The 259,862-nt window shown below is 42.7% G+C and overlaps 3 protein-coding genes and 1 non-coding gene across 5 annotated transcripts; 3 read left to right on the top strand and 1 right to left on the bottom strand.

Moving 5' to 3' along the window:
* Window positions 1-30,013: 30,013 nt before the first annotated feature.
* TPT1 (tumor protein, translationally-controlled 1) lies at window positions 30,014-33,366 on the top strand. Its single transcript, XM_040991376.1, has 6 exons — window positions 30,014-30,173; window positions 30,329-30,402; window positions 30,889-31,079; window positions 31,374-31,479; window positions 32,133-32,249; window positions 33,158-33,366. Exons 1-6 carry the CDS (start codon window positions 30,146-30,148, stop codon window positions 33,158-33,160), a joined length of 519 nt encoding a protein of 172 aa, XP_040847310.1. The 5' UTR covers window positions 30,014-30,145; the 3' UTR covers window positions 33,161-33,366.
* Window positions 32,976-33,103, top strand: LOC121163797. The gene has a single exon (XR_005884957.1). It is a non-coding gene; the product is annotated as a small nucleolar RNA SNORA31 (small nucleolar RNA).
* Window positions 33,367-67,585: 34,219 nt separating the features above from the next.
* Window positions 67,586-199,865, bottom strand: GTF2F2 (general transcription factor IIF subunit 2). 2 transcript variants are annotated; one of them, XR_005884937.1, is made up of 9 exons: window positions 199,663-199,865; window positions 188,964-189,037; window positions 180,706-180,724; window positions 179,466-179,610; window positions 130,668-130,749; window positions 94,832-94,931; window positions 84,104-84,247; window positions 72,385-72,611; window positions 67,586-68,143 (listed from the first exon to the last, which is right to left on the bottom strand). XR_005884937.1 is itself a non-coding variant. In XM_040991375.1 (8 exons), exons 1-8 carry the CDS (start codon window positions 199,726-199,728, stop codon window positions 72,492-72,494), a joined length of 750 nt encoding a protein of 249 aa, XP_040847309.1. In that variant the 5' UTR covers window positions 199,729-199,865; the 3' UTR covers window positions 72,055-72,491. The 2 variants fall into 2 exon arrangements, 1 of the variants encoding a protein (XP_040847309.1); XM_040991375.1 differs by lacking the exon at window positions 67,586-68,143 and having other exon boundaries at window positions 72,055-72,611.
* KCTD4 (potassium channel tetramerization domain containing 4) lies at window positions 142,915-144,539 on the top strand. Its single transcript, XM_040991374.1, has one exon. The coding sequence runs from the start codon at window positions 143,103-143,105 to the stop codon at window positions 143,880-143,882; it is 780 nt and encodes a 259-aa protein (XP_040847308.1). The 5' UTR covers window positions 142,915-143,102; the 3' UTR covers window positions 143,883-144,539.
* Window positions 199,866-259,862: the final 59,997 nt, after the last annotated feature.

Raw genomic sequence — 259,862 nt, 5'->3', positions numbered from 1 at the left:
ATTCAAGAAAGGGAAAGCAAGGGGTGTCCACCATCACAGCGGGTCAGAAGGCTCTTTGCCTTAGGCAAAGTCTACAGCGAAGGTTAGTCCCCTAGGCCCGTGGCTCCTGGGGTCGGTCTGGCAGGTAGTGTTGATAAAGTCCCTTCAATACCAAGGACAAGATCATCTCCAGCACTCACACCTGTCCAATGCACTAGATGGAGGGGATGGTGACAGGACACTGTGAACGCACTGAATGCCCTAGAATGGTACACCGAGAGACGACTGCATTCTATCCGACCCGGGTTCCGTCTCACTTTTTTAAACGTTAGAAAATGAAGTTAGATAGGAACACACACCATCAGAGCTGTGCAAATGAGGAGGGCTTATTACCTTATTTCTCTTTTCTGGCTTCCTATTGCTCAGCATAGTCAAAGCAAAGGCATTTATAGGTACTGTTTCAAGTCCAGGCTGCTCCACTTCCAATCCAACTCCTTGATTATGTGCCTGGGAAAAAGTGGGCCCATGCACCCATGTGGGAGACCCAGATGATGCCCCTGGCTTCCTACTGGCCCAGCTCCAACTGCTGCAGCCACTTGGGGAGTGAATCAGTGTATGGAAGAGTTTTCTTTCTCTCTAGCTCTCTCCCAAATAATTTTTTTAAAAGATTTATTTATTTTTATTACAAAATCAGATATACAGAGAGGAGGAGAGACAGAGAGGAAGATCTTCTGTCCAATGATTCACTCCCCAAGTGAGCACAATGGCCAGTGCTACGCCAATCTGAAGCCAGGAGCTCTTGCAGATGTCCCACATGAGTGCAGGTTCCCAAGGCTTTGGGCCATCCCCAACTGCTTTCCCAGGCCACAGGGTATGGATGGGAAGCAGGGCCACTGGGATTAGAACTGGCACCCATATGGGATCCTGGTGCATTCAAGGTGAGGACTTTTAACCACTACACTATAGTGCTGGGTCCTCCATAAACTTTCCAAAGTCCCTCAACAAGCATCTTAACAGACACTCAACAAGTGTCTCATGAGTTTTTCAGCTCAAGCAAAGCTCATGCAGCAGGCATATTTCTATACCCAGCTGGCTGGGAGCTGCCAACAGTACCCTGTTGTGTTTTTCCCCTCATCATGTCCTTCCCCACAGCTCAAGGTCGGCTTCTACTTCATGGCTGAGTCATGTGGGTACGCATTCCTCTGGAGTGGCCGAGTGCCAAGCCTGCTCCACCACACACACCACAAATGGATGTTTGTAGATAGCCAGGAACATCTGACTTCAGTCTGGAGCTTCAAACAGTCTGAGGGGAAAAAAACTGTGCAGCCAGAGGCATAAGTACTCACATTATCACTGTTGCCCTTTCACCTACATATCTAAAAAGGTTTAGTTAGACTTTGGCTGAGGCTTATTGATCTAGTCAAGATAATGTCTTCTATCCTTTGACATGGTGTTTATCTCTCAAATCACACACACACACACACACACACACACACACAAAATTACATAAATCAGCAGGGTGACCCTTTCCCCAGATAGGTTTCCCTTAATCAGAGTTCAATGAAAAGTGACAGCTATTGATTGCTTGGTTTGTGAGTGGTATTTGGTTTTTTTTAAGATTTATTTATTTTTATTACAAAGTCAGACATACAGAGAGGAGGAGAGACAGAGAGGAACATCTTCCACCTGATGATTCACTCCCTAAGTGAGCGCAAAGGCCGGTGCTGTGTCGATCTGGAGCTAGGAGCCAGGAACCTCCTCCAAGTCTCCCACACAGATGAAGGATCCCAAAGCATTAGGCTATCCTGGACTGCTTTCCCAGGCCACAAGCAGGGAGCTGGATGGGAAGTAGATCTGCCAGGATTAGAACTGGTGCCCATATGAGATCCCGGCATGTTCAAGGCGAGGATTTAGTGGTATTTGTTATCATTTTCCCTTTTCATTATAAGAAGAATCTGGATGGTTCCGGTTCCACGGCTTTTACAGTTGTGACTGCATCACACACAGCAGGCTGTGAATGCTTCAGAAATGTCAGGTAGGGCCTGGTGTGATGGCCTAGTGGCTTAAGGCCTCGCCTTGCATACGCTGGGATCCCATGATCCCATGTGCTGGTTCGTTTCCTGGCATCTCCAGTTCCTATCCAACTTCCTGCTTGTGGCCTGGGAGGACAGTGAAGGACTCCCAAAGGCCTTGGGACCCTGCAATCACCTGGGAGACTCCGAGGAAGCTTCTGGTTCCTGACCTCAGATCAGCTCAACTCTGGCCGTTGTGGCCACTTGGGGTGTGAACCAGCAGACAGATATCTTTTTCTATGTGTCTCCTCTCTGTAAATCTACCTTTCCAATAAAAATAAATAAATCTCTAAAAAAAGAAATATCAAGTAAAAAATAATCCATAAATACAATCTGTAAATTTACAAGAGTCTGCTGAAAACTGCTTTCTGTCCTTGGTTTTCTATGAGAATACTATGAGTAGTCCACCACGAGCACCTCCTACTGTCCCTTTATTACTTACTCTCACCATTAACACTCACCTTAGAATGAATCAAGGCAGCAACTATACAGCAAGAATAGGAAGGAAGCTAAACTGTCCAACTACATCTCCTCAATCAGCCACCGGAAGGAAGGCAAGAGGTTCCTCTCTCTATGAGGATGGTATTTCTGAATGCCAACTTCAAAAAAGCAGAGACAGATGGATGTCTCATCCGCTGGTTCGCTTCCCAAGTGACCGCAGCAGCTGGGGCTTGCCAGGCTGATGCCAGGAGCAAGGGTTTCAAGCTGAATCTTCCGTGTGGGTAGCAAGAACGCAACGAGTTGAACCTGCTGCCTTCCAGGGTCTGCATTAGCAGCAAGCCGGAATACAGATCCAAGCTGAAATTCAAATCCAGAGATTCTGCTACGGGATGCACACGTGCCCAGCAGCATCTTAACTGCTGCGCCCACTGCCAGGCTGCTGAGTGCTCATTATATCTGACTGCAACTTACACATTCACTCCCTTCCAAAATCTGTGTTCAGCAAGTGCCCTAGCTCAGGACACTGCCACTGAATTCTGAACCTCTGGTGGCTGTCCTAAGTCTTCAGTCTTCTTTTCTCAGGTTTGAAAGAGAATGAAATAGAACCGTAGGAGAAAATGAGCCCAGAAAAGACACAGAGGAACCTGTGAAGAGTGGTAGGTAATGGAAATGGAAATATCCCACATGTGACCTTGAATCTGACATCCACCTGTGGAAAAATAAATATTTTCAAACTCCATTCACTGATTTACTCAGGCACTCATGCATTTAACCATTACTGATTGAGTGCCATATTGGGTACAAGGTGAGGGAAAATGTCTTTGCCTTCAGATGTTTACCTTCTGATGGAGAGGGGCCAGGAAGTATCACATATGGGCACGAACAAGCTCCTGGAAGGCTTCCTGGGCGGGATGACATTTGAAGCAATGCAAGCCTGCAGCCTGAATATATGCCTGCAGTGGAAGAGCTAAATTAAGACTGGAGTGGTGGGTCTGGAGAGAGTAAATTCTGACAGACTGGACAGATAGAAGCCACAGAACTTGACTGATCTGCCTCGGAGGTGGAGGATTGGAGGCAAACACCTACACTCCTGGCTGGTGTAGAAAGACTTTTCTTGGGACTACTCGTGGGGCAAAGACTGTGGAGAGATGGGCAGTTAAGTGGCTCAGCTAATGGTTCTGTTTGAGAGCTGCTGCTTAAAAGCTATCTAAGAGACTTCAGAGACTGGTGTGATGGAACAACTGACTAATCTTCCACCTTCAAGCACCAGGACCCCATATAGGCCAGTGCCACGTGGTCCATGTCCCGGCTGCTCCACTTCCCATCCAGCTCCCTGCTTATGGCCTGGGAAAGCAGCAGAGGACGGTTCAAGTCCTTGGGCCCCTGTACCCACTTGGGAGACCCAGGAGAAGTAGAGCAATCAGGACTTGAACTGGTGTTTATACGGGATGCCAGTGCTGTAGGCACAGGCTTAGCTTGCTATGTCAAGCGCTGGCCTTGAGGATTGATTTTTAACAGCAACTCAGGTCACCCAAACAATGTCAGCTGCTTTCACTTCCTGTTCAGAAAAGGTCTCTGTTGTGTTGGAACCTGGCATGACAAACAGGATAAAGGTCTGGGACAAGCTTGGGACTACTGCAAGAAGCTGAGAGTAATAGGGGAACTGAGCTACCTGACTACGCCCAGCCCCCAGGCAGTTAGGCAGCCAGTAATGATGTGGCCCTTGTCAGTGGTGAGTCACATCCCCTCACACACAGTGTTCTCACTTGGGAAGTCAGTGGCCCTGCTGGGCAGGGGTGACTCCCTCTGCCTACCTCAGGACCTCCAGGGTTCTTTGGGTCTGGGAGCCCCATATGACTAGACCTGGCTCCATCAGCCACTGGATTCATATGCTTCAGTTCATATATTAGCAGGACCCATCTCTGTGCCTTGAAAAGGATAATGGAGAGTCGGCTGGGGCAGAATTCTAATAGGCCTGGTATTAAACTGAGCAAGAGCATCTTCCAGTCATACTAGACCAGTGTGGGTCTGACCACAAAACCCATTTCTCTACCCATTATCTCCTTACTTCTGTTCCTCCTATCATCCAAGTCAGAGATCAAGTGTCATCTTTTTCCTTCATTACCAAGTGCTACCTGGCATGTCCTCCTTTGTATCACCTGTGTCCATCGACTGTGCCCCTTCCCATGTATCCCTCCATCAGGTCACCATCACCTTCTACCTGCCCTCAAGGAAACCCATCTGTAGCCATCAGCCTCCTGCCTCTGAGCCTAACCTATTCTCTACACCTAAGTCAGGGCATCTTTCAAAAGTGAAAATACGAAGTGGGCACTTGGCCTAGCAGTTAACACACCTGCAGCCCACACCCCAGACCCTGATGTCAGCTTCCCACTGGGGCAGACCCTGGGAGGCAGCTGTGACAGCTCACACATTGGATTCCTGTTACCTATAGATCAGAAACCTACATTAGAGTTCAGGTTCCTGGTCCCAGCGCCGGCCCAGCCCTAGCTACTGTGTGTATTTGAGAAGTGAATCAATGTTTGGGAACTGTCTCTCTCACTTTATCTCAATTAACATTTCATTAAAAACGTTTTTTTTTTAAGAAACTGGTGTCATGGCTAAGCCTCTATCTGTGGCACTGGCATCCCATGTGGTCACTAACTCAAGTTTCAGCTGCTCCATTTCTGAACCAGCTCCCTACTAATGGCCTGAGAATGCAGTGGAGGATGGTTCAAGGCTTTCTGCCCCCACTACCCAAGTGAAAGATCCAGAGGAAGCTCCTGGCCTCTGCTTTTATCCTGGCCAAGCACTGGTCATTGTGGCTAACTGGGAGGCTAACCAGGTAAAGGCTGCAGGTAAAGGCACCAGGAAAAGGCTTAGCCTGTTGTGCCACAGCACCATCCAGGGCCTTCTTGATCTGGCTCCTGCCTTGGTCCAGTTGATTCAGCCTTTTCATCCATCCCAAGGCACACTGGGCTATGCTCTGGCAAAGCAGGAGCACTTTGCCAAATGCACAGTATTGCTGTCTACCAGCCTTTGTACTTGAAGCCCTATGTCCCCTTTCATAAGGATCCTTGGTAGGCTCAACCCAGGAAACCTAAGAAATCCGGCAAATCACTTGAGACCCTTCACTTAATCAAGCGAGGCTGCATATTTCTTTGAGCAGGTGAGTTACGACTCAGAGACTGTAGGAATTAATGTACCTGACATCCTTGTGGGGCATTTCTACCCCTTACCCCAAGAACATATGCAATCCTTTTGTACCCATACATTCAGCACCAAGTGTGACAAACCAATTATCTCTCAAAGAGTTCTCAGTATACATTTCTACCAAAGTATTGGGTCCTTATATGAAAACACAGCTCAGTTAATTGAGATAAGTATTCTGTTCCCGTACTCCCATTCAGCAGTCGCTGGGCACCATAACACGAAGTAGCAACTGTGGAGTCGATTGCCTACTTATTTTGGCCAATTTGGATGTCTGATATATCTGGAGTATTTTACCACATTTCTACTTCCCTTCATGCTGACTAGTTCTGAAGCAAGAACCTTCCATGATCTTTAGTCAGAAAGTAAAATTTATGGGCTGATGCCATACTGGCATAGGAAGTTAAACCTCTACCTGCTGTGCCAGCATCACATGAGGACACCAGTTTAAGCTCCTGCTGCTCCACTTCCAATCCAACTCCCTGAGTACATGCCTGGGAGGGCAGCAGAGGAGGGCCTGAGATCTTGAACCCCTGCACCACTTCAGAGACCCAGAAAAAGCTCCTGGCTCTCAGGTTTGGACCAGCCCAGTTCCAACCAGGTGGCCATTTAGGGAGTAACTGGCTGATGGAAGATATCTCTTGGTCTCTCTCTTACTTTCCCTCTGTAAAATCTGCCTTTCCAATAAATAAATGAATAAAAGAATAAATAAATCTTTTTTTTTTTAAGTAGAGCTTTGAATTGATATCTTCAATCTCATTTATGACTTGACTCAATGACTCACAGGAAATTCATTAAGCACCAAGGAAACAAACAAATGCAGATTTGCCAATACCTAATAGCCAACATCTCATTTCCTCAACACTCTATTATACAATCTTATTCTTGATTTAAATCAATTTAAATATGGAAAATGAAAAGTTGGGGTAACAGTCTAGTTTTAACTCTGCATCTACTGAGCTGCATTTAAAAGATATATTGTTTTGGAGCTGGTGTTATGCCACAAAGGTTAAGCCACCACTTGCAACACCAACAAGCACCATCCCATGTTGGGGTGCTGGCTTGAGCTCCAGCTACTCACTTCCAGCCAAGCTTCCTTCCAACATGTCTGGGAAAGCAGCAGAAGATAGCCCAGGCACGTGGGTTCCTGTCTCCAATGTGAAAAACAAGTGTGAAGCTCCTGGCTTTCACATGGCAATGATCTGACTATTGGGGCTATCTGGAGAGTAAACTGACGGCTGGATGATTCCTCTTTGTCTCTGTGCTTTTCAAATAAGTAAATACTTTAAGAATAAAAATAACACATATGTATCATTCATAAACTGTTTTCAGGGGCCAGCATTGTGACACAGTGGGTTAAGCCACCACCTGTGATTCCAACATCCCATATGGGTGCTGGTTCATGTCTAAGAAGCACGGTTTAAGAACTCCCACCCCACCACCTCCTAGACATCCTCGCTGAATTAAATTTTTACCTTCTTTATATCATGCACTTAGGACTTGAGGCTCAAATAACTACTTGAGTTGGAGAGAATAATCCTATTCAAACTACAGCATTTATTCAATGATTTCTAATTTACCTCACTTCACATATGAAGTGTATCAAGCAGAATGCTAATGAATTTGTCATTAGTATTTCAGATATAGGGACATATTCTCAGCTGTGAAGTGGTGAACTCAAGCTTAGCTGTGAGAGAAAGGACCAGAAAGTCCCCCTTCAATGAGCATCACATCTGTCTCGTACTTTCTGGGCACACATTGACTGCATCCTTCAGTCTCCCTGCGTTTGCAGGTTCCAGACACGGCTTTACAAAGTCAGACAAACAGAGAGGAGGATCTTCCGTCCAATGATTTACTCCCCAAGGGACCGCAACAGCCAGTGCTGTGCTGATCCGAAGCCAGGAACCTTCTCCAGGTCTCCCACGCTTGTGCCGGGTCCGAAAGCATTGGGCCATCTTGGACTGCTTTCCCAGGCCACAAGCAGGGAGCTGGATGGAAAGTGGATCTGCCTGGACTAAAACTGGTGCCCATATGGGATCCCAGCGCGTTCAAGGTGAGGACTTTAGCCACGAGGCCACCGCGCCAGGCCCCTACATCATTGCTTCTTCATGATACGCTGTACTCACTGCTTACTAACCTGCAGCATCCCTTTGGGATGAGTTCCTGACTGCTCTGAAGGCAGCAATCTGGATCCATTGGAGTTTCAGGTACAATACCTGGGGTTCCTCAACTGCCACAGGCCAATAGTGCGTGTATTTTATTTACTACTTGCTATGAACAATCCTATGGTCTCCTAAAAACTTATATTTTAAAGCCCTAACCCACAGCCCCAGCATGATAGCCTTGTGGCTAAAGTCTTCATCTTGCACAAGCCAGGATCCCATATGGGTGCCAGTTCATGTCCTAATGGCTGTGCTTCCCATCCAGCTCTCTGCTTGTGGCCTGGGAAAGTAGTAGACGATGGCCTAGGGTCTTGGGACCCTACACCCGCATGGGAGACCCAGAAGAAGCTCTATGCTCCTGTCTTCAGATTGGCTCAGCTCTGGCCATTGGGGCCACTTGGGGAGCGGATCAGCAGATGGAAGATCTTCCTCTCTGTCTCTCCTCCTCTCTGTAGGAGGACTTTCCAATAAAGGGAGGGGGGGAGAAATCTATTATTTAAAGAAAAAAAAACCACAAAAAACCTAACCCACACTGTGATGACATTTGGACATGGGGTCGCTGAGAAATTATTAGATTTGCATAAAGTCAGAAGGATGGGGTCCTCAAGATGGTATTAGTGCCATTATATCAAGAGAAAAAGAACTCAGCTTTGTGTGACGACACAGTGGGAACGGACCATCAGCACGCTCTTGCCAGGAATCTAATCTATCCCATCTTGACTTTGGACTCCCCCACTCCAATAACTATTAGAAATCAGGGATTACAAATGTTATCTGTTCTTTTCTTTCTTTCTTTCTTTTCAGTTCTACTTGTTTTGGAAGCTATAGGGGCCAGTATTGTGGCACAGCAGGCTCAGCTGCTCTCTGGAACACGGCATCCCACATGAGCACCACTTTGAGACCTAACTGCTCTTCTTCCAATCCAGCTTCCTGCTAATGCACATGGAAAAGGAGTGGAGCACAACCCAAATGCTTGGGCACCTACGCCAAGTGAGAGATTCTGATAGAAATGCTAGCTCTTGGGGCCCGGCACGGTGGCGCAAGTGGTTAAAGGTCCTCGCCTTGCACGCCCAGGATCCCATATGGGCGCCGGTTCTAATCCCGGCAGCCCCGCTTCCCTTCCAGCTCCCTGCCTGTGGCCTGGGAAAGCGGTCGAGGACCTGCACCCGCGTGGGAGACCCGGAAGAGGCTCCTGGCTTTGGACCGGCATAGTATATTGGCCATTGCGCTCACTTGGGGAGTGAATCATCGGACGGAAGATCTTCCTCTCTGTCTCTCCTCTCTGTATATCCGCCTTTCCAATGAAAAAATAATAAAAATAAATCTTTAAAAAAAAAAAAAAGAAATGCTAGCTCTTGGGCCCTGTGCAGTAGCCTAGTAGCCAAAGTCTTTGCCTCACATTTTCCAATAAAAATAAATAAAAATAATAAATAATAAATAAATCTTTTTAAAAAAGAGAGACCAAAGACATGATCTTTGCTTTTCAGTCAACACTGAATCCGTTTTTACTGTTCTCTCTGATAAGGGAATAACTCAATCACTTCATTATGTCCTCCCCGCCACTCCCACCCTAGGCCTTCGCACAAGTTCCCCAAGAATTGGACCCTGGGGCCGAGGGGACACTATACAGGTAAAATGGCCACATCACACTCCAAACGCTCTCCCTGATGGCCAGCATCAAGTCTCAGTCCAGGTCTGCATCAGAGCACCCCAAGTCTCTGCCTCTGAATCACCTTCTCACGCAGCCAGCCCACTGCCCACATGACTCCGTCCACCACACACTTAACATTTCTGACGTTCTTCATTCCCTTCCTGAAGATCCATCCTCAACACGGCTTTTTGTATTTGATTTACTTGAAAGGCTGAAGCCAGGAGCCTGGAATTCCATTCAGGTCTCCCACGTGAGTGTCAGCAGCCCAAACACTCGGGCCGTTTACCAGGTCATTGGCTGGAATGCCAAATTGGAAGTGGGGCAGCCAGAACTCAACACAGGATGCCAACATCACTGCTGGCAGCCCAACCCACTGTACCCCAATGCTAGACAGTCTTTTAGCATCTGCTAGAGTACAGGTTCCCTGGGGAGCAGCATTTTCTGCTTGCTCTCCCCTGAAGGGTCCCCTCTCCCCTTCACCCTGGAAGGCTGGACTCCCCCACGTGGACAGGTCTGCCGGAAGGCTCTCTCAGTCTTTCTGGAGACTCCTCCACTGTCCGGCCTCTGTCATTGCTCAGAAGTCTAAGGACCATCAAACCCTGCTTCTTCTGTATGGAACTGACATTTTGCCTGGGTTGCTCCAAAATGTTTTCCTTATTTGTAGTTTTTGGCAGTTTAATTAATGGACAAGTTTATTTGGTTTACCAGATTCACTCGGCTTCCTGTATCTTGTGAATGTCTTCTCAAATGGGAGATGATTTCAACCATTATTCTGCAAATATTTGTTGTTGTCCCATGTTCTTTGCCATCCTTCTAGAATTTCTGCTACCTGTTTGTTAGCTCCATAGCTTCATGACAGATTTACAGAGAGACAAACAAGGCAGATTTACAGATGCAGAGAAAGATCTTCCATCTGCTAGTTCACTCCCCAAGTGGCCGCAACAGCCAGAGCTGAGCCAACCTCAAGCCAGGAACCAGGAGCCTCTTCCAGGTCTCCAGGTCTCCCACGTGGGTGCAGTGTCTCAAGGCTTTGGGTCATCCTCTACTGCTCTCCTAAGGCACAAGCAGGGAGCTGGACAGGAAGTGGAACAGTCGGAATACAAACCAGCGCCAACACAGGATCCCAGTACTGGCAAGGTGAGGATTTAGCCACTGAGCTATCACTCTGAGCCAAAAATAAGTAAATCTTTTAAAAAACGAATTTGGCATTGTCTTTCACTTTCCTGACTTGGTGGCACGGAACCTTGGCACAAGTGACTCCATTTTGGGTTGGTCTGTTGGACCTACTGTTAGAACTCAGTCCAAAGTGTCTGTGTCATTCAACACAAGCAGTGACCCCCTTTCCAGCCTATCCCAGGGTTTTTTCACTCTCAGGAACCTCAGGCTTTTTTTCTATCCCCCACAGTCTAGATTTGCTGCCTATAAGAGGTCAGCCAGGCAGAAGGTCGGCTGGCTCTCTCCAGAACCCAACACTGTGCGGAATGTTTAATCATGTGATCAAACCTCAACCACTCCCTGGCAGCTTCCTAGACAGTGCATCCAGTTGATAGGAAAAGAGAACTTCTCTACCTAAAAAGTCCCAACCCCAATCCAGGTCATGCACCCGTCATGTTGGGATGGTTTATCACATCAATGGACCTGTTTAGTAAACACCCCAATCCTAAATCACCCATTCTAAAGCTCAAAGGATTAAGATTCCCGAGGGTCCAAAGCAGAGTTGTAAAGCCCCAGTTAGACCCAGTTCCTCTAGCGATCCTAACTAAGTCTCTATTTTTTTATTTGTTTTTGTTTTGTTTTGTTTTTAATGATAACTCACTTATTTGAAAGGCAGAGTTAAAGAGAGAGACAGAGCTCAATCTTCCATCCACTGGTTCATTTTCCAAATGGCCACAGCTGAAGCTGGGGCTCCTATGTGGGTACATGGGCCCAAACACTTGGGCTGTCTGCTGCTGCTTTCCGAGCCGCACTGACACGCAGCTGGGTCAGAAGTGGGGCAGCAGGGACTTGACCCAGTACCCATATGGAATGCAGGTACCACAAATGGCAGCTTTGCCTGTTATGCCACAGAGTAGCTCCATCACTTACCTCTTCTAAGCCAGCTATATGCAAGGAGACGGTCGTACGCCTTGGCATGCCACCTGCCTGACAGGCTGACGGAAGAGGAGAAATGGCAGCATTTATACAGGCTGTGCCAGGCACTGTGACTGCACTGTGACTCCTTGACTTCCCACCCCTGGAGTGTGGTGGCCAGTAGAGGTGTGGATAAATTCATGAGGACATGGAACAAATCGGACCTGATTCATTCGCAGGCAGTGTCTCGAGACTTGTGACAATGAGACAGTACCCCAACTAAGTCTCCAAAGAGAGAAGAATCTCTTTTTTTTAAGCCTTTAGAACCTAAAGCTAAAGTCATATATCTGTAAAATCTAAATGAAATACAAGCCCAATTTAGGAATCACTAGCTATGTTGCTCAGGATACCCCCCAGAAGTCCCCTGCAAAAGACCTCCAAGAGGGAGACATGGGAACCCCAGATGGTGTCACTTAATAAATGGGAGACCGACACACAGCATGAGCAGCGACCCTCATTCATGCAGCAGGAAACTGGGCTTGGATTGCAATGGGAACAGGGTCCTGAGCACTCAGAGTCACCCAGAGAGCTGAGCTAAACAAGGGGCCGTGGGGAAGGAGGTGAGACGGGTGAGACCAGGGCAGGAGCAGGCTCAGTGGAAGGCCACTGTGAGGGCCCTGCTGGGAGGGAGGCGGCCAGAGGAAGGGAGGCTGAAAATGAGAGCCCTGGTTTGGAAGGAAACAGAGACGCCCGCCAGCTAACCTGGCTCAGCGCCTCCGTGAAAAATGAGCCCCATTAATGCTCAGCTCTTAGAGTCAGTCGTGCAAACATTTTCCATCACCATCTCTCTCCCCAAAGCCCCGACTGTCTCTGATGTATTTCTTCCTAGATATTAGCAGTAAGACCTTAACCCCCAAACCTGCATTGGGGTAAGGTGAGGGGCAGGGGCAGGGCCAGGGGACAGGGCCACCTGCCCATGCTCCCTCTCCAGGCACATCCCCTCCAGCTGCTTGGGGCTCCAGTTCCTCTCTGTGCCCATTCCCTGGCCTCTCCTCTTGCTCACTGCATCCTAGTGGCACCTGCCTCCTGCGTTTGGACTCACGGCACACACTCCCTGTGCCTCTGTCTTCGGTTCAGGAGGCTTCCCTCCAATCTTGGTGTGTAAGTACCACCTCATCCTTGTTCCAGTCACTTTCTACAGCATCGCTCAGGTTTTCTCAAGGCTCTTGTCACTATTCAAATTCTCTTGTTCTTTGTGTGGCAGTGAGTACCAGCCCCTCTCCACCACAATACATCTTCACATAATGTGGGACCCCAGCACCCAGCAATCTTTGAAGTCTTAATATACATTGATGAGATGCCAGCTCAGTGGAGTTCCACTCTGGTCTTCTGCCAGTGGGGTATTAGAATCCCATTGGGTGCTGGTTCACATCCCAGCTGTTTCACTTCTGATCAGCTCCTTGCTTATAGCATGAAAAAGCAGCAGAGGAAGGCCCAAAGCCTTGGGACCCTGCACCTCCGTGGAAAGAGCTGGAGGAAGCTCCTGGCTTCTGGCTTTGAACTGGCACAGCTCTGGCCACTGTAGTCATTTGGGGGAATGAACCAGTACTGGAAGATCTCCGTCTCTCCTCCCAGTAAAATCTGCCTTTAAAAAGAAAAAAGTAGATGATGACAAATGAATGAATGAATAGGACATGACTGAGATGACAGGGTGCCCAACCACAGAGAAAATGCCAGGGAGAGGCCACTTCTGAGATACTGTGCGTGGGAAAGCAACAGAAACTGACCAAGGGTCTGGGTCCCGCCTAGCTGTATGGGAGACCAGGGCGGAGTTCCAGGCTCCTGGCTTCAGCCTGGCCCAACCCTGGCTGTTTGCAGCCTTTCCAGGGGCAAACCAGAGGATGGAAGAGCTCTTGCTCTCTCTCTCTTTCAAATACAACATTAAAAACAAACAAAAGTGTCAGGCAACTTAGCATCCATTGCTATTAGTGTCACCATCACCCTCTGTAAATATGAGGTAGGGCAGCAATAATGACGCAATACGACAGAGCTGGAATTGCTGGGGTTTTTTTGTTTGTTTTTTTTGTTTTTTTAAGAAAGCTTCTTTTCTGTTCCTCTACAGGCCACCTGGCGGCCGTCACCAACCCTTCGGAGGCGGCAGGGCGTGCTCTCCAGCTGCTCCCCACCGGAGAGACAGGAAGGGTTCGCGCACCGCCTGGAACTGCCCTCCTGCTCGAGCCTGCCCCCTGCAGGAACAGCCGCTCAACCAGCGCACAGGCGGCGTCGGTTCCCGCAGCGGCTTCCCTCCTGGGACACCCAGCGGGGAGGCTCCTCCGCCTGGGAGCCAAGCGGCCGAGCCCGGTTCCCCTCGGTGGGCCTTCGTCCTCCCAGGGCCGGCGTTCCCAGACAGGTCACGGGTCCGAGCGCCCACAGGGATAGGGAGTGCAAACTACAGGGGAGCCCGCCGGAGGAGAGTGCCGCCCGAGCGGGGCCCTACCTTTTCAAACAGGCGGCCGGCTTCCTGCGGGGAGGCCCCACGCCCGCCCGGCGGCCCCTCAGGCAGCCTTCGGCCGCTTCGAACGCTCTTCGAACGTGCTGCTGTCGGAAGGCGCCGTGCTAGGAAGGCGCTAGTTCCTGGTCACGGCGCCCTCTGCCGGACTGCGTGAGGTCGGGCCCGCTGCCCGTGCGCGCTCCCGCGCCTAAGCCCTGAGGAGGTCGCGCATTTCCCCACCGCGTTGCAGAGGTGAGCGCTACGCCTGCAGCCTGGGGAAAAGCATGGTCCCCTGAATGGACAGACGATGGAAGGACTTGCTTCTTCCTCAACACCCATCTCAATAACTGTTCTTTACCTTCTAGGCATTGCTAAGCAGTTTTATTCTAAATACAATGAGGTACCTTTGCCAGTTTTTAAGCAGGGGTTCTGTGTGATCTCTGACTATTTAAGAAGATGGCTTTGGGTGAATTCTAGATTACAAAGAGGCAAGAGCAGAAGGAAGACAGGGTGGCAGAGACAGTGGCTTAGAGGGGCGGAGATGGAGGAAAGTGGAAGGGTTTAAAGCTGAGTGATAGGACTGGTGACAGATTAGATTGGATTGGCATAGGATTGGAAGTTGTCTAAATAACTCCCAAGTTCAAGAAATGGGGTTTGGGTGGGGCTTTGACTGATAGCAAGGGAAGGCACCAAACATAGGAGAATGAGTAGAATTCAACTGTGCAGGTTAAGTTTTAGATGCCAGTGAAAAGTCTAACCACTCTGCTGGTTTCCATAACAGCTATAATATATATGCTCTTGATGTAACTGCAGATCTGACAGTTATTGAGATGGGTGTTGAGGTTAAACTGCCCAAATTACAATTCCAGTTTTGCTCCCTACTCTCCACAACCAGAGCAAACTACTTAATCTCTCTGTGCTTCAAATTTTATCATCTTAAAGAAAAAAAAATAAAAATTTTATCATCTTTGGGCCCTGTGTTGTGGCCTAGTGCCTAAAGTCCTCATCTTGAACACATCGGGATTCCATATGGGCATCGGTTTTAATCCCGGCAGCTCCACTTCCCATCCAACTCCCTGCTTGTGGCCCGGGAAAGCAGTCAAGGACGGTCCAAAGCCTTGGGACCCTGCACCCGCGTGGGAGACCTGGAGGAAGTTCTTGGTTCCTGGCTTCGGATCAGCGCAGTACCGGCCGTTGTGGTCACTTAGGGAGTGAATCATTGGATGGAAAATCTTCCTCTCTGTCTCTCCTGCTCTCTGTATATTTGATTTTGCCATTAAAAAAATAAATAAATCTTAAAAAAAAAAAGGGAGGGCGAAGATAAGGTAGAAAAGTTCACATATTGTTTCCAAGATCTTTTCACAAGCTCAGCTCATGTACTCAGCTCTCAGCTCTATGAGCAGAGATTTACCGGCTCTCAGCAGCTCTGCTTTTGCTCTTAGAAGTGCCTTTGAGAAGTTACTTTATATTTGAATCTCTGCCCTTAATTAGGTCCATGCCTAAAAACACGTACCTCCAGAGATGGGCAGACTTTCTCCATTTTGTTTTACATATTTATTTTCACATATATAGATTCAAAACAATTGTAGACAAATGTTTAATGATTATTGACTATGTATCTGCTTTTTTGGTGATAGGAGAAAACATATTTTCTGCTTTTAGGTGGCTCCCTCTTCTTCCCTGCCTTCTTACATGTATATTAATCTCACAGCTTTGCACCCACACTCATAATCACTTCCCAGGACAAGAAATAGAGCAGCTGTGAGTCATTCCGGAAACTCCATGTGCCAGTCCCTGTCAGCAATTATAATGCCTTTCCAAAGGAGCTGAGCCGAGTCACCACACGACAGAAGTGAACAGGAGTGTCTTTTTACAAAAGGGTGCCAATGGACACACTAAAAAGAAGAAATGTCATTTCGCACCCCTTACTTACTTCTGTTTCTTTCAGGGGCTTCTAAAAGTTCATGGGAAATGTCCAGCATGAAGAAAGTATATGAAATGTTCTGTAGCAACATGAACCTTCTGGAACTCCCTTGAGGAGGTATTGCACTTTTTAAGAATGTAAAACCTCTGCCTAAGGTTACCTCAGGCAGACAGCCCATCTTTTTGGGATTGTTGAGGTTAAAAAATGCATGCCAACATGTAGAACTGGATCGCAGTCCTGTCCACTCACTAATTATCCATGGAACGCATTAGCCCTGACGCATCAGCGTGCTTGTTCTTGCCAGAGGAGAGATTGTGGTTGTGGTGATGACACCAACAGTGCATTGGCCGAGCAGTGACTTGCAGCACCTGCATATCCATGCACCCAAGAATAGCATGGCTCTGCCTACTGAGTCTGACTGCAACGAACGACTCCAGGTTGGGAACTGCAGAAAATCCCGCTCAGGGCCTGCTCTGGGCAGAAACAGGGAAGAGAACGAGAAGGGTGGGGAGACAGCAGTGTGAAGAAAACTGCATGCATAGAGGCCTGGCGTAATAATGGTCATTGTGCCTTGGGCTCCTACACTCCTACAAGCACCAGTCACCCTGTTTTTCATTCACCTAACGAGAGTGAGAACTAACACTGGGATGGAATTTCGTTTGAAACTTTCTAATACTGTTAACTCTGAAGTTGCAGGTCTCCTTGAAGAAATATGCATCAAGTGAGGTAGGCAAGAACCATTATCTTTGATGGCTAAAGTCTTCGAAGGCCGGCTGGGAAGGAAGTAGGATTCTGTTCCCTGATAATGGCAGGGCAGAATAGTCACTTGAGCTCTTTGGACCTACCAAGTCCCTCAGAATTCCTCTCTTAGACCAACAAATGCCTGGTAGGAAGACGAAATCCTCTGGCTGTGAAAATGTACCTGCTGTGCAGTATGATTTTTACACAGTATTATTTTAACATAAGTCCTGGAAAACCATCCTACTGAAGGAGTGGACAACATTGACTCCTTTAAAGCAGATGATTGGAAAGACACAGAGCTCAAGGCCACTCAAGGCTTCTTGCTTTACAAATGTGTCTCACAGGTAACACATTTGCAGGTGCAAGGTTTGTGTTTCTCTGTAAGCTTGGGAACCAGAGATGAGGATCAACAGTGATAGGAATGGGTGCACAGGGCCCAGTGGCATGGCCTAGCGGCTAAAGTCTTCACCTTGAATGCATCAGGATCCCATATGGGTGCCGGTTTTAATCCTAGCAGCTCCACTTCCCATCCAGCTCCCTGCTTGTGGCCTGGGAAAGCAGTTGAGGACAGCCCAAAGCCCTGGGACCCTGCACCTACCTGGGACACCCGGAAGAAGCTCCTGGCTTCAGATCAGCTCAGCTCTGGCCATCGCGGCCACTTGGGGAGTGAACCAGAGAAAGGAAGATCATTCTCTGTCTTTCCTTCTTTCTGTAAATCTGATTTTCCAATAAAAAAATCAGTAAATCTTTAAAACAATCTTTTTATTTGTGATAAATAAAAATTGCCCTTTTCACCATTTTGTGTGTATGATTTGGTGATAGTGTGTGCATTCCCAGTGTTGTGCAACCATCAGCACTGTCCACTGACAGTGCTCAAATTTTTTCATCATCTCAACATGAACTCTGTTACAGGTTTCACTTCTCTGGCTCCTTCCAATCACCCTGAAAGTCAACTCATTTCGCAGGTGGAAAAATTGAGGGCTGGAGTCTGAAGAAGTGACATGGCCAGTCCGTGACCAAGTCCCAAAGATCACGTTATAACTGCTCCACTTCCCCCAGCAAGCCAAGAAAAGGATCTACCAGTATAGCATTTCCTTCTAGTCAACCAAAGGGCTCTCTCTTAAGAAACTACAAACACTGCCAGGTGTCAAATACACATGTAAATAAGGTAAGTATCACAGATCTGATCTGAAGCCACTAATGGCCAGTCCCCTTCTGTCATCCCTGACTCACAGCTGGCTTCAAGTTCAGGTTCATGGCCACCTGGGATAGATTTGCCTCTAGAACAAAAGTATCTGGGCCCATACTGTAGTGTAGAAAGCCATGACAGTATTGCATATACGGGTGCAGGGTTTGCTCCATTTCTGATCCATCGCCCTGCTAACGGTTTGGGAAAGCCGCGGAGAATGGCTTAAGCACTTGGGGCTCTGCACCCAAATGTAGGACACAAAGAAGCTCCTGACTACAGATCGGCTCAGTCCTGGCTAATGTGCCCATTTTGGGACTGAACCAGGAGATGGAAGATTCCTCTCTCTTTCTCTCCTTCTCCCTCTATAACTCTGTCTTTTAGACAAATAAAATACATCTTTTAAAAAAAATTTTTATTGCCTACGGGGCAAACAGAGACTCTATGATAGACTATGTCAATCAGTAGATTTTTCAAAAACCTCATAGTGCTTGGAGTGGCATGATTGGCAGCGATTCATAACTGTTGAAATATCAAAACCACTTCAGCAAGAACCTCAGAGCATGCCCTATATCCGGGACCTGGGGAGGATGGGAAATTGGGTGGGCCTTCTCCCTTAATACCCCCCTTTAAACATGAAGGAAACAATATGGAAAAAATAATAGTCTTACCCACTTTCCTATAGCCCTTGAACCTTTCTACCCTAATTAACTATGTGAAGATTGTCAAAATATAATAATAAAAAAAGATTAAATCAAAAAAACAAACAAAAAATAAAACTAAGGAAAAAAACAAACAGAAAAATTTTTTATTGCCAAGTTAGATATATATAATGGGAAGCAGGACCACCAGGTTCAGAACCGGTGCCCATATGGGATCCCGGCACATTCAAGGCGAGGACTTTAGTCACTAGGCCACTGTGCCAAGCCCAAAATACATCTTAAAAAAAAGTATGTCTCCCCTACCGCAGCCAATAGAAGCAGCATAGCCACCTGTCCTCCATGACCACAAGGCCCAGGGATCAAGTATTATCAACCACCAGGCCCCTCCCTATCCTCCTAATGAATTCACATTCAAACACCATAAATTAAATTAACAAGTCAAATTTCTTGAGGTAGGGATGAACCACCTTGTATTGCAGAAGGAGACCCCACAAAGATTTGAGAAGCACACCATGCATCAAGTAGGGCTCCCCTTCTCCTTGGCATTCTCTCCCTTGTCACCTCTCACCTTCTTGGAGAATTTAGAAGGGCAAAGTGAAGCTTTAGAGCCCCTTCCTTTCCCATTTTCCCTCCTGGGAGCTGGGCTGCCCTTCTCTATGCAGTAGAACTTAGCCTGATTTGAGGATCTGGGGTATTGGGAAGTCATTTGGTCACAGATAGAACGTCTGACTTTAGAACCCCTCCCTCTGAGGAAACCAAGCAAAACAATAACATTTTGTCAACAGCTGTGTCCCAGGCCCAGACAGAGGAAACAGGTGGCTTTGGCTCAGGAAATTTGCGGTTTCCACCAACCTGAGAAGCTAGCTGGAATAGTCACAGCCACAGCCAGGAGAGTCGAGTATATGCCATTGTGTGAGAGTTAACCAAAAAGAAACACTTCAGGAATTTAATACTAAGGTTTTCATCCCAGGAGGGGCTTAAGCCTTACTAGCTTACCACCAGACCTATGTCTAAGCATGTTCTGTGCTGTGGCCTGTGTGAACTTCTGCCCACCTTCATGTGATGACAAATATTTCTTCTCTTGCAAATTATATCCTTTTAGGATAAGACACCCACTTCCCTCTGCTTTGGACAAGAGTCCCTGTGGTCATTTTATTTGCTCCTACCTTGCATGACAACTCCTTCTGGTGGAGGTTCTGATTTCTTCTCAGAAGTGGACTCGCAATTAAAGTGAGAATATAACCTCCAACCTGGCCTTTGTCAACTAATAAGGGTGACCTGCTGGCCTCCCCCTGCCCACACTTTGCTCTTATAGCTTGATTATGAGGAAGACAGGCACCAGTGCCTGTGTCCCCTTAAAGACTCTAGCATGATTCCCTATTGACTGAAATAGTCAGTCTGGTTTGAGAGTAAGAGAAGCAGAAATATTTGGAATCCAAGTGAGGACTTTAGCCTGGGAAGGTCAGCAGGTTCCGTACCCTTATTCCCTGCCAGAGCACATGTAAGAAGGCACATCCACAAGATCTGTGTTCAAAATACACCTGGCTGGTCTCTACTGACAGCAGAGTGCCCTTGTGACATAGAACAGGCCTGGTTAATGAATACGAGAGACTGTGCAATAGGTTTGCATCCCAGTGTTATCAACATGCAGGGGGAGACGAGTATTGAAATCACTGATCCTTTTCCAACCATGGCCTTGGACATAAACCTGATTTCTTTCATTTTTTCTTTGGCTGGAGGAGATGGCCCTTGTAGGGTTGAGTGGGGAAGATGGGGAGTTGTACTGAAGATGAAGTTTGTTCACGCCCTCATCATAACATACAGCCTTCCAGCTGGCCTAGGCCTATGTGGGGTCTGTTTTATTCTGGAGACTTTCTTTCTTTTTCTTAATGTTTATTTTGATTTTTGAATTTTATGGTACAGTTCCATAGAGTCTGGGATTCCTGTGCTCCCCCTAATTCCCATTCCCAACTGATTTTTACCATATTGTTGCAATAGTACAGTCCTTCATAAGGAGTTATAATTCCATCAGTCTGTTATTTAAGTGTGTACCAACATTGCTGGTACAGACAATGTCAGACAGTCCAGCATCCCATTGTCTACATATGTCCAACAGTTCCATTGGGAGTCCATCTTTGGTTTGCGAGTAGGGATGCATGTTGCATTGTATCTTCACATCTGGATATGGCAGTTTATTACTCCATCACTATATATTCCCTTAAATGAGAAGCCACAAAATAAGGTCAACAACAGGCATGAAGTTAAAAACAAAAAGAAGAAAAAAATACAGCACCACTGAGTTGAAAAAATGCGCCACTGAATAACCAACACATGGGTGACAAAAAGAAAACACAAAAGCTTCTTGGGTAAAATGCTTCCACCGTGCAATCCATGAACCAATGATGAATTTAACAAGGGAAAATAAAGTATTTGGAAGAAATGAAAATGAAATTAAAAAAAACATCAAAACACATGGGATGCAGCAAAAACAGTAGGGAAACTTATAATTTGCACGATGGTTTCCTTATATTAGAAAGAACATATGGTATTTGTCCTTTTGGGATTGACTTATTTCACTGAGCATAATGGTCTCTAGTTGGGACCATTTAGAAATATTTTACATTCTTTATCAAACACTGAGAAGTTTTTTCCCCAGAATAAAATTACTCTTCCACTGAAAAATGATGTATTCTTTAAAAAAATTATTTTTTATTGGAAAGACACATTTATGGAGAGAAGGAGAGATAGATCTTCTGTCCTCTGGTTTGCTCCACAAGAGGCTGCAACTGCCAGAGAACTGAGCTGATCCAAAGCCAGGACCCAGGAGCTTCTTCCAGGTCTCCCACATAGATTCAGGGTCCCAAGGCTTTGGGCCGTCCTGGACTGCTTTCCCAGGCTACAAGCAGGAAGCCTAATGGGAAGTGGAGCAGTCGGGATTAGAAACAGCATCCATTTGGAATCCTGGTGCATGCAGGGTGAGGATTTAGACACTGGGTCACTGAGCTGGGCCCATGACGTATTTTCTTAACTAAATTGTATCTCTCCCATTTGCTTTGGTTGCTCAAAGCTTCCAAGTCAATCAGAAGCAGCCCACTTCTGAGGCCAGAGCAGGACCTAAGGACACCCAGCCTCATGGCATCCTTACCCCAGCCTGGCTATGTCTGATTATCCAAATTTTTCATTTTGTATCAATTGTCTCACTGCTTGAAGGAGGTTGAGTTACATATCATGCTAAATGGTGTTACCAATAATTACTCAACAAGGCGAAGCACCATGAAAATAAATTAATATGCTCTCTGAATTACAGTGTCTCTAATTGCCACCCCAACGTGCTCTTCACTTGCAAGAGTAGGAAGGAGGAGATAAGCTATCTTCCTCCTGCAGTGCGTTGGCAAACAGCCACTCAGCCCTTTTTCCCTCCTCCCTAAGATGGACTGGCTACCCTTTTAGCAAAAGAAATTTATGTGTCAGTTTTTTGGATTAGGACCATGCCAGCTTACCTGCACACACATGCACAAAGACACAAACACACACACTCAGCTTCTTCAGTGATCCGGAAACCCTTTACTTCTCACCTACACATCTTCAATCCTAAAGTCCCTTAGCTCTCGTCAGGTCTGTATGCTTACTGCTTTAGTGAATTATCCTTATAAATAATCTATATATACTACAAACACTGCCCCGTAATTTATTTGCATTATGATGATTGTTATCCATGAGAAAAAGAATTTTTCAAACCTGAATGTACAAACACTTCTGAGGTAAATATTACCATTAGTACCATGCAGCTCCGGGATCTGCCTCCGGCCCCCACAGCAGCCTCCCAGGGTCAACACTGCTATCAGTTGTATGCTTGCCAGCCTCTTTTTTTTTTTTTTTTAAGATTTATTTTTATTATTTTTTGATTGGAAAGGCGGATATACAGAGAGGAGAGACAGAGAGGAAGATCTTCCGTCCGATGATTCACTCCCCAAGTGAGCGCAACGGGTCGATACTATGCCGATCTGAAGCCAGGATCCTCTTCCGGGTCTCCCACGCGGGTGCAGGTTCCCAAAGCTTTGGGCCGTCCTCAACTGCCTTCCCGGGCCACAGGCAGGGAGCTGGAAGGGAAGCGGGGCTGCCGGGACTAGAACCGGCGCCCATATGGGATCCCGGGCGTGCTAGGCGAGGACCTTAACCACTTGCGCCACCGCGCCGGGCCCTTGCCAGCCTCTTGTGCATGCTTCTGCTAACGTCACAGTGTATGTAATGGGTTTATGTGTGTCTGTGTGTTGAGATCTTGATGCAGACCCAGTGTGGTAGCTTAGCAGCTCAAGTCCTCTCCTTGCACATGCCGGGATCCCCTGTGGGTGCCGGCTTGTGTCCCGTTGGCCCCGCTTTCCTTCCAGCTCGATGCTTGTGGCCTGGGAAAGCAGTCCAGGACAGCCCAAAGCCTTGTGACCTGCACCTGCTTGGGAGACATGGAGAAAGCTCCTGGCTCCTGGTTTAAAATCACTCAGCTCTGGCAGTTGTGACCACTTGGGGAGTGAATCATTGGAAGGAAGATCTTTCTCTCTGCTCTCCTTCTCCTTATATCTGACTTTTCAATAAAAATTAACAAATCTTAAAAAAAAAAAAGAGTGCTGTTCTGCATCCTGTGTTTTTCAACTTTCCAGTGAGTTTCAGAGCTCCTTTCCTGTTCCAAGGAGAGGGCTCCATTCTAGTTCAACTTACCCAAAGAAAATCTTGCAGTGATTGGCTGCTTTACTTTTCAATCAATAGCACTACACTAGCATGCACACGCATGCACACACACACACCTCTTAAGTTGCAAGTTATAAAAAATTTCAGAAATCTGTTTATAGAAACGTGATTAGCTCATAGTGTTGGAATATGATAAAGAACCATATTAGTTGCTGTTACCAGTCTTGGTTGGAAATTGATTTATTTAATATTGACTCATTTTGCTGTTTGCTAGGCACTGTGCCAAGCACATGAATACATCTGTGAGAAAAAGAAAAAAGACCATCTCTACCTCATGGCACTGAGATTGTCTTGAGAGGAGGAGAATGACAATAAAATAGCCAAAAAAAAAATCATGTGCAAATCAGTGATAAGTACTACAAAGAAAAATTAGGGGGGCCAGTTGGTGTGGCCTCATGGGTTAAGCTGCCATTTGGGGCTTGTTATTGCTTATTAGACTGCTGGTTCCAGTCCAAGCTACTCTGTTTCTGGTCCAGCTTCCTGTGAATGAATATGCTGGGAGTTGGTAACTGATGACTCAAGTTCTCAGGTTCCTGCCATAGGAGACCAGCTTATGCCTCTATTGACATTTTATTTTATTTTTATAAAGATGTTTTTAATTTCATTGGTAAAGCAGATCAGATTTACAGAGAGGAGAGACTAGGAGAAAGATCTTCCATCTGCTGATTCACTCCCCAGTGGCCTCAATGGCTGGAACTGAGCCAATCTGAAACCAGGAGCCAAGTGCTTCTTCCAGGTCTCCCATGTGGGTATAGGGTCCCAAGGCTTTGGGCCGTTCTCTACTGCTTTCCCAGGTCACAAGCAGGGAGCTGGATGGGAAGCAGGGATGCTGGGACACAACAGGAGCCCATATGGGATCTGGGTGCGTGCAAGATAAGGACTTTAGCTACTAGCCTATCACTCTAGGCCCTTCTCCCTGCCTTTTAACTAAATAAACAAATCCTTTTAAAAGATTGTTATTGAGTCAGGCCCTGTACTAGTTGCAAGGTAGTTAATTAGCACTTAACAGAGTTCTCTATTAGTGTTTACATTAAAGTGTTGTGTTGTTCAGTATGGCTACTAGCGATTGGCAAAAGCAAACATTCCTCTATGTATATCCGCCTTTCCAATAAAAATAAAATAAAATCTTTTTTTTTTTATTGTTGTTAACATTGTATTATGTGATACAGTTTTATAGGTACTGGGGATTCCCCCCACCCCTCCCATACCCCTCCCCCCATGGTGGATTCCTCCATCTTGATGCATAACCACAGTTCAAGTTCAGTTGAGATTCGTTCCTTGCAAACACATCTCTAGCATAAAGTCCAGCGTCTTATTGTCCAGATAAGTTCAGTGGCCGATAAAATAAAATCTTAAAAAAAAAGCAAACATTCAATTCCACAGCCAGTAACACAAGCCACAGTTTAAGTGCAGAATATTCACAATAGGTGGCTAGCAGTTACTATATTGGCCACAACTGATACAGAATGCTTCCATCATGAGGAAAGCTCTTTAGGGCAGCTCTGTCCGGCAGGAAGGCATCCTGCCTTGTAACTTGACTAAAGGAGTCATTTGTTGACAGGCTATAAAAAGTCTAGGACAAAAAAAGAGCTGTAAGAATTCATCAACATGATAAAGCAAAGGGTTCCAGTCCACATACCAGAAAAAGTCCAGCTCGGTTGGTTCACCTGAACCACCTGCTATTACAATCACATGTTTAGTAGGTCCCAAGCCCTCCTCCAATCGAACCACATTCTGAGGAACCTACTTTGTACCTAGCATTTCTCATCATATATTAGTGGTGTTATTGTTTGCAAATTCATCTTCTGTGAATTTTCTAAATAGAAATCAGTCTCTGGGCCACTCCTCTGGCAGGACACAGACCCGGCAGGTAAGCGCAAGAAACATGATAGGAAACAGCCCAGAACAGGCCATGGAAAGTTACTCACTGGCATACAATTGGCAGGGGTCAGGGGCAGACCAGGCTGAATCTGTCCACATCATCCACTGGCAAATCCAAGCACCAGAACAGTGTGGGTTGAGCCAGGTTCGGGTGCAACAAAGACTAGTGCACAATATGGAATGCCTAGGTGAGGTTGCCTGTACCAGAAGGGACCGCAGTGCCCAACCAGCAAGTGTGAGAACAAGGAAGGGAGGGAGCAGAGCCGGCAGGGGAATTAGGGAGGGTTCCTTTTCTAAACAGCTACTCCTGCAGGAGAGCATGGGCTGGAATGGGGGCAGACCAGAGTAGGCAGGGCTACAACACCAGTGTGCCTCATGCGGACTAGATCAGGGAAAAGCCAGGCTGGGCTGATTATTCCTAGTGGTGCAAACAAAATTAGAGTGGGTGAGGGTTGTTTGGGCTTAGCCACAGCATCAACTGGCAGAAGCTGGCACTGGGTGCTAGTTCTGTCAAGTCAAACCACAGAACTATCTGGAGAGTGCATAATCTGGGAGTAGGACAGGCCTGGGAGGGAAATAGTGGGCTCATCCCTCTTGGGTTACCACTTCCACGGGAGGACATAAAACTAGGGCAGCGGCTGGGGTGGAATGGGGTGTGGGACAGACTGGATTACTGCTACACATACTGGCAAACCAGGGTAGGGGGCAGGCCTGGTGGGGGTTATTGCGGGTAGCTCCAACCACCGCTGCAGCTCCCACTGGCTTATGCAAGGGCCAAGTATGTGCTGGGCAGAACCAGGCTGGACTGCAATACCCACTGGTTCCAGTGGAAGTCAGGAGTGAAAACAGAACCAACCTAGCAATTGCAACCACCAGCTGATCAGGGCAATGGACTGTGCTGGGCCCTGTACTTACTAGCACATACAAGAATCTGGTTTGAGCACACCTCAGACAAAGTTTCTTTGGAGATCTTCCTAATCTAAATGCTGGACTCAGAACCCTAACCAAGAAAAGAGAGAAGACAGAACAGGTCAACCAACCATCTCAGCTAGGATGGACTATGTCAATCAGTGGATTCTTCAAGGACCTCATAGTGCTTGGAGTGGCATGATTGGCAGCTATTCATAACTGTTGAAATATCAAAACCACTTCAGCAAGAACCTCAGAGCAAGCCCTTCATCCGGGACCTGGGGAGGGTGGGAAACTGGGTGGGCCTTCTCCCTTAATACCCTCCTTTAAACATGAAGGAAACAATATGGAAAAAATAATAGTCTTACCCACTTTCCTGTAGCCCTTGAACCTTTTTACCCTAAAAAAATAAAATATTAAAAAAAAAAAGAAAAAAAAATCAGTCTCTGCCCAGCGTGATGGCTCACTTAGTTACTCCTCCCCTAACAAGCACCAGAATCCCATATGCTCTCCTCTTTGTCCCTGCTACTTCGCTTCCCATCCAGTTCCCTGCTTGTTTCTGGGAAAGCAGTAGAGGATATTCTAAAGCCTTGGGACCCTACACCCGTGTGGGACCCATAAGAAGCTCCTGGGTCCTGGTTTCAGATGGTCCTGACTACCTACTGTAGATGTTGGAAAATCCTGTCATTATTAGCAAAGTGAAAGTACACCGCAAGAAGAAATGCGACATGCTCTAGGGCAAGCCTCCCACTACCTACAGGGTTAGGGGACAGCCATTTATGGTGACAAAAGGGGCAGTGCCTTGGGTAGAGTCTTTGTGGAACTGGCAAGGATTTCCAGGAATTTGGTCACTTCCTAATTTGAACTTTCTTCAGGAGTTTCAAAATCATGTATGTCCTGCTCCCAGGTACATGATGGAGTGGGAATGTCACCCATGGTAATTTATTGTAGTGGTATCACAACGGACTACATAGGTCATTGCAGGATGAAGTCGGCAGCCATGTCAGAGATTTCCAGCTGGCATCAGATGAGCTACAAGAGTGACTTTAGACTGTAAGCCATAGAAACTTTGGAGGCAATGCTAGGAAAGGGTGTGATGTACCTGCTTCCATATTCCGATCCCCAACTCCTTACCAGTAACACTTTCTCCCTTTAGGTTCCTCCCAATTGCCCTATGTCTTCCAGTGGTCAAGGAGGCCCCAGAACCCATATTCCAGGAGGTTCCATGTTTTGGCTCTTGGCCATTTTGACTTACTAATCATGGCCATCACTCTGTTGTGTCCTGCTATTTCACAAGAGTTGTTCTCTCTTGCTCTGCTGAATGTTTTATTATAGGATTTATGAAAGATTGTTAAGTAAATGCCTGATTTTTCTTCTTATTAGAATGAAGATTTCTACCAGTCATACTAGATATAAGTTGTTCACAAAAAATAAAAACAATAAAAAAAAGAGACAAAGATCCTCTGTCCACTGATTTAGTCCCCACAACAAAGCCTTAACAAAGCCTAAAGCGGCCACAACAGCTGGAACTGAGCCAATCTGAAACCAGGAGCTTCCTCCAGGTGTCCCAAGTGGGTGTAGGGTCCCAAGGCTTTGGGCCTTCTTTGACTGCTTTTCCAGGCCACAGCAGGAAGCTGGATGGGAAGCAGGGCTAACACCCATATGGAGTCCCGGCACGTGCAAGGCAAGGACTTTAGCTGCTAGGTTACTGTGCCAGGTCCGTTTTGCTTTTTTTGAATGTTCATGAGCCCCTGAATCTGTTTTTCTCATGGTATTCCAAACCACAACCATAGGGTTTATAGTATATTTCAATACATTCCTTTGGTGGCATGGTGACTGCCCTTAGAGGCCCCCAGCATAGCTTCTAGGGAGGGAAGACCACCATTTAGGGTGTCAGACCCCAAGGGAAGGATTTGGTGTAGCTTCTCATGTGGCGTTTGAAACAAGCCATCTGATTCTGTCTGCCCTATACTGTTGTCTTCAAAAGAGAAGATGCTACAGGGCTGACACTGTGGCATAGTAGATAAAGTCAATGCCTGTGGTACCTATCCCATATGGGCACTGGTTTGAGTCCTAGCTGTTCTGGTTCCAATGCAGTTCCCTATAAAAATGCCTGAATAAACAACGGAGGATGGGCCAAATGCTTGTGCCCCTGCACCGACATGGGAGACCAAAAAAAAAAAAAAAAAAACCTCCTGGATCCTGGCTTCTGTCAGGCCTAGCTCCAGCCTTGCAGAAATGTTGGGGAGTGAATCAGTAGATGCTGGTTCTCTCTCTCCTCACTTTCAATTCTTTCAAACGCACAGCAATTTCTTTAAAGACACTACTTTTCTTTTTTATTGGAAAGTCAGATATACATAGAGGAGAGACAGAGAGGAAGATCTTCTGTCCAATGATTCACTCCCCAAGTGAGCACAATGGCTGGCTGGTGTTGTGCCGATCAGAAGGCAGGAGCCAAGAACTTCCTCCAGGTCTCCCATGCAAGTGCAGGTTCCCAAGGCTTTGGGCCGTCTTCAACTGCTTTCCCAAGCCACAAGCAGGGAGCTGGTTGGGAAGTAGAGCTGCCCATATGGGATCCCGGCGCATTCAAGGCAAGGACTTTAGCTGCTAGGTCACTGCGCTGGGCCCTAAAGACACTACTAAAAAAGGATCTGTGCTGGGGGTGAGAAACAGCCTGTAATTCTCTATCTGTGGCACAGCAATTCCGTATGGGTGTCACTTCGAGTCTCAGCTGCTCCACTTGCTGGGACCCAGCCTCCTGCTAACGGCTATGGAAGGCAGAGGAGAGTGGTCCGACTCCTTGGACCCTCTGCACCCACGTGTGACCCGGGAAGCTGCTCCAGGCTGGCGGCTTTGGACCAGCCCAGCTCTCGAGGCAGGGGCCATTAGGGGGACTGAACAAGCTAAAGATATGTCTCACCCTCTGTCATTCTACCTTTCAAACAAAATCCACTATTTTTTTAGAAAGGAACTGAATCTTATTTTCCTAAGTCCCTAACAATCTATTCTTCAAATGCTGGTAGGGTTGGAGGAAAACACCATTTTTGTTTGACCCTCTAGGAAAAGGGATTCAATTTCAGCTTCAGACTAAAGTGATAGATCCCTTTTGCAAACAAAGCACACTTCAATACCAAGTGCGTAACAAAAGAGAACTCTCTGGCTGCCTGCCACATACTCGGGACCCTAAGCTTTCGAATACTGGCCCAGACAGATGGGAAAGCCGGGCAAGTTTCCCAGCTGCCTGGTGCCCTCCGCGGGTCCCTCCTTCCACACTCTGCGCCCCCGGCTCCGCTCCCCAGCATTCAGCTCAGCCTCCCTCAGGCGCCCCACCACTCCAGATGGGACGACTCTAGGGCAGAGCTCGAAAGTTCCCGGAGGCGCTCAGGAGACCCGGGAAGTCAGACTAGCACCCCGAGGGCCCTAAGGGGCTCCTCCCGCTCCGCAAGTCCCACCCTCCGTGGAGGCGGCATCCTCCCCAGCTGTTGACATTTTGGCTCCCACAAAGGGGTGGGGTAGAAAACTTGAAGAGATTTCTCGTCCCCTCCTTCCCATCCCCCAAGGCGCAGACCCTCCCAAGCCGCCCCGCGGGGCAGGGAGGAGCAGAGCCCAACATCCCCCGCTCTGCCCCCACACCAGGGGCTGGAACTCTCCCCACGAGCCCCCACAGCCTGCCCCTGCTCGCGTACCCCAAGTCCCGCGCACCCGCCCCAACATAGAAACCGCGGTGGCTCGCTGCCCAGTACCCCGGATGTCCGCGTCTCTCCACACGCCCCGCCCCCAACACCCGGCCACGCCCCCGCGCCGCTCTGCGTGCCACGTCACCGCTGGCGGCGCTTCCGGGGGCGCAGCGGACGATGACGTCGAAGGACGTGCCCTCTATATGAGGTTGAGGAGCGGCTGCGTCGGCCTTTTCCGCCCGCTCCCCCTTCCCCCTAGGGCCGCTCCGGCTGCAGCGCGCTCGTTCCGCGCTCCGCGCTCCTGCCCAAGCCAGCGCCGCCGTCGCCGCCTCTCCTTCCAGCCGCCATCATGATTATCTACCGGGACCTCATCAGCCGTGAGTGCCACCCCTAAGTGCCGCAGCCGGGCGCGGCGGGGACCGGGTGGGAGGGCGGGCGCCGCGGCCGAGGGTCCGGGGCCCCGGGGAGGGACCGCGTGCGGGCCGTGGCGCCGGGCGGCCCGGTGACGGGCGCGTCTCTTGTCTCGGAGCAGACGATGAGATGTTCTCGGACATCTACAAGATCCGGGAGATCGCGGACGGGCTGTGCCTGGAGGTGGAGGGGAAGGTGAGTGTCTCGGGGAGAGGCCGGCGGGCGGGCTCGGGTTTCCGCCGCTCCCCCATCCCCGGGGTGGTTGTGCAATCCCTCTCGGCCGCCTCCTGGCGGAGGACACGCTCTCTTTTCCGGGCTCGGGTTTTTTCTAGAAAAGTGGAGGCGGAGCTGGGCCTGTAAATAGGTCCTCCGCCTCGGCGCCCATCCTCCCCCGCTGGCCGTCCCCGGGCAGGTCTCCGTGCGCTGCTTGGCAGGGCCCGAGCCCTTGGACTTTGGCCCTGAGCCGCTTTCTCCGCGCGGGCGCCCACGACTGCAAACATCTTCCGCCTGGTCTAGTGCACAGGCCTGGGCAGTGGTGCCTGCTGCTTAGGGCGTTTCTTGGGAATCCCAGGTCCTGCGAGGTCGAGGATCGCTTGTGCAGGGGGGTGGCATCCACTGTCTTGCTTCCTTGGTGATGCGGCGGTTCTGCCCTGCAAGCTGACTGCTCTTTTCCCGATGTAGATGGTCAGTAGGACAGAGGGTAACATTGATGACTCGCTCATCGGTGGCAATGCCTCCGCCGAAGGCCCCGAGGGCGAAGGGACCGAAAGCACGGTAGTCACTGGTGTGGACATCGTCATGAACCATCACCTGCAGGAAACCAGCTTCACCAAGGAAGCCTACAAGAAGTACATCAAAGATTACATGAAATCGTAAGTGCTCCCTGCACCTCCCAGCTCATGGTTGGGACTCTGAAAGGATTTAGAGGTTGGCTGATTTGATCCTGTAGCAGTAGAAAGACTTGAACTGCCCTAGTGGGCGGGTTTATTTAATTTGTTAACTGTTAATAGTTGCTTGAACATAGTCAACATAAATTGGGAATTGTAAATATTGTTAAATATCCTTTCTGTAGCCAAGTAATACCGTAATTGTCACATGTTACTTTCTCTGTTTAAATTTTGTTTGTGGTCACTTTTTTTTAACACATTTAAAAAATGTTATTCCAGAATCAAAGGCAAACTTGAAGAACAGAGACCAGAAAGAGTCAAACCTTTTATGACAGGGGCTGCAGAACAAATCAAGCACATCCTTGCTAATTTCAAAAACTACCAGGTAAAAACATCTTCAACTGTTGGCATCAAAGACTAATTTTAACTGCAAGGAGGAGGCTTCAGTGATCTGTAATTCAGTGTGGCTTTGAGCAGCTTAAAATGCTAGTATTGTGGGTGGCTTTCCATGCTAGTGGCTTCCAGGACCCTCCCTGCTTTTTTTCGCATTCCATGTTTCTCTTTTGGATTGCCTCTCTTGGAATATTCAGCTCTTTTGCGGTGTCTTTGCATTTAATATTGTTGGAAAACTTTGGGAACTTGCACTTATTTTCTGAAGAAAGTCACAGTCCATCTCCAGCTTTGCAGCTTTTGTAGCCCTCTTTGCCATGAGGTCGCCCTCCTGTGTGGCAGTACTGTTCCCTGTGTTTGATTATGTGAGTAGGCTTGTGGATTTTGGAATTGTCTATGTGGGCTTGAGAAAGTAAATTTCCAGAAACAAAAGTGTTGTTTGATTGCTCTGAATTCTTATTTGGTGATTTGTGTGTGTGTCTGCGCTTTATTCAGGTGAAGAGGCGTTTGGGTAGCATTCCTCACAGTAGAAGCTTTTGCTTGTAATAGTTTCTTGGTTTTGCTATGCTGAATCATCCTGTGTTTTTTGAAAACAGTACGTATTTGTATACAGTGGTCTGATTCTGGGTATTTGTTTTGTTTTCCAAGTTCTATATTGGTGAGAACATGAACCCAGATGGCATGGTTGCTCTGCTGGACTACCGCGAGGATGGTGTGACCCCATACATGATTTTCTTTAAGGATGGTTTAGAAATGGAAAAATGTGTAAGTATTAAGAAGTGGATTGGTTACCACCAGATAAAGGTGTAATGTAGAAAGTGTAGAGTTAATGATTTGTTAATGGAAAGGCAGGTTTACAGAGAGGAGATAGCCATAGTGAATTCATGCTCTGGATGCTTCATTTTTTTATTTGAGAAGCAGATTTATAGAGAACTTAAACATCTGCTGGTTCAGTCTACAAATGGCAGCCAGGAGCTTCCAGGTCTCCCAAACAGGTGCAGGGTCCCAAGGTCTTGGGTCATCCTCTCCTGCTTTCCTAGGCCACAACAAGTGGGGAACTAGGTGGGAAGTGGAGCATTCTTACAAACTGCTGCCCGTGTTGGGATCCTGGTGTTTAAATGCTAAACTCCTGAGCGAGAAACCTGCACACTGAAGTAGGTGATGACCTCACCTTGCATACTCATACTTTACTGTATATGGGTAGGTCTCAACTTGGTAGGTAATTCTTGAAAACCTCAGGACAGTACTCACATTTAGTACATAGAGAGTTGACCAAACTGATAAGCGAATTGGTTTAGTAAGTATTGGAAACTACAGGAACAAAGGGCTACGGTGTCCTGGATTTCATAGATTTTTTAGGCATAGATTTTGAGCATTAGCACTAGATGAGTTATTTCAGGTCGTGACTGAAATTGTTGTTGGTGCAACACAGTATGAGTAGGACTTCAGATGACAGTTTTCTGGACAGTGTGCTACCTCTGCTGAGGATTGCGGCATCCACTGATAGACCTTGAACAATTGGCAGTTGTTCTCTTGGTTTGCACTAGGATGCCAAAGAAAAATCCCTGCGCTTTCTGCCTGTCTTTGTGGCAGTCCAGATTGAATTGGGGAATACATTTTTAGCCTCGGAATATTGGATGGAAAATATTTATGTAAATCTTTTTGCTTTCCAGTAACAAAATCGGCAGTGTCTTTGGATCTGTCGCTGCTCATCCTAACTGGCTGCTGTTCGTCATCGCAACACCGGGACTTGCAAGAAACGGGACTGATGTCACCTTGAACTCTTATTTTTGACCGTGGTTAACTTCGAGTGGAGGCATTGTTTTTAAGGAGAAAAACATTGTCATGTAGGTTGTCTAAAAATAAAATGCATTTAAACTCACTTGAGAATGCCTCTTAGTTTAATGCATATTTATGCTGAATCCAACCTGTAGTGTTCCTGGAAAAGCCTGGTTTGTAGACCACTAATAGAATGTCTAATAAGATGTCAAAACTTGTACAGTAAGAACTGGGACTGGAATAAAAATCCACAAATCCAAAGTTTGACTCAATTACAGTAAGGAGTAAGGCCGTGCTCATGGCATTGCCAACATTTGAAGTGGAGCCCTAATATATTTAACCACCTACAATGCAAGTAGCTAAACTCTGGAAAAGGTTACTAAATCATTTTTTTCTTTTTAAAGACTGCATTGAAAGTATTGTCTTAGCTTATTGTATCAGGTCTGCTGGGGTATAAATAAAAAATTGGGGGGGACTAGACCAGGTTGACACCTGTCCCATCACCTGTTGGCTAAGGATCCCTTAGGAGGCAAAATTGGGAATTGGAGTGCAGGTGTGCTCGCTGATGAGTGTGAGACCAGGGTGATGGCCAGCCCTGTAAGCTTGTCAGCCCTGCTCTCCATGCCGAAGAGCACTGCACTGGGAGACTGGTGTCACTAAAGGAATAAGAAAACCTGTCTGGCCTGCGGGTATGCACACTGTACTCCTACTCCTAAATGTTGAGTTTAACTGAAAGGAAGCTTTTAGGGTAGCACTGAATGATGTGAAAACAAGATAACCTAATTGGGTTTTCGTGTAATGTGTAAAATCTAATTGGGGAGGAATGGCAAAGTGGGGGAGAGGGGTAAACTGGATTCTTCAGCTTGTTTCAAAACGGCCCATCTACAGAAAGTTGTCTCAGCAATTGCAGATCTAATTGAGGCAAAGGCTTTAGTTCAGACATGGTCAAATCCACATTTTCTAATACAACTGCACAGTTCAGGTTTTTGTTTGAGAGACAGACTTAACTTTGCCCTACTGGTTGACTCCCCAATGTGCCCACTTAAGTTAAAGCCAGCTGAGCCAAGCGGAAGCCTGGAGCTGGTTCTGCCACTTGAGTGGCAGGGATCCAAGCAATGAGCTATCTCCTGCTGCCTTCCAGGATGTGTGTTAGCTGACATCAGAGGCAGAAGTGGAGCCTAGGCAAGCATGGCAATAAGCGATCCTAGTGTCCCAAACTCTTCACTGCTAAGGCAAATACCTTTCCCAAGTATCTTTCAGCCTCCCAAATTTATTCTGTATGTTTGTGGTTGGTAGACTTGGGGGCAAGAAACAGAGGGTACCCTGTCACTTTAGGTTCAAACAGTGCATGTTTCTAGTAGTAGCCTATGAGCCTGGGCTTTGTTGTGTGGAAAAAAACGACTTTGGAGTTTGACACTGAATACAAAGTTAAAGGTGCAGAATTGGGTGATGTGAAAATTGGGGTAGTTCCGTTCAGGCTAGGAGAAGGACAGATGCAAACTGGAGTGTGTGTGTGGTGAGTCTGGGAACCAGGTGGTTACTGTGCTGACTTGGGCAAAAGGAGTTGAGGCATGAAGAATTTGGCTGGCAACGTGAAGACAGTCATTAGGCATATAATGTACTGTTAGGTATGGGGTTGTGGTGGCTTAAGCTGGGGTGGTAGAACTAGAAGTGATGAGAAAGGAAGATATAAATAATGTGCTGATGGGTGAGAGAATGGACTAATGGCAAATGTTTAGGCCTGTGTGGGAGAAACGAACATTGAGATGGAAAGGTTTTAATGATGGGAAACCAATAGCTTAGTTCTGGTGTGTATATCTGATGCTGATTGTTCATTCAAGTGCATTGGACAGGTGGTTGCATTTGGAGCATAGAGGAGAGTAAAGTTCAGCTGGAGAACTCAATGGTGGGGAGATGACATAAGAGAACAGACAGCCTTAGAGCCCCCCCAAGACAGGGTGACTGACAGTGGCAATCAGCAAAGATGATCAAGGACTTGTTGCACAGGTCAAGTGAGAAGAGTGAGCAAAGAGGAAGCAGCAAACAGGCTTGCCTGTTTTGGTCAAGTGGAATGAACAATGAGAGTGGCAGACGTGACACTTGTGGGGATTTCGGTGGGGGAGAAGAAAACCAGATTAAAATGGGTTCCAGAGAACAGCATTGTCCCAGAGAGCATGTCGCTCAGGAAACTGCATGTACAAGTCCACAGTGATTCTGCTAATACGTGTGCCTCTGCTTAAGCAATAGCTGTGTGAGTGACTCACATCTGAATCATTAGGCATTTTTGTTAAGACCTAGCTAAATCACTAGATTTGCATTGATATAAATTATGTTATTCCCAACTGTAGGGTTAATCAGTGACTATGAATTAAACTGTAAGAACAACAGGGCCCAGCATGATGGCTCATTTGACCAATTCTCCCCCAAGGGTGCTGGTTCGTGTCCCAGCTGCTCCATTTCCTTTCCGGCTCCCTGCTTGTGGCCTGGGAAAGTGGAAGATGGCCCAAAGCCTCGGGAACCTGCATCCGTGTGGGAGGTCAGGAAGAAACTCCTGGCTTCTGGCTTTGTATCAGCTCAGCTCCACTATTGCAGCCATTTGGAGAATGAACCAGTGGATGACATTTCTGTCTTTCCTTCCCTCTGTAAATCTGCCTCTTAATAAAAATAAATATTCTTTTTGAAAGAAAAGATTAACCACCTTAGGGAAAGATAATAACTGCATATAACAGCATCCTTTGAGGATATATCTACATGTGTGCCCACATGGAGAGCAACGTTGGTTGGCAACCAGAAAATATAGGAAAATGGAATACGACTGGTGTGAGGAGGGCGCGCTGGCATTTGACTAAGTAGATAGAGACACATGCACCCATGTCAAGGGTGTCTGTGTTTGATAACCGCCTCCAGCAGTAATGGGGCTCCTGCCACCCACACTGTGGCTTAGATTGAGTTTCCGGCTCTCGGCTCTGGCCTGCTGGCCACTGTGGATATTAAAAAGTGAACCCAGAAGATAAGAATTTGCTCTGTCTCTCTTTACCTTGAAAATGCAGAAAATAAATAAGACAGGGAGAGGCAAATTTGAAATAGTGGAGAATACATTTTAGCAATCAGTAATTTTCAGTTAGTAATTCACGATGACACACCCTTAGTCCTAAAATAAGAGCATATAATTCTGGTGGGCCACAAACCTGTCCTTCCAAAAGAGTAAGTTCTATGGGCAATCGACCTAAGTTTCCAGGATTTTGCCCATCAGAACTGAGGGTGTGGGGTCAGTGCTGTGGCATAGTGCATAAAGCAGCCACCTACAGTGCTGGCATCCCATAGAGGTGCTGGCTCATGTCCCAGCTGTTCAACTTCCCATCCAGCTCCCTGCCTGTGGCCTGAGAAAGCAGTCAAGGACAGCCCAAAGCCTTGGGACCCTGCACCCATGTGAGAGACCTGGAAGAAGCTCCTGGCTTCTGGCTTCAAATTGGCTCAGCTCTGGCCACTGGAGCCACTTGGGGACTTAATCAGCAGTTGGAAGTTCTTCCTCTCTGTCTCTCCTCCTCTTTGTACATCTGATTCCCAATAAAAATAAATAAATAATCTTAAGGGGGAAAAAAAAAAAAGATGGCCCAAGTGCTTGGGCCTCTGTAACCCTGCGGGAGACCCAGATACATTCCAAGCTCTTGACTTTGGCCTGGTCCAGGCCTGTCTGTTTCTCTCTGTGTGTCTCCTTCTTTCTTTGTAAATCTGCCTTTCAAATAAAATAGATCTCCTAAAATATATTTACAGTTTTATGTCACCGAGTTCCTCCAAGACCATCCCCTAGCAAACATGTATCAGCACCCCAAAGCAGATCTCACTCCTGTGAGGGTGTGCTTCTAACTACCGAAAGACAGTGCAGGTTATTTTTTGAGCGCCTGTAGGATGTGGATCTCTGCATTATACCTGCTTTTGTATAACTCACCGGGGAAATTGCATTGATGATTCCTGTATGCAAGGAGCCATGGGAACCGGTGGAATGGATGTGGTGTTCTCTGGAGTAACACAATGCAAGAGAAAGGTGTCGGACATCAGCTTTGGGGAAGATTCTTCCCAAAACACCTTGCTCAATGATGTTTTGCACAATTCCTGACTGCCTCCTGGGTCACACTTCTCCCTTCCTGTAGGTGTGTGCCTTGCTCTTCTCCAAGCTCAGAGGTAGAACCAGGAGCGTGGGCAGTGGATGGCCATGATGCGGCACTTCTGCATATGTCAGTCACCAGACACCTGGTGGAGAGTTACATACAAGGATTTTTAAATGATTTCTTTTTATGTATTTGAAAGGCAGAGAAACAAGAGTGAGACAGATCTGCCAAACGGCCCACAACATCCACGGCTGAAACAGGCTGAAGCTGAGAGCCTGAAACTCAATCTGGATCTCCCATGTGAGTGGCAGGAATCCAAATACTTAAGCCATCGCCCACAGCCGCTGGCAGTGCACGTTAGCAGGAAGCTGGAATCAGAAGTGCACCAAGGCATTCCTAGATGGAATGTGGTGTCCCAAGCAGTCTTAGCCCCAGGCATAAGGCTTTTCGTAATAGCACTCTAAAGTTGTTAGAGCACATTCCGTCTTGAGTTTCTAGCCTTTATTTAGATGATAGAAACCTAGTCCTATAGTTGGTGCTTTTGTTCATGATAAGGGGCAGCTAAGTAGTCCTGGTTTATTGTCACATGTGGTTTGCACATGACCTCATCTAGAGCACTGGGCTATACGATCATTCTGCCCAGGGTAGAATCTACTGTTGTCTAAACGGCTCACAGAGTTTTAGCAGATCATAAAGAAAATTGGTATTTTCTGCGTGTCTGGTTAAAATAGAACTATTGTCTTTCTCTTGAGCATATAACTTGGGAATTATCGTTATGAACTACCAATGAGGGCTGAGATTGTGGCATAAGCCACAAGTGGAACACTGACATGTCATATGGGTGCCAGTTCCAGCTTCTCCACTTTCTTTCCTGCTCCTTACTGATGCAACTGGGAAAGCAGCAGAAGATAACCAAGTGCTCGGGCCCCTCCACCCACATGGGAGACCCAACCCGAGCCAGTACGGCCATTTAGGTAAGTAAGCCAGCAGATGGCAAATCTTTCTCTTTCTACAAACCCTGCCTTTCAAATACATAAATCTTTTTTTATTCTCCAAGAGGTACCAATGTGTCATGGAAGCCCAAAATGCAAACCTACATTCAACCTGGGAAGAAAAGCTGTCTAATTACAGAGGAAATTTACTGCACATGAAATTAAAATTCAAGGAAAAAAGCTGAATACCTTTTTCTAGCACCTCCCTGAGGTGGAATAATTTATATCAACAGATGGCAAGTATAAAATTGGAAGCTAAGTAAACTCATATCTTGGTGTGACACCTTATATAACCTTTTCTCCATCATATTCTTAGCTCCCCTAAGCACTCCCCAAGCTCATCCCATCATATTTACTTGAGGGGTGTTCAGAGTGACAGGTTCAGCCAGGTGGAGCATGGACTGGTGACTGCCATAACAGCAACATGACAGTCGCATCAACTGCTGGCATCTATTAACAGTGAAAGTGACTCAGCCGCTGAAACCTGGTTAAGTAATGTGCCACCTGTCCTGTTCTGCTCCATGGAAAAGAAAGGAGGAGGGTGAGAGCAAGAGCAGAAATGTTTGGGGTGAAAAAGCTTTCCTTCATAATCTATCCTCACCCATTGGTAGGTGTGTGGCCCTGGCCCCCATAATAAAACACAAGCAAGAGAAAACGCACGAGCTTTTGTAAGTTGCAGGGGACATGGGAGCCATCAGAAAGGTAGACTCAAAGAAATGAAGCCGTGCATCGTTATGCTCAGGTTTAAAGAAGAATGGATATCTATGCAGAAATAGGTTTGGACAAAGACTGGGGAAGACATGGCAAGGGCTCCTGGGAGTCTACTCTGTTCCCCAAGTCTTCTGAGATCAGGGTATTCCTTCCCTTTGGGTATGTGAAGAGCACCTCTTTTTTCGTTTATGTACCATGAAATTCTTTTTATTTATTGTGTTTTAAACATTTAGTTTATTAGAATGTCAGATTGTATAGAGAGAAGAAGAGACAGAGAAAGATCTTTCATCCACTAGTTCACTCCCCAAATGGCCACAATAGCAGGAGCTGAGCCAATCCGGAGCCAGGAGCCTCTTCCAGGTCTCCCATGTGGATGCAGGGGATCCATGTGCATGAGCCATCCTCTGCTGCTTTCCAAGGCACATTAACAGGGAGTTTGATCAAAAGTGGAGCAGGCAAGACGTGAACCAGTGTCCAGAGGGGATGCTTCACAGGCAGCAGCTTTAATGTGTTACACCACAATGCGTTTCTTAAATGAGGGTCTTATGGCTTCCGGGGAAGTGAGAGCAGCCTTCCTGCTCCTGCTGCTTTCTCAAATGCCACTGTGCTGTTTTGGGGGTGGCTCGTCCTGAACTCTGACATCAGCATCCCAAGAGCAGCATGGAGGCTCATCTTTCCAAGGCATTTACTAAACCCTACTCAGGTGGGTGTGTTGTGTAAATTTCCAACTATTACAAAGCTGAGAGCATCAATAATATTCCATTATTGTTTTGCTGAATGTTCCTCTCTTGGACTGCCTCTGCCTGCCTCTGTCACACGCCTCTCCCAGCTCCCTCCCTCACCCAAGCTCCTGGCCAAATCCACGTGGTCTTCTTCATCAGTACATCAGATCAGCTCAGCCTTCCCTGCGTTGCCTTCTCCTTTCATGGTCATGCAACCTGGACTGTTGCTCTGCCGTCCGAAGGTTGTGAGCTCTATTTAATGCTCTGCATTCACCAGACTGAAAACCCTAATAAAACGACAGTGCAGGGACCCACACTGTGGCCCAAAGGGCTAATTCGTTGCCTGCAACCGCTGTAACCCTTATGCAGTCCTGGCTGCTCCACTTCTCATCCACCTCCCTGCTCATGCACCAGGGGAAGTGCCAGAGGACGGCCCAAATGCTTGGATCCCTGCACCCACATGGGAGACCTGGAAGCAGCTCTTGGCTCCCAGCTTCCGCCTGGCCTAGCCCCAGCCTTTGAGGTCATCTGGGGAGTAAACCAGCAGATGAAAGATTTCTCTTTCTCTTTCCTCTCTCATTCTCATTCTCTCTGTGTGTCTCTACTTTTCAAATAAATTAAAAATGAATCTTAAAAAGAGATTATTTCACTTCATTTTATCATGGAAGTGCCATTCCATCCTCACTCACACACGAATCGGGGGGTACTCCTCTTCACTGAAACCATTGGCTGCCTTCTCATTGCTGCTACTCCTGAAAATGAGCATGGAGTTTGGTCGCTCTTCGTTGCCAGCAGGTGGTAGAGCAGGCTTCTAGCTGGGATTTGCTGATGGATTAAACAATGGATGAGTGGGCATTAGGTCTGGTGGCTCTGATACCCACACCCTACGTGCAGTACCTGGGTTCAGTTCTTAGCTCCGGCTCCTGGCTTCAGGTTCCTGCTGACGTGACCCTGAGAGGCAGTGGACGCGGCCCAGATGATTGGGTCCCTGCTGCCCACATGGCAGATCAACTTTGGCCCCACCTAGGGATCAGCATGGACATTTGAGGAATGAGGAGTTTCTATTTTAAATAAAGAATTGTTACCAATCCCTGAGATGCTTTGGATCATATTTTCTTTGTGTTCTTCTGTTGTTTTCAAATATAGTCACTACATTTGGATGCAGTGAATAATCAGATAGATGAGGTTTTGGGGGCGATGTTATGGCATCGCGGGTTAAGACACTTTTGATGCCTGCATTCCATATTGGAGGGCTGGCTCTGGTTCCGTCTATTCTGTTTAAAGTCTGGTTTTCTGCTAATGTGCCTTGGAAAGCAACAGAGGATGATCCAAGTATATGTAGGAGATCTCGTTGGAGTTCTTCGTGCCTAAGTTTGGCCTGGCTGATACCTTGGGGGTACGTGTGTTCCACCAGTGAATGAAGAAAAAGAGAGAGAGAGATGAATAAAAATAAGTATATTTTTCTTGAAGAACAGCAGTATCTTCTATCTGAAGTGTTTCCACACAAACCATCAGTCCTGGTAGCACCAGTGGAGTTAAAATTTATGGTAACTTGGGCCCAGCGGCGTGGCCTAGCGGCTAGAGTCCTCGCCTTGAACGCCCCGGCATCCCATATGGGCGCCAGTTCTAATCCCGGCAGCTCCACTTCCCATCCAGCTCCCTCCTTGTGGCCTGGGAAAGCAGCCAGGGACGGCCCAAAGCTTTGGGACCCTGCACCGCATGGGAGACCCGGAGGAGGTTCCTGGTTCCTGGCTTCGGATCAGCGCAGCACCAGCCATTGCAGTCACTTGGGGAGTGAATATCGGACAGAAGATCTTCCTCTCTGTCTCTCCCCCTTTCTGTGTTTCTGACTTTGTAATAAAAATAAATAAATCTTTTTTGAAAAAAAAAACTTACGGTAACTTAGAGTAATGAGAAATACTTCTCTTCCCCCTTAGTTGTGAAATAATTATTTTTTTTGTTTTTAAATAAATTTTATTTTTTAATAATGATTACATGTTTGATCAGGGTGGGAAGGATCAAGATTTAGGGAAAATTGGATGAATTCATTGCTTCCAAATTTGCTATTTCTTCTTGTTGTTCCTGGGGGAAGGGGAGAGACAAAGGGGGGACCACTCATAACTTTCCACGTGTTCCAGTACCGAGGGATGAGGAACCGCCACTTTATATCAACCCAGAGTCTCAGTGTGGACATATTCCGAGGGTTCTGTCCAAGTGGCTTGGATAGTTCTGAAATGCTGCCGATTTCACCACCCTTAATGCCTGTAAGTGCTCAGTATTTCTGGGAGTCTAAAGTTAACCATGAGGCTCTTGGTATCTGCAACTGCATAATACATTTTAAATCCTATTCTAGATTCCAAATCCATGCCAGTGTGTGACTACACAGTGGGAGACACAGCATGTTGCTTAAACTTGAAGAATATAGCACCCTGGACTCACTGCTGCCCACACCACAGAAATACCTGAGATATTACAGAGAAATTCAGTGCACAGACAAGTTTCTACATGTTATGAGAGAAGCTGTGAAAGTTTGAGAATTTTAAAAAAATGTTTTATTTAATTTTTAAAGACTTATTTTACTTTTACTGCAAAGTCAGATATACAGAGAGGAGGAGAGACAGAGGAAGATCTTCCTTCCGATGATTCACTTCCCAAGTAACCACAATGACCAGTGCTGCACCAATTCGAAGCCAGGAGCCCATATCCTCTTCTGGGTCTCCCAGGCGGGTGCAGGGTCCCAAGGCATTGGAACGTCCTTGACTGCTTTCTCAGGCCACAAGCAGGGAGCTGGGTGGGAAGCGGGGCTGCAGGGGCAAGAACTGGTGCCCATATCGGATCCTGGGCATACAAGGAGAGAACTTTAGCCTTTAGACTACCATTCCGGGCCCAAGGTTTGAGATTTTGTTACCTTATTTGTAGACTTGCAAGTTTTCCATAGTCCAATGAAAGACATAAAATCTCTGAATCAAAAATGATGGATCAATCACCCACAGTAGCATTTTGCACTGGTTCCCTGAACCTAATCCCGGATGCTACTGCACACGCCGTGGGGTGCACCTCAGGATACCACCCCCTTCCCCATCCTGAGCTTTTAGAAAGATGTGAGTGCATCTGCCCATCACCCCTTCCCAGCAGGGACATCACTCACTCCCCTGGGAGGTGAGCCATCTCCTGGGGGACAGGGCGGAAAGAAGAACTCTGAGGAGATGTGTATCTAAATCTTCCAAGGTGGATTAGATTTCTGCCACTGTAATGAAATACCTGAGGCAAATTACTTGAAAGAGAAAAGTGGTTGGTGCCAGTAATGAGACATGGTAGCTTATGCCACTGGCTGCAGCACCAGCATCCCGTATGTGTACCCACTGGAGTCCCAGTTGTTCCATTTCTAATCCAGCACCCTGCTAACGGCCTGGGAAAACAGCGAAGAATGGCCCAAGTGCTGGGGTCCCTGCCCCCACATAGGGGACCCAGATGAAGCTCCTAGATCCTGGCTTCAGCTGGCCCAGCCTGTGGCATTGCAGCTATTTGGGAAACAAACCAGCAGATGGCAGATTTCTCTGCTTCTCTCTGCCCCTTTCTTCCTCCCTCCCCCACAACTCTACCTTTCAAATAAGTAAAATAAAATTTTAAAAAACAAAAAATGCCAGCAGTTTGTTTAGACTCAAGATTTTGGAGGCTCACAGTCCATGACTGGATAGGGGATGCTAATTTTGGCCACTATTGATTCCAGAATCCCAAGGTAGCACAGGTGTGCAAGAGACAGGTACACACTGCCTACAGATGTGGTCCCAGATAAAGCCGCAAGAATTCAATCATAGGACCTCTAATCCGATCTGATTACCTTGTAATAATACTATAATTAGTTCATATGTCTGTCTTCTCAGTGCTAGCACCATAAGATCTTGGGGACTGAACCTTGAACTCCCAACTCGGGAGTCGGGGGTGAGGGAACTAATGGCCTTAGAAAGCAGTGGAGGATAGTTCAAATCCTTGGGATTCTGTACCTGTGTAGGAGACCGGGAAGAAACTCCTGGCTCCTGGCTTCAGTTCAGCTCAGTTACAACTCTTGGGGCCCTTTGGGAGTGAACCAGAGGATGGAAGATCTTTCTGTGTCTCTCCTTCTCTTTGTAAATCTTTTATGGGCCTGGCGCGGTGGCGCAGTGGTTAAGGTCCTTGCCTTGCACCCCCGGGATCCCATATGGGCGCCGGTTCTAATCCCGGCAGCCCCGCTTCCCTTCCAGCTCCCTGCCTGTGGCCTGGGAAAGCAGTCGAGGACGGCCCAAAGCTTTGGGAACCTGCACCCGCGTGGGAGACCCGGAAGAGGCTCCTGGCTTTGGACCGGCATAGTATATTGGCCATTGCGCTCACTTGGGGAGTGAATCATCGGATGGAAGATCTTCCTCTCTGTCTCTCCTCTCTGTATATCCACCTTTCCAATACTAAAATAATAAAAATAAATCTTTAAAAAAAACAACATAATTATTATAAAAATTATTCTGCCTTACTTTCAGTCTTTAGGTTAGATTGTGGAGCATGCGTTAAGAAAGAAGCTTTATGGCCCAGTGCAATAGTCTAGTGACTAAATCCTCACCTTGCATGAACCAGGATCTCATATGGGCGCCAGTTTGTATCCTGGCTGCTCCACTTGCCATCCAGCTCCCTGCTTGTGGCCTGGGAAAGCAGTCAGGGACAGCCCAAAGCCTTGGAACCCTGCACCCGCATGGGAGACCCGGAAGAATATCCTGGCTCCTGGCTTCAGATCAGCTCAGCTCTGGCTGTTGCAGCCACTTGGGAGTGAACCAGCAGAAGAAGATCTTCTCTGTCTCTCCTTCTCTCTGTTTATTTGGCTTTCCAATAAAAATAAAATAAATCTTAAAAAAAAAGCTTCATTTAATACTGGCTCAAAATTTACCTACCTTTTAAATTCTAAACTTTGCAACCCAATGATTTCTCTCCTCGTGCCTTTCAAAAACTTGTGAAACTTCGGCTTGTTTTTCAAACACCTGCAAGTGTATCAGTTCTGCTTGTTGGAAATCAGCTTCACTGAGGTTCGCAGTGTGTACACGAGGCTGTGGCCATTTCAGGAGGATGATTTGGCAAGCTTGGACAGACGTGTCCACCCGTGAGCTCACTGCCACATAGAGGACTCTAAGCATCCCCACCCAAACCCCCCAAACTCCTTGGGCTCCTTGGCAGTCCCTCTGCCGTCAGGACTAGGCAACCACCGCTTCTGACACTACTGATCAGTCTTGCCTTTTCCTTTCATTTATTTTGATGGTTTTGAAAGTCATTTCTGTTGTAGGATGGATGGATTATTTTCTCCTTTCCTTTCAGTGTGGCCTACCCGTTGAATCCTGCTGCTGCTTCTATCCATGGTTACTGTGAACAAAGTTGCTATGGTCCTCTGTGCTCAAGCCGTTGAGGGACACAGATTTCATGTCCCCTGTGCAAACAGCTGGGAATAGAACATCAGGACCGGAGGTCAATGCGTAACCTCCAACTCACTTGTCCAACTTTGTTTCCCACTATTTATTCCTCTGGCCTAGGGCATCCCTGTCTGGCTCACGCCATGTGCACTAGCACAGCTCAGGGGCCATCTTTACCATTCTCAGGAGAACAGTGAGAGGCCACTGCACCCTCTCAGAAGGCCCCCAGGGCTCCGCGATGCCTCGTCTTGGCACCACTGGCTTCTCCAGGTCCTGAGTGAAGCTTGGAGGGACTGCTGTAAGGGTGTTTAAGAAAAGGGAATATGTGACTGCCTTGCAAAGAAGAACAGCTAATGGCGGTCCTAACAGCTCCTTTGGGACAACTGCACGCGCACAGAGACGAATCACTTGTCTACTTTCTGGGGCATACAGTGTTACTTAAAGAGGCCAAGCTAGCCTGCATCCCAGAATAGCCTCCCTGCCTCTGACCTGTCTTCAGGCCTGAAACTCCTACCTAGGTATTATAAGCAGTCGGTGATACCGTAAAAGACAAGACAGCTGGCTACTCATGATGAGCTTTTTGACGGAAGAACACACTATCACCTAAGAAATGGCCTCTGGACAAAGAGCAGAGTTCAATCTGAGCAGCACTGAAATGCCATGCTTTGCCAACTGCAGAGATGGAGGGCATATGAAACCACACTACAGGGATGCCATCGCCATAGTCCAGGTTCTTGGAAATTCTAAAGGACAAATGACTGGGCTGTTTTAAACACACACATTAAAAGAAAAAGCAAAGAGGAAAACTAAAGTCCAGGAGATTTGAAAGACACGTCGTGGGACAGGCATTTGACGTCGGGGTTAAGACACCCAGGGCCCGTACCACACTCAGCACCACTCCTGGATCCAGGTTCCTCCTAGAGCAGCACTTGGAAGTTGTGGGGATAGTTCAGGTACGAGGGTTCCTGCCACCCACACTGGAGGCGTGGATAAAGGTCCTGTTTCCTGCCTTTGGTCTAGCCCATCCACAGCCATTGCAGGCACTTGTGGGTAACTCAGTGGATGGAAGTGCTGTCAATCTGCCTGTCAAATGCATTAAAAGACTATTATCAGGACAGAGCAATCTCATTTTGGTCTGGATAGAAAGAAATTGTAATGAATGTGTGCGTTTGTAACTTGATAGTATTCTAGCTAATTTTTAAAAAAGGTCTATGTTCTTCATTTGGAAGACAGAATTAGAGAAGGAAATAGGGAGGGAGAGCGGGAGAGAAAGAGACCTTTTGCCTCTGGTTCACTCTCTAAAGCAAGCAATGTCAGAGCTTGGGCCAGAGAGTAGCCAGGAGCTGGACATTTTTTTTCCAGGTCTCCTATAGTAGTGTAGGGGCCCAAATACTTGGAGCATCTTCCCAGCTTTCCCAGGCTCATCAGCAGGGAGCTGGATCTGAAGTGGAGCAGCCAGGACTTGAACCAGTGCCATGTGGGCTGCCGACACTACAGAAGGCGGCTTACTCGTTACACCACAATGCTGTCCCCAGTTATTTTTAAAGACTATTAATCTTTTAAAAGAACACCATCTCTGAGATTTGCTTTCAGACAGCACAGACAGGGCAAAGGGCGTTGAGCTGTGGGGGTGGGGCAAAAGTAGCTCCCTGCAGTGTGGCGGCTGTGGGGGGGTGCCCCATCCAGGCTAACCCAATGCTGGGGACTCAGGCCAGAGTCATTGCCAAAGGACAGTGACTGAGTCCTAGGTTTTCTCCAGGCCGGTGTGCCTACTGGATGCGAGGCTCTGTCTGCTGGCCGCCAGGTGACAAGCTCTGGGGTTTTTAGGATATCTAATTGCTGCCTAGGGACACCCATAGATAAGGTCAGTGTGAGTGTAGGTGAGGGATGAATTCTGGGTGATTCCCAGCAGTGGGGTCACGGAACTTTCTGGCAAGCATGGGGACTGAGACCTGGTGGTTTGGAGGGGAGAGTCCATAAGATCTATTTGGGTCGGACTGATTCACTAGCCCACATGGGAATCCTGAGATGGGCTGTTAGCGTAGAGCATCACTGACTGCCACACACCAGTCCACACGAAAGCTATGGATGGGAGCCTGTCTGACAGGGCTAGGTACCAGTACCTGACTGAGTGGTGGAACAGGGGATGGGTCACACTTGTCAGGATCAAGACACTCACTAGCATGAGGCAGTGGCACCCCAAATGTGGGGTGGGCTGAGCTGCAATTGGTAGGACAGGGGGCCCCAATAAATAAATCTTTTGAACAAGTTTTAAAATGTCTTGGTGTAGTAAAGCCATCCCTGGCAGTCTAACAACTGTTGCTATGGTAATGTGGCACGCAGAGCAAGCGTTAGTCCATGAGACCTGTACTACTGTATTGCCCTAAATCACCTCCAGTAGTGACCAAGGCGCAGGCACTGCTTTTACTACTGTGGAGTGATGCACACATTCACACTGGGAGAACATGCTAACTTTCAGATAGTAGTCAATGAAAATAAAGATGCAATTTTTTCCCCCACTCACCAGTATGCCTGCTGAACTTGGCCTATTACAGGCTGGAAAGGGTGTCTGTGGACTCCAGGCTAACATCTCGTAAAGGCTAGCAGTGTGATGTGTTAGGTTAAACTACCACCTTTGATGGCAATATCCCACATGGGTACTGGTTCCAGTCCCAGCTGCTCTGGATTCCCTCTAATGCAACTGGGAAGGCAACCAAAGGTGGCCCATGTGCTTGGGGCTCTGGCACCCCTGTGGGGGGCCCAGGGGAGCTCCTGGTGCCTGGCCTCAGCCTGGCCCAGTCTCTGTTGTAGCAGCCATTTAGGGAGCTAGACAGAAGATCTTGCTTTCTGTCTCTCTCTTTACCTTTCAAATAGATAAATAAATAAACTAATTAATGAATTTATAAACCTCTTGGGGCTGGTGTTGTGTTGTAGCATTTAAAGCCTGTGCTTGCAATGTAGGCGTCCCATATGGGCACCAGTTTGTGCTTCAGCTGCTCTCCTCTCACTCCATTCCCTTCTGATGGCCTGTGAGGAGCAGAGGATGTTGGCCCAAGTCCTTGGGGCCTCCGTTCCCATGTGGGAGACCTGGAATAAGCTCGTGGTTCCCGGCTTTCCTGGCCTAGTCCCCATTGTGGCTGTGTGGAAAGTGAAGCAGCAAACAGATGGAAGAGCTCTTTCTCCCTCCCTCTTTGTAACTCTGACTTTCAAATAAAAATCTTTTTAAAATAAACTGTTTATTCACTTTCATATCTTGATTTTTTTTTAGTTAAAGAGAAGTGGCTGATAGATTGGTTTTCATTTCATTTTATTTTATTTTTAAGGAGATTTATTTTATTTTATTGCAAAGTCAGATATACAGAGAGGAGGAGAGACAGAGGAAGATCTTCCTTCTGATGATTCACTTCCCAAGTAACCACAATGACCAGTGCTGCGCCAGTTCGAAGCCAGGAGCCCATATCCTCTTCTGGGTCTCCCAGGCGGGTGCAGGGTCCCAAGGCATTGGAACGTCCTTGATTGCTTTCCCAGGCCACAGGCAAGGAACTGGATGGGGAGTAGAGCTGCTGGGACTAGAACCGGCGCCCACATGGGATCCTGGCACTTTCAAGGCGAGGACTTTAGCTGTTAGGCCACAGCGCGCCGGGCCCCCTATTGTGATTTCTTAATGTCTGTCTCCATTCTTATCAGATGGCTCTTCCTTAACCAAATCATCTCCAACAGCATCCTCTATTACTTTCTATCCATTCCCCGGTGCTCAACTCATTGCACAAAGACCCAAGTCCTGGGGCCATCTTCTGTCACCTGACACATTTAACAGGGAGCTGGGTCAGAACTGGAACTGGTGCTCTGAGGTGGGACGCTGGTAGCGGCCTGCCCTGCAGCGCCGCATCAGTGTTGGGGGCTGTCCCATAGCACAGGGAGGCAGGCAGCAGGTGATGGTCCCAGACTGGGTTCTCGGCTCCCCACCTGGCCCAACCCTGGTCCTAAAGCGCATCTGGGGAGTGAACCAGCAGAGGGGAGACCGTTGCCTCCCACTTTTATTAAACATCTTAAATGCCCCCCTCCCTTCCAAAGACAACATTTTGAACAAGAACACTGACAGTTGGCACAACATTCTGTGGCTGGAGAGAACAAAACGCGGGGAAGGCGTTCTAAAGCCCACACTTGCTCCAGTGCAGATGCCACCCTCCATTTGGTCGGCAGGCCAAGCAGTCCAAGGCGCGCACGCGCGCGCGCACACACACACACACACACACACACACACACCCTGGAAAGCCACACCCAGATCGCTCTGGGGTCGGCGGGTGGGTTTGCACCCCACAGCCCGCGCCCCCAGGGAGGACCTGCGGCCGTCCAGGGTAACCAGGGTCCAGGAGGTGAGGCAGAGCCCCCGCTGCCTGGTGCTGGAGCCGGCCCGGGTGAGCCCTGGGCAGACGCACTTTCCATCCTCTGCTGCAGAGCCTTCTCCCACACCGCCCCCTTAGAACGTACTTGAATGTGTCTCTCCCGCCCCCAAGAGCAGCTCGTCAACACAATCCCCTCCTCCCCCTGCACCGGCTGCACGCTGCTCTCCCGAGCTCGTGACAAGCAGCGGCATTCCCCGAGGACAGAGCGTGGGCCTTTGCACCGGCCGCGGGCGGCCCAGGGCTCCCCAGGCCTGCGCGCAGCCTGCACCGGGCCCCGCCGCGCGCCCGCGCCTCTGCAGCTGCCCAGCCCGGTGGTCGGTCCCCGCGAGCGAGCGGCTAGGGGCAGACACTGGGAACAGCCTCGAGGCGCACGAGCTTCCCTCTCGGCCCTGGAATAGTGTGGGAGAAGATCCCGGACTCGGCGCGTTGCCTGGCAACCGGGGTCTCAGCGTTGGAGAAGGCAAGCCGCTCCAGCTCCTCGCTGAAATGCCCCATAGCTGTTAAATTTATGATTTTTCAGGAGTTCAAAGAAGGAAAAGGAGGCAGCTTTCTTCAAGAGCAAAAAAAGACGCTGTCTGAAGACAGGACAGCAAGGCAGGGGGAGTGAGATTCGGGCTGGGGCGGCCAGCGCGGGTCTGAGTAAAGGATGCAGCCCCCGGCAGGGCAGAGCCTGGCGTGCTGCTTGCCGAGAGGGGGTCCACACGGGTGTGCAGGAGACCCCGCCGCCCGCAGGTGTTTATCGTGATTTCCTGAAGGTCGATCTTCACTGTGGGGCTCAGTTCACCAGTGTTAACTCTTTGTGTGCCAAGCAGCCCAGCGGTCCTGAGGATGGCTAAGGGGTCTGAGAGATGGACTGGTTCCAAATCCTTGAGGAACCACAGCCAGCATCCCCTTGGGAGTGGAAACGTTCAGTCTGAGTCTACTAACGAGGGCGTTCTAAGACGGCCCACATGGGGCTGTGTGAGTTAATTACGGCTTTGTTCTTTCAGCAGTGGGTGAAGTATTCAGTGAGTGAAGCACGGGTATTGTCACAGAACCGCTTTTACTTATCTCAGTTCCTCGCATGAAGGGACTTCAGAAAGTCCATGGCACCACAAGAGAACCTTAATTTGGTTAAATCCATCCATATTTAAAAAAAAAAGATTAATTTTTATTGGAATGGCAGATCTGCAGAGAGAAGCAGACACAGAAAGATCTTCCAGTAACTGGTTCACTCCCCAAGTGGTCCCAATGGCTGGAGCTGTCGATCTGAAGCCAGGAGCCGGGAGGGTCTTTCGGGTCTCCCACGCAGGTGCAGGGTCCCAAGACTTTGGACCATCTTCTAATGCTTCCTCACGCCACAAGCAGGGAGCTGGAAGGGAAGTGGTACATCCAGGACATGAACCATCACCCATATGGGATCCCAGCACTTGGATGTGGGAGGATTAGCCTGCTGAGCCATGGCGCTGGCCCCGGTGTAACAGCTCTTGAACAAAGTTTAGCAAACGTTGCAATCACTTCTGCAGGGATCCCCAGCCCAGACTGTAAGAGTGGCAATGATTTTATTACAACTTGTACAACCACCAGACACCTTACCAAGGTGTAGGTAAAGCAGCCCCTTGTGGAAGTCACAATCTGCATCTATGGTGATGGTATAGAAAAGGGTCTTTAGGGCCTGGTGCAACAGCCGAGTGGCTAAAGTCCTCATCTTGCACGCTCCGGGATCCCATACAGGCCCCGGTTTGTATCCTGGCTGCTCCACTTCCCTCCCATTTCCCTGCTTGTGGCCTGGGAAAGCAAGCAGGGACAGCCCAAAGCTTTGGGACTCTGCACCCACATGGAAGACGCAGAAGGCTCCTGGCTCCTGGTTTCAGATTGGCTCAGCTCTGGCCGTTGCGGTCACTTGCAGAGTGAATCATCAGGCAGAGATCTTCCTCTCTGTCTCCCCTCCTCTGTATATCTGACTTTCCAATAAAACTATTTTAAAAGTTAAAAAAAAAAGTATTTATCTTTAAAAAAAGGGGTCTTCATTAAATTATTTACGACTCATCAATTTAAAGGGTTTTGGTTGTTTGTATGGTGTAATTCACCACAGCACCACCAGAGGGAGCCCATTTGCTTCCTTATCCAAGGTAGAATCTTGTTGCTTGAGTTTATTGTGATTCTATTTTACCTACTGTGTTACAAATAATCTCCAAATTTGATGTCTCAAAACAACAGTAGACAAATGTTGTTTTGATGTTTTTGTAGGTCAAGAATTGTGGAGCAATACACTGGGTGGTTTCAGCTTGGGCCTCTCTCATGGGAGCATCCACTTCCAGGAAGTTCACTCACACGGCTTTAGGAAGCAGGACTCCATTCCTCACTCCTGGGTCTTGCTAAGCACAGTTTGAATGTTGTTACGATATGGACACTGGTTCGCGGGGTGAGAGATCCAAGAGAAAGCAAGCCAGAGTCATTTATCTCTTTTTTTTTTTTTTAAAGATTTATTTTTATTATTTTTTCATTGGAAAGGCGGATATACAGAGAGGAGAGACAGAGAGGAAGATCTTCCATCCGATGATTCACTCCCCAAGTGAGCACAACGGGCCGATACTATGCCGGTCCAAAGCCAGGAGCCTCTTCCGGGTCTCCCGCGCGGGTGCAGGGTCCCAAAGCTTTGGGCCGTCCTCGACTGCTTTCCCAGGCCACAAGCAGGGAGCTGGAAGGGAAGCGGGGCTGCCGGGATTAGAACCGGCGCCCATATGGGATCCTGGGCGTGCAAGGTGAGGACCTTTAACCACTTGCGCCACCGCGCCGGGCCCCCATTTATCTCTTTTTAAAAAGATCTGTTAATTTCGGGCCCAGCACAGTAGCCTAGCGGTTGGGGTTCTCACCTTGCACAGCCCAGGATCCCACATGGGCACCAGTTGTTATCTTGGCGGCCCTGTTTCCCATCCAGCTCCCTGCCTGTGGCCTGGGAAAGCAGTCGAGGACGGCCCAAAACCTTGGGACCCTGCAGCCACGTGGGAGATGCAGAAGCTCCTGGCTCCTGGCTTCGGATTGGCTCAGTTTTGGCCGTTGTAGCCGCTTGGGGAGTGAATCAGCAGATGGAAGATCTTACTCTGTGTCTCTCCTCTCTGTATATTTGACCTTCCAACGAAAATAATTTTAAAAATTTTTTATTTTAAATTTCGAATTTTATCATACAATTCCACATAGTCTGGGATTCCCCTGCCCCCAATTCTCACCCCTGACTGATTTTTCCCATACTGACACAACAGTACGTTTCTTCGTAAGAAGTTACAATTCCATCAGTGTGCTATTTCAGCGTGCCCCGACATCGCTGGTGCCGACGATGTCAGACAGTGCAGCATCCCATTGTCTAGATGTGTCCAACAGCTGCACTGGGAGCCCGTCCTCTGTTGGAAGTAGGGATGCATGTTGCATTTCGTCTTCACATCTGGATATGGTATTCTCCGTTACTCCGTCACTGTACATTTCCAATTTACATGACGGTTTCCTTATATTACAGAGAACATATGGTATCTGTCTTTTTGGGATTGACTAAATTATTTTTAAATCTGTTCATTTGAAGGACATAGGGGCAGAGAGAGGAAGAAACAGAGAATACCTCTTCTGCCTGCTGGCTACTTCCCACTGCCTACGCTCGGCAGGGCTGGGCCAGGTGACAGGCGGGGACCGAGACTTCCACGCAGACCTCCCGCGGTACTTCCAAATGCGTATTTAAACCCCCCTTCAAATGTACAGTGTATCTTGATTGATGTGAATCTTCCTGTTTTAACAATGTATGTGTGATTTTATTTATTACTCTATCTGTAGAGGTGGACAGAGCGCTCCCCTCACTCGTTCACTCTCCAGGTGCCTGCGATGGCCTTGGCCTGGGCTGAGCCAACGCCAGGCAGCAGCGGGAGCTCAGAGCAGGGCTCCTGGACGGATGGCAGGAGCGCCAGGGCTGCGGGCCCCATCCAGGTACCCCAGGAGGCTGGCAGGAGAGCCAGGGCTGCGAGCCCCGCCCAGGTACTGTGATGTGAGAGGCACGCATCTTTTTAAAACATTTCCTAGGAGCAAACTTCATCCTCATTGGGCTTGTAAACAAAAACGCCAGTCAGAATTTCTAATATTCACTGTAAGGCGTGGTCAGAGCAAAGTGCAGAGGTCACAGCATCGGAGCAGGAATCCTGAATTCCAATTAATTTTTAATTTTTGGTTTTGATGATATTTACATAGTTGATCAGGGTGAGAAGGATAGAGGGTTGGGGAAAAGTCGGTGTGACCACTATTTCCAAATATTACATTTCTTCTTTCTGTTTCTGAAGGGCGGTGGGAGGTGAGGGGGAGGGGGAGAAGCCACACCCAGCCTCCCAGCTGCCCCATTAGCCGGGAATGTGGGGCGGCCACCCGCTCTCAACCCAGGGTCCCAGTGTGGAGCACGCTGAGCGCCTGCCCAGGTGGTCTCGGTGGTTCTGAAACGCTGTCAATCTCGCTGATCCAAGGGTGAGGAAACCCTTCCAATGGCCACTGGCTGACAGTTGACCATATTTTTGCTGTCACTGTTTGGCTGGGATAGTTGTTCAATCTGTTCTGTTCTCTTTCATCTGCTGTGGTACCAGATGTCCTCTGCAGGCCCCAGCGGGCCGCCATATCCTCCACGTGGATCTGGGTCCGGAGGCAGGCATCTTGACACCTTGGCCAGTAAGCTAAATTTCTGTTCCAGAATGACATTTTTTTTTTTTTAATTTGTTTATTTGTAGGTTTCAGTTTCACAGAGAGGGGAGAGAAGGGAGAGAGACACCTTGCATGTGCTGGTTCACTTTTCAAATGGCCACAACAGCCAGGGCCGGGCCAGCAGTCCATCTGGGTCTCCCGCATGCGTAGAGAGGCCCAGTTGGAGCACCATCTGCTTCCCGAGGGGCATTAGGGAGATGGACTGGGATCAGAGCAATCATGTCTTGAACCAGTGTCCATGTGGACCGTTAGCACCTCAGTCGGTAGACCGACCCTCTGTGGCCCCAGACCATTTAAAAATGTATCCGAGAGGCTTCTTTTCCTATGAGCACCGAGTCGTCTCTCTGTGAGTCAGAGAACGGTTTCTGATGATGCAAGTTGGGGGACGATAATGTATTCACTAAGACATGTACTATTTAAAACCCTGATGTGCTCAGGAGAAGCTGTGACTGTTCTGGCTGGAATCTTTGTCTCATTTACTGCGTGCAGAGTTCGTTAGGAAGCACACACTGTATTCCACAAGAAAGCTCAACGCCGGCCGGTCAGGAAATCCCTGGCTTACTTTCTAGGTAACAGTTCCAGGCCTTTGCTCATGTGCTTTGACCCGGACCGTCCCTGAAAGGCAGCTGGAATGAGTTTTACATTCTCTGTTGACAAACAAGGGCTCGAAGGCCGATGGGCGTGAAGCAACCTCAACACTGGAGGATGGTTGAGAACTCAGAATTCTAATTTATTGGGTGACCTTGGATGACATTGCAAAGTGCAGAGAAGGATTCTGGTAACCCAGCAGGGAAAGCCTTCAGGCCACAGATGGCTATGCCATGGGCGCCAGCGCGATGCAGATGCTGGTACAATTCCCAATAAGTAGCCCCTGTCCTCAGAGACACACCAGAGTATAGGACCCCTACCTCTGCACCCTGCAATGACCTTCAACAAGAAGTAGAGCTACTTTTAAAGTCAGGGTCAAGTTTGCAAATACCCAGGAATAAAGAGCAAGCTTGACTAGTACCTGAAACTAATGTGATCCCTCAAGACCCCTCATTTTCCCCCTCTTCTTTTAAAAGGCAGAGAAAGAGACAGGGAAACAGATCTTATTCCATCTGCTGGTTTATTTACTAAATGCTCACAATTGGGACTCGCTGAAGCAGCTGGCCAGGCTGAAGCCAGGAAACCAGAACTGTGTCTGGGACTCCCGTGGGGGTGGCAGGGAGCCCAGGACTGGAGCCATGCCCTGCCGTCTCCCAGAGTGTGTGTGAGGAGAGTGTGGGAATCAAAAGTGAGGCTGAGCTTCAAAGCCCGGCTCTCCACCATGGGACCACTACGGGATCTCAGTGCTGTGCCAAAAGCCTGCCCAAACGAGAGCCCACAGTTCCTATGTAGGACGTACTAGTAACAAAGCTTCTCCTGACGGGGGGTGGGGAAGGGTGGGAATGGTAGGGGTGGGGATGAGGATGAGCCAGGTTCAACAAACCGTCCACTTGTGTATCCGAGGCCCAACACCAGCCAGGCCACTGACAGAGTGTATGGCTAAGGAGGGAGGTCTCATTACCGTCTCAGAATTCTATGAATTATGCTGAATCTGTTTGCTTTGCACTAAACATCACAGTAACATAAAAATACTTGAGACTTGTGCTGTAATTCTCCTGCATTTGCTGCGACCCTGAGAATCTAATATATGAAAACATTCCTTAACAAAGGGGAAAAAAGCCTATGGCTTATTGAAGTTAAACTTGAGCTCAAAATTCTCTCTTTACTACCTACTGGCTTGGGACCCTGAATGTTTCATTTAACCTCTCGAAGGTTAGATTTCCGCCAATGGAACTAGAGGTACCAATACCTTCCTCCCTGGGTGGCTGTGAAGCGATCTGGTGGATCTAGATGACACAGGCATGATACCGTCTATAACGGCGGCCTCCCTTAGGTGGGCAGTATGTGGTAGTTGTTATTGAGGGGGAAAGGAAGGAATACGGCGTGATGGTAATGTGTGATGATGGTCTCTAAGTCAGGTGTTTATCTTCAGACCAAACAGTATGCACTGTGCCCTAACCATACAGAGTATTTCTGTCTTTCAAAAAAATCGAACATGCGCTCCTAGAGGACAAATTGAGGGGAACAAGAGGGGAGATGTGCCAACGTTCTGTCCTCCGTAGGCTGGCATCTCAGGACCTTCAGAGCCACGGCCAGGCTCTCCTTTGCCCACCTGAAAGCACATCCGTTGAGGGCAAACCTTACCCACATGTACAGATGCTCCTAACCAAACATCCCATTTTCTCATTTTAAAAACAAGGATAAATAGGCAAGACTAAGAAACAGAGATTTCAGAACGAAACAGAAAGGCCAAGATGACTGAATGGGAAACAGGCATTCTTCAGGGGGAGAGAATGCACTAGGCACCTGCTGGGCATGCGCAGGCAGAGCCGCCGGCGGGCAGAAGCCGGGGCTGAGAAACCAGAAAGGCGCAAGGACAAAAGCTCTCCGAAATGAACGTCTGTAATTAAAACTGCTTCCCCAACTGAAGGTTGGGAAGATAAAGAGGAGGGAAGGTCTTCTGGAACAGATTTTAAAAAGGCAAAGGAGGAAAAGGGAAGATTAGGTACTTAAAAAGAATCAGTGTGGAAAACAATCTCAGACTGACACCTGTTCAAAGAAGAGGGACGAGAGAACGGAGAGGCGCTTATCACAAATCATGTTCCTGAGACGAAGCAGCGTCTTCACATGGAACTGGCTGGGCCTATGCAGTTTAAAAGACCTGTTAGGTGTTTCACATTTAGTGAACGCTAGATAAAGAATAATCAAAAGCCGCAAGAAAGATAACGGTGACCATGGGTTCCAGGAAATAGATAGTAGGAACTTTTTCAGAAGTACTACCGGGCGTAAGCCAGGAATGAACAGACTGGGAGTCAGTTTAGGACTGCTGAGCTGCTTCAACCAGGACCTCAGGGAAAGAGGCCAGGGATTTACAGATATTGAGCTCCATGTGGCACTCCTGGAGGTGCCACAGAATTCCTAGGTGGCTTCATGCCTGGGGGTGGCACCCAGACCTCATAAAGGAGACCATGACTAGAGGAGGCACTGGCTGTGCCACCAGCCTGCTCACTTGCAGGCAAATTTTGTGGCAATGACTTCTTTGCCCATTATTCTTCCCTCTCTCCATGCCCCCTGCGGGGTAGAAGGAGCCCTTTTGTCATCCTTCCCACAGTCTCCCTGCAGCTCTGGCTAATCCCAGCCTCTAACCATCCTCTGCTGGAGGTCAGCCTGCTGATGGACCTCAGTCCGCAAGCTAGACTCCCTATTCAGCCTGACTTCACGTGGCAAGCCAGTCTGCACGAGCTGCTAACCACCCTCTTCCAAGCCCCAAAGTAGATCTTGTGTAGGTGTAGCTGCTTCTTGGAAAAACAACAGAGTTGTGCACTCATTTCAGCTGGGGATGGAAGACAGCTTGTAGTTATTTGCAAAATAAAGTCTATTCATCTTTTAAAAAACAGGAATGGAACAAGCTTTCAGGTCAAATTCCTTCTAGCTGTGAGAAACTCCCCCAGAGACATACTGTGTGTGTGTGTGTGTGTGTGTGTGTGTCCCCAAATTCCTATTGAAATTCTTGGGGTTGGTGCCATGGCATAACAGACCAAGTCTCCACCTGTGGCACCAGCAGGATCTTGAATGGGCACCATTCTAGTCGCAGCTGCTCCACTTCCCATCCAGCTCTATGCTTATGGCCTGGGAAAGCACAGCATACTGATCCAAGTCCTTGGGCCCCTGCATACATAGGACACCTAAAAGAAGTTTCTGGTTCCTGGCTTTGGACCAGCATTGCTCTGGCTGTTGGCAAATGAACCAGCAGATGGAAGACCTTTCTGTCTCTCCTTCTTTTTCTATAACTCTGCCTTCCACATAAAAATAAATGCATCAAAAAAAATTAATACCTGCAGGTGATGGTGTTAGGAGGTGGAGGTTTGGAGGGTGACTGGATCACGAGAATGGAGCCTTCATCCATGGGACTGCACCCTCAAGAGAGGACCCAGACATAGCCCTTGTCCTCTTTCTACCAACAAGAAATTAATTTGAAATCAATGCTCACCAGACTGTGGGCATTCTGACACCTGATGGGCCTTGAACTTCCAGTCCAAAACTGTGGAAAAGATTTTCTTGTTCCCAAGCTGCCCCATGTATGGTACCTTTGTTACTGTAGTCCAAACCAACTAGGACACCAACTGCTACACCTGAACAAAAATGTACCCAGAGTTTCTGATTGAATGGAATGTCACAGTTTAGAGATACCTCCCTGTAGGTCATGATTGCTAAAACACACAATCTGGAAGGGAAACTTGGAACGCCAAATGTACCACAGAGCAAACGGCAGCCAGCAGGGTGACTACCTTCCAAGCAGCGGCTGGGAGAGGCACCTGTTCCACCCTACACCCAGTGCTGTCATTACCTCCTTAGGCACAAGTCAGACCGCAGTGGAAGGAAATCGCCGTACGGATTATGAGAAAGGAACCGAAGAAACTGTAACCCCAGTGACAAAGGCTTCTGATATGGGATAACTACCTCAGGACCACAAGGATGCCAGTTACAGAGAACCATTGCTGGCCCTCCATTTTTTAAAAGATTATTTACATTAGTGTCAGAGGCACAGGGTAAGAAGGGGAGACGGAGAGATCTTCCACCTGCTGGTTTGTTCCCCAAGGGGCCACAACGGCCAGGGCTGAGACAGGCTGAAGCCAGGATTCAGCAGCCTCGTCTGGGTCTCCCACGTGAGTACAGGGGACCAGGTGCTTAAGTGGCTTGTGTTGCTTTTCCCAGACCATTAGCAGGGAACACAGTGGGGCCACGCTGTCAGGGTCTCTAAGGCTTCATCAAATGACTGTCCCCATCCCTGGGTGCGGATGTAGTTTGATAGCAAGGACCAGCCCTCTCCCCATCCTTCCCCGTGGACACAGGAGGAAGAAACAAAACAAAACTGAAACATAATGTCCTACCCATCTTCCTCAGTACCTGCCCTTCCCCACCCAAACCAGAGACCCACAAGGGCATGCATTCCTCTCAACTACGCAAACAATATATTTTTTTAAAGATTTATTTTATTTTTATTGGAAAGGCGGATATACAGAGAGGAGACAGAGAGGAAGATCTTCTGTCCGATGATTCACTCCCCAGGTGGCCACAACGGCTGGAGCTGAGCCGATCTGAAGCAAGGAGCCTCTTCTGGGTCTCCCACACAGGTGCAGGGTCCCAAAGCCTTGGGCCGTCCTCAACTGCTTTCCCAGGCCACTGGCAGGGAGCTGGATGGGAAGCGGGACTGCTGGGACCAGAACTGGCGCCCATATGGGATTCTGGGTGTGCAAGGCGAGGACCTTAACCACCGCGCCATCGCGCCGGGCCCCACAAACAATATTTAAAAAAAAAAAAAAAAAGAAGTGGAGCAGCCCGGACACAGACTGGAGACGTGTGGGATGTTGGCTTTACCCACTACATCACAGAACTCATCCCTGGCTGCCTAATTTTTCTAAATCGTTGCTAACAGTATGTGTCAAATGGATTACTATGGGTCTCACCACAATTTAGGTTCTGATTACTATGCATCTAATTTGATGCATCATTTACAATTTAACTTAGATACAAGGTGGATGGTCTTCCTTTTTTTATAGGTTGTGTATTCTGTCTTTTCATCTTTACAGGGAACCACAGGGAATCTACAGCTGGAGAGGCCTTTACTCCAGTTGCTTCATCATTTTGACATTTACTTGCGGGGGGGAGTGGGCATCTTCGGCTCAGTACTCTTCTTATCCCTTTAATTGTGGAATCCAGAGCTGAGCATGGGTGCAGACTTGGCCACAGGGTGCCAGGTGCAGCCGTATCCTTGTGACTCATATTCCCACACGCCCAGTCCCGAGCAGCTGGATAAGCCAGCAGATATTATGACCTCTTTCTGGAGTGCTCAGCTTAGATGTGAACCCTTCTCTGGAAACTGCTTTTACAACCACAGGCCCTGGGCAGGTTAGGGCTGGACACCTGCCACCAAATGAGCTGCAATCAGATTCCCCTGGGATATCTGCTGATAGGACTCTTAGTCATTGGTAGGCAGCTGTAGGGGAGCTGAGAAGTCGCATGAAACAGAAGCCCAAGCTGGGCACACATACAGAGAGGGCAAAGTGTATGCGCAGTTATGAGGGCATGCGAACTGTACAGGGCCGGGGAGGTCCATCTGCAGAAAGCAGGACAGAGCAGACACAGTACAGCCACCAACAGCACCGGTTAGGGTGGCCTAAGAGAGATGGGGGACGATCCCCAGGAAGCTCCTGCCTCCCAGCTTTAAGTCATCATGTGTGGACTTCTCTTTCTCATGATTGAAAGGGCAGAGGCAAGCAAGGACTGGGTGATGGAGACAGGCACTTCCGTGTGCTCAAACAGCGTGCAGAGCAGCTGCGCCCACAGCAGGGGGCAGGTGATGCCTGGAAGCTCTGAGGAGAATGGATGGGTTTTTCCAGAATGTGCACGCCTGCCTGGAGCTGGTCGGCTGCCCACTGCAGGGGGTCAATAGCGCGGGCTTCTTCCATGCACAGCACCTCTGCCTGACAGCACATCCGTTTCTGTGTTTCCCTGGTGAGCCTGACACATCAGCCCAGCCGGGTCCAGTGCATAGAATCACAGTCTTAAAGATGGCCTTAGGACAGGATTTGTTCCCCACCCATCATCCACCACCTTTCTCCTTCTCCTACAAAAACATTTGTTCTCGGGCTCGGTGCAGTAGCCTAATGACTAAAGCCCTTGCCTTGCATGTGCTGGGATCCCACATGGAAACACACCGGTTTGTGTCCTGACTGCTCCACTTCCTATCTAGTTCCCTGCTTGTGGCCTGGGAAAGCAGTCAAGGACAACCCAAAGCCTTTGGACTCTGCACCAAAGAAAAAGCCCCTGGCTCCTGGCTTTGAATAAACTTACCACCGGTCATTGTGGCCACTTGGGGAGTGAGCCAGTGGATGGAAGATCTCTGTCTCTCCTTCCCTCTGTAAATCTGATTTTCCAATAAAATAAATAAATAAATCTTAAAAAAAAGGACATTTGGGCCTGTTGTGATAGGATAGTGGCTAAAGTCCTCGCCTTGAATGAGCCAGGATCTCATATGGGAGCTGGTTCTAATCCCAGCAGCCCTGCTTCCCAGTCAGCTTCCTGCTTGTGGCTTGGGAAAGCAGTAAGGACGCCCCAAAACCTTGGGACCCCACACCCACGTGAGAGACTAGGAAGAATTTCCTGGCTCCTGGCTTCGGAATGGCTCAGTTCCAGCTGTTGCGGCCTCTTGAGGAGTGAATCATCGGACAGATCTTCCTCTCTCTCTCTTCCTTTCTATATATCTGACTTTGCAATAAAAATAAATACATCTTAAAAAAAAAGACATTTGTTCTCTTCCTCTCTTCCCACCCTTTCTCTAATTACTAGTGATAGCAACTGAGGAGAAGCACCTTGCAAAATAAACACCTGTTTGATATGAAAGGTGACTGTGAACCCACAGCTTTTTGTCTACTTTTCTCGAGAGGCAAGGGGACAGAGGACAGGCAGCCAGGGCTGGATCAGGCCAGGTCTCTCACAGACGCAGTGGGGACCCAAGTCCTTGTGTAAATTAGCAGGAACCTGGAACCAGCCAGGGCTGGGATTTGAACTTGGGAATTCAGACATGGGATGTGGATGTTGCATACAGCATCTTCATCCCTATACCAAATGCTAATCCTCTCACTGTCCCCCTCTCTTCTTCTCTAATACTTGTAATCCTCTAGCTTTGATCAGCACACTCATTTTCAGGAGGAAACCAACCAAGTGAGCTCCACTGAAAGCTTTTTGAACCGTTATTCAAAATAATCCTGCTCTCTCTTTTCTAGCCGATTAATATCCTTCTGCAGCATCACATATGCATCCTGACATCTGACAGACATGTGGTGGTGTCCACTTTCTTGGCACTTAGTGATCTATCATAGCTGCTATAAACACTTTTGAGTGCATATTAACGGGGTGCTTCAGAAAGCTGATGGAAAATGGAATTTAAACCCCAGCTGTATGCAGCTGCCTAGGTTGCCTTGTACTTGGGCAAGTGTTACATTGCTGGGAGAAAAGCAGCCAACAGCTGGCAGGCATTCTGGGTCTGGCTAATGCCAAATTTATGTTAACCAGATCAGTGTCTCAGCATAATTGTCTGTTCCATTTTTTTTTTTTTAAAGATACATGGAGAAAGCAAGAAATGCCAAGTGAGGCTGCAACAGGACACTCTGGCCCCAGGTGGGGGTGCTGCACACTGTCCGGAGATGTATGGGAACGGCTGAGGGCATGTCTGGCAGGAGAAAATGACTTCTGGAGTGTTCCACAGACGTGGCCACTGCACTCACAGATAGAGAAGAGAGCTGTGACAGAATGGTGTAGAAGTGCGGAAACTGGAGGGCATGTCTGGGGCAAGCTGGGCTGGGCCATGCCGCAGCACTCACTGGTACCCTGGCAGGACAGGGTGTGGGCCATTCCTGGCTGGGCTGACGCATCCTCCACCATATGCACGATTTAGGACTGGGAATGGGCCTGGTAGCAGAATTCTGAGGACTCCCTTGCTAGGCTGCACTTCCCATTGGGGAGTGTGAGAGCCAGGGATGGGGACGGACTAGGCTAGGCAAAATTATACCTATTGGCGTGCATGTGGACTGGGTCTGGGAACAGGCTAGACTGGCCTAGGCTCCGGCACTCACTACTGCTTGTGAGAGTCAGAATGGGTGTGGGACAGGCCAGGTTATGCCATGGCACTCATCAGTTCACATAAGAGCTGGGTCTGTGGGTGGGTCAGGCTAGATCAGGCTGTAATACCTATGAGAGAGTGAGCGAGATTGGGTGCAAGCCAGTTGGGCTAGGCTATATTACCCGCTGGCCAGAGCTGGGACTGGGGCTGAGAAGGGCTGAGCCAGCCTGTAGCACCCCCTGGTGAATGCGAGTCATGTCAGGCTGGACCACACGACCCTCTGACAAGCACAAGATCCAGACCTGGAGTGGGCCAGGTAGGGGAACGACGGACACATTTTTGCTGGGCTGCAGCTTGTATTGGTGAGCATGAATAAGAGCCAGAGCCGGGGGCGGGCCAGGCTCATCGAAGCAGCAGGACCCATTGGCCTACGTGTGGGCAGCTATGGGGGTAGGTCAGGCTGTGCTAAGCCTCAGCTCCCACGGGTGTGTATGAGTCAGATGAGATGCAGGATGGATTGGGCTGGGCCATAGCACATGCCAGTACACACAAAAACAGGGACTGAGGCAGAAGTAACTAGATAAATGGACTCAAACCCTGGCCACAGGGAAAATCACAAGATGCATGTTTTGACCTTGGAGTGCCCGTGTTGGGACTGGGCCGCCTCAGCTGCTGATGTCTGTGCAGTGGACAGCAAGCCCACAAGCTCACCGAGCACATGGCAGCCAGCTCATCTAGGCTAGCAGATGATACCAAGTGCCTTCTCAGAGGATGGAAAGTAATATAGGTTGGACAACTCTCCTGGTAAGCTTTGCAGCATGCCCCCGGCCCATGCTGCACTAAGGTGCACTTGGTCAGCCAACAGACTTTGCAAAGATTTTCTCTCAACTCTTGTGCAGTGAAACTGACGAAGTCTCAGAACTATCAAGGCCACTCAACTAACATCCTCAGAACACTCCCCCCTGCCACACACAGCGGGCTCTCTGAGGAGTCATCAAATGACTGTTCCCCATCCCTGGGTGCTGATGTAGTTTGACAGGACCTCCTTTCCTGCCCTGCCCCCCCAAAAAGGTATTCCTCCATATCTTGATCTTCTCCAGCCTAAATGGAGACATGCAGGAGCATGTCTTTCAACTATGTAAACATTTAAAACAAAGAAAAAAAAAGAGAATGGGATTTAAAGTTTATTTTGATGCAAAATAATTTTGAAATCCATGCACAGGTTTTTCATAATACGATTGTCCACCAGTGTTTGAAGGTCTGTTCGGTATTTTCATTCCTCCCAAGTCAACTCCTAGAAGTGGAATTGCTGGACCATAGGGTGGCATGTTCACCTTCATAAAACGCCCAACTGTCCTCCAAAGAACCCGAATTACTGCGCATCACCAGGAGCAAAGTCTGAGAGGCTCAGCTGCCCCGCAGTCTTACAGCAATCAACGCTGTCAGGTTTCCAAAGCCGCAGCCATCCTGGTGAGTGCACAGTGCACAGTGTTGGCTTGTTGTGGCTCTAATTTGCATCTCTCTAATGACCAGTGATGTTTTTCATGTACTTGCTGACCATCTGTATCCTCTCGTTGAAATAGACCTTCTACACTTCCTGCTCCTTCCTTAGCTGAGGCCTTAATTTGCTATGGAGTTTTGGGAGATCTTTATATCGCCTAGATAACATCTTTTACATGTGTTTTACAAATATGTTCTCCGCGTAGTTTTAAAGAGCTCCTTCCAACAACACTGGTATGACAGCTGTTTCTGAAGTGTCTCTTTGGAGGCACGTCCTCCCACTCCCTCCCACCCCCATACACAAAGGGTAAGTGTCCTAGGCTGTGCCTCTGGGAACTCCAGCAAGTGTGAGGTTAGATCAACCACCAACTGATAACCAGTCGTCTCTAATGAGGAATGAGGAGCACTCAGCACTCAGGAGCACTGCCGCTTCATCCACTCCTCATCCTCACCCCAGGTTCTTCTATCAGACTGAGCTTTGACTGAGCTTGTCTGGCCACAACCCTGTGTGTGCGTGCTCTCCCACCGTTCTGTGAGGTGAGGTTGGGCAATGCCCCTTCCTGTGTTCCCTCTGTACTTCTCGCTGCCTAATTGGCACTGAGCTCTTAAGACTTCCTCTATACCCAGTTCAGATGCCAACTCCTCTAAGCAGCTTTCCTGATTCCCCAAGATGTTAACAGCTCACTCCCTACTACTTCCATACTTATATAAGTAATGGTTAACACCGATAAGGAACTTTCTATGCATCACACAGCACTCCATGCTTTACATTAGTTTAATTTCCAGCACAATTTTACAAGGCAGATAACTCCCAACATCCCTGCTTTGCAGGGAGATGGAACCAAGACACAGGGGGTGAAAAATTTACTCTAAGAGGCTTTGAATTCTAGTAGCTATTTAAAACACTCTGCTAATATTTTTATTGCCACATTTAATATCCTATGTTGCCATTTACTGCAAGAACGTCTTATTTATTCATCTTCGTATCTCTGCTACTGGGGGTGGGCAAAGTCTCTTCAGCAAGCTGATGGCCTTGCTTTGTGCTCATTGGATCACAGCACAACCCCCCAGCTCTGATCAGCTGAGCCAGCAACTTCCTTGCGGACGTGGCATTAAGGAGTCTCTAGGTGGTCTAGCATGTAAGTAAATCAAATGGCATTTGTAGGCATTTCTAGAAAACAGCTTCTTATCGGAATCTAGGACAAGACAGGAACATCATTCGAAAACGAAGAAACTCCACAATGAGAATCAGAAACCCAGACGCTGAAGCCTGCACAGGAGAGGGAGCATCCAAGAAGCAAGACCCAGGGAAGGTAACACTCAAGACCTTGCTGCATGTGAGCTAATGAGGCAGTGTCTGGCCAGCTGCACCACAGCTGTGGCAACGGGCAGTGGAGCATCCCTTATCTACACAGCACTATCAGTGGCAGCCTGCCTCCCACAGTGCAGTTCTGGAATCCGAAACTGGTTCTGCTTCTGGCTACTGTATGATCCTGGGACGGTTGTTTAACCTCTCAGAATATCCCAGGAATCACAGCTGCAAAGCGCCAGAACTCACATAGTATAAGGCTCTTCTGGAAGTCAAGTTTTTTTTTTTAAATTTCTTTTCCTTTTATTTTATTATTATTTTTTATTTGGGAATTAAGTTCTAAAAGTCTAATGTTTAGCACAGTGCCTGGTGCACACTATGGGTCCAATGAACATAAGCTCTTATTCTTCCTGCCTGTTCAGTAACATTGTCGGCTGAAATCTACTGAGAACTCAGAGTATTTAAGACACATTATCACAAATACCTATCACCTTTGCCTCTGGCACTCAGCACACAGTGAGCACCAATGCCCTGTCACTGAATGAATAAATGGCAGAGAAGCTAATAGGCTTTGTTGGAGAGACACTGGAATGGCAATCAGAAGTAAGGCTTAAATGTCAAGAGGACCAGCCTAGGAAAAATCCAATTTAGCACTTAATGAGATTGTGTGTATCAGACACCAACTGAGTGTTCATAACAAGCCGACTGGGGTATTGTTTAACCCCTTTTGTGTCTTAGGAACTGCCAATGGTTAAATTATATTCAATGATGCTTTAAAGTTAAGTCTCCAGTACTGTGTTTAAATGCTTTAAAAACTGGAAATCCACATAGAGTACAAGTGGCGATGCTGAAGTGGCTGAAACATTGTGGTTGAGGGCGAGACTTTGCTCACATGCCTGTCCCCACACAGCGTGTCCCCCGTTCCTGCGCCCATCTCCCACTAGACTACAAGCAGCTCTTCCACCTGGCACTTCCACACCCCCAGTGCCTAGGGCATATTCATGTTTAGTAAACATTCCAGCTAAGCAAATAATTATTGCTTCATGACCATACCAGATGATACCTTTTAGTCCAGCAACATGTACCTTTGGTCAATTTATATTTCCAGAACGTAACATACTCATGAAAACTCTTCAAAGTCCTACAACTTAAACTACTTAACAGAAGCCAGTTTAAAATGGAAGCAGAAGAATCTGGAAAGTCCTTTTTGATTTACATGGCTTCTAATATAATGTGATAAAGCCACTGATTTGCTTCTAACAAATACTAAAGGCCTATACTGCAGACTGGCCAGAAGTTCCATCACACTGCTATATCATGGTTGTCGTTACTGCTGCTCAAAGGAAAAGACAAAGGAAAAGTGAGTTTAAAACGTGACCTCTGCCTACTTTTATACTTTTTGAAAATGATACATGGCTTAGCAAACTACTCTAGACTCAGGTCAGAAAGAAAAGGGACTAAAAAGGGGCAGGGGAAGGGCAGTTTATCATCTCCCACGGGCAAGTCAGAGAGGAGAGCTTTATGACGGAGTCCACCCTCAAGTGGTATTCTCTACCCAGGTACTTGAATAGAACAGGAAGAAATTTTAGCAAAAGGACGTTGACTTTAAAGGTCAAAGTGCAGTCTTCGTCCTCTTGGGGTACGCGGCAGGAAATCTGGATTCAAGCAGGGATGCCAACGACAAACTCCCTCTATTGCTCAGCTTTGCCGGGAGCTTCTCCATCACCTCGGCTTGGGAGCTGGACTGGGGGGTGGGGACAAAAATTCTGGTAAAGGACACTCTGATTTTGTCCCACGGGGAGATTTTAACCCAAGAGTGTCCAGCGCTCATGACGTATGTTGAGTAAGAAACAGTTCCATAACACCAACACTTTCTAGTTCTCACAAGCAATGATAAAAACAAATTCCTATGAAAACTTTTTCACAGACCATTATGAGCAACCACAACTCTGCTGAAACCTGTAAGAGCCATCCACGACACAGCAGAGCATAACGTTCACCTGTTGAGATTTATCACGCTAGAAGTTACTGTGGCAACAATCTCAGATCTTCCCAAGGCTGAGCAACCATAATCATATGACATTTAAAACACCCCCGTATGTACTGAGCTTAACCAGCTCACCTATTAAATGCGGTCCTCTTAGGACGGGGCACCTTACCAGAGATGTACATCTTCCTTGGAAGCCTCCCCCCGCCTTTCCCCGCTGTGGCCAATGCGGACTGGAGCACCCCTCACAGCAACCACAGGGCTTTGGAGTCCTGCTTTAGTCATTTTTAGAGCAAGAGTTCTGAAACAAACGAGTAAGAACACCTGTGTGGAAAAGAGCCTCCTCCACAACGAAAAGCCAAATATTAACATCAAGTAAAAGGACATAACCCAAAAGTTAATCACAAACGGCACCAGTCTGCCACCAAGACTGATGGCTATATTGAAGAGACAACGAATGTTCAAGAGAACCAAGCATATACAATCAGTTGTGAGGAACTATTAGTTAACTAAGACAAGCTTAAAAAGCTACAGTTAGGAGAAAAAAAAAAATACCAAAACAGAGCTTCAAATAAGACACAATTCTGCCTTGGAAACTACTGGCCAGCCACCAGGCATACATGGCAGGCACTGTCGTCATGAAAACAGGATTTGAGTAGAGGAGATACAGGACAACCCCACGTCAAAAAGATGAGATTTGCAGGGAAATACACGTTATGAGCCAAGAACAAGACGTTCACAATGTTCAATTCTATACAGATTTACACCATACAGTTTATTTATTCTATGTAGTTTATCCTCTAAAATCAAGGGTTTCTTGACACTTAGCCCACACTTTTTTTTTTAAAGAATTATTTATTTTTATTGGAAAGGTAGATAAACAGAGAAGAGCGGAGACAGAAAGGAAGATTCTTTTTTTTTTTTTTTTATTTTTACTGCAAAGTCAGATACACAGAGAGGAGGAGAGACGGAGAGGAAGATCTTCTGTTCACTGCATCACTCCTCAAGAGGCAACAACAGCTGGAGCTGAGCCTTTCCAAAGCCAGGAGCCAGGAGATTCTTCTGCGTCTCCCACGTGGGTGCAGGGTCCCAGGCCTAGGGCCGTCCTTGACTGCTTTCCCAGGCCACAAGCAGGGAGCTAGATGGGAAGTAGAACTTCTGGAATTAGAACCGGTGCCCACATGGGATCCTGGCATGTTCAAGGCAAGGATTTTAGCTACTAGGCCACTGCACTGGGCCCACCCACAGGCAATTCTTAACCTTCAGCTAATGGGTATATCACATTTGGTACTGCACCAGAATAGAAAATAAGACAGCCTGAGATTGGATGGGGACTACTTCACCAGAATTTTATTTTATATAGGGAATGCAAAGAAGAACTTTCTTAATACAATGGCAATCAACTTCTAAATTCTGGTGTTTTTTCCATCACAAGTAAACAATGCAGGAAATCATTTATTTCATAGGCATTTTATTGTTTTAGCTATGCAACATTTCCTTACATTTTTGTCATTTGCTACTTCTTGGTTGCAAGTTGAAGAAGCAGCAGACAAAATGAACACAAAAAGAACATTTTACTGCATTTATTTTGTTGTGTTCTTAAGTGGTCTCATCTGAGAGCATGATTATGGATTTCCTAATATGTAACATTCTAAGCCAGGGAATATTTAAACATAATCATGTATATGTGTATTGTTTTTATTTAAACATTAAAAAATAGAAGAAACATAGTTTTATGTCCCAGAAAATGAAATTAATCTTTGGTCTCTGCCTCATAACAAAACCCTCCTTCAGCCTGTCCCTATTCAATTGTTCAATGCGTGCCTGTCAAGGGGCGCAGAACTCCGGGAGCAACGATGGTCTTTGGGAATCTGAAAATTTAGTTGGAGTAATTTCTTGAAATTTTTAGAAATTATTTAATTAAAAAAATTATTTTATTTTGATTATATAGTCGATTAGGGCACAAAGGGTGAAGGGCTACAAAAAAGTGGGTAAGACCATTGTTTCCACATTATTATTGTTGCTTTTTCTGTATCCAGGGTCAGGGCAGAGATAAAGGGAGAAGCCCCACCCAGCCTCCCACCCATCCTAGGTCCCCGATGTGGGGCATGCTCCGAGGGTCCTGCTAAAGCAGTTGTGATGGTTCAGAAATTCTGAATTGCTGCCAATCTCGCCGTTCCAATCATGATGAAATCTCTCCAGAATCCACTGGCTGACATAGTCTCTTCATGGTTGGGGTTCTGAGATGAGCAGTTCAGTTGGAGGAATCTCCAAAGAAACTTCGTCTGAGGTGATCCCAGACCCGATTCTTATGTGTGCTTGTCAGTACAGGGTCGAGCACCGACCACTGCCACAATCAGCTTACGCACATGCTGGTTGTTGCAATTGCTGGGTCAGTTCTGTTTCCAGTCCTGTCTTCCATGCGATCTGATGGGTGTTGCAGTTCAGCCCGATCCTGTCCACTTCATACTCAGTCCTCAAGCAAACCAGTGGGAGCTGCAGCCTAGTCGGGGCAAATCCCCATCACCCCCACCAGACCCGCCCCCTACCCTGCTTCCCATGCTTGCCAGTCTGCCCCACATCCCATTTAGCTCTTGTGCTTGTCAAGGGGCATTGAAGCCCCAGTTCAACCCAACCAGCCCACGCATGTATTGGCGGGTGCCTTTCTGTTTAGCCACCCCTGCCCCTGTCCTGGTTTTCATGCTGTCCAGTGGAAGTGGTAACCCAAGAAGGAGTTGCCCACTATTTCCTTACTAGGCCACTCCCACTCCCTGATTATGCACTCTCCAGGTGGTTCTGGAGTTTAACTTGACAAATTTAGCTCCCAGTGCCAGCCTCTGCCAGCTGATGCTGTGGCAAAGCCCAACCAACCCTCACCCACTCTAATTTTTGCTTGCACCATTAGGAACAGTCAGCCCAACCTGGCTTTTCCCTGATCTGGCTCACATGAGGCCCATAGGTGTTGCAGCCTTGCCTGGTCTGGCCTGTCCCCATCCTCCAGTGGGAGTGGTTGTCCAGCAGGGGAGCCCTCCACATTCCCCCTGCCGGTTTAGCCCCTTTCCTGGTTCTCATGGTGCTGTTTGGGCGCTGCGGCCATATCTGGTATGGCCCACCTCACCTTGGCATTTGCCAGTGGGTGTTGTAGCCTGGCCTGCCCCGGTCCACCCCCAATTCCAGCTGACACTGGTGAGGGTTACAGCCTAACCCAGCCCACCAAGCATCCAATCCCAGCCGTAATATGTACTGGTATGTGTTGTGACCATACCTGGCCCAACCCACACTCGGTTCTGGTGCTTGGATTCGCCAGTGGGTAATGTGAACTGGTTTAATCTGGTCTGCCCCTGACCTATGCCAAATGTATGCTGGTGGGTACCTTTCCCTGGCCTGGCCTGAGCTGCTCCCTGTCGTGGTTCTTGCAGTTACTCGCAGGGACTGTGTCCTGCCAGAGGAGCTGTGTATTTACTTTTTTTTTTTAAAAAAGATTTATTTATTTTTATTGGAAAGGCGGATATACAGAGAGGAGGAGAGACAGAGAGGAAGACCTTCTATCTGATGATTCACTCCCCAAGCGGGTGCAGGGTCCCAAAGCTTTGGGCTGTCCTCGACTGCTTTCCCAGGTTACAAGCAGGGAGCTGGATGGGAAGTGGGGCTGCTGGGATTAGAACTGGCACCTATATGGGATCCCTGGCGTGCAAGGCAAGAAGTTTAACCACTAGGCTACCACGCTGGGACCCTGTGTATTTAATTTTTACATTACAAATTTTATTTACTTGAAAGACAGAAGAGAAAGAGACACACAGAGAAATCCTTCATTTACTGAATCACCCCCCGAAACTCCATCCAACGGCTGCAGCTGGCCTAGGATGCAGTCAGGATTCCATGGGAGTGGTAGGAACCCAGGTGGCGGATGTCACCTGCTGCCACCTACAGTCTGTGACAGTAGGGAGCTGGCACTTCAAGGCAGGACATGGCATCCCAAGAAGCCTAACCACAAAGCCAATGCCTGGCCCGTTGGTAACTATTGTAACAGAAAACCAAAGAAATCTTAGCTGGCTTTTTTTTATTATCAATATGAGTAGTGTGAAATGAGCTAAGGATGAAAACTGACATTTCGCTTCAAATGTAAATGCTTTCTTTTTATTGTGTTTAAATGTGAAACATGATCACATTATTTATTTTTCTGTTAAAAAACGTCAGGTTGTTCTTCAACAATTTCAGAATGGAATTTTGGCTTTATTCTTTTGAATAGATTCTGCAGTCAAATCCCCCTGCCTTGCTAAACCGTTCCCTTTGAACAACCGTTATCTCTGTTCCTGAGAGAGAAAGCAAGCAATCGTGAGCGCAAGGACAAAGGTTAAATTTAGAAAACAATTCCTCATTTTAATTTTAAAAGCAAATACTTAAAAAAGAAAACGTTTTTTAATCCCCCTAAACATATCATTTTCTTGGATAATCTGGTTTGATACAAATCTATAAATAAATTGTCTTCTAAAAAGAAAAATTTATGAAACTTTATAAGAATTCCAGGCTTAAAAAACTGACCAAGAGAAACAGGCTGGCAGCGAGCCGGGTGCTCGGAGTTGGGAAGCAGCACTGCGGCCTCGGCTCAGCTCGCAGCGGCTCCACCAGCAGGTCTGCCCCGCGCAGGTCTACTCGCTCTTCTCTTCTCCTTGGTAGTGTCTGTATTCCGGCTTCAGCTCCCACGTGTTCTTGTGGATCCCTTTTACATTCTGAGTACCAATTTCTTTCAAGATTTCCTTCAGGTAGCCCTAAAAACAAAACAAAAATCCCAATAGGTGAGCTGGTAAAGACACAAAATCTCAAACAAATATACCAAAGCACATTCACAATAAAAATGATAGTCCAAAGTTTGACAGGATTTCTCTATGAACAAAAACTTTGAGATTCCAACTTGTGCAACATGGAAGCATATCAAATCATTTACATTCAGAAAGAGTTGTGCCAACAACCTGAAAGCTTAAAAAAAAAAAGTTTAGTTGGAAACTGCTGGTGCTGAGTGTACTGGAAGGCACAGTGGAGCAAACAGAACCACCCTTTGAGTGTGGTGGCCTCACGGGTGAGATCCTTGGGAAGGAAATGTCCAGTGAGACGGGCACACGATAGGCATCCTGAATGCTCAGCCCTCAGCCTCACAACGCGCTATTAGAGCTTGCTGGAACACTGCTGTTCGTGATCACTGTTATTTGTACACTAGCCAAGCCTATCAACACAGGGTGTGGAACAAGTGATAAGACCTGTCAGAATCCAAGAGGGTTGCAACTTGTTTTTTCTTTTTCTTTTTTATTTTTTTTATTGGAAAGTCAGATTTACGGAGAGAAGGAGAGACAGAGAGAAAGATCCTCCATCTGCCAGTTCACTCCCCAAGTGGCTGCAACAGCCAGCGCTGAGCCGATCCAAAGCCCCAGGGTCTCCCACATGGATGCAGGGTCCCAAGGCTTTGGGCCATCTTCTACTCCTTTCCCAGGCTGCAAGTAGGAACAGGATGGGAACTGGAACGACAGGGATACGAACTGATGCCCATATAGGATCCCAGCACATGCAAAGTGAGGACTTTCAGCCAATAGGCTTCCACCCTATGCCCATGGGTTGCGACTTTCTTGGGATTGGCCTGTGTTATACATTGTATTTTGGGTCCCTGAAATTTCAATTTACATTACCAAATGATCTCTTCAAAGAGTATAGAGAGCTCGGCACGGTGGCCTAGCGGTTAAAGTCTTTGCCTCGAATAAACCAGGATTCTATATGGACGCTGGTTCTAATCCCAGCAGCCCCACTTCCCATCTAGCTTCCTGCTTATGGCCTGGGAAAGCAGTCAAGGATGGCCCAATGCCTTGGGACCCTGCACCTGGGTGGGAGACGCAGAAGAAGACCTGGCTCCTGGGGTGAATCATCAGATGGAAGATCTTCCTCTCTGTCTCTCCTCCTCTTTCTATATATATTTTGCAATAAAAAATCTTTTAAAAAAGTTTATAGAAAATGAGTATTACAGACAAAATGTGCTTGGTTTAAATAATGTTTGTTCCCAAAGACTATGCTTTTGAACTGTATTTTTCATGAATTTTCTGAAGTACTGCTGTGTTCACAGAAATGGTGGCAATGATTACTGTAAAAATACCACTATTGCCTGTCAGTGTACTCAAGTTTGAAAAGTAAAGCTAATATAAATTATACTACTTCCTTGGAGGATGAGAAAGAATTTCAAAGTGATTTCTTTCCCCCTACAGAACCAACAAAAGAGCAAATTGTGTGTATGCTTCAAAGAAACAGTTACATAATGACAACTCATCCCACTGATGGAAGATTATTTTATTAACTGAAATCAGGCACTAATTAGAAAAATGGCAAAGACATTCGTATCTAAAAAAAAATAATAGGCACAATCTGACACAATGCTAGATTACTTGCATCTGAACCTGGTGGGAAGCTAAGGCAGGCAGCCCCAGGTTGGGTCTAGGAACCCGCAGCGGCTCACTTAATTCACTGAAGTTGTACTGCATCTGCTCGAATGAGGCTCTATGAGAACCAGGAGTCCTTGGCTGATCTGCTCCCTGAGCCTCACTACAGGTGGAGAGAATGTGTTACCAAGATATACACTGACACGGACTGCTATGGTGCTGCACAGCGTTAAGGTTCTCTCAGTCACGGGTTGGTTGTTCTAGACACTACAGCTCACTTGTGCTGGGAATGACAGAGTTCGCATTCTACCAGCCAGGCAGCAGGTGGCAGCAATGAATCAAATGAACACGGGGTTCTCCCAGGCACTTGCCTGCCTCCCACACCTCCTTCAGCTGGCTTCACTAGACAACCAATGTGAATGAGTAAGCACAAAGGCTTGAGGCATCCAGGTAATATGCATGTCTGCCATCTGCTGCTTCAAGCCACATTTAAAAAATGGGACATTGTTTATAAACTACTTTCTAATTGAACAGGATTCATAAATGGAAAAATGACGCGTTAGGCACAAATGATTTAGTTTAGGTGCCAAGAATGACATCTTTGTAAAATTCCAAAGAATGGTTTATTGTAAGACTGGCTAAGATCCTGTTGCACAAACAATCACACAATTGTGGATGCACTGCAATGGATCAAAAATGAAAAGAGCAATTGCTAGGAGCAATTTGATAGTGCAAGAGAAAAAAACAGCTCTTGTCTTCAAGTCTGGCATTTCAATTATAAACTAGGCAGAGCAAATTAAAAGCCTATAAAGAGTTAAACCCAAAACACTAAGAAAGTTCAGTGCACAAATTTCATTTGTTTCACGTACAGATGTTACCTTTAACCTCTGTAGTAGTAAGAATGGGATAATACAAAGTCTGCCCATTTGTTAAGGAACAAATGAGGTTACAATGTGTAGCCATGGTATGTATAGTTCAGATTTTGGGGGGAGGGGATCAAACATATTGGATTTCTGAATATCTCAAACTGCAACTCAATTCCATTGTACCATAGCCAAATAAATTAGCTTGACAAGGGAGTAGGCATAAAGCAACAGCAGAGATAGTAATATCACGGATGTAAGAAGTAAGGTCAGACCACCCCTAAAGGAAGAAGACACAGACCATCATGTCATTCTCCTGTCTAAAGCGGCTTCCCCTGTGGCCTACAGGTGAAATGACAAATTTCTTCACAAGCACCCCAAAGGTGTGCCTTTTCCCTGGCTCCTGTTCTGACTCTTTCCATACACTTAAACTTCCTGTTGGCACGATCCAGGGGTTTATCACATGGGGTTCCTATTCTCTCTAAAGTCAATGTTTTGTTTTTTAAGTCACAGAGTGGAGTAACAACTTTTCTCAAGGCCATTTGGGTATGTATGACATAATTCATAGGCCATACACAACTGTCAACTTAAAAAACAGTCTGCTTTAATTTAGTGAATTTCAAGTCTCACTTGTGGTTGCAGGAAAAGACTAAAGTTTCCCTTCCCTTCCTTTTCTTCCTATCTTCTCCCTCCCCTTGCCCCTTCCTCCCCCCACCCCCACCAGCCCATCGCAGCACCAGACCAAAGGACTTTTCTTTTTTCTCTCTTGTTCTTTGCCTCAGCAGGACCAGGTCAAAGGATTTCTCTTCTTTTGTTTTTTTTTTTTAAGATTTATTTATTTTTAATGGAAAGACAGAGTTCAGAGAGAAGGAAACACAGAGAGAAAGATCTTTTGATTGCTGGTTCATTCCCCAGGTGGGCTGCAAGAGCCGCAGCTGAGCTGATCTGAAGCCAGCAGTTTCTGGGTCTCCCATGTGGGTGTAGGGTTCCATGGCTTTCAGCCAGCCTCTACTGGTTTCCCATGCCATAAGCAGGGAGTTTGATGGGAAATGGAATAGCCGGGATACAAACCAGTGCCCATACAGAATCCAGCATATGCAACATGAGGATTTAGCCACTGAGCCATTGCACTGGGCCTGTGGGCCAGAATCCCCAGGCTCAAATGTCATTTTCTCAGAGAAACTACCTGAACACTTCACTCTTATCGTTGTATGTTTTGATTCTTGTGAATCTTAGTTGATTGCTATTTTAATTATGATTAATATGACTGTGCATTAAGAGCACAAACTCCATTTTGAGTTTTATAATATAAGCTGTCCCAGGGCGAGGCAGTGTGGACTGACAGGAAGGAAGCCTGCTGGTAGGCAGCCATACGGGCAACTGTACTTCTTCTCCAAGGTTGATATCTGCAGGTAGGTACTGCAGCTGGGGCAGTAAATTCTAGTGCCTTCAAACCACCAATGGAGGTGTAACTCACTACTACCCCATTCCATGCAAGACTTCACTATGACAAGGAACAGCATACTGGAGGTTCTGCGGGAATAAACATTCCTTTATTTCCTTGCTGACAACTCACCAGCCTGACAGCATCAGGAACCACGGAGCAGTCCTTGAAGGAGTGGGTGTCTTTCCCTGTATTATTTGGAAAATTTCCTCCATAGATGTAAAGGTATTCACTTTGTTACTAACTTGTACCTATTTCAGCCTATACAATAGTTTTCTTTTATGTATGCTACTGTGCATCACAATAAACTGATTAACTCAGGAACTAGTTTTGGTCTCAGCTGGCTTGCCAAGTGACTCAAGGTAAAAAAAAAAAAAAAGCCCCCTTTGGAAAGATTATACCCTTTATGTTGCAACTGTCATTAGGACATCAGGGAGACCAGGCCATCTTGACTGCTTCAGCCCAACGACCCCTTAGATTCTTGTTTCCACACTGAACATACTGTAGCAAAATGGCTCTTAATATACGATATCATACTCTTTTACTCACATGTTTCTCTCTTCCCTCTGCATTTTCATGGAGACTCAACATACTAAAGCAGAGAAAATAGTGTTGGAAGTTGTTAGGGAACGACAGAGACATACTGGTGCCAGGTGCCCGAGAAGGAAACCCGAAGGGGTGATGCTGCATGAACAAGGGCCATATTGGCCTTGTGTGGTGGCCAAGTGGTTGAATCTTTGCCTTGGCAGGCACCAGGATCCCATATGGTCACCGGTTTGCATCCTGCTCCACTTCCCATCCAGCTCCCTGCTTGTGGCCTGGGAAAGCAGTAGAGGATGGCCTAAAGTCTCGGGACCTCCTATATCCATATGAGAGACCTGGAAGAAACTCCTGGATCCTGGCTTTGGATTGGCTCAGCTCTGGCTGTTGTGGCAACTTGGGGAGTGAGTCAATGGACACATCTTTCTCTCTCCTTCTCTCTGCAAATCTACCTTTCCAATTAAAAAAAAAAGTCCATAAAACAAAAGAAAACATCTTTGACAGGGAGTTGATCACCAACTACTAACGCTCAAAACAAGACAATACAATGACCCTAAGTAGGCTTCCAGACACAAAATCTTCTTCAAAAGGTTAAATCTAATATGTAACATGCAAATTAATACCAATGATGGCACAAAGATTCATCAACGAGAAATATGCTGTATGCTTTAATGAAGCAAATCAACAGCAAGTAAGGTCTAATTGGTTGTGTGACAATTTTAAGGCATCACTTTACTGGAAATGTGACTTCTCTAATAAGAGACATCAACAGAGCAGAGGATTTACCAATGAAAATGTTAGTGGTTCTGAGGCGCTAAAAAAAGCAAGCTACACATGAGGAATGAATGATGAACAAAGGCAACAGATGTTTCCACTCTTTCCAATAGAGAAAACTGAACAGGAGAGGAAAGGCATGCAGGGGACTTGTCTATAAGGGACTCCTCTGCTCCTTGCCCTTCTAGTTTTACTTCCTCTTCTCTGCTAGACCCTGCCTGTTTTGTCTTCTTTTGAAGCTGCATTTCTCCCTTTGACAGGTAGGGAAATGGTCAAGGCATAGATGCAACAGACCAACCCAGCCCTACATTGTAGCAAATAGCCTTATTACAGTAGTCAAAAAGTAGAAGGTACGCAGATGCCCATCAGCGGATGAATGGATAAATAAAATATATCCACACCATGGGATGTATCCACACCATGGGATGTCCCACTAAGAAGGGACAAAGTACTGATAACTGCCATAACATGGATGAAACAAAAACACAAGATGTAAGTCAAAGAAGCATTCATATGAATCCACATACAAAAAAAAAAAAAAAAAAGACTAGAGGTTGCCCAGGTGGGAAGTGACTACAAATGGGCATGCGTTTTTGGGAGAGATGCTGAAAATGTTCTAAAGTTGACTGTGATGATGGTTGCACAATTCTTGAGTACACTAAAATCCATTTGGCTATACTCTTAACTGTAAACTAAGGCAGAAAATGGACTTCTTCCACTCATAACAAATTAAGATAATGCTATTTTTTAATTGCCAAATTATCTGAGTAAAGTAATATACCCAATAAACAGTGGCTGGCTCTGAACAATAATTCATAACCAAAACATTTGTTTTGGGACAGTCTAGAAAGAATGCTCTAGAATGTGAGCAGGACCAGTGTTGCTATTACAAGGTGTTGTGCCAGTAGGATTTTCCTCTGGCAGCCGTATCCACCTGCTGAGAGAAATGGGAGTCTTGGAACCCTGAGAAAAATTCACAGAGAACTTTCTCCAACACAGAGACCAGGGCAAAGAACATCACTTGTTTCCTGAGGAGAATTATTTCCATAGAGACGGCAAGCCTAAAAACAAATCTTCCCAGCTTGTTCAGGCACTAAATAGATAAACCAGAAGGCAGTCAATAAACTTGAATTTTTAAAAATCACAGTTCTCTTTAAAATCAAATGGGATTAATAGGCTGGTAAGGAAATTTTGCTGGTGATGACACTGTCAGATTCGATATAAGTTCTGCATCCTATAATTTAATTCAAAGTGGTATATAAATTTATATTTATTTACCTATAAATAAATCCCACTTTCATTGACTGTATGCCTGTTTCAGATACCGCTCTTATGTACATAATAGCTTACTGAAAATCTTCAATCAATAGCTTACATTACTAAAGTCACTACAAATTGTGCCTAATTCTGGAAATGAAAAAGAAAAGACTGAAGCAAATCCATACAGGAAGTTAAGAGAAAATGTTCTATAGATCTATTAGGTATTATAGAATCTCCTATTTTAAAAAAAAGTTTTAAAATTTCATAAATGTACTTTAATTTTATCCACTTGTATTCAACACAATTAGTAATTTATTTCAGTATGACACTTCATATTCTAAAACTTGTAATTAAGACTCTGCCTCGTAAGTTAGCAAATAATTATTTCTTGGAAACAGAAGTCTCAAAAGGGCTGTCATCAATTAATACACTCTTGGGAAACTGGCCATTTTTAAAGTTTTAGTAATAACTATGATTTCTAGGGAGAAGGAAAAGAGAGTTTAAGGTAATTTAAGAACAAAATTAAAATAATACAGATTTTTTAAAAAGAAAAAGTAATTAAGTGAAAAAGTTTACATGAGCATAAAGTATTAAAACAGAATAGCACTTATTAAGTTGCAAATTTGAGAACAAGCATCAAATGTTAAAAAAATGTTTTTACTTCTGAATGCAGAACAAGAAAAAGCTACATTCCACCTCTACATACCCAGCTTATATTAATGATTTTTTTCAAAAAAAAAAAAAGATTTACTTATTTTTATTGGAAAGGCAGATATACAGAGAGGAGGAGAGACAGAGAGGAAAGTCTTCGCTCCACTGATTCACTCCCCAAGCGGTTGTAATAGCTGGAGCGGAGCCAATCCGAAGCCAGGAGCCAAGAGCCCTGTCTAGGCCTTCCTCATGAGTGCAGGGTCCCAAGGTTTATGGGCCGTCCTTGCTAGACTGCTTTCCCAGGCCACAAGCAAGAAGCTAGATGGGAGTGGGACTGCCAGGATTAGAATCAGTGCTGACATGGGATCCCGGCATGTTCAGGGTAAGGACTTTAACTGCTACGCTATTAAGCCGGGCCCTATTTATTATTATTGAAATCCTTACCTCAGAGTTTACTCTGGAAGTAAAGTCTTAAGTTACATTAATAACACTTGTTACTGCTGATACAGCAATATAACTTATTTATTGAAAGCCTACCTTACAGATAATAAATCTTATTTATTATTATTGAAGTCCTTACTTCCAGAGCTTACTCTAGTAGCAAAGTCTTAAATTAGATTAATACCACTTGTTACTGCTGATGCAGCAGTGTAACTTTTATTTATTGAAAGCCTACCTTACAGATAAACAGTATTGGATATTATTTCAAGCTGGGAAATTTTTAATATGGACACTGAACTATGCCTGGTTCTTCCTGCTGAGGTAAAGTTACTCTAATAAAAGCTTAAGAATTATTTAATTACACATTCTGAATTTAAAAATCACCCACTGTACTACTTATCTAGAAAAGATGATAAATACTTAAAGCTAAATTTCTGAGTCCTGATCTGAATCTGAGTAGATGGAGCACAAGAGGTTCAGTTGTAATCAGAGCTAATTTCAATGACACTTCTAATAGAAATGCATGGTTAAAGTGTACAGTATATGCTATATGAGTGCCACATTAAGAACAGTGTGTCAGGACTCAGTGGTTTTGGCAGTTTGGTGTTTCAAAGAGAACAATCAGATCAATTTGTAACGGTTTGCACTTTGAAAGGAAATGCTGCATTTGGTTTTCCAGACACTAAGCACAAGACACTTCTCTGCTAGGTTGTACCCATTGCCGGTGAGCACAAGAATCAGGGCTGGGGGGAGGCCAGCCTGGACAAGGTGGCAGTACCTGTCAGCACACATGAAGGCTGGGTCTGGGGGCAGGCTGGGCTGAGCCAAGCTGTAGCAGAGGCTGGCATGCACAAAAACTGGGGCTGGAGGAGTATGCATCCCAAATAGGCTGCAGTACCTCCTGGTATGTGTAAAGATTGATGCTGTGCTGCACTGGCTGGGCTCGGCTGAAGCACCTGTTGGCTCACATGAGATACGGGGCTGGGACAGAACTAAGCTGTTCTATCCACCAGTATGTGCGTTTGCTGCCATAGGTGACAGATTGAACCTGATCCTGCACTGACACGTGTATACAGAGTCAAGTCTGAGGTCACCCCTGGAAAGGTTCCTTGGGGTCTCAAGAGAAAAATCACAGAATATGTGGTCCAATCTTGGAGTGTATGTGTCAGAACTGGGCCTCCTCAGTTGCTAATGTCTGTGCAGCAGACAGCACGCCCAGATGCATACAGGAGACATAATGGCCAGCTCATCGAGGCCAGTAGAGGATGTTGATTGCCTTGTCAGAGGACAGAAAGCAGAACAAGCTGGACAATTCTCATGGTCAAGCTTCGTAGCATGTTCCAGGGCTTGTGGATGCACTAGTGTGGACTATGTCAAGCAACAGATCTTGGGAAGATTTTCTCAACCCTGGTGCAATAAAACTGATGACATTTCAGAACTATCAAAACCACTCAAATGATACTCCTCCACATCAAAGTCTTTGAGGCATCATCAAAAGACTGCCCCCTATCCCTGGGTGTTGATGTAGTTTGACAGCAAGGAACAACTCCTTCCCTCTCCTTTCCTGTGGATGCAGGAAGGAAAATAAAAAATGAAACATTTGTCTGACCTACCTTCTTTCATACCTGACCCTACCCACCCAAATCAGAGGTCCACATGGACATGCATCCCTCTCAACTCTGTAAATGATAATAAGACATTCAAGGTTGAAGACCAAAGAGTAAAAAGGAGAACTAATAGGCATCCTCTGATCTTTCATTTTAGAGGAGGGAAATGCCTACACTTCAGCCTTACGAAAACACCCCTGTAAGTGGACATCACAGTCCACTTTGATAGCAGTATCAAAGCTTGGCCTTTTTAAATTGGCTTATTTAGCCTCAATGAGTTACTTTAGTGCTTTCTGGTTGCTTATGCAAGTCCCACACTGGACAACAGGCCTAAGGATAATATCTCTATCAACAGTTTTTCTGTAGGAATAATGATTTATGGGAAGCAGAAGTAATATACAAAGCAAATGAAACATGAAGAGAATATTTCCAATTCACTCAAAATATGTAAAAAACAACATTATAAAGGTCAGAAAGCAGATGGGATTTGTAGCACTAAGAGGATGTGTTAAAGTGAGGGTTTCACAGAAACTTATTATCAAAGTGGGAAGTGGGTGGGTACCATCACAGAATGAAACACTATGAATGATCATGCCATTAAATGCACATTCTAAACAACCAATAAATATAAGAATTCTCCTCTTTTACAGAGCTCTAAGATTTAATGCTACAACCAATAAATCACAGAAAATAATGTGCAGTTGACAAAATATCTTTCACTAACATTAACTGGCATAAGGATCTGATAAATTGGCATTAAAACATTTATTATATAATTTTATAATATAAACATAATTTGAGCATAATGATACATTATATTAAGTATGCCCTCTGTTGAGTAAATCAAATATATAAATAACATTGTGAATACATGAAAGAGCATTGTCCAGGACTATCTGGCCAAACTGCAGGGCTGGGATTTGAACTGAGACCTCTGTCCAAATGCAGTCTTATTCTCATGTATCAGAAGTCCCCCATTACTCTTCATACTTGAATGAACTCCCTGTGAAAACAGCAGGACTGTAAACCATGCTGACCACTCCTGCCCTCGTCCTGGGGATGGTAACTCTAGCCCCGAACTACCCTAACTTGGTGAAGGCATTTTGTACTTGGCACTTTGTTCTAGATCCTTACCATAAAACACATAAGGCCTGTCAAAATCCACCTGAGGAAAATATGCTGGTTCCTGGAGTCTGAGAATTTTCCTTTCTCAGAGCAATTCATTACATATTTCAAAGAAATTAATTTCATATTTACATAATTTCTACTGTTTATGCTGTGAGGTACATGAATATTTAGAGAGCCCATACAACTCTACATTGGAGAATCTTTCGCTTGCTGAGAACTTAGGTACCAAATAACAAATGATTACATATCTATTTAGTTTTCAGTTCAGTTATCCTTTGTGAGAATCTAACAGACTGAGAATTTGCTCCCCCAGAAAAATCCACACACTTTTATCCATAGGTAGGAAAGCTGACTGACTCTCTAAAATCTATCCAGGCTCATGAGCTACAAGTAAGTGGATCTAGTATAATAGATCCACTGAATGCCACCATAAAAAGCTTAAACAAAACTGCATGACATTCTAGTAGCACCCCATTAAGGCAAAGGAGCTGCTTTCCCCATCATCTGAATGTCCCTCTACAAATGCTCACTCCCTTTCAAAATCATTTTGTGCCTTCTTCCCCGAGAATGTCTCATGTGCTTTCAGAGTTTCTGGAATGGCCTTTTCATACAGATATGTTTGTAGATAGGCATGCACACCAAGACAAACTTCATTAAAACCAGAAGACACACAGCTCAGCTAATGAATTGTTCTACTTCAAAACTTTTATGGCTTGGAACGCCTTATGCATGGCTTTGATGCCAAAGGGAGTGAAGTCATTAGATGAGTTAATTATATTACAACACGAGCATTTTCTTCTTCTCAAAGAAAAAAGTACTTAGAAAAAAAAAAAGAAAGAAAAAATATTTAGATCTTTTGAAATTTAAATGAATTTCTTAGTAAAAACAGAAAGACTGATGTATAACCAAGACTTGAGGCTTAAAGCAAGGACAAATCAAGAAGATATGAAACTGTTGAGATTAAATGTACTTAAAAACTAAAATAATGAAGCTCACGTTACCACAAAAATGGCTATATTAAAAGAAGTTTTCTGAATGTTGATGTAAGATTTGTTATTAGCAATGGTGTATGTGAACCTAACATATGTGAGATGCATTCTAATGACAGGTTACTGGAGGACTTGAACATACACATACCACGGGCTGCTTGGTGATGTCCACCAGGTCCTTCAGGTTGTAATACTGATGCTTCTCAAAGGCTGAAAACAGCATGTCCAACACCTGCTGCTTATCAGCTCGAGCTCGCTTTCCATCTTCCTTCTTCTTCCTTTCATATTCAATCTATATGGAAAAAGCAAAGGAAACAAAGGAATCCATTCAATGTGTTCAGTTTGAAACACAAGCATTCTTTTTACAGCCATTCCACAACCATTAGATTTGAAGTAGGCCTCTGCAGATTGGTTCAGAACCAGGGGTTCCTGTTACTCCCAGAGATATTAAACCTTCAAGGCTCTGGGACAATAATAATACTGGTCTATTAACTATAAATCATGTGCATTATTTCTTATAGTTTTATGTATGTGTCTATTCCACCCCATCTCTCACCTGAAAGGTTTTTCTTTGCCAAAATTTTTATCAATTCAGTGTTTCTAACTGATTAGTCTGTGGTGATCAGAAACTTAGAATTCCTTTACTTTTTGTTTAACCAAATACAGTAATAAGCTGATCACTGAATAGGTTCTTCAGGGAGTAAAAAGTTCAGAAATACTAATAATAAAGAAATGGTTGGGCAGAGACAGAAAGTTTTTTCTCATCTTTACCCCCACGCTTCTTAAAAAGATATATATATATTTATATATATAATAAACAAAATCTAACTTATCCATAACTTATCAACATAAAAGGATAAATGTATACTTAACACTCAGATACAAGACCTTTTTCTGAAAACCCATTTTATCTTAAAATGTCCTGTGGCCTCCATCCAGTTGTGTAATGCATTGGTATTTCTAACACACACACACACACACACACACACACACACACACACACACACACACACACACACACAATGTCTCATCCAAATAAAGATGTCACTCTAGGGTGAGATGGACGCACGTCCTGCAGTTCTGTGCACCTGCATTCAGGCCTCTCTGGGAAGCAGTGGCATTGAAAGAAGGTACAGGTTCTCTTCCACTGTTATCGTTTTAGGACTGTTCATTTGTAAACAATCATCTTTCTATTGAATTCTCTTCATTGTTTTAAGAACATTTAATTTTAAAAATGTTTTAAAGATTTTTTTTTCTAGGGCCCGGCGCGGTGGCGCAAGTGGTTAAGGTCCTCGCCTTGCACACCCCGGGATCCCATATGGGCGCCAGTTCTATCCCGGCAGCCCTGCTTCCCATCCAGCTCCCTGCTTGTGGCCCGGGAAATCAATTGAGGACAGCCCAAAGCGTTGGGACCCTGCATCCACGTGGGAGACCCGGAAGAGGCTCCTGGCTTTGGACCGGCATAGCATCGGCCGTTGCGCTCACTTGGGGAGTGAATCATTGGACGGAAGATCTTCCTCTCTGTCTCTCCTCTCTGTATATCCGCCTTTCCAATAAAAAAATAATAAAAATAAAAAAAAGATTTTGTTTTCTATAAAACTTCAGATACAAGAGCCAACTTGTTACACAACTTGCTTATAATCTGGGGCTATCTTCATAAATACACAATGCATTACAAAACTTGCACATAAGTTACCATATCAATGCCAGTCTTATGTATTTATGCTTATTCTTCATATTTCAACAACAGAAAAGTATCATAAAAATATAAGATGATGGTAAACTAAAGATATATCTCCCACAGTTGAGACTTTTCACTTAGTGGTAAAAGATAATGTCGACAACAGAGTATCTGATTTTCCTTTTCTTGCTTTCTTTTAAAGATTTATTTTGAAAGGTAGAGCTACAACACAGAGCGAGAAAGAAAGAGAAAGATCATCTTCTATTCACTGGTTCACTCCCCAAAAGGCCATGATGGCTGGAGCTGGGCTGGTCTAAAGCAGGAGCTTCTTTTGGGTCTCCCACAAACGTGCAGGAGGCCCTAGGACTTGGCCCATCTTTTTGCTGCTTTCCCAGATCATGAGTAGGGAGTTGGATCAGCAGCAGCCTGGGCTAGAACTGGTTTCTATGTAGGATGCCTGCATCACAGGCAGAGGCTTAACCTGGCACCTGGCCCAAGCTTTCAATTACATAAAGTCAGGATCCATGGAAAATGGGAAAAACAAAACAAACAAAATAAAAACAAAAAACACTAACTCAATCATCATCACTTTTTAGTATGGACATTCTGGAAGTAAAACTCAAAATTCATTTACTCCCGCAGCAGAGGTACACATGCTTTATGTGTAAGGCACTGTATTAAGATATGGGATAAATATGATAGTCTTCTCCTTCAAGGGTATCTTTTTCTTAGGGTTCATCTACTAAAATGAATATAGACAATTCAAACATTTTAAATGTAGCCACAGTCAATAGAACATGGCACAGATTGTAGTGCTGGAGAGGAATGACATCAGCCACTCTCAAGATTTTCTAGAAGAGAGCATGAAAAAGAACAGTGCATAACCATAGTTCAACAAGGTGGAGGAATCCACCATGGGGGGAGGGGTATGGGAGGGGTGGGGGGAATCCCCAGCGCCTATAAAACTGTACTACATAATACAATGTAAGCAACAATTTAAAAAAAAAAAAAAAAAAAAAAAAGAACAGTGACAGGCAGTTACAAAGGATTTGGAGATGAACAACTAGAAGAGCTAGAAGCAAACGGAGTGGGGAGACCAGAGAAATCCAGGAAGATAGAAAAAGACTATATAATGCATTTAAGGAAGAAAAATCAAAGCAGAAGTACAGATTCTTCCTCGATTCAGCAAAGAGGGAAGCAGAAGGAATTGTACCTGAGGAAGAATTTTCTTTTTCTAGGGTATAAAGGAAAGAACTAAGAAAATGATTATACTCTCAAAAGAGATCAGAACAAAATCCACTGCTTCTTGCATTAAAAACTGGAATGCATTCTGAAATAAACACACTGACCAATGACTAAAACACATTATATTTTCCCTATTTAATTACTTTGTACCCTGAAATCCCCTTCCATTGTTGTACTGTACTTGAACGGCTTATGTTTTGGGTTGCACTGGACAATCTAGAAGAGGAGCCTGCTAAAAAAGTAGCAGAAAGTCTGGGCAGAGGGTCGAGGATAGTGCAATGCTTTATTCTGACAACATAAAGGGTAAGAGAAATTTAACTTTGGATCTAGGAAACTGGAAGACAGATTCATACTAAGGAGAGGTGGGCATATTCTCTTCTCACAGGCTTGAGTGGGATGTGGAATTTCATTTATAGCCAAAGCCAACACTTCAAAAAAGACAATGCAAAGCATGTGGGTACGCTAGCAAAAAACCAAAAAACAAAACAAAACAAACAGCAACAACAAAACACAAAGCAAAACAACAAAACCCCCCAAAAAACCCAAATCGTAAAACCCAAAGCTGAGCTTTTGTACTCTCTGAATGCAGCCTTAGCTATGTAACATTGTTTGTATTTTCTTCTCATTTTTAAATTCATATTTTAAAAAATAAGAAATTAAATTCAAGAAATAGAAAGGAGAAGTGATGGTACATTCAGTTCCACCTGTAGTAGGCTTTTTTTTAACGTAAAATGATTGAAGCAGCTACTAAGATTAACAGCAGAAAAAAATGTCTCAAATAACCATATCCACCGGTACAGTAAGATGGCCCACTTCAGGGAGAGAGCACACATTCTAGCTGGCAGTTGTGAGAAACCTTTTGAAGTATTTGTCATTAAAGTTGGCCTGGCACAGCCCTCGCTGTGCGGCCATTTGGGGAGAGAACCAGCAGATGGAGGATTTCTCTATTTCTCCTATTTTTTTTTCTGTAATTCTTTCAAGTAAATAAAATAAATCTTAAAAAAGAAATGTAATGATTTATTTATTTTTTGAAAAAGACTTAGGATTTAATACCAATCTCTCCGTCATTTACTTTCTAAAGAAGTCTAAAAGCCTCATGTTAAGTGGTACTGAATTCCCCTTTGTGAAATATCCCCAAGATCCACTCCATCAAGAGACACCCTTGGGGGTGTTTGCAATTTTTGCTATTTTCTCCATTTTAAGAGTCCAGACTCCTAAAGAAATGCTGAGACCTTTCTGCAATTGCCAAGTGGCAGGCAGTAATGCACATCTTTCCTCTTTGGGTTGACCTAATTGAAAATGTCACTCTGTGTGGAACTTCATCATGGGTACAATGGCTGACTTGTTTAATGGCTAAAATGGGAAGTGTGGAAAGCAAAAACAAAATTCTGGCTTATTTATAAGGCTGTTGAGGACAGACAGGAGTAGGACTTAGCAGCGTGGAGATGGTTTCCACTTTAGAGCTGGCCTGGTACTACATCTATGAAATCCTTTTGTTGACAATGAGGAGACCTGTCCTTCCACCTCCAAGGTGAAGACTTGCATCTTGGGGTAACACATTTTCTGGATGGAGCCCTCTGAAATATGGAATTATTACTAATTTGAATCAAAGATGACCCCTTCATCCTTATTTATTTAAGAACAAAATGATGGAACATCACTTTCATGTCTAACTAATGTCTAATCTACAGCAAAGATTGTCTTTAATTGAAACAAAAAGTTTTAGTTTTATAATACTGTATTAGTTAGATCTTTTTTGATAAAGGCTCATAATTAGAATTCTCTGTGGTATCATATAAATAGTTCTAATGTATAGATAAGCACAAAATGTGACAGATATTTCCATAGTTATTAAACTTTTAACACCTAATTTTACAAAACTAGGGTCTCTGAGTTTTACAAGTTTTTCTTTGTAAAAAAAAAGTAGTATGCAAATGATAATTTTTGTTTCAATGTGTTTTTAACAAAAATAGTGTGCTTTTTAAAAATTATTTTATTTGAGGCACACAAAGAAAAATCTCTCTCATTTGTCATTTCACTCTCCAAATTCCCTCAGTAGCCTTTGTCAGGAGCCAGGAGCTAGAAAACTCAATCCAGGTCGTGCTATGCAGGTGGCAGGATCCCAATCACCTGAGCCATTTCTGTTGCTCTTAGAGTCTATACCATCAGGAAGCTAGAACAGCAGGAGCTAGAGCCAAATAGCATCCCCAGGGACTTTGCTACAGGATGCCAGTTTTTTAACCAGTATCTTAATTTCTAGGCCAAATGCTTGTCCCTAATGATAACCTTAGGATCACACAAGCTTGCCTATATAAATAAAATTAATTGCAAATACACACTATGATATGAAGTAACTGGTTCAAGATGAAATTATGGTTTTTATCTCTGTTTATTTTCTTACTGGTACATAGGCACTGTAAGGAAATGACACTCAAGAGTAATCAGATACCTAACATGACAGCAACCAATATAAAACATTAGTAATATAGTTATTGGTACAGAAAAGCTATTATACGTTTACTCCAGCTGCTGTTCTTCTATCTATCACCAATGATCATGGATCACTATGTAAGTAACTGCACAGAAATAAATGTCAATTCAAAAAGTACTTTAAATTTGATCTCCATATGTAAATTTAAAAAAATCTATCATATAGGATTGATTATACTTACGCAAGACAAAACGAATCATTCAAAACTAAAATGCAACCGAACAACAAAAATCTACTGTGGATGTCATATTGAGTTGTTCAACTGTCATTAGTGAAATCTTAATCACTGGCTAAAATTATAAACGCCACCCACTACCAATTAAAACATTGTAATTCAGATGTATGTAAGTTTCTAGATTGTTGTTTGCAAAAATACTTTGATTGCTTTGTCAAGGCACTCTTTGTGAAGGCTTTTATTTTAACTTTTGACGTATGTCAGCCTTAAATATCACAGATTTGCATTCTAAATTGTTAGGAAAGATGATTTCCCTGTGTCTTCAACCAATGCTTCTGTTTCAGCTTAGTGTGTCATTCTCTCTTGGGAAGAAATTAATTCTTTAGCACTGACCATTCCTCGGTGTGTGAATTCAAATGGACAAAGCCATATGCAGTACAAGTTTACTCAATACACAAGTATTATGGGGTGCAGTCTGGATTGCCAGCACCCCTTGACATTGGGCAAATGGAATATGGCTATGTCCCCCACTGTTCACAGCTTGGTGGAGTCAGTAAAGCTAATTGTGTACTCACAAAGAGTTCCTGAAGGTGCGGCCTACGTCTCCTGATCTTCCCTTCCTCCTTCCTGCTAAAACGTTGTACTGTGTACCTTTCAAACTAATTGGAGGGCGAGAGCATAAAAACCCCTGGCTTCTGCCATGCAGTGCAATAGTTCCTGGAGTGTAGCGGGAGCTGCTGTCCCCAGGCTTGGGCAGTAAAGACTCCTTCTAACATCCTACATCTGGGTCCGGTGTGATCTCTCTCACACTCTGTAACACAAGCACTGCAGAAAAACCTTTATGCTATAGTCCTGCAGGAATTGACTTCAATCAAAAACATTCAAAACTTATTTATAAAAATAGCTTTTCTTTACCTCAAAATTTTACGTAGTAATTTTATTTTAATTTCTTCAAACTGTTGCTTTCTAGCTAAGTTTTGTTAGTTCTTTGTGAATTTCTGATAAAAAAAAAGCAACCATAGCGAGTTCATGCTCTGGATGCTTCATTTATCTAAAAAATTAGTTCTTTTTATTGAGAGGTAGATATACAGAGAGGAGAGCCAGAGTGAGAGAGCTTCCATCTGTTGGTTCATTTTGCAAGTGACCATAACAGCCAGAACTGAGCTGATTAGAAGTCAGGAGCAATTCCTGGTCTCTCACATGGGTGCAGGGTCCCAAGGCTTTGAGTCATCCTCCATTGTTTTCCCAGGCCATATGCAGGGGGCTGGTTGGGAAGTTGAGTAGCTTGGATGTGAAGTGGTGCCCACAAGGGATGCCTGAGCTTGCAGATGGAGGTTTAGCCTACTATGTGTAAGGGTGTCAGCCCTAAGAGATGCTTCATTTTTAAATGTGTTGCAAACACCAATGGCTAATATGTCATAAGGCAGAACAACCACAAAGGTCAAAGGTTACTAATGCCAGTTATCTGCAACTAGTCTTTAGCATAGGGTCTGCAGTCCACATGGGGATCCGGGTACTTACCAAGGGGAGGATCAGGCATTTAAATCATTGAGCTGGGCCCTGTGGGCCACATTTCTAAGATCCCATTGCTAACTAATTTTCACTGAGTGGAAGGAAAGCAGGAAGAAGGGAAAGTTTGTCTATTTAATGGCAGGAGCTCCTGTAGCAGCCCCGACCTCCAGTCACCAATATTCTTCTCCCTTGTGCACTCCAGTCCTTCCATTTTGCATTCTCAAGTCATGTAACCAAACCCTACATTAAACCTTTTCTCAAATATCTAGAATTGTTTTGGTTCTGTGATAGGCAACGGCCTCATCATCAAAACAGGGAATGACAAGCCGTATTTAAAGTAATATTGATAATATCCTTTCTGTGAGAGCCAAGTTCTTATCAGGTCTGATCACATCATCCTTCTACTTGACAGACCAATAAAAAGTGTCAAATTTTTGACTACCTTGTTCACATCTATATTTTTTATTAGCGTTATCTATAATTCACAGCTTCTTTGTAGTAATTTTTTACAGCTTACTTACTAAATCTTTTAAATGATTTTTAAAAATCATCTGCTCATTCTTGGAGACTGAGTTAATAGATCATGCGATCTCTAAATCTATGAATTTAATGCCAACTTAATGAGATGAAAATGTGAGCACCCAATGACCAATTCCTCCATGTTCTACAATTGCTGCTACTACCCATTTTTTTTTTAAGATTTATTTATTTATTGGAAAGTCAGATATACAGAGAGGAGGAGAGACAGAGAGGAAGATCTTCCATCCAATGATTCACTCCCCAAGTGAGCGCAATGGCCGGTGCTGTGCCGATCCGAAGCCAGGATCCAGGAACTTCTTCCAGGTATCCCACAGGGGTGCAGGGTCCCAAGGCTTTGGGCCATCCTCGACTGCTTTCCCAGGCCACAAGCAGGGAGCTGGATGGGAAGTGGAGCTGCCGGGATTAGAACCGGCGCCCATATGGGATCCAGGCACATTCAAGGCGAGGATTTTAGCCGCTAGGCCACACTGCTGGGCCCCACTTCCTCATCTTTTAAATAAAACGTAATTTATATATGCCAGCAATAAGAATTCTTCATACACAACAAGAATCTGGAATAAAAAAACCCTTGCCCACCTTTAAAGGAAATACAAGTCATTTCTCTACCAAGATCAGAAAAGGCACAACACCAAAGAATGAAAGAAGTGGCAGCTCCTTGAAGAAAGGGATTTTAACGGTTTGGTTACTAATCTCACAAAGCAGGCATTTAAAAAGCATCTGTTGCTAAAAGAATGGAATTCTGAAGACAACAGCTGTAGGTTACTATCACAGCTGGTTCCTCCCTGGCTTTCTTCCCCTTTCCATCAACAGAAGAGCATTACTGTTCTGCTACAACTCAGACAGATAAATGTGCAATCAGATAATTCCAACAACTCAAAAGAAAAATTAGGGAAAATCACTCTAGAGTCTACTATCAATAAATAATGACTTGAAATGTTCCACCCACACCTCAATTTTAGACATTTTTTTCCAATCTTTTCCTATTTTACACAACAGAGGGAAACATTTTATTGTATAGAAATCTTTTGAGCACTTATCTTACTATTGTAGGTTGCTACACAGAAGTTTGCATGGTCTTAAGAAACAAAGTGGGGGCCAGCACTGTTGTGTGAAAGCTGCTACTTGCAGCACCAGCATTCCATATGGGCACAGGTTTGAGTCATGGCTATTCCATTTCTGATCCAGCTTCCTTTTATGCACCTGGAAAAAATGCACCTGGGAAAGCAGCAAAAGATGGCTCAAGTGCTTGGACTCTTGCACCACATGGATGATGCAGATGAAGCTCCTGGCTTTGGCCTGGCCCAGCCTTGACTGCTGCAGTTATTTGGGGAGGGGAAGTGATGGAGGAACTCTCGCTCTCTGCCTCTCCCTCTCTGTAACTGTCTTTCAAATAAATAAATAAATAAATGCTTAAGAAAAGATTTATTTATTTTTTAAAAAAAGATTTATTTATTTTTATTAGAAAAGCAAAATCAATTATTTAAAAAAAGGAGAGGCAGAGAGAAAGATGTTCCATCTGCTGGCCCATCCCCCAAGTGGCCACAATGACCACAGCTGAGCTGAAGACAAAAGCCAGGAATTTCTTCTGGGTCTCCCATGCGGGCACAGGGTCCAAGGCCTTGGGCTGTCCTTGACTTGCTTGCTTTCCCAGGCCACAAGCAGGGAGCTGGAAGGAAGTGGAACAGCTGGTACAGGAACTGGCACCCATATGGGATCCTGGTGCTTGCAAGGTGAGGGTTTAGCCATTTGAGACTGGCCCTAAAAACATTTTTTAAGAAAGCAAACTTACACTTCATTTTACTTTTAGGAAATAATTAGAGCTCCTCTTATATCACAGGTATTATAACACCCAAAACTCTCAGCACTGTTAGCAACGCTAATGACAATGACACTATACATTGTAGTTAGAGGCATGGCTTCCCAAGCAAGAGTGCCTCGGTTGAACATTTGGACCAGTTCATTAAGGATTGTATCACCTCAGGTCAGCCATGTTCACTGTGCCTCAGTTACCTTCTCTGTAAAATGAGGATTCATAGGGTTATTATGAAGATAAAATCAGAATTTATATGAGGCACCCAGAACAGTTCCTGGTACAAAGTATATATGGACAATAGATGTATACATTATGCACTGTATAACAAGTATATATAAAATTTACTTCAATAAAAAGATTTAAAAACTTACTGGTAGTGTTTATTTTGTATGATAATATGAAACTACAAAATTGTCCATTAAAGGGGTAGCCATTTGGCAAAGTGAGTGGAGGTGCCATCCAGGACACCTACATACACTTTCAATCTAACCTCCTCCTAACATGGCTGGGAAGGCAGCAGATAATGACTCAAGTACTCGGGTCCCTATCAACCACTTGGGAAATACAGATGGAGTTCCTTGCTTCTGGCTTTGGCCTGGCCCAACCCCGGTATCACAGGCATTTGTGGAGTGAAATGGCACGTGGAAGATCTCTCTTTCTCTCTGTCACATTGCCTTTCAAACAGACAAATCTCAAAAACAAAACAAAAAACGCTTGTGAAAATGAAGACAATCTTAGTAATCAATGGAAAAATTTACTATTGTTTCATGACTTTGAACTTTGTCTAGTGTGGGTATTTGGTCCAATGGTTAAGACAAGGCTCTGCTGTTCACAGCTGTATCAGAGAACCTGAATGTGAATCTGAGTGTGAATCCCAGCTCCTGACTTTAGCTTCTTGCCAAAGGGCACCCTGGCAGTTATGCCAGGGTGCTGGTCCCTGCCATTCCTGTGGAGGACCTGGTTCCTACCCAGCCCAGCACTGGCTGTTGTGAATATTTGTCGGGGAGTGAATCAGTAGGTGAGTGGGTGCTGTTGGTCCAACCAGTAAAAACTACTATAGTTGGTCCTAAATGTATAGAAAAATGAAAAAACTTGTAAAACAATGTTTACTCAGAATATTATGATTAAAGCACTGCAACCATTGAGAAATGAATTTTTTTCTTTCTTTGGAAAACATTCTCAAAAGCAGTTTGAACAGTTGTCTTTTTTCATTGCATAATCTACCATACATAGCTAGCTAGCATCTCTCATATGTTTGGCAAATTGTCAAATTCTATACTAAGTCTAGATGAAATTCTACAACTCAAGCACCTGATCGCAAGGTGTAGGCCTGTTGGGGTCTTTTCAAAACCCAAGAATTTATGATATAGGAAAGAATAAAGATTCAATAGAACGAAGAGAGACATGTAGGAGACTTACATTGTGTTGATGATTAGCAACAGGTTTGTAATTGGTTGTTACAACTTTATCCAGTTGTTGTGATAGTCTTACAGGTTTGGAAGATTCCTCTATTTGCAACCTAAAAAAAAGGCATTAGTTATTAATACATTTGTCTAGTAGGCTAGAACCTGAAGATTTATATATATAATTATTTTTACTCAGTAAATGTGAGTTAGTAATATAAACAAGCAACTTCAGAAACAGATATCCTAGCCTCAACACAGTATTCCAAAAAATACATCAAATATAGGTGCTTATGATGTAGAAAAAAGGCCTGCAAGCTAAACATAAAACTTATCTACTTGTAATTCTAAAACTTACTTCGAATTTTATATTGCATAGGCAGTCCTTAACTACTAACACTAGGAAGCTAGTCAGCTTTTCATTTCTGGGGTAGGGGAGGGAAATGAGACAGATCACAGAACTGAATTATATGTTAATTATATATAATTATTTCAAATTATTAACTACAAATAATTAAGTATTGCTTAAAACTTCTCTTTAGGTTGAACATCTGGCCTAACGGCTGACACTGGTTAAGAAGCCCACGTCCCCATCAGAGTGGCTGGGTGTGATCCCTGGCTCCAGCAACAATAGTTGAAGTGGTTGGGTCCCTGCCACCATGTGGAAGACTTAAACTGAGCTTCCGGCTCCTGCTCTGCCCCAGGACAGTCACACTGTTTCAGGCATCTGGGGGAGGGAATCAGTAAATAGAAGCTCTGTCTTTCTTTCTCCTCCCCTACTTCTCTATTTCCTTTGTCCAATCTCTCTGTTCACCCAGGAAGAGACAAAGGTTAAACAAAAAATGTGTCAGTACTTGAAGTCTAGTGAAGAGTGGCTCTCTTACTGGTTAGCACATATAAAGAATGACTCTTTCCATTACCACAAAAAGTTCCACGGAAGAGCACTGGTCTTGAACTACTGCAGGATTCCACCTAAATTTAAATATTGTCTAAAACGCCACTTCGGGAAAGACAGCTTCTTTACAAATGCTCACTTCTTTTTTTTTATCATACTCTTATACTTTATGCACTTTATGAACTGCCCTGTGGCATACTTTGCTTTCAAATTCAATAATTTGAAAAGCCAATTTCACCAGAGTGCCATGCCATTGTTATCTTCCAATTATTTAATCTTTCACATAAAAGAAAAATGATTTGGCCTTTTTTTTTCAAAATAAAGAGCATACATAAAAATCTAACCTATTATAAAGTTTAAAGGTTTTAAAGAGTTTTAATTAACAAGAACTTCCTATGATTCAACACTCAAAAGGATAATCATTGGACTGGAAACAACATTTTTTTAGAGAACTGAATCTTTAAATATGTTAATTAACCTTGAATTGTTTAAAATAATGGCAGTTCTTTTTTTTTTTTTTTTTAAAGATTTATTTTTATTATTTTTTCATTGGAAAGGCGGATATACAGAGAGGAGAGACAGAGAGGAAGATCTTCCGTCCGATGATTCACTCCCCAAGTGAGCGCGACGGGCCGATACTATGCCGATCCGAAGCCAGGAGCCTCTTCCGGGTCTCCCACGCGGGTGCAGGGTCCCAAAGCTTTGGGCCGTCCTCGACTGCTTTCCCAGGCCACAGGCAGGGAGCTGGAAGGGAAGCGGGGCTGCCGGGATTAGAACCGGCGCCCATATGGGATCCCGGGCGTGCTAGGTGAGGACCTTAACCACTTGCGCCACCGCGCCGGGCCCAATAATGGCAGTTCTTTAACACTAAACAATGTATTTGACATCTTCTCAGGAAGTGTCAGAACAGTTTGCAGTATTTCACCTAGGAACAATATACTTTAATAAGACACGTTTTCCAAGTCAAGTTAAGGGTTACAGAAAATAATATAATTCTGAAATCCTTGGGTTTGTGCAGCAGGCATTGTAGCACAGCAAGTAAAGCTTTTGTCTGCAACACTAGCATCCCATGTGGATCCCAGATCATGTTCTGGCTGCTGCACTTCTGATCAAGCTCCCTGCTAATGGTCTAGTTGTTTGGCTCTTGCTACTCATCTAGGATACCTGCATGAAACTCCTGACAATCAAACTTGCCCAACTCTGGCTGATACAGCTATCTGAGGAATGAACCAGTGATGAAGATCTTTCTCACTGTCTTTTTTCTCTCTGTATTCCTTTCAAATAAAAAAAAATAAATAAATGTTACTAAAAAAAAAAGTTGGTTAATGAAGCAGAATAGCAAATTACAGAGATGGTGGGGAAAAAAAAAACCTTCACTGTTCTAAATCATTTTTAGAAATGAGTCTTAATATTTTTTAAAATTTAGGGCCCAGCACAATAGCCTAGTGGCTAAAGTCCTTGCCTTGCATGAGCTGGGATCCCATATGGGTGCTGGTTCATATCTTGGATGCTCCACTTCCCTTCCAGCTCCCTGTTTGTGCCTTGGGAAAGCAGGAGAAGATGTCTCCGAAGCCTTGGGATGCTGCACCCGTGTGGGAGACCTAGAACAAGCTCCTGGCTTCGGATCGCTCAGTACCAGCTGTTGCAGCTACATGGGGAGCGAATCAGTGGATGGTGAATCTTTGTCTCTCCTCTCTGTATATCTGCCTTTTCAATTAAAAAAATGCTTTAATTGCTTCTTGACCTTTTGGCTAAGATCAAATGTAAAATTGTTTAGCTTTTTTTTTTTTTACTATGATAAGGAAAGTCAATTCAATCAATTATTATTTTTCTAGCATTCTCATTTTTTTTTTAAAAAGATTTATTTTATTTTTATTGGAAAGGTGGATATACAGAGAGGAGAGACAGAGAGGAAGATCTTCTGTCAGATGATTCATTCCCCCAGGTGGCCGCAACGGCTGGAGCTGAGCCAATCCGAAGCTAGGAGCCTCTTCCGGGTCTCCCACGCGGGTGCAGGGTCCCAAAGCTTTGGGCCATCCTCCACTGCTTTCCCGGACCACAGGCTGGGAGCTGGATGGGAAGCGGGACTGCTGGGACCAGAACCGGCGCCCATATGGGATCCTGGGCGTGCAAGGTGAGGACCTTAACCACTGCGCCACCGTGCCGGGCCCTAGGATTCTCATTTTAAAAAAATCACTTTCAGCTCATATTTTTCCCATGAAAGAAGACGTTCAAGGTCCACATGACCTAAGAGCTGAAAAGTGTCACAACTGTAACAGCATTAATAGCACAGACTGCAAATCTCTTAGTTATGCTGTGCTAACAGCTTTATCCGTGTCATCTTGATGTCAGCTTTTCCACACAGAAGGCAAAGACAGAACGGGACCTGATCTCTTCCCCTCACCCCATCACCGGAAAGCCAAACAAGTTAATCATCACTTACATGATCCCACAAAAGCCCACATAACTTCAAAAAATCTAATTAAAATCCCATGGAACTTAGTTCAGAAAGCAACTTCCCAGTGGCACTCATCAGCCATTCTGGGACTAATCCAATTCTACACACACACACACACTGTATTTTCCTTTACCACGCTAAAAAACAGTCTCCTGTAAGTCAATGTCACCATTAGTTAGGCCATAGCCAAGATTTATAATCCTTATCAAAATTACATAAATATCTTATTATTGTACTTTATTAATAGTCATATTATGTTTGGAATTCAATTTCAAATTACCTAGTATATTTCAAAAATAAATAACTTTTTAAGAAAAATGACCAAGAGATATATGAAGGGTGAACAGTGGCAAGACTTTTAAAATTAAAAAAAAAGAGGAAATACTCAACTCTACTTCTGTAAACTGCTCACAGATATGGGAATAGAAGCCTACAAATTTTAGTCAAGAAATGTTTCCTTTACCTCACTTTAAACATAATCTTTCTCATACAACAGCAGCTCTATAAATATTTATTGAGCAAATGAATACATGACATGATTATTGCACAATTAGATGACAAAGGAAACGGCAAAAAATCCCATATTAGCAAGCACCATAATAAAGCCTGATTTTATATATGCAAAATCCTTTCATGCCTCAACAAAAATTCTCAGCAATACTGCCTTGCTAATCTGGCTAACAAGAACAGAATTATGCAACTGTGAAACAGTACTGAATAACAAATGTTTCTACCAGAAACTGCCAATGTAGGAGTAAAATCATTTTACTATTCATCCATCTTTTGTACTACATTATTATCTGATCATAATTTATGTTGTTCTTAACATGCCATGTCTTACAAAAAGAATGTGCATTTCCTTCCGATTTAGACCATTTTTGAAAGGAAGAGTGTGGAGCAGTGAATGGAGGTAGACAGTGCCTCCCAAGTGGGAGGTGAGAGCTGACATCTGCAGGATGAATGAAGTCCCAGGGCAGGAACAGTCAGCCAGGGCAGCCAGCACGGGACTGTCTGGAAGGACAGCACACAGGCAGCCCAAGCAAGCTTGCAAAAGAAGTTCTGCAAGAAGGAGCAGGTAGACAGAGGGCTGGGAGAAAAGGCCAGGGGAGGGAAGAGTTAGGGTCCAATTGATTTCCTCATCTGAACAGGCTTGGCCGAAGCCTGGTTCTAAGACAGTGCATTTATGTAAATACCAATATTTAGGGAGATGGACAAAGAGAGCTAGATTCTCAGGCAGAATAATATAAAAAGAACATGCTAATCTATTAGAATATAGATCTAAGTGGCAATGAAGAAATTTTAACTCTAAGAATTTACAAGAATTGAATATATCCTTAATTGGCAGGGCTACTGGAGAATGACAGTAAATACTAAATAACAATATTTGTACAAACATCTCTTACAAATATTTACTATTTGTAAGACTCAAGAGAACAGAGAATTTGTTCACAAGCCTAGGGCTCAGGCAGGCATGAAATTATACCATCTTGAATAAGTAAATGAGGAAAGAAAAAAAAGAAAAAGAAGAAATATTTCAGGTTGTGTATAATCGCAGAAGGAAATCCAATCATCCATACATTATCTTTACAATCAGACATTACAACAGTTAGGATCTGCTAACATTTAGACCTGAGAACTAGAAAAGGTACCAGATGTATTATGGTTTACTTTTCTATCTGTAGGAAATAACCCAATAAAGGAAAAAAATCCATTATCTACTAGCACTATCCAAGCTGGTGATCACTAACCATATACATCTATTTAAATTAATTGAAAAATAAATAAAATTAGGAACTCAGTTCCTCAGATACACCATGCAAATTTCAAGTTCTAATAGGCACATGTAGCTGGTCACCACCATAGTGAGGAACAAAGACACAGACTGTTTCTATCATTGCAGACTGAGAGAATCTACAGTGGAGGCCTGAAAGTAAAGTAGAAAGAAACCAAGTGTGAGAGGTAGGAATTATGGTGAATGAGAACGAGAGCACACGGTTCACCAGAGGGGTGGGAGGGGAGCAACAAGCCCTCAGCTCTAGCCGATTGGTACTGCTGCTCTGTAGTAAAGCACAGTATTTCCAGATCCTCTAAAAGAAAATGAAAGGGCATCAAATTTTGCTGTGAAGTCACTGATCAAACATTATCAACTAATTCAACTGAGCAGATGGGTAACTTCTTATCTCAAATTAACACCCCAAACTCCTCAAAACCACCATCACATGCACTGGCTCTATCAGATCACTACTTAGAAGCCTTCTCCGATCTGCGCATCTACATCCCAGGATTTTTTTTTTTTTTAAAGCAAAGCAGTAGTTAGTAATTATTACTCAAAGCAAGTTCAAGATGAAGTAGTTATTACTAATTATTAGTTTGCTTAGTAAAGTCAAGACACAAGTGAGAAAGAACCTCCAGCATCAAGACTACAGTTTTACTGAAGGAAGCATGCTTCTGGCCACCTAATTCCACACCTTCCTTCGGAGAAGCCATGAGTTAAGTGATGTACTACCTTGGACTGCACTTAAGGAAAGTGCACTCCGGCTGGTGCTCAGATTAGGAATAAAAACACTCCTTCTATAATATAGACATCTAATCATTTTCGATTTAAAAAATCAACAACTTCATATAATTCAATTTACTTTTTTTCAACAAAATACTTGATATTAAATTCAATTTTCCTATATGAGAATAATGCAATTCCAATCACTAAGTCCTAGCATAACTGTGACTCGCCTAAGACCTCACGCTTGTCAGAGACATACTGAAGGAAAAAAATCCAAGATTCCTTGTCTAGTGCTTGCCATCTCTATCATAAGTGTGACTTAAACAAAAAATGAAGCAATTCAGGCTGGCTTTTAAACTTTCTGAAATATTTACAATCCCAATTAAAAATATCTGTAGCTATGTTCTAAAAAGAATGATGTCCACAATACAGCTATCACATTAGCTAGCAAGGTGTTCAAAAGGGAGGGCTGCACCTAGCCAGGAAATGACGACTCAGAGTTGACTTCATTTTCTCCTTACAAGCAACAGCCACCCAGCAGTTTTTACTATGCTCTGGAGAAAGCAAAATAAACAACAGTGTAATGCAGGCTCTTTGTAGATGTCTGGCTTTTGTTTTTAATTACTGCCTAGCTTCTGGTTTTCACTGAAGACTGTCAATTCCTTTTCTAATTTTCACTTCTTTGGGAAGAATATAATAACCTATTTACTTCTGTTAGCTAGACAACATGAAATCCCGGCAGTCTCAAATATAAATATATTATTTCATGGCCAGAAAATGTTTATCATCTCAGAGAATTTCCTTTTCTTTTGTATAGTCTTTCCTCATGCTAACCAGCAGCATTACTTGTAATTCAGTGGCTCTGTGGCTGCAAGAAAGCACAATTGATGTCTACACTGGGCGAGAGACAGTATGCTGAACAGATAATTTTTATTTTTAACATTGCTTACATAGTTGAGAGGGGTGCACGCCCATGCAGGTCTCCACTCAGGGTGGGGAGGGTTGAAGCACAGAGGAAGGTGGATGGGATAAATGTTCCAATTTTCTTTCCTGCTCCTGTGTCAGCAGTGAGGGAAAAGAAGGGAGCCACTCCTTGCTGTCAAACAACAACACCTGGGGACGAGGGGATGGTCATCTGATGACGCCTCAGAGACCCCAATGTGGGGAAGAGTGTTTCGAGGGTGTTAACTTTAGTGGTTTTGATAGTTCTGAGACACTGCTGGCTTCATTGCACCAGGAGTGAGAAAAATCTTTCCAAGGTCTACTGGCTGACCAAGTGCACCTTAGTGCACCCACAGGAACATGCTACCAGCTTGGCCAGGAGAATTGTTCAACCTGTTCTGCTCTCCATCCTCTGACAAAGCACTTGATGCCCTCTTCTGGCCTAGCCACATATCTCATGCAAATTGACAGGCACTGTAGCCTAGTCAGGGTATACCCCCAATGACTTTCACCAGGCCCACTCCCAGCCTAGTCTGTCCCACATCCTATCTGACTCTCGTGTAAACCAATAGGTGCTGTAGTTTCATCAGCCAGCCCCAACCCTGGACCCAGCCCATATGCAGATCAAGTGGGTGCTGCTGCCTTGCCTAGCCTTGGATCTTGTGTTCACACTAAAGGGAGCTGCAGCCTAGCAGAGCAATGTTTAGTTTTCCTACTTGGCCCACTCGCAGTCCTGCATCCTGTGCTCGCCAGGTGGTATTGCTGTTCAGCCTGACATGACTTGAATCCAGTTCTGGCACCTGCCAGCAGGTGCTGCTGCCTAGTCCGGCTGGTCTGCCCCCAATCCCTGGTCTTATGTTCACCAATTGAGAGCACCAGCTCAGCAAGGGAGTCCCCAAAATTCCCACACCAGGATCACTCTAAGCCCCAGGTCTTGTGTGTGCCATCAGCTGCTGCAGCTCAGTCTGAGATAGCCTGTCCCGAGTCCCACCACTTCCCAGTGGGTGCAGCAGCCTAGTTCAACCTGATCTGGCCTGAGCTCCATCCTGGCTTTTGCTCAAGTCAGTGCGTGCTGTGGACTGGTCTAGCTCAGCCTACCCACAGATCTGGCTCACACATACATCGACAGGTGCTGTATCCTTGCCTGGGCCAGCCTACCCCCAGCTCCAGCTCTTGTGTTCACTAGTGGGAGCTACAACCTAGCAGGGAAGTTTCCCAAGTTCCTCCCACCAGGCCCACTCCCCTCTGGGATCTCACGTGTTCCCAGTCCTGGCTCTTGCCAGCTGGTGCTGCGGGCTAGCCCCACTGGCCTGTACCCTCTCTGGCTCTCCTGCACACCAATAGGTGTGGTAGTCTAACCCAGCCTGTACTGCCTCCAGACTGGCCAGCCCCATAGTCTCAGTTCTCACCAGTGGATGCTACAGACTAACCCAGCTTGGCCCATCCCCTGACCTGGCTCTCATGTGAACTGGTGAGACCCATCAGGAAACTACTGTTTTATCCTTAATACCCAGCTTGGCTCAGCCTGTCACCTCCCCCAGCTGTACGTACAAACTGGCAGGTGCTGCAATCCCATGGAAGCAAGCACACAAATACCCTACAATCTGTCTCCAGATGTGTTCTTTTATATTCTGGGGGTGCTTTGGCCTTGCTCAGCCAGGCATTGCTCCCCAACCTCAGCTTCTGCATGTGGCAGTGGGCTAAAGATGATGTTATTTAGCCCAGCTCAAGTTTTCCATGTGGCTGGGTGCCTTGGCCTGACCCAGACGTGGCCTCCAATTTCCCTGCTCTAAACCACTCCATCTTATCTGCCTTGCCTATTTGCAAGCGCAGTTGCCTGGTCTGAAATCATTCCTCCTCTGTGAAACAGGCCTCCAGCTGTTTTCACTCCAATTCATCCCTAGAACCCCTTCCCTGAGCAATCTGCAGCCTCCTGTCTGGCCCAGCATTCCCTGCCTTCCCTAGATATCTTTTACAACATCAAAACGGTGGCACATTGGTACAGTTAACCCAGTCTTGGCCCTGACCAAGCCCAGAATGCCTGCCAGCCATGATTGCTTTTTTCCTAGCAGTGTTAACACTTGCCTGGGTACAGCACAACCTAAGCTGTTGCCTACAGCTGGAGCAAACAACTGGTTCTTAAGAACTTGGGAGCCATGAGATATCAAATGTATACAAAGCCTAAAAGTTTCACTAAAAAGTTATAAATCTGAAAAGTACAGTCCTCTGTAGTACTTTTACCTTTAGCTCAAGTCAGACTTGATTTCTTACGCTATCTCATGAATGCAAAGTGTTTTACATTCTGAAAGGTCTGGATTCTTCTCTCTCTCTCTCTCTCTCTCTATGTGTGTACAGTCTGTGTATGTGAGCTGAGTGTGTAGACAGGAGTGAGAGAGAGAAACAGGCACACACACACACACACACACACAGCGAGAGGGGAAGAAAAGTAAAGGACAACTGATGCAGGAAACCCTATCATTGCTTATGCTATGAATACACTCTATCCACTAGTTTCATACATGTATCAAGGTATAAAGCAAAAATACATGGGGAAAGTAAAAGCTGAGCTGATTGGGGACTACTTATTATTTCTCACTACACGATCAAGTAGTTCTTCATTCAATGTTAGAAACGCAATTATTTTAAACTGCAGTGGATGATGAATGACTAAAAAGACTTGACTTTAATTCTTGAGGTAATTTCCATTTTACTTCCCTTCTCCAAATTCCAACAAATGTTAAACGCTTAAACATTTTGGTATGCTTGAACACGCTGGGATCCCATATGGTTGCCGATTCTAATCCCAGCAGCCCTGCTTCCCATTTAGCTCCCTGCTCGTGACCTGGGAAACCAGTTGAGGACGGCCCAAAGCTTTGGGACCCTGCACCCGTGAGGGAGACCTGGAAGAAGAGCTCCTGGCTCCTGGCTTCGGATTGGCACAGCTCTGGCTGTTGTAGCCGCCTGGGGAGTGAACCATCAGATGGAAGATCTTCCTCTCTGTTTCTCTTCTCTGTATATCTACCTTTCCAATAAAAATAAATAAATCTTTAAAAAAATTTTGGCATGGTCCCAAGTGGTGGTGGTGGGGTGAAAGGTTTGTGTATGTGTTTTTTAAATTAAAAGGACCAATAATATTTATAATTGTATTAAAAACAACAAAAAAGAAATAGCTTTGGCATCCAAATTCATATAGATAATTTCACATTAGAAAAATATCAAAGACTAAGCAAATTTATCACAGCACAGTGTAACATAGTCTGAAATCAGACTCAGGTCTCAAGTTTTATTCACTCCTCTAGATGTGACCTAACTTCATCAAGTTCGTCATCAAGTTCCTAGGCTGACACCAGAAATAGGCAAGACAGCCTTTACCAAGCACTCAGTGATGGCTTGTCCCACTGCACGCATTCAGGACATGTTGGCTATTATTGTATCTCTTGTCATCATTCCCACAGTCACTGAAGAGACATGTATGAGAGTTATTTGCACAGCCACATTTTTACTTTGTCTACAGACTAGGTTTTAGAATCAACACTTATAGAATCTGTATTCATCCTGCATTTACTCTGATAAATATTCTGCTGTGTCAGATTAAAAACATTTTCTGTATCTTATCCAACATTTTCAAAGATAACAGAATTTCTATTTGCCACTCAACTACAAGTAAACATGTAATGGTCAAAAATTGCTAATTAGAACTAATTATAATTTAACCATAAAACCCAAAAGTACATAAAGTATGAGAGCTTACAGTGTTCAGTAACTATCTTTATACTCTGATTCAAAAAATCCACTGAGCAGTAGTTGTGAGCAATGTATATTGGGATTTAACCCTTGAGGATAATCAAAACAGTCCTTCATACTTGACTTTCAGCCAGCAGTGACTAAAATGTATATTTGAATTTAACAAAAGTATATATTGTATATATCTGAGTAAAACATCTTACACAGATTACTCGTAACACGTTTAAAACAACTACAATAAAACTACAATAAAGTTGTTCCCCATCTTTCTTGTCACAGTAAAACACAGTTCAAGAGGTTATATAATTTTTAAAGAGCAAAGTGACATCAGATAAACTGCTTGGTGGGTACAACCGAATAAAGTATTTTATTGCTCTCCTGTCCTTGCTTTATATATCTGTGTTACTTTGGTATTGCTAATTTCACCTTCCTTGACATATTAAGATGATTTTATCTAGACTTTCTATACACCTCTGCATTATTACATAGACATTATTTTACTCCAGTAACCAAATAGGTTAGTACATTCAAGGAACACTAAATAGTAACAGGCTTGTTTCCATTCATAAAAACAAAAGATTACTGCAGATGTTCCTAACTCTTAGGTATTTTATCCTACACTTACCTATACTGAACTTGTGTGTGTGTGTGGGGGGGTGCGGGGGACGGGTTTTGGAGAAATCAGTTTAAATGGTATTTTTGCAATCTTTTGACACTATCATTTCACTAAGCATAACTCAGAATTCACTACCCATTTCTTCAAGATTCCCTTCATCAAGGTAAAGCGAGTTTTGCCTCCATGCTAATTTACAGGCTCCCCTTGTTACGCTGTCCCATCTAGACAAGGAATCCACTGCTGCATGGGCTGACATTTTCTCTGCTATCCACAGATTCCCATAAGGAGCTGCCTGACCCAGGTCGCAGACACTGCTGCAGTTAGGTGTGACACATCTGAGGATGCTTGGCCCTTGAACATCCTGAACTCTCATCATACATATCCTGATTAGAAACATCTGAGAAGTGGATATTTCTCTAGGATTTAAATGAACTCTATAAGTATCATTAGGGATAAGACCGCCACAATAATAATTCCTTTCAGATTCATTTTTTATGTTTGCAATTTAGTTTTATACTTAATAAGGCATTACATCAACAGTCAAAAGCTAATACAGAAAGTAAAGTATACGGACAACTAAAAAATATACTTCAGGATAGTGTTATGGTAAATACCACCATTTGCAATGCCAACATCTCATATGGGCACTGGTTCAGGTCCCAGCTGTTTCCCTTCTGATCTCTGCTCCTTGCTAACCTGCCTGGTAACACAGTGAATGATGGCACAAGTTTTTGAGCCCCTGTCACTCACATGAGAGACTCAGAAGAATCTCCTGGCACTGCCTGACCCAGCAAATAAAAGATCTTTCTGTCTCTTCCTCTATATCTGACTTTCAAATTAAATAAATCTTTTTAAAAGTATTTCATAAAAATGCTTTTAGATTTATTTTGTTGATTGCATTAGCCTGGAATTGCCAACGCTGTAAATAAATATAAAGTGCCTTTCTCCCCCTCAATTTGTAATAAAGCATCATGAAGAAAACTCAAATTATGGTGTTCACTATGGCAACATGATAAACTGTATAATACATTACTTGTGAAATACATAGAATACAAAAATCTTTTCATTAAGGATTGAAACATGTTATTATTAAAGTTTGACATACAGAGAGAAACTGAGAGAGTTTTTACTGGTCTACCCTCCAAAAGTCACAACAGCTAGGATTGGGTCAGGGCCAAAGAGGACCACTGGAAATGCAATCCAGGTGTCTCCCATATGGGTGGGCAGGAAGCCAATTACTTGAGTCATTACTGCTGCTGCTCACGGTCTCCATCAGCAGCAAAACAGCATGAAGAGCCAGAATAGGGAATTACACCAGGAAACTCCCATGTGGGATGCAGGTGTCTTAACCATGATACCAAACACCCATCTGTGTAATTCATTAATTTAAGGCTGAAGGTAGTTTTCACAGTTCAGTCTCACAAGTTTTATCCTTATGGGCAAAATTACTCAAAAGTTAGAAAAAAAAAATCCTGCTGGGAATTACCAATAATATGGTAACATTAATTCAGCTTAAGAATAGAAACACAAATGCCAAAGTTACCATACTGACATAAAGTATTGAGAATAATTAATATAGTAAGGATTTCTATTTTCACAATTTTGTTTAGTTCACTAATGCTTTTGACAAGCATTCTGCTAGGACTCCTTTTGTAATGCAAGTGCCCCAGTAACCCCGAAAGGTCCACATATTAAAGGCTTGGTCAGCAAAATAGGGAGTTGGAGGAACACAATAGGGGGTGGGACTTAGTGTGAGGTCCTCTGGTTGTTCAAGCAGTGGCTATCTCATGAGGAGGGCTACGGAAAGTCCAGGTTGCAGTTTTCTTTTCCATGCTCCCAGGTTCACCATGCGATTCTTCCTCTCAGCGGTCTCCCTAGTGGCTTTCACCAATGTCTGCAACAAGCTGTTAAGACTTTCAGTCTCCAAAACTGTGGCAGATTTTCTCAAACGTTTCCTTGTAACAAAAGCCTGATCAACATATTTCCTAGTTGCCGATTAGTGACTTATGCTCCAGACTTGCAGCATCACCTGATGAGTTATGCAATGTAAACATTAAGTTATTTGGCTAACATTCTTACCTTGTATAGAACCAATGGATAATTTATTTTAAAAAAAGCCAATCTTTGATTTTATCTATAGTTTCTACAAAATATTAGAGATATCTTGTAGCTCTCATTAATCACAGAAAGACTATTCTTACAGGCCCATTCTATGATCATTGCTTCATCAGTATGCAAGTATGTTTAACACTTAAAATATTCAAACTTATTATGATGCATGTTCAAGGAGTAATAGATAAAAATCCATTTTTCTCTAAGTATTTGGTATAAAGCTCTGGTTCATTTACAACCACCTTTATATACATTGCTTTGGGTGACACCTTCCCACAGTTCTCTCCAGACTGACAGAGGTTCATCACAGCCGTGCTGGCGAAAGGCAGCGGCAAAGTCTGTGTCCATGGAACAATCCAAGGTAACATGCTTAAATGGTAACTGCACCTAAAACCTTGGTCACCCAACACAATCCATTCAACAACAGAGTTGGGAACAAGCGGAAAATGTTGTGTGAGTATGTGAATAAATACAATCTAAAACATGATCATGCTTCTAGTTCAGTGTATATAGCCAAGTAAGAAGTTAATAAGGATTTGAGCATCTTGGATGTTTCTAACAGGCCAAAATGAGAATAATTTTGACTAAAGCAAAATGGGTTTCCGTAGATTTAATTCACACGCAAAGCAGGCTTTCAAGTATGGAATAATTTTGATAAAACCAGTTAGATAAGAAATAAACTTGGTGGCTTAATGTGAGCCATTATGTATTTATACCAGATGGTACCGGACTAATCTTAACACTAATTAAGATTAAATAAGGGTTCTGAAACCATAAACACTATGACCATGAATAGGTTACATTATCTTTTCCAAATTATGCATATTACAGAATATGTATTTCAGTAAGTCACAAGTGTACACTACGGGAAATCTGAAGGAAACACACTTAAAAGGTGAAAATAGACTTATGTAACAGTTTAAGTAGTGACTGAAGGAACCTGAAGTGAGTGTGTAGGAGGGAAAGAATGAGCTAATATAGTTCAAGGAGTCTGAACTGACAAGAAGTTAGACAATAAAAGTTAGGAAAAACTACTGTGATAGGAAATGATTTCCAATTTTATACTTAACATTAACAACTAAAAGCTTAATAGTAAAAATCATTTGAAATTGTTTGAAGTAAAACAGCTAAGATTACTAAGCATCCCTACCTTCCAACTCTGACCAATGTGTGTCCTAAAAATGCTGAGGCTAAGGATTAAACAAGAAGCTAATGAGGATGAAAGCAACACTTCTTTAGCCAGCTATTTTGCTATACATTGCAAATATAGACCATTTTTGCAAATTAAATTTCTATGACCCTATGACTATGTGATAACTGCCCAGAGAATACAATGGTAAAATCAAGCAACTTCTTTTCAGCACATTTTTTTTGAGGTTTAGCAGTTTACTCAAAATGTCACAGCTGATCAAGTGAAAAAAAAAAAACACAAAGGATTTGAAGTTGAGTGTAATTTTTTTCATGGGGTAGACCCCTCCAACCCACACCTTTTATTTTTTTTTAAATATATATATATATATATATATATATATATATATATTATAAATTACATTGCATTATGTGACACAGTTTCATAGGCTCTGGGGATCCCCCAACCTCTCACCATACCCTCTTTTCAGCACATTTTTAGCTACTGTCCTGCAAAATTCCCATTGCCTCTGCATAGAAATCAAGATTATTAGCTACATATCATGCCAAACCGTAGGAAGCTACTCAGGCTTACACTAATCTGGACACTGTTGCTATGGTGACTAAACAAACGCAGCAAATAGCTACTTCATTAGTAACTCCATGAAACTATAAATGCTAGAATAGATGGCAAATATCTGGCAGTATGTGGACACGAAGGAGGGCTAGAATTCAGAGAGAACTTTAAAAATAAGGTTAACTGTAATTTACTGTTTGACAAATTAAAAAGAAATTCTTATGGGTACTTAAAGCCAAAAACAAGCCAAGAGAAAACCAAATAGAAGTTAAGTGGTGTGGTCAAGCTTCCAAGGGAAAGAGTTCACTTAGGAAGAGTTGCTATGCTCCTAACATTGTCAGTAAAGCAGGGAAAAATTCACAGTTGAACCACAAAGCAGGGAGAAAGACTCCACACCCAGTCACTGTTCTGTTGATGGGGTGGCAGGCCAGTTGGCTCATTTATCTATTTTTTTTAAAGATTTAATTTTTTTATTGGAAAGTCAGATATACAGAAAGGAGGAGAGACAGAGAGGAAAATTCTCCATCCAATGATTTACTCCCAAAGTGGCCACAAAGGCTGGAGCTGAACTGATGTGAAGCCAGGAGCCTGGAGCCTCCTCTGGGTCTCCCACGTGGGTACAGGGTCCCAAGATTTTGGGTCATTCCTCTACTGCTTTCCAGGTCACAAGCAGAGAGCTAGACGCAAAGTGGTGCTGCTGGGAGTAGAATCGGTGCCCATATAGGATCCTGGCGGGTGCATGGCGAGGACTCCAGCTGCTAGGTGACTGTGCTGGGGCTAGGCCATACGGTTTCTCACTCTCTCACTCAAGAAGATGGATGGGAGGATGATTTCTGCATATGTTTCAACCAATTTAGACTCTAAGAATGAAAATAAGAGCTCAATATGAACTTCTGGAGTACAGAAAATGCTAAAATTGGACTTCCCCTGAAAAAGTTAAATTCCACATTTACCTACTCTTGTCTCAAAAAGAAAAAAGATGCAAAGAAAACTGCAATCCTAAAAGCTTTCATTTTTTCAAGAACATTAGCACTAAGAACTTAACAGACCTCTTACAGAACAAAGTGAAAAATATGCTTGTGGTGTAGTTGATGTTATCTGATGGTATCATGACACAAATAAAATCCTAGTTCAGAATGAAGCACTGTTACAACTATATAACATGCAGTTAGTTAAGTATAGCTTATCATTAAGAACACTTACAACATCGTAAGGTGGAAGTACATTAGCTATGATGCTTCTTTTCAGGTTTTTCTTTTTTTAGATGCTATTACTGTTAAATAAATAAATGAAGACCGTCAGGGGCAGCATTGTGGTGCAGCATGTTAGGTTTGTGCTTTGGCTGCTGGTGTTCCACAGCACAGTGCTGCTTTGAGTCCCAGATGTTCTGTGTCAGATCCACTGTCTATTACTGCATCTGAGCAAGCGGCAGCAGACGGCCCAAGCACTAGGACTCCTATCACCCACGTGGGAGACCAGGCTGGAGTTCCTGGCTTTTGGTTTCGCTTGACACAGATCTGACTGTTGTGGTCCTTCGGGCAGTGAGCTAGCCGACTAACCTCCCTCTTGTGCTCTGCCTTTCAAGTAAATGAAAATCAACAAAATTTAAAAACAAACAAAAATCCCAACAACTGTCAACATACAAAACTGTCTGACTTTTAATAAACATCAGGCAATGTTATGCTTGTTTTAAACCTTGCTTTGCTAAGTGCGATTCTTGCAGTGTAAAAACCATGCTTACAACATGGTAGACAGTCAATCTAGCAGTTAAAACCCAGGTTAACATAACATGCCCAAGTCCTATACTGGAGTACCTGCGTTTAACACCTGGCGCCAGCTCTGACTCCAATTCACTGCTATTGCAGGTCCTAAGAGACAGTGGTGAAGGCTTCATTTTGGCCTAATCCTGACTACTGCAGATGGGAACTTTATCTCTCTACTCTGAAACACATTAATAACAAAATGCTATGCTTATTAGCTTTGACTTCTCTGCCCTAATCTCTATTAGATCATTGCAATCTTGTCTTATTCACCTGAATGACTTGTGCAGACAACCCCACAACAGTCTCTCCTTATCACCACCTCTCCAGCTTCTCATCAGAATTGCTCACAACATACGTTGGTGCTGGAAGTCTCTTTCCATAAGAAGGCATTCTAACCACACAGAGGTGGCTAAACATGAATTCTTAACTGCCTATTTTACCTTCCTTTTTAAATGGGAAGGACTTCTTTGGTGGGTGGTGAGTGCCACCAGTATCTTATATAGACAGCAGTCCTTCTTTGTAAGCTCAGACCAGTGCCTAGCTAATTTTCTAGTTCTAAAGTAAAATGTGAGACAAATCAAAAAACCTTCCTATCATCAGCATATGTGTTCTGACCAGGTTTCCTATCAACAGTTCTCTAACATCGCACCACACCATTCCAAAGTCTCTGTGAGCTCACCTTTTTATTTCCCAGCAAATTATCAACACTTATTACATCACTATCAAATGCATGTGTGCTCTGTCTTTTTACCAGTCAACTTCCATCTGAAATAAAAGTCTGTTTCCAAACTTACCTCACATCTCTCTTCTCTCTCAACAGACTGAGGCAAGTTACAGAGACAGGTAATGCAAAGAGGAAAGAGTAGCAAGGAAAGAAGAGCAAAGCACATGGGTAAGAGAGAATGACCGCAGGACGAGTAAGGGAAGGCTTTGCTGGGGAGGTGATGGCCTTGTTCCAAAAGGAACAAGAGGAGAGAGGCCAAGTGGCAGAAAACAAGGATGCAGATTCCAGGACTGGTGAGGAATCTTCAGAAGTTCAAGAAGACAGAGACAGGGAGTCAATCAGAAACAAAGGAAGAGAAGGCAGGAGGGAGCAGAAGATCCAGCTTTGAAAAACCTCTTCTGGGACAAACTATGCTAACAGTAGTTTGTTGTTCCAAGAAAGGGCTGCTTTTAAAATGAAGGTTGGTGCAGTCTGCAGACAGAAAGCAGGAGAATGAGCCGGAATCAGCAGGCTGGGACAACACTAAGTGAGGTGTATTCAGAAGCTGCTAAGCACCAGCCGGGTGAAGGGAATTAAGCGGTGGGTACAGCAAGCAGACTAACTGGCTGATTTCAGCATGTGCCCGGGGCTCAGCAAAGCTTGAATCAGTGCCAAGTACTGCTGGGGAAACCAAAGTGCAGCACTGAGGCAGACCCACTTCATCGAGCCTCTGGAACTTCTGAGCGTTCTTCCCTGGAACTTGTCACCTGATTTCTATCCCCCAGTCTCTCCCTTGCAAACTCCTCCTTGAGCCATCACTCCCCAGGAAGTCCTTCCTTACTCCCCAGGCAGTTGTCCTAGTTCCCCAGGAACCTTCCTCATTCTACTGCAATTCCTACTAGAGGATTCAGTGGTCTCACAGCAACCGGAAAAGTGGGAACAAGCATTGTGCTGAAGGAGAACCAATGATTCCCTGTGTAACTCAATCACATTCTTAATACACTCAAGAGTGTCTATTACCTGTCAGGGACCCCACTAACTACTAATCTACACTCTTTTCAAGTCCATTAGCAAAATTCTGAGAGAAACAGCGAGTAAAAGCAAATGAAGGCAAAACTACTAGAGGAAACCTAACTCAAGCTGCTTGTTTTTTGTTGAAAGTTTCATTGAGATACAACTGACAAACAAAATGCAGATATTGAAGTGTATAACTTAGTTTACATTATACTCCTAGAATCAATAACTGCCTAGACAAGCCAACTTCCTCAAAGCAGAATCTAATTTTCTTTCTGAAGCAATCAACAAACCAAAAATGAATTTTAAAAACGTTACTATCTCTGATCAACAATCTCTGAAATTTTGCTTTGCATTAACTGAGTAACTATAACTGATTTAGGCTCTCCTAAATTTGATAAGCTAGTGAATACTTTAAGTGTTAGCATGCATTTGCAAACAATATAATTTGTAAGATACATATATGAAATTGTACCACATAATTCAAAACAAAAATATATTAAAAAAAAAAGTAAGATACAAAAGGATACAAAACTAAAAAGAAGTCTCATCTAACCAGCCCTGATCCTCTCTCCTTGGAGGTAACCACTGACACTTTCTGATACATATTTCAACATTCAGTCCATGCCCTTTGCTAAAGCAGGCCTGAGACAGTATGTCTTTGCTCTAAGTCTCTCACCACTGCTGTCTCTGGGGATATGTTGTCAAAAGAGAATGCTATTTATATGAAATAGAGTAACTGTTGATGGGATATTGAGAAAATTTTAAAAAATCATTTTCAGTTTTTTCCTGCATATATAGGTAATAAGTTTTTAAAAAGTCAGTGGTTAGGAGAATACATTTCTGGAACAGTTTAAATTGCAGATGAAACAGCAATATACCATCATATGGTTTGTGTCTATATTTTACTTGGAAATCTCATGTCCTGATTAGGAATTCTCTACCTGCTAGACTAGTCTTTCCCAAAAGGCACTTAAAGGATAACCTACATTTGAGTCTTCAAGTTGCCTGTTTACTATGCATAGTCGTAGTCTATTGAGTCAAACACTATGGAGCCACACCCGAGTCTACATTTTTAGCGAAGGCCTCACCTGATTTGTATACAACAGCATGACCACAGGTAGAGTAAGCGTCTCATAGACACTGCCTTGTTCACTTTAGACACAGTGCTTAGCAGGATGGCTGATGAGAGTGTCCAACCATTTGTGTTGGAGGTTTTGTTCCTTCTTTCTTTTAAGATTTATTTATTTTTATTAGAAAGGCAGACATACAGAAAGCAAGATCTTCCATCTGCTGATTCACTTCCAAATGGCGACCACAGCCAGAACTGAGCTGAACTGAAGCCAGGAGCCAGAAGCCTCTCCCAGGTCTCCCACGCAGGTGCAGGGTGCCAAGGCTTTGGGCCATCCTTGATTGCCTTCTCAGGCCACAAGCAGGGAGCTGGATGGGAAGCGGGGCTTCCAGGATTAGAATTGACACCCATTTGGGATCCCGATACTTGCAAGGTGAGGATTTTAGTCACTAGGCTACTGCACGGGGCCCTTGTTGGGGGTTTCAATGAACATGCATACATCGGGATATTCTGCAGAGCATGCTGGTATCTTGTTGACACCCAAATGATTTGGAAACTGTAGGTTTTATCATGGCAGAGAGCTGAATAAAAAGTAGAGCAACCAGCTTTGGCAACCAATAGCTTAATAAGAGTTCACTTACTTGCATGAATCAGTTTCACAGCAAGGCACTTGGCAAGATGTCAGAAAAATTTAATTAGCAGTCTCTTATTATATTCTGTTTCAGATAGATGGTAGAAGTGTATCACACCACTAAAAAGGACCAAGTGATCCAAAGGAAGGGGTCTAAAACAGAACATCCTATATTTTGTGATTTATTAAATATAATGACTTCTGCCCTAATCAGAACCAGCGATGGAAAAAAAAATTCAGCAACCGAAACAGATGTTACAAGGCCAAGCATGACGGCACTAGACACTTGACTCACAGGCGAACCCATTAGACCCTCACTCTGAGACTATTCGGTCTTCTTTTACACACACTATTCATCTTAATGGAATTTTAAAACTGGATTCCTAGCACACAGGAAATTAAAAACACTAAATCAGAAGGAACAGAGGGGCTGTAAGACAGTAACACAATCAACATGACAAAATGACAGCAGATGAAAGTGAACTGAAGAACTGCATAAAACAAGCCAAAGAACGTGCACACTACGACACTCTGGGGATCCTGGGAAGGGGTAAACAACCCGCCTCCACTTTATGGTTTTTGAAACATGTACCTCAGAACTTCAAAAACAGTTGCTCACATGAAAAGCTAACTTACAGAAGGCTAAATTATGTTCTCAATAAACTCTGTGTAAAAGGCATCAATATAGGTATTGGATATAGCACAGTTTAGAATGATTTTTTAAAAAAGATTTATTTATTTTATTACAAAGTCAGATATACAGAGAGGAGGAGAGACAGAGAGGAAGATCTTCTGTCCAATGATTCACTCCCCAAGTGAGCGCAATGGACGGTACTGCGCCGATCTGAAGCCGGAAGCCAGGAACTCCTCCAAGTCTCCCATGTGGGTGCAGGGTCCCAAGGCTTTGGGCCATCCTCAACTGCTTTCCCAGGCCACAAGCAGGGAGCTGGATGGGAAGTGGAGCTGCCAGAATTAGAACCGGTGCCCATATGGGATCCTGGGGCGCGTCCAAGGAGAGGACTTTAGCCGCTAGGCCATGCCGCCGGGCCCATGGAATGATTTTTGTTCCCTAAATTTCATGATTTTTGTCACAGAATTTTTAGGAGTTTAATAGCAGCTACCTGGAAAATTCAACTATTAGAAACAGCTAACTATGGAAGAGAAAAGATATCAATGTAGCAAGTGAACAGAAGTCATTTGTAAAACAACATGCCCTTGAAAAAAAAAAAAAGCTCAATTATTTCTTTAATGTGCTTAGCAATAGTTTGAAAGCCCACATGAGGATTAGTTTTTGGAAAAGTCATGGTACTGTATATCAGAAATTATTTTCAGGTACAATTTTTTTTTTTGGTTTAAAAGGAGTAGTTTATAAGAAAGTGCTACTGAAATACACGAATGATAACACAAATAAAAATACAAACTGTTAATAACTTAATGAGCTATGATAAAATGCCATATGGCACTCGATGTAATTATGTAATAAGAATTTAAAAGTCTGTGAACAATAGCATTTGGCCATTATTACACCTACCACCTCCAGAACTGGTTCATGGGTACCAGATAGCACTGGCAAACAACAGATTTGTATATTAATTTTAAATATTTCTTGTTCACATTTGTTTCTTAAAGTGTGTTTAAGTGTGTGTGTGAGAGAGAAAAGGAGAGATTCTTCTATACAATTGCATCATTTGATTATAAATGGTAGTTTTAGAGGGGTATAAAATTGCGACTGAATCTTGAAACTTAAAGAATGTTGCACATCAAAGAACAAATCACTCACAGTGAGCAACTCAAAGGCAGAAAAAATGTCTTCCTCATTTTTCATATCCGAGTGTCTGTACACAAGGTGCTCAAGGTTTACTGACAGGAGTCACACTGGTGGGGCCCAGGCTTTGAGATCTTTAGTCTAGGAGAACCCAGCATGGATTCTGAGGGAAGTCCACAGCACATTGGTTACCGTAGTGTCAACAGACCCATGTCATGTTGAAGAGAAAAGGCTTTCTGTCATTGAAATTCTAAAATTTTCAATAAACTGCTCAATGAATTTTATGAGAGCTCAACAACAGCAGCAACAACAAACTGTTATGAGTACAATGAACCTGGGTAATGGCACAGCAAGTAACTAGGCAGGAGGAAAAAGGCTACATTAGTCACATAAGAGCAGTACTGAGGATATGGCTAAGATAGAACCTTATAAACTGAGGCAAGGAGACCTGCCACTTGAAGATCTGGTGACACAACTGTGCTCAGGAAGACAAGAAACTTGAGGCGGGCTATTATTCATTTGATGGATACAAAGGGGGGGCATTTGGGCTTCTGCCCACTGAATGGGAGACAACCGTGGTAACAGCAGCAGTTGAACAGACTTCAGGATCAGATCAGAGTTAGAAACGGCAGGCTGCGCAGCATCTTCTAATCATAACTGCCAAAACGAGGATTGACAGAATCAGATCTACACTGATGACTAATCAGGGTAGAACAGTTCATAGGGTAGAAGCACGCAGCCACTAACCTGGTCAACTTCATGGACAGGTGCCTGGTATAGTCACCCCAGGTCCCATTTAGAAGAGGCTTATGTCTGATTTAACGTCTCATTGTCAGTATTAAGAGATTTCTACAGCTTTATAAGCAAGAAGACCCATATTTAAATTTCACACCAAATCCCTTGCAAATACACAATCAGTAGTAAAACTAAATTCAGATGCAAAGATGGCAGTTGAGATCAGAGCAACAGGATTCACAGTGTACTGTGTTAGTACAACTGACAGATCATGATCATGAACTAGATGCAGCTCATCAAGAAAATAAAAATAATGGATAACTCCCAAGACTTCTTATTGGAGTCACTGAGCAGATTAGGGATGACAACATTAGTGGTGGATAACAGTGGAGAACTCAATTTTAGGCATGTGAAGTTAAGATGCCTATGGGACAAGTGGAACTGTCAAGAGGATGTTGCAATTTCCCAGAAAGAAGCATGGTGAGCTCTAGGCTAGAGTCTCCATATATACAGGGAACTTTAGAAGGTCTACTGAAAATGCATATTGTCTTTTAAATCCACTTTGACATGACATTCTGGGGCACCTGTTTATAAAATGTTTAATGCGGACTGTAGCACTCAGCAAGAAAATGTAGGATGGTACAAGTTCAGGAGATAGCAAAGAGTCTACAAAGGTGAAGATCGGTAATGGACGGGAATCATGCCAAGAAGAGAGTTCTGGGGGAGTTGGAAGAACCTCACTCACAGTAATGTATACTCAAGCTGTGGCTCTTATTGGATTAAGTTTACACAGAACACTGTGAGACTGAAATACTCTGCAGTCATCCTAATCCACCATCATCCTAATCTCTGCTTTGGATGATCTTTTTGCTCAATCCCCTGTTATGGCATGCTTGGACTTTTTCCCCTTAGGCTTCTAGAAGCCTAAGCTTTTCTTCTCTGACTCATTCTATTCATGTTTTCTGAAAACTATTATTTATTATCTATGCCAAACTCCTACAGAGCATGAAATACTGTCCTAAACTATTAATTGCAATAAATTGGTATGATCCATTTTCCAGAACAGATATACTCTAGTTGCTCTTTAACTATCTGTTCAGTTACACCTAGGATCCTACACAAATATCTGTTGAGCAAGAGATTTATAAATAACACTTAAAAATCTATTTGAAAACCACAGAAATAGAGATTTCCCATCTGTTGGTTCAATTCCCCAAATGTCTGCAATGGCTAAGGCTGGGTTAGGTCGTCACCAGGACCAGGAAATTCAACCTGGGTCTCCCATGTGAGTGGCAGTGGCCACCATCTGCTGCCGCCCACTGAAGGCATTAGCAGTGAGCTAAAATTGCGAACAAAATTCAGATTCCAAAGCATCCCACATGGAATCTTATGTATGACATCAAATGTATGCCCCTTAAATGACAATGAAGCTATGAAATATGGGGAAGTAACAGAAGTGAATAAATCAACTTGACATTGTAATGTTTTAAAAGGAAATGACTCATATGATCACAGTCCTGTAGTGTCTGCATGAGACAAAAGCTTAAACCCAAGCCTCACATCTTCATTCTTTAACTTAGTGAGTACTGTATACCTACTAAGAGCCAGCATCATTTTAATGAATGACTATAGTCATCCAAGATGCCTAAGAGGATGAAGCACCCAAACAGCTGTGCTCTCACGGAGCTGCATTCTACTGGGAATACTAATCACGGGCATGCACTGTTCTGTATAAGCTAAGGAAGCACATCCTTTCTTCTTCGTCCCACATGTCTATTTGTTGGCTTGAAAATCTGCTTGAACAGGGCTATTATCAATTCTTCCTTGAGATTTTTCTCAAATATGTATTACATTACAAGAAAGGAGTTTAAGACATTTTGAGGCCTTCAGGTCACAGAAAAAAAGTGTGTGCAATATATGGTGATGTTACTATCAGGAGTACACTACAGAGCACAACATTTTCAAAATGACACAAGTACAACTTCATCAAAACTACCCAGAGCATTACATAATCCACCTAAACTTCATAAGAGTAAAGTAATAAACTTCATTTTATTGTTCTCCTGTATGAAGATTTGAAATTCAATTATGTTATCCAAGTTCATTTTAAATTGTAAGATCACAAAAACCAGATTAAAATTACAAACTAAAACAATGAAACAGATATCTTACTTCAGTCCCTAAGTGCTATCATGCTTATTTTTACTATGTAACAGAACTACAGTACTTGAAAAAGCACAAGCTCCCTTCTCTCTCCGGGCTAACTTCTGAATCTGTTAATGCCAAAGAGCGCTATGTCATTTCATGCCCTTGAAATAAATTGGATTTGGGCTCAAAGTTCAGCTTTGTCATTTATAAACTGTGATTTTTAGGCAAATAACGTTTCTCTATTTTTTAAAAGATTTATTTATTTGGAAGGCGGAGTTAGAGACAGACTGATATTCTATTTGCTGGCTCGCTTCCCAAATGGTCACAACAGCAGGCCATGGATGGCCCAGAGTGAAGCCACAAGCCTGGAACGCCGCTTGGGTCACCCATGTGGATAGCAGGAATCCTAGTACTTGGACCACCTTCCACTACTTTTAAAGGCATGAGTGCAGGGAGCTGGGTCGGAAATAGAGGAACCAGGACTTGAACCAGTGCTTTTACGGGATGTTTAACACAATGCACCACAAAGCCAGCTCTGCAAATAACTTTTTCCACAACTCAGTTTTCTTGCTTATGAAAATATAATACAAAGCCATTTCAAAAAGAAACCCACTACACAGGCTAACCATTCAAAAGTTAACTTCTTCTAGGGAGCAGCATGATAACCTAGTGCTGAAATACTTGCCTTGCATGCGCCTGGATCTCAGTTGGGTGCTGGTTCTAATCCCAGATGCCCTGCTTCCCATTCAGCTCCCTTTTTGTGGACTGGGAAAGTAGTAGAGGATAGCCCAAATCCTGCACCCATGCAGGAGACCCAAAAGAATCTCCTGCCTTCAGTTCATCTCAGTTCCGGCCACTGCCGTTACTTAAGGAATGAACTGGTGGATAGAAGATCTTTCTCCCTGTATCTCCTTCTCTCTGTAGATCTCTTTCCAATAAAACATTAAAATAAGTCTTTTTTAAAAAAAGTAGCCAATATTTAGAAAAAGAAAGTAATTTCTTCTAAGTAGTGTTTTTAAAATCACCATCTTCTTTATTTGTAACTCAAAAATGCTTTATAAGACATTCTATAGTAATTGCATTAGAATCTCAACAAGATACAAAGTACATGAGAAACATATGAGTCTAGTCTTCTTCCTCCTAATTATAAATTACAGACTGCACTAACAGCTTTTACCAATCCCAGACCATTTAGCAGCCTACTGATTCAATATACTACATGCTACCCTTGTTTTGTAACAAAGGAATTTATGGCATCCTTCCTAGGTCTCTTCACGTGTTTTAGAGAATCACAGAACAGCATCTGAAAATTTCCAGTGCCTTTAATGATCATGCAGAGCATTTACTTAAATTTTAAGTAAACTATTAAGAAAACTGGACAGGTGGCTGCAGCTACCTGAAGAGCACAGCTCCATCCCAGGTCAGCTCATCTTGCAGTGCACATCAGTGCTGCATTGAAAAGGTACATTCACATCAGAGACAGCAAGTATTTACATTAATGAATGTGGATTTTCTGGCAGATGGCAAGTGAAATCTTTTTTTAAATTGCCACAATTTTTTTGACAGATTAAAAATAAAAATACTTGAGAAAAGAGCACCTCTTCTAATTAGTGCCTAATGGCATGAACCATATGGGCTACGCAGTCTAGGCAGTGATGGTCCTTGGGTCTGTCCTAAGAGGATTTGCTGTTTCTGGGGGTCACCTTCAGCAGGCAGTTATACATCCTCAGAACAGATCTTTCCCACATGCAGCTAGGCCAGATCTGTCCAGTTGGGCCAGGAAGCAGAGATGGTTGTCCTGGTGACAAATCCCCATAGCAAACTAAAACAACTACTCAATCTTGTGTTTGGGACCAACCTAGAAATGGCACAATTTCAATGACATCTCTTCATTTTCCATGGGGAAGAATATGCCAAGTCAAATACCTTGAACAGGCAATCTAATGGCAATATATCATTTTTAGTAGTAAAAGGTTTAAACTCATATGTCTGATTTGACTTATGCAATTCATTTTTAAAACATATTTAACTGGGAGGCGAGTTATCGATCAGAACAGGATAAAAAAGCAGATGCCTAAAGACAGACACTGCTTAAGGGGAAAGCGCAAAAAAAAATGCCCAGATAAAAAAGATAAATTTACCATCCTTCACAGCCCTCACAGTTGAGTTTCAACTATGACTGAACAAAGAGAAACTGTGTAATGAGATATTTTTATCATGAGGCTTTGTAGAAACACCACCACATGCCAATACTGTTTCCCAGAACTTAATGATCGGAATCTTAAACACAGCTGTAACTCTCTCTCTTCCCCCCTCCCCTCCCCCAGGTCTTAATCACTGGAATCTTAAACACATCTGTATCTCTCTCTCTGTCTCTCTTTGTCTCTCTCTCTCCTAGAAAGGATTTAAAAAGTTTTCACCATAAGGACCTGTCAAAATGTTTAAGGAGAAGATTTGTTTATCCCTAACTGTAGACATCACATGGCACCCTACAAAACTGCACAATTTTTCCATGTTAAATGAAAAGTTTTAAAGCAGCAAAATGCATTTTCAAGAGAGCACTGATTCTGTTGATTTCATTAATCAACACAAAACTGACTCTTTAAAATGTGGATCTGTTGTCAGTTATTCTACAAAGCTCATGGAACATGAAGCTGTTGGAACAAGGATGAACGAGACGCCTGCATTCCCTGATCTCAAGGAGCTCCCAACCATAAAGATTTCAAGTGAAAGTACAACGAAAACCAAAAGGTGGTTAGTGGTCTATCATAAACGAGTGTAACAGGAGCTTGTAACAGGAGCTTGGTGGAGAGACAGTGCTTTCTTCTACGGCGAGAAACGCTGGGCTGATTTGCTTTGAGTTGAGCCTTACAGGATGAATAAGGGCTCATTGACTGGAAAAGCAAACAAAGAGCATGGTGGAGCGGGATACTTGAGACAGAATGAAAAGGACTGGGGTTTGAGAGTGCACCTGTGAGTGGGCCTACTGGTAACTGCAGGGTAAGAGGAGGCTAGAACCCAGAGGAACTTCCTGTTCTCTGCCCCTTACACATTTCTGATTGTTTAAAAAGACCTACAGGCCACCCTTTTAAAAAGAAATCAGAAATTTGAGTGCCTCAAGAGAGACATCAGGTAAGAGACACATGAAAGAGGACAGAAGACAAGGGGGATTCAAGGATAAAAATGTTCAGGGTGAGACAGTGCTCAGGTACTGAAAATTCTCTTTCATAACTCAAAGTGAAAATATCAAAGGGCCTGAAAAGAGAAAATTATATAAATAAAACCTTTGTTTGTTATCTGAGTATGTTAGTATGTTATTTCTTTACAAAAACTTTTTCTTTCTTAAAATATTTGCTTATTTTGAAAAGCACAGTTACAGAAAGAGAAGGAGAGACAGATATTTTCCATCCAGGGGTTCACTCCCCATGTGACCACAACAACCAGGGTTGGTCCAGGCTGAAGCCAAGAGCTACATCCAGGTCCCCCGCAAGGGTGCAGGGGTTCAAACAACTGGGCCATCCTCCCTGCTTTACCCAGGCCATTTGCAGGGAGTTGGACTGCAGATGGAACAGCCAGGATAGGATGGTGTTATTACAGATGGTGGTTTTATTACTATGCCACAAAACTGCTGCATTAATTAAATGTCTACAAACCTTGTTTTACCATAATACTTAATCTTTAGAAACAGCTTGCAACTCAAGAGCTCCATGTCTACCTTCCTTGTTCCCTATGGAATCTTTCTTGTACTAAGAACATCCCTCCTAAAACTGTTCACCTAAACTGCTGACATATGTCTTGTTAGAATTATAGAGTTAGACTACCCCCAAAACAGCCAGGTTCTGCAAAATCATGCTTCAATGCTATAAACTGATAAATACTAAAATTAAAATAGACAATTGACAGCTGAACAGTAATCTACAGCCATTTAAAGGTATATAGAACCCGGTCGTATATAAACTAAAATTGAAACGTCAAGGAAGAAGTCACAGGATGTGGTTAAGAACTTGCATTTTTTTTTAAAAACATATTGGTTACTCAATACTATGTCCACTGATTCCATAACATTATAAATTGTTGCTGATGTTATGTTGGGGATTTTAATTGATTGGAATGATACTATGCTGGCTCTACCTTCAGACCAGAGATGGTCTGCCCATTGAACTTATCTGGACAATATGATGCTGGACTCTATGCTTGGTATATGCTTGCAATGAAAGAATCTCAACTGAACTTGAACTGTGATAATGCAACAAGGTGGAAGAATCCACCATGGGGGGAGGGTTTGGAGATATGTAGGGGGAATCCCAGTGCCTACAACACTGTGTCACATAGTGCAATGCAATTAATTTAAAAAACAACAACAACAAAAAAGAACATGAAAACATCTAGCCTAGCTTCCTGTGGTATTTTAATTCCATCTCACTGGTACTTAGAAACATATATTGCAGCTGTTTATAATACAGTTTGGACTATACGTTACATTTAAAATTTTTTTAGTTATTTCATTTGAAAGGCAGAGACAGAGACAGACCTGCGTGGAAGACAGATTTATTTTTTGGTTCTCTCCAAATGCCATCACCAGCCAGGCCTATGTCAGGCAGAAAGCAGGAGCTGGTAACTTAAGTCTCTCAAACAGGTAGCACAAGCTCAAGCCCAACTTGAGCCATCATCCCAGTTGTATGGTTGTAGAAGGCTGGACCGACATTAGAGGAGCCGGGTACAAATGCCCACCCCTGGGACTGCACTTTGCTCTTTTCACATAATCCTTCACATTAAAAAAGACTTAGCTAAAAGGTACACTGACAAAGAGATGCTCCCACACAAATACCCCACAGGGAGGGAACAGAAGAATTATCTGTCTACTGGGAAAGGGAAAGAGAGACTGTCCATCCACTGCTAATATCCCATTGCGTGTAAGAGCCAAGACTGGGACAGGTCAAAACTCATTTTCCTACCTGAATGCAGCGAACTGAAGTAAATCCTTCCCAGGTGTAAATTTCTTTTACCAGGAGAAACAGATGGGGCTGGAAAAATCTCCAGAATACTTTCAGTATACTTCTCACTCCGGTGCTGTGGTAAGATTGATTATGAACACGGGACTACATACTTCATGTGAGGCAACTAAATCATCTTATTCCACTTCATTCTTAACAATGTACCCAGGTAAATCTCATTAAGCCATGTCACACGTATAAGGAGATGAAGGCAAGAAGGGGCACACACTTTGCTCCAGCTCACACAGGCAGCGCTGGAGAAGCCAGTCTTTGAATCCCACCAGACTTCTGAGCCCCATTTCCTAACTACCTGATCCTATTTGCTTTTTTTTCGTTTCTTTTTTTCCCCTGATCCTATTTGCAAAGCATTGTGTTAGATGCACAATTGCTTTCTAGTAGAAGTCCAGACTCCATAACAGAGTGACAAAATGGTTCCTCCTCAAGGGAAATCATCAAGAATCCAACTGGCCCTGCTGGATGCTGTTTATTCCTGTAATACTTTTCTGGTGTGACAGGTTTTGCTGAGCAGCACATGACTGAGTCTCTAGCACCCACTCCACCCATCCCCTGCTGAGCAGCAGCCACCTGCTTTGGCTGTGACTAACACCTGTTTTCTGGGATTGATGCTAAGGGTTGAACGTACCATCTAGACATTTCCACAGGAGCACTCTAACAAGCCCATGTAATCTCATCTTTACAGACTCAGTGGTTTATGGATAGTTTCGGACCCCAAGCTGGCCCACTGAAGGAAGTCGAGATTCTGTTTAACTGGTAGTTGAAGGCAAGATCATTTAACACCCAAGGCTCCATATACATAAAGGAGGAGGAGGCTTGGTAATGCTGAGGATAGTCAAGCTGGAGACAGATGGACCCAAGAAATCAGAGGGGTGGCTAAAGCTCATGACAACACTGGGTTTGACTACCTGAACCACTCAATCTCTTAAGAATACAGCAGTTTGCAATGGGGATTTATTTATTTATTCATTTATTTTTTACAATTGTAAATGAAAACACGAATGGATTCAAATATGCTAACAATTAACCTCAACATCAGTCACAAACTATTTTCAAGTAAGATGCTAAGTTTCTTCGGGCAAGAATCACATTGCCCACAAAGCAAATAAGGATCCAGTGATAATGGGTTTCTTATCCTCAAACTTTAGAGCAAGATAATCTAAGGTATCTGTAACCAGACGGCAACACAAAAATTGCAGGCAGGACAGCAGGGAAACCCAGGAAGGTTGTGGGCTGCAGCTTGTTTCTACTGTATGGGATCTTGGAAACCAAGTCTGAAAAGGAGGCTCAGATTTTGTTGTCTCCCACTTTTCACATGTTCCCATGTAGGAAATGGGTTTTCTTAGGACTTTGGAAGAAAACTTAGAGGCTCAAAGGAAAAATTTTGAAACAAGTATTTTTAGAGGAGTTGGTGACATAAATAGGCAGAAGTTAAAAAGCCTTGCATTTTCTACCTGCTGTGTCTTTCCTGCAAGAAAGCATGTCAAGATGAGTGTCACATCTATGTCCTCTTATTTTTAGCAAAGAAGTATAATACAAACTATAAATAGGGTGACCATACAATTTACTGTTAAAAGACCAAGAAAATCTTCAAGAGGCTGAAATAAAAGTTATACTTTATAGAACTCAAATCATTAAAATGAGTACATAAGAGATGGCTGCATATGAAATATTTTACCAAATCAAAATAAACTTTTCCCTAATAAAATATTTAGATCAGTCCAAATTAATGGTTGGTTGGTAAAGAAAGGAATAGAAACAGGGACATCATTTTGCCTCTCTATATTTAGAATTAGGTGGTTACAATTTTAAGACTAGAAAACAAATTTGTTAGGTGTTATTTTTTTTTTCTGTTCCATTTTAGATTTTCTTGGTGGCTAGTTGAATTCTTACAGGATATTTTTATGACAGGATGTACCAAAAGAAAACGATGAGGTCCAGTGTTGTGGTACTGTAGTTTAAGTGGCCACCTGTGACACCGGCATCCCATGTGAGCAATGGTGTGAGTCCCAGCTGCTTCAGTCAAATAAGTAAATTTTTAAAAGCAAAACAAAAAAATTATAATATAATCATTTTTTCTTGGCCTAAATTTTATGGATTACTGTGTTTACTTATTTCCTGGGTTTACTGTAATATTACTATGTATATAATTTCCATCTTTATCTAAATTAATGACAGAATCTCATGAAATTTCATTTGATTAATATATAATTCTTATAACATTTTGCTAATTTAATAGCTGAGAGCTATTACAGGAATTTATTTACTAAAATTAAATTCCCACTGGAATAAGGCTAATTATTCTTAAAGAAAATTATTCATAACTATTAAATATTCTTTGTAATACAGCCATTTATGTTACTAAGAGTATAGTTAAGCAGCTATTTGCTAAAAATGTTTGATAAAAAGGCTTTCTCTTCTCTTTGTAAATAGAGAAACTATTCATTTTATTATATTTTGAAAATCTTACTTCAGGAAATGTTTCTACATCTTATAAACAACTTTCTCCTTTTCAGAGCAAAATGTGTATATGGTTACATGTGAATACACGTAAGAGTGTATGTATGAAACCGACAAAACAACTCTAGGTTTCAAGTATAGTTCTGAGTTGAAGAAATAAAGAATCTGAATGATTTTCATTTTTCAGTACAAATTTTTGCTATTTTCCTCCATTTCAATCCACTAACTGCTTTCGAATGTTTATTATTCATTTATACTATACTAAATATTGGGAATACAAAAAATGAGGATAAATCAAAGCAGAAAAAAAAAACCATTATTACTGACATTCATAATCTTAAAAAAAAAAAACCCAGCAAGGTGCAACTTTGCACTTCCTGAGCAGTAGAAAGCATAAACATCTACACAGCCCAAGAAAAGAATAGGCAATGAGTGAGAAGGTAACTGGGGTGATTTTCCTTTCTCCCTCCCTCTCTCTTTCTTTTAAATTCTTCCTTCCTTCTTTTTTTTTTTTTAAGACTTACTTATTCAAAAGACAGAGTTACAGAGAGAGGAGGGAGAGACAGAGGGGCAGGTCTCCATCTGCTGATTCATGCAGGTGGCTGCCATAGCCAAGGCTGCGCCAGGCTGAAGCCAGCAGCCAGGAGCTGCCTCTGATGCTTTCCCTTGAGCTGATTTTAAAAGGTCTGAAGGATCTTGGCAGAAGCAGGTAAGACACCTTAGGTAGAGGATGTAGTATATAAACAATAAAGGCATAAGAGAAAAGAGACCCATCTCAGGTGGGAGAAGACTTGTAATGATAAATTATATATGGGAAAGAACTGAAAATGAAGCCAGTAAACTAGGTAAGAAACCACATTTATAAAAAAAAAAATAATAAAAAAGTGAATGTCATTAAAGAGTGGGAAAATAGAAGGCGATCCTGCAGAAAAATTTTGAATGCATGTGTAAAACATCTAGGTACAGCATATTTCAAGTACTGATTTGCCAAATCTGTTCTACTTTAATGTCACCTTCACCTGGAAATCTGCCTGTTTTACACCAAATAACACCATCACTTTTCTATTTCTCTCCTATTTTGTCGCAAAGAAAATCCTTTAGATAATCCTATGTTTACACCTATGTGTCAATTAAGTAAATAGAACACATCATACACACAAAAACAAAATAAAACAAAAAACTCTGATCCCCTGGGAGCTCAAAATGTGGCAGGGAGAAGTTGACAATAAATTAGGAAGACGCCAAATATGCTATGAATAAAGTATAAGCAAAGCATGTAGGACAATCAACAAAAATGTCATGTAAGATGAGTCCTGAAAGAGGGGAACCACGCACTTACCTAGAAAAGGCTGTGCCAGACGGAAGAGAACAAGCCATGTCAGAAGAGATGGAAGCACTGTGGATTATTAGGACACTGGTGTGGTCCAATGGGAGGGAAAGGGTGACGATGGAGATGGGGGATAGGAGGTGGTAGGATCATGCAGACTCCTGTAGACCCTAGAGTGACTTGAATTTTATTCTGAATAACCAGGAAACACTGCAAGTGACATGAGAACAAAGGAATGACAGGAGCTAATATGGTTTTAAGAGAAGTGCTCTGGACACTGTGTTATGAAGAAACTGCACTGAGATAAAAATGGAAGCAGAACTGTCAGATTAAGAGATTATGTAGTAATCACAGTGAGAAATTATGGTAGCTTATGTAGGCAGTGAGAAATGGCCAAACTAGAGATATGTGATATTCTGACTATACAACCAACAAGATTTTGACACTTTTGATGCTGGGTGTGAGAGGTACTAAGATGGAACTCAGGTTTTTGGACTAAGAAAATGAAAAGACGGCACTGGTGTTAAAAGAAATGAGAAAGATTACTCGTAGAGCAGGATTGTAAAGAAAGATCTAGAATTAAGCTTCTGCTGTATTTGAAATGTCTACTGGAAATTCAACTAGGCTCTTGTACACCTAATGTTTAAGTTTGGAGTTCAAAATAGTTCCAAATTACAGCTTCTGCCACACCCTTAAAATTTTTGTATTCTAGACACCTAGGAGTTTATGTAAGTTCCCGAAGACTTCCCATGTCTATATATCTGTCTCTTTACATTGAATGTTTACACACTCTGTCATTTTCACTTCCTCAAAAAAAAAAAAAAAACAAAGAAGAAGAAAAAGTCTGCATTTTAGACTTTGGTTGTCTATCATCTATTTCATGAAACTTACATGATCATCACTTCCTAAATTTCCCTCATTCTTTCCCAAAACTTTTACCATACTAAAAGGGTTAAGCAACTTTTTCAGTAAGAAGAAAAAAAAAAGCAGTCATTTTATAGAAACAGCAGGTGACCTGTCTGCTCTCATCATCAGAACTCTTCAGAAATCCTTTAAAGAAAATTAAAACCATAGAAAAAGATCTTGACAACCACCTTGGTGCATTTTTTCAATAGTAAGAGTTATTGCAAGAAGATAAATCTTTTTGAATTATATAATACACTTTATACATACTAAAACCCAGGAAGATCTTTTCTGCTAGCTTTTGAAAGCTATTTTTTTATTATATATATATTTTTTCATTTTTATTGTCATTCTTTTACTTGTCCTGGGGAGGCATTGAAATTACAAGAATTATTGGACAAGGATACCAGTCTCTAGGTGTCATTCCTAAGAGATGATATATAATTGAGAAAAGGTAAAAATGTGAGATGACATGAAATGTAGATATAATCTAGTTCAACTAGCCGCTTGCACAGATAGGAGTTCTGATTCGGGAGAGACACTGCTAGCACCACAGCAGTGTGTTCTCAACCCTCCATCTGGGTGGCTACCGTCTGTTAGAATGGTTGCTCCATGAAGACAGAGATTATTTTCTGTTCTGCTCACAGTAATGAGAAATAGTAATTTTTTTCTAGCTGCTAAAAAGCCCCTAGAGGATATTAAGTACTGAAAGAAGGAACAAACTTACAATGTTAAATCACACCAGGCTGAAATATATTAAATCTAAGCTAATAAACAGGTTTAGTGCATTTCTTTGGAGTCATAAAAGTTGGGGTAGCAGGAATTTGCAATCATCATCATTAAATAGTAATCAATTATAAAATGCCAACTGCATATAAAAGTTGCTAAGGGGTGGGAAGAGATGGCATCCTGAAGCAAAATCTCTACCAAAATACACACCTTCATGAAAGTTTCATGTAGAACAAGAAAAAAAGGATAATATCTTAGCAACCATACTTGTTTTATAAAGTGTAGTATTTTGATTACACAGTAACTATGGGAAAATTACAGCTTCTGAAAATAAAATAGCACAACGATCTTATTATATCTTCAGAGAATCAAGATTCATAGAGACAACTAAAAAATAGTTTTAAAACAGATCCCAGGATATGTTAACAGTGTAACTTAAAATACCTTCAACAGTCAAGGTATTTAAAGTACCAAAGATATCTTACTTGGTACTAAAACCATACAACCTTGGAGTCAAGCATTCTCACCAATGCCCACAGTAAACAGGAAATCTAAAATATGCATGTCAATTTGGAAAGAGAATTATCAGGTAATCATTTTGAAAGTACAGAAAACACCAACCTCTTTAATCTCATGTAGTTCTCACTGGCAGCAGGGCGGCATTCAGCTCTTTGGACCACGATTCCTTCCAAAGACAGTTTATCTTGAATGAAAAGGAAAAAACATAACAATTATGTTCAACAACATTTATCATTTTCAAGACAGTATTTTGACACACTAACAACATGATAACTGAATATGAATCCTGTAGCAGTAGCAAGCTGTATACATACAAATCAACTTCTACAGGAAAAAAAAGGTCATCTTTTTCAGGCTCTCACAAGATTAACAGCAGAAGCAACAGCCAACACCACAGACACCTCAACTGGTTCAGCTTATACAATTAGGAAACTCAAGCCATTTGATTGCTGATATTCTGGAGGACAACAAACAGAACACCTGCTTAACGCAATAGTTACTCAAGTATGTTAACCAAAGATTTAGCAGAAAAATAACCAAGAAGACTTCAGCAGTTCTCCACTCCAATCAGGCACTTACTTTATCCTCTCAACAAATAAGGGCACTTAGGGGGATATTTCCTACAGGAAATTATGAGGGATATGACTGTGGATGGTCTAAATGGTTGATATTGCTTATAAACATGGCTTGAACTTTATGGAATGTGTGTTGAAACATGAAGTTTACATTTAAAATTTTCTGTTTTTTTTTTTTTTTAAAGATTTATTTTTATTATTTTTTATTGGAAAGGCGGATATACAGAGAGGAGAGACAGAGAGGAAGATCTTCCGTCCGATGATTCACTCCCCAAGTGAGCGCAACGGGCCGATACTATGCCGATCCGAAGCCAGGAGCCTCTTCCGGGTCTCCCACATGGGTGCAGGGTCCCAAAGCCTTGGGCCGTCCTCGATTGCTTTCCGGGGCCACAGGCAGGGAGCTGGAAGGGAAGCGGGGCTGCCGGGATTAGAACCGGTGCCCATATGGGATCCTGGGCGTGCAAGGCGAGGACTTAACCCTTGCGCCACCGCGCCGGGCCCTAAAATTTTCTGTATTTTAATTCCATTTGCCATAAGCATTTTTAAAAAGATTTATTGGTTTTTATTGAAAAGTCAGATATACAGAGAGGAGGAGAGACAGAGAGGAAGATCTTCCGTCTAATGATTCACTCCCCAAGTGGCCGCAATCGCCAGTGCTGTGCTGATCCGAAGCCAGGAGCCAGGAATTTCCTCCAGGTCTCCCTCGCGGGTGCAGGATTTCAAGGTTTTGGGCTGTCCTTGACTGCTTTCCCAGGCCACAAGCAGGGAGCTGGATGGGAAGCAGAGCTGCCGGGATTAGAACCAGTGCCCATATGGGATCCTGATGCGTTCAAGGCGAAGATTTTAACCACTATGATATCACGTCAGGCCCTTCTTGACTTTTTTTCTACAAATCTAGGAATATTTCAAATCATAACTGCTAATTATATAGATACTGGGTATTTTCAGCATTTATAGGACCCCTCAAGGCTTCCAGGTAGCTAGCAAAAGCAGCATGTCAATTTTATACCAAAATGTACCAGGAAGAAAATAACAAAAAATCATAATAATTTTTACGCCATATTTTTATGTCATATTCAAATTTAGAAAGTTAAACATACTTCTCATTAGTGGATTTAATAAGATTATAACTTAAATATTTCTTGAAGCAAAAATGAATCTTATATTCAAATTTTCCCTTTTACTAGCACTATAAACGATCATAAAAATTATTCCATCATTATACCAATGGCAAGAACTGGCAAATTTTGAGGCATGGCGTCTTAAGTGCACAAGGAATATAAACTGATTTTTTTGAAAAAAGAAATGCAGATTATTATTCCTGAATATAATTCAGTCACATATACAAGTGTTTATTAATTCTAATAACTGAAAGAGCTACCTTTTACAATGACTTACAGATGTTCCTCACTTATTTCGTATTACTTACCCAACATGGACATGCTGAATTTACTGTTTAGTGAAAAGTCTCTGTTGTCAGCATTTTCGTATGGCACCCAAAGGGCAGAAGGCAATTCCAAAGCATCTGACATTTTAACCTGCTTGCCACTTTCCTCATGATTAAATCAAGGTCACTCACACAAAGCAGTAAAATTCATTCCCTCAAGCTGTAATTTTCTGTTCATCATACCTTCTTTACAAACCAAAAATAATTTTCAAATGCTACTCAAGTGAAAGGAATAGTCTTACTCATCAGCAATGAATTTTCTTATCAATTGGGTGCTCTTAATAACCTCATGTCTCTGCTTCCCTTCTCTCTTCTCAAATAAATAAAGCTGGGTGGGAGTTGAGCCTGGCAATTCAGATGCCTGCAGCCCACACCACAGCTCCTGATTCAACACTCAGCTCCTGCCCAGACTCCAGCTTCCTGCCAATGCAGATCTTGGGATGTGGGGTGATAGGTCAAGTAATTGGATTTCTGCAACACACAAACTGGGGACTCGGGCTTCAGTTCAGGTGCCTAGCACAGGCCTCAGCCTAACCCCAATCTTTGGGTCATTACCAAGTAATTGAAAAAATAAAAAAAAAAATTTAACAATTAACTTACTTGTGATACAGCCCTCAGGCATGATTTGCATGCTCTTTTTTAAAGTCTTGAAATGCTTCCTAAAGCCACACAGAAACACATTCTCATACACTTCACCTTAAACCAGACTTCTTCAAAAATATTGCTTACAACCTTAAGACATTAGGTATCAAATTTTATTTTTAAAAACCCACTTGCACACTATAGATGTTAATTATAGATATTATTCATTTACTTATGAACCCTTACTTAAGACATTTGCTGGCCCCTTCTGAAGGAGCATAATCACTTTACAAATACTCTATTATGAAAATTTCTATTTTTATCCGGTTATTAAATTTATTTACTGAGTGGCCATCTTGCAAAAAATCACTCAAGGGAGCACTAGAAATAATCGGGATAAAGGCAACATGGCTCCTGCCCTCAGGAAGCAGAGTTAAGTGCAGCCATTCTAAAATGCCACACATCATCTATGGCAAATATTTTTTTTTCATTTTTTGGGGGCAAATATTCAAAGCATACAAAATAAATTGGGATCTGATTTTTTTTTAAAGAAAAGTTCAAAAAACACCTAAAGAATTTTTGTTCAATTTTTAGCTATCAAAATCTACCATAGTAGAAATGAAAACTAAAAAGCATTCAGAGAATGTGCATGAAAAATGTTTAATGTGATTATGAAACTAATATTGATCTCACAGAATTCTGAAAAAGGTCTCAGTGAATCCTAAGCCAATTGGTTCCGAGGCAACATTTTGAGAGCTGCTGGTTCAGCCGCATGCTATGAGTCATTTTAATACAACAGAAGCATTTATAACATAGCTCCACTAAACTCTTAAGACTCACCAGGGCTCTCAGTTCCCCAATACCAAGCACAGGGACAGATGCCCAAAGTCTGTCAAAGAATATTGGGTAGAGGGTTAGTCCCAGGTACTCCCACGTACTTCTGATCACAGTATACTGGAATCTGTTTATGCTAGTTTCCATAACTATGGGATCTGATTGTATAACATACTAGCCCACCACATTATCAGTATTGCGAAACAAAACAAAAAACAAAACAAACAAAAAAAAACTGTCAAATTAGGTATGGGTGGATAATCAGAGATTGAAAGAGCAGCATGAAGGACCTGAATTTATACTGTGTTTCAGTGTCTTAAGTTCCTGCTCCTTTTTGAAGCAACCAAAACCAAAAATCTAAATTACAGCTTTCATTTTTTGAAGAAAAACAAACAAAAACAAAAAACAAAACAAAAAAACCAAAAGACACATGGTGAATCAGCACTCCATGCTCAAAGGCCTTGCACATGCAATCAGCTGGTAAATGTACTTTTATAATTCCTAAAATAAAATATTTAAGACAGATAGAACCGCATATTGAGATTTAAAAAATAATTTCCTAGCTTTTAATTTAACTGGCTACTGGTCCTTTCATTTGGGCTAAGGCATTCAAAACTAGAATGTGTTAAGGTTATAAAATACAGAGAGCAATGCAGCCGGAGACAGACTATTTTACAGCCCAAAGAAGAGTTCTGAAAGAGGAGACAAGCATATGTCCAAACTTGAAAACATGTCAGATTTCACTGGGAACAAGATAGGAAAGAAAAGTGCGAAAGGTGGAGGCTCTTGGTATGTGCCAATGCTTCTTCTCATGGTCTTCTGGACCTGGAATTTTCAACTAAGGGACTCAAATCACATGGCTGTACCAGTCCTCTGAAAAAAAGCTACACAAGCCCATCCTACTGAAGGCCTCATACAGGCTCAGTTCCTACTTTTGTTTGAGTTTGGACATTTGTTCAATTCTTAGATTCTGGGACGTATTCTAGAATCCTTTCTAAATTTTCCCATGGCCACCTACCCTGTTTGTCCAGCTTGGTTTGCTAACTAATTTCTGCTCCTTGAAACCAAAAGAACAAGTATGCACAAACACCGTTGCTAACATTATCTTTTTTTAAATGTATACCCTGTCACTTAGTTTCTGAAAAATTTAAAGAGCAAGTTACATAAAATATGTCTTATAAAAAAGAATGGAAGGCTTCCAGTTATGTTTCTGTTGTGAATTAGCACTGTTACTTTGGAGAAATAAATTCTGGGCCATGGTGTCTATATAATGCAATCACTGGAACCTCTGAGATCTTTCCTACTTATATTTTACCAGAAAAACATTGGCTTTACTCATCAGCTGAAGACATTTTATTATTTCAGTGAGGTTTGTTTGGTTTGCTCTAGTATATACTAAAGGACCCAGATGTAATTAAATTTTAACTGAGTGAAAATATTTCTTTCAAGCCACTGCAAAAACCGAAACTGCCCAAGAAGTGACAAAGGTTAACGTGCTGCCTCCAGGCTGAACCTTTCTACTCTGCTTTTGAACTTAAGATATTCTCGTTTGGGACAACTGAAAAGGCTGACTAGCATTTTTTTTTTTTTACCAGTCAAGGAAATTCTTAGTTTGAACAAGTAGTGACTAAGGAGAAGGGTGCTTATTAGCATTGGCATGTAAACAATGAGATCAGGTATGTGTGGAAGTCACAGACATCAGGAAGTTAGAGGCATTCAATTCATAAGATCATTCTGGATCCAGCTGAATGTCGGCAAGAGCTCATCCAACTCCGGTGAAGACACAGACCAAGCAGGTTGATAACCAAGACACTGAAGGGATCCTCAAGACTCAGTTACTGCCTTGATTCTTCCTTACATCACACCTGTGCCTATACTCACTGGAAAAAGATAGAGGTAATATTCTCAAAGAGCAAGTACATTCAAAAGGTAAACCATTTTTAGTATTTCATAGTTGTTTGCTTTCTTTTCATGTAACATAATTTCTTCACTTTTTTTTTATTATTGTTATCCTGTGATTCTCAGATGAGGCCTATGGTACAAGTCACTTGGCATTTTAACCAGTTAGGTAAACTTCCTATGCCTATATTATGATAAGTTGATCTGTACTCAGCTATGCAAATTGATGTTTGCATTTCTATTTAATCTTCAAGAATTTTAGGAATAAACAATAATGAACAGATTTCAAGAAAACTACAAGGTTAGCACTTGATTATCTTAAAGGTAATGAATAAGTAATCACATATTATGTGCTTTTTCCATGAACTTTTTTGAAGGTCTCTCATATGTTCGCTGTGCTAGATGTTCCCAATTTTGAGCACGATATTAAAACCATAATTTGAGAACTGCAACTTAGGATTTAGAAAACATATCAACTCATTCACTCTGGAATGGCAGTAGGAGGGAAGGAAGGTACTTTTCTGTGGTGCAATGCTAACAAAAGTCACTGTGAAAACAAAAACAACCCCCCCAAACAACAACAACAACAACAACAAAACAAACCAGTAACCCAGAAATAGAAAGAAAAGTGGCTAGCTAAAGTACAAAGTGGAAACTTTTCTTAAAAAGATTTATTTAACTTTATTTGAAATGTAGATTTATGGAAACCAAATGAGAGACAGAGAGACCTTCCATCCACTGGTTCACCCCCCAAATGGCCACAAAGCTTAGAGCTGAGCAGGTTCCCAGGGGCCTGGAGCCTCTTCTGGGTCTTCCACTTGGGTACAGGGCCCACTGACTTGGGCTATCTTTTGCTGCTTTTCCAGATACATAATCAGGGAACTGAATCACAAGTAGAACAGCCAGGACTCAAGCTGTTGTCCATCTGGGATGCTCTTGTTCTCTTTACCGTGCATTATTAGTTATAGTAGTAGTAGTAGCTTATTAATTTATGTTTTTTCAAGTACTCTGAAATTAAAGACCCCCACAATGAAAGGGTAGAGGTCAATCACCACTCTTCAACACATTCATTTCCTTAACATGATGCTTCAACTCTGTTTTATCATCCATCATAGGGAACTTAAATACACACAACACTGACTGGACCCATTCCCAGATTCTGTGTTTAGTGTGCTGTGGGAGCATTTTTATAACCCCTACAGATCACTTTAACTCTTTCTTTATCTCTCTCCACTTCCTATCACCTATACACAGACACGTCTTCCTTTCCTCTCTTCCCATAAATTTAATTTTCTCATGATACGAGGGGAATAATTTATAGGGCTGCCTAAATATTTCATTAACTCAAAGATGACATCAATCGTACTATTCACAATTATCTAATGTACCACTAAGATAAAATACTGATATTAAACTTTAATAAGTCAATCATTTAAAGATAGACTTCAATATCAGAAACAAGTATGAGAAATGCACAGGTCCTGGCGTGATGTCTCAGTGGCTAAATCCTTGCCTTGCACATGCCATGATTCCATATGGGTGCCAGTTCATGAACTGGCTGCTCCACTTCCCACCCAGCTCCCCGCTTGTGGCTTGGGAAGGCAGCAGAGGATAGTCCAAGGCCTTGGGATCCTAACCCTGTCTGGGAGACCCACCAGAAGCTCCTGGCTCCTGATCAGCTCAACTCCAGCTGTTGCAGCACTTGGGGAGTGAACCAAGAGGAAGATCTTTCTCCTTGTAAATCTGCCTTTCCAATGAAAATAAACAGATCTATACCTAATTTTTTTTTAAAGAAAAAATGTAAAATACATTAGAGTTTCTAACCCTAAGTTAAAACTCCTTTCCTCTATGAATAATAAGGTACACTTGCTCCCGTAAGTCACAAGCTTTTCCATCTCTTCAGGTCCCCTTCTCTCCTCTACATAAACCAGCCCCGAGAGACACAGAGGATATGAAGACAGTAACAGGAAGTTCAATGGGAAGGTCCAGCGTTTAGGAGAAAAGACCCCCCCCCCCCCGGTCAATGACTTCATAACATCATCATCTTTTCAGTCCCTCATCTTGAGACTGTAAATAATGGGCATTAACCTAAAAATACCTTCTTTCCAGAGATGGCAAAATTTCAATTTGCTTAACAGCACTATAGAAATAAGTTCAGTACAACATTATAATTTCAATGTTCATTTGAAATGGCACACAGAAGTGCTTTGCTCATCGGGTTACAATAAAAATTTCCAGTGAATAATTAAGCATAGGCTAGTTTAAACGACTTTTTTAACCAACTTAATGTATGACTTCTGCTTATAAAATTATAAAACAGGTCTCCCTGAAACACTGTTTCAAAGTACATTCAAAATAGGAACTAATAGAATTTGTAAATTGTCAAGTTTACCCATGTGATTAAAAAGAAAGAAATGTGGAATGGAATTTTGTCTGAGCTTCTTGATTAGTCTGTCATTTGTGTTTTATTCTTTTCTATATTCCTCAAATGAGGCTTAAACTGGCTTATGCAGCCAAGGCTCTTGAGTTTCTTTGAACATTCAGTTCAACATCAATACATTGACAGAGCATTCATCAGAGTGGAATCAAATAGTCACACTCACATGGTCTTCACCTAGAAAGGTGCAAGCACTCTACGCAGTTACGAGATGCCGTAGACAGCAACCTAAGAAAGTTGCCACAGTGTTTGTGTTAGTCCGGTACCAGCCCCAGACAACACTGAATGAGGATCAATGTTGAATTTCAAAATGAACCTGAAGTTTTGCCGACGAAGTAGAATTGAAGTACATGGAGAAATCCCCAATTCTTAACATATGTCAATATTACATGACATAATTTATTTTTAACAAATATACACAAGAACTAATGTAAAATATTCATAGGTGAATACAAAAATAAATGTTTCTCACATTCAACACTATTCAATAAAGGAAGCTATGAAGAAACCAGCCATATGTTTAAAAAAAATCTGAAGGGAGGGAGGGAGTACAGATGAATGGAAGGAAGCAAGCAAGGTAGGAAAGGAGAGAGGGCATGAGGGAGGGAGGGAATAAGAGAGAAAGACAGGCAGGCAGGCAAACAGGCAGCTGGTGAAAGGTGAAGGAAGGGCAAAGTGAATGACCTTGAAAATGTGAGGAAGTTCAGGGCAGGGAAACAATAAAACATAAAGGTGCCTTTCCAACTGTGGCTGATTTTACTTTCGTTCTAAGAAATAGAACTAATCCTTTAAAAAGACTGGCACAGAAATCAAAATCATTTGGTAGAAGTACAGAATGTGGATAGAGAAGCACTGCGTTCTTAGCAAAGGTGTGAGAAGCAGTACGTGAATTTCAAGGAGGCAAGGTTGGTGAATCCAAAGAAATAATCAAATCTTGCTATCTTCCAACCAGGAGATACCTCTGTGGTAAGATCTACTTCCTTCTATGACAAGAGAGTGTCCTGGATACATAAATGAGCAAGTCTATATTATGATGATATCATGTGTAGATAATGGCAGACAAAAATTCTTCCTAGTCCTGAAGTAAGTTCTGAATAACCCACATGGTAAGAGAATAGCATTACCTTATAGTACAAAGTTTTGCCAGAATTTGATTAGGGATTGGGTTCAATTAACAATAGGCTAAGCTAACACCATGGATCTATTTAAATATTCAAAGTTAGCTTATGGGCTCTTTTACAGGAAGTTATAGATGTCTCAGATAAAGGTGATAAAACTTGGTGAGCTGGCTTGGAGTGTGTAAGCTAAGCTTCTGCCTGCAGCACCAGCACTGCATATGGGCACGTGTTTATGTCCTGGCTACTCCACCTGTGATCTGGGAAAGCAGCAGAGGATGGCTCAGGTGCTTGGGCCCTTATACCCACGTGAGAGACCCAGAAAAAGCTCCTGGCTCCTGGCCTTGGAACAGCCCAACCCTGACTATATAATGAGGTGGGGGCTGGAGTGAGGGTAGGGAACCAGCAGATGGAAGATCTCTGTCTCTCCTTCTCTTTGTAAATCTTTAAAAACAAATAAATAAAAGGTGATCAAACTCTAAAATAAGGCTAACATACTTGGGCCTCCACCTTTTACAATTTTAAATCCTTCTGCCTGAAAAGGCAGGTAAGCCTCAAATCTAATGGTCAGGTTCATCTAGAAGAGCTGGTCTTCTATGCTGAAACCACTGAGCTGATTCATTGCAGTTTCTGTCTGCAGGGCGGGTGGGGGAGGAAAAAGTCATATAAACCAGGGTACATGTACTAAATTACCATTTTAGGGCCTACAAATAAATACAAACTTAGACCACAGAGAAGTCGAGCTGGCCTTCTAAAGAAAGGTATGTGTACTCCTAACAGGCAGCAATGATTAACAAAACCTCTTCAATTTCTGTGAACTGCAGTAATCTTGCCTTAATGGGGGCAACGCAGGGAAAAGGAGGCAAGGTGTGGTCTACTGGGTGCCATTTGTCAAGACTGCAAGTTGGGACAAAAAGGACACAAAAGGAAAGCTCTATGGATTTATATTTGCTTTTACTTAAAGACACTAAAACAAGCCTTCATTTACACAATTGTGCTGGGCCCAGGAAGCAAGCAAATCCTACATTACAGGTGTGCAAAAGCCAAGAGTGTAGAGGAAAGTCTAGGTGAGCAATAAAGACTGAGGGGCACATGATGGGTGGCTCACTAATTTGCCCAGGCACACCTGGAGCCGAAAGCACATCAGTGCCTTTGGAAATCCAGTAAGAGAAATCAGCAGCGTGCGAGTTAGCATGTGTAGGTGGCTCTATTGTGAGGCTGAGGGGTTGGTGGGCCCCATTCCAACATTCTTGGGGCACCAAAGGACAGACCAAACCTGAAAGGAAGCAGATTCAGTGTTACACAGTATTCAACTGCATTAAATTACTTAAACTCTTAAGAAAATTCCAGGGCCTGGAGCGCCGTAGCCTAGTGACTAAAGTCCTTGCCTTGCATGTGCCAAGATCCGATATGGGCATTGGTTTGTGCGCTGCCGGCCCTGCTTCCCATCCAGCTCCCTGCTTGTGGCCTGAGATAGCAGTCGAGGATGGCCCAAAGCTTTGGGACCCTCCACCCACATGGGAGACCTGGAAGAGGCTCCTGGCTTCAGATCGGCTCAGCTCTGGCCGTTGCACCCACTTGGAAAGTGAATCAGGACAGATCTTTTCTTTATCTCCTCCTCTCTGTATATCTGCCTTTCCAATAAAAACAAATAAATCTTAAAAAAACAAAAAACCACAAAAACCGCCAGCAAGGTTTTCACCATTATACTACAGCTATGTTATACCAATTCTGTCCCATAAAAATCTACAAATAAAACTGCCAGGCTTGTGTTGATTTTCCTACTATATGATGAGAATCATATGCAGTGGCCATTTGTAATGAGAAATAAAATTTCTACAAATGCATCTCCAAAGTTGAGAACAGTATGTCTCAAAAAGGCATAGCCATAGAAAAGATACTTAAAAGAACAGAATCAACATACATAAGGTTGTCAGAACACAGGAATTACTGCTTCTTAAATGCTGCAGAACTGAAGCATGTGTCTAAGGCTTGGCTATGCCACTAGAAAGCTGTAAAGTCCCAGACAAAACACCAAAATTTCTCCAGGATGCAATTACATCTTTGGTAAAACAAGTAAGATAAATTTCATGGACTAAACAAAAACATAGTTATAAGAATGTTACGGCTTAGTTCTCTTGTTTAATTTCAGTGGGCTTTTGAAAATCTCAGTAACAGATAAATGATAAATGCAAAATCTGCCATAATTAATAATACATAGATTTCAATAAATGAAGAAAATATTATTTAAAGAAAATAAAGGGTATTTTTGGAAAGATTTGCTCCAATACTTCAACCAGCATTAAGCTTAGAATTTTTAAGACACCTCTAATGCAATAAAGTATATACACACATCAGAGTAATATAAACCCTGTAGACTAACTCTAAAACCAAAGTAGATCCTCAGAATAATTCAGTAAATGGGGGGGGGGGGAGACCCCAAACAAACAAAAAATAAAGTACTGAGGACAGCGTCCACATTTCTTATCACTGGGTCACTGAATTCTAGAAATCAAAGTTCAGAACCTTAAAAATGCCTGGAAAGGCAAGTTGTAGCAATAGGAAGCTAAGAGGTAGAAAGGACATTACATTTACTCTATTCTGGTTCCCAAGTCAAAAAACAAAAAAGGCTAGGCATTGGGCTTGTCTTTCTCCCTTTGAGAAACAGACACGGAATCATCCATGGCACTATTATCTAGCAGGTACTTCCATGCTCCATCCTGCTCCTATTGTTCCAAGACAAGGCGCACACATACGCAGACGCATGCACAGGCACAAACCCAACACAGTTACAGTATATGTTACAGTAGCCACATTTTTGTTCCATTCTGAAGCAGCTTTAGGGTAACACAAACTTGTGAATTTCCACAGGATATCTTAACTAAGAAATAAAAAAAGATTACTCAAAAGTTGGGGTTTTTTTTTTGTCTTAGGTTAAAAAAATGATATCCTTTTGTTATGGAAGCTGTCAGAAAAATTTATTCTGATTTATTTAAATCAAGCATTGTCCAAGTCAGTTTCCTATGCAAATTCAATTAAATTCAAGTGCATCATCACAATGACATGTTTAAATATTCTTAGCTATGTTTCAAATATGAGTACTCCACTGTGAAATGTGTACTGTTTTACAGGATAACAAATTCTATACATTTATAGTTTCTTTAAACTTAGGTTTTCTACTTATGATTCACTTTAAAAATAACACTAATTAAATGTGCATGGTTTTCAAAAGATGACCCTATTATTCAGTATTAAACATATCTAAGAAATAATTTAAAAGCCATTTAGCAAATACTCCATATGTGACTGAAGTATTAAACATTTGTAACTACTTAGCTGGCAAGAGGAAATTAAATTTATTCTGAGGAGCTCTCACTTGAAGGACTATGCATGAAAATCCTCTCTCAACAAATCCCTTCCCTGATACAGTTAAATGCAAATTCTCCCTTCCGTCTTACTCCAGAAAGCTCCTGCACACATAGCTGATACGCCACCTACTGCAAAGCTGAGCTGACAGCGCAGGCGATGCTGCCAGCGTTTCCATTCCCTCGCCAGGCTGGGACTGAATAAAGGCGTGTTTGTGTGGCAGTATTCCTTTTTAAAAAATCTCCAAGCCAAGAAGAACAAGCTGAAATAGCATCTTCAAAAATGGAGCGTAAAATAAACAGAAGAGAAAAAGAAAAGGAGTGCGAGGGGAAATATAACAGCCTGGAGGATGCTGACCAAGGAAAGAACTGCAAATCCACACTGATGACCCTCAACGTTGGTGGATATCTATACATTACTCAAAAACAAACACTGACTAAGTACCCGGACACCTTCCTTGAAGGGATAGTCAACGGAAAAATCCTCTGCCCGTTCGACGCTGATGGTCACTACTTCATAGACAGGGATGGGCTCCTCTTCAGGCACGTCCTAAACTTCCTACGAAATGGAGAACTTCTATTGCCCGAAGGGTTTCGAGAAAATCAACTTCTTGCACAAGAGGCAGAATTCTTTCAGCTCAAGGGATTGGCTGAAGAAGTGAAATCCAGGTGGGAGAAAGAACAGTTAACACCCCGGGAGACCACTTTCTTAGAAATAACAGATAACCATGATCGCTCGCAGGGACTGAGAATCTTCTGCAATGCTCCTGATTTCATATCCAAAATAAAATCTCGCATCGTGCTGGTGTCCAAAAGTAGGCTGGATGGGTTTCCGGAGGAGTTTTCCATATCATCAAACATCATTCAGTTCAAATACTTCATCAAGTCTGAAAATGGCACTCGACTAGTACTAAAGGAAGACAACACCTTTGTCTGCACCTTGGAAACTCTAAAGTTTGAAGCTATAATGATGGCTTTAAAGTGTGGTTTTAGATTGCTGACCAGCCTGGATTGTTCCAAAGGGTCAATTGTTCACAGCGATGCACTTCATTTTATCAAGTAATTACCTGTGTCTTGGACAAAAGCAACAAGCATGCAGCCAGCAAGCTTTGGAAAACCACAGCATCCAAGGAATCCCAAATAACGTGTCCAGCTAGCTCTGAACTACAGAGCCCTGCTGCTAATCAATTACTGTGAGCTAACGGTATGTAAATCTTATCGCTAAAGATGTCCTTCTCCCGGGGGTATTCCTGCTGTTCAGACTGGTTCACCTACACTGAAAACAGTAACCAAACACTGTAAATAAAGATGGAATGCCTTTGCTATTCGTTTGTTTTTCCTTAAGCTGTCTTTTAATTAGAATGTGTTGGGGACTTGCACAAAATAAGCATGTACATGATCTATTGTTGATTTAAGTAAATGGTAATAAAGTATTTTCAGGGGCCATATGATTTAAAATCTTTTCTACTAATCAGAAAAACCTACAGACAAATTGAACTTGGTAAAATTAACCGCTGAGGGCTAAAGAGATGTGCAGATCTATCTAAAACAAACCTATTTATACTTAAGCACAATGTACATTGTAACAAAGTAATGGGGCTACTGGTTTGATTTTTATTAGCAGGCACTAAGAGCCTATTCAGAGTTTCTGTATTTCAGACGAGGATATAGGCTGAAATGGTATTCTGCTAAAAATTCCTAGAGAACTGCTTGATGACAATAAAAAAATAAAAACATTGCTAGCTTCTTTGTGTAAATCATTGTGATTAAAAAGTTACATGTGTCACTTCAAGAATGAATAAACTATTGGGTGATTTTTACACAGCAGTATATGTTACTGTAGTCCACAGGCAGACTACAGTAACTCTGGCTGCTCTTCCAAGTGACAAATATCAGCAAATCCATTTCTCTACAGGCTAGGCTCCAACACGACACTTAGTTTCAGTAGACTAAGTGGTATTAGTGGAATGACAAGATTTCTTTCTCAGAATAAATACTAAATAGTGTTTACTTCTCAATCTCAAAAATGTTACATGAATATCACTAAATATGAAGAGCTGTGTTCTATATTTTAATACCGACACCACGTTAATTATGTCATGTTAGACAAATTGTTATTGAATTGAGTTTTACATATGGCTGCTTGAAGAAAATAATCTATAAACTTAATTAGAATGCATATCTTTCCCTTCATAAAGAGCTAAACTGTCTCTGCCATTTACTCTGGCTCCTAAGGGCAAATTATACCAAAAATTTGCTCCCTTTAAAATCATTTTATTAAAAATCAAATAATTAAAACTGGTAACAAAACCTGAGTTTTAATAAACTTCTACAATAGTTTTTTGAAAATCCTGACTGATGTTAAATTAGCAAATATGTCAATTAAGTTTGGGCACTTGTAAAAACTTAGAATACAGGAACAAAGTCAGTATTTACTCCCAAAACTGTAACTGACTTCAGTTGTAACACTAAGGTAAACATAAAACTGGCAGCACATAATAAACAAACCTTTCAAATCTGTTATATAAAAAAAAGTTCTTATAAAAATTCATATTAAAAACAACAAACTCCACATTAACGACACAGCTTGCTTTATGCAAACTAAGCAGAAAATGCTTCTACTAAAACATGTAATTATCTCTTAAGACTTTCTAAATGGCCTAATTAAGATTTAAAGACACTATAAAAATAGGGCAAATTTATTTCAGAAATCACTACATTTGAGTTGAGATCCCATGCCAGCTCTCATGATTTGATTTTTCCTTGACATTTCCAATTGGTATTTAAAAAAATGGTAGTGATTTAATGTCAAAGTAAGGTTTTCTTTACAGATAATAAAAACAGCCCAGACATATCTTTTAACAGGCATTATACCTATTTCCTTGGAAATACTACAAATAAGGTTTTTGCATTGATTCACAAAATGAGAAATCAACTGTTATGAAGTTGTTACTGATAGAAACTTCTAAGGAAACCAGATTCAATTTTATGTAGCATTTCGAAACATTTTATCTGGCTGCACTTAATTCCTCACTAAGATTTTGATAAATCACAATATTGTTAAGCAATCTAATAAGCTATAAGGAATAATTTTTTTAAAACATTTATTTTCATGTTTATTGGAAAGAGAGGAAGATCTTCTGACCATTGATTCACTTTCCAAGCAGCCGCAATGGCTGGAGCTGAGCCAATCCGAAACCAGGAGCCAGGAGCCTTCCCTAGGTCTTAATGTGGGTGGAGGGTCCCAAGGCTTTGGGCCATCCTCAACTACCCTCCCCGGACACAAGCAGGGAGCTGGATGGGAAGCAGGACTGCCAGGTTTAGAACTGGTAGCCATATGGGTTCTTGGTGCATGCAAGGCGAAGACTTTAGCCACTAGGCTACTGCGCTGGGTCCAAGAAGGAAGAATTTTTGATAAGGCTAACATTCATAACTTTCCAATAAATGTTCTCTTAAATTAAAAATTAATTTACCTGGACATACAAATTTAACTACCTAAATACTATGCTCTGTTTGCATAGAAAATACCTACTTTTTATTTTTATGTCTACAACTATTCAAAAATACCATTTTAAAAAACCCACATAAAATACCAATCACAATGTCAGAGTGAGACCCCCACAGTATTTTTGTTTGCAGTCATGGAAAAACTACTCTAATCTTTTCTCTAAAGCAAATATTGTTTCAAAGAACAAATCACAAAGTGACTATCTTTTCTTTTCAAAAAGATAATAAAAAAAAGTAGGCTAGCTACAGTTGCCATGAGCCAATCATGGAATCCTTCCATATGGATTCCACACAGTGATTCTGGTTACCATCCTTAAAATATGAAAAATAAAACCAGCTGATGGCTGCTGCTAAATTTTAAAATGCATAATACAACATAAAGAATACATGACAAGAATTTTCAAATAATACAAGCAAAATTACCATCCTAGATTTTAGATGACACTGAATAAGCATGTTGTTTGTGTTTTTTATAATTGCCTAATTTCAAATACTACTTTTAAGATCAATTCTCAAAGCACAAACAGGCCTGAGAAAGGTGCTATTCGTTTCTCCTTCTATGAGAAGAAGTAGAACCAAGGTTCGTGAGGCTAGGTTTAAGAGTTTCCACACCAGAACCTATAACTCCTAGAACCTGGTTGGAAACGGTCATTCACCAAGTAGATATACAAGAGGGATATCAAAATAAAGGTTGCCCTTTTCCCCTTTCCTAGCTCTGCCCCGTCCTCCCCTGCATTGGCAGCCCCCTCATCCTGCCGCCTTGGCAGGAGACGTGTCCCTTCGTCTTCTCTCCCCCGGATCCCCACTCCTGCTCCTACTCTGTGATAAAAAAAATAAAATAAGAAAATCAAGGTTTGTCTCACTTGATACAATCCCACAATGCCTACATTCCAAAAATGTTGAGTGAAAAACTGAACTCTGAAAAAGCAAATAATCTTTTTAATGTCATGCCTTATCATTTAAAGAAGATGAATCATCCATCAGATTTGTCTGTTAATGAATCTAGATTTTTGCATACCAAGTTTGCAGAAAAAGGAGTTAACTTTTTTTGACTTGTATAATCAACAGACTGATTATTATGAGAAAAAATACAGCACAGTGAAACTCACATGAATTCTGGAGTTAGATTTAAGTTAAAATCCCTTTACTGACCACCAACTTGATTACATGATCACATAAGCAAGATTCTTATTGCTTCAAAAAATTTTTTGTATCTTCACAGAAAAATGGGGATAATAATGGTTATTGGAAACGTTTTTTTTGGTAAGATTTAAATTCATTTCAGAATTGTATAGGAAGAGCTTCCATTAATAGGCCTTCAACAAAATCACTGTTATCTGGTACTTTCATGACATAAACACAAATAATGGACACAAAACTGCATATTTACATTAATTAGGCTGAACAAAAAGGGGAACTTTGAACAAACTCATGCTTAATTCTGTGATAAAAGGCACAAGAATGTAAATTGTATCAAGCAAACATTTTCATTAGTTTAAAAATACGCACTATGAGCTTCCTTAGACTTTATTTTCTAGCTTCATGTTAAACTCTTTAAAACAAACAAATAAACACATAGCTACTATTTTATCAGCTATTTAAAATCTGTCAGTTGTAATACTTCTTCTAATGTAATCTAATGTAAAGCTTGTTTGGAGCAGGGCATTGTGGCATAATGAAGCTGCCACCCTCATACCAGCATCCCATATGGATGACAGTTCATGTTCCAACTACTCCACTTTTGATCCAGCTTCCTACTAATGGCATGGGAAAAGCAGCAGATGTTCCAAATGTTTTGGGCGCCTGCCCATGTGGAAGACCTGACAGAGGCTCCTAGCTCCTGGCTTCAGACAGGTCCAGGCCAAGTAACTGCGGTTCCCTGGGTAGTAAGCCATTGGAGGGAAGACCCCTCTTTCTCTGCCCCTCCAACTCTGTAACTCTTTCAAATTAAAAGAAAAAAACTTTTTTTTAAAAGATATGCTTCTTGGGCCCAGCGCAGTAGCCTAGTGGCTAAAGTCTTCGCCTTGCATGCACCAAGAACCCATATGGCTGCCAGTTCTAAACCTGGCAGTCCTGCTTCCCATCCAGCTCCCTGCCTGTGGCCTGGGAATGCAATCAAGGCCATGGAACCCTGTACCTATGTGGGAGACCCGGAAGAAGCTCCTGGCTCCTGGCTTCGGATTGGTTCAGCTCCAGCCGTTGCAGCCGCCTGAGGAGTGAACCATCAGATAGAAGCTTTTCCTCTCTGTCTCTCCTCCTCTCTGTATATCTAACTGCCTTTTCAATAAAAATAAATAATCTTTAAAAAAAAAAAAAAGAAATGTTGACAATTCAGACCAGATGTCTTTTTTTTAAAAAAGATATGCTTATCTAAGAAAATATGATTAAATGTTAAATATCTTAAACTGCAATGGTGGTATTATTCAGGGTTAAAATTATAGCACCTGAATCATAATTATTCTTGCTAATGAGAAACAGATGTAATAAGGACTATCCAAAGCAGCATGTAGCTGAGAAATTGCTTGTATTTACCTTTGAGAACTATAGTTGCTTTCTCTATAGTAGGCTTATCTTCTTAATCACGTTGTGCTTAAGCTAATATTAAAATTAATTTACTTTTGTCAAAACACCAATGAAGTAATGAAAAAAAAAGCATGTACTGGGCAGAGATAAATATCTAAGATTAAATCTGAAATGTACCTGAGTTATTTATAAGTAAGTGATTTATATTCCTATTTATTTTCTTGCAAAAATACACAATGGTTCAAGATCTACATTGTTAATAAGGGTTAGATGATCAGTAGAGAAAAATATCAAAGACATCTACAATTGATAGGTGATTCTTAGAGTATATTTTAGTCTTACAAATCTGTTTACTTTTAATGGACAGATCATATTTGCATATATTTATTAACCAATATGTTTTTTAAAAAAAGATTTATTTATTTATTTGAACTCCAAAATAACAGAGAGGGAGATCTTCCATCTGCTGATTCACTCCCTAGATGGCTACAATGGCCAGGCCTGGGCTACACTGAAGCCAGCAGCTCAGAAATCCCTCTGGGATTCCTATGTGGGTAGAGTGGCTTCAACACTTGAGCCAGCAGCTACTGCTTCCTGAGACACATGAGCAGTAACTAGAATGGGAGCAGAGTACTTGGGACTCGAACCAGAAACTTCAACAAGGGATGCAATCATAAGCACTGGCTCAACCTGCTTCACCACAATACTAGGCCAGAGGGAAGCAGGCTTTTCTAAAATGTTATTTTGGTTCCCAATTAAATTTCCCTCTCCTTTTTCTATGTCTTAAAGGAAATTCAGATATCAGGTCAAAAGAGGAAGTTCAAATATACATCTTGCTATTACAAAATATATATTGCAAAAATCATTAGATGACAGATACAGAGAAAATAAAAGTTATGTATAAACAAATTGAAAATATTTAAAATTTCATGAGTTAAAATTGAGATATTCAGTGAAGCCAAAAGCTATGTATGCAGTAAATAAGATTCTCATACTTGATCTTAGCCAAAAGGCCGAGAAGCCATAGTAAGTAAGATTCTCAAATTCCACTTTACATCTAAATAAAAGATGTAATTTTTAAATTTTTGGGTAGATTTTTTAGTTCACTTTATTATAAAAAATGAATATAAACTGAGACTTGAGTTGTGATATAATGGGTTAAACAACTGCTTGCAATGCTGGCATCCCAAATTGGAGCATTAAGTCAAGTCCCAGCTGCTCTGCTTCCAATCCAGCTTTCTGCGAACGTGCCTGGGAAGACGGCAGAAGACAGCCCAAGAACTTGGGCCCCTGATACTCACATGGCAGAGCAGGAAGCAGTTCCTTTCTTGCTCCTGCTCTGGCCTAGCTCAGACCTGGCTGTTGCAACCATTGAGGATTGAACTAGTCGACAGAAGATATCTCTGCCAATGTGCCTTTCAAACAAGTGTTGATTTTTAACAATTAATTTTTTTAAAGATTTATTTTTATTATTTTTTTATTGGAAAGGCAGATATACAGAGAGGAGAGACAGAGAGGAAGATCTTCTGTCCGATGATTCACTCCCCAAGTGAGCGCAACGGCCGATGCTATGCCGATCCGAAGCCAGGAGCCTCTTCTGGGTCTCCCACGAGGGTGCAGGTTCCCAAGGCTTTGGGCTATCCTAGACTGCTTTCCCAGGCCACAGGCAGGGAGCTGGAAGGGAAGCGGGGCTGCCGGGATTAGAACAGGCACCCATATGGAATCCCGGGCGTGCAAGGCGAGGACCTTAACCACTTGCGCCACTGCGCCGGGCCCATTAACAATTAATTTAAGAAAAGGTTTTCTGACTTAAGGCACTGGCAACAAAAAGCAGCTACAAATTTCAATATCAAAGTTTTAAAAAAAATAAAGAAAGTTACTAATGCCACTAACGGATTAAGCTCATACCTCTTCTAAGAAACTGTATAGATTTTCCAAGAATGGAACAGCCCCACCTATTTACCTACATCTTTCCTGCCAGGAAATCATTTATAATTTTAAGTGTCATGCATTATTTTAAAAAGATCGGACCTCTGGGAGAAGTTTGATGCAAGTTGAAAGAGCTATGTGGGAAGTGCTGGTGGATGTGATCCTTTAGCTGAAGAGACAGACAGGTCTGGTATTGGTTGAGGTGTTACCCTGTACTGAGTACTTAGAAGAATTACTAGATACCCTTTACAGCCCCCCAACACAAAACATTTTCAGGAGGTCCTGGGGTAGAGATTACTACTCACTACGTGATGCACTCTCTCACCTTCGTGGTTAGAACCACAGCATGATTTGTGCTGGCACCAGCACCCAGAGTGTTTTTATTCATCTATGGCTGCTAGGTATCACCAAGCTACTAAATTCTTTTGGACATGCTCCTGTAAAGAGTCACAAAGTTGGCTGAGCTTCTTGCCTTCCTGGGGCCTCCATTTTGGTGCCTGTGTTGCTGATGTGATGCCTGTAACTACAGCAGTGTCATTGGATCACTTGGAGGAGCTATAAGCCAATGACAACAGAGAGCTGACAGCCACGAAAGCACCAAGTGTTCCTTAGAATGTCCTTTACGGAGAGACAACTGCATTTAAGTCATGCAAAGAAGGCAGCTATGTTTGAGTCACATTAAACTGAATTGCCTCTTAAAATAGTGAACTCTGACAGAGGTAGGTAGTGTAAGAACCCAGATCTTACAGATGAAAGGAGAGACTCACAGTCAGACAGCTGGGAAGAGACCTTTAAAGTGCCCAGCTCTTAACCATTCTGCTATACTGCCTTCAGGCTGTACTGGAAGTGAGAACCTCAGCAGAGGAGGAGAGCACTGAAAATGGGCAAAATGAAGCTGAAAGCAGGCCAGTAGCTCAACTCCATATTCTAGGCACAAAGAGTGAACTTTTTTTTTTAAAAAAACATAACAGAACAGATAGCTAACATACAGGGAGCTGGGCCTGCCTGGTCAGTATGCAGCCCATTTCTGAGACCTGCGGAAGCACAACCAGAAAAAGGGAGCAGTGCCTGAAGATGAGAGACAGGAAGTCTATCCAGAAAAGACATCTCTGTGAGCCAGCCAGACTTCATCGCACACACAGAATCATTACTGGGTTGAATTCAGAACATCTGAATTCAGGGAGCAACAGGGAGTAACTAACACACTGATTTCTAAAAATGAACTACAATTCTTCAAAGGAGTATCTTTTAAGTAAATATGAGGAGGAAAGGCATTTAAGTATTAAGTAAGCCCAGGAATAACTTTATAGATTTCGGAAATCTACTGTTTCTGCTTTGGAAGTGGTGATGTGAAAAGGGTATAACCCTGTTTCCCTAATACACCAAGCATTTTTTAAATTTAAATTACTTAACATTTTTAATTTATTTTTTTAATGGAAAGGCAGATATACAGAGAGAAGGAGATACAGAGAAAAATCTTCCATCAGCTGGTTCACTCCCCAAATGGCCACAATGGCCAGAGCTAAGCCAATCCAAAGCCAGCTTGCTCCGGGCCTCCCATGTAGGTGCAGGGTCCCAAGGCAGTGTGCTATTGCCTTCCAAGGCTACAGGCAGGGAGCTGGATGGGAAGTGGAGCAGCCACAATATGAACAGGCACCCAGATAGGATCTTGGTGCATGCAAGGGAAGAACTTTGACCAGTAGGTTACCACACTGGGCCCTACCACACCAAGCAAATTTTTAAAAATATTAAAGGACCCACAATATCTCGAGTGTTTTGAGTTTTTTCTAGTCATCTGGAAATAAAAAAGAATACTGAAAAGAAGTGTAGATTTATCCACTGAATTTGTACAACGGAGGAGAACAGACACGGCAATTTCTGAGAAAAAGTAAGGTATGAATGAAGAAACTCAGACAGAGCTCCTTCCGCAGAGAGGCGCACAAGAATAACCAGTCAGAGACTCATCTGTGCCCTAAGGAGCTGCATTATTATCTCCAGCTTTCCAAATCAAAACACTTTTGGTCAATACTTAGAACAATCATGGAGTTTACCTCAATAATATGACGACAGGAACACCAAGAAAAGCTGCAGAACGATTTTGTACACACAAACTAAAATTCTGGTGGCTAAAAGTCATGTACTATTTTGTTTACAAAAAAAAAAAAAAGACATTACAAGTGACCCAAAGACTAATACTAAGTAAATTTTCCTGACTTAGACAGAAATCGGGAACTTTTCATTTTTGTGAACAGTTGTTTGGATATTTCTAACTTCCTTTGCAAGCTAGCTAGATTTACTGAATTTCAAGTCCTGTCTGTAGTTGCCTTGGCAGGCCCCAGACCACATGATTCTGTGGGTCTCATAAGGCCCCGAGGCTGAACATTGGGTACCCCTCTAGGCAACAGTCCTTTATCTGTAGGTTAATAAACTGATTTTCATATTTACCTCTGAAAATTGTTTTTGTATCATACAGCTTTGTAAGACAAAACGTGAAACTATTGTTTGGACAGTTATCTAACATGTATTTTCCAATAACCTTAAATAACTCAACACACAAAAATACACTCAGAGCCCATTAGAAACATAAATTAATAATATCCAACAAGAATAATACAGATAAACAGTTCTGACCATCACAATGAAACCCATGTATCTTTTAGTAGTTACTTACATTGCATTAAATAACTAAAACAAAATAGGGGTAGATAGTAAAATGTTTGTATTCTAAAGTGCTCTAAGAAACATCTGACAATTTAGGTCCTACCGATCTTTCATAAAACCAAAGAGAATTACAGCACCAATGGTAGTCAACACCGCTGAACAGAACAACACCCAATTAAAGTTAATAACACCATCTTTGCCTGAACACTAAGTGGTATACAATAATGTGACACAGGAGAAAATAATTTTTTTACAATTCTGCTTTAAAAATATATATTGGTCACTGGTTTAACATTTTCTGTGTAACCTGGATTAGAACCTTTAATTGTTCATCTCTGCTCAAAATTCTAGTCCAGGTTTTTATGAACAAGTATTTTATATGCAGAATAATAAAAATATAAGATAAGCACAAAACAAATTTTAAAAGATGACAAAGTTACTAATTTTTTACAGAGCAGTAACTAGTGTCAAGTGCCTTGCTAGAAATCATGTGTGATTTACAAAAGGGAAAACTGAAGTTTAGCAAAGAAGTGAGCCTTGTGCTTCAGAACCAAGAATGAGGGACTGAGGAGAGACGAGGTTCAAGGACTTACTCTCCACAACTATAACAGATGTACATTCCTCAACCTAAATCTGTCACTGGATTTAAAAAGCACAAAACAGGCATTCTTTTCCATTTATACTGTAAATATAACTCAGAAGTAAGGTGCCTAGACCAACTAAAAATTATTTTTAAGATAGATCTTCTAATTGCTGCTTCACTTACCAAATGCCCACAACAGCTAAGGCTTGGCACACTGATGCCAGGAGCTGAATGTCAATCTGGGTTTCCCATGCGGGTGTCAGGGAACCAAACACTTGAGCCATGAGCTGCTGCCTCTTGATAGGCTATACTACGGACTAAGCCCGGGCACTCACTCTGTCGGGGGCAGGCATATCAAGAGGCACCACTCACCGCACCAAAGGTCCAGCCCTGACTTACCAGGTACTTAAACAGCACTGACATTCCTTGAAATTACTGTGACTTAGCAAATACATTTCAAATTGCCATTAGCTGAAATGAAAAACCATTTCCTTTCTGAAGCTGCCAATACACAAGAGAGGAAGGTATACACATAGAACTGATGCCACAATATTCAGAATAACACTTTTGTTTTCTGAGAACAATGTGACAAAAGACTAAAAAGACTGGCAATTTGCTAATACAAAAACATACTTAAAGAAAAAAATTTGTGCGCTCTTTAAGTCACTACACCCTTCCAGAGAAATCATTAAGATATACAAGGAAGAATCAGCTAGGGCAAATACATTAAAGCAACATATCAAGATAATCTGGATGACAGATATCAAATGTAAATAATTTATGGAAATAATTTTTAACAGTAAAATATTCATTTTGCTAAAAATGCAAAATTTGAGAAAAACAATCATTTTACATGATATAAGCAATATGACAAAATTAGAGCAAAGACTACAATTAAGAGAAAAATATGTATTATTTTTAAACTCAGATTTCAGCAACGGAAATAAATAGAGGAAATAAAAGGAAGAGAGAAAACAAAGGTATTGTTCAATAAGTAACCCACTACATAACACAAGCATTCAAGGTATACAGCTAGTTAGAAAAACATTAAACAGCTGGAACTGTTTAAGGATTAAAACATATATTATACATATATTATATATAAAACATATATTATAAAAACATGGATATTATAATTATAAATCTAAAATAGAAATAGCAAGGATAGTTCTAAAGTATAGATCAAAATTGTAAATGATGGACTGGAACAGAAACTACGCATACATTATGAAATACTTCCATAACCTCTATGTTAAAAATATTCCTAAAGTTGAAATCTGGAAAAAAAATAAAAATAACCAATATAAAAATTAAGCAGTATTATCAGAAGACAGTATGAATTTGTTTATAATTAATACTAAGATTAAACAGCAGAGAAAATACTTGTTGAATGCTAACATTTAAAACACTGATAATGCCATAATTTAACCAATAAAAGCTGAAAAGCGTGTTTCAAGGAAAATAATTTTCTAATTTTTGTTAACAGAATCAGCAGATTGTCAAAACGTGGAACATAAATTAAAAACTGGCAACATGATGCCTTTAGTGCTTTAATTTTCTCCCCTTATGGACGCTTACACCTTTGACCTGTAATTCTTATTTATTCCTAGTTTGCTGCAAACAGTCTGGTTATGTACTCACGCAGTCTGGCATACTCAAACACTTGGGCTCCTTTTTACACTTGGACAAGTTTTGAGCTTCAATAAATTACACAGTCACCTAGATTCTTTCCTCTGGACTATAAAGAACCTGCTGCGTGGATTAATGGGATTGGGAGAGTATGTCTGAGGATCACTCCTAAAGGTCATCTCTCGGTCCTTACCGCTAACACTCTCGGGCAGAGGTGGAGTCTATTTCCTTTCCTTTTCCTTGAATCTGGGTTGGCCTGTAACTAGTTATGATCAACTAACTACAGAAGAAATAAGGCTACAAGAGTTCTAAACCTAGCCCCAGCGAGACCTAGCAGCATTTCTCTCACTTGGAAAACAGCCTGGAAAAGCTTTCACATGAAACTTGGGCTAGACTTCTGAACAATGTGTACTGGAGAGCCCTGCGGGAACAATCAAGGTGTATTCATCACGCAGCCCCAGCCTCCAAGAACAAGTGAGTCAGTCTTGGATACGGCACATGTGCTCTAGTCCAGGCTAGTCCAAACTACCCACATATTCATACAAGTCATTATTTTTAGCTTCCAGTTTGGGTGTGATTTGTTACACAGTAATCAATTATCAAAACAGTTTATCAGATTTGGTAATGATCTCAAATACCAAGTGGAAGCAAGTATAAATTCTTTAGAAGGAAATCCTTTCCTTGAAAGTTACATGCTAGTCACATAAATAATTTTACAAATGATATCAAAAAAACATGGGGCCAGTGCTATGGCACAGTAGGCTAAACTTCCACCTGTAATGCTGACATTCCATATGGACACTGGTTTGAATTCTGGCTCCTACACTTCTGATCCAGCTTATGGACTGGGAAAGCAGGGAAGGATGGCTCAATGTCCTTGAGCCCCTGAGCCCACGTGGGAGACCTGGAAAAAGCTTCTAGTTCCAACTAGCTCCTGTCGTTGCGGCCTTTGGGGAGTGAACAAATCGACGGCAGTTCTGTTTCCCCTTCTCTCTAAAACTGCCATTCAAATAAAAATAAATCTTTAAAAAACATACCAATGAAACTAGATTCTGAGGTTAGGCATTCAGCTGAACAGCTTAAGTCACTGCTAGACTGCATCATTTCATATCAGAGTGCCTAGTGCAAGTCCCTGGTACTCTACTTCCAATCCAACTTCCTGCCACACACATAAGGCAACAATAAAGGCTCAGTTACAAGTGGGAGACTTAGGTGGAGATCCTGGCTGTCGTGGACATTTGAGAAGTGAGCCAGCAGGTGAAAGCCTCTACCTCTAAAATAAAATGAAAATAAATAAAACCCTTGAAAGGACGAAGAAAAGAAGAAAGGAAAGGAGAAAGAGAAAAATAAAGGGAAAGGAAGAAAAGAAGAAAGAAAAGGGGAGGGGAGGGAAGGAAAAGAAAGCGAAAGGAAGAGAAGGGTGAAACACAACTAGAGTTTGAGGTGGGTATTCAGTACAGTACTTTTTAAAAAGATTTATTTATTTTTATTGGAATGGCAGATATACAGAGAGGAGGAGAGACAGAGAGAAAGATATTCTGTCTGATGGTTCACATCCCAAGTGGCCCCAACAGCTGGAGCTGAGCCGATTCAAAATCCCAGGAGTGAGGAACCTCTTCCAGGTCTCCTACGTGGGTGCAGGGTCACAAGGCTTTGGGCTGCCTTCAACTGCTTTCCCAGGCTATAAGAATGGAGCTGGACGGGGAGCAGGGCCAGCAGGATATGACCCAACGTCCATATGGGATACTGGTGTGTGCAAGGTGAGGATCTTAGCCACTAGGCTACCATGCCAGGCCCACAGAATAGTGTGTAGTAAGCACTGCTTGGAACGCCTGCTCTGGCTCTGTTTTCAAGCTAGTTTCCTGCTAACACATGTCCTGAGGCAGTAGGTGATGAATAAAGTTCTTGGACTCCAATAACATATGTCAGAGACCCAGATGCAATTCTGGCTCTTCAGTCTGGCCCAGTCCTGGCTATTTAAGCCATCTGGGGGCATGAACCAGTAGTTGGAAGACATGCTTTTGTTTCTGCTTCTCTGTCTCTGTACACATCAAATAAATAAAGAAAAACTGGTTTGCTTAACTGAGTACCAGTCCACAACTAAGAGATCATAAAACTTCAGAGCCTAGCACTGCAGTGTAATGGGTACTTCTACCTGTGATGCTGGCATCCCACTTCAGCGCACTAGTTCAAGTCCTGATGACTCCCCTTCCAATCCAGTACCCTATAAACGTGTCAGAGAAAGTAGCAGAGGAAAATGGCCCAAATACTGGCCACCCAGGTAGGAAACCCAGAAGAAATTCCAGGCTCCTGGCTTTTGCCTGGACCAAGCCCTGGCCTTTGCAGCCATTTGGGGAGTGAACCAAGCAGATGGAAGCTCTCTCTATCACCCTGCTTTCCAGATAAAACAAAAGGTTCAATAAATCCCAGTCAACTTCAATAAAAACAGTCCAAAAATAGACACACAGGGGGAATTTTAAGTAGCCACAGGAAATAGAAAAGGCACATTGCCTTCAACGCAGCAGCACAACAGTAACAGCAGAACTCTGAACCCCAAACCACTGAAGACTATGGACTGTCTTCAGTTGATAACAAACTACCTTTTTTCCAGTTCTGCAATCCAACTCTTTATTATAATTTCTCGTGACACAGTCCCTCCCTCTTTCATTCTTCCCTCCTTGTTTTCCTCTCAATGACACACTCCCCTTATACTAGGCATTCCCTTGGTATTTCCAAGGATGAAAACCTCTTACTGTGCCTTCTTCCATTAAGATTTCCCAATTTTATGCTTCAACAACAAGTCTAACCAAAAAATTCTTTTAAAGTCCAGCTTTTCAGGACAAGGCCACACACATCCAGAGAAAACCCAGAGCAAGGAAGGTCATGCCCTGATGCTTGGGTGTGTGCAGAGGATTGAAGCCTTGACACAACTGGCTTGGCCAGGCCTTTCTACACACCAGCTTTCTCCTCGTATAACTGCTCCCCATCCCTAATAGAGGAGGCCGATTTGAGACGTTCTCCTGCTTCCTTACATATGAGTAGCAGCAATACTAGTAACAGTCCAACAAAAATTACCAATGACCAGTATCTGGAATGGAAATGAAGCTATTACACATTCTTCAGACATAAGAAAAATAAGCAGAAATTTATAACAGTAAGTTCAACAATTTAGACAAAATGAGGGAATTTCAGAATACTGAAGCTGACACAAGAATATATAGAAAATTCAAATAGTCTTAGAACTAAGGAAACCTCCATGTCAAGCACTGTGAAGGTTCTGAAACACATGATTGCTAACAGGCTTAGGTTTTTCTCCTTTTGATGTGATGGAAGTGTTCCAAAGTTGATTCTGATGATGGAGATCAATAACTGATATAAATGTTGTATAAATGGGGGAGCACTACAGTATGTTAAATGTGTAGCAACAATAATATCCAACTCCATAGGCAAGCAGAGAGTAGACAGCCTTCATTTTGTAGGTAATTGTTGTTTTACATTACTGTTATCTTAAATTGGACGGAGAAGAGCAGTTGTCTAAGAGTGAGAAGATTTGAAAACTATATTAAAATTTATATTTGTACAGACACAGTGATTAACCTGGGATATGCTTTAAATTGCCCAGCAGCAGATGAATAAGGAGGATTTGTTCAGCCATTTGTTACTTTTTTGAAGCTGAGTTATAGAGTATACGGACATTCATATATTATTATATTTCCGAATTAAGCCCAAACACAAAATCAACCTCCCAAAGTTATACATGGTTCCACAGAAACGCTTATCAAATGACTTCATTAACAATTTACACAGCACTACAGTATCCTCCAAAACAACGCAGGCCACGTTAAAATGGAAATCCTTACTAACCTGTATCAGTATCATCCAATCAGAACTAATGCAGAAGAAATGTGTTTCTTACTATTTATAAAACATCATTATACCCATGAATCAATCTGCATAGTCAATCAGGCAATACGTCAATCAAATCAATTAAAAGCTGGTTGCAAACGAGGGCTAATAATTAATACAACTCAGAGGAATTAAAAAAGAATTATCAATACTTAAAGCCAATTCTTTTTCACTGAAGAATAACTGCAGGGAACAACAATTGTAAAATGTGTAATCTTTTAAGAAAATATTTAAAGCAAATTATATTATAAAATTATGTATTTTCAAGTTGCTAAGGAATATCAGGCACTGTGTATTATCTGAGAAAAAAAATAATGAGATAGCTCTGGAAAGCAGTCACCAGTAGAGAATGGCTGGAATGAAAAATGCCATGTCTGATATGTCAGACACATTTCTAGTCTTAAAAAAATTATTTTATTTTTATTGGAAAGTCAGATATATAGAGAGGAGAATAGACAGAGAGGAAATCTTCTGTCCACTGGTTCACTCCCCAAGCAGCTGCAATGGCCAGAGCTGAGCCTATCAGAAACCAGGAGCCAGGAGCCTCCTCTGGGTCTCCCACAGGGTCCCAAGGCTTTTGTGCCTTCCCAGGCCACAAGCAGGGAGCTGGATGGGAACTGGGGCTGCCAGGACTAGAACCGGCATCCATGTGGGATCCTGGCATATGCAGGGCGAGGATTTTAGCTGCTAGGCTACCACACTTGGCGTGCATTTCTAGTCTTTAATACAAAAACTATAAATGTATATAAAGCATTTATTATGTAAAAATTAACTCCAAAATGAAAGTGAATTGGTCCCATTTGAGAACATGGTAGCTCCTGCTAAAAAGGCCGAGTCCCCAGAACTGAGTAAATGTGATACCCAGGGCATTAAATACTACTTTTTTCTCTCCCAAGTGGGGCACAGCTTGAGACGTGAGGTGCTCCACCACAGTCCATACTTCCTGGGCTGTGAGGCTGTGTCCAGCTTTCAGGACTCACCATGTATTCCTCTCCAAGATTCATACAATTTCATAGGCTGTCATTCTGTTTATCAAAGTAGAAGAAAGCAGTCCCCTCTGCTGGATTCACTGCCCTGTGCAGACGTATGGCCAGCCTCGTGTCTCATCACGACACGGTGCATCCCTTGCTCTCCGGCAATGATGCAAAACCATCGTGTTCACTGAACCCTGTCTGTTCAGGATTTCAATTAGCTTTCCTTCCTCAAAATACACGCTTAACTCAAAGGCCAGCTCCTCACTGAGACCTCTCTCACTTACCCAACATGATCTGTTGGCTTCTCTTACTTGTTAACTATACACCTTCCCCTCTTTACAGACAGAAGCTCTTTGAAGACAAGAGTTCTCTCTTGAACACATTTGGTTCTCAGGGCTTCGTGCCCAAACATTCTCACAGCAGTTGGTCAAAATTAAACCTGCTCAGGTCACCTCGTGCTATTTTTCCATTTTCTCCCAGGACTCTTGAGGCTCAAGTGAGAGACTGCACAGGTCACTGGTAAAACTTGAACAGATGATATTCTTACAAGCTTTGCCTATCTTTTAGGTAGTGGATCAAAATGATTTTACCTTCATACTACTATTGCTAATTTAGAGGTGGAGGATACAAACACCCCATTAATTTCTCCTGTTAAATTTTTCATTACCTAATCAGATAGCATATGATTCCACATCCAAGCAAACCTGTGATCTTCAGGAATATAAAAACTCCCTGGGCCCGGTGCAGTGGCATAGTGGTTAAGGTCCTCGCTTTGCACGCCCCGGGATCCTATATGGGCGCCGGTTCTATCCCAGCAGCCCCGCTTCCCTTCCAGCTCCCTGCCTGTGGCCCGGGAAGGCAGTCGAGGACGGCCCAAAGCTTTGGGACCCTGCACCTGCGTGGGAGACCCGGAAGAGGCTCCTGGCTTCGGATCGGCATAGCATCGGCCGTTGCGCTCACTTGGGGAGTGAATCATCAGACAGAAGATCTTCCTCTCTGTCTTCCCCTCTGTATATCCGCCTTTCCAATAACAAAATAATAAAAATAAACTGGAAAAAAAAGGACTCCCATCCCAGGTTTTGTTTTGCTTCTCCTGAGTTCAGATGAAAGGAATGTTCTAATGGGGTTCTTTATTTGTCGCACAGGTGCAAAATGAATAGCAAAATACTTGGCAACAGTCATGCAAGACCCTCAAGTTACTTAAAATCTGTTCCTTTTCATGTTTTGGCAGGACTCCTAACGTGACACCTGTAGAGCACATCAGCCTTCTGTTTTAAGTCCTAAGGAGTATAACTAAGCTCTTAGCCATCTTTTTACTTGTTTCCAAGGCAGACAAGCCAGAACAAAGCTCTGAAGTGATTATTTGGTTCTAGTCATCAAAAGCAAATTGAATCTGCTACATCAAAATAAATAAGCAAATAAATAGTCCATTGCCTGTCATCTTTGCCCGTCCACCATCACACTCCTCCACCACCATCTCCATAATCCTTTCAGTTAAACTAACTGCACTGTCATCATTGTCACTGTATTCTCATGACCAAAACCCTCCAACCACTGGACTGCCCACGGCCTTTTCAGCTCTGCCCTAACCTCATTTGTACCTCACCAGTTCTTCCAAGAATCAAAGTTCTGACCTCAAGGTGGCTCTGTTCTCTGATATCTTGGCTGATCTTTTCCATAACACCAGTCCCTAGCCTTTCAGGGATGCACATTCCTTGTTTTTCTAGAAATTAGTCCTGCAGGTTTCTGAAATAACTACTTCAAAGCCACAAAACCTTTCCGTTAGAATATAATTCGTTCAGAAAGACAGTTGCAAGGGGAAACTATTTGGTGTGCAGGGTACCTCATTAGCTGAAAGAAATGTCATACGCTGGAAATGATTTCAAGAATGTAAAATTCATGAAAAGGAATTCAAATAAATTACCTGCATCACTGATTCAACTGACATTCTCTTTCCACAAAAACCTTAACCTCCTTGTCAGATAAAAATATTAAGATAGTGAAGAGGGGAAAAAAATCTAGATCCTACGTAATGGTAACTTCATCACACTATGTGTCTCAAAAAAAATTTTTTTTAAATAAAAACAGATGCTGAAAGAATGGGTACCACGGGGAGGGTTTAAGCTGTAGCTGACGTCACCTTCTCGTATATGGTTCTTGGTTCAAGTTCTGGTTCCCCTACTTCCCATCCAGCTCCCTGTTAATGCATCTCATGTTGCCGAAGATGATGATTATGGTTCAAAGTACTTGGTCCCTGCCATGCAGAAGGGAAATGCAGAAGGAGATCCTACCTCTTGTCTTCAGTTTTGTCCAGCCTTGGCTGTAAGGACATTTAGCTGAATGAACTAGCAAATGGAAATTCATTCAAGCTCTCACATTATATGTGTATATTAGAACCCATAACTCTTTCTGTCTTTCCTACTCTCTGTAAATCTGACATTCCTTTTCAATAAAAATAAATGAATCTTAGAAAAAAAAAAGAAGAAGGAAAGAAAAGAAAGAAAGAAAAGATATGGCCTGGTGCAATGGCTCAATGGCTAAATCCTTATCTTGCAAGCACTGGGATCCCATATAGTTGCTGGTTAGTGTTCCCACTGCTCCACTTCCCATCCAGTCCCCAGCTTATGGCCTGGGGAAGCAATGAATAATGACCCAAAGTCTCAGGACCCTGCACCCACATGGGAGACCCGGAAGAAGCTCCTGTCTCCTAACTTCAGTTTGGCTCAACTCCAGGTGTTGCATCCATTTGGGGAGTGAGCCAGAAGATGGAAGATCCTTCTCTCCCCTTCTTTCCATAAATGTGATGTGCTTTTCCAAGAAAAATAAATAAATCACTGAAACAACAACAACAACAACAATAACAACAACAAAAAAAGAACCTATAACTCTCCGGTTTATTTAACATGTTAAATCTCAATGAGTTTTTAGCCTTGCAATATTTCTAAATAATGCTGGTCATGTTCATGTAAAATTAACCCTTGAAAGTTAAAGAATAAGTGATAATTCACCTTAAGAAGAAAACAGTTACTGAGAATACCGGAGGTTACAGAGTTTAACATTGGACTCATAAATTTGAAAATTAAAGTACAACTGATAATATTATCCTATTACATGAAATGTGGTCACTTTGTGAAAACTCAAGGAACCTGCAAACTTGAGATCTGTCTACTGTTCCTAAACACAGGTTACACTGCAATAAAAATTTTAGTAAGACATAATATGGCCAAAAACCACATTTTTCTAAGAAAATTCATCAAAAGCCATCTGGTTGGTTCAAAAAAATTGAAACCACAGAATTAGCACACAGTACTATTTGTACAACATGCCATACCAAAAAACGTAAGGAGGAAGACTCAAACAGTGTTAACATACTTTCTCACAGTTCTGGCAGCTGGAAGCCCAGCAGCAGGTCTCCTTGACTTGCATACAGCCATTCTTTTATCTGTCTCTTTCCCTCAGTTATCCCTCAATGTTTGTGTGCCCGTGTGTCCCTGCATGTCCTAAATTTCCTCTTCTTATCAGGAGACCAATGCAGGAATTAGGGTCTATCAAAATCTCCCTTTTTAAAATTTATAGCCTCCTGGACCTGAGAGTTGTGGCACAGTGAAGCCACTGTCTGCAATGCCAGTATGATATATGGGCACTGATTCATGTTCCAGCTATATCACTTCTAACTCAACTCCCTGATAATGTGCCTGGGAAAGCAACAAAGCTGCTTCAGGAGCTTGGATCCCTGTCACTCAAATGGGAGAACTGGATGGAGCTCCTGGCTCCTGGCTTCAGCCTGGTACACACCAACTGTTGCAGCACCACTTGCAGAAATTAATCAAACAATGGCAGATTTCTCTCTCTCTGTTGACTCTTAACTCTGCCTTCTGAGCTAATTAAAAAAAAATAGTTTAAAAACATAATTAATCACCTCTTTTTTAAAGATTTATTTATGTGTTTATTCAGCAATGATAATTTTTTTTCCTGCCAAGGGTCATTTGGATATTCATAACATCATTTGTGGGCCATATAACTTTATATTAAAGACTAGCATGGTATGGAATGTCTGAATTTTGAGTTGTCTATGATTGCTTTGCAAGGCCAGACCAAATGGTTTCATGAGTTCACAGACCAGATGTTCCCCATTCCTGGTTCATTCTCAAGGTAGAGGGACCAAGAGAGATCATCCACTCACTGGTTCACTCCCCAAATGCCTGTGACAACCAGGGCTAGGCCAGGCAAAGTCAGGGGGCAGAGACTCCATTTAGGTCAGCTGTGTATCTGGATTATCATCCACCTTCCCAGGCACATTAACAGGAAGCTGACTACCAGCACAGCAGGAACACCATCGAGACTTCCCCATACGGAGTGAGGGAGTCCCAGGCACAGCCACAAGGTCCTTACAGATTCTACCTTCAAAAAGTTACACTCTGAGGTACTTGGATCAAGTGAGAACTTCACAGGAACACAGGTCCACCATAACAGACATGAGTTAATAAGCTAATAGTGAAATTGTATTTGAGTCTATCACATCTTTTATACAGTACTCCTAGGGTACTGTTCAAAAACATTTGGATGTTCAAAACCCAAACACAGAAGGCTGGGGATTGAAAACAAATTCTCTCACAAAAGTACTTATAGTATAAGCGTACGTAATAAATTGTGAAGTGTGACATTAAGTTACTTCATAAGGATTATTCTGCTAAATTTGGTCCAGGCTTTTCAAAAAGGATTCATTATTATTATTATTTTATTTGAAAGGCAGAGTTACAAAAAGAAAGGAGGGACAGAGAGATTTTCCATCTACTGGTTCATTCCCCAAATGGCCTCAACAACTGGAGCTAGCCAATCTGAAACCAGGAGTTAGGTGCTTCTTTTGGGTCTCCCATGCAGGCGTAGAGGTCTAAAGACTTGAGCCCTCTTTCTCTGCTTTCCCAAACCATAAACAGAAGGCTAGATGAGAAGTGGAACAGCTGAGACAAGAATTGGTACCCAAATGGGATGCCAGTGGCATGAGCAAAAGCTTAGCCTACATGTCACAGCACCAATGTGATCCAAGTTTTTAAAAATCTTTACTTATTTGAGAAGCAAATAACTTGGTTCACTCCCCTTCTACCTACAAAGGAGTAATCAAATAGAAAGTAGATGCCAGGAGCCAGAACTCCATCGGATTCTCCTAGGTGGGTAGCAGGAGTAACTGAGCCATGACTGCTGCTCCCCAGGGTGCACACTGACAGGGAGCTGGGAGTTGGGAGAGGAGCCAGATTACAAATGTTCCCAAGTAGTACTTTCAGTACTCTACCAAAACCCAACCCTGGTCCACTATTTCAAAATATAATGCATTTGAGATGCATTTGAGATGTGTAAATTACGCCTACAAAGGCATCAGTTTCTCCTCTTTGAGTAAAAGAGGCAAAGAGAGGCTTTGGGCCATCCTCCACTGGGGGATCAGACCCTAATCTGAAGGCAAGACTGTAACCTTACCTAGAAGCAGAAGAGAACTACTCTAAATCAGACTTCTTTCTTTTACCAGGCAGTATAGGCGTTACCCTCAAGAAACCATCTGTGGTACACAAGCATTATTACCTCTGCATAATTTTATAAAAGAAGCCAAAGCTGTAAGCAGCCTTGGGCAGCACGCAATTTTTCTGAGCAGAGAAGGCCATGATTTCCAACCATAAAAAAATTCTCAAAAAAGGTTCTTTCATGGGAAAGAGGAAAAAAGTGAAAGCTGTATGCCTCTGCAATGCTTTTTTCTTCCTTTTTTGGAATAGTTAATGATGCAGTCTGCACAAGCAAGGATCTGTGGACTGACACACAAACATACACAGAGTTCTTTCAAAAAGAAACCAACCACACAGACTTCATCTGAATTTCCTTGCAAACACAACAGTCTTCCAGAACATGCTCCCTAATGGCGTTTCATCTCTGGCCAGATTATAGTTTTTAACAGCTAGATGGAACATGTAAGAGTAAGATTCCACTTCAGTACCTAAATGTTTACTTAGTAAATCAGTGTGCACTGAAGTATACTAACTTTCAAGAGATGTATTTTAAACTGAAACGTGGGTTGGGGTACTAGTGTAGAAGGGAAAGCAGCAGCCTGCACCGGCAGGATCCAGTGAAGGCGCCACTTCCTGTCTGGGCTGCTCCACTTTCACTCTGGCTCCCTGTTAATTACCTGTGAAAGCAGCAAAAGATGACTAAGTGTGCCTGGGTCCCTGCACCCACTAGGGAGACACAGGGAAAGCTCCTGGCTTCTGGCTTTTTTAGTCTGACTCAGCCTTAGATACAGCAGCCATTTGAGGAGTGAATCAGCAAATGGAAGATTTCTGTTTCTCTCTCTTTCAAACAAATAAGCAATTTTCTAAAACAAAAAATAAATAAATGCAACATGTATAATTGATTTTCTTATTCTTCTCAACAAATGTTTTAATTTTCCAAGAATCTGGTAGCCTATTTGAGGTCTGCATGTAAGCTGTATATATCTCCCATTGTTTATACCGACATATCAATACAGTCCTTATCCATATTCATTCTATCAAATAGCATTTTATTCCATCCATCACATACATTCATACACCAATCTACTTGTATTTCACTATTAACTTTCATTTTAAAAGTCCTCTGTTTATTCAAATTGGGTTGACATATTTTTTTTTTCCTTTGTTAATACATCCAGCTGTGGAGCTAGCATTGTAGTGCAGAGGCTTAAGCCTCTGCCAGTGATACCAGCATCCCACCTGAGTGCCTGCTCAGAGTCCTAGCAGCTCTGTTCCTAATTCAGCATGTTGCTAGCATGACTGGGAAAGCACAAGCCAGATAGAGGGCTTCAGCCCTTGACACCAACATGGAACACTCACATTGAGTTTCAGGCTCCTGGTATGTTCTGGACCGGCCTCAGGCACTACAGGCCTCTGGGGAGTAAACCAGTGGTTAGCAAATCTCCTTTTTTCTGTATCTCCTTGTGTCTTCTGTTAAATTCAGTGTTATAAATAAATCTTCAAAAAAAAAACCAAAAACTAATGCATGAATGAGTGCTCAACATAATGAACTAAATGAGTGCTCATTAGTTTATCTATTTGTTCAATGATAATAAGGTCATTGCTTTAAAATACATAAAACCATTGTTTAGGGCCTGGCACAACGACTCAATTGGCTGATCTTCTTCCTTCAAGTGCCAGAACCCCATATGGGCATTCAGTTTATGTCCCAACTATGTCTCTTCCCAGACAACAATCTGCTTGTGGCCTGGGAAAGCAGTGGAGGACGGCCCAAACCTTGAACCCTGCACCCATGTGAGAAACCCGAAAGAAGCTCCTGGCTCCTGGCTTTCAATGGCTCAACTCCGGCTATTGCTTCCACTTGGTGAGTGAACCAGCACATGGAAGATCCTTCTCTCTATAAATTTGATCTGCCTCTCCAATAAAAATAAATAAATCTTTAAAAAAAATCCCACTACCTAATAAATATGTACATATATTTATTTATAATAATTTTTAAAACTTTCAATCCAAATGATTATGGCAATAAAAAGTGGTACAAAGCATCTTGTATTAGTCAATGTAACCAAGAATACAATTCAAATGCAAGCTTCAGTTTCTTTTGGTAAGCCTTCCTATTTTGTTATGATACAGCCCCTCTCTGGGGAACCCTGGGACCAACATCAAGGATCCTGGAAGTGGGGCAATGAGGCTGAGAAAGAAGAGGACTATTTTCTTACCTATTGTTTTCTTATACAGATTCCTTTGTACTTTACCTATCTTTAAAAAGAGTAATGCTTTCTAAAATAACAAGCCAATTTAAAGTCTATTTTCTTTGTACTCAAGAGAAGTATTAAATTAGTACTATCACTATATCACAAGACCACATTTTGAAGTGTTAAAAACAACCAAATAATCTGTCTTCTGTTTCTACAGGATAAGGCTATGTTGCAACCAAAAACAATCAGCTACATGACATTTTCTCCATTTTAAGGTTTAAAAAAAAGACAAACTTGGGCCCAGCACTGTGGCCTAGTGGCTTAAGTCCTTACCTTGAACGCCCCGGCATCCCATATGGGTACCGGTTCTAATCCCTGCAGCTCCACTTCCCATCCAGCTCCCTGATTGTGGACTGGGAAAGCAGTCAAGGACGGCCCAAAGCCTTGGGACTCTGTACCTGTGTGGGAGACCTGGAAGAGGTTCCTAGTTCCTGGCTGCTGGCTTTGGATTGGCACAGCACTGGCCGCTGCGGTCACTTGGAGAGTGAATCATTGGATGGAAGATATTCCTCTCTGTCTCTCCTCCTCTTTGTATATCTGACTTTCCAATAAAAATAAATAAATCTTAAAAAAAAAAGGACAAACTTTTGCTGAAAACTTAGTGAAGGGATCATGCCTGCATGTAACAAAAAACTTAGATGAAATTTAAAACAGTAAAAACACTATCTCAAAAAGCCAAAGAAAATGAAATTTTAAAATATTAAAACAGTCTTAATGCCTCAAGAAAGTAATTCAGATTTATAACCTGATTTTACTATGCTGGGTTTGGTTTATAGATGTCAAGTCAATTTCTTTCTGAGATCCTAAGTTTATAGCAATCAAACAAAGAATCAACTTTGCAAGCTAAAAACTAAGAAATATTAAGAGGAAGAAAGAGAAACACGTTTAAATAGCCTGTCATTCTCTCTAGTTACAACAAAACCAGAAAAACTTGCCATTTCTTCCAACTATTCTACCAATCAGAACAACGAGCTAAGTATCAGGAACTTCAGGAGATGGCCAGTACATGTACAACACTTCACAACACTAACATCCTGATGATGCTTCCTTGACACTGGCCAGAAAAATCCTAACAAAGATAACCCAAAAACAGGCCCCAGAGTTACTTATATAACAGAAATCACAACCCAAACTTCACAAATTTCAGCCCGTCTTATTTAAATGGAATTAAAAATTACTGAACTGGAAGTCTAGGTTACATTTGAAACTTCATAGCAATGAGTAAAAATGAATAAAAACAAATGTGCCAATATTCCTTGCATAAATTAAAGATCAAGTTTTCTGAAGAAGAATACTCTAAATATTATCCAGTTCATATTCAAAACATTGTCAGTGCGATTATGACAATACAGATGAAGAAGAGATTACATTACTAAGTAAACACAGGGCCGGGAAGGATGGAACAGACTTTAAATGTCTTCATTCTTCCACTCCACCAATCAGTCAATATTTCACTATAAAGCATGGGACTAACTAAATTTAAATTTTTTGTAACCCCTACATTGAAAATTTCTGCTCAATCCAAATATGGAACTTTGAAATTGCTAGCAGTTTGGCAGACATTCCTTAGGGCTTGATTTTTTCCCCCAGTTACACTGTAAAGACTATTATAGGCAACTGCAGACAAGTCACAATGACTCACAATAGTGCACGCCAACTCCAAGACAACAATCACCTTTAAAAGGGAAGTGGGAGTGGGATCAGAAAAACGAAAATGTCAATTGCATCTGAAATGTTTTCATAAATTTTTAAAAAATATTACAAATGCCAATATGTATGAGATCCAGTTGTTGGGTGCAGGTTATCCTGATTTCTTGGCAAACTACCTAAAAACGGATGGGTGGCACAGCAAGTTAAGCTGCTACCTGCAATGAGAGCATCCCATTATGACCCCAATTCATGTCCTGACTCTCCTCCTCCTCTAGCTTCCTGCTATTAATCTGGAGAGCAACAGCACATGGCCCATGTGCTTGGGTTCTTAGCCACATATGAGACCTGGAAAATACTCCTAGTTTCTGGCTTGCAGCTTTGGCCAAGCACAGCCCCAGCCACTGAAGCCATCTGGTGTGAACCAGCAGATGTAACATATGCAACATCTCTTTGTTAACTATGCCTTTCATATAACATACATTTTTTTAAAAAGGAAGGAAGGAAAAAAGGAAGGAAGGAAAACCTGGAGAGCAAATTCTATATTCTAATGAGTTTAATTTATAATGTCAAACCTTAACATTTTCCTATATTCCTTTTTTTTCTTAATATTCCTTACCCCCATTCTCAGACTAAAGCTACAGTGCACTGGTACGTGCATACCTGAACATGTAGAGCACAGACACTCCTTTCACTTTTGCTAGCCACTAAATAAAAGAATATTTCCATGTTAGGCTTAATTTTTCAGAGTAGACCTGTCTGAGGCAGTCTAGTCGTAATACATAAAAGTTAACCCCTGCTAAGTCAGCTATAAACCTCAGTGTCAGTTTAGGAAATACAAAAACTCTAGTCACATATTTTGGTTTCAGTTCATTTCTTCCCCATGAACGTAAGCTTGTGTTCAACGGTGGGGCTGTGACTTCGAAGGACCAGCCAAAGCACAGAGCTCCATTCTTCTGTAGAAGCTTTTGCACATAACTCACTATGCAAAAGCAGGGAAGCTCCGTGTGGCTGCGAAGGTAGATGAGACTCAAAGAGAGCTACCCAGTTTAGAGCGGTAAGACAAGGAACAGCGTAGGGCACCTCAGAACCCGAAGTGCATCTCCCCAGGTAGAGCTAGGGCATTTCTGTTATCTGCTGCACAAAGAGATTGTTTTCATGAGTTAAACCTAAACATGAGGAAACAGCAAGGGGTTACTCAATTTCTTACAGCTTTTGTTCTCTTATTTGCATTGTGAAGATTTTAAAAGCCCTTCTTAGGTTTATAAGGAAGAATTAAATAAGACAGTAATGTGAACTGTAACAAATACTGAAAGTTTTTTTTTTTTATTTTAAACAGTGGCTCATATCCAGTAAAAAAGGTGTATTATACTATTTGTTTCACAGTTTTGTCAAGCTTATTAAAAGGTGAGGAAATTACAGAAACACATCCAGGGATAGAATGCAGAGAGAGGGGAAAGGTAGGACAGAGAGATGTTCCTACTTTCATGTCGTGCCCCTCCCTGATGACTTGCTTCTGGTGAGCATGGGAAGGGGAACAGTTACAGGACACCAACCTCCAGGCCCAGCAGTGGGGGAGTATAATTTGAGGAAGGGGGCATTTGATTGATGAGTACACAGAAATAGGGTGGAAGAGCGGTCTAAGCGTCCTACCGGCCTGTCCTCTTTCACTCCCTCCGGAGATTTGTGACCCTTCCTAAGGGCTGCTAACCCATACACTTCCATCTCTTGTGACAACTTCCTGTTGATGAAGGGTACAGGTCTGACTTGCCCGGTTCAGAAGTCTCTCCCTCTCATCTAATGCACCCATCTCACACACCATAGAAAGTGAGGCTGGGGCCAATGGCTGTGTACCCCTCATCATCATCATCATCATCATGCCAAAAAGTTGCTGGCCCCTTTTAGTCTTTTGATGCAGCAGCCAGGGACCTCAAATGTTTTGCAGGCAGTAGGTCAACTCATTCTTCATGTGCACCTAGGCATGATCTTCTACCCTGCACAGGAGTCAGCCATTAGGCTACTGTGCTGGGCCCAGGAACTGGACCCTTTTACAACATACTGCATCAGGCATTTCTCAGAGTGTGGTCTACAGGTCCCTGTGTGGTATCTGAAGCCATCTGGGTTTCTACAAGGTAAAAACTATTTTCGTTAAGATATTTGTTTTGCTCATTATGCTGATATGTGCACTGATGATCAAAATCAACGGTAGGTAAAACTGTTCATGTCACCATAAATCAAGGCAATGATACCAAGTAACACGTCCCACTGTATTCTTCACTAATGAATATTTGCAGCTTAAAATAAAATTTTCTTTAGGGCCAGCACAGTGGCTCAACAGGCTAATCCTATACCTGCAAGCTGGCATCTGGTTCTAGTCCTGGTTACTCTACTCCCAATCCAAGTCTCTGTATATGGACTGGGAGAGCAGCAGAGGACGGCTCAAGTCCTTGGCCACCTTTTGAGGAATGAATCAGCAGATGGAAGATCTCTCTTTCTATGTCTGTCCTTCTCTCTGTAAATTTGCCTTACCAAAAAAAAAAAAAAAAAAAAAGTCCTAGGAATGTCCTGGCTGAACAGCAAAGATTTCAACACTTAGGTACACCTCCCTTAATAATATTTATCATTTATCATCAAAACTAAGCACATAGTGCTTCTTGTGGGTACCACTGTAATACAATGATCATAAAGAGAAGTACTGTGTGAAAGTTTGCGAGTTAAATCAGGTAACTTTTCATAAGATGATCACTATTACTTGGAATAATGACTGACAAAACATGATTGTTCTGACTAAGCTATCTCAGACATTTTCTCAAAAGCAAATGAAAAAAAAAATCCATCCTGTCAAAGAAAACACTCAACAACATCACTTCCATTAACAAAATTAAAACTTCTGGGTGAAAATTTTAAGTCTGGAAAATATTTACTCATGACCATGAGCTCAAGAGCTTGACGATACTTCCAGACTTTCTGATGAAATCCATGATGCTGTCAATGGATGGAGACTTTTGATATTGTATAATGAGATGTGCCAATATTTGAAAGACTTATATAACTCTCAGAACTAATAGTCTCCAGATGCATGATGTCACAAAATTATGCATGAGTGAAAGATTCACTCCATCAAGCAAAAGACATATCAGTAGATTAATCAAAGGGAGATGATAGGATTTTACATTCTATATTACACATGGAAGAATGGGGGAAACTAGAGCCAGTATTGTGGTGCAGCCGGCTAAGCCCACTGCCTGATGCCAGCATGCCATATCGTGATGCTGCTATCAATCCCAGCTGCTCTGCTTCTGATCCAGCTCCTTGCTAAAGCACCTGGGAAGACAGTGGAAAATGGTCCAATCACATGTATCTCTGCCACTCACGGGAAACTTGAATGGATTCTCAGGTTCTTGGCACAGACACGGCCCAGACTTGGCTGTTAAAGCCAACAGATGGAAGATTCTTTCTCTTTGTATGTGTCAGTCTGCCAGTAGCTCTGTCTTTCAAATAAAATAAAAAATAAGTCTTAAAATGAATTTTTAAAAGATTTATTTATTTTTATTGGAAACTCAGATATACAGAGAAGAGGAGAGACAGAAAGGAAGATCTTCAGTCCAATGATTTACTCCCCAAATGACCGCAATGCTTAGAGCTGAGCCAATCCAAAGCCGGGAGCCAGGAGATCTTCCAGGTCTCCCACAGAGGTGCAGAGTTCCAAGGCCTTGGACTGTCCTCAACTGCCTTTCCAAGCCACAAGCAGGGAATTGGATGGGAAGTGGAGCAGCCAGAATATAAACCAGTGCCCACATGGGATTCCAGCACATACAAGGTGGGTACTTTAGCCACTAGCCTATGGTGCTGGACCCTAAAACTAACTTTTATAAAAAAATTTTAAGAAACTACCACTTACAGTTAATTACTCTTCCCTTTTCCCACAATGTATTTCTAAGAGATAGTTTCTTCAGATATTTCAACTAAACGACATACTGCTATAGAGTAAATGCAGCAGTGGAGATAAAATTCAGTTTAAAAGGTCTCCACATGGATTCCAGTTTGTATCCAAGCTGCTCCAATCGCACCCAGCTCCCTGCTTGTGACCTGAGAAAGCAGCAGAAGATGGCCCTAAGTCCTGGGACCCTGAACTCATGTGGGAGACCCAAAAGAAACTTCTAGCTCCTGGTTTCAGATAAGCTCAGATCCGGCCGTTGCAGCCATTTGGACAGCAAACCAGCAAATGAAATTTTTCAAATTATTTTTTTCAAATACAAACTGATAACTTCTAAAACCTCTGCATGTTGGCATGTGATATGCAACTCAGGTTGAAAGACAGGCCATGAGCCTGGTGTTTGATAGCCTGGTTGCTAAATCCTCACCTTGCATTTATTTGCCAAGATCCCATACGTGCGCCAGTTCGTATCCTGGCTGCTCACTTCCCATCCAGTTCCTTACTTATGGCCTAGCAAAGCAGTGGAGGATGGTCCAAAGCCTTGGGACCCTATACCCACGTGGGAGACTTGGAAGAAGCTCCTGGCTACTGGCTTTGGATTGGCTCACCTCCAGTGGCTGCAGCCACTTGGGGAGTTACCCAGTAGATGGAAGATCTTTCTCTCTGTATTTCCTTCTATCTGCCATCCCAATAAACAAATTACAGTAAATCTTAAAAAAAAAAAAAAAAAAAAAGGCAGGCCACTGCTATATTCATGTGGGAATTCATCTTATATTTTGTACAGTGGTTAACCACGTGTTACCAAACACTGCTTAGCTCATATGATTAGCACAAATAGACACCAATGTGCTATTACTTTTAAAAACTATTCTATTAGGTTGTGGCTCATTAGGCTAATCCTTCATTTGTAAGCCCCAGCACCCCATGTGGGTGCCAGTTCATATCTCAGCTGCTTCACATCTGTCCCAGCCTGCGGTCTGGGAAAGCAATGGAAGTGGTCCCAGGTCCTTGGGCCCCTGCATCATGTGGGAGACCAGAAAGAAGCTCCTGGCTCCTAGCTTAGGATCAGTTCAGCCTTGGCCACTGTGGCCACTCGGGGAGTGCACCAGTGGATGGAAGATCTTTCTCTCTCTGTTCTTTTTTCTCTCTATAACTCTACCTTTCTGATACAAATAAATGGTTTTGTAGCACAGTACATTATGCTGCTGCCTGCAATGCCAGTATCCCGTGTGGGTACCTGTTTGAGATCCAGGTGCTCCACTTCTGATTAAGCTTCTTCTAATTGGCCTGGGAAAGCAGCAGATGACCCAAGAGCTTGGGCCTTGACCTTCTGGTGGATGACCCAGCAGAAGCTCCCAGATCCCAGCCTGATCCAGTCCTAGCTGTTGTTGGAGAGTCAACCATAAACAGAAGATCACTTTTCTCTATGCATGTGTAATTCTGCCTTTCAAATTCATTAATAAATCTTCATTAAATATTTTTAAAATCAATTTGTTGAATTAGTAAACTGTTACAAAGAGGTCAGAGATAATAATGATAATGAAAACTAAGAACAAAAAAGTAACTTTTTATTTCAGATCGTATAACTGCCCATTTCTTCCAATTTTCCTAACTCCATATGTTCTCACCATCCACCCAGATGCTCAAACCCAAGAAGCCTGGAAACTATTCTAGATGTCTCATTCTTCTAATTCCCTCACAGCCAATTTATCACCAAAACTCCTTTTGTTTCTAAGGACAGGATGTTTCTTTTGTATTCCCACAGCATCATTTCAAGCTTCCCTATCCCCAAATCAGACAAACTCCACAACTAAGCTTTGTTGCTATGAATCTAATTTAATGAGTCTTAGATAGATAGGGCAGAGTATGACAGACAGGAGAAAGTAAAACAAAGAACAGGATACGTACAGGCTAGTAAATTAATTTTACTATCACTTTTTTTCCACTTATTCCTACATTCTTATCCATATACTTCAACTCAGACAGCAAGTATCATGTCTGCTTTTGAAGTCATTCCAAGTTTCTTCAGGCAAAATACACACTCAGTTTTACCCTCTTTGTACAGCTCAATTAGAGCACTTATTGTAGCAAATTATCTGTTTCACATCCATTTACCCTACTGAACAAAAGTCTAGTCTGTTTCTAACGCAGAGCCTTACTTCAAAAATATCTGTTGAATGCTTCTGTATGAGACTTGGAGTTATAAAGAAAAATCTAAGCTTCAATAAAAGCTAGGATGGATACCAGAGACTGAAAAAACGAGGAGCTATATAGCTATCAATAAACAGTAGATTAAAAGTGCTAAAGTAAAATTTCAGGGACAGAGAATAATGGCAAAATGTAGAAGGCATTTCCACAGAGATGGGGTATTAGATAATAGAGTTCCCCTATGAAACACTTGGTAGAAAAACAGGTCATTTAGAATCTCACAGAAATGCAGAGGTGGAAAAATGCCTAACTTACAAAACAACATACTTTCTGACAGGAATATGCATCTAGAAACAAATTTCATAAAATGTTAATGAGCAGATTATTTAATCAAAAGAAAGTACTTTAAAATAAATCATCAATCCCCTCTAATATCATCTCCAAAGATCCAAAATCTGTGGAACTGAATCATTAACACACACACACAGGCTCAAAGAAGCCTCTGAAACCATTACAGTTAAATTAACAGAAGGAATAAAGTTATTAAAATAAAAAGTGCCTAACATACTGAACTCCGACAGCTTTTCCTTACAAAATCCCAATATCTTATATACCTGAACACCATTAAAAGGAAATGGAGAGCCTAAAAACAAAATTATTACTAATGATAGACATGTTTTAGATATTCAAAATATTATTTCCCTACATTTCAACGTAGAACAGCCTTCTCAGCGTAAAATAGCTTTCACTGGCACTTTGGCAGGCCCATGACCAACCAAGACAGTAAATCTAGAGGAGGAACTGCAGCTTTCTGCACAGCACGCTCCGTGGAGACTTCAGCCAATGCCAAAGACAGATCCATGTATATTTCACTTCAAACGTGCTGTGGTAGCCAGTGAGTCCCTGCAATCTGAATTTGGACATTCAAGTAACCCACTTGCATGATTCTTGCCTTAATGACTAAAAGCAGCAAACATTCAAATAATACCTCTCAGACAAAGATAAATCATTAACCACTCTACGAGTTTTCTTCTCACACCCTCCGGCAATCAAGAAACACAAATCAGAAACAATCTGTCAATTGAGATTTATGAAATGAAGTGCACTTCTTTTAATACACGCAGATACCTTAAACTTGAAACCTAAAGTATAAAGAGGTAATGATAATAACTAATAGTTAATGAACATTCACTCTGCAGCCAGCAATGTCTAAGCATTTTAATATATTTACATATAAATGTAAATCTCTTGTATTCTCCTTTCTCAGATGAAGAAACTAAAACAGAAATGTACAAACAGAGTCAAGGAACAAAGACACGAAAACAGAAATAATTAACGAGATTGAGAAGCAAAAAATTCCATTCTACAAAGCAAGTTTTTGTTCTATGAAAACATGATACAATTCTACAAAGCAAGAACAGACTGTCCAAACTCTAGAATAAAAATGACAATCTTCTTTATCTATTTCCACATCCCTGCCAGATAATCCATATAAAACCATATTCTTCACTTTAGAGTACACCATAATCAGAAATCTGAGTTAAAAATGTTCAACAAGAGCACAACAGTAAAGAATTTAAAATATCAAAGTGAAAATTTTGAGGGTAACAAATGTTAGCTTCCAAATCTCTGATTTTTGTATTATTAACAACTGATTACGCTTTGGAAAAATCAGTCCCTAATAAGATGCTTTAAAAAAAAAAGCTTTTTTAACAATAACAAAAAATTTCTTTTCCCTTACTTCAAATTTTAACAAGACCCCACACCTCCTTTTTTACCACCTGGGAGGCCCATGACTCTTTCACTCCATGGATACTAACAAAACTAAAGAAAATTTCAATGATTTCAAATCCTTGGATATAGGCATAATAAGCTACAAATTAGCACATAAGAACTACTTATTGAATGGTTGGCTCACCAACTCAAATATGCATGTACTGAAGATAGTTATTTTAGTATTTTCTATCAATTGGAACACTCAGACGATACCACACATTACTATAGCACCAAAATAAGCTTGTGAAATCCATCTTTTGTTTTTTTTAACCCTTTGCTTTAAACCATATGACCAAAAAGCCATTAGTCACATCAAAAAGCTGTTAGTCACATAAGAGTGAGAAAAAAAAAAAAAACTATAAATGTTTAAGTCTGCTTATGTGGCTATTGGCAATCTAAGCTATAAAACTTATAATGAGCATATTCTTTAAACACTGATATTATTAACATGTGAGAGGGGGAGAGGGAGATGGGGAGTTACTCAGAGAACAGGGGACAGAGACTCTTGCATCCACCAGTCCACTCCCCAAATGCTCCCACAAGTCAGAGATGGACCAAGCTCACTGGAAGCTGAGCACTCAGTCTAGGGCTCCCACATGGGTGGCAGAAACCCATTACTTAACCCATCGCCATCACTCCACAGGGTCTGCTGAGTAGGAAGTTAGAGTCAGGACCAGGAACTAGACCCCAGGGTAATCTAAAACTGGGATCCAAGTGCCTTCACTGTTAAGGTAAAGATCTGCTCAATCAGTTTTTAAAAACCTGATGTAAGAAAATTCGTTTCAGGCCTAGTGCAATGCTCAAATGGCTAATCCTCTTCCCTTAAAGTACGAGCGTCCCATATGGGCATGGATTCCCATCCCAGCCGCTCCACTTCCAATTCAGCTCTCTGCTCATGGCCTGGGAAAGCAGTCGAGGATGGTCCAAAGACTTGGGACCCTGCACCCATATTGGAGACCTGGAAGAAGCTCCTGGCTCCTGACTTCAGATCATCTCAGCTCCAGCTATTGTAGTCACTTGGGGAGTAAACCAGAGGATGGATTTGCTTCTGTCTTTCCAACTGAAGTAAATAAATCGTTTATTAAATAATTCATCTCACTATACTAAGAAAGATTGTTACTTTAATAGTAACGCTCAAGGAGCCTAAACAATACAGTAGGTTAAGCCACTGGCTGTAACACAGCATACCATTTGACCACTGGCTGCAGTACCAGCTGCTCCATTTCTGATCCAGCTCCCTACTAATGTGCATGCGAAAGGAGTAGGGTACTTGAACTCCTTCTACCCATGTGGGAGACTAGGATGAAGTTCATGGCTCCTGGCCTCAGGCTAGCCTACCACCCAGCCATTGTGACCATCTGGAGAGTAAACCAACCAATAGAAGATCTCTTTTTCTTTCTCCCTCCCTCCCCCTCCTCTCTATATATGTTTCAAATAAATACACAACTCTTTTTTAAAAATTTGTAATATTCTAAATGCAATGAACAATAAACTAAGAAAAAATGAAAATAAACATATACATCATACTGAATATAAACTGGAAAAAATTTCCAGCTAGTTAATTTACAAGTAAGTATTCTTGATCCATTAAAATACCTCATTACAAAAATGCAGTTTAAAACATTTGCACTGAATGATCTGGAAACTGATCGTGATTAAAAGTTCTTTCACCTTACCTGATGAGCTCTCGGTGAATACTGTTAGGGTCTGTCCTCCAACACTTTGCAAAACAAATGGATGTTCTCGGGGAGCACTGACTGAAGCTGGTTTCCCACCAATATCATGAATATTTGCAAGATCTTCATTCAAAGTAAATGACACCTACGAGTCACATTAACCAAAGCTTCTTAATATAGACCCCTGAACTAAAATTATCTGTACATAAATTTTTATTATAAATCACTTTTAAAAATAAATTTTCCAGCTAGTCTAGTAAACATTTTTGAATTTCTAAAACCTTTAATACTTAGTCATTAAGGAGAATTTATTCCCAATTCTCAAAACCATACAGAACTTTCCCAACACTATAAACCCAGCTTCTTTTCTCTGGTCTGTGGCTAAAGAAATATTCTCAAAACAGAAGTCAAATTATGTTTTTCCAAAGGGCTCTCAGTTCATGTGTTATTACCTTCATATGCTAAGACCTAACAACATTCCTGGCACATGGAAAGAAAATGATGTTTGTAGAATGTGTGAGTATTTTAAGAATATTTAAAAGGCTTAATTAAAAAAAAGGAAAAAGTGAGGTATTCATTCTGAAAAGTTAAATGCTCCCATAAATGGAGGGTTGAGTTCTTTTTTAAGTTCTAATGATTACTGGAAACATACATGGTACTGTTTGATTTTTTTAACACTTTAACAAATACAAGTAAATATTCACAATAAAATATAACAGTAAGGTTTAGAATAAAACACATAAGTGTTCTTTCAAAAAGATTTTTACTATTCACTACATCTCTCTAAAGGCCTGTCGAATTTTATATTAGAATGATTTATAAACATACAATTACAGCCCAGGTTCAAAGATCATAAACATCTATTAAGTACCTAATAGCATTAATACTGTGATATATGCTGTAAATTATGAACTGGATTTAGCACATTAAAATCTAAAGCCCTAAAACATCCAAAGTTAATGCCCGTGCCACAGTGAAGGGAATACCAAAAGTAATACTTAATTCTATTTCATAGTACTGACAAGAGACATACTGAAGGCAAGGGAGGAAAATGCTGAAAATGAACCACGAAAGAGCTCACTCATCCACACACCAGTGGCACCTGTATCTATGTATTCCTGTCAGTCACTCAGCTGACACGGAGTTTTCCAGAAGGCAAACAATAATTCTATTTACTAATGTAATGAAAAGTAAAACAAGTTCATCCGTCAAATAAGTTGTATATAAATAATAATCTTACCTCAGTCCTTCCTTGATTCCTAAAAAAAGAGCAAAAGAAATCTTTTAAATTGTTTAGCTTTCATTTCCTTTTCAAATGAGAATTAAAAGTTAAAGAAATATCAGTACTTCACATTTGCATAAAGCATTACATGTAAGATATTAATATTTACACTGGGATCTCTCCGACTACCCTACTTATGATTCTACAGGAAAAACAAAGTCACACTAATTCCACATGATCGCTGTAGATATTATGAGCCTGTGTCATTTAATGCTTTCACAATCTGTCATACAATCATTTGTCCAAATAATTATCTCATTATAATACTTACCTTTACTTTTGAGAACTTTTTCACTCAGCAGAATTTGAACATCTACTTAATATCAAATTGAACAGCAGCCATTTGGCATGCCAGTAAAAATGGCACTCAAGACACTAACATCCGATACCAAAGCGTCTGGGTTCAATAGCACTAGCTGTTGAAGGTCTTAGGCAAGTGAACCAGCAGATGCAAGAGTGAAGTCTCTGTCACCATGCCTTTCAAATAAGTAAAAATTAGCTTTGAAAAAAGTTTCACAAATACCCAATCTAGGGGACAGCGCCATAGTGTAGTAGGCTAAGTCTCCATCTGTGGTGTTGACATCCCATATGGACACCAGTTTTTGTCCTCACTTTTGATCTAGCTCTCCACTTATGGACTAGGAAAGCAGAAGGGAATGGCTCAAGTCCATGGGGCTCTGCATCCACATGAACACCTGGAAGAAGCTCCTGACTCCTGGTTTTGGATTGGCTCAGCTCAGAGCCCAGAAGTCATTTGTAGAAATGGAACATCTATATTCAACTCCCAGCTTCAGTTTCCAGACTTTTGCAGGCCAGTGGGTAAGTGTGTTCTCTCTCTTCTTCACCTTCTGTCTTGCTACCTCTTCAATGAATGAATAAATAAAAAATATATTTTTAAAAAAGGGTACAGCAGATTACACTGTTGCAGTACTGGCTTGATTCCTAGATATTTTTAATAAATGTCAGCTTCCTGCATACACACTTGAGCCACCATCATCCATGTGGAACACCAAGATGGAGTTCCTGGCTTATGGCTTTGGCTTAGCCCTGACCTGGCTATTGCAGCCATCTGGAGAGTGAGCCAGCAGAATGGAAGATCTCTGTTTCTGTTGTTCTGCTTTGCAAATAAATAAGCGAATCCTTCAAAGTAACTCATTCTTACTAGAAGGGAGGACTTTAAAGGGCAGCTCTGAGCTGAGCCTTGAAGGACTGCAGGTGGGAAATACAGTTCCAGGAGTGAACAGCTCAGCAAAACCATGAATGGGTCTGACAACAAGTCAGTGATCAGATTTGGCTGCCAAAGAGCGAAATAAGGACAGCAGATGAACTACCAGGGAGAACCAAGGCTAAACTGTGGAAGTTCTTGAACAACATGACTCAAAAATACGGACCTCACTTTGGGCCATGGAAATCCACAGACATTGTTAGAAAAAAAAAAAAAACAGTATTACAAAGATGTACCTCTGGAAGTTGGCAACAGAAAACATACATATAATGGATGAAAGGTAAACAGACATGAAGACCCATCAGGAAACTACTGCTTTCTCCCTAATACCCAGGTTAGTTCCAACCTAATCTCATTTTGTTACTCAATCATTAAGAATAAATACATTATCCAGCACCACTGTGTTGGGTGCAGGATACAGGAATACAAGCTTTTATGAACCTGAAGCCAGAAAAAGAGGATATGAGTGAGGAGCATACTAGCCTAAGCTAAACAGCAGAAATGACAAAGTGCCTAGCACCTTCTTTCTGACACCAGTGAATGACAGCCTGGGGTGGGATGCTAAGAGTCTCTCGGGGTAAGGCTAAGGAGCCCACATTCTAGAACAGATTTGTTTACTGTAGGACTTCTTCTCAGTCTTTCCTATGTTAAAATGCAATGTCAAACACCTTCTGTTGGTGAAGTATGTAAAAAAGAAGTGAGAACATTTTAAGATTTCACATAAAATTCAGAATTTCCAGCCTCTCTGTGCAGACTGGAAGATCTGGCAGCAAGTGTTTCCAGAGTGACATGACAACAATCCCCTTGACATGCATTTAGGTCAGACACTGAATTTACCACAGTTCCTTTCCTTTCCATTAGCCCCACGTGACCTTGTCTGTCTCTCCTTAGCACAAGGTCTCACTGACTTAAGGGAGTGATTTCCCAGGAGTCATCTGCCTCTCCAACAGATAAATACCTTAATGGCGAGTATGATCTGCAAGGAAATCCTGAAACTAGATTTGAGTAATCCCCACATCAAGAGTTGGAGCCCACTAGATTATTGTAAATCCTCTATAGATCACAGCATGGCTGACAAATCAGGAACCTTGCATGTGTGCACCTTTCAGCCCCAATTTTCTGTCTATAGAAACCTTCACCCCAACTCCTCAGGGAACCCAGGAATTAAGTAACAGCTGCCCAGCTCCTTGCTCTAAACATTGGAATAAAGACCTACTTTCTTCTACTTCCCTGATTGTCCTGATGTAAGTGATTGGATTTTTTAAATGTAAAGATTCATTCATTTTTATTGGAAAGGCAGATCTACAGAGAGGACAGAGAGACTCAAGAGGCCACAACAACTCAAGATGAGCTGATCTGAAGCCAAGAGCCAGGAACTTCTTCCGGGTCTCCCATGTGGGTGCAGGGTCCCAAGTCTTTGGGCCATCCTCTACTCTCTCTTCCAGGACCACAAGCAGGAACTTGGACAGGAAGTGGAGCAGCTGGGACATGAGCCAGCAGCCATATTTGATCCCAGTTCTTTAAGAGGGAGGATTAGCCAACAGAGCCATTGTATGAGGCCCAGTGATAGTTTTTCTGCAAGTGAGTGGACCCAGTTTGTGATTCTAAGCCTCCAGCCAGTTTGCCATATCATTTAACAACACTATCACTTCTGAATTTTGTATCTAGAGGCATTTAATTTAGCTAACTTTATGACGGAGAGGCAATAGAACAAAGGCAATGTGACAGAAGACATTCTCATAAGGTTAATGGAATTCTATATGGAGGTAAATACAAAAACCCATATAAAAGTAGTGAATCACAGTGTGGTCGAATGCAAAGTAGGGGTCCATGACTGGGTCATACGTGACCTGAGAGAGGCTACAGAAAAGGAAATGACTGCAAGTGGGCAGGAAAAGAAAACAGATAATGTTGACATTTACAGTCTGGGTAACTGGAAATCACTCAAACGCAAATTAGGGAACACAGGAAGAGGAACAACTTCATTCTCATATCTGTATAGAACAGCATGTTAGCTGGAATAATCAAAGTAGTAAGTCCTGGATGAATTAATTTTCTAGGAAGAAAAGTCAACTATTGAATACTTACAAACTTATGTAGGAGTTAAGTCTAGCACTGAGGTCAAGAAGCTGCATTTGTGTCCTTATATTGCATTATATATTGGAGTCCTACACCAGACTTGGGTTCTACATTGCCGTATCCAGGTTTGATACCAGATCCCAGCTTTCTGCTACTTGCAGATCAAGGAAGGCTCAAGTAGTTAAGACCCTTCCACCCACATGCAAGGCCTGGATTGAGTTCCTGGTTTTCAGCTTTTGCCGGGCCAAATCTCAAGGACTATGAGCATTTGGGGAGTTAATCCAGCAAATGGAAACATTTTCTCTCTCTCTCTCTCTCTCTCTCTCGCTCTCTCTCTCTCTCTCTCTCTCACACACACACACACACACACATATGAATACATTAACTGCACAGGGAAGAGCACATTTACAGTGAAGAAATTGAGAAGACATCCCTTAAGAGGGCAAATATCAGGGCATAGTAAGCTGAGCCTGCATCTGCTATGCCAGAATCCAATATGGGCACTAGCTGGAGTTCCAGCTGCTCCACTTCAGATCCAGCTCCCAGCTTTGCTCTGGGAAAGCAAGAGGATGGCTCAAGTGCTTGGGCCTTCCATCCATGTGGGAGATGCGTAAGATCTTAGCCACTGATTTCAGATTGGCCCAGCTCTAGCCATTCAGGCCACTTGGGGAGTAAACGAGAAGGAAGACCTCTCTGTCTCTGTGTAATTCTGCCATTCAAATAAAAATAATTAAAAAAAATGCATCCCTTAATCAAGCGAAAAGTGTTACAATTAACAATAATGAGACAAGCTGAAAACACACAAACCTAACTTCTCCACTGCTATACTCCTGCCAAAGACCTATAACCCAAATTTGATCACAAAGAAGGATCTGACAAAACCACCCTGCACCAACAGAACAACTCAGTAACACTACAAAAGTTAAGGGAGGACTTTGAAATGTTTTCGAATGAAGGAAACTAAAAAAGACATAACAATGAAACCTCAGGCTCTACTCCTTTTCCTTCAGAGTGTTACTCAACTGATGAGCCATGGATGAAATCTGAGGATCAGGTAGTAGTAACAGCTGAATTCAGTTAGTGTACTGATTCTGAGAGGTAGATTGTGATTAGGTTGGAGAATGCTTTTTTTTTTTTTTTAAGACTTGTTTTATTGATTTGAAAGGTAGAATGACAGAGAAAGTGGGAAAGATGGAGTAAGTCTGTCTCCATCCACCAGTACACCCCCTCAATGGCCACCAAGTCAGGACTGGACCAGGCCAAAGCCTGGAGGCATGGAATTCCATTCATATCTTCCAAATGGTTGGTAGGAGCACAAGTACTAGTACTTTTGCTGCCTTCCAAGACACATTAGCAGGGAGCTGGTTAAGGCAGGGAAGTGAAGACTCCAACCAGCGCTCATCTGGAACCCAGTGTCACAGCTGGTGGCTTAACCTGCTGCATCACAACACAAGTCCCAGGTCTTTGTAGGAAAAAAAAAAAAAAAATAGAATATTTGAGGGTCATGGCATAAGGTTGGTAACTTTCAGTTGGTTAAGCAAAAAGACTTTTATACTGTTCTTCCAATTCTTATACTTTGAGTTTTTTTTTAAATAAAAGTATTGTTTTTAAAGGGTACAGAATTTAGGGTCTAGTATGATGCCACAACTGTCTGACCCTCTCCTTGCAAGCACCAGGAACCCATATGGGCGCTGGTTCTAATCTCGGCAGTTCCACTTCCCATCCAGCTCCCTCCTTGTGACCTGGGAAAGCAGCAGAGGATGGCTCAAAACCTTGGGACCCTGCACCCGTGTGGAAGACACAGAAGAAGCTCCTGGATCCTGCCCTCAGATTGGCTCACCTCTGGCTGTTGGAGCTATCTGGTAAATGAACCAGAAATGGAAGATCTTTCTGTCTCTCCTTCTCTTTATAAATCTGCCTTCCAAATAAGAATACATCTTTAAAAGGGTATACAGTTTAAATAATCCTTTAGTAACAAAACTGAAGGCATAAATTATTTTTCTCTACTATAATCAGGGCTGAATTAATGTATTTTATATCTTTGTATCACTAACTTGCCACTTCTGTGGAATAGTTCCTAGAAATAAATGAGTGATTGAGTCAAGGTACAATTTTTTTCTGTCTTTTCTGCTCATTATCGCATCACACTTAGCTGGATGCATTTATTTCTGTCTCAATATAGAGACACCACCGAGAACAGGGCATAATGCTAAAGCTGTGAGGCACAGAAAACAGTGGGATTACTCTTTCCTTGTTTTGAGCAGCAATACCATGTATGTGTTGCACAAATGCTATATATACATATATATGTATATATTTCAGTATATGTGTATATGGATATTTTTAGACTAGCTTGAAAAAGTCTGCTATTATCAATGGCATATTCCTATTCTAAGCTAATTCAATTTCTCAACAGAAATATTACTCATGGGTCTGTTAACTGTGCTTAGAAAGACAGCTAGAGGACCTAGTATGATGGTACAACTGGCTAATCCTTCCCCTAACACACTGGGATCTCATATGGGCACAAGTTCATGTCTCAGCTTCTCCACCTCCCATCTAGCTCCCTGCTTGTGGCCTGGGAAAGCAGTGGAGCATGGCCCGAAGCCTTGAGACCCTGCACCCGCATAGGAGACCCAGAAGAAACTCCTGGCTCCTGACTTCAGATTCACCTAGCTCTGGCCATTGTGGCCATCTGAGAAATGAATCAGTGGTTTGAAGATCTTTCACTTTGTCTGTCCTTCTCTCTGTAAGTCCACCTTTCCAATAAAAATAAATCTTTAAAAAAAAAATTAAAGTCTTTCAGAGAAGCCAGGTTAGTGGCCTATGCTTCATGATTGTCAACAAATACAACATGAATCAACTATTGAGAGAACTGTAGTATTCTGAGGCCGGATAGTGATATCAAAGAAGCCTGGATGTGACAATCAAAAAGCTCAAGCATAAATAAGTAAGTAAATGAATAGTTAAAACGTGGCACACAGCAGATGTCCAAAAGTATAAAAAGAATTCAAGTACAACAATTTAGGAACATCACAAAAGTTGCTTGGCAATAATGGCCCAAATCTTACCAACTGTTGTTATGTTTGTCTCATCTTATTCATAATTGGATTCTCCCTTTTCCAGGTATCAAAGACAGAACCAATCTGGGGAAGAGTTGCACCCCCTGCTGCCATTCTTCTCTCCCACCTCCACCCCACAGCACATCCTCCTAGCTTTTGGTCCATGCCACATCGCTAACTCTGGGAGACTGGTAGGAAGGTGAGGTCCACACTTTATGTTACCTTACACAAGCAGCAGTTTCCTCTGCTCAGCTGTGCGTATGTAGAATGACTTACAGAGTAAGAAAAATTATTAATGTATTGAATCTATGCTGCATCAGCCCCATGTCCTAACTAAACAAACATCTGGCCCCAAAAGACAGCCAGTAAGCAACAAAATCAGTTCATATTCAGGCCCATACTCATAACCAGTATCCTCTTGTCTTTCGAAAACCTCAGCTGTTTATATTTTCTACCCAAATGAACATTTCTTTTTTAATCTCAGGTAACCTAAAAAACTGGTCAATGCATTCAAGAATCAAGAACTGATTATACATCTTCTAGTCTTAAAAATATCTGAAAACAAGTTTACCTGGTCTTCCCTAAAACTTCTCTTAACAGCCTTAGTATCTGCAACGGTTCCTTAAGACAATTTTTCAGTGTTTCCATTTTTCTAGTCTTACTTGGCTGAGGAACTTATTTGTGCATGTCTCTTCAAGAGAAGCACTGAGAACTGAACATACTGTCTGTACTATGAGCAAACTAGCCAAAAGAAAAAGTGAGATTACCATCTCACTTCATTCTACAACAACAAATTCTATTACCAGTGGCTTTTGTTAATAGCCATATAAATGTGATGACTCATATTACACTCAAAATCAAAATGCTCATAACCTAACCACACGCATGCCTACACTCACCCATCCTACACTTGTTTGTGAATGTGGTAATTCAGTAACAGCAATGAAAACTAGGTAAATTAGGGATGTAAACAAGACAGCCTAGAGAATGCAGCTAGGAGACCTACTAGGGAACATGCTGGTTTCAAACATTTCTTCAGCCACGTTGGGGTCCCAATTATTATAAATCCACTGTCATTACTGAAAGGATCTTAAATCCCCAGACCAGGCTGATGATGCATCATGTTAGGTAGCCAGATCTTTTCTTCTACACATAATCACACTAAGCTATAAAATTAAAAGCAAATAAAGCAGGTTTTGTGTCATAAGTTTTGGAAGACCTCTCTCTCTCTCTCCCCCTTTCTCCGCAACTCTACCTTTCAAATAAATGAAATAAATTTTGAAAAAAAATTAATGAATAGACAGAGCCAATGAAATCACCAACACCAGCTGAGCTTCAGAGACTACTTCTCTTTCTAACAAAGAAATGACACCATTACGCTGTGTGCTAGATGTTCCCTATTTCTTCTGAGTACCCGACAAATAAGTATAAATGGCAGCGCAGACAAAGTCCCACTACTGAAGTACATTCCTTGGTGCATCCAGTTATGTCCACCCAAGCACACTGGACCCTCAGAGGACAAAGGAGAGGGACGGAGGAATTTCATACTCCATTGCTCCAGGGCCATTAAGCCTCACCAATTGTAATATGACATTACAATTATACTACCTGCTACTCACTGAGGCTGGGGGGAGAGTAGGAAAGGCAATGGAGGATGGACATGTGTATGTATGCATAAGCACAGTTCCTTACAAGGCACCTAAAATATCTCTGGAAAAGCCTGGAATGTTCATAACTTTCTGTTTTCCAAGTAAATTCTCTACCTGACCAAGAACTATAATCACATACAAAGATATTTAAAAGTTTCAAAAACAGTTTTTCAAAATCTCAATAATATAGAAGTAACTTACTTGGCAATCCGCAGCTTTCCGACTTCACCTCTGCCAGGGGCTTTAGCCCACTGCTGTGACAAATATTTGGGAACCTAAAATGAAGCAAAACATTAATAAGATCACTTTTGACGCCAATAGATCTTTACAAACATAAAAGATTTTCCTTCTACCTAATTTTCCTGGTCTGATAACTGAACATTAATTATAAAGTATGCTTTGCATTAGGAATGATACTAAGACAACATGAAAAATAATTTTAGTTCTCTAAGAGCTCAAAACCAATCTAGTTGGTGGCACAAAGTAACCACAGGCCAAATAACCTATCAACAATGATTCATAAAATAAGAAAAAAAACTATCAAAAAAGAAGTTCTCAGTGGAAGATAACAGTCTTGACTAGCTAGTTTTGATACTTAGAGACACATCTGAGTTTAAGATAGTTGCAAAAGTTAAGTTTGATTAACTTTACGACTGTAACTTCAGGGACTGGCATCGTGATGTAGTGACTTAGGCCACCACTTACAACACAGGCATTCCACATCACATAGCATCAGTTTAAGTCCCAGCAACTGTGTTTCCAATCCAGCTCTCTGCTAATGCACCTTGGAAGGCAGCAGAAGATGGCCGAGGTATTGGGATCCCTGCCACCCACATGGGAGACTCATGTGACGTTCCTGGGTCCTGGCTTTAGCTAGCCCAACACTGACTTTCATAGTTAACTGAGGAGTAAGCCAGAGGATAAAGATCTCTTTCTCTCTGCCTTTCAATTAAATAAATCTTAAAAAACAAAAAAGAAGAAGATTGTTGACTTCAACTGCTATAATAAAGAATCTGGAAGAATAAGTGTTAAACATAGCAGCTAACATTTAAGTGGGACTACCTTGCTGACAATGTTCTAAGGATTCTACAGATTAACACTCATTTAACCTTTACAACTTTAACTAGGTGTAGTTTATTGCCTGCCTTTTAGAGACAATGAACCTGGGATACCCAGGAATTAAATAATCCCCAAAGGTTATATAGTTAGTAAATGGTGGAGCCAGGATTCCAATGCACACAATCTGCCTCCAACAGGGTCTGTTTGTTAACCCACATGCTATATACACCTATAACTATATACTAGATACATATTATCAAATAGGTTTTAATGCCCCAAAAGGAAAATGAAATCATGTCAGCTGAGCTCCTACTACACACACTTTCATTTTTCCTCCCTGGACCATAGAATCAGTACACACCTTTAAGATGATCTATTAGGCCGAGTAAATGAGAACCCAGATCAACTATGCAGCATGATGCCTTACACAAAGCAAGTTCGCAAGTTCTCAGTGACTTAGGCACCACTGTTACATCTCACAGTGAGCTTAGGATAATAACATGAACATACATGAATAGCTGAGAGACAGCTGCCAAAGCTGAGAAAGAAGAAAAATTCTATCTAGTCAGATTTAGATCTCCTCTGCAAAACAAATCACCAATTAGTTAAATAAGTCAAATGCTTTGAACACAGTAAAAATTTATGAACAGAAAAGTCAAAACAACTCTGATGACTTTTTTTCAATTATGCATGCATTCTTCCCGCTAACACAAACTATTATGCGCCAGGCACTGTGCTACAGGTTGGAGAAAGAGAAAGTGGGACGGGAGTCAACAGTGTCAAGTACCACTCCAGACATGTCATCCCCATGATCCCATCTGACACTTCCAGCCACCCTACAAAATCACCATTACTCTCCTCATGCAACAGAAATCTGGGGCTCTAAGGATTGAGACAACAAAGGAAGTATCAAACACAAAACTTGATTCCAGACAAGACTGGCTTGACATTCCCTTTTGTCACACTATATTGCTTACCACAAGAGTACAAATGCTAAAAAAAAGATTACATAAAACATGTCAGGGAAAGAGCATTTTGTCAGTTCCACAACTGACAAGATTTCATCTGCATCTCACTCACTCAATACATTAAGAGGATTTGGCAAACTCTACGCTAACAATTTACCCATTAGTTCTCCTTTAATTATGAGACAGAAAATCCACTTAAGATAGAGGGAAGGAGGTACCATCCTGTGCAGGTGCAATGGCTCAATCGGCTAATCCTCCATGCCTGTAAGCACCAGCTTTCCACATGGGTGCCGGTTCATGTCCTGTCGGCTCCACTTCCCTTCCAGCTTCTTGGTTATGACTGGGAAAGTAGTAGAAAATGGACCGAAGCCCTGGGAACCTGCACCCAAGTGAAAGACCCAGAAGAAGCTCCCGGCTCCTGGCTTTGGATCAGCTTAGCTCTGGTTGTTGCAGATATTCAGGGAACAAACCAGCAGATGGAAGATACTTGTCTCTCCTTCTCTTTGTAAATCTGCCTTTCCAACAAAAACAAATAAATCTTTAAAAAAATAAAATGGGGGGAGGTTTGTTATTGACTCAAGTAACTAAACATTTCAAAGTGGCTTGATGAGGGTTTTATTAATGCCACCAGGAATCCCACCACTTCTGATCTCTTTTCTTTTCCATGTTCTTCTCAGTTCTTAGGCCTTCCTCTTGCACAGTAAGAGCTGCAAGCAACTCCCGAACAGCAAGAACCTTCTTCCCAAAGTCACTAGCGAATTTTGCCTCTCATGGCACTGTCCAAGGTCATATGCAGTCTGTCCCTATCACTGAAGCCAACGATATGACAAATTCGCTCAGCAGCTTCTGTCAATGACATCTTTACAGAGCAGTTAGCATCATCTCAATTTCAAAGATCAGGCAAGCAGTGGCTTCTTTGAGGAAAATCAAAATACTGTTATGTCAGAGTAAGTGCATACTGCTTGGTGAGGGAAGCAAATACACACAAACATTACTTGTCAGAACTAAATACAGGATCTAAAATTGATGTGTAAGTATAACATTGTAAGATCAAACAAAATCTCCAAATTCTTGGACTACATTAATTATTCAACTCATGTCCTCAATCTTAAAACTGCCTAACAAGTCTGCCTTTGCTTCTTGCTCAGTCTTTGATTTTTAACTCCAGAGGACTTCAAAGTCAATTACTCTAATGTAGTGGATAAACTATCTTCTACAGAATATCAGTGTACTCTGCAAATCTATCACAAGCTACATTCCCTAATAACTATGTACTTAAGGAAATTGTCTTTTCATCATCATATTCCAAGTTACTGGCTGAAATGAGTCCTACTTTTAGATATTCCCAAAATCTTATCATCAGTAAGTCCATCCCTTCCATAATATGTACTTCCAGCTAGCATTCTGACCTCCCTCTCCTAACTTCCCAGTTCTCTCCTCAGAACTAGGATTCCAACAATGCTTCTTTCCCTTCAATTCACTCAGTGCAGCTAATCTCTCTCTCGTCCCTCATTTCTTCTATCTTCAGTGAGCCTTGGCTTCCTGCATCCGTTAATATAATCATTTCCTCGCCCCATCTCATTCCAAACTGCCCTCTAGAGCCTTACTCCTGTTTTAAGCCAATCTCGACTTGATTACTTTTCAATCTATTTATTATTTTATTGTGTTATTATTCTTTCTCTTCCACCATGTTTGCACTTGAGCAATAAAAACTCACAATCCTGCTAACACTTCTCACTTTAAATACATGGCTCTAATCATCAAACAAACCTAAGGAGAACACCTGGCAACTTAACTACAAATCACTAGTCAGTTCACTTTCCTGACTCCAAGTCATTCAAGCATTCTCTTCATCACCTCTTCCCTCGCTTCCCTTCACGCTGATAATCGAACTTCCTTTTCCACTGAGGAAGGACAATTGCCTACATCTACCATGTAGCCAGTTAGATCTTCTTACCTACTTTCCCCTTTTAAAACAATGAAGAAAAGTTATGAAGTGTGTGGATCTGGGTTTCAGAGCAGTAGATAACATGCTAAGCAACACTCTTTTAAGTGCTTCCAATGCTCCATTTAATCCTTACACAGATGTATTATTTGCTCCATTTTACAAGTGAGGAACCTGAGGTACAGGGAAATTAACTGATTTGCTCAAGACCACACTCTAAGGGATAACTGTAGTCTTCTCTATCTCCTACCCCAGTTCTCTGCCTCTCTTGAGCAAAACTCCCTGACAAAGTTCTCTCCATGGGCTGCCTACATCTACTGCTCTGCCACTCTGTTTTGAATTCACTCTAGATAGGTCTTCCCACCACACCACTGAAACTGACGGCAGTTATCAAAGCTCTCAGTGTCGTTGAGCCAATGCTTAGCTCTCACCTTACACACATATCAACAAAACTTGGGAACTAAGTCTCTCCTCCTCCTTCAGACATTTCATCACTGAGCTTCTGAGTCACTATATTCTCTCAATCTTCCTACTTCTCTGGACTTATCTGATCTACATTCTTATCTTCCTGAGATCCCAACTACGGAAGGGCCCATGATGCACCTCAGATCTCTCCTCTGTACACACTCAGTTTTACATAATCTTATCCAGTCTCACGGTTTTAACTGCCATCTATAATATTAAGGCGAGCACCATGATGCAGCAAGCTAAGCTTCCGCCTATAACACCAGCATCCCATATAGGCACCATTTTAAGGCCCAGCTGCTCCACTTTCCATCCAGCTTCCTGTTTATGGCCTGGGAGAGCAGCAGAGGATGGATCAAGTCCTTGGGCCCCTGCACCCAACACTCATTAGAAGCTCCTAGCTGCTGGTTTCAGATCGGCTCAATAGGGAGTAGAAGAGTAGATGAAAAGTCTCTCTGTTCTTGTGTGTGTGTCCTTCTCTCTGTAACTCTACCTTCAAATAAAAATAATGTTTTTTTAAAAAATTCCATCCTATATGACAACTTCCATATTTATACCCAGCTAAGGCTCTTCCTCAAAGTCTACACCCAATTGCCTGCTCAAACGCTCCATCTGAATATGTAGCAGGCATCTCAAGCTCCATCTGCACACTAAAACCCTTCTGCTCCATTCATAAGCTCTATATCCTGCAATTTTCCACATCTCGATAAAAAGCAACTTTTCTTCCAGGCATTCAGGCTGGAACCCTGAATTATTTTTCTCTAACACTTCACATCAATCAACAGACATCCCAGACATCCTGTCAATAACACCTTCAACTTCTCACCAATTCCAATGTTCCTACAGCAGTCCAAGTCAGCACTATAACAGCTCTTACATAATCACTATAATAGCACCCTCCCTGATTTCGTTTCCACTCTTGCCCACGCAGTTATTCTCAGCACAGTGGACACAGTGACCATCAGATGATACTGATCTGCTCAAAACCTTCCCACTAATGTAATATATACCCACATGGTGCTTATTCTAAATATGCTAGGTACTTCCTAAGCATTTTATACTACTTCATCCAACCCTATAACATCCCAATTGTCATTTCTTTTCATAAATAAAGTGAAGCACCAAAAAAAAATTAGAGACAAGGGTCAGAACTGTAACAGAGTGGCTAAAGACATAGCCTGCAGTAAAGGGCCCCAGCTTGAGTCCCAGCCATCTCACGTCCAATCCACCTGGTAATGTGCCTGGAAAACCAGTGGAAGATGGCCCAAATTCTAGCACCTCTGCACCCACATAGGGAACCCAGAAGAGGCTCGGGGCTCCTGACTTCAGCCTGGCATAACTCTGCCCATTGTGGCCATTTGGGGAGTGAATCCATGGATGGAAGGTCTCATCTTCTGTTGCTCTTTCTCTCTACTCTGCTTTACAAATAAATAAATCTTAAAAAAAAAAAAAGTTTGTTCAAGGCCTGACAATTACTAGCACTAAAGCCTAAGATTCTAGCCCAGCTCCACAGCTATCTTACTAGTCGTGTTGTACTGCTTCTTTTTGGTCACTGGTCTCCCAGAGTCTCAGAATAGAACCCTGTCTTTGTTAATCCACTCCCTGTTGCTACTGCTCTCCCTCACCTGACTCAAGCCACAGACTCGGGATCATCCTGCAGTGTCAACACAGAGGCCTCTGATTTGCTGTCCTTTCTGTCTGCAACACTAGACAGGGCATGTCCCGTAAATTCTTTCAGGTCTTGCTCAAGGACTACCTCTTATTAGTGAAGCCCTTCCCTATCCCATATGAAATAGCATCCCCAGTTACTTATTAAATCCTTTGCCTTCCACCTACTATCTATGTCCTTACTTGCTGTTCTTCCTCCAATGTAATATGTGTGAGCAGATACTGTATCTGTTTTATTGACGGCCATATCCCTGGCATCTAGCTACTAATCACACAATTCCATTATGGAATGTACCTAGGATACAGACTTTAATTTTAAATATACTTTATTTCCTTCTCAGAGGTAAGTCTATTTCAGAGATCCAACTAAAGAGGGTAGCGAGGCAATGCCAGTAACAAAAACGGCATTTTCTGATCTTCCGTGCACTGTTAAGAAAACAGAAGGCGTGGAGAATCAAGATGACGAAACAAGGTAAGGACACATCTAAGCAGAGAAACATTAGCCAGAGTGAAGCATTCCAGCAAACAAGACAGCACAGACGAATGGCAGAGGGGCACCTGGAGACTGACAGATATGGGAAAGCAGCGGAAATAGTGTTTCAGTGACCAGATGCCACAGCAGCATTCAGCCAGTGACGATTGTAACTGCACCAGTGGCCAGAACTCTACCAGCAACCAGGTGAGAAGGGGAGTTTACCGGGAACGCATGAGGTGAACCCAGACAAAGAACTGACCATCCTGCTGGTTTGTTTGATTTGACCAGGAGCAGAAACAGAGCAGCAGATCCCAAACGGGCAGTGCGGGAACAGGGTGAATTTCATTGTCCAGTCAGCACCATAGAGCCAAACTGGATGTCATCTTGTAAAGGGATGCAGGGGCTATGGGACAGGACTGCACATGCCCTAAACTGGGAGTAAACTCATTTCTGGCTCAGTGAATTACAATGACATAGCATTCTACAGGTTCCACCCCAAATAAGTCTGGGTAATGCTAGCAGTGGCATACATAAGGCACCATTTTATACAGTGTGGCAAAGGTTTTAAGACTGCAAGACAACAGAGCTGCACATGCGTTGATTTGGGAGCAATGTCACTGAGCTCAGTGCATTATACTGGGTCCCACTCGATGGTGGCAATGGCATAACTGACTGCAAACAAAAAACCAGGTACCAACCACAATAAGTAAAATCAAATTGTAGATCTGTGCGGTGACACAGCTTAGAAACCTGCCTCAACGAGAAGAATCTATAACCAGAAGTACAATGATTAAGAGCAAAAGAAGAGACAGAAGAACAATGAGTGTTACTGAAGAGTCACCTGCAAAGGAGCAAAACCTTTGACGACCTCAGAATTAACTGGGAAATACATCAAGAAAATGGGGGATACAGTATCCAGAAAACTCATTACAAAGCTTCTTATCAACTATGAGAAGCACATACAAGAGTTCGAAGAATTTAAGGAGTATGTCATGAGGGAAATATCAACACTGAAACAAAATCAAGCTGAATTATTGGAAATGAAAGACACAATAGATCAAATTAAAAATTCAGCAGAAAGTCTCAATAACAGAATGAAGGAGAAAGAAGAAAGAACTCAAAATTAGAAGATGATATCTTGTCACCAGGGAAAAACAATAAAAAAGCTGGAAGCAGAGCTAGATCAAGCTAAAAAAAGTATTCAAGAATTGAAAGACACTATTAAAAGGCCAAATATAAGTCATGGGAGTCCCAGAAGGTGCACAAAGAGAAGCTGGGTTTAAAAAAGTATCTGATGAAATAATAAGGGAAATTTTCCCTAATCTAGAGAAAGAACTGGGAAACAACATCAAAGAGGGGCAAAGAACTCCCAACAGGGTTGACCAATAACGCTAAAATACACCTCTTTTTTTAATCAATTATATTAATGCCTGATTAATGAGTTTAAGACATTTACATTCTGGGTTAATATGAATGGGAGTAATTTGGTCCTGTCATTGATTTTGTCTACTGGGATGTTCTTTGCATTTGCCTTTAGTTTCTTTTGACTGTGGAAGAATTTTATTTCATTTGCAAAGACAAAAGAAAGTTTTGCTGGGTACATTATCCTGGACCAACAATTTTTTGCTTTTAGAATCTGGAATAAGTTGCTCCATTCTCTTCTGGCCTGAAGTTTCCTGTGAGAGGTCTCATGTGAGTTTAATTGGCATTCCTTTATATGACAGTTGATTTTTTTCACGTGCACATTTAAGGATCTTTTCCTTATGTTCAGCTGAAGAGCTTGATTATCACGTGTTGTGGTGAAGATTGCTTTCGGTCAAACCTACTGGGAGTTCTTTGCCCCTCCTGGATGTTGTTTCCCAATTCTTCTCTAGATTAGGGAAATTTTCCCTTATTATTTTATTAGATACATTTTTAAATCCAGCTTCTCTTTGTATACCTTTTGGGACTCCCATAACTCTTATATTTGGCTTTTTAATAGTGTCTTTCAATTCTTGAATACTTTTTTTTAAGCTTGACACAGCTCAACTTCCAACTTTTTGATTGTTTCCCCCAGGTGACAAGAAATATTTTCTAATTTTGAGAGTCTTTCTTCTGCCTCCTTCATTCTATTTTGGAAACTCCACTGTACTTTTCATTTGCTCCACTGTATTCTTCATTTCTGATATATCAGATTTCTTTTGATTCATTTCCTGTGACAAATTCCTTAACTCAAACATCACAGGTTAGTAGACTTTATTAAAATGCAAAACCCACCCATTTATTGCCTACAGGAGGAAGATCTCACCGACGAAGATCAGCAGAGGGCCCGGCGCGGTGGCGCAGTGGTTAAGGTCCTCGCCTTGCACGCCCGGGATCCCATCTGGGCGCCGGTTCTATCCCGGCAGCCCCGCTTCCCTTCCAGCTCCCTGCCTGTGGCCTGGGAAAGCAGTCGAGGACGGCCCAAAGCTTTGGGACCCTGCAACCGCGTGGGAGACCCGGAGGAGTCTCCTGGCTTCAGATTAGCATAGCATCGGCCGTTGCGCTCACTTGGGGAGTGAATCATCAGACGGAAGATCTTCCTCTCTGTCTCTCCTCTCTATATATCCACCTTTCCAATAAAAAATAATAAAAATAAAATAAAATTAAAAAAAAAAAAAAGATCAGCGGAAACTACAGCTCAGGAATTCTGAATTTTTTTTTTTTTTTAGCTTCACCTCTTCAAAATTCTTTCTCATTAAATTCTTCACTAACTCACAGGTCATACAGTGGCATCATTTCCTTCCACAGTCAAGAAACATAAAAGAATATGCTTCTTTCAAACCTGCCCTACAATGATACCTAAAGATGTTCTCTTGACAGAGAAGAGGAATAATGTCCACCAAAACCAAAGGCAACTGCGAAGAGCATCCCAGTAAAACAACAACAGAAGACTAAATCAATGAACAGCCCATTGCTAAGATGACAGGATCAAATTATAACCATTCATATTAACACAGAATGTATACGTCATAAACTCATCCATTAAATGTCATAGATTAGTAGACTGGATTAAAAAACAAAACCCATCTATTTGTTGCCCACAGGAATTTCATCTCTTCAAAATACTTTCTTCTGATTAAACTCTTCAATGACTTATAGATCATATAGAAGCATCATTTTCTTCAAAAAGGTTATTGATTTCTTTTTCATTTCTTCAGCGATGCATTAGTCATTCAGTAGCATTTTAAACTTCATGGTGTTAATTTCTTTTTTCTTCCTGTTATTATTTTGTTTTGTGACTTTTCATTTAAAGGGATGTATAATAACTGTGTAATGGAGACTAACATATCTAGTAGCATGTTATTTAACTTCATGGCATTGTAATTTTCTATTTTTCTTCCTACACTTGATCACAAAAGGCCGAGTAGTGATCTATTTTTCTTCCTGAGCTGATTTTGTATTGTGGCTTTTCATTTAAGGGGACATATAGTAACTGTTTTGTAAACTGTCATATCCACATGTGAGAATACAATGCAGTATGCCATCTCTACTTTCAGACAAAGGTGGACTCCCAATGAAACTGACAACAGGATGCTGGACTCTGTGCCATTGTCCATGCCCGCAATGATGGACATATGACTGTGTATTAAGAGCTACACTATAGTAATAATATAGGGGAACTCAGTGGGGGAGGGGGAGGATTGGCGATGGGATAAGGGAATGCCAGGGCCTATGGAACTGTATCATATAATGATAATAATAAAAAGTTTGAAAAAAAAAATCAAAGTCTCGGGGTGCCAAGACTTTCTCAAGCACACCTTGAAATTTCAGCAATACGATAAAGTGAGTCAGGGGACCACGTCCTGGGACAGCTGTTTCAGCAACTGCCTGACACCCCAGCACCCCATCTGAGCACGGGCTTGACTTCCAGTGCCCCTACATGGGATGCAGCTCCCTGCTAATGGGCCTGGGCAAGCAACAGAAGAGGGCTCAAGTGCCTGGACCCCTGTCGCCCCCGTGGGAGACCCAGATGGAGTTCCAGGCTCCAGACTGCAGCCTGCCCCAGCCCATTCGGAGAGTTCAGAGTCAATCAGAGGATGGAAGATCCCTCTCCCCTAAGATCCAGGAGCGTCTCTGCTGGGAACAAGTCCGGGTCAAGTCTCACAAGCCTCCCTCGTGTTCTGACAGACCAGGGACTCTCTAGGAATTCTTCCGTCTGGAGTCAACCTCTGCAATGAGGGACCCGGGGGGGCCAGCCGGCACAACCCGGGGGAGAAGCAGGACGGTCTCGGGATCCTGGCACCACTGCTGCTGAGGACCAGGAGGAGGAGGAAAGGCCGGGAGGCTCGTGGAAGTTACCTTGACCAGCCACACGCCGGTGTTCTGCTTGGCACCGGTGAGATCGAGTTCCCCGCGCTCGGCCATGGGGCTGGTGCCGGTGGACGGACGTGTGGGCCACGGCACTGTCCTCGGGTGCTGGGGCGCTGTGGGGCGAGCGCTCGGAGACCACGGCCAGCCGTGGTAGGAGGCGGACGGCCAGGAATTCGTGCCGCTCACCCGCCAGGGTACTTTATACCAGGAAGAGCCGGAAGCACGCCTGCGCACTGCCTACCCGAGTACGGCGCGCTGGCGAGGACAAACTTCCTCTCCAGGAGCGTGGTTCAGTCCCAAGTGGGCGCGGCGACTGGTGAATTCAAGCTCTGGGTGGTCCGAGTCAGCAGGTCAGCAAAGCATTTCAAAGCTAGGCTAGCCTAACAGGAAACATTTTAAAAAGTGTCAGTATTTTAAAAAGGAACTTGAAAGGGAAGAAAGCTATCCTAACCAAGTAGGGGCAACTTTTGAAGGGCAAGTTCAGGTTGATAAAATGGGGTTTGGAGCCAAGGGCAAGGGTTTGACCCCTGGCACTGGACTGAGTATGTTGACCTAGAGGAAACTGGGGTGTCAACTCCCAGGTTACTCTGAGTTCGGATTAAGCAAGCAGAGCACATCGCTTTTGTACTAACGTCTCTCCTTAGAGGCCACGTTCTCTGGCTTGGGCAGGGCAGCTGTCTCAGGGAGCAGTAACCCTCACGACATGGGAACGTCGGTCACCCTGCTCTGGCTTGGCCCGTGTACACGCCTCTGCTTTGAAGGCTTATCTCTGTGAGGGCGAGAGCCAGGAGTAAAGATGAAGATACCCAGGTCCGTAACAGTGTCAGAGCCTTTTTCTCAGATACCCTGTTTTCCCTCCGCTCTCACCTCTGTCCTCCGCCTCGGAAAACCATATCTGTGTTTGAAGATTAATGTAAATGCCACTTCCTACTGTGAGGAGTTAAATGAGCTCATGGGCAGGCCAGGTCCCTGTCACGATGAGACAAATGATCCTTTAAGAGTGGGCAAAGTGCTTGCTCCTTCCCAGAGATTGCCTCTAGCAACTCAGTTGGTTCAAGAGAACAGGCTACATCGGATTTTCAGTTCCCACCTCTGATAGGTTTTTAGTTTTAGTGGGAGAGCAGGTTAGGATTACCAATTCCAACCTTCTGTTAAGATTTTATCCTGGCCTCTGATTGGTTATTATCCATGCCCTCTGATTGGATGATGTTTCTGATTGGATGATGTTTCAGTCCTCTGTTGGTTGATAGGTATTATTTGCTCCTCCCCAGTTGGTTAAATCTAAGTAGCCACCTTTTATGCATAAAGACAAGGCTCACAACCTTCCCCCAGAAGGGCCACTTAACCGCTGCTGGGGCAGAAGGCTGTGGTCTTGCTTTGCCTCTGTCCTTGTCTGTATGGAAATTCTGTTTTGTTTTTGTTTTAATTGGAAACAAAGATATACAGAGAGGAGAGACAAAGAAAGATCTTCCATCCTCTAGTTCACTCTCCAAATAGCAACAAAGGCCAGAACTGAACCAATACAGTGCCTCCTCCAGGTCCCCCACACGGATGTAGGGTCCCAAGGCTTTGGGCCATCCTCTAGTGCTTTCCCAGGCCACAAGCAGGGAGCTGGATGGAAAGTGAGGCAGCCCAGACATGGACTAGCACCCATATGGAATCCTAGTGCTTGCAGGCGAGTGATTAACCATTTGACTCATTGTGGTGTATACATGTGCATGCGCTCTGCACAGTGAGACAAGAACCAAAACTGCCCTCCTGGTCCTGAACTACCATCTAACCTTTGATCAGCCCTCCGTGCCAGGAAGTTCATTTTTTTTTCCACATCACACTGTCCTGTAATAAACACCTTTACATGTCTGCCTTTGTTTTCTAGACTATGAATTCCTCCTAGGTGAAAATAGTCATCTCTCCCAGCTTTATTGAGGAACTGTTGATAAATTTTTTAAAAATAATGCTTTGTTCATTTTATACCCACAACATCTAGCACAGTGTTTGACGCTTTGTCAGATTTCTACAGAAAATTGGCCCTTTGATTGAATGAAAATTTGTTGAAGAGAAACAAATTTGTTGAAGAGAAGCAAACGGTAAGGCATTGTAAAAATGAGTTTATTTGGATCACACATGAAAGCTATACACAATCTTCATGAAATTCTGTTTCTGCACAGCATAGGGCCAGGAAAAGCTGTCAGGTCTAGGAGATCACGTTGCAGAACTAACAGGAAAGATAGAGAGATCGTGCATAGACTGAAGAGGAATGTTGCATCCTGTGTCACAGCTTGAGAAAGACCTACGACGTGTACAGGGCAAGCAGTAAAACATAATTGCTTTCACCTGTGATCAGTAGAGTGGGAAATTAAGATATAATATCCTGCGAGAAGGGAAGGGACGTACCTGGAGAATCTTAGAAATGGAAGCAAGAGTAAAGGATTAGGACCTCAGCCTTGATCTAAGGGACATAGGAAGCTGTAAATGTGTGTGTGTGTATTTGAGCATACAAGCATGTGTTTATAGAGATTATAAGAGATCAAATAGCTAGAGAAAAGGCTAGAAGAGATGAGGAAATGTACTTTTTTTAAAAAAAAATCTTGCTTTATTTTATTTTTGATAATGTTTGCATGGTTGAGGAGGAGGGATGCCTACGTGGACCACTGATTAGGGTGGGAAAGGTCGAGGAATGGGGGAAAGTGGATGAAACAATTGTTTCTGAATTTTTTTTCTTCCTGTATCTGGAGGAAGGGAGGAGAGAAGGTTCCCAGCAGCCTAACTGCATCAGTGGGATCTGGGATGGTCACTCGGTGTCATCCTAGGGTCGCCAGGATAGAACATGTCCCCGAGGGCACTGTCCAGGTGGTGTCAGTAGTTCTGTGTTGTTGATTTCATTGTTCCTAGGTTGAGGAAATCCTTCCTGGGTCCATAAGCTGACATGGTCCATCATAGTCTCCACTCGCCCAGATACTTGCTATCAATGCTTAGCAGGAGAGCTGTCCAGTTTGTTCTGCCACACATGGTACTGGATGTCCTCTGCAGGCTTCAGTGATCTGTCATATCACTCAAGTGCATCTGGGCATGCCATCCACTGCACTGTCTTCACCAACCAAGTAAGCCCAGTTCTGACATATGAACACTATCAGACCACAGATCCTGTAATTTCCCCTGTGATGGAGTTTTGAGACCAACAGTTCAATTGGGGGTGTCCCCAAAGAAACCTCACCATAGACGACCCCAGACCTGACTCCTTTGTGTGTCAGCCAGTGTGGGGTCCGGCTCAGTCCATCAACCACAAAAACCTACACACACATTGGTGGTTAGAGCTGCCTGGTCAGTTCTATCTCCAGCCCCATCTCTTACACAAACCAATGGATGCTGTGGGCCAGCCTAACCCTGTCCATCACACACCCAGCCATCACACATACCAGCTGAAAGTGGAGCCTAGTCAGAACGACGCCTCCCCGCGCCCCAAACCCTCACTAGGCCTGCCCCCAGCCTCAGTTTGAAAAGTAAATGTTTTAAAATAATTTTTCTATAGGGACAAGGATAGAGTGTGGAGCAACAATTGATTGAGCTCTCCATCTGCATACACCACTGAACAAAGAACAAGCTCCTCCATCTGTCCTTTCTAAACCTCCTTCTTGCCGAACACACGATGTTTGCACCGCTGTGAGAGGAAACAAAAGCATGACCTCTGTGATCCAGACCCACAGGTTCACTCCAGAGATCTGCAGGGCGGAGACACTGCAACCAGGTGCCTTATCTCCTGAATACCTATATATTTATGCCTGCTCCTCTCTAACATGTTTAATGCATATCGTTTCATTTAGTCCTGATAGTAGCTTGTTGGGTTAGGAATTATTGTCCTTGATATAGCACCATATGTTATTCTAAACTTTCAAAACTTGAGCCAATGTCTCAGGATTGTGCCCAGCCAAGTATTCAATACTAGAGGTCAGTGCCCTCCCACCTACCCCCGCTCAAAGTTAATTCCATACTTTTTGACTACCCCAGAGGACTGACTCTTCAAATTCTAATAAAATCATTTAGGGCACAAAAGCAATCTTGCCTTGGAGGGCTAAATAACTTGCTGACAAGTACAAATCTTCTTTTCTTTCTTTTAAAAACAAATTTTTTATTTATTTGAAAAACAGATTTACATAGGAGAGAGAGAATCTTCCATCTTTGCTGGTTCACTCTCTAAATGGCCACAATGGCTAGAGTCCGGCGGATATAATTCCAGGAGCCAGGAGCCTCCTCCAGTCACTGGTGCCAGGACAGGGGCCCAAGGACTTAGGCCATCCTCCCCTGCCTTCCCAGGCTGTAAGCAGGGAGCTGGATTGTAAGCCCTATGCAAGTTTTCAAGTAGTCTAGTGGTGCTTAGACCAATCTGTGACCTTCAATTTTATCTTAGCCTTGGAGTCTGGTCCAGACCCTAAACAAGTCTCCCTGTTAAAAAGGTAGATTTATGTTCCCCTGCTTCAGGAGTCTGCTGAACCAGCAACATCAGCAGAAACTCATTCCAAGCACCACAGTCACCACCAACCAATCTTGTTCTGTATCAGAGGAGTGTGCCCAGTGTTTGGTCCCTGGACCATCTCCAGGGATGTCAGGCACAAGAGCCCCAGTAGAAGCCAACAAATGCAGAGCCCAAATCAGGTGTTGTAGCAGAGCAAGCTTCCACTTGAGATACCCACACGCCATAGGAGAGCACAGGTTTAAGTCCCAGCTTTCTGTGCTTGCCATCCAGCTCCCTGTTAATGCACACGGAAAGCTGCAGATGATGCCTCTAGTGCTTCAGTTCCTGCCACTCACAGGAGAGAGCCAGATGGAGTTCCTGTCTCCTGGTTTAACTGGCTCAGTCGTGATTGTGGCAAATATTTCAAGAATGAACCAACAAATAGAAGACTTACTCTACTCTTTCTGTCTCTCTGTCTGTCTCTCTCTTTCTGCCTCTCCATCTCTCTTTCTGCCTCTCCATCTCTCTTTCTGCCTCTCCGTCTCTCTTGCTATTCTCTTCTAATACATTTTTGCCAAAAAAGAAATCAGAAAGTCTAGAGGTACATTTGAAAAATGACATTTATTTCTTAAGCACAGCAAAGTCTGACAACCATTGCTCTAATCCCATATCTGTAAATTTCTTAGAAATTGGGCCATCTTCCCAGGTTTCTGATACTAGAAAAAGGTGAAGACAAATCCTTTCCTTGTTGGCTGCTTTATGGCTGAATTCTTCCATGCCTTGCAAATTCAGAACACCACTGTCCTATCAACCAGCCATTAGAGTTCTAATAGCTGAGCCATAAGAGGAGCTACTTCAGGTGAGTTGAGGGAATTTGGATGACATTAGCAGGTGGCTGAGTTTGCCCTCTGAGTTGGTCTCCTTGATGTCTCTCCAAGTCAAATTCCCTTTGTTGAGCCTGATGAAATATCTCAATTGGCTAATCCTCCCCCTGCAAACACCAGGATGCTGTATGGGCACCAGTTCATGTACCAACTCTTCCATGTCCCATATAGCCCCCTGCTTATAGCCTGGGAAAGCAGTAGAGGAGGACCCAAAACTTTGGAACTCTGTATCCGCATGGGAGGCTCAGATAAAGTGCCTGGCTCCTAGGTTCTGCTCCCGCCATTACAGTCATTTAGAGAGTGAGCCAGTGGATGGAAGATCTTCTTTCTGTCTCTCCTTCTCTCTGTAAATCTGCCTTTTCAATTAAAAAAAGTTTAATCCCTTTGTTTATATTCATTCAGGAACACTCCTGCATAAGGAACTAGTACTTCAGAGGGAGTTCACATCAGCAAAAGCACCACTGAAAGTCCTTCCTTATAAACCAGAATTATTATTTATTGGTTCTTAATATAAATATTGTGGCTTGAAAATTACATAATATGGAAATGCAGTAACTAATCTGAGTTCATTAATAGTCTTGATGTCATGGGTAATTTATTTATTTATTTGAAAGACAGTTACAGAGAGAGGAAGAGGGTCAGGAAGAGAGATCTTCATCTGTTGATTCATTCCCCAAAAGGGGTCAAGGCTGAATTAGGCTAAAACCAGGAACTAGAAGTGTCTTCTGGGTCTCACATTGATGTGGCAGGGTTCCAAACTCTTGGACTGCCTTCTGGTGCTTTCTAAGGCACTTTAACAGTGAGTTGGATCAGAAATGGAGCAGTGAGGACTCTAGCCAAGGTTTATATGAGATGCTAGCTTTAAAAAAAGTTTATTTATTTTGGAAGGTGAAGTTAAATACAGAGGAAGCCAGGAGGTTGGAGCTTCTTCTGGTTTTCTTGCATGGATGCAGGAGCCCAATCACTTGGGCTGTCTTCTGCTGCATTCTAAGGCACATTAGCAGGGAGTTGGATCTGAAGTAGAGCTGCTGGGATTTGAAACATCATCCTATGGGATGCTGGTGTTGTTGGCGGTGGCTTATTTGTTGTTTCATATTTCTGTTCCCTGGGTAGATAATTTTGCTTCAATATTACCCCAAAGCTACCAAAACTCTCCTCTGAATTCTCCCTACATTTTCATCCAACTCTAAGTTCTCTCATTCAGATAATTTCTGACTTTGGAAGATTCCTTGCTTCTTCAATTATATGTTGGCATATTAGCTTCTGTATTGATCAGTATAGATTATGAAATTTGGAGCCAATTTTAAAAAAAATTGTTTTACTTGAAAGGTACAGATACATAGAGAGAAGGAGAGCTGAGAGAATTTTCTACTCCTCAAATGACTACAAGGGCTAAAGCTGGACCACTTCAGAGCCAAGAGCCAGGAGCTAGGAGCTTCTTCTAGGTCTTCCACATGGATCCAGGGACCTAAAGATTTGCGATATACTCTACTTCCTTCCCAAGGGCGTTAGCAGAGAGCTGGATTGGAAGTGGAGCAACTAACTAGAGCACAAACTGGCACCCATATTGGATGCTTGCACTCCAGATGGAGGCTTAGCATGCTACCATGATGCTGGCCCTGGAGGCAAAAATGTGCTGAAGTCACAGTTCTACCGCATGCCAGCCTGATTTTGTTCATCCTCCTTGCACCTGTTTCTTACTTAAACAATGGATTATTATTTTCACTCTGAAGCGTTATTATGCAATTAAAAGAGAAAATATCAAAGCAGTTTAATACTCATGTGAAAACTATTTGGTAACTATACTAATTGTAATTGAAAGTGAATATATTGTTATTAATTGGTATAATTAATAACATAAATTAATTGCATTCATTATATTGTCAAGTAATTGAAAGGAAGCACAAGATTTTATCCAAGAAAATACAGTACTGAAATGTATTTAACAGTTGGCTTTCCCAATCTGCTTCCCTCTTCTCCCTGCCAAAAAAAAAAAATGCCCTGATTTGTAGTGTTTGCCATTTTCTATGTTGTAAGTACTTCTACTAGGTGATGTCAAGCTATCAAGAAAGCATCACTGAACTTAAGGTTTGAAGATATGATTGTACCTTAGACAATATGTATATTGGGTGGAGTTCTACATCATCTACATATTGTATAGGGTTATATAATATCCTGGACATTACGCAGTATTTTCCTATCTATAGCTACATTAAACATAACCTAAATCATGGGCAAAGCAACTAGGCAGCAATACATCTTTATTGCTTTTGTAGGTAATAGAATTAATTTCACCAAAACTGTTCTGATCAAGAGGCAACAAAGGGCAAACTCCAGGGTAGGAGACCTTGGGTATTGGTGTCTGCAGAACAGAGAAGTTGCCATGGCCACTCTCAGGGAGCCGGTGGGGAGGCCGGGACAGCACCGTGGCCTGGAAAAGGAGGGCCAGACAATAAAAGCCTCATTCCGAGCACATGCAAATCAAAGGAGAGTTTTAAGCTTAAGTACAAAATAATTTGGTTTACATTTTTAAAGGTCCCTTCTTTTAAAAGAAAAATTTTAAAGTACCTCCATTATTGCTGAGGAAGAAATGGTTTTGAGGGGGGTTGGAATGGAAATCCAAGGACCAACAAAGACACTTTTGCAGTAATCCAAGTGAGAGGAAGCTGGTGTTGCAGTACAGTAGGCTAAGCTGCCACCTGCAACACCGGCATCCCATATGAGTGCCAGTTCAAGTCGTGGCTGCTCCATTTTCATGCCACTCCCTGTTAACACTCCTGGGAAGCAGGGGAAGATGGCCCAAGTACTTGAGATCCTGTCACACATATGAGAGCCACAGATGGATTTCCAAGCTCCTGGCTTTAGCCTGGCCTAGCCTGGCCATTGGGGATATTTGAGGAGTGACTCAGAGGATGGAAAATCACTTTCCTTTTCTGTCTGTCTCTCTCTTTCTAATCTGCCTTTCAAATTAATTAATAAATTAATTTTTTAAAAATCCAAGTGGAATAGTACAGTGGTTTGGATTAGGGAAGTAGCAGTACAGGTAAAAGGAAATGGATGAATCTGAAATAGATCAGGGACAGACTGAAGAGGCAGAATTGACCAGGTTTTTGATCTTTAGCTGTGTAGAAGATTAGGACCAGAGCCAGTGCTGTGTTAAATCCGGTAAAGCCACCACCTGTTGCGGTGCCATCCCATATGGGTGATGGTTCAAATCCAGGCTACTCTACTTCAGACACAGCTCCTCACTAAGCAGCTGGATAAGTAATACAAGATGGCCTGGACCCCTGTACCCACACAGGACACTTGGAAGAAGTTCCTGACTCTTGGTTTGGACCAGATTGGCTCCAGTTGTTGTGGCCATTTGGGGAGTAAACCAGCAGATGGAATATTCTATCTGTCTCTCCCTCTGTTCTCTGTAAGTCTTTTAAGTAAATAAACATGGCAAGAAACAAGTCAAGGAAGGAAGGAAGGGAAGGAAGAAAGGAAGGAAAAAAATAAGGGAAGGAAGAAAGAAAGAGAAGGAGAGAAAGAAGGAAGGAAGGAGGGAAGGAAGGAAGGAAGGAAGGAAGGAAGGAAGGAAGGAAGGAAGGAAGGAAGGAAGGAAGGAAGGAAGGAAGGAAAGAAGGAAGGGAGGAAGGAAGGAAGGGAGGAAGGAAAAGCTCACACAGTGGCTCAACAGGCTAACCTACCACATGCAAGCACCAGCATCCCATATGGGCACCAATTCATGTCCTGGCAGCTCCACTTCCAATACAGCTCCCTGATTATAATCTGGGAAAGCAGCAGAGGATGTCTCAAATCCTTGGACCCTTACACTCATGTGGGAAACCCGAAAGAGTATCCAGGCTTCAGTCTTCAGATTGCCCCAGTTCTGGTCATTGTAACCATATGCGGGAGTGAACCAGGTGATGGAAGATCACTCTCTCTCCTTCTCTCTGTAAATGTGCTTTTCAAATAAAAGTAAATCTAAATAAACAAACAAACATTGGCTCAGCACTGTAGAAGGACATTGTGACTCTAGAAGGTCAGCATTTACAGGATTACAATTGATAGGATAATATTTGTATGAAAACAACTGAATAGATACCTTTTGTATAACTGATTGGACATTTGTATGAGAATAACTGAATGTGTACCATTCATATAACTAAATGGATATCATTTGAATGAGAACAGCTAGTGGATAACATGTGATGAGAACACTTGGTGGGATATACAAAACAAGAGTTCCAAACAAAAGTATAGAAACAATTGATGGGTTTTGTTGATAAGTTCAATACCTCCTCCCTTATCCCCTATGGCCCTCGGTGTATGAAGTCTGATGCCCCTAATAAACCTCGGCTTTCGACCATCAGTCAGAGTCCACGTGTATTATTATTATTGGCTCCATGCACCAAGTCCATTGCTGCAATACAGCAACACAGCACAATAGCCTAGTGGCTAAGTCCTTGCCTTGCGTATGCCAGGAATCCATATAGACACCACTTCGTGTCCCAGTTGTTCCACTTCCCATCCAGCTCCCTGCTTGTGACCTGGAAAAGCAGTGGAGGACGGGCCAAAGCCTTGGGACCCTGCACCCGTGTGGAAGAACCAAAAGAAGCAGCTCAGCTCCAGCCATTGTGTCCACTTGGGGTATGAACCAGTGGAAAGAAGTTTTCTCTCTCTGTCTTTCCTTCTCTCTGTATATCTGCTTTTCCAATAATAATAGTAATAATTATAATCTTAAAAAGGAAAAAGCACAGAAGGAAGAAAAGAGAGAAAGAAAGAATGGAAGGAATGAAGGAAGGAGAAAGGAAAGGAAGGACATTAACATCAGCTACAAAGTGACAACTCAGGACCAGAAAGCAAAGCAAACCACACACACACACACACACACACACACACACAGTATTGCTGTTTCTGAATTAGACAAGATCCTGCATGCATTTTGCCTGATGAATGACATGAATTGTAATTGCCCTGGACTGCTTCTACTAAGTGCCTTATGTCTCATGTAACATATGGCTACTGTGGTCCACAAGAAGCCTTTGTTCTCACTAAGTCAGTTTAATTGCCCATTGGGGATTACTGTGAGAATAAAGTGTTAAATACAGCAGGAGAAAATCTAATTTGTCATTGCCGTAATTAAATCCAATTTATTTCCATGTATAATTTACCAACACATTTCTATTACACTTTATGTAGTAAATAAAATTATAGTTAGAACCAGCATTGAAGTACTTGATCAAAATGCCCAGATTAAAAATCACAAGTAGCAGTGGGTCCTAAAATATCATATTAAACAGATGAATCTTTACTAGTGTTCAGATTTCAAAGCTGAAGAAACCAGGCATGCTGAATATCAATAAGGAATCATGCCCCATTCCTCTAAGAGCAAAAGCTAGGAACTTCCATTTTAATTGTTCAGAATTCATAACTACATAGCACAAACATTATAGATGGTTTTCAAGTCCAGTGTTAGGTGAAAATAACAGGTGACTGCCATTGTGCGCAGCTAAAAAACGCTCAGTCACAGGCCTCTTTCCGCAAGTAGAGCTGTTGCCTTAGGCTTGTCCGTGTACGTTGCACTTCTCAGTTGTGCCAACAACTGAGCTGACACAGTGGCTCTTTTGTGTGACATTACTGGGGGCTAGTGTCTTCCCATCCTATTACTTTACCATCCTTGTGTTGTCCTATCCTTGTCTACGTGGTGAGCACCATGTCTGTGTCTTCAACCAGCAGGAAAAGAAAAAAATGGAAGTAGATTGCACATGATTTTGGCCAGAGTTAAAAAGAAAGACATTTTGCAGTCTGTTTAGATGCAAATCCAAATTAGATCACACGTTGTCATTGGTGTTCATGTCTCTTAGGTCCTCTTTCTCCCCTTCCTTCCCTCATTGTTAAAAGAATGAGGTAGGTAGATTAGGTTACTTGTCACAGTTTCCACAATGCTGGAGTTTTCCAGTTCCACCCTCAGAGTCTTACACATAGCATTTCTTTTTCCTCAGGATTTTCTAAAAATGGCAAGTTAGATTTCCAGGCATGCTCACGACGGGGGAGGTTAGGTAGCTACAGAGAAGAGCTGAAGTTTGACAGCTGTAGTCCATTTGTGCAGCAAAGGGATGTGATCTGACAGCCCCAGCCAAGCTGCCCCAGGACAGCCCCCAGGAGACCTGCAAGGCAGCGAGATGGCTCCAGGAGCCTGATCCACTGTGAGACGGCTTCAGTCTGACAGCACAGCAGCTGTGGCCAGCCTCCGCATGGCATCTTGGCCTGGCTGGCATGACAGCCAGGTCGGCATTACCCAAACCCCCTTCCCTGCGTACCACCAAGCTCCTTCTTTTTCCTTGAAAAGTAAACCATAAATCCCACAACGCAAACTGAGCAACCAAGCATCAGCCAAAAGGATCCAACATGGCTGCAGGATGTGTCCCGTGAGAACCTTTAGGTCACTGTAATATCATTAAAATGTAATCACCATGGCCAGCACTCCCACCCCCCATCATACACCTTACATTTCTTACATTTCCACAAAAGGGAAAAGAAATGGGCTCTGCTCAAGCTCCGTTGATTTTCGAATTTTCAGTTAAGTCCCATTCCAGACACTGCCTCCTATACCTTCTGTTAGTGTGAGATATATAAACGGATGACCCAAACCTTATTGATCGAATCTCTTTTTTGCAAGCTTTGTCTTTCTGTTATTTATCCCTCTCACCTGCAGTTAATTCTTGAATATGTACTGTTTTGTTTGCTTTAAATAAATCCTAGCTTCCTATTCACAGTATATTTCCACCCAAGACCTTTCAAGCACAAAGGAAAGAGCCTACAACAAGCTCTGCTGGGAGCCCAGGTGCCTACAACAATCTGGCTCAGGTTTTATTCTGATGGGGATAATAGGAAACAATTTACCACACAGGTGGTCTCGTGCATGAGGTATACAAAATTTGGTTTTCTTTCTTTTTGTGATATTGGCAACCACTGATTAGAATCTAAACCTAATCATTCAATAGACATTGTGAAGTTAGTATATCCTAACATTTCTACTTTAGAGAAACTTCCTCACCAATATTCCCATGACATAAGCAATTGATGCCCCAAAGAGAGAGTCTCTCAATCTGGTGTAACACTCTGCTTCCCACACTCACGCCATCTTTATATCCCCAAACCAATCTTTTTTTGCTTATAGTCTCCCTATGCCATCCTTTGATCACTCATCAAGAAAAGCCTCTACCGCCCATTAATGTTGAAACCTAAACATTCGCCATTGGTTGATTGCCCAAGTGTTTTTGCTCAGCCCCACAACAGGTTTCTGCAGCATTTGCCCCATTGAGAGTTCAGACAAAAGGGACGGTCTCCTCTGGGATGGTTAAACCAAGAGAGTCAGGTAGTAGGTAAGTGCTCTGACTGACTGCACACTCAAGGCTGTGGGCATGGATGCCTCACGTGGGCGCCACCAAGAGGGAATACACAGAGTTGGGTCCCAAGTGTTCACTCCATATCCAGTTGCCCAATAGGGACACATCACTGGTATGTGTCAGGACCAGGAAACTCTTGCCATCCTTGAGAGGACAGAACTGATCAAGATGGAATCGCTCCTGAGAGGAAACAGAAGTTAATGGTGTTTCTGCTCCATTACTATTTATTTTTCCAGCTTCGAGGCTCAGATTCAACTTTGGCAGGAGACAAAGCCGTTAGTAGTTACTTGTTATTGTGCATTGTTTTGTTCCTATGTACCCTTCATTAATAAGATAATGAGAATTTGCCCATTTCCTAAATCCAGAGAGCATTATGTAAATCACAGTTTTAAATTGATCTTGTTATATGGATTCTTTTACAATTCCTTCCAGCTTTCAGATACGATGAGCAGTGAATGTTATGTTGTGAAAGTGCTCTTAATTGCTTTCCCTGGGATCAGACCTCTTCTTTGTAAATCATGAATCCAATAACCACAGAGAACCAAGAGGAAGAATTGACTGTGAATTCTACAAGAGTTATAATTTGACCTTTGTAAACATTTAATTCCAATGCAAATTTGTTTTCAGTAGATTTTCTTTTCTCTTAACATTTTCTAAAGAAAACAACTGTGAATCCTCACACTTGGCTTATTCATGCTCTTAGTTAACACTGAGGCTTCATCCAGACTCTCTCCTTTAGGGACTAAAACCTCTTTCTAAACATACATGGTGGGTCACTGATGAGTGTCCAAAATGCAAGTAGCAGTCCTGATTTTCTGCATTGCTTCTGGCATCAGAGTTGGTAGGTGTTAGACAAGCACTAGGATAAAAATGGCTCCATTTCCCAACAGACTTAATCAATATCATCTTCTGTGAGGAGATAAACAGAGCAAATAAGTTGCACCTGCTATATTACTATTTAAATTAGATGAATATCCTACACATAATTTTAACTCCGCCAAGGAAGAGAAATTAAGACTGTACTACTCTACTGAGGTTGAAAGAATGCCAGAACAAACTATGATTGGGCCTGGGTGACGATTTATCTTCCTGGATAACTGCTACTGCTATTGGCAATGAATATCGAGTGGTTTTCTAATATGTTCCAAGTCTCCGATACTCCTTCAAAACATGAAGCCTAGCAGCCTGGTTGTGGGCTAAACCTGCTGATTAACTTCAAACAAATAAGAAGAGGTGAAAATGATATTCTGATTTCTATACCTGCATCATACGAACATGGTTTTTTTCTCTCTCATTTTATTCAGGCCAGTACAATGGGGCTAACAGTATAAACCTAAAGGTCAGATGCATCAGCAGGGCACTTGTACCACAGATGTTTTTCTTGGTATAGAAACAAGTTATTTAGGGGATGGTTTACTTGTTGGGTTCATTTGCAAGCAGAGGAAGCTTCGGTTATCTGAACAGAGGAAGGTTTTCTTCAATAGTCAGCTGGATTTGGGAGAGAGAGAATTCTAATCCTAACTAGCCTGTCATTCTGTAAAGTTGGGGATCCTGCTGAGGATCGGCCTTATCAGCAGATTCAGGCTGAAGGGAAAATGCCTGTCCTTGTCAGCTCTCATTCTAAGGGGGAGGACGTGGGAGGATGACCACAAGTAGCTCCGTGGAGCAGTCCTTGTGCCGAGATGCTCATGTGTCAAGAGCCCAGATGGAGGGGAACCAAGCTGCCAGCAACAAAGTAGCCAACTCTGGGAGTGAAGCAGCTATCCTGCCTCAGCACTTCAGAGGACTTCAGCCCTCTGGTCTTGGAGCTCTCCTCCAGCAGACCCCAGCCATCACAGAGCCAAGCAGTGAGGGGTAACAAACATTCATGCGAGAATGGAATCTAAAGATAAGCACATAAGGCAGGCACGACAGCTCGACAGACTAATGTTCCACCTTGCAAGCACTGGGATCCCCAAATGGCACCAGTTTGTGTCCCAGCTGCTCCACTTCCCATTCAGCTCCCTGCTTGTGATCCGAGAAAGCAGTGGAAGATGGCCCAAAAGTCTTGGGATCTTACACCCGTGTTGGGGACCTGGAGGGTGCTCCAGGCTCCTGGCTTCAGATTGGCTCAGCAAATACAAGATCTCTCTCTTTCTCTCTCCTTCTTTCTGTAAATATGACTTTCCAATCAAAATAAATCTTTTTTTTTTTAAAAAAAGAAATGTTAATTTTAGTGAAAAAGCAAACATAATACGTATTTTCCATGAACCTCTTATACACACTCCTATCAACATGTGGCTTTCCTGGTGAATGTAAAATCATCTTTCTGTGTCCCTTGAAAAATCTCTTCTTAAAATGCAAGAGGCAAATGGAATAGCATCTAGGAGAGGAAATGTGCTTCCTCTAGGAATATGTGCCCATAAAGACCTGAATCAGCCAAAATTTTGTTACATAGGAAATGATGATTTCCCAATGACGAGCAGGTTAAAAATCCTCCTTTTGATGGTGCCTCTTAACAACTGGGTGAGTCATTTCATTTTCCAGATGTTCATTCGTATTGCTACAAGGACCAATTGTAAGATCATTCAATTCTTAGACTTATACTTTAATAAGTACAGTAAAATACCTACTAGCACAGGAAAATCCAGTTGTCTATGAGGGTCTTTCAGGAATGTATGCACCGGTAGGTGTTTGACCTAGTGGTTTTCTTTCTAGGATACCTGCAGCTCAGCAGCAAGCCTGGCTCCCACTCCTGATCCCAGCTTCCTGCAAATGCCAGACCTTAGGAAGCACAGGAATGACTCAGGTAGTTAGACTTCTGTCACACAAATGGGAGACCCAGATTGAGGTCTCAGGTACTCTTTCTAATATCTCTCTCACACAAATACACACATTTTTAAAGTTCAAAGAAAATACATGTTCTAAAAAATGGTGCATGGATTTCAATTTTTTTGGCCCCAAAATAAATCACTCTTTTAATAGTATTTTCCATGAGTCCTGTCTATATGAAAGTTTGAAAAGTCTGGTTTAGGGCCTGGCAGTGTGGCCTAGCAGCTAAAGTCCTCACCTTGAATGCACCAAGAACACGTAAGGGCTAATCCCGGCAGCTCCACTTCCCATCCAGCTCCCTGCTTGTGGCCTGGGAAAGCAATCGAGGACGGCCCAAAGCTTTGGGACCCTGCACCCATGTGGGAGCTTTGGGACCCTGCACCCATGTGGGAGACGTGGAGCTTCCTTGCTCCTGGCTTCGGATCGGCATAGCATCGGCCGTTGCGCTCTCTTGGGGAGTGAATCATTGGACAGAAGATCTTCCTCTCTGTCTCTCCTCCTCTCTGTGTATCTGGCTTTCCAATAAAAATAAAATAAATCTTAAAAAAAAGAAAAAGAAAGAAAGAAAAGCCTGGTTTAGAGTGCTGCCTGTAGATGCATCATTTATTGTTTTAACAACAGATTGTTCATCTGCAAAGTAGAGGAGAGTGAGATGGTTCATTTATATGTTCATTCGGTTCAGTAAACATTTATTGACTACTCATTGCAATGAGCATAGAACAGTGAATAAGGCAAATCAATATTTTAGGCATTGGCCAACCTCAGATGTTGTGTTCTTCTCTGATTCCTTGATAATTAGAATTATTTTTGTGTGGCCTTTCACCTACCATCTCATGATAGTGATGACTGTATTGTATACCTTTGTGTAAAAAGATGTGTTGCAGGCCTGGTGCAATAGTGTAGCAGTTAAAGTCCTCGCCTTGAACGTACCAGGATCCCTTTGGGACACTGGTTCTAATCCCAGCGGCCCTGCTTCCCATCCAGCTCCCTGCACCCCCATGGGAGACCTGGAAGAAGCTCCTGGCTCCTGGCTTTGGATCAGCGCAGCACCGTCCGTTGCAGCTGCTTGGTGAGTGAACCATCGGATGGAAGATGTTCTCTGTCTCTCCTTCTCTCTATATCTGACTTTGCAATAAAAATAACTAAATCTCCAAAAAAAAAAAAAAAGAAGACTTGTTGCCAGAGAAAATGGGGGAAATTTTCATCAAGATCAGAATCCTATGCCCCTAGGATGGGAGTAAAAGAAAGGATTGCAGTATAGCAGGTTAAGTGATTATCCTGTGTGATCAAGAGCTTCGAACCTGACAGCGCCACTTCCAACCCAGCTCCCTAACAGGCCTGGAAAGGCAGCAGATGGCCCAAAGTGCTGTGGTCCCTGTGATCCACCTGGGAGACCTGAATAGTCTTTCTGGCTTCATCCTGGTTGCTGCTGTCATTTGTGGAATGAACCAGCAGATGGAAAATGTGCCTGCCTCTTTCTCTCTTTGTAACTCTGTATTTCAAATAAATAAATTTTTTTTTCAAAGACTGAGTAAAAGAACATATCCTCACATTAAATCACCACTGGCAGCTTGCCACAAAATCCCCCTCTAAGCATTCTAAGGTTCATTGACTTGACTTCCAAAATTACTCCACAAATCCCTGGGAAATTCTGCAGTATTTTAGAAACAGTGAGATTCTGACAGCATGTCAGGTATGCCCCGTTGTAACTTCCCAATTTGACAAGTACAAGGTTTCTCTAACAACAACCCACGGGGCATGCTAGAAAAAGTAACAGAGGTTTAACTCCAGTTACGTGAGCTTATACCTGCTGATACCTGCCACCAGAAACCTTTTTAAAATCTTATTAATAAACCCTTAGGCAGAAAAAAAAAATGTGGGGAACAGAATGAAAGATTTAAAAAAAAAAAAACTAGGAAGGAAGACAGGAGCAAGCAGTCACATCCCACCAGGCTAAGCTCACTGCTTGTACCTGCCTGTTCGGAGGCACCAGGTGTGCCAGGCTACCTGTATTTGGTCTAGCTCCTTCATTTAGCAGCCAGGGAAGGCCAAACTAAAGCTATTATTTTAAAATGTCATTTCATTTCCCTCAGAGGTTAGATTTTTCAGAGTAATTGTTTTCAAAAGCTGAAGGCAAAATTGGTTTATAAGATGAAAGACTATGTGGATTTTACAAACTCACGCCTTTATGAGTTCTTGACAATAAAATTAATCTTTATGCGGATGAGAGGCAGGATGCTAGTCTTCCAGGGACATCTCTAGCACCAAACATTTACATAAATGTGGCCAAATCAGGTGCTTTAAGTGACTTGTGGGCAAACAAGTGTTGTTAACTAATTACACTGCTGTGTTGATACTTTCCATGAGCACTTGACACATATTAACATCAAAGACGTATCAACAAATATTTGTTAAAAATAATAAATAGCTTCCAGGAAAGCAATAGAAAATATCATTTAGACCCCTGTCTGTCAAGATCCCAGCAATTGGTTTGGTGACCCTTTACCACCTCTGCTTCAGTAAAGCTGTTCTAGCTAAAATGATGACATTAATTTACTGCCTCTGGTTTCAGTTGGCATCCATGATGGGTCAGCATTATGGCCTTTTAGAAGGCAAGACTGCTGAAAAGGAATGCTGAATGAGACACATTTATAAGGCCAAATAGCTTTGTGACCGGAAATTCCTCCTCAACCAAACACACATGCACCTAATTATAATGAGCTTGATTTGTGAGCTCAAGATTATAATGAAGAGTAAGCATCCTCTGGTGAAAGAGAGAGACAGAGCAGGCACCGTGGCTTCTGAAGCACGATTTGCAAAAGCACACGCTTCAAAGAAGCTGGCTGAACGCTTTATGTTGGCGATATGCTCATTAGTAACTGCTCCCATTTCTTCGGTCCCTACTTTTTACTTTTCTTTTTCCACTGATCTTAAGACTGCAATTAAAATCCCAGTGTATGGTGGATTCTGCTAGAGTGATAAACAGTACCTGACCCCATGTGATCTTCTGCATGAATAGAGATGGGGATTTCATCTTCCAGAAACCCAATTTGGGATGGTTGCTAAGGAGACTGTTGGCATCTCTGCATCCTAGGTGCCCCATTGCTTGGAAAGAATTAGAGCAGCTTTGCTTGCTACTTTCCCAGAGAGGAAAAGCAAAAAGTCATTAGGTAGCCAACATTTTAAGATTCTGATGGTCTCTTTAATGTTTTCAGTACCGCTGGCCTTAAAGTGTAACTTGTGAAAATGTTGGCATCTAAATGAGAATATGCTTCTAGAAATGACAATAAAGCTTTGTTACAGAAAACGGAGGCATCCGAGGTCAGCTTTGGAATCCAAATTCTCTGATCCAGCATGTGGCACAGGCCTGCTTTGTTTTGTGTTTTTGGTTTTGTTTTGTTGTTTTTATAGAACTGTCCACCCCGTTAAAGTCAGAGTCAGGAGACCAAGACCAAACCCTAGCCTTGCTTCTAACAAGCTGTACGGACCTGTGCAAATATCCTCTCTGTGCCCAGTTTTATTTTCTTTAAAACAAAATAACAATAATTGTAATATCTTACAATGTTGTTCATAAGACTTAAAGAGGATACTGAGAACAGAGTTTCAAAAGCTACCTGTGAATTGCAAGCTAAATTTTAATGATTGTGGCTGGTATGATTCCCCTAGGGCACAAATGTGAAGGAAGTTGGCCACCAGCAATGTAGTAAGACTCCCTGGGACTGGCACTCCTGGAGGGAGAGAGAGGGAAGCAAGTGAAGAGGGAGGAGTTGAGGTCTAAATGAATGCAGGCCCAACAGGCCAGAACATTCCTACAGGATTGTCTTGAAAAAGATAAGCTCTTGCTTCTTCTTGTGTTATGGACTGTATGTTTGTGTCCCTCCAACATTCACATGCTAAAATCCTAATTCCTGCTGTGATGCTATTTGGAAATGGGGCTCTCTGAGAAGTGATTAGGTTTAGATGAGGTCATGGCAATGGGGTCCCTATGATTAGAATAATGCCTTCTTAAGACAAAGAAAAGGGGTTAGTGTTGTGGCACATTGAGTTAAGCCACCACCTGCACCTAGGCATCCCATAGATCTGTTGTTTCAAGTTCCAGAGGTGCCACCTCCTTTTTTTTTTTTGGATATCATAGTTTTTTTTTTTAATTATTATTATATTTTTGACAATCTCTGCATAGTTAATTAGGGTAAAAATGTTCAAGGACTATAGGAAATATATTTCCATATTGTTTCCTTCATGCATCTGAGGTAAAGGGGGATATTGAGGGAGAAGCCCCACCCAGTCTCCCACCCAACCCCGGTCCCGGATGTGGGGCATTCTCCGAGATTCTTGCTCAAGTGGTTTTGATAGTTCAACACTTATGAATCACTGCCAATCTCGCCACTCCAAGCACAATGAGGTCATTGAAGAATCCACTGATTGACATAGTCCATCATACAGTCTCCATTTGCCCAGTATTTAGCTGCCAACATATAGTTGAGTTGGTTGGTTGACCTGTTCTGTCTTCTCTCTTTTCTTGGTTAGGGTTCTGAGTCCAGCATTTTGATTGGGGAGATCCCCAAAGAAAACTTTGTCTGAGGTGTTCTCAAACCAGATTCTTGTATGTACTAGCAAGTACAAGGCCCAGCACAGTCCATTGCCCCAATCAGCTGGTGGTTGTGATCGCTGGGTTGGTTCTGTTTTCAGCCCCAACTTCCACTGGAACCTATGGGTGTTACAGTCCAGCCTGGTTCTTCCCAGCACACACTCAGCCCTCACATAAACCAGTGGGAGCTGCAGCCTAGTTGGAGCGACCCACAATAACCCCCCCAGGCCCGCCCCCTTCCCTGTATGTGTAGCAGACTGGTCCAGTCTGTCCCACATCCCATTTGGCTCTCGTACATGTTGATGGGTATTGAAGCCTAGTTCCATCTAACCAGCTCAACTATCCAGCTCTCATGGATGTTGTTGAGTGCCTCTCTGTCTAGCCACCCCAGCCCCTGTCCAAGTTTTCATGTCCTCCCATGGGAGTGGTAACCCAAGAGGGAGGAGCCCACTGTTTCCCTCCCAGGCATCTCCGACTCTTGGATTATGCACTCTCCAAGTGGTTCTGTGATCTGACTTGACAGAATTAGCCCCCGGTGCCAGCTTCTGCCAACTGATGCTGAGGCTAAGCCCAAACAACCCTCACCCACTCTAATTTTGTTTACACCAGTAGGAATAATCAGCCCAGCCTGGCTTTTCCTTGATCTAGTTCACATAAGAAGCACAGGTGTTGTAGCCGTGCTTAGTCTGGTCTGCCCCATCCCAAATCACACTCTCCAGTGGGAGTAGCTGTCCAGCAAGGGAACCCCCCCAATATTCCTCCTGCTGGCTCCGCCCCCTCCCTTCCTGGTTCTCACGTGTGCTGGTTGGGCGCTGCGGCCACATCCGGTACAGGCAACCTCACCTTGGCATTCCGTATTGTGGACTGGTTTTTGTCACGATTGCACCTGGCCCTACCCACACTCTGTCCTGGTGCTTGGATTTGCCAGTGGATGACATGAACTGATTCAGCCTGGTCTGCCTCTGACCCATGCCAAATATATGCCAGTGGGAAACTTTCCATGGTCTGTTTCAGAGATGCCACTTCCAATCCAGCTCCCTATTAGTGTGGCTTGGGAAGCAGTGGCGATGGCCATGTACTTGGCCTTCTGCACTCTTGCAGGAGCCTGAGATGAAATTCCTGGCTCCTGGCTTCAGTCTAGATCAGACTCAGTCATTGTGGCCATTTGTAGGGCAAACAAGCAGATGCAAGATCTTTCTTTCTGTGTCTCTTTTTCTCTCTGTGTATAACTCTGACTTTCAAAAATTAAATAAATCTTTAAAAAAAGAAGTGGGTGCCAGCACGATACCCTAGTGGCTTAAATCCTTGCCTTACATGCTCTGGCCAGTTTGTGTCCTAGCTGCTCCACTTTCCATCCAGCTCCCTGCTTGTGGCCTGGAAAAGCAGTTGAGGATAGCCCAAAGCCTTGGGATCTTATACCCATGTGGGAAATTCTGAAGAAGCTCCAAGCTCCTAGCTTCAGATAGACCTCAGTTCCAGCCCTTGTAGCTACTTGGGCAGTGAACCAGCAGATGGAAGATCTTTCTCTCTGTCTCTCCTTTCCATAAATCTGATCTGCCTTTTCCATAAAAATAAATACACCTTTTTTTAAAAAGGAATATATATCTAAAAACCGAATATTTAAGAACATATATCTAAGAACATAGTAAGATGGCTGTGTGCAAACCAGAAATGGAACCCTCATCAAAAACCCAGTTATTCTGACACCCTAAACTTAGATTTCAGCCTCTAGGACAGTCAGTAAAGAAATGTCTTTTGTTTAAGTCACCCAGCTTGTGATATTTTAATTGCTTGAGTTGAGATACTCTCCATTATTGCATGTGGGCTGCCATAGGAACAGACCTGGCCTTTGTTTAGTTCAGGTAATCCTGTTGTATCCCATTATAGTGGCTTCCACAATCGCTGCTACTATTTCTTTTCTTTTTAAAATTTTTTCTTTAAAGATTTACTTATTTTTATTGGGAAGGCAGAGAAAAAGAGACAGAGAAGGAGCCTCCATCTGCTGGTTCAATCCCCAAGTGGCTGCAACAGCTGGAACTGAGCCAATCCAAAGCCAGGGGCTTCTTCTGCGTCTTCCATGTGGCTACAGGATCCCAAGGCTGTGGGTCATCCTCTACTGCTTACTCAAGCCACAAGCAAGGAGCTGTATAAGAAGTGGGGCATCTGGGACATGAACCAGAGCCCATGTGGGGGTCCTAGCACTTATAGAAAAAGGATTAGCCAGTTAAGCCACCACACTGGCTTCCTTCTCCCCACTTGTTAAGTCTCTTAACAAATGCATGTGGTTGTAAACAGACTTTCACTTGTAAGCAGATGTAAGCACTTGTAAGCAGATGTAAGATTTGTTCTTTAGAGAGACTTAAAGTAGCGTGTGGAGCAGGTATGAAGGAGCAGGAGCAGAGAGGTCATGGAAGGACTAGGATGTGCGGGCAGTAAACCAACTGCACAATCCTTTCAAATTTCCCCAAATGACCACTGACAGGATTTCAATATATCAAAAAGAATCAAGAGAGTAGTGTAGAATATAGCAACATAACAAACTTGAGCAGCATTTTCAAAGGTAGCAAGCAGAGGAGTAGAAAGATGTAACCGTGAGGAGACAGGTGCATTCTAACTGCCTGGGGAAGACTTCTCCCTCCATTTAGAATGCGTTCAGCTGCAAGTAGTGCATAATAAACAGAAACTTCTGTGTAGAAGGATTTGTTTTTCTCAGATCCCAGGAGGCCCAGGGGGAAGCAGATGCCAGAGCTGATTCAACTATTCACTCACGCCAGGCTCTGGCTTTGAGCCTTGAGATTTTTAGCTTGTTGACTTCTGTTTACCTCAAGGTCCCAACTTGCTCCCTGCAGCCCCAGATATTATCTCTGTGTTCAAGAAAGAATAGATAAAGGGGAAGCCTCATGGCAGTCACATCCACCCCTTCTTTTTGAGAAAACAGATACATTCTAAGTCTCTCTGGCAGACTTCTGCTTAGTTCTCTGTTGCTTTGGGAAAATTCAGTGTCTGAGGACTGGCCACGAGGCTGAAGAGGTGGCCGAACCCAAGAGTACACAAAGTGTAATTCACGGGGACAGGAAGCGGGAGAGAGAAGTGTTGTCTCAGGTGGTCATGAGCCAAACGGATCCCCTTGCTTCCTGTCAGCAGTCAGGGATTTGTATGTCAGGCTAACCTAAGCATACCTTGACTTAAAAAAAAAAAATCCAGGAATTAGACAAGGGACACTCAGGACCTGGAAGCTTATCCTTTGCTTATGTTTACTTGACCACGGGGTTTGAGATGACTGTCAGTGCTACCTGAAGGGCACTGTAACAGTTATACCTAAAATGGCTGCAGCCATGCCAAGCTGAGTCCTTCCATCAAGGAACACAAATGATTAAATATGCTCTCTCATGGTTCTAAGTGGTATGAGGAAGGAAGTACTCCATCTGAGTCTGGGCCCTTGCCTACTTTAAGAAGAACTAATGGAGGTGGAGAGGACACGGTAGCTCAGTGGCTAAATCCTTGCTTTGCATGTGCCAGGATATCATACGGGTACTGGTTTGTGCCTTGGCTGCTCCACTTCCCACCTAGCTCCCTGCTAGTGGTTTGGGAAGGCAGTGGAGAATGGCACAAAGCAAGGGGACCCTGCACCCATGTGGGAGACCCAGAGGAGGCTATTGGCTCCTGGCTTTGGTTTGATTCAGCTCTGGCCAAGGTGGCTACTTGGGGAGTGAACTAGAGGATGGAGGCTCTTTCTCTTTGTTTCTCCTTCTCTCTGTAAGTCTGCCTTTCCAATAAAAATAAACAAATCTTTAAAAATAATAATGAAATTAAACTTATGGGGGCTGGCTACATAGCATAGTTGGTTAAGCTCCTGCCTGTGATGTCAGTATTCCATATAGGTACTTGTTATAGTCCTATTTGCTATACATACGATACAGTTTTAAGCTAATGTGCCTTGGAGAGCAGCAGATGACCCAAGTGCTTGTACCTTTGTCACCCCAAGGGAGAACCATATGGAGTTCCAGGTTCCTGGCTTCAGCCTGGCCCAGGCCCAGGCCCAGCCAATGAAGTCTTTTAGGGTGGCGAACCAGGGAACGGAAGATCTCCATCCTTCCCCCTCTCTCCTTCCCTCTCTTTCTCTGTAGTTCTGTGTTTCAAGTAAAAATAAGTAATAACTCATGTCCTATGAGCAAGGAGGAGGCTACACTGGATATCTAACATGATGGTACCTGATAGTGTTGGCGGTTAAAACAACCCAAGGAGGGTGATTTGCCTGAAAGTCATCAGGTAAGGTGGGAGGGAGGGTGAGGACCAGGCTGAAACCCTTGCAATTTGTTAAGAACCTATTATCAAGGCAGACAAATACCTCTGCTGCTCATTTTTCACAACCCCTATTCTGCCAGCTGCACCTTTCCTTCCCTTGCTTTTATAGAGGCAGGAATTATTTCCCAGGGAAATGTCAAGTGAAGATGCTCCAAATCAGGTGATACTGGATTGTGCAGAGGAAAGAACTGAGATGATCCAGTCTGAAAGGAGGGATCTTACCTGTGGAATTCTGGTACACTGAGGGCATTGCCCAGCACCTGCCAGCTGCTGGGTATAGCTTCTAGCAGGGGCCCAGGGTGTCCGTCCTGGACAAAGGAACAGATTTTCCTGTTACTGTCTGACATTAATATCTTAATGAAATCTTTCTTCAAAGATTGTTTTTATTGGAAAGGCAAATTTACAGAGAGAAGGGACAAAGAGATTTTCTATCTGCCGATTCACTCCCCAATTAGCTGCAATGGCCTGAGCTGAGCCAATCTGAAACCAGGAGCCAGCGTCTCCCACATGGTTGCAGGGTCCCAAGACTTTGGGCCCACTTCCACTGCTTTCCTAGACCACAATCAAAGCAGGAAGGGAAGTGGAGCAGCTGGGACAGGAACCAGCACCCATGTAGAATCCTGGCATTTGCAAGGGAGGACCAGGCTTTTGATCTAATTGATCCATCAGGCCGGACCTTATCTTCATTCAGTCTTAAAGGATAATGAAGTGACCAAAGGCTTAAGATTTTATTAAAGCCAATGAGGCCTCATTTTGCAACAAGCACATGTGAGCTAGGCTTTTAAATTCAGCTTTAAGATAGAGTGCTTCTGTTCTACTTCCAGTTCCTGCTCCTGACTTCAGCTTCCTGCTAATGTGCACTTTGGGAGACAGTGGTGGTAGTTCAAGTATCTGGTTGCCTGCCACTCACAAGAGAGACCTGGATTGAGTTCTTGGCTTCTGATTTCAGCCCAGCAGAGCCCTGGCCACTGCAGCACTAGAGAGTGAAGAAATCTAAGTCTCTGTCTCTATCTGCCTTTGAATTAAATTAGAAATAAACTAATGAACATGAATTTCAATAAAGTCTGTTCCGGAGAAGGCGTTCAGGAGAAGGCGTTTTTCCAGAGTGAAAGAAAGCAAATGCTTTATGTTGGACAGGGCAGATCATTGTCAAACACCGGATGCAGCAACCTTTAAGGGACCCAAGTGTCTGAGTGACAAACTGAATGACTTGCCAGAACTGTGCAGTTACTCTGTCCCTAGTGCTGGGAGGCCAGTTGTCTGCCCAAATCTACAACCTTGGCCTGTCTGAATGCAAACATTGCTTTCCTGAGCCAAACAATTAAATCCCTACTTCTCAGAAGAAATAAAAATAAACAGTGACAGGTTGCAATATGAAGGAGAATGAATACACACAAGCAAAAAATATATATATTTACACTTGTACTAAGTGAATCCATTCTTCATCTGTTTATGACAAGTATTAGGATCAAGTCTGTAATAACTGAAATATGTAAATGTTTTGCTTGGTTATAAAATAAGCACTGTGTTTAAAGGAATATAAGGCATTAAACTTAAAAGAATGTAATTGGTTAGATTTGTGATTAGTGTTGGGTGCTTGGAGACATTTGTAAAATTACAACTGACTCATCAGTTATATGAATAATGTGTGAATGTTTAAAGGCACAGTATTGTTCAAATGTTAAAATATTTGGGCTAGACAAAATGCAAGTAAATGTGAGTATTTCTCTTTAGGAGAAAAACCCCTGAAGAGTGTTCAACAGTGACTCCCTGACTCCTCCTGCCCCTATAGAGTACCCAATTAACTTGAATTTTTTAAAGCAACTTTAGTGAGGTATAAGTGATGGGCAATTTGTTGCACACATTTAAATTGCACAATTTAATTATTTTTGCATATATAAAGACTTGTAAGACCAAAGTCACTGTAAAATCATGAACATTTGAGTTACCCTGAAATGTTTTATCTTAGCTTTTGTTATCCAATCCACTGGTAAGTGGTTTTTTTTTTTTTAGTTTTTAAAAAATTATTATTGATGATTTTTTACGTAGTTGATTAGGGTGATAAAGGTCAAGACGGATGAGATCACCATTTCCATATTCTTTTTTATTCCTTCCTGTACATTGCTAGCTGTTGTTTTGCTCTACAGGTATGGTACAATTTGTCTATGGATGCCCCAATAAATAGGGAGATATTTGGAATATTGAAAATAAAATGTTATTAACACTCACATGCAAGTCTCTAAGAGAACACACACTTTCATTTCCCTTGAACAAATACCCAGGATTTAAAATGATTGAATCAAATGGTGAATATGCTAATATATCTAACTTTCACAGAAACTGTCAAAGTGCTTTCAAAAGTAGTTGCTTAATTGCTTAATGTTGTCTTCCTTCCAACATTGTATTAAAGTTTCAATTATTTTGCGTCCTTCCAACACTTGATATGATTAGCTTTTGTCCTCAAACCGTTCAAGTGAGTGTATAATGATATTTCATTGTGATTTTAATGTGCATTTTCCTAGTGACTAATGATGTTGAACATCTTTTCATGCACTTATCTGTCACCTAAACATCTCTTTTTGTAAAGTGCTTGTTCAAATATTTTGCCCATTTTTAATTGGATTGTTTATTTTGTAAAATTAAGTTGTAAAGAGTTCTTGACATATAAGAATTCTAGCTACCATTATTCTTTGTCAAGTATGGGTTTTGTGAATATTATCTCTTGGTCTATATGCTGCTTTTTCATTCGCTTAATGGTGCCTTTTGAAGAGCAAAAGCTTTCATTATGGTGAAATCCAATTTATCAAAACTTTATCTTGTAATTCTTTATCATTTACCTATGTAGGGATATTGGGACTTTCTGTCATGTTTTCTTTTTCTTTCTGTCATGTTTTTAGAAACATTATCATTTTAACTCTCATGTAGACTTGTGCTAATTTCTAAAGGTATTTATTGCTTTTTGCTTTGCATATGGTAATCTTATTATTTCAGCATAATTAATTGGAAAGCAATATTTTCTCCTTTGTCTGAACACCTCTGTCAAAAATCAATTGACCAAGTGTTTCATATAGCACCAATATCTTATTCTATACATTAACTTCTGTTTGTCTTTTACCTACCTCACTGCTGTGATAACCATCGTTTATTGTAAGTCATAGAATTAGACAATGTATAAGTCCTCTAACTGTGTTGTTTTACAAAATTGCTTTGGTAATTCTAGGTCCTTTATATTTCCATTTGAATTTTGGCAACAGCTTACCAAATTCTGAAAAAAAAAACAAAATAGAACAAAACCTGTTAGGATTTTTAATGGAGTTCCATGGACTCCAAAGATGAATTTGGAAGGAGTTCTCTTCATGATGTTGAATCTTCTCATTGTATATGCCTCCATTTGTTTATGTCTTTCATTTCTCTGGTCAATAGTTTGAATTTTCAGCATACAGTTCTTGTATATTCTTAGGCATTTAATATTTGTGATGTCACTACAAACAGTGTTTTTATTTCAACTTCTGATCAGAACCAATATATACAGATACAGTTGATTTCTTGATGCCGATCTTGTGTCAGTAAGATTGCTCAGTCCAGTGAACTAAGATAGTATTTGCATTGTTAGTTTCCCTATTCTCAGTACTATTTGATACTGAATGTATTTTCCTGGTTTTGTGTTTCTTTGAAATAGAAAAGCAATCAAATCATGACTATTCTACTCTATCTGGAAGCAGGAAAAGCAATTTTTAGTGACTAATTCTTTAACCTGAATGAACGGACTGAGATCATTATATCTCTTTAAGATTTACTTATTTTTATTGGAAAGGCAATTTACAGAGAGGAGAGACAGAGAGAAAGATGCTCCGTTCATTGGTTCACTCCCCAAGTGGCTGCAATGGCCAATGCTGAGCTGATCTGCAGCCAGAAGTTTCCTCTTGGTCTTCCACACGGGTACAGGATCCCAAGGCTTTGGGCCATCCTCTACCACTATTACAGGCCACAAGCAGGGAGCTGGATGGGAAGTGGAGCATCCAGGACATGAACCAGACGCCATATGAAATTCCAGCAACTACAAGAAAAGGATTTAGCCACTGAGCCATCATGCCAGACCCAAGAGATCACTGAATCTTTAATGAAGGTTCCAACTTGAAAGACAGAGACCTAAATAATCACAAAAAGAAAAGGAACCTAAGAGAAAGCATTGGACTATTTAGTTAAGATTTTCAGAATCCTCTTCCATGTAATAAGTACAGAAGAACATGATTGAGTAAACATTATATACCCACATAGCAAGAGTAAGCAAAAAAATGAAAATTGAAGGAGCCCAAATCGTTTTTGCAGTCTTAAATCTGTCTCTGACATATGCAGAAAACGTTTCCTGCAGTGTCAAGAGCTTCACAGTGTGAGGCTGAGTACTGAAATTGTATTATCATGATCAATTCATCGTCAAGACCCAGAGTTGAAAATAGGTCTTTATGTTGGTTAGTTACAAAGAGAGAAAAAGTCATGTTTTATATTGCACTGGCAACATCACCATTAGCCAAAGACTCTCTTGGCAGAATTAGACAAATGTTTCCTGCCCTTGCAACTTCTCTTTAAAAGTAACAATTGAGTAGCATTAATGCATGCTTTGGAGCAACCCAAGGCTAATGCAGTTCTGCAGTACAATTAAAACAAAACAAAACAAAACAAAACAATAACAGTAAGAACCAGACTGGCTGTGGGCCAGTTGGACAAGGCCACTGTTCCTTCCAGGACAGGAGAACTAAGCCAGTCTGGGCTAAGGACCTACTGGTGAGCACAGGATCTGCCACTGTGAAGATACCTGATAGAGAAGCTCAGGGAACTCCTCTAGCAGGATGTAATCCCTGCAGGTAAGCACAAGAACCAAGGCTGGGAGCAGCCCAGACTGGGTTACAGTATCCATGAGCACATGCATAGCTCAGGTCTGGGACAGGCCAGGCTGGGCCAGTTCATAACACCCACTGGCAGCTCTGAGAACTAGCCCTGTTCACATTAGGGCTGGGATTGGGGCTGTCTGGATTGGGCTAGGCTGGAGCACCCATCAGCATGAGCTGGAACTGGGAGCAGACCGGGCCGCGCCAGGTTACAGCACTCACCGGCAAATGCCGAGTTAGGGCGGGCCATGCCAGACTAGGTTGCAGTACCCACCAGCACATGTGAGTGTGGAGTGGGGAGGTTCCACCTCATAGGGGCCTGTGGGGGGCTCCTCTGTTGGGCAACTGCCCCCACTGGTGAGCTTGAGTACTGCTACAGGGAGTGAGGGGGTGCAGACCAGGCCAGGCAGGCAGGTTGGGCTTTGCCACGGCATCAGCTGGCAAGTGCTGGGAATGGGGGCAAGCCCTGTCAAGCCAGACCAGAAATACCTGGAGAGCACAAGATCCAGGGATGGCAGCGGACCCAGTAGGGGAATTATGGGCACCTCTTTGGTGGGTTGCAACTCTCACTGGTGAGAATGGGAACCAGGTCTGGGGGCAGGTCTAGCTAGATAGGCATTGGCACCCACTGGTATGAATATAGGCTGGATAGTAGGGTCTGTTGGGTTGAGATAGGCTTCAATGCCCACTGATGTGTACAAGAGCTGAATGGGATATGGAACAAACTGGACCAGTTTGCTGCACATATAAGCAAGCAGAAAGGTAGGGCTGGGGGCATGTCCAGCAGGGGTAATTGGGGGCACTCTGACTGGGTTGCAGCTGCCCCTGCTGTACATGAGGGCCGAGTGTGTGGTGGGCAGGGTTGGACTGGACTGCAGCATCTATTGGTTTAGGTAAGAGAAGGGGATGAAAGAAGAACTGACACAGCAATTATAACTACCAATGTGTGTAGGCTGAAGTAGATGATGGACAGAGCTGGACCCATTCTGGCAAGCACACAAAAGTCAGGTCAGGTATTACTTCAGAATAGGTTACTTTGGGGATCTGCCCAATTGAACCACTTGACTCAGAGCTCCAACCATTGGGAGAATCACAGGAACTGCGATCTGACCGTGGTGGAATGCTTGTGTCAGAATTGGGTATCCTCAGTGGCAAAGATGGAGCAATGGGCAGTATGCCCAAATGCACATGGAAGATATTGCAATCTATTGGGGGCTGCAGAGGACATCTGGTATCATAACAGAAAATGAGGACAGAACAAACTGGTCAGCTACTTAAGCCAAGCATTGACAGCAAATATCTTGGCAAATGGACACTCGAAGGTTGACTGTGTCAACCAATCGGCCTTGGAAGGATTTCTTCATCCTTGGAGTGGCAAAATCAGCACATTTCAGAACTATCAAAGCTATTTGAGCAGAAATCTCAGAGTATGCTTCACATTGAGGAGGTTGGGATGACATCAGTGACTCACAGGGGCTGTGCAGGTGCAAGGGTCTCCATCCCCAGGTACTGAGGCATATCGGAGACTGGGCGCGACTTCTCCGCTAATCTCCTCCTTCTCCAAGATACAGAAAGAAGAAAAAGAAAATTTGGAAACAATGGTCTCACTCACTTTCCCTAATCCTCAACCTTTCCCACCCTTACCAATTATCTAAACATCATGAAAAATAAAATTTTTAAAAGATTTATTTATTTTTAGTGGAATAGAATTTTCAGAGAGAAGGAAAGACAGAGAGAAATATTTTCCATTTGCTAGTTCACAACCCACATGGCCACAATGGCCAGAGCTGAGCTGATTCGAAGGCAGGAGCGCCTTGCAGGTCTCCCAGGAAGGTGCAAGGTCCCAATACCTTGGGTCATCCTCCTTTGCTTTCCCAGACCACAAGCCGGGAGCTGGATGGGAAGTGGAGAAGCCAGGACATAAACAGGTGCCTGTATGGGATCCCCAGAGCTTGGAAGTTCCAGTTGAGCCAATGAAACTAGGCCCAATTCTGCACTATAATTTTAAAATAAGTCAAAAATTTATACTGATAAAGGCAGCATTATAGTAATATTTCAGATTTACATTCACATTCCAAAGATTCGTTCTGTGATGGTAGGATCTGGCTTTGAACTTGTCTTTGCCAAATAATTTGTTTTAACACTTGGCCACTAAACAGTTTGTTTTAAATCAATTGCCCATCAGCCTTTTGGCTAAGATTGAGTGTAGTAACATTCAGCCAGCTCTACCTGCCAGTGTATGGCTTCCTATAAATAAACTGAAGGTTTCCTTGTCTTTGCACCCTCCCCCTCTTCCCTTTTCCTTATATACATATTGATTTTGTTTAAGTTTTGTTTTATTTTGCAGGATCCAAGATATCAAGAATGGATGTGACTGTTCCTGCCGGGGAATGCAGCTCTCCTTGAGATAGACTCTGGGACTCATGTGACTTTGAGCTTCCCATTTTTGGGAGATGGAGAGAGCTATTGTATAGAAAACTGTTTTTCTGTGTTGAGTAGCTTTGGTTGTTTGGCAATATTAGCAAAGCAAACAGCTTCCAAAGTGGGCTATTGAAGATATTGGTTTCCTTCACTCTCATCACAGTCATCTTCCTGTGTGTGGCTTTCCTTGTAACACAGCCTGGAAAAGGATACATGATGTTCTCAGATTCCTCTGCAGATGGTGGTTCATCTCCCATTGGATGAACTCACCTGGAACACTCTGGAGAGCAAGGCAGGCTCTAGCCATCTCTTGGCTTTCGAGAATGGCAGAGGCAGTGTAGTCAGACAGCAGCTGCGGTGGTGCCTTTCCTGGTCTGGAATGTCCTAGTCCTGACAGGGGTAGCTAGTACTACACTGGCGAACCAAGCTCTTTGGTTGACTTGGTTTTGACTCGAGACTAGAGTTTTGTTTCCTGTTTTTGTTCTTCTGAAAAGTTGTTTTTGTAAGGCAGGCATTTAGTGCAGCACTGAAAATGTCACTTGGGGGCTAGAATTGTTGCTCAGTGGGTTAAGCAACCTCCTACAATGTCAGCATCCCATATGGGCACCGGTTTGAATCCCAGCTGCTGCATCTCTCTACTAATTGTGCCTGGAAAAGCGGTGGAAGACGACGAGGGTCCTTATCACATATACGGGAGAAGCTGGGTGGAGTTCTTGCTCAATCTCTTTACCTCTTCATTTCAAATAAATTGATCAAGTTAAATTTTAAAAAGCTACTTAGGGACCCACCATGGAGGCATAGCCACTAAATTCTTGCCTTGAAACCGTCGGGATCTCATATGGGTAGAGCTTGTGTGCTGGCCGCTCTGCTTCCCAGACAGCTCCCTACTTGTGGCCTGGCAAAGCAGAGGAGGATGGCCCACAGTCTTGGGACCCTGCACCTGCTTGGGAGACCCAGAAGAAACTCCTGGGTACTGGCTGCGGGATGGAGCAGCTGCTGCTATTGTGGCCACTTATGGAGTGAACCAGAGGTCAGAAGATCTTTCTCTTTGTCTCTCCTTCTCTCTGTAAATCTCCTTTCCAATAACAAATAATAATGATTTTAAAAGCTACTTAGATGCTATATTCTTATATTGGAATGATTGAGTGTGAGTCCTGGCCTTATTTTCCATCCCAGCTTCCTGCTAATGCCCATCCCGAGAAGCTGTAGGTGATGGGTCAAGGAGTTGGGTCCTGCCACTCATGTGTGTGACCCAGGTAAAGCCCCTGGCCCCTGGCTCCTGGCTTTGCCCTGACCTAGACTTGGCTATTGGCATTTGGGGAAACGAACCAGTAGAATAAAGATTTCTATGCATTTCTTTTTAAAATAAAATGAAAAATAAATAGATTTAAATGTTTTTTTTTAAGTAACAACACAAAAACAAACTTACTTTTTAATTCCATTTTCCACACATTTTTTGAAGTATGTATATATGTATGAGCATCGGTATATTTACCATCATGTGTCATTTTATAATAAGGATGTGTTTTAATACTCTTGGGATGACTATGTCTTTCTTTGCACACCATAGAGTATACTAACACAAGCCTGAATGGTGTGGCCTACTTTACACCTAAGCAATATGGTGTGACCTGTTCCTCTAACCTTACCAATGTGAATGGCAATTATTGCAGGAAGTTGTAACACAATGGTATTTGCATATGGAAATGTAGAGAAGTTACCATGAAAGTGCTAGGTAGCAGAAAATTTTCAGTTCCATTAGAATCTCACAGGATCAGTGTTGTGTATGCGATCTGTGCTTACACAAAATGGCGTTATGTGGGATGTGACTCTATAACTAACACTCACGTACGTATATGCATATGCGCACTTACATATATAGCCAAAGAGTATATTTACTTAAAATCTAACACTATATATGCGTAAACAGAAAGTGGCCAAGCATTACACAAATGATGGGAAAAAATCAGACAACTGAAATGTGTCCATAGAAAAACAATTGTTTCATTCAACCTCTTGACCGTAAGTAATCTGCTAAACATTTTATTTTTAAAAACTTTTTAGAATTTCAAAATATGGCTGCATCGTTGCAGGTTTAAGGACATAGCTGAAACAATATTGTCACCTTAGAACTAACAATACATTTTAGTGTTATCTAATACTCACTTTCAGTTTTCCCTAATTGCTTCAGAAATATCTTTTATAGTTAATATCCCCAAACCCAACTCATTTTAGAAGCTAAAATTGAAACTGGTGCTATGTCTCCTAGAGCCTCCTTTGTTATCTCAAAAATCTGCATTATATGGAATGGCCATGCGGTAGTGAGAAAGGCCCAGTCTAACACTGACCTTAGGATTCTGTCAAGAGATATTTGACAGGTTCCAAGGGCCCAGGGCTTATTCTTATTTCAGGAGCAAGAGTCCTCCCCACTCTGAAGCAGCACAGGATTGCGGGTGACTCAGAACTTGATTGTCTAGGCTTGTCTCTGGGCTTTGTTTAATTGCTTGTGTCCTCACATCACTGCCTCCCTGAGCTCTAGCTTTCCCTTTTGCAATACAAATAAGAAAGAGTCTGATACCCAGGTACTGTGAGAATAAGCTCACCACCGATCATTTGTAAAGCATTAAATATAACAAGTTACATGTAAAAGCAAACAAAACTTCAAGCCACAAGGAATTAGATCGTGAATGTTACCTAAAGGAAGAAAAGTTTGTAGTCTGAAAGTATTTGTTTCATTTAAAAATTTTTTTTCACTGTTTTCTCTATAGCATTGGCAGCAGATAAAAGTTCATGAGATGACATAGGTTAAACACACAGCAATGGAACAACTGATGTTTGCAGATCCGAGTGTTGTGGAGTGGCCTTTCTGCTCCAATACAGGAAATCAAGAACCAAACAATACTGTATGAGCATTTGCTAGGATCTGAATGCTTGCATTGCTCCAGAATTCTTATTTTGCCACTTAATGCCAGGTGCCGGGGTATTGGGAACTAGGAACTTTGGGAGGTAACTAGGTCACGAGGGCGGCATTATCATGATGGGATTGGTACCCTTGAGAACAGACTGGAGAGAACCAGTGTGACCTTCATGCCATGTGACATTGAAACAAGGCACCATCTTTGAAATAAATGAGACCTCACCAAATACCAATTCTGGATATGTGCCTTGACATCAGGCTTTGCATTTTCCAGAACTATGAATGACAAATTTCCACTTGTTCGTGAGTGTCTAAGTCTTTTGTTAGTACAGCCTGGATGGACAGTGAGAAACTTTTTAGGGAGCCAGTGTTGTGATGTAATGTTAAAAGCCACCACCTGTGACACTGGCATCCTATGTGGGCACCAGTTAGAGTTCCAACTGGTCCACTTCTGATTCATTTGCCTGCTAAGGGCATGGGAAAAGCAGTGGAAGACGGCCCAAGTGCATGGACTCTTTGCACTCACGTCAGAGTGGGATGAAACTCTTGGCTCCTGGTTTTGGCTGGCCTGGCCTTAGGCATCATGGCCATTTAGAGAGTGAACCAGCAGATACAAGACCTCTTATCTTTCCCTCTATCTCTGTAAACTCTGACTTTCAAAACACATTTTTTTAAAAATAACATTTGTTCTGTCAGCAAAATACAAATGCTTTTACTTCTACTTTTATGTATTTGTTTTAAAATATTTACATATTTACTTGAAGGAGAAAGCATTCCATCCATTAATTCATTCCCGAATACCCCGACATAGTCCAGACCAGGCATGAATCAAAGCCAGAGGATGGAACTCAATCCAAGTCTCTGTGTGAATGACAGGAATCCAACGATTTGCACCATCACTGTTGCCTCCCAGTGTCTGTATTGTTAAAGCCAGGCATTGAACCCAGGTATTCTGACTTGGGGCAAGGGTGTCCTAAAAGGTATGTTGACTATTAGGCTGAACTCTTGGTCTAGGCTGTCACTTTTATATGTTTATATGTATATATTTCATTCAATTTGAACATAGAGAGACAAAGAGAAAGAGAGATCCTCGACCACTGGCTTACTCCCCAAATACTCACAGCAGCTGGGACTGGGCCAGGCCAAAGCTAAGAGCTAGAACTTCATGTCATCTATGGGTATCAGGGATTGAAGTGCTTGAGCCATCATTATCTGCTTCCCCTGCTACGTGTTAGCAGGAAGCTGGAATTGGAAGTGGGGGCAGGAGAGATAGAAAGATACCTTTCATCAGCCGGTTCATCTGCAAAGAGAGCTTAAGTGAGAAGCTGGATAAGAACCAGAGCTCATATGGGATAGCAGCATTGCAGGTGGTAGCTTATCCTATGGGGCTGCAATGTTACCCTGTAGGGTGTCACTTTTAAAGGAGAGTTTAGTTTACTTTGAGATTCAGTCCATAATTTTAACCTCTACTATTATCTCATGGGCGATCCCTTGTTTACCTTCCCTTTAGCTGTAAGTATATTAACAACCCTTCGCATGAGGTGTATTTAATAATGACTTAATGAATATTTGTACTAGGGTGTTAGTGCCCCCAAACCTATCCCTTGGAACTTCAGTACATGACCTTATTTGAAAATAAGGTCTTTAGAGGTGTTACCAGTCAAGTCAAAGTAAGGCCCTATTAGGTGTCTAGGATGTCACAAAATTGCAATGTGTCTTCAAGCCAAAGGCTGTGAGCAATCCCCAGGAGTTCAGTAGACAGAGGGAAGTCTCCTTCCCCGAGGACTTCAGCGGGAGCACAGCCCTGCTGACACCTCAATTTCAGTGTTCTGGTTTCCAGAACTACAAGAGAATAAATGTGTTGTTTTTGTGGTGATTTGTGGCAGGGACCGTCAAGAAACAAATTGAACATTGCAAGGGCCTACGTGACTGGGCTTTGGGGAACTGACTCATTATAGCCAAAATTCTCCACTTGCTTTATAAAATTGAAGTTGGATTTATTTATCTACAGTGGAAAAAAACTGGCTGGATAATAGTCATTCCCTGTGGAAACAGCAACCTGGTAAACAGACGTAAGTGATCCGCCAGAAAGGAAATTAAGAGGGTTGTATTTATTGAACATCTGATGCATTTCTTGCACTGTGCATATACGCAATACATGTAATGTTACAGAGCAGATGTTGCGGTGCAGTGCGTTAAACTGTCGCTTGGGATACCTGAATCTCAGGCTGGGGTTTGGTTTGAGTCCTAGCTTCTCCACACTTCCGATCCAGCTTCCTGCTGATGAGCCTAGGAAGCAGCAGGATGGACCCAGAGCTTGGGTTCCTGTCCCCCATGTGACAGCAAGATGGAGTTCCTGGCTCCTGACTTCAGCCTGATCCAACCATAGTTTTTTCAGGGGCATTTGAAGATTGAACCAGAAGACAGAGAACTCTGTGCTTTTCCATCACTCTGTTTTTAAAGTAAATAAATAAATACATTAAAAAAAATTTCTTCCTAAACGTCATCAATAAGTATCTTGAAAACAACACAATTGGAGCATAGTAGAGTAAGCCTCCACCGGGAGGTGCTAAGATCCTATGTAGGCACCGTTTTTTGTCCTGGCTGCCCCACTTTCCATCCAGCTTTCTGCTTCTGGCCTGGGAAAGCAGCAGAGAATGACTCAATGCCTTAGGACCCTGCAACCCCCAAGGCAAACCTAAAAGACACTCCTGGCTTCAGATCAGCTTGGCACTGGATCTTGTAGCTGTTTGGAGAGTAAAGCAACTGATGCAGGATCTCTCTTCCAAATAAAAATAAAATAAATCTTAAAAAAAAAGTATCATTGCAGTGGTGATACGGACTTTGAAGAAAGTTAAATTGTGATATAAAACCCAGAGAAGATGAAGAGAAGCCTTGAGGATGTATATGGAGCAATAGCAGGAATTAAATTTGGGTGTAGATGGAGGAATGGCTGGGGCAACTGCACACATTCAATAAATGAAAAGAAGGGACAGTGGGCATTGGGTGAGAAATGGGGTTACAGGAAATCAGAAGGGAAAGGATGTCAGGGTTGATATAAGCTCAACCTTTATGCTGGAGCTAGGGTTTGTGTCTGTCTCCCAAGTGTGGAGGTGTTAGTTTGCTATGCAAAGGAGTGGCATAATTAGATTTACATTATTGAAAAAAAAAAAAAAGAAGGAGAAGAAGATCCCTCTGAAGCCTACCCCTGTGATGTTAGCATGTCATAAAGGAGTGTTGGTTCAAGCCCTGGTTGCTCTGCTTCCAATGCAGCTTCCTGTTAAAGTGCCTGAGACAGCAGCGCAAAGTAGTTGCATCTCTGCCACCCACATTTGCAATCTGGATGGAGTTCCAGGCTCCCGCTTCTCTCTGACCCAGACCTAGCTATCGCATCCATTTGGGGGGTGTGCCACCAGACCGAAGATCTCTCTCTCTCTCTCTTTTTATTATTCTGCTTTTCAAAAAAAAAGAAATCTTTAAAAAGCAAAAAAAAAAAAAAAAAGTAGAATACAGATAGGAGGGACTTGACATTTTGGACATAATTGTTTTAAAGATTTATTTATTTTTATTGGAATGTCAGATATACAGAAAGGAGAGACAGAGAGGAATATCTTCTATCCTCTGATTCACTCCCCAAGTGACTGCAATGGCCAGAACTGAGCCGATCAGATCTGAAACCAGGAGCCAGGAGCTTCTTGCAGGTCTCCCATGCAGGTGCAGGATTCCAAGGCATTGGGCTGTCCTCTACTGCTTTCCCAGACCACAAGCAGGGAGCTGGATGCAAAGTGAGGCCACTGGGATTAGATTTTTCCATGGAACTTTTTCCTTTTTTTAAGATAAGAGTGGAGGGCCTGGTGTGGTGGCCTGGTGTGGTACCCTGGTGGCTCAAGTCCTAACCTTGCATGTGCTGGCTCACTTCCTGCTTGAGGCCTGGGAAGGCAGTAAAGGATGGCCCAAATCCTTGGGACCTTGCACCTGCTTGGAAGACCTGGAAGAAGCTTCTGCTGGCTCTCAGCATTGAATTGGCTCAGCTCTGGCTATTGGGACCACCTGGAGAGAGAATCATCGCATGGATCTTTCTCTCTGTGTCTCCTCCTCTCTGTATATCTTTCTAATAAAAATAAATAAATCTTAAAAATATATAAGAATGTGTTGACACTTTTTAAGAGTTTTTTTTCTTTTTGTTTGAAATGCGGGGACAGGGATGGTAAGAGAGACAAAGAAAGCTCCCATTCTTGAAGCTCACAATACCATGCCAAACACTTCTGTCAGAAGTGATATACATTATATTTTCCTTATGTTATATACTTTTTTTTTTTAGTTACTGAAGTTCTCTGTTCCAAGAGATGAAAATCTTCTTTCCCTTGAGCTATCAAGAAAAGCACTTTTTGTAGCCAGTACTGTGGCACAATGAATTAAGCTATAGCCTTCAGTGCTGGCATCCAAATTAGATGCTTGTCCAAGTCCCAGCTGCTCCACTTTCTATCCATCTTCCTGCTTATGTGCCTTAGAAATCAGTGGAAGATGGCCCAAGTCCTGGGGCTGCTGTACCCACACTGAAGACCTGGATGAAGCTCCTGACTCAAGGCTTTGCCCTGGTCCAACCCTACCTGGTATAAAACATTTGAAATGAACCAGCGGATAAAAGATCTCTCTGCCTCTGCCTTTATCTGTCTGTAATTCTGCCTTTCAGATAAGAAAAATTTTTTTAATTTTAAAACTTTTTTATTTTTGAAGATCTTGTTACATAGTTGGTTAGGGTGATAAGGGTCAAGGGCTACAGGAAAGCAGGTAAGACTATTGTTTCCGCACTAATATCATTTTTTTTTCCGTATCTGGGGTAAAGGGGGAGATAAAGGGAGAAGCACCACCCAGACTCCCACGCGTTCCATGGTCCCTGATGCATGGGCATGCTCTGAGGGTCCTGCTCAAGTGGTTTTGATAGTTCAACAGCTTTGAATTGCTGCCAATCTTGCCATTCCATGCACGACGAAATCTCTCCAGATTCCACTGGTTGCATAGTCCACCTTAGAGACTCCATTTGCCTAGATTTTCACTGCCAACACTTGGCTGGGGTAGTTAATCAATTTGTTCTATCCTCTAATCTCTGTCCTCTGAAGGTTCTTTTTTTTAAAATTTATTTTAAAATTTGTATTACAAAGTCAGATATACAGAGAGGAGGAGAGACAGAAAGGAAGATCTTCCCTCCGATGATTCACTCCCAGTGAGCGCAATGGCCGGTACTGCACCAATCCGAAGCCAGGATCCTGGAGCTCTTCTGGGTCTCCCACACGGGTGCAGGGTCCCAAGGCTTTGGGATGTCCTTGACTGTTTTCCCAGGCCACAAGCAGGGAGCCGGATGGGAAGTGGAGCTGCCGAGATTAGAACTGGCACCCATATGGGATCCTGGTACGTTCAAGTTGAGGACTTTAGCCACTAGGCCACTGCACCAGGCCCACATACCAGGTTCTAATGTACCATCATATTCCCCATGTGCAACTGGTTATGCTGTTCACTGTTTCATCTAAGCCACTGAGGAGGCTCAGTTCTAACACAAGCACTCCATGGTCAGACCTTGGACCCTGCAATTTTCTGGCCTTCCTCCCGTGGTTAGCCTTTCCCCGTGGTTGGAGTTCTGAGTTCAGTTGGGGGAACCCCAAAGAAACCTCATCTGAGGTGATCCCAGACCTGATTCTTGTGTGTGCTTGCCAATACAGGCAGGGTTTTTAAAAAAGAAAAAAAAAATGGAAAGCACTTTCTGAGTTTGTGTCAAATTCAGGGAGTCAGCTGCTGGGGCGGGTGACAGTTATCACATGGGAGTGCTCTGGTGAGGAGCTCCTTGAGGAAGATGGCCTCTTTGTTTTCAGAACTTGCATTTCAGAGCAAAGCTGGAACAGCATCTTCCATGTTGCAGCGTGTTTGACACTGGCACTCAGGGTGGGCAGTCTGAAAGACAGACTCTGGATGCCAGTGACCCAGAACTTAAGAGGTGAAAGCACAAAGAGAGAAAGAGAGAGAGAGAGAGAGAGAAACCCCGGCCCCAGGGGCAATGGATTGGAGTTGTGGAGGCAAGTGCAGCATTCCCTGGAGTTCGTAGAATTTCATTCTGTGTGCTTGTGCCTCGAATATGTACCTAACCTCTTATTTAGAGACTGAGATGATTAGTTCTGGCCTTCCTCCCGGGAAGGCAGCTGTACAGCTTTCACGAGCTGTTTCAGCACAGCCGGAAGACACCAGGAGAGCCAATTTCTGACAGTGAGAGGTGTGGAAAGGTAAGGACAGGTTGTCCTTGTTGGGTAAGAGAGCTAATCAGAAGTCTGGCTCTAGACACACTTGCAGGTAACAGATCTAAATCTGGTTTTACTCTCACATCAAGAATCCAGGCAAATAGATATACGGAGGCAGGGAATCGTGTAAATGGGAGCTAAGTTCTAAGCTTTTATTCAAGTCTTTGCCAGGGGACCTGGGGACCCTTGACAACAGTCCTTGGAACGTTTAGACACTGTACCAAAGGGAAGACATGGACAGTTGGTTGTCACCATCAAATGCAGTAGGAGAAACCGTACAACAAAGGTTTGTAGCCACTGTGGAAGACCTTTGGGCAAGACAGACGGGAAGAAGAGTCACACAGTGGCTTAGCAGGCTAAGCTCTGCAGCATTTCATACGGGTATTGATTCAAGTTCTAACTGCTCCAGTTCCTATTCAGCTCCATGTTTATGGCCTGGGAAAGCAGAACAGGTTGGCTCCAGGCCTTGGGTTTCTGAATCCATGTGAGAGAGCTGGAAGAAGTTCCTGGCTCCCACCTTTGGTCTGGCCCAGTTCTGGCCATTGTAGCAATTTGGGGAGTGAAACAACTGATGGAATCTCTCTCTCCCTTTTCTATATAACTGCTTTTCCAATAATAATTAAACAAATTTCTTTAATTTTTTTTTTTAATTTTATTGGAAAGTCAGAGCTACGAAGGGAGGGAGAACGCTACAGGCTGAGAATTAGCCTGTTGAGCTACTGTACCAGCCCCAAATAAATAAATCTTTAATAAGAGAGAAACAAAAAGGGAATTAGCTCCCTCTACCTGGGATGGTCAAGGAGCCTTCATAAAAAACCCAACACCAAGAAGATGAATCACCAGAAAGGCCAGAGTGTGGAAGGGTGTATGTGTGTTTCCGAGGGCCACCGCAACAGAGGACCACAAACTGGGTGGCTTTCAACAACAGGAAGTTATTCCCTCCCTGATCTAGAAGTCAGGACGTGAGCAGGTCAGCGCTTCTACGGGAGCTTCTAGAGGAGACCCCACATCCTGTCTCAGTGTCTCAAGCTTGCTGGCTTCCTTGGGCTGGAACCCCTTTCCTCCCATCACTGCCTCCCTCCTCACATGGTGTATTTTCCTCTTCTGTCTCTTGCAAGGCACCGGTCATCTGGATGAAGGGTCCGCCTGGATAACCCAGGATGATCTCTTTTCCTTCATTCATGAGACAGGGAAGATCCTCTTTCCAAATAAAGTCACACCACAGGCTCTGGGGGTTAGGGTGTGGACATTTTTTTTTCTTAAAGATTTATTTATTTATTGGAAAGTCAGATATACAGAGAGGAGGAGAGACAGAAAGAAAGATCTTCCCTCCGATGATTCACTCCCCAAGTGAGCACAATGGCTGATGCCATGCCGATCTGAAGCCAGGATCCAGGAACTTCTTCCAGGTCTCCCACACAGGTGCAGGGTCCCAAGGCTTTGGGCCGTCCTCGACTGCCTTCCCAGGCCACAAGCAGGGAGCTGGATGGGAAGTGGAGCTGCCGGGATTAGAACCGGCGGCCATATGGGATCCCGGCGAGTTCAAGGTGAGGATTTTAGCCACTAGGCCACGCCACAGGGCCCGGACATGTCTTTTAAATTTAATTTTTAAATATTTATCATAAGGGTGAGGAGATTGTGGACCCTTGTGGACTACTGCTTAGGACTAGGAGGTCCCGCGTGGGGGTAGGGAGGAAGGTGGGTGGAAGAAAAGCTTCCACAGCTTTTGGAGAGCGGCCATTCAATTCACTACATAGAGTGTTCCCTGGGAGGAAAGACCCCTGGGACAGAACCCAAATTTCTTAGCAAAAGACTCTGGATGGATCATGTCTCCAATTCTCCTTCCGGTGCTGGCAGCCACCATCGCCTCTGATCTAAAATTGCAATTATTTACTTTCATCTCCAAAATGAAAGGTTTTCCCATGTCTCCACGTAGTTCCCCCTTTCAGTTTTAATTCATTAAGTGCTAGAAGGGAAATCAATAGGAAGGAGTGATGACCAGGAGTGGGTTTAGACAATGGGAACAGATGCTCTGGTTCCAAATGTTCCTTTTTTTTTTTTTTAAATCTATAAAAACTTCTTCTGGACAGTTTAAGCTCTGGAATTTTGTTTTTGCTATTTAGCTTTCCAGAAGTAGCAGAAAGTTTATTTACATGACGTGAACAGTTCTTCAAAATTTGATTTTATATTTACTCATGACTAATGAGTAGCTGCTCTCAAAAGTTGTTCACTTTTTGAGCCCATGATAAGTTTGCCTCTGAGCACATAAATATCCTGAAGGCTTTGTGGTTTTGTATCTCAGGAGAAAGAAGCAGGACAGAAGGAGCTGAATCTTCCTAAGGGCACAGATAATTTGTTTTGGATGCTCTCGGCAGACTGGGGAGCAGTTGTTGATGGAAGGAACTGTATGAATTTCAACGGCAATCCTCAACTTTAAGTGGATGATAAAAATGCCAGTATTTATATCTTTCTTTTATTGGCTTCTTGCAATTAACGTTTCAAGAGGAGTATGAAAACATACGAGCAACTATCCTCTGTCTTGGATTTGCAGCTGGCATGCTGTGAAACTAGGAGGATAGGGCTGGCATTATACATATTCTGGTAGAATGGAGGGACTTTCATATGTAAGATGGGGTTCCCTTTGATAAAACTGCAAACCTACCGACACAAAGACAGTTGAACAGGATTGCTTATTTAAAATCAGAACTAGAGTGGGATAAATCAAAATCAGGCAGGAAAAATAAGCCATTGTATGCCAGGTGAATGTAACAAGAAGAACTCATGTATAACCAGAAACATAGCAAGGGGCGTTGGGAAGCAAGTTGAAGGAGGAGCCTCATCTGTACCTCTGGTCTAATAGATCTTTTTTTGGCCCGGTGTAAAATGCTGTCATTACTGCTCAAACTTGCTCCCACACCTCAGCCAGGGCTTCCCAGCAGTCTTGCTTTTCTGTACCTGGAGATGACAACAGTCATCCCCAGGTCTCTGACTGCTACCTGGTAGGCATGATCTAGAGCTTGTATGCCCTGATCTAGGGTGTGACTCCCGATCCTGTATATAGAATGTGACTTCTGATATGATTGGAAAGTCAACAGGATTAGGCATGCCTTTCATCCAATCACAGTGTCATCATTGGGTGAAGGGACCAGAAAACACCCTCTTACCCTCCCTTTTCTTAGACCTTTATAAACCTGGAACTTGGACTGAATAAATGGACATTCCTCACCAGCTTGTCCCTGGTGTTTCCTGTGGCCTAAGAGCACTGTTGCCTCACCCTCGGTGACCTCTGGGCACTGCTGAAAGGTCAAAACCCCAGGAGACTGTCACCATCCACTCTACCCACATACTAAGAAGAGTGTGTAAACTAAAAGAAATGGCTCACAGTCTTCACCTTCCCCATCCTGGGAGTGGTCACTCAGGACTAATGCATCTAAGGATGGGCCAGAAGGTATCATCTGTACTCGGAGCAGGTTGATCCTTCCTGACTCTCCCTTGGAGCCCTTCCGTACCCAGGAATGGCCTCTGGAGTCTAGAACCGAGTTCCTGGAGATTGTACCTGCTGGAAGATGAGCACCACCTGGCCCCAGAGGCCTTTGTCTCCTTCTTGCCAACTGACAGGGAAATAGAGAGGCCAAGCCTCCTTAGTCCAGAACATTGATTAAGGATAGCATGGTAGCCTAGAGTTTAGAAGGCATGCTGGATTTGAGGACTAAGGATTCCAACCTCAGCCTAGACTGTGGGTCATGCTATTTCTCCTTCTGAATAAAGAAAGACAATTCGTTTGCAGTCTCCGGCATTGATTATCCTTCACTGTAAATTAAACTAATACTATGCTGAAGGTTCTTGCATGAGCACAAGCAATCGCATAACTTCATTCTTTCAAAAAAGTTTTTTGGTGGTAGAATTTTAAGATAACTCCTCATGGACTCCATGCCCTTGGATAATTGACTTGCTTTGACTGTGACCCCATCAACATCATGGCTGTGGTCCTTGTCGTACGACAAGTTTAAAGGATTTTGAAAATTTATACATACTAAACCAAAGGGAAAATGATCCTGCGTAGGCCTATATTACATGAAAGTCTTAAGATATCAGAAAAAAATCCTTAGGGAGCCACCCTGAGCTCTTCAACTGCTAGGAAGTGAATTCTAACAACAGTCTTGGACGGTTGGAGGAAGACCTTGAGCCTCAATTGAGGCTGACACTGGATTGCAGCTTTGTGAGCCCCTGAGTAGTGAGTGGATCTAACTCCACCCAGACTCCTGGCCCAGGGTCACTGCACATAATAAACAGGTTTTCCCAAGCTTGGGTGATCCTGGTAACTCATTGCATAGCCCTAAGTTAAGGGCTGGGCATACAATGACTTAAAAAGCAAGCACAGTTCTACTGTGCTGGGGTTACAAATGAAGAAATTGGTAGTTAAATTTTGTCTGAGGAATATATCAAGGGACAGTGCTTTAGAAATATTCCTGGTCAGTGAGCTGTTTTCTTCCACTGCAGCCATTTCTAGCACAGAGCTACAGGAAAATGAGACAGAGAATGAGTTTTGAAAAGGGAGGGGCTGGACCCTGGGTAACACATTCCTTCCAGATAGGCAGGAAAGGAGAATAAAATTCCAGTTTTTTCTAAGAGGGCATGCAGAGAAGGAATAAGGCATAGGCAGCAGCCCACATATTCTTCCTCCTCAGACTTGTGGGATAAGGAGAAATTTTTTTCTTTATTTTTGACAATCTTTACATAGTTGATTGGGGCACAAAAGGTCAAGGACTATAGGAAAGTAGGTAAGACTACTGTTTCCTCATTATTGCTTTTTTTTTTCTGAATCTGTGGTAAAGGGGGAGATAAAAGGAGAAGCCCACCCAGTCTCCCGTTCATCCCAGGTCCCTGATGTGGGGTATGCTCCGAGGATCTTGCTCAAGTGGTTTTGATAATTCAACAGTTATGAAGTGCTGCCAATCTCGCCATTCCAAACATGATGAAATTGCTGCAGAATTCACTGATTGACATAGTCCACCTCAGAATCATAAGGAGAGTTTTTAAACAAGCAAAAATGTTCGGGGGGAGATCACAGTGTAAGTGGATCAGGGATAGGTTCCCATGTTTGCAATGATAGAAAATTTCTTAAAAAGATGCTCAGTCTGACACACCCTGCTCAGAGGGCATGCTATAACCAGATCTAGACTGAGGGAGGGTCAGAAATGGTGTCCCCTCCCACCACCCCCACAGCCTGGCCTTTTAATCTGCCACTTTATGAGGCTACAGCTCATTCCCTCCCACTGCTGCTGACACAGAACAAAATAAAACTTTAGGACCTTTATGTTCTCAGAGGTCAACTTACCATCGACCCAGAAATGAACGACTTTTGAAAACAGCAGCTCTCATGAGTAAGGATGAAATCGAAATTCAGCGGAGAAACTTTTCATATTTTGCACAATAGAAAGTTTTAAGCCAGAAGTGAATAAGAGACCTTAAATGAGCAAGAACAAGTGTTTTCTCTCACCAACAGAATGGTGGCTTAGTGGCATGAAAGCAAGATCAGACCATGATTAGCTGCATTTTTAACTTGAGAGGCAGAGGGACAGAGAACACAAAGAACTGCAGCCCACTGGTTCATTCTCTAAATTCCTATAATAGTCAGGACTAGGCAAGGCTAGTACTTGCAGGGAACTCATCTACTGCAGGGAACTCATCCAGGACTCCCATGTGGGTGGTTGGGACCTAACTACTTGAGGCATCGCTAGCTGCCTCCCAGGACCTGGTTGGCAGGAAGCAGGAATCAAAGTTGGAGCTGGGAATTGAACCCAGACTCTTTGATATAGGATGCCAGAGTCTTCATCTCTAGACCAAACACCTGTCCCAAGAAAGCTGCACTTACATATTTATTTAGAGCAAGGAAGTGCAGATAACTGGACTGCAACTGGCCCCGATGTATGAAATACCTAAATTGGTTGGCTTCTTACCACTCATGTCACAGTCCTGGATTGGATTCCTAGCTCCTGGCTTTTAGCCTGGTTCAGTCCTGGGTGTTGCAAATATTTGGGAAGTAAGCCAATATTTACGAACTCTTGCTGTTTATCTCTCACATTGGAAGAGAGTGTGTGAGTGAGAAAAGGAGAGGAAGAGAGAGAGAGAGAGAGAGAGAGAGAGAGAGAGAGAGAGAGACAACAAGTAAAAAAGGAAGAAAGAAAGAAAATGGAAGAGAGAGAAAGGAAAATTAGGTAGTGCCTCAGAACGGTGGTTTCCTACTGGTACAAATAGCTTCCAAGGAACAGGTGACAATGGCTAGAGACATTTTGCTTGTCCCTTCTGGAGGGGTATGATCCTGGCATCCAAGTAGGTAAAGGTAGTTGATGCTTCTGCATCCCTACAAGATGACCCTCACACACAGGCAAATAACTGGCCAACTGAAATGGTTAGGAGTTGGAATGGACATTTCGTTTAGCTAGTAAGATGTTGGTTAAAGTCCCAGCACAATAGCTCAACTGGCTAATCCTCTCCCTTCAAATATCAGGATCCCATATGGACACGGGCTCATGTCCTGATTGCTCCACTTCCCACCTAGCTCCCTGATTGTGGCCTGCCTGGAAAGCAGTAAAGAATGGCCCAAAGCCTTGGTACCCTGCACCCATGTGGGGGACTTAAATGGAGGCTCCTGGTTCTTGGCTTCAGATCGGCTCAGCTCTGGCCGTTGTGGCCATTTGAGGACTGAACCAGCAGATGGAAGATCTTTCCCTCTGTATCTCCTTCTCTCTGTAACTATGCCTTTCCAAAAAAGATAAATAAATCTTTTTTTTTAAAGTTATAAGATGCCAGGGTCTTACACCAAAATAACTAGATTCAAGTCCTAGCTCCAGCTTCAGCTTCCAACCTCAACTTCCTGCTAATGCAGACTTTGGGAGACAGTGGTGGTGGTTCAAGTACTTGGATTCCTGAAGTCTAGGGAGCTCTGGGTAGAGTTCCTGGCTTCTTGCTTTGACCTGGCCTAACCCTGTCTAGTGTAAGCATTTGCTGACTGAGCAGGGGATGGACACACTCTCTATTGGGCCATGTCTCTTTCTTCACCTCTCAAATAAACAAACAAAAATTAAACATAAGAGTGAGAAAAAGGGAGAGGAAAAGGCAAATGCCAGTGAGCTGTTGTTGAGAAATCCAGCCTTATCAGAGGGCACATGTAACTAAGGCCTGTTTAGGAAGAGCACCCACCAGATGAGGGTGAAAGGAACAGGGAAGGAAAGGTACAGATGAGCTAGCATTGGACATAGTGAATTAAGCCACCATTTACAATGCTAGCATCCCATATTGGTGCTTGTTCAAGAACCAACTGCTCCACTTCCCATCCAGCTGACTGCTAATGCTCATAAGAAAGCAGCAGAAGACAGTGCAAGTATCTAGGGGGTCATGCCACCAATGTGAAAGATCTGGGTGAAGCTATGGCTCCCAGTCTTTGGTTTGCTCCAGCTCTAATTATTGTGATCATTTGGGAGAGTGAACCAGCAGATGGAAATGCTGTGTGTGGGTGTGTATGTATGTGCATGTCTATAACATTAGCTTTCAAACAAATGAATGAGGGCCTCCTGGTGTGATAGCCTAGTGGCTAAATCTTAACCTTGCATGAGCAGGGGCCCCTGTACTGTTCATCTGGGTGCCGGTTCATGTCCCAGCTGCTCCACTTCCCATCCAGCCCCTGCTTGTGACCTAGGAAAGCAGTAGAGGTCTTAGGGCCCCGCACCCACGTGGGAGACTCAGAGGAGGTTCCTGGTTCCTGGCTTTAGATTGGCTCAACTCCAGCCATTGCCGCCACTTGGGGAGTGAGCCAGAAAGATAGTTCTCTGGATATTTCTATCTTTCCTTCTCTCTTTATAGCTGCCATTGCAATAAAAATAAATCAATCTTATTTTAAAATGAAGGAATCTTTAAGAAAAGAAAGAAAGAAAGAAAGAAAGAAAGAAAGAAAGAAAGAAAGAAAGAAAGAAAGAAAGAAAGAAAGAAAGAAAGAAAGAAAAGACAAGACAAGACAGAAACAGGCCTGGCCTGAAAGCCCACAGGGGTGGGGAGGGACCTTGATGGAACAGTCCTGTGGGAAGCAACTGAGAGACAGCAGGTGTCCGTGGAGATGGATCCAGCACCGCAAAGCTCCCTGAGCCAGACAACCATTCTGGACCTCAGCTCAGGGCCCTAGGGAGTCCTCAGGGATTTTTCTTTTAGGCAAAGCTCTGGCAGGAGCAGGTTTTGCTCTTACAAGAGAGAATTTCCAACACGTCTCATCTGCTCATCCTAACAGCGGGAAGCTGGGAAGAAAGGTGGATCCAGTTTCAACATTTCAGTCTTTGTTTTTTGAATTTCCTGACTATGTAAGGAAGAGGGTATCCAGTGCCCTTCTGCCAAGACTGGTAGAAACAAAGACTATGGAACAAGCCTGGAGGAGGTCTGTTCTAGCCTTCCACACATGCTGAAGGGCCAAGGTGGTGCACAAAGGACTTTCACTGCCTCCTCCTTACACCCACCTAAAGCTGTGTTATTCTCGCTCTGGTTATTGTTTCTTTTACGAAACCTGGCAGTGCCTCAGCTAGTTAGGATTGTACAATGAAATCAAGCTCTACCCCAGCAAGCACACAACTGGTGAGGTTTGCTTAAATGAAAATGCACTAAAAGAAGAGTACATACATACATGGATTGAATGTCTCTATGAAGAATATCTTTGGATAGTTCATTGGGCCCTGAAGCCTTGTTGAAACCAGATGTTCATCAGATTTGCTAAGCGCAGCAAGAGGAACTCACAGAAAGGTCCCTCATCAATGGATTAGGATGAAATGCAAGCATCCTTACAGAACAAAGACAGGGAAATACCGTGAGTGTCTTGCTTAGAGGCACTTGCCTATGTTACTTAACCTTCAGAGCATCTGCTGTGTGTAGTCTGTAAATGGAGCGTGTCAGGCTGCCTCTGCCTGGGCAGCATGCTGAACCTTCTCTGTGTACTCCTTGTTTATGATGTCCTCCAACAATGCTGGGGTGACGGTGCACTGTTCTGCCTTCTGTTCTGCAGGTGGTGAGGAGGAGGTTTCTGTGAATAAACGGAGTGCTTACCGGCCAAGGGCAGTGATTGCTTAACAACTTCTCTGATTTTTTCTTTGAGATATTTGCCAATAAATACCAATTAAGTCGAAGACCAGAATAAATTCAAAAACTGATTTCTATCATCAATCTTTTTTTTTTTTTTTTAGTTATTGAACTTTAGCAATTATACTCCTGCTTTTTCCTCCATACTGCTGTTGGATTTCTGATTCTAAACTATGCTTGATATTGCAGCATTCCTATGTTTCACTGCCTTTCAGGTTTAAACTTCCTATGATCACTCAAGTGTCTGACATTCAAAACCTTTCACATTCTGACCCTATTACTTTGTCCTGCTTGTCTTCCATCCATTTGTGTTTTCAATACAGAATCCACACAGTAAGGTCCAGTGCAATAACTCAATTGTCTAATCCTTCCCCTTCAAACACTAGAATCCCATATGGGTACTGCTCCACTTCCCATTCAGCTCCCTGCTTGTTGCCTGGCAAAGCAATGGAAGATGACCCAGAGTCCTGGACTCTGCACTCATGTGGGAGACCTGGAAGAGGCTCCTGGGTCCTGGTTTCAGATCAGCTCAGCTCCGACTATTAAGGCCATTTGGAGAGTAAACCAATGGATGGAAGATCTTCCTTTTCATTTGTCTCTTTGTCTCTGTAAATCTGCCTTTTTAACAAAAATAAATAAATCTTCTTTAATAAAAATGCCAGTTGGTGTACCTGCAACCCACATCAAAGTCTCTGACTTTGGGTCTTAACTCCTCTTGTGATTGGCTTCCTATTAATGTGTACCTTGGAGAACATCGGAGGATGTCTCAAGTGCTGAGAACCAGATTTTTAAAAAAAGATTTATTTATTTTGAAAGTCAGAGTTACACACAGTCAAAGTGAGAGAGAAAGAGATCTTCCATCCAGCTGGTTCACTCCCTATATGTTTCACTGCACTAACCAGTGCTGGGCCAGGCAGAAGCTAGGGGATAGGAGCTTCACATGGGTCTCCTACATGGATACAGTTGCCCAAATTCTTGGGTCATCTTCTGTTGCTTTTCCCAGGCCAGTACAGGAGATCTGGATCAGAAATGGATCAGCTGAAACTGGAAACAGAACCCACATGAGCTTTGCATTATAGGTGGCGACTTTACCCACTGTGCCATAAAACTGGCCCTGAGACTCAGACTGAGTTCCCAGCTCTTGATTTTGACTTTGACCTGACACAGTCCTGACCATTATGGACATTTGGGAGAGTGAATCAATGCCTGGTTGCTCTCTATATCTGTCTCTTTGCCTCTCAGAAAAAAGTAAAATGAAATAAATAAGCATAATTGTACAAGCTGAGCCAATTATAATGTCTGTGGTGTTGTCATTTTTCTGCTACTAACCATCACTTCTATTCAGTTAAGATACAAATAACATTAAATGTTTTCCTGGAGAATGGATGTGAATGTTGTGTCACTGTGCGATTCATCTTCAACACTGCTCCATCCCTTTTCAAAGTCAGTTCCCCATTTGTGAACTTCTGATTTCTTTTTTTCTTTGCAGATTGACTGACTGACTGATTGATTGATTGATTTGGAAGGCACAGTCACTGAGAGGAGAGATCTTCCATCTGCTGACACACTCCCTAAATGTCAACAATAACCGGAACTGAGCCAGGCTGAAGCCAGAAGCCTAGAAATTCATTCATGTCTCAATTGCTTGAGCCATCAACCACTGACTCCTGGGGGCATTGACAGGAAGCTGGATCAGAAGTGGAATAGCCAGTTCTGGAACAGGTACTCTAATAAGGAATGTAGGCTATGTCACAGAGTGTCCATCCCTGTGACTTCTTTAGGACGTCCTCCACATCAGCTTCTCATGAAGTGACAATTTCACCAGTCCTCCAGTGAGGTTGCACTATTATACGTGTATTGACTGTCTTGGCTTCAATTTTAGCAGAATCCACACTGCTCTTCTTGATGACATCTAATCCTTCCAAGTGCTTCCAATTAGATCCTTTTCAGACAGGTTGTAACAAGTGATTATAAGTTTATTTTGGTGTAAAACATTTTGAAAGCCAGATAAAACATGACCTTTTTGTTAACTTTTAGAAGGCCCCTGGTACTTACTGAACAGTTACAGTCCCCCACTGACAGTCTTAATCCTTCCCCATCCTCACCTTCATAGCATAAACCCTATTGGAATCTGATGTACTTGATTTGGAATAGGCTGTTGGATTCAGATAGCCAGCATTTTATTTAGATCTGAGCACCCAAGTTCAGCAGTACAAAAGGATGATCATTTCTTTTTTCCTCTCATGACACTGTCTGGGTTAGAAATCAAAGTTTTACCAGCTTCAAGAAGTGACGCTGTCCCTCTTTTTTTCTATTTCTTGCAATGACTTATTATGTAAGAAGGCTATAGTGCATTCTTCACAAATTGTCAAAACTTTACAGTGCAACTACTGGAAACAAAGCTAGCTTTGTTGAGGACGAGGTTGAAGATGTGCTCTGTCATCAAGTCAATTTCTTTACAGGTTTTTAATCTCTTCAAGTTTCTTTTCCTGCTTGTACAGTTTTTGGCATTATGTGCTTTTCTTTTTAGAAACTTATTTAGATTGTCAAGTACTCTTCTTCCTCCTGTTATCTTACATTTTGCTGTGTTGAGAATTGCTTTTCTTCTTCCATGCGGTGATTTAGTTGCTTCTTGCCTGTTGTTCTCTTTAATTGGCTTCGTCGTCCTCTTTTAAGGAAGGAGAGCTTTAGTTTCATTGACATTCCCAAATGTGTAACTGTTGTTGACGTTCTATTTTCTTTCAGCTTTTAGTCTTCATTGATTTCTTAGAGTGTGACCCATCATTTTGTTTTCTTATTTCTTACATGCATTTGTTTTCGGCACTTGGTTTTGGCTCATGTGTTTGTTTTCTTGTTTTTCGGCTCAGAACAATCTTCCCCCAGACAGCTTCACGAAGCCCACTCCCTCCTTCCATATGTCATGTAAATGACACTTCTCTCGGCTCTCTGCTTTCCCGGCCCACTACATTTAATCATGTAACTTCTCCTCCCTCTCCCTGCCCAAGCTTTGTTTTTTCTCAACAGCATTCAGTGCCATCAGAATTTGTATTTTAATTATTCATTCCTGGCTGTGAAACCCTAGTTCCCAAGTGACTCTATGTGAGGGTGGGACCTGAGGCCATGAGGGTGATGCTGTAGTGATGGCGTTGGTCTCCTTCTAAGGAGAGACGGTAGAGAGTTTGCTTGCTTTTGGCTCTCTGCTCTGTGAGGACATAAGAGACAATAAACCAGGAAGTGTCTTCACCAGACACTGGATCTGCTCTATTTTTGACCTTGGACTTCCCCAGTCTCCAAAACTGTGACAAATAAGTGTTTGCTATTGATGTCATCCATTGTATTTTTGTTACAGTGACCAAAACAGCTTATGTTGGTTCTTGTGATTCGCAGGTACAGGATACTAGGATAACATGTCAATAATTACAGTATGAGGTCTAGATTGACCATTGTAGCAGGGTGAGCTATATTTTTAAGCAAACAGGTCTCTTTTAAAAAACACATAAAATTACACAATGGGGATTCGAGCATCAAAAATGCAAATGTGGACCTGTATTGTGGTGCAGCACAGTAAGCTACCACCTGTGTTGCCAGCATCTTATACCAGAGTGTGGATTTTAGTCCTGGCCGTTCTGCTTCCAATCCAGCTCCCTGCCAGTGCTTCTGGGAAAGCTGTGGACTAAGCACTTGGTAAGTACTTGCTAAGTTGGGGCACTTGATGTACTTCAGGCTCTTGGCTTTGGGCCTGGCTTAGCCCTAGCCATCACAGCCATTTGGAAAGTGAACCAGGGGGTAGAAGATTGATCTCTCTCTCCCTCTCTCTCTGTGTCACTCTGATTTTCAAATAAATAAAGTAAGCCTTTAAAAAATCAAAATTTGGAAATCTCTAGAGAACAAATAGTGCAGTTTTTACAAAATTGCATGGAAAACTAAAACAGCAGGAAAACGATCCTATAGATTAAAGGAAATTTCAGTGCTACCTCAGTCAATCATAATGATTTTCTAAAAAAGTTGTGTAAGCCAGTTGAGCACACCAGAACATTTACTTCATATTTGATGATATTAAGGAATTGCTAATTTCATGTATGTATGTGGCAATGGAGTCATGATTATGGTATCAAAAACAGAATTAGCTTTTTGAAGATTTCAGATGAAATGACATGATTTCTGTGATACGCTTTAAAGGAATCAGTGTGGTGGAGTGGATAGAAGTACAGACGAAGGAGGACTGGCTGTGAATTCATAATTATTAAATCTGCGTGGTGAGTCCATTCTGCTTTTGTAGCTGTTTAAAATTTTCCATAATAAAAGATTTTGCATAAAGTTTGCTTTATAATTACTAACTGACAGACCTAAAAAGCAAGAAAAGAAAAATATACCAACAGTTTATGCAAAGATTGCACTAATTACTGTCATGATCTTTTAGGCAAGATAGGCAAGTGAACACGCAGTTAGAATGCAATGCAGTCATTGTCTGTAACAGAAGTCCCACAGGGTAATAACCCCAGGCGAGAGTCAGTCAATGCAGGAGGAAATAAAGGAAGAGAGAAGGGCTTTGGAGATGGGGACTCTGCCCAGGGTGGATAGGAAATAGAACTCTGGTTCTATGTTGTCTGAATACCAAGTATACCTCCACCTAGTACTACTGGCCTCTGGCTTAATCATTCTTTTAATATCTTCCAAGATGCCTATTCATTAGAAGACGCATTCCTAGTCTGACCCTCTTTAAGTCTTTTAACTAAAGCCTGACTTTCATCTTCCATGCTTAACTGCTGATGATTGTGCCATGCAGGGCATGGGCTTTCTTCCTGTTGTGCAGATTACCCACCTCCTCCCTCCTCAGTCGCTCTGCCCTTCTTTCTCCTTTCACATCTTCAACTTTTCCTTTCCCTTTGATCGTTATTGTACAATTGGATTCCAGGGTTTTTGTTTTTTTAAGATTTAAACAATTTTTATTGGAAAGGAAGAATTGCAGAAAGAAAAATAGAGACAGAGAGAGAAAGATCTTCCATTCACTGGTTCACTGTCCAAATGGTTGCTTTGACCATAGCTGAGTTGATCCAAAGCTAGGAGCTCTTTTCCGGTCTTCCACATGAGTACAGGGTCTCAAGGCTTTTGGCTATATTCCATTGCTTTCTTACACTATAAACAGGTGGTTAGACCGGAATTAGAGCCGCTGGGACACAAACTGGTTCCCAGTGGGATGCCTGTGCCTCTGTCTCCTAACCATCTGATTCCTAACTGCAAAAGACCCTCTACTGCCTTATTAGAGTCTTCCCAACCCACACACATACCAGGACAGCTGAAGGTCATCAATACACAAGCTTTATAGAGTGCTAGTACTAAGCATCATGGCTACTTGGAGCATGTTGTGTACTAAACAAACATAAAAAACCCTGTGGTGCCTGCATAGAGCCCTGAGCTGCCTGCAACCTGGAGCATTGTGTGCAGAGGGGGAGCCAGACCTGCAGGCTGGGTGCAGATTGGAGCAATGTGTGCCCTGGGGAAAGCAGCACACCTCCCCAAGCTGTAAAAGCACCTGTTCAGGTCCTGTTGGAGAGCCAGTCGACAGAGCTGCTTCCCACACACTGTCTCCCTTGTGTTTGAGCATAAGCCCTCAAATAAATCTTGCCTGCTTTGCACATTGACCTCTTGTCAATTTCTATTTGCAAGTGACTCAAAGAACCTGGGGCCGCTAACACCCTGAGCTCAGGAATGAGTGTGATTTTAAGGAGCTAAGTTTGTGGCAAATTGTGAGACAACAATGGAGATCTCCTACACGCCCAGACAACGAATAACATGAGAAAACTTGGCATGTCAGACTGCCTTGTGGTTTAACTGCACCTGTCTCCTGGGAACATTCCATGTGCAGATATCGGAGAAGATATATTTTCGAGAGGCTGCATTGTAGTGTAATGAAGAGCTCAGACCTTGCTTCAAAATAACTAGATTTAAATCATAATTCAGTTGCAGACAATGGGGCCCCTGACTGGGCTTATTCCAGGACTTTTCCCTTCAGCTGTGAAAGAATTCAGGATGGAGATACACAGGGAAACAGGATTTATTTAAAGCCTAGGAAAAGTGTAGGCAAGTTTGAGAGAGCAAAAGAGAGAGAACAAAATGCCAAAACACATACAGGACTCCTTCAACAAGATTCTTGCCGCCATTTTATACTAACAGGAGTCCAAGGGGATGGTATCTGGGGTAGAGCTCAGTTGAATATTCAAAAGAGGGTAGAACTTAGGTCAGGGCTTCAGTACCAACAGTTCTAGTGCCCTTTTCTGCAAAGTATCAGAAGTGCATGATGAGAGTGGAAGTGCCTGCCATGGTGATTTTTATAATGACATGAAGGTCATCACAAAGCCGTATCTTGCAGCCATATTGGCTATTTCCAGATGGTGCTGGTTGTATGTTTGCAACATTGTGGCACTGGCAATTTTCACTACAGGAAAATACAGAGGCTGGGGTTGCAGAGCACAGAGATACAGAGATGTAGATTTGAATAGTGCAAGCTGCTCTGTCATATGGGACAGGATAGACTGCTAGATAGGAGCTGGCTGCAGTAGCTGCACCAGCCAGGAAGCACTTTTGCATGGACAGACTGGAGCCACAGATCATGTGTGTGTTACCTGGAGCTGTCATGTGTCGCTCGACAAGCCCTGGTTGTCAAACCTTAGGTCTCTCTCTAGCTACCCCACCTCATACATCAATTCCAAAAGCAAGATGCTTTTCAAAAATTTTTATTTGAAAGGCAGATTTTATTGAAATAGAAGGAAAGATGCAGAGATAGAGAAAGGTCTTCTATCTGCTGGCTCACTCCCCAAATGGCTGCAACGGCCAAAGCTGAGCTGATCTGAAAGCAGGATTCAGGAGCTTCTTCTGGGTCTTCCACATGGGTGAAGGATCCCAAGGACTTAGGCTATCCTCTGCTGCTTTTCTAGGCCACAAACAGGGAGTTGTGTTGGAAGTGGAGTAACTGGGCTGGGAACCGTTGTCCACATGGGATGCTGGCAACATGGGGTGGAGCCTGCAGCACCACTGCACTGGCCTCACAGCTCTTTGATACTCTGTGAATCATATAGACCCTAGAGATCCTGTGAAAAGTAGATAAGATGATGCAAAAAGGCTCAGATAATGATCACAGAACTTAAATAAGTATTTTAAGTAGGAACACCTAATAAATGCCAAATAATTTTCAGTTGCTAGAATTTATCCCAAATGGTTCACAAATACTCATGTTGAAAGACATTTGGTGAAATAAGGGTTGTGTAGTTTAACTTGTTGCATAACATCATATTCACATCTCCTCCCGGGCACTGTAATCACAGGTCCCTTAAATCACAGGGTCTGAGAACTCCTTCAGTCCAAACTTGGGGAGTGAACCAATGGATAGAAGATCATTCTCTCTCACTCTTTCTCTGTCGTTCTTTCACGTAGATTAAAGTATGTTAATATTTTTGGAACAGAATTGAGTTTTGAACGTTTTTACCTTGAGATGCCCCTGACATGGTTAAAAGAAAGAGATGCTGGTTAGGTAATTGATTATGTGAGTTTGGACCTCAGAAAATGGTTGATTGGACGCTCTGCCATTATCCATACCTACATTGTCAGGATACACTTAAATAGACTGATGGGCATACAACTGCTTATGAAGGACTGTACTATTATAATGATATAGTGGAAATCAGTTACATGTATTTATATATGTAAAAATACACAATTTGCCCATGTTTCATTGCCAATTTACCAAAATTATAGTAACTGAAAAAAACATCACTAACAGATATTGAAAAATTAATCACCAAATTGTGTCCCTAGTCTAATGTGAGAGTTGGGGGGATATCTGGGTATGCCTTTAATTTAAACTGATTTTCCTTCAAAAAGAACAAAGCTTATTCTGATGATTAATATTCTTCAAGCCCCTGGGAGCCCCAGTTGGCAGCCACAGTAGCTGGTCCAAAGCCAAAGAGAAAAAGCGTTTGTGTCTGCTTAAAAATGGAGTAATTAATGATGTAGGAAAATATGTTTCCTTTATTTGCTTCTCAGCATGATTGCTTTGTATGGGGAGAGATGGAGTGTTCGGCTTGAATGTGACAACTATTAAGGAAAAAATATTTGAGTTAAAATCACTGTGTCATATGAAGGATGTTCAGCTGGTTGGCAGACATGCTGTAGACAGCAAGATGGCAACTTCAGACACCTATGGAATTCTCATGGAAGAACTTCTAGAAAATGTTGTCAAGGTGCTTTGGTCATCTCAATAATGTTGGCAAGGGGCTGGCATTGTGGCGCAGTGGGTAAAGTCACAGCTTGTGATGCCAGCATTCCTATCAGAGTGAGGATTTCCATCCCTACTCTTCTGCTTCCGATCCAGTTCCTTGCTAATGCTCCTGGGAAGGCAGTGGAAGATGGCTCAAGTGCCTGGACCCGGACCATTCACATGGGAGTCATGCATGGAGTTTCTGGCTTCTGGCTTCTTTAGCCAGGTCCAGGCCTGGTGTTTGAGGCCATCTTGGGAGTGATCCAGCAGACAGAAGATCTCTCCACCTGTCTGTTTGTTATTCTGTTTCTTGCTTAAGAAAAATTAAACTTTAAGAAATTGCTGATAGTAATTGGAGAGTCTGCTGCTTGAAGTACTGGTATGCCATCTGAGTACCACTTGGAATTCTGGTTATTTCACTTCCAACCCAACTTACTGCAAACATACCTGGAAAACCAATAGAAGATGGGCCAAGTACTTGGGGACCCTTAGCACCCATGCAGGAGACCCAAATGGAGTTCCAGGCTCCTGGTTTTAGCCTAGGTCATCCCTGGTCTCTGTGGCTGTGAACATTTGGAGAAGGAACCAGGACATGGAAGATCTCTTTTTCTATTTTTCCCTCTCTCTGTAACTCTGGCTTTTAAATAAATAAATACATGCTTTTTAAAAAATGGAAATTAATATTTTTCCAAGAGAAGCTGGACGAATTTTTCAGGTAACAAAACAATGGTAGGGAATGTATTTTGAGTGAAGAGAGCATAGGAATACTATTGCTCACAATATGGGATGAGATGTGACTTCATCAAGTATCTTGCATTCATCAAGTTATTTCATATCTGTCCTTGAGATCTCAATGCATACTTATTGAACTTGATTATCCATAGATCCCTTCACCCATTCAAGTCTGATTCCCACCGGGATAGCCTCCATTGGACCCCACTGCTTCTTTCACACTCTGCAATACTAAGGTAATGAAATCATTAACAGGGCAAGGGAGGGCTCTCAGTTCACCCCTTGGGTGACCAAGAAAGAGAACTTGTTTTACTTTCCCCAATTCTATTGAAAAAAAAGGCAGTAACAGAGCCTGGTGCAATGGCTCAATTGGCTAAATCTTCACCTTACATGTACCAGGGTTTCACATGGGTGTCAGTTCATGTCCCAGCTGCTCCAGTTCCCATACATCTCACCGTCTGTGGCCTGGGAAAGCAGTAGAGGATGGCCCAAAGCCTTGGGATCCTGCACTCAAGTGGGAGACCTATTAGAAGCTCCTGGCTCCTTGTTTTGAATGAGCTCAGCTTTGGCCATTGTGTCCACTTGAGGAGTGAAGCAGCAGATAGAAGATCTTTCTCTTTGTTTCTCCTTCTCTCTGTAAATATGACATTCCAATGAAAATAAATAAATCTTTTAAAAAGGAATTTATAACAAAAATACTCATTTATAAAAAGATTGCTTTTACTGGAAAAGTAGATTTACACAGAGAAGGAGAGATAGAAAAACAGATCTATCCACTGGTTTGCTCCCCAAGATGACTCAATGGCCAGAGTTGAGCCGATCCAACGCTAAGAACAAGAAGCCTCTTTCAGGTCTCCCACACAGGTGCAGGGTCCCAAGGCTTTGGCCCATCCTCTACTGCTTTCCCAAGCCACGGAAGCTGGATGGGAAGTGGAGCAGTTGGGACATGAAGTGGCACCCCTTTGGGATGCCAGTACATGCAGGCAGAGTATTAGTCCACTGAGCCATTCTAAAGTCCTATTTATTTCGGTTTCTTTGAGCACCTAGGCTATTGTTCTGTAAGAGCCATGGAGAATCTTGGAAAAGTCGTTAGTCCTGCCAATTCACATCTGGGACAATGAACACAGTCTCACTATTGA

This window comes from Ochotona curzoniae, unplaced genomic scaffold (assembly GCF_017591425.1).
Source record: "Ochotona curzoniae isolate NIBS_2020 unplaced genomic scaffold, NIBS_Ocur_1.0 contig_64, whole genome shotgun sequence".
NCBI classification, from domain to species: domain Eukaryota; kingdom Metazoa; phylum Chordata; class Mammalia; order Lagomorpha; family Ochotonidae; genus Ochotona; species Ochotona curzoniae.
Note: the sequence above shows the minus strand (reverse complement) of the source record. Positions and strands in the feature narration are given on the sequence as shown.

What these genes read in the sequence shown, in the direction of transcription:
- TPT1 (XM_040991376.1), top strand. Translation starts at nt 30,146, where the DNA reads ATGATTATCTACCGGGACCTCATCAGCC. An exon ending in CTACCGGGACCTCATCAGCC is followed by an intron (nt 30,174 to 30,328) that starts GTGAGTGCCACC and finishes GTCTCGGAGCAG; the next exon opens with ACGATGAGATGTTCTCGGAC. An exon ending in ATCAAAGATTACATGAAATC is followed by an intron (nt 31,080 to 31,373) that starts GTAAGTGCTCCC and finishes ATGTTATTCCAG; the next exon opens with AATCAAAGGCAAACTTGAAG.
- KCTD4 (XM_040991374.1), top strand. Translation starts at nt 143,103, where the DNA reads ATGGAGCGTAAAATAAACAGAAGAGAAAAAGAAAAGGAGTGCGAGGGG.
- GTF2F2 (XM_040991375.1), bottom strand. Translation starts at nt 199,728, where the DNA reads ATGGCCGAGCGCGGGGAACTCGATCTCACCGGTGCCAAGCAGAACACC. An exon ending in ATTCACCGAGAGCTCATCAG is followed by an intron (nt 130,750 to 179,465) that starts GTAAGGTGAAAG and finishes TTTTCATTCAAG; the next exon opens with ATAAACTGTCTTTGGAAGGA. An exon ending in TTGCTAATCATCAACACAAT is followed by an intron (nt 84,248 to 94,831) that starts GTAAGTCTCCTA and finishes TTTTCCATATAG; the next exon opens with ATTGAATATGAAAGGAAGAA.